The sequence below is a fragment of the Pomacea canaliculata genome, linkage group LG5 (assembly GCF_003073045.1).
Source record: "Pomacea canaliculata isolate SZHN2017 linkage group LG5, ASM307304v1, whole genome shotgun sequence".
Classification (NCBI taxonomy): domain Eukaryota; kingdom Metazoa; phylum Mollusca; class Gastropoda; order Architaenioglossa; family Ampullariidae; genus Pomacea; species Pomacea canaliculata.
This window is the reverse complement of record NC_037594.1, coordinates 19,263,477-19,508,634: the sequence shown is the minus strand read 5'-3', so window position 1 is coordinate 19,508,634 and position 245,158 is coordinate 19,263,477. Positions and strand designations below refer to the sequence as shown.

The window sequence follows — 245,158 nt, the reverse complement described above, 5'->3', positions numbered from 1 at the left end:
TCGGTGGGCATGACACCGCTCAGGAAGGTGTGTCCTGTATGAATACATGGGGAAGGGTGGAGGCCGAGGTAACAGAAATCAATGGCTGAATAAAGTGAAGGGGATAGGCTCGAGCATTTGATCAACTGAGTCACGATACCACAACGGCCGAGGCCTCGGGTTTTCTGACGAAAGGCACCGGCAGGTGAGCACCATGAGTGGGCAGGCTTGCTTGTGTCCGTCTGGGTGCCAGTGATACCGCAGAGACACTTTTTGACCGGGCATTAGAGAGTACGATTGTTCCTATTCATCTCTAAGTCGAAATCGAAGCACCGCTGGAAGTTTCATCATTATTCGTTAATGTGCCATGCACTCTCATATTTAAAAATTATTTGTGTACGTGGCTCTCAGTTATTTTCGGGGTGGTTTGTTTGTTTGTTTGTTTGTTTGTTTGTTTGTTTGTTTGTTTGTTTGTGCTTAAAAATGTTTTCATGTCACTTAGTTAACCAACAGAACAAACTGTTTCATGCCATCTTTCATTGCTGCTGTCCGTTGTCGCCACGTTGTGTAGTGGATGGAAGCCAGCGTAACTCGATATCATGACCTATGTAAAGATTACAGATGTTTTGTTTTAAATTTTACGATACATTAACTTTCGATTTTTTTTAAAAAAAAAAAGCCTCCTATTGATTTTTTTTTCCATATTACGATAGCTCAAGAGCCTTGTCAGCCGCTAAATCTATCCAGCTGTTACCCTGGACGACCAGTACTTATGGACCCCAACGTAACTGTTCATCAGTTGATACCAGTCATAATGTATATATATATACCTTTTCTTCAGGGTTTAATAACAAACATTCATAAATGATACTCATAGTGAAATAACCAGGCTCACGACTTTGGATGAGTGATACATAGATCTGTTTTAATAAGACTGCATTATTTCAGGTCGTAGTACAGCACCTTATATTCCATAAGACACCAGAGTCTGCTGTAGTGCCTTACAAGTATGAGGCTGGCATTTATGAATAATGACGAATTTTAGAGAGTAAAACACACAACTGGTCTTTAGCGCGAAGCGTCTCTTTTTTTTCGTTTGATTTCCAACTCTTAACGAAGGAGATATATTGCTTAATAACGAAAATACAGTTGGACACTGAGACCATCATGCTGAGCACCGTTTAAGTACGATAAGAACTTAACCGAGCGATCTGATAAGTGTTGGCTTTTCGGAAGCCTTTTTGTGCCGCTCCTGTATGACTCTGAGGACCTTCATCATATTTGCAGCGTTGTACGACTCAGTAAGAAATTTCGCCTCACGACTTAATGCTTGTTGTTGCGCGGTGTTTTTCTTGTTTCATGAAAAGACTAGTCGAGTTTCCAGGCCCTAATTCTCAGACGATGCGAATTTCTTTAATAACATTCACTCAGTCATACGCTTCCAACATCCTGTACAGAAGAAAAGCGAGAACAAGAAAAACAAAAACGAAGATGAAAGGTGGGGTATTTTTTGTATCTCTTTTCTGTGTCGGAAATGCCTCTCTCCGATTTTTATTCCTGTCGTCTTCCTCATAAAGAAGGAAAAAGAAGCAACAATTCATGCCATTTAGAATACACTTTGTTATGGAAAAGCTTTGCGATGTCTTAAAAGGGTTACAGCAGTTTGTTTCTTGTCCTATGCTTACGGTAATAGTCACGACTTTATGACGAGTCCAATATCAATTGATCATACAACAGCCCATACTCTCAGCTCTTGTTCTTGTTATTGGTTCATATCTTAGTGGTTTTTCTGTATTGTTTTATTCTTTGTTTAGTAATGGTTGTTATTGCTTATAGTTCATATGTTGTTTGTTTCCTGTCCTCGTATCTTGTCCATGTTTCGTTTTGTTCTTAAGCGCTAAGAGCATGCGCGTTAAGGAAGTGTGAGTACAAATTTGCATTTTTTTATTTATTATATTACTAATCCTCCTTCTCCCATATAGACAAGCATGTGTGTGTGTGAACCTTCGTTGCAACCGCTTGTAATTTGAGCTAGTTGCCTAAATTTTTCCAGCGCACTTTATTTTATTTTGTTTACAGAGCTCCAAGAAAAGAGGGTGGTCAGAGGTAGCTAACTTGGTTATGCTTAGCTCGGCTTATACGTGAGGATTTGGCTGTCTGGGTTTCAGATATCGTCGATTTGGCACGCGGTTCTTTCGTTCTGGCATGTGGTGATCTGGGTGGTGCTTATGCTGATCTCGGCTTAAATACATCATTAATGATTTTTTTCTCCTTCATAATGAATGTACACGAGCTGATATTTTGAGGATCTTTTATGTGGCATATTTTATTTTTTTTTCGTCATACAAAGCGAATCTATCTAAACAATGGTTTTCCTTCCCCCCCCTCAAGATTTAAAAATTCAAGAACGCGTACACACCTTTGCAGTTTCTAAATTACCAAGCTACTCATTTTGCTATTATTTGGCTTCCTGCAGGTCCTGGCCAGGTTAGCATTTTGCTCCCCATCACGATGCACACTCGGAAGTATCTCCTTCATAGTAAAACTACACGCAGAAACGAAATGATGCTATAATATAAAAAGTCTCTACTCCTTATTAATTAGCCAGCTAACTGGCATGTTGTCGAAAGCAGTTTTTTAAGTGCAGCAAACAATAGGTCAAGGGTGTAAGGTGTCGTTGCGTTTTTCTAAAATACATTCCACCCGAACAACACAAAAACCTTTAACTATCCATAGTTAACGATTTGTAAAGTCAGCCCCATTGTTGCCAACCATGCTTTTTTAGCTGAATGTCATTGTCACCTTTTTAACGATATAGTCTGTTTCTTTCCTCGCGATCTTCTAGCATCCATTGGAGGATCGGATTTGAAGACTTTCTTTTATTTGTAACTGTGTATTTCCAGAACCGTTGTCGTTTTACCCTTGTTATAATTTCTTTTAAAAGGGTGCCTTACCTATCTCATTTCTGCAGAATATACACTCTTGAGAACTTTCCATGTCTGCATGAGCCCGCAGAAAGTACGTAAGCTTTTATTTATTCAGGGAGAATCTCTTTTACTTTTGTGTAGTGGTGAGTCGTTTGTGCAACATATATATTTCATAGATACCAACAAAAAAGGAAGAAAGAGAAAAACTCGAAAATCTCAGATTAACACGCATCCACCTTTGAAGAAGGCACAAAATTATCGTATGAATAAATGTTATAATAATCATTCTTCGAGTTAATCACCTTCACGATCGATGTGTCCGACCTCCACTAGAACTTTTTGTAGGGTGTGTGTGTGGGGTGTGGGGTCATTGACAGTGTTTAGTGTTACTAACAGACACATCACTCCCTTTTGGTACCGTCTGCTGAGCAAAGTGCCACCTCGTGTTAACTGCGAAATCAAAGATATAAATACGCATTAGCAGTTAGCAGCCAGTGATACAGAAAACGCCACCTTCCCCTTCAGCTACAGTTCACCATTACGACCAATCTTTGACGATGTAGCCGACCAGCTCCCGCGTGTGTGAATACGTGGTGCGTACATAGTGTGCGTGTGTTATATTTAAGGGATCCTTTACTGTTCAAGACATCATACCAACAATAGAGAAAATAATGCGTTTTATATGACCGAAGAGGAAATACATGTAAGTGAAAAGTGGAGGAAACTGATCGACGCATTTATATCTCAGGTTGCTCGGTTGTCGAAAATAGTTAATGATTTTTTTTATTTTTTAGTTCAAATCTCTGCTTTTAAATTTACTGAAACCTATTTATTACTTTCAGTTCATGATTTACGATGTATGACACAGTGATCATATTAGTCCCTTTTGCTCTCATACACCTTTTAAAGTCGGGTACCAGCTGGAATCATCGGTGCGTCTAGTCTGCCTTCGGGTGGGAGTATTCTTGAGGTCTTCCTCCGGTATTTTGTCCTCTATGCGCGGACACAGTTGTAGGAGTACTATCTTCATCTTTTTGAATGTGCAAGCATTTAAAGGCATACAGTTAGACTGGACTTTATTTATATTTGCCACTTAGACTATACGTGACAAAAATAGTTCCACCTAGCATTATTACACCAGAAAGTGAAGGTAGGATGCCAAACTTATCGCTGACTACCTCTTTTCTCTCACAGCTTTCCTAAAGAGTTTACGACTTCGGCTTTGTATTGTATGTTTTGCGAAATGCTCTTTGAAATAATGGCCAGCGTTCAAACTCGGAGTTTGCTATCAGACAGGACGATTCCATGTAACGACTGCTGCAAGAAAAGAATGACTTCTGGGACGGCTGAAGGTTGTTCGACATATCGACCATGAAAATGTAATATGTAGTATTTAAATGTATCTAGATCCATTTCAGAAGGCTTTGCCGTGTCCGTAGCAAACGACTATGAACACTAGAGTGTAGAGCAACGTTGAGTACAAGTGAAGAGGTCTTGTCTGCTGCTTGCAAAACCACGATTGGGAAAACAAGCTTCAACTTTTTATGTCTAGAGACTGCGGACTGGTCTGAAGGGCCGCACGAGGCCGGAAATTCTCGCGACAGTGCGAAGGCGATATCATGATTTTTCCCTATTTATTTATCTTTACTAATTCTCTTTATCCATTTGATAATAAAGGATCCTCATTAGCAATGGGAACGTGCGGCAGGAGGAGTGGGTGAGTCGCAGAAGTCTAGGAAGAAGTTCTTGATTGGGCGATTGATCGAATTTATTGAGTTCTTAGCTCGTTACGTTGTGACCGCGCATGCGTCTGCGGATCATGCATGATCGATATTAATAAACACAGGAAAACGTGCAATCCTGGACCAAGACTGCCCAAGCTAAAAGGCAAACTTAATACCAAGATTACTATTAAAATTTCCTCACCTGGCCAATCCTGGCTTAATGCTACCGTGTTTACTGGAAAGGACGCTTTTATCTGTTACAAACATATTGCTGATATTATTTATTATCGTTGGTGTTTTCACCATATTTAATCGAAGGACAAGTTCTCGTTTGTCCTTTCACAGTACCAGTCTCCCTCTTACTAAATTACTGTTGTTTCTGTTGTACCAACAAAAAAAAAACCTGAAAGGTGGATCCTTCTCTCTTGATATTATACTCTCTTCAATGATTTAGAGCAAACCTCATCTACTGCGAAAATACACTAGCACGAATAGGTTTTCCTATTAATATTCGTACCCGGAGGTCTGCGGGTGCAGCTGATCATAAAAAGCAAGAGGCGAAGTTTGTGGTTTTATCTTACTTGATAAAAAAATCTCCCTTCATCTGGTCTTTTGGCAGTTCTCATAAACAATTCTAGTGTAGTTTACCACTGCTCTTGAGAAAAGAACGGGATTGTTTGAAAAGACTTTATATACGAAGTCAGTAATTTTTAAAAAGTGGCTTTCCTTTAAACTTGCAACAATAAATCACTGCCGACAAAATCAGTGCGACTGTAGTTTAACACAAAGGATGTATAAAGAGGAGTGTCGTTTGATCTTTGTGTGTGGGTGTGTGTTGCCCGCGTGTGACTAGCTCCAAAATTATTCCTCCTTTTTAGAGGCACCTGTGGGTACACTCTTGAGTAAAGACGCTTTAAATTCCATAACTCACGGTAAGGACAGCTTATCAGATCAGGACTAAGTATGCCGGTCAGTGGTCCATGGCAAGACGACGCCGTAGGAATCACCTGAGCCACCCCAGCGCAAAACGTTTCTTTACCTGGACAGATAAGCCTCTGATTTTTTCTCTCCGTAATGGTCTTTAAGCGTTCGTTCTTCTTCTGGTGGGCGATGATCATAAATATTTCATTCAATTATTTTGAGACTAATGACAGAGGTCACGATGTAATGTAAGATTAAGAGATTTTTTTTTCTGTTATGTATTTACTTTGGATACAGGCAGGTGGCATGAAAGCCAAGGTCAGTCATTAACTACTTTGACATGTCCGTAATTTAAAGAGAAATGTGGTAATGTGCAAGCACTAAAACTTGGAGAAATGATAGCAATGACACTCTTCTTGGTTTGATTTGAATCAGCCTGGTTTGTATGAGAGCATCCGAAGACAGCCAATTGGAAGCGACCCTAATGTTCTTTCAGAAATGTATATACACAGAACGTGGCTTATCCTCCATTACCTCACCTGCCTAATCGCTTGATTTATTCTGTCGCAGATGAAGCGTGTCCAGGAGGTGCATGAAAGGCTGCAGCTAGACAGTCCCAGAACAGGGACCTCCACAGCACAGGTGCAAGAGGCTCAACTTTGTCTCCTTCACCGAAGTGCAACAGTCGCGACCTCTTCTCCGTCTAGTCACTGGGGGAACAAAGCGTTCTCCTCAATCCTCATTCTCATCCTCATCCTCATCGCAGAACGCTTGTTCTTCCAGCTGCCGAAGTGGGTGAAGCATGCGGCATTCCATGCGACCACCAGACCTGCCCAGCGTCTGATGACGTCACACAACGACAAACGCGACCATGACCGCTCGTCTTCCGGTGTCAGTAGCGATGCCTCCTCGAGCAGCCCAGAAGACGAGCACGAGACAGCATCCTGTCGCCAGTAAAGACGACGACTCGAGAGTCTGAAGACCGCGTACGCAAGAGAAGCCCCAGGTCGACATTCTGAAGCTGTGCGAGCACCTCAAAGCCAAGGCTTGGGCGAACCACTGATGCACACATCGAGCCACTTTCACTACAGAGACAAACTGCCACCAGGGGTCGCGTCGAGGACGTTGCCACGTGACCCCAGCACCCGTGAAAAGATCAAGGTCGCGCGAGGCTTGACTATGAGCTGGCCAATCTCCGCGCCGTGCCTTTTGCGAACAGCAGCACCTGCAGGCTTTCCGCACGCGTCCGCTAATCTGAAAAACCGGATGTCAGGTTCGTGGAAGAAGAGGAGAGGGAACAGGTCCACAAGGACTTGCTAGAAGAAGACGATGGAAGACTGCCCGTCGACGATGAGGACGATGCTTCAAGTCTCGTTGGAAGTCCTCTTTCTCGCGAAGAACTCTTCTCGAGGATTCAAGCGTGGGCTGATGATGTTGACAAAGCTTTACATCGGGAATAAAACTGTCCCCAAAATATATATATAACTCACTATAACTGAACTATATATATATATCAGTGGCGTAGGAAGATGTTCGGCATTAGGGGGTTGCGGGCAAACTCTATGCTGATAGTGAACGACGTTTGCACTCGCACATTACGAAAAAAAAAGGTGCTGAGTCCAGTAATGCACACTCATGCGCGGTGACTACAAGGTGGTCTTGGCATCATAGCATGCTGCTTTTGGTGTTGAACTACAAATCAATACTTAATACTAGAAATAAAACTCATTGAAAAAATGACTCACCTGGTTATCGCAATCACAAGAAATTGTGTAGTATTCAGAGTAAGATTTATAGTCATATTAATCATATTCAAGGTTTACGAAAAAAACTTGCGTCTTCTTTGTTTTGTAATAATGTTTCTTTTTTTTTCCTTTCTTTCTTCAGAGGGCTAGATGTATAAAAGCATACCTTTTGCTTATTCCGTAATCCTCGTAAATAAAAAAAATGGTCATTTTTTTTCTCTCTCTCTCTCTCTCTCTCTCTCTCTTTCTCGCTCTGGGTTCCTCTACCTTTTTTTGCACTTTGTGAAGAATCTCAAGCACTGGGGCGGGGGAAAGATATTTTTGTCCCTTTTTTGAGGGGTGGGTGCCCTACCCCCTTGCCTTTCTTGTTCCTACGCTACTGTATATTAAAAAAGGTGAAATGTATAGGGGTTTCATCCCCTATTTTAAAGAGAGTTAAACTGATGGCTTAGAGATGGTCGTAGATAACTGGCCTTGTAAGTCTAGCCGAGTTTAAGCGTACCTTATTCACGAAGAAACGGATACGATTTATGCAGAGACCTACAAGGAGATTCCAATGAGAGTATTTGTTTATTTGTTCCCTCGTTTTAGCAGATAAACATTAGCTTGAAGGAAATCCCACTTACAAATACTGGTCGCATTGTTGTGAAAGCTAGTCAAAGAAACATTTGGTTGAAAGAATTCGTGGTGTTTCTGTATTAATTGTTTTCTGTATTTGCTTTTAAGATTTTGGTAAAATTAAAGCATTTTTGTGTTGAATAGCTAAACCTGTTGACCGAAAGAATATTAGTAAATAATGAGTATTTCAACATACTTGTTTTCGATCCATTAAACCGCTAAGAATTTTGTTACCTAAGTATAAATATAGAAGCTATATGTGGGGACTGTAGAGAGTTGTTACCAAAAGCTGATGATAAGTTATACACACAGGCCTGAAGAAAGGGGAGGGACAGGAGGTGTACCGGGCCCGCGCTTTGAAGGTGGCCGGCCTTGTCAGTGGATTTTTTTTTCTTTCTTTCTTCTTTTCCCTCAAAAAAAAAAAAAAGGTTGGTATAACATTTCTCACTCTGGGTTTTTTTTTTTCTTCTATGAAAACGGGTACTACAACTTTGATCCTTTATTGTCATTTTTCAGCATTTACTAACTACTCAGATGTAAACAACTCTATGTTCAAGGGAGTCTGCATGATCACAAAAAAAAAAAAAAAAAAAAAAAAAGCCCAGCACATAATATCGAATCAGTTACAAATCGTTTTTATGCACGATATACTTTCACGAAGCACTGTATACCAGTCCTGTTCATGATACTATAAATGTTTGGACTCCTCACAGGGCCGCCGAGAGCCAGCCCGGGCCCCGGACAGACGACCTCTCCGGGCCCCTTAGTACTTGTAATCGTAAATATTTTCCCAGTATATAATGTATGTTTACAATTCCATCTCAATATCTACACTTCATTCAGTGTCACGACCGGTAGTCGACATTGCGCATTCTTTACGAAGAACGACAAGAGATCACTTCAGATTGAGACGTTCTGTTATTTATTATACACCAAAAAGAAAAATACTAAAAAAAAACATAAATTGTAATACAAGAATTTCCAGGAGGTCAAATTAAACCATACAGCACAAGTTCACTGTTATCCGTTCTAAATCAGAAAGTATACATCCTAGGTTGGTTCAACATCGACACTACGCAGCGCGCAGGCTGCTACAACAGTTCTCATACATATGTCCGTTTCAATCCACACCTAACGATACGTCTCTCCGAGCACTTTTCTAGCCACCAGCAATGTCCGTGTACTCATTAAATGTTCATCAAACACATTCACACAGTCCGTGTAAACCGTCTTATTCTCCCTCTAACGTTGACGGTGGAGATAAACAATCGGGGTACGACCTTCCCCCTCTCTCTCTCTGGAGGTAAACCCAAAAGGCAAAAGTCTTACTTGAGTTGTCGGCATCAGCGGACAATCAAATCGTCAGTGTCCTCAACACTCCATTGCACGACTTTTAAAGACGACAGCGACGGCCCTCCACGCGATCGGTGTGTGTCGTCGTCGTTGTCAAGTACGAGAGTGGAGCCCACTTGCTCAACACTCCCAGCTGTGATGAGATGCTGCCCGCTAGAGTCTGTCGGCTCGGGTTGTTCTTCTCTGGAATTCTCAGCTCGGCGATGTCCACCGCTCCAGTAGCAGATTCGGCGAGAACCTTCAGCCCAGTTCTAACTGAAGTTGCGATCCCCAAAACACAGCAACAGCAGCGGCTCCGTAGCAAACACGGTACAGCGAGTCCGTCATCAATAACTCCACTCACAATTAACACAATTAACAGCCGCCGCTGTATCAATCAGCTTCTCGATCGCTGGATGGCTCTCTCCCCCCTCAACTCGCTGCTTGATACTTCCTCTTGTTACTCGTTTCTCCCTCCCCCCCCCGACCGACGCTACGGTCCCCTTAAATCTTCACCCCAGTCCCCTAGACCAGGTGTCGCATTCTTTCAGCGCACGTGAGGTCCGAAACTCACGTGGGTTCACGACCTATATCCGTCAACTAAGTTACGCCCGTTGACTGTCCATCGCAGAGGGGCATTGTCACACACACACAGGCTGCTACGCCACCCCGTCCCCCCTCCATTTCCTTTCACCAAACTCAAAAAACAAAGGAGGCACGATTGATCCGTGACATTCAGTAACGAAATAGTAGACTGCAAACAGTAGGACAAGTGCACTAGATCTACATCACTACTGGAACATAAAGTTGTTTACATGCGAGTGGTTAGTAAATGAGGACAAATGATGTTAAAGGATCAGACTTGTAGCACCCGCTCACAGACCCCCCCCCCCTTTAGTAAGGACTGTTACGTCAGCAGCGATGTCAAAAACCTCGACAGATTAGAACAACGGGTAGAGGTATCACATCGCCTTTTGTTTTCTAAGTGCTGCGCTTATTACTAAGCTCACTGATGTGCAAGGAAATGTTCTCTTAGTAAGTGATTATACTTCTACATGTAAAGAGGAAGAACCGAAGAAGTAAATGCTAAACAAGTCTTCATCGAGGTGTCGTAAATAACCTCATTAAAAAGTGTTTGCGGCGACGAACAGCAGAGCACGTCAGTTATCATTTTATCAACTTTCAGAACAAACACGCAGCACCTATCGAAAGTCCTTCCTATATTATTCCTTTAGCAAAACCGCACGCGCGCGCGCGCACACACCAATAGTACTACACAAACGCATGCTGTTACATGTAAACAAATATCTGAACTGAACTGTCGCCTTCAGACTCTTTTAAAGCAGAAATTTGAATTCATCCAACTTTTTACGAAGCATAAACTCGGTCGACTTCAACCCCATCAGTCACTAGCCGTTAAAATACCTGCTCAGTTTTTAGAAGACAAAGCAACTGTTTTAAAGACTAGTTAGCTAGTAAGTGTAATACTTTTAATATTTAAGATTAGAGGTTTTGTAAAAATGACAGAAAAAATAGAAATGTTTAGCATATTTTAGCTGAATCGTAATAGTTCATAGAACAAAGTTATACAGTACTAATATTGTCATTTTACCTGCTGACTAAAAACTTTATGAGCTTTTCTCACAAACTTCATTATTGTCAGTCAATTTGAGACGCTAGTCACTCTCATTGACACTGATGTTCCTGCCTTGTCACAATGCTATTGCCAATAAACTCGATTTATTATACTGTATGGTAGTGTGCGATTGAACAATGCAGTTAGGGGGATGGAAACATAGCATGCAACAGAGGGAGGGTGGAGGCTGCAATAGTGGGGTGGTCGCTGCTGACAGCACGTGACAGAGGGAGAGCTGGAGGAGTCTGTTACGACTGTAGCGTTAAGTCTTCGGCTCTGTTTAAAGATCTGAAAATCTGCGGTGTAATACACTTTCCCATGTACAATCACTTCAGTCATCCACGTGAACAGAGATAGAACACGTATATAGCGGCTCACACTGTAATATTTCTCAGTATCTCATTTCAATGACCTACATCACAACTCAACGTATAACCACATAATACAGCGGACTGCCACACAGGCTACTTACATTCTCTTACTTTCAACTCACACAGAGTACTACTTCCAACTCAGAAAAAATCGAATAACGACCACTAGGTACCCCAGCTTTTTTTTATAGATCCCTTCTAAATGCTAAAATACAAAATTAAAAAAAATTATTTAAAAAAAATTATAAAAAATTAAGACCAGTACCCCCTGACCTTGACATCGCCACTTCCGCCAAGGCCCGTCAAACTAAGAATACTCAATTTCTAACAGAGTCGACTAGCGACAGGATGCAGTGCGCGATGTGTTGGGAGGGTGGGAGATGAAGAGGCGAGGAATGAGAATGAAGAGGAGACAGCTAGCGCCAGCCGACGATTCTTGAGAGCATAGGACTGACAGTAACTTGAGCAAATAAAGCCGTTTTACAAACCCTCGCTTACCATGCCACTTTTGCTCGGTCCGGTAGGTGCATAGTAGCGAGATTTGACTGTATATCAGCATCATATATGACAGCTTCCTGAAGACAACTAGCGCACAATAAGAAAGATTCGAGGTGGCTTGGGGGGACGGATGGTGGGTAGATAGTATCTCCTTTTTACCGGGGGCTTTGTCGGCAAAGAGCAAAAAGAAGGTCGGAGGCCGATGTGTTTATTACAGGCGATGCTGGTACATCGCCGAGGTCGTGCGATCATCCCACACTTTATGACAGTAGTCCGAGTCTCCCTTTCCGGTGACATAACTCTCCTCCCTACCTCTATCCGGGCCATCCACCCACCGTGCGAACACTGTCTCTACACTTAAATTACCTTTCTCATGCTAGCCTCCTCTTTATCATCCTCCTCCAGCTCCAAACTTCCCGCGACACCACCGTGATCAATTTATAAGCCTCATATTTGCAGGACAGCAGTTTTTAAAATGTTTTGCAATAATGTGTTCTATTTTGCTGGCTGTGATAATATTACAGGATAAAATAGTCTCATTGTATCAAGGATCTACTGTGTAGACTAATGTAGTTGTTTGTTTGGTGATGGAGATACGGTTAAAAAGTCTCAGTGTTGCTTAGTAACTACGAAAAAAGCAGCCTTGATGTCTCTCGCTTACAGGCTGCAGCGCCAGGGGCGGGCCCCCACCATGTCGGTTCACAGAGTGGCCACACATCAGTAACATACCTGCCTGATCTCCACTGTTAAGTCCGATTTGCTTGCAGGCCCGCCCCTCCTCCACCCCACCCTCCCCTGTAGTGGCACCTGTAGCCAGCAATCTCATGGCACGAACGTTCTTCAGGGCGGTTCACACGCGATAAAATCTTTGGTGTCCAGCGGCCGTCACCTCTTGGCTTGTCCAGCGAGAATATGATAACCGCTGACTACACTTCTCACGACAGGCCCCAGCACCCCGAAATTGTATTCTACAGACTTGAAACTCAACTTCTGCACGTGTAATGCTTGGATGTTCTGTCCTTAGACCTTTCTTTAAAAGAAAAAGAAAAGGAGAAGAAGAAAAAAAATCCACTGACCAAGGCCGGGCCCCCTTGACAGCCGCGGGCCCGGGTACACCAGACCCCCCTGTCCCCCCCTCTCGTCAGGCCTGACTCCTCAACCTGCATCTTTAATCCTGCATGCCAAGTGTAATGCATTTTCGATAAAAGGTGATCAAATATCGCCAATAAAACACAAACACACAATGTGTTTAAGTATAACACGTGCTGCTATCACAGCTTGGGATATATGACACTGGAAAGTTCCTGAAAAAATGTTCGCCCTGCACAATTTGACTGTGGTGGCGAGCGGCGGCTGCGAATTCTGTAGTAGGGAACATAGCACACATACACACACGCACGGACGGACGGAAAGGCAACAAATACGGGTTTGGTGGTGGTGTACGTGTGTGTAGGGGGTGGGGTGGGGTTACTGGCCGTGACCGAAAGAGAGCGGAAGCTAGAGGGTCTCCTACTGCATGAGAGGATAGGGAGTAGGGCAAGGATGTTTTGGAGAGAAGTCGGATGTCAAGAGATCACGGACTGAACGCGCACGGGGACAGGGCAGAGATGATCGACAGCTACGACTCGTCGAGAGTGTCATATATGTAGTAATGAACTATCGACTGGAGCTGGAATAAAATTTTTAAGCTTCTGTAACCTATAGCTATAATGATAGTGTTGACGTGTTTGGTGTTGTGGTGTTCGGAAAAGCAACCCCCATTCACCTTGCTTCACGAAGAAAAGCAACAGCAACCTTTTAAAAAAGTACTGTTTAAGTGGTTTCCCTCTGTTCATATCGTGCATTCATCTACATATTTTTCCATATTTATTGCACATATGATATTGTTATTATATGTTAAGGGGAAAATGGCTCCCTGGGCTTATAGAAAATAAATAAAAAAAGCAGGGCAAAAAATTTGCATCAATAACCAAAAGCATAAAATAGTTTAATTAATTGTTGATCAAGTTATAGCTGGAGATGACAGAAAAGTGATGAAACAATTATAACAAGTGGGTCCGAAAAAAGGTGTGGAACTTAACAAGATTACTAAACCAAATCAAGGCCCGGTAATATGGTCATCACTTTCACCATCATACATCAGCAAGCGAACGCCAGTGGGCGAGCATAGAACCATGAATTAGCTTGTACACACAAATCGTTCACAAAGTAACACCTCACTAGGGGAGGTAACGCCTATACACTTCCGCTGATGAGAACGCATGGCAGACGTAAACAAGTGCGAAATGACTGATTTCTCAGGGATCTAAAGAAGGAAGCAAGGGTATTTAATTCCGCACAAAACAGCCAAACAAATAGTTTAGCTGTTTATTTTATTTATTAATTGAAAATGCATTCTTAAAAATATTATGATGATGTTTTTATTGAGGCGTTGAGTGCAAAATATTATCGCATTTGACAGGACCACGAGGCGAGAAAAAAAGAAAATTATAAACAAAATCAAGTTTGTCAAAGAAAAAAGCTAGATATTTTAGACCGTTGTTGAAACCAGATGTTGACTTATTTAATAAATAAACTCATAATGATTGCAGACACTAAGCAACTATGCCAAAATCAAGAAAAAGGAAGAATGCTGATTCCCAGAAGGTTAAATTAAAAGTTGGACGACCGTTGCCTAAAGGAGGAAATGAAACTAATATTAGTTTCAAGTCACGGACTATCCGTATTACCCAACACATAAAGGACACTTCTAATTTAGCAGAACCACACACAAAGCACAAGCAAGTACTGCAGGTATGAATGTTATTTTTCAAAACATATGTAACTATAGAAGTACGTATTGTTACATTTCAAGACACATGCTGGGGGATAAAACTTTAGTCAGAGTTATGGAAAATTTATTTTTAAAGTGTTTCTTTTTAAATGATATCAGAAATATTAAAGGTTATATTAACAGTAGGGTCTGGTTATTTTTTTTCCTTCCCTGTCTACATGTATTTTAAGATTTTTTATTTAACACATTGTCTTCTCAGTTCACATTTACTTTATAGCTAAAGCCGACTTGTTTTAATTCATTGTTGTTTTATTTCGTGCCGGACTTAGGATCTGCTACCTCAGTGTGAACACTACAATGCTCGTGTTCGGCTGGCAGGTGTGCAGGGCATCACTGAACTGATGACAGCAAACCCTGACAGTATCTTAAAGGATGTTGGACGAGTGATCAACAAAGTTCTCTATCTTTTAAGTGACAGAGATCCTTTAATTCGGCAGGCTGTGTTGAAACTTTTCAAGATGATTTTAGGTCATATAGATGCTAAAGCAATTAGTTCATCATTCAAAATACTAAGTGCTCATCTTTGTTGTGCAATGACACATATTTGTGATGATGTACAGAAAGATTCACTGGACTTTTTTGATTTGCTTCTTGATAACTTTCCTACCCATGTTATCAGTGATGTCAGTCAGCTAATGACGATATTCTTGGAGCAGATATCCACCCAAGTATCCAAAGGCAAGAATGTTGATGTTAAAGCACGAATGCTTGTTGTAAACCCAAATAGTAAACTGTCTTCACAGAAATGGCGTGCTAAAGTATTGGAAAGGTTGAAAAAACTTCTGGATGCATTTTTGACAAGAGACACGTGTAAAGATGATACAGAATCAAATGAAGTGACATCACTGCATGTGACACATTGGCCTAGCAGGAGAGGACCACTTGTTCCCAGATGGGTTAGGGAAAGGTGGTCCCAGTCACCCCTTTCTTTTCAAAATCTTCTTTGGTAAGTTTTTTAAAATAATGTTTTAGTGGGTGATAGGAGAGTAGCAATGCAGAAGAGTCAAAGAATGGCCTATTTCCAAGGTCCATCGTTCATCTTGGATGATGGATTTGTTTGCCAATTTAGTTGCCCTGACTTAGTGTTTATCCTGACTGGACTGTTTTGAAACAAGTGAACTCATTTGAGACATCAGGTTGTGTATATTGATTGTTCATGTTTGTCTTTGCAGTGGTGACTCATCTTGATTAAGCTAATGGAGTAGTAGAAGTAGACATATGGAACAGACTATCTGCATGAAGTTTGGGCGACTTCTGCAGGGACAAGACAATGGCAGACCTACAGAATAAGAAATAAATCAAATCACTGTCTGTACAGAACATACTGTATTTGCTTAGCCAAAATATTACTGCCCATATGGTTATTACTCTTCTACAAACTCTTGACCTCTTCCATTCCGTTAACACACTTTATTTGAAATTTTCTTCAGCCCAGATTCAGAGAAAAATGAGTATTCAAACCTACTCAGTTCAAAGGAAAAACTCCAAAAGTTTACTGAAAGCTTGATGCCGCTACTAAAGCAGTGCTGGGCTGAAGACTGTCCCCTGTCTGATGCTCTTACTGCAGATGTTTCAAAAGGTTTGTGGTCTGTATACCTGTGCACATACATAGTTTATTGTACCCATTAGGGGTCTTAACGGAAGAATTCTTTCTTGATCATTTTAACTACCAAAAATTACATTGGTTGTGTAGTTACTGAAATTGGAAAGAAATCATAGATATTCATTGTGTAATGTAAATTATACATTCATAACTACATACCTTCTTCCCATTATAAATAATTTTTCTCAGAAGCATTCCTTCTTAATCATTATTTTCATTACTAGAATACATTGGTTGTATGGTTACTCCACTGAAATTGAAAAAATGTTAATAACTTTAAATCTTTATTCACCTATTGTTAACTATCCATGCATACCTTTACTTAATAAATCAATTTTCTCAGTGCATCTCTGTGGAAGAAATTCAAGAAATTTGTTATTATGTCGGCAGGTGTTCAGGTAACAGAACAAGCAGTACCTATGCTTGCAAATGTGGTGGGTGTTCTTCATTCATTAGCAGAGTGTTGGAATAATTTGAACAAAACACAGCAAAGCTGCTTCGTAAGAATTTTTCAAAATTTCTTATCTTAAACTTCATTTGTCTTTGTGTTTATCTTTTATGTTATGCAACTATTTAACAATTCAAAGTTTAAACTTTAAAAATCTTTTGTGCATATATTTTAAAAACAAATACAAGGCTGTTTTATATGCTGCGGTTTTTTTTTCTCTGAATTAAATGGGTTACTTTTTTCATATCATTTGTGGCAAATAAATTAAGTATTTTGTTTCTTGTTAACAGACTTCTTCGCTTTAGTAATTGCTGTGTGTGGGGGGGGGAGTGATGTGTCAGTACAACTAGTTTTTATTTCTAACTTCTTTCAGGACGCACATTTTCAAGGTACCTTCCTAAAAGAACTGAGGCAATTACTTATGTCTAGCTTTCCTCTGGATGTCACAGAAACAGTTAAGAGGAAGAAGGATGGACAGATTGTTAGGTCATCTTCAGGACTGCAGGTGGATTTAATTGCATGTTGTCAGAGAATTTTTTTTCTGTTTACTGTTATTGCTTTTCAATAGTAAGAGGAGAAGAAGAGGAAAGTGGTTTTATTCTTTTAATTTTATAAAAAAAATTATTTCACAATTGCTTTTAAAATATTGATGGTAAAGAGTAAATCCTAACTAGCCTGCTCAATTTTTTTGTTTACATACCTAGTAAAATTAGGAAATGTTATAACTCCTTGATGTTTATGAAAATTCATTTTATTATTGATTGATTTTTGTTTAATTTAATTATTGACTTAATATATATTTCTGGGGTTTACTTGTATCTCTGTTCTTTGGATGGACAGGCATCGGTGCTGAAACTAAATCTGACTGTGTGTGCTATCATGGCATGGTTTCCAGTCAAAGCTGAGAAAATCACAAATACTAAGGAAAAGCTTTGGCAAGAAGATGTCATTTCCTATATGGTTAATCATGCTGAGAAATGCACAGGCCCAGAACTCAGCCGTATGCTGACATCTGTACTGAAAAGGGTTTTTTTCAACTTTCCAACATCTGGTGAGTGACTGAGAATGAATGTGAGAAAGAGCGAGTTTGTGTGTGTGTGTTCAGAGAGAGAGAGAGAAAAAATCTGATATTATCTTTTCTGTCTCAAAAAGTTAACCAGGACAAGCTACTTAAAAAGACCTTCGCTCAGTACAAAAAGGCTCCTCCACAGTCTGTTGGGAAAAAGTGTTACCTGTTGTTGTTTGAGTCTCTTGCACTTGATGAACACAGTCCATTTTTTTCCAGGTGAGGAAAATTTACAAAGAAATTAGTATCCTGAAAAAATGCTTTGATCAATTTATGTCGAAATGTTTCTGCTGTTTGGAAATGTATTTGATATATATGTGTGTATGTATGTATATTAAAGTAGGGAAACTTTATTTTTATTGCCATAACAGCACTGTCTTTATTTTCTCAAGGCTAGAACTGTTTGACAGATTCTTCAGCTCATTACCTGATCTGCTTCTACAACTACCAAAGGAGAGCTCAGATGTTGCAATGCTTGTCATCAGGATTATGAATCGATGCGGTCAACAGAACTGCCAGCCTCTCATCACCACTCTAAGAAAGAATTTGAACAAGTTGTTTGGTAAATTCCTTGTGCAAAATGGCTAAAACTTGTAAAAAAAATGGAATTCTTTTATTTTTGTTCATCTTTTCATTGTTTATTTATTCTTACATTATCATACAGGGATGTTTAAAATGTACATGGAGATAAAATTTTAATTCCTGAAATAAAATCAAGGTAATAAAAAATGTAAATGTATATATCAAATCATAAATAACAGAATTTCTCAAGTGTGTGAAGTAAAGTCAATCATGCCGTTAGTTTTAAACAAAATCTACATAATAAATGCCTTTAATATCTCTTTCAAGATCAAGACAGGGGTATTCTTGCAGTGGGAAGCAGAGACATCCATAAGCCTTTTGTGGAAATTCTTAACTGGATATTCAGGTTGAATCCTCCAAGTGAGGAGGAGTTGAAGTTGTTTGCTCAAAACTGTCGTCTACCAGTTGTGGACATAGAAGTTGCTAAGTACCTCATCTCTGTTCTTGACAATGGGTAAGTTAGCATAATTCCTGTTTTGGTCATAGTCAGATCTAGGATTTTCAAATTCACGAACATTTGCATCAGTGGTGTGAAATGTATTCTGTTTTTAGCTAAATACAAGAGTTCAAATGTGCAATCTAGAAAATTTACACTGTTAAAGGAAGCACTTTTTATTTATATTTGTGCAGCTTTTACTTTACAAATAGAGATGTAATGAAAATGAAGTTTCCATTTCTAGATTCAAAACATTTCAACATGAAGAAGCTGTTGCTTTGAAGCCACACCAGCCAAAGATGATGACATTTTTGTTGGGATTAATTGTTGGTAAGATTCTTTTCATCATAGATAAAAACATTATGTGAATTTGGACAGATGCTAAGAACAAACAAATGTCTATGCCTGGACATGCAACTTTGTACACTCCTGTTTATACTTATATAAATTTGACTTGAGACTTATCTAGGGTTCATTTTAGGGATGAAGGGCTAGAGGTCTTATGTTCTTGAGAATGGTGTTTTGAATGTTAAGTTCATAACTGATTCAGCAGTTTATAGAGAATTCATTGAAGTTGATTGCGTTTACTCAATCCTAAGTGCAAAAATTGCATGCATATGTTACAAAAATTAGCAACTCTTTAGTATTTATTGTAAATGTACTGCTTCTTGTGCAACATTGTTCATATGCAACATTATTTTCTCTTCAAAGGTCAAACAAAGGAAGAAACAGAACAGTTTCAAAGAGATCACCAGAACCATGCATCCCATTTGATTCATATAGTTTGGCAGTGTCCGTTAAGTGATTTCCTACGACACAGACAGCTTGTAGAGGTACAAGATTTTTAATATGTACATGGAAGGGTATAATGTGAGACCTGATCACTTCTGCCAGCTGTGTGACCTGTTTGTTTGTGTGACTTATTTTACCCGGTGCTAATTTGCAGATGTATTTTTTGGTTAATTCACAACTGAAATTAAAAGAAGGTAGCAAATATACTAGAATTATTACTACTTCTTCTTTCCAAAGCACTCTCTTGAAAAAAGTAATGTTTTGTTATCTAGTGGTGCAAAGTGGCATTCCGAGGCTACCTTTCTCCCCTGTTGCTCTTCAGTGTTATGGCTCACATATGGTGCACAAAAGTCATAGTAAGTAACAAGGTGTTGACTTTTGCTACTTCAGAGATTTATTGTTTTTTTCCATTCTTCACTCTTTCTTGTATGTCCTTCTGTCTTAAGCATAGAGAAATGAAAAATAAATGAATACTGCTTGTGTAGTTTGTGTACTAACTAGTTTAGGTGGGCTCTAGAGTTGCACCTCTTCTACATCTGTGTGTATGTGGTTTATGCAGATTGTTGTAAACTCTTTTCATAAATATCTCAATAATATATGGTTTGTTTTGCAGCAGTGTTATCACAGCATGAATGTCTGCATGCTGTATGGCATCCTTCAACACTGGATAGAAATGCTGCAGAACTTGCCCACCCATGGCAATATGATTCACACAGACTCTTATCTCTCTGTTGATTACAAAGAGAATGACAGCATACAGCTGGCAGTTGAAGCAGTGACCACACTGACAAAATATTTGCCAGATATAGCACGACTGTGCCTGTCCGTTGTCTATGATTTGGTTGCCATGGAAACATCTGAAAGGACACTGTCTGATGGTGTTGACACCCAGATCCACAGCATGCTTCTGGACCAAGCAGTGAAGCTAGCTGCATATTCTTTGAGAATAATTGTTCAGATGTGTGTGTTGATGACAGACCTCATTAAGAGTGAGTTCATAGCTTGATTTAGGACCTTTTGATAAACTCATCAGATGAGGTTTAATATGAAATGCTGCATAAAAATGCCACCAAACAACAGTAGGCCCATAACCACACATATTTTGTGATAAATATCAATTTAATTGAAGCTATATACTTAAAAATTTTAATAAGTTGTAATGTTTGTTCAAAAAGCGTTTGTTCTGCAGTTGACAAGGGACAAAAGGAAATTTTTACTGTTGTGATGGTGGCCACACGTTTGCTTCAGTCATCAGACCTTGCACAGACTTGGGCAAAAGATCAGGGCGAAGCACTTGCACAGCTGATGAATTTAAGGGACTCAATTTTGGTATGAGATATTCTGTTGTCTTTTAAACATTCTTAAAGAGGGGTAGGAGAGTGGAAATCATTGGTCTGTGAATGTTTGAAGTTTGTTAAAGTCCTTATAAATATAAAGGAATTAAGTTTCTTGTAACTATCAGACAATATTTTCAGGATGAAAATGGGTTGTTGTCATATACCCAACATATTACATTTGCACAAGTCTGACTTTTCCGTAATAAAGTGTTAGCAATTTGTATTTCTGTGTACATGCATTATGTTATATTTACTCAGTCAACATTAAGCACCATGAGAAATATTCCATTAATTGTGTTTTTATCACTAAATTTCAGGAAGTATTGCCTGAGGTAACAGACCACCAGCTATGGCATGACTTCCTCTATGCAGTCAAAATACATAATCAGCATCTTGAGTCATCAACTCATAGAGGTTGAAATGTATATCAAATAACGAATACTTATTTTTGTTTTCATGGAAGCACCAACAACAGTTACGATTTTCAGCAGAATGACATGAGACCTTATGGAAACACTTCTTTCCATCCTTTTTATAATAGTACCATCAGATGGTACGGAAATATAATCAGTCTAAAACAAAATGTCTACAATAAAAATGCATTAACTTCGTTAGTTGCCAAATGTCTGAATTTTGTCTAAATTTTGAAATTGTTGCTTGATTTTTGTTTGCTGCATCATTTTAGTTTGTGTTAAAATTGTCTAAATCTGTTTCTGTAATAAACTTATTGAGTAAAAAGTCACATGCAACATTGTGTCAGTTTGTATGCATACATTTGCATATCTTTTTGTGCTGATTTAATGTCAACTTTTACAACTGTATATTGGTTAGCTTGATAAGCACAAAATAATTCTTTTTATAATATTGAGTGAGCATTGCAAATCTAGAAAATGCATTAATTATTACTGGAAATGACTGAGCTACGCATTAGTCTTTATATAATATTTTGTGAACAATGGCTCACTACTAAATTACAGGTTGCCTGTTCATTTTTGGAGGCCTACAAGGCACAGCTGAAAGTTAGGCCTAAATTCTTCTGATATATGACATGTCCTTATCATGATTCCTTTTTTTAGTATTCAGAAAACATAAAAAACATGAAAGGACTCGAAATAAATCAACTGTTGGGACCTGAAAAAAATGAACAAAAGGACATAATGGAACAACTGATTAGATGACCTGAACGATCATAAAAGAATTTGGCAGTTTGTTAATGCAGAGATGAAACAACTCTCCAGAGCCTGGTGGTTAGTGTAGAACAGGTCACTGATTCAAAGCCAGCTGGAAAACTGCTGCCTCCCAAGCAGATGCTTATCAGAAATTAATACCTTCCTATAGCAGATAAAAGCTGCAACTTTATTTGTTGTTACTCTTGCAACTGAATACTGATTCAAATTATCATAAACCGTCACTCAGTGCTATTTCCCAAGCAGCAACCAGTTGTATCAGAATGAAGATGATATTTCCCCAGTCAAATCATTATTTCTAACTGCCTTTCACCTATTATTATTTAAGTTTGTAGATAATCACATCCAATTTATTCATGTAATTATCAAGCTTATCTGTTATTAAGTGAGTCAGATTAGCATCGACAGAACCATAAACAAAATGTTGACTTGCACCAAAACTATAAGGCACTTTATTAATTCTTACATCCAATCTAAGTATGTCTTTCCACGACAGTATACAACTTCTTTATTCGTACTCACTAAAAACGTAATTTTTTTTCCATCTCTTCCACGAGCATTACTCCTAATACCAAGCAATAGTTGTGATTATAGGCAATTCACTAGTCCGCCTGCTCAGTCTTCCTCGGCTGATTTATGTATCCTTGCATGTGTTCCCTGATTCCTCTTTGTGTCCTCTATTACTTGTCTGCATAGTAGTTTCTCCTTCCGTCTTCCATTCGCTGCCCATGTATCCTACTTCGTGCACGTGATCATGCGCTGTATAAATCATACGTTTCGGTTTATCGTTTTTATCACGAACTTTCCATGGTTTTTATTCCCTATAACCATTGCTATAACAACGCGCACAGACGCCACAGTTAAGCCTCGCGAGATAAGACGATGTTTCACTCAGCCAATTACATTTTGCGTTTCAAATCGCCTCTGGGACGTTTTGATTATACTTAATTTTATCTTTCAGGTAAAGAAATATCTTCGATTTTTCGTTACGGGAAATTGTTTAATGTTCTCATGATTTCTTAAGGAGAAAATCTAGAATTTGCGGAAACATTTTGTGGAAAAATATCAAAAAGTCTGTTCACATTCATAACAGCCACTAATCGAAGTTGGAAACTATGGACGCTACGCCAATCCGACGAGGGACCCCGAAGCCACTTGAGCAGCAACACTCAGACAAGTGAGGATGAGGTAAAATCGTTCATGTGAACCTTAGAGTTATTCACTTACATTCTACATGGACAGCGGAATTGCTGCTTTAAGCGTAAATGTAGCGACTATTTCACTCAAGACAAACAATATGATTTCACTTCAAACATATACAATAATGTTTAATATTAATTTGCAATTAAACGAAGCATTCCAGACTTTATAATGAACTTTTTTCTTTCTCAGAAATATGTCTCATGTTAATACAGTCTTGTATAGTTCAATCTATCCTATAAAAGAATTCTTATGGAATATAAATATCTTTATTCAGAAAATATTAAGCTCAAGACAAAAATTAAGGTATAACAACAAAACGCACATGCGTTCGTACGAAGCGTAATAACACCAAAAAACAACAAAAAAATAACAAAAGAACTTAAACATAAATCAACATTTTTTAATTCTGCATTACAAACTTATATACATACATGCAGGGTGTGCACAAAGTCCATTATATACCCCTATCTTTGGGAGGATTTTGAAAGCTAAAGGTTACCACTTTACCTCTTAGTCATCCAAAACATCTGCATGGGTTCCTCCATGATCTCTGCATAGCCGAATGAGCCACCAGGTTCTTCTGCTCATGTTCTGCAACATTTGCAAGGTGACTTTTTTCTGGAACATTGCACAAGCCGCATGTTTCTGAGAAAGATAGGGGTATACGGACTTTGTGCACACCCTGTAAACCAGATATGTTTTAATTATAATAATTATGATAATTTAGTTTTATAAATTTTTCATTGTGAGGAGATCAGTTTATAAAAGTATCATTTATAAACAAAATTACATACGTGAATTTACTTTGTTATTTTAAAAAATAGATATAACATTTATGCAGGGCTGCAGCAGCCAGTAGGTTTCTTATGTTTAGATGTGGCTGGATACATGGTAGTATTAGTACCAGTTACACTCATAAACTGAATCTGACACTTTGAGACTAGCTATACATACTATATAGGGACATGATCGCCTCGAGGCTGATAATCTGGCATGAGTAAAGATATCTAACCTGCGTCCTTTTTTGCCTTTAGCTTATTGAGCATGTTTGCTTAAAGTAACAAAATACAAAACATAACTTTGAGCAGGATCAAAAAAGGTAGCAGTAGAATACCTTCATTGAGTAAATGTGGCAGGCATTGTTACATTTTTCATGTTAATCATCAGGTTGTATATAACATCTTGTACAGTATCTTTCTCTCAACTGCTCATCTGTTCCCTCAGTATAGCCAGAACTGTTATAACCTGGCCACAAAATATTTATAAAAAGATATATAGATAGGATAGGAGCATTTTCAGCCTGTGTTACAGTATTTCAAATGAATCGAGCAGGCTATAGGAGCAACTGCTGGTTACATATCTTTCATTATCCCATATGGCATTCTATGACAACGTGTTAACAAATTAATGTTTCATAAATCCATGTATGTGTGTGTCATTATTAGTAAAGTCCAGTGAGCTTGCTCATAGGGCTGGGATGTTGTGCTATATAAGTTAACTTTATTATTATTTTCTTTATATATACATATTTAAGAAGAATTTATATTCATTATCTTGCCACTATCTGTTCATTTAACACAAATACATAGAACTAAGGATAATTTAAGGGAAAACCTGTTCTGCCATAAACTTTGGAGAGAAGCAGAGTTGGCCAGATGTGTGCTTGTTTTTTATTGTGATGCTTTTGTATACTATGTAAAGATAGCTGCAGCTTACAATTATCCATTTACACTGCCATAGGTGGTACCTCATATCTGTACTAATACCCTTTATCTTAAAGCTTTTTTCTGTCCCAAAATTACTGAAAAATCATAGTTCATTATCCTAATCTTCCCCCCAATTTTGTTTGCAGCATAAAAACACACATCTTATATTTTCCAATAATTTGTTTTCTTTTTCAGAATGGGCATAAGTGTTCTACTTGAATCATCAGTTGATATTTATAAATATCAATAGAAATACCATTCAGATCCAATTAGTCTTGAACATTAATTATTTAAGAAAACAACCATGACTACTGACCATGGAAATACAGAGGAGGCTCACCAGACTATAATTCTTGCACGCATTGCTGCTTCTTATTTTGAGAAGTTTGACCGCTATGACCTCCAGGAATTGCTTGCATATTCTTCTACAAATTGGATGCTTAGCAGTGAAGACTTCCGATTACCAACTGACCAACCTGTTGGGCTAATAAGGTCTATTTCTTTAATTTTAAATTTTTGTAAGCAATATTAAAAAGAAAATACAGTACTAAAATTTCTCTGCTACAGTTATTAATGGTGGCTAAATTATACTATTGCAGTTCGATCAAAGTGTATTTATCTCTTGTAGTTTCAGTTTCACTTGGGATGGAAATTCACACTCCTGCTAGTTCTTTTTTAAAAGCTTTCTCGTGAGACCATTACAAATGTTTTAGGTCATGAAGGAGACTGGCTGTTGAATGTTTGAATATAGTTGTCTAAAAACTAATCTGTATCCACCCAAGTAGAGAGTTGCTCTTTCAGATAAACAGCATCATTATTGATCATGTTCAAAATTATGACTGTACTTTTCAGTTCTTTAACCCTAAGCCAGTCCAACTGTGCTGTGCTATTACTGCCGAAAGATCCAGACATTCCCCCTCTCGATTATCGCGAGCTGCATCATATTGTGCGAGAACTGACATATGGTATTTACATACTAAATCAGACACCCATCATCTCCATGGAGGCCAACAATGACCAGAGTACTTCATGCCAATTGCCTCCAGCCTATCAAGACACCAGCATTGGTCAGATTCTTGCAAATGTTGATTACATGATGAAATGTCTTTGGCATGGAGCCTTTATGCCTAAAGACAAACGAGTTAAGTTTTCTGAGCGGTGGCGATCTAACTTAGATGTCAATCACAGTGGAAAGCCAGAAACCAAGAAGCTACTTTTGACTGAATTTACAAGTGCAGGTTTGTGAAAATTTTTGAACATAATTTTTGTTTTTATCATTTGTGATGTTGCATATGTAATCATATTTGTTATAAATGAGACATCTGTGAATGTGATTTATGAAATTTGAACTGGTTGAAAAAAGACACTTTAATCATTTATCTTTTGGCTGGTACCAGCTGAAAAGGGGTTATGTTTGTCCACCAGAATTAGTTGTCGAAGGAAACTAAACAATAGTTGCAGCAATGACTGACAAGGCTCACCACTGAAGGACAGTCTTACATAGTGTCAGGGCAGAAAACAATGTTGAACCAGACAAACCTATGACTTTCACTGTTGCCAGATGAGGCTCCTGGTGGCCTGCTGAGGTGGCAACCATGTTTCACACAAAGTCATTGGTTTTGCATGCCTTGTAGGAGATTTGGAACATTTTTCTTAGGCAGTTGTTCTTGAATAATGAACATTTATAGAGCACTTTACCAACAATTTGCTCAAAGCGCTGTACAGAAATTATATACAGAAGTACACTAAACCACCAACAGCTATACAGTCATATTCTCATATAACAGACACTGCTTTATGAGGATTTAAAGTTAGGCTTAGTTTCAGAAAAGAGGAACAAGAATTAGATCTAACATCTATGTGATGACAAAGAATGGCAGCTGCTGAAGTAAAGTCGGTAACAAACTGAAAATACAATTACAAGTAGTAAATAAAAAAACAAAATAAAGCTTAAGAGAACCAAGAATGCAACATACAATTAAAAGAAACTTATAATACGAGTAAACAGAGAAAGGGAAAAGAAAGCAGAAGAATGGCTGTTGAAAAAAGCAACTCAGCCTGTCAGGTGCAGCCTCATTTCCAGATTGAATGCTTAGATGTTCTACTTTGAACTGTACTGCATTCATGAAGATCTCTGTTTTTCTGTTGCCTTTTGGGAAAACCTTGACTTTGTTCTTGTCAGTGCTAGTTTCCATGCTATATACATTTGCACTGTTTTTCAGTCTGTTGGTAAAATTTTGCATCTCACTGTTAGGTGCATGGCATCAGATCAATATTGTATGCAAAGAACAGGCTGCATAATGACCTTCCACTGATGGAAGATGGTGGTGTGATAGCTGTCAATGGTGATAAAGGGCACCCTTGACAGACACCGATTGTTTTGTGCAGTATAAGTCTTCCAGCTGGTTGTTGAGTAGTACTGCACTCATTGAGCTCTTTATGTCTTGAACAAGGCCTTTTCCATTGTTGAATTTTCACATCACTTGCCACAGACTATAGTGGCAGATTTTGTCAAATGCTTTTTTTAATGTTGATGAAGTTGTTAAGATCTCACTGATGCTGTAGATATTTTTCTATCAGGATGTGACTGTTGAAGATTTGTTCAATTGTGTTCAATTGCCTGGTCTGAAGCCAGCCTGTTCTGTTTGCAGTGATGTTGAGATGATTCTGAAATACTTTCAACATTACTTTGCTTGTTGCTACCTGAAAAACAACCTTTTGATGTCCATGAAATATAAGTAAAAATAGTTAAAACAATATTCTCTCACTGTCCTTTCTGAGATACACGATTTTTTTTACACTGACATTTTTACAGCAGAGTTTGGGGGATGGTGTGTGTTTTCAGAGTGCTGTTTCCAGTATTTAGTAGTTACAGAAGACTTGATTATATCCGTTAAAAGAAGGCACTCAGGCATTCTTCATGGATATACAATACTTTAATTTGATATAAATATCTTCCATTTTCCTATAAATCTTAAAATTCTTTTCACAGGACTGTATGATATTACCAAGGATCCAGACTTTACTGACATCTACAGTAAATTACCACCCGAACAACCCCGAGATACCGAGGTGATCGAAGAAAGAAAATTCTTCATGCAGCATGTGGAAGATCTCAGAATGCACATGATCTTTTTTCAAAGGAGCGTCAAATACTATAAAGACATGTTTATGATTGATGCTGATTTCACTGTGGACAGTGCAGTGAAGTTGTTGGATGACCAAATAGATCGCCTTGGCTATGAGCGTTTGAAAGTATGTTCTTAAGAAGAATCTGTTATAGCTGGAAAGTACCTTTTCAGTATATCTGTGTAAAAAATGTAATTCCTTCTCTAGATTTAGATGTCATAATTTCTCTAGAATCAAGATTAACAGTTAACTGTTTTTTTTTTTGTTATTGCTGTGCTTAACAACAAGTAGTTTGTCATCATCATCATCATCATCAATCTCTTCGTGCATCAGGTTGCACATAAGGCCTCGACCAGAGTCCACCCACGATGTAAATCGGCTGAAACCCGCTCTAGGTGACCCCATTTCTTTTCATCTCCCTTTCCACCGTTCTTCTCCAAGTTTCCTTTGGGCGGCCTTGTTTTCTTCGGCCGTCTGGATTCCATCGCAGGGCGACTCTGGATAGGTCTGCTGTCTGCTGGCGGAGCAAATGTCCAATCCATCGCCAACGCCTTCGTTGAAAATTTCCTGCAGTGGTGATAGACTCGGTTTCAGCTCTTCGCTGGAGTTCTTCTTGGTGATGCGTCTTCATTTTCTTGATTTAAGCTGCTGTCATCTGTTTTGGACGTCAAGTCTGTTATAGATGGATCAAGGTTATCTTCCATGATTCGGATCCATAAAGGAGGGTGCTGATCACAGTTGACTAAGATCTCAGCTTGATCTTGCTGATGTTTGTTGCTTCCATGTGCTGTAGTTTTTTGCCTCGGGCCTCGATAACATTTTGGACGATATCACTGTCTTTCACTCACATCACTGTTCTCCCGTTGTTTGATGCTGTTTGTTATCTGTACAGCGTCTCATCATTTTTTTCTTGCTGCTTCAAGCTTTCAGCTGTGTCTCCATGAGACTTTGTCAGTTTTAGTCATCTTCTTTACCTCTTTGTTTAGTCATAACTCGTCTGTGTTGTTCTCAGATAGTTCTGTTGATCCTTTTCTGACTTTCTCTCGTCTAGGATCTTTTTCCATGTCTCTTCTCTGATCCATTTTCTTTCTTCTTCCGTTGAATCCAGTATTTTCTCTCCTGTTTCCCGTAAGACTCAATTGAAGTCATCTAGTCATCTCTTGTTTGGTCTCCTAGAAACTGTTCTTTACTCCAGAGCAGGAAGGACGAAATCCTTTGCTGGCGGATCTTTCAGTTTGCCGTCCAATCTCTCTTGCTGTTTCCCTCGCGATCCACGTAGCTTTAGAGAAACTATCACAAGAGTGTGGTCACTGGCAACGTCTGCTCCTCTGTAGGCTCTAACATCTTGAAGTGAGCTCCTCCATTTTCGATTGATGATGACATGGTCTATCTGGTTCTTTGTGATCCCATCTGGTGATGTCCACGTTGCCTTGTGGATGTCTTGTGTGGGAAGAGTGTGCCTCCAATCAGTAGGTTGTTTTCTTCACAAAAGTCTGCCAGTCTCTCTCCGTTGTCATTGATGGTTCCAATTCCATGCTTGCCCATGACATGCTCCCTGCAGGTGTTGTCACTTCCCACCTTGGCATTGAGGTCGCCAATGATGAGTAACATATCGTGGGCTGGAACGCTCTGCAAGGCTGCCTGGAGCTGATTGTAAAAAGCATCCTTGTCTTCTGCCTCAGAGGCTTCTGTTGGTGCATAGCAGGCTGAGCACTGTCAGCTTGGTGTACTTTGAATGGAATCTTGGTCTCAAAAGCTTGGGTCCATAAGGCTTCTATTCCAGCAATGCCTTTGCCGTTTTCTTGTTGAGGAGTAGAGCTACTCCTTCATAGTGCTGGCCGTCTGATCGTCCTGAGAACAAGATGGTGTGTCCTGATGCCAGTCTCCTCTTTCCTGTGCCGGTCCATCTGACCTCACTGACTCCCAGGATGTCCAAGTTGTAGTTGTTAAACTCCTTGACTAGTTGGAGCATCCTGCCAGTCTGGTACAAGGTCTGGACGTTCCAGCACCCCACCCTCAACTTTTGCCTCGGCTTCAGTAAATCCGCTGTCGGGGCGCCAGCTCCCTTTCCGGTTTGGCTGTCGTCCGTCAAACATCCAGTCACCTGGCGTGCTTCATTACCTTCGCCAACCCTAGCGAGTATTCTGGTGTAGGTTTCTGTAACAGCAATTTTTTTACATGGTCGGGTTGTTAGCCCTACCACAACCTACTCTATCTCTAGGTGAGGTGTCCACCTTAGTCGCCTCTTACGACATGCCTGGCTGGATGGCAGGGACCCTATTCTTACAGTGCTCGCTAGGCAAGCATACCCCGGGGTCACCATGACCGGAGTTTGTCATAGGAGAATTTAAAAAGTTTTTTTAGTGAACATAAATGTGATAAAGCTGATTATTTTAGCATTAAATGCAAAATTTATTTATTAAATCAGCAACATTTCTTTTGACAATAGTGAATGAAGTATTTTATATGAAATTATTTTAAATAAATTTCATGTCTAGTAGCATATAACCTAAACTGCCTCAGAAAGATCTTTATAAAGTATGAAGTCCCATATAAATATATGTACTATAAAATCAATTTAGAATCATGTGTGCAATCATTTCTGAGTGCAGACAAGACTTCAGATGCATGAAGAAGTCATTCAAGAAAACCTGCCTAAAAAATTAGAGATAAGGCGTCAACTGGCTCTTCTAAAGTTCATCAGCTACATGATTCCCTTTCTCGTGGGAATGAGAAAACGCATGAAGATTCCTGATATTTCTCGTCTTCTTCCACCCATTCCAGGTGAGCCAACCATTAAGTGGCTTGCAAATTCAGTAAAGAAATATTGTATAGTATCCTGAGCAACTAGAAAATGGACAAAGAAAAAGGGGAATAAAATAATATGGAAACTATAGAGTTTTAAGAGAAAAGTGTGAAATGAGAATGAATTAATTTTGTAACAATATCTTTTTTGTGCTGTTTCTCAGGTGATGATTTCCGAACTGAAAGAGAATTTCCACCTTTGATATTAGGCTCTGATTTCAAATGCAAAAATTTCTTCTTTGGAGACCAGTACTTTCATCTTCATGGGGGTGAGTCTTTTTTGTTAATCATGTATCAAAGGCATTTTGCCTATAGGAACACTATTACACACATTACAAAATTATCATGGTCTTAGAACAATACATCATTTCTTTACAAGAAACAAATTACTGATGAAAAAAATGTATGTAAATGAAGTCTAAGAATTTAAGATAAAAGCCTACTAAACAATACATATTTAGATTTATCTTTATAGGAATTTTTTGGTGCATACTTGCATGTGAAATCAGAGATATTCTGCATCAAGATTTTTTGGGGTCTCATTTACATACATACACGCATTGGCAAACATGCACATACTCTCTCTGTATCATGACATTAAAATAGTACCATTTTCGCAGTTTGAGTGAATGTACCTACATTCAGCTTCTTATGACACTTTGCAGGCATCAGCTTTGACCTTGAAACTGACCCCCTTCAAGAAGTAACAGAAGGGTTAAACTTAGATGACATAAACAACCAGATCTGCACAGAGTCTGCTGTCTATCTCAATAAACTTCTTGACCATGAATTGATCATGCAAGATGGATGCAAAATTCCGACCTATGATATCAATGGAAAGTGGTGTGGAATCTTTGATACTTTATTTAGCCACACAAAAATTATTGTATTTGCAAAGCATCCATACCTACAAACACATTCAAAGATCCTTATTTAAAAAATACATCAAACACACACACCTGTAACTCAATATGTCACTGGGTCACCACACATGCACACTTTATGAAGAGAACCCCAGGCTGTAGGTTTGGTTGTATTTTTATTAAGGCAACCGCTTGCTGGTTATTTTCACTGTTGCTTTCACCTCCTAGCAGGTACACTCCCAGCAAACTACATGTGTTCAGTGGGCTGCTGGCCGAGATGGTGATCTGTTGATGCAATGTATCTCTTTCACTTCTCTCTCACTTGTGTGTTCTTTGATTCATCTCTCTGACTTGTGTCTGTAGCATGTCTCGCTCCCATTTTGTACTCAGTGTTTTATGCCCAGCCACATTAGAGGACAGCTGGGGTCTGTCCCCAGCTCCCACTAGGCACGCCTCCAGCAGCATAATGAGCACTATCCTCCAGTAGCACTAGATCTAGTGGGAGGTTGGGTGCAGCCCTCTCCTACTCTATGCAGCCTCCTATGTCCCGTCTGGACAACACAAACTTCTGTGCCAATCAGTCACTGACATGTGCTGCCACCCAGCTGTCCTTTAAATGAACCTCTACCCCCCCCCACACACACACACACATATATATAACCCTATATTATTTCTACTGTCATTGTGAAAAAAAATATGCTTTCAAGTTGTCCATCCAAAAAAAAGTGAACAAGTATACGTACTAATCCAATTTTATTTGGTTTTGCTACTAGGTATATGGCAGTGTTAATAAACTTTGAGCAGTATTATGGTAGTACCCCTCAGAGACCACTGTGGGTGCGAGCATTCCATGAAGAGATAGCCAAGTTGAAGCCAAAAAAGCTGCCAATCTCAGATGATCATATTATGGAGCAGCTTAAGAAGCACTTTGGTCACAAGAAAGCCCTGAAGTACAAGGTAAACTGAAAATCCCACTGAAAGTAACAGAAATGAAGAAAAATAGCTTTTACAATCCCCTTTTGTGACTTTCCAGTAAACTTTCTGTTAAGATTTTAAGATTAGCATTTTTTCCCCTTCTTTTTCCATTAAAAAAAGTTTGACATAACATTCTTCACTCTGGGGATTTTTTTCTATGGAGAGAGGTACTACAACTGTAATTTGTGTTGTACTGGTTAGGGTGAGTGGGATAGTCGAATATATTTCTACCACCACCATCCCAACACACACACCACTTCCCTGTAAGAAATCTCCCAACATTGATCGTGAATATTTCAGTAAAGAATTGATGCTGTGTTTGAACATAATTATTTTGAATGAATATTTTACCACAGTGTTACCATTTTCATTTACTGATTTTTTTAAGTCCCCTTTAGGAACTAATTATTTAATTAAATCTCTCCAAAGGTAAAGTTTATCACAAGCTAGAAATCTTTCAAATATACCAGAATCTTTGAAAAGGGCAGAGTTATATAATGTGCATGTGAATATTCACAAAAGGAAAGGATGGAAGGATCTGCAATTCTGTGCTCCTGCTTGTCATTCATGTTCTGCTTCTCCTCCCTTGTTCTCAGGCACCAGTTTATGGGCTCAAGGCAACAGCACAGCACGGAATGGTTGCTATATTTCAGGCCCAGAACCGCAAGATGCAAGGATCTCGCCTTGGGAAGCAAGATGACAGGGGCCTGTCATACATTCATCATGCAGCCATCAACAACCAGTCCCATATCATAAGTCTCTTGCTGGTGCTGTCCATGGATGTAAATGCACGCCGCAATAACATTCTTTCAACAGGTAAACTCCTATATTGTTATTATTTGCATAATGGCAAAAGTCTTATCACCAAGTGTTAGACACAAAAGATTCTACTGCTTGTCCGTGCATATTTGAGATTTTAGAGGTACATTTGCAACTAAATTTGAGTGTCCGCAAAAATATCTCACAAAGCTTGTTAAAACCCAATACCTGCCCAATATCTGTTGGCCCACTTTAGGGGACACAACTGCATTTAGCGCAAACTGGTGGGAAAACTGGTAGGCTCATAGTGTAGCAAGTGATGGGAAAGCCCACAGCCCACCTACAGGTGGACAACATGTAGTAGGGCCCACTACTACCCCACTAGTTTTGCAGGCTGGGTTTGTTTTTAACTCAAGTTGTTTGCTTAACTTGCAAGATAAGAGTGCTTGTTTAAACTCAAAGAGGAAATTAACTTTCCAGTACTACATACTTTATAGAGAAAACTCTCACATGCTTTCTCACAAATGTGTGCATTATGACTTATTTTCAAGACAAATTTTATCATTTTTAGTGAATCTTCGGATTGGTAAGATAATAATGAGGTCTTCACAAATTATTTACTTAAGCAATTACCTTTTGCCTCAAACATTTTTCAGATCTTCTTTTGGTCATCATTAACCTGTAATGTTACTTATCTAGTATGTTAAACTTGAAAACACTTCCTAATGAACACAACCTCACCAAAGTAATTAGCTGAATTGTTAACCTGAAGTTACAATAATGTGAAGATATTCTGACAACTAACTTTCTGGTACTACCCATAGATGACCAAGAGGTAAAAGCAGCTGTAGAGCTCTATCTTTATTAATATATAATATACAATATTATACAATATTCAATATTACACAATATTATACAATATTCAAATTTATAGCAAACTAAATAGGATTTAATGAAAAAATGTATGGCCATATATTACTCCTGTGAACTTTAATTTTGGATTACACTTAGATATTTTCCAGACTTCTCTTTATAAATAAATTTGAACTAACATTTTTTCACCTTGCTTTCATTGCTGTATAGTAGTGATTGGTATCATGTTCTTATTCATTAACTTGTATCAGCTTGTTGATGTTTATTAAAAATTCTGTCTTGGCATCATATGATGTTTTTAAAGTTTAGCTTTTGTTTCTGAGGTAAACCTGAAATAAACACAGGATTAGTGTTAAGCTTATTTTAACGATGCCATTCATCTAGATATAATTTAATAACTTACAAAACTAAATCACTGATTAGTTGTGCTTCACATAGCCATCATTTATTTGTTGCAGTATTAAGACAACATTTATGCAAATAGTTATTTTCAACAATTTTACATAACCATCAGGCTTTTGGTGTGTAACCAGTGTTCATTTTCATTTCATTAGTACCACTTCCCAACAGGAAGTCGCCTTTCACACACTTTATAATTTCTTCCAATTTATTTAACTCACATCACATGAGTGGAAGGATATGAAAAACAAAATATGGCAAGACTCTCCATTATTGTTCATCTTCTGTTGCTGCAGCAAGCTACGTCATGGTATCTTGAAGGAACCAGTCTGAAGTTTTCAGATTAATTTTTGTGTTGCCTGGTCTTACTTTTTACTCTTGATATTTGATATTTTTTCTACTGCTTATGTGTGCACAGGCAATAACATTTGTTGCTCTGTTACATTCAAAAAGCAATCCAAACAGTAATTAAAAATGTCTAGGTATGCAGAAAGATTATGGCTGAGTTTACAAGGTGTGCATAGACATGGTTAGCATGACTAGCTCAGCACATACATCTCCCTTGTGGAGACGAAGGAGCAGGGTGCCATATCAAATTTAAGTTAAATCTGGAGCCTATGGGAGCAGAGAAAGAAAAAGAGAACTATGAATACTGGTTAAAGCTTGCATGACAACATAGCAAGCAAAGAGATGGTCGTGAATGTGATTTTATTAGAGCTGCCTAACCAGACAGAGTCTTGTAGTCAAGACTGTTGTACGATAAGAGGATAGTGTGATGGATGCAAAACCTAATCCAAGCTACTCCTTATTCCAGAGGGTGACAAACAGACAGGTGGCTCAGCTCAGTGCAAAATCTGTTTGGCTGAGAATACAGGAACACTTGAAGGACAACATAACAAAAAACATGAGAATATCTGTGTTTGCCCACCTTGTGTGTGTTTGTTTTAATGTTTTGCATGTTTGTGTGTTTTCCCCATTTGTATGCACAATGGTTTACAAAGTGTAATACATGCATATCCGTGTGAGGGTTTTTCTGGCCATTCATTTATATATACTTCTGTTTTTGTGAGCTATATGCATGCATGTGTTTTTAATGGTAAGCTTGGCAAAGTGAAGTTTTTTTGTATGGACACCTGAAATATTCAAATGCTTACCCTGTCTTTTGTACTTCTGATTAAAATCATCAAGGTCATTAGTCCCTTAACTCAGCGGTTCTCAATCCCCCCAAGGGGGGCGCGGCGTGCTTACAAGGGGGGCGCGAAGGTGGTCATTTTTTTTAAAAGTTTCTTATACCGGCATTAGTGAAATTAGCTTACATTGCTGGCTGTGGGGGGACGCGCGAACGTACCTTTGTTCGTCAGGGGGGCGTCACAAGTAAAAGGTTGAGAACCGCTGCCTTAACTGTAGCAAGCTGTTATTTGTGCAGGATTGCTAGTCACTTCCTGGTTTGTTTTTAGGTCTCCTGTCTAACAACTAATGGATTTGTCCATTGGTCTGTTTATCTTGGGCCGTTTAATTTCATTTTTATCAGGTGAACATTGTGATCCCAGGAACCAGATGATGGATACTTGTTAACTGTCGAGCTTTTTTGTGGCATCCATTCATCCATTTACTCATTTTTAAATTTTTGTTTACTTATTAACATGTTCATTTTCCAGGTGGTTTTTACCTGTATTTACCTAAATTTAGTGAGTCTTCCCCTATGCCCGAGCTGTTTTAACTTCTTTAAATTTATACGCTCAGTGCATCAAAAAACATCCATCCAGGGAACATTTCTTTGATGTTAAAATGCCAGAGAAAATGTTTTATATCCCAGCCCAGTGCCCAGTGCACACTTGCCAGTAATCTGGATTGCTGTTAGTAAGAATAAGTATAGGATCTTTTTTATTGTTGGTTAGAGCTAGCACATAATTGAACTGAAAAGTATTGTGCATGGTTGTGCCTTAGGGAATATAGTGTTCACACTAATATTTGTGATTTCTCACCCTCTCACCACATCACCACCACATCTTTGGCAGTGTCATTGTAGTAACATCGTAAGCTGCAGTAGTTACCTTTAAGTGATTCACAGCCTAGATTGAGGTTAGAACAGCACAATTATAGCTACTCAGAACTGATCCTTTGCACACTTCCTATCAAAAACTTAAAAAGGTATTCTACAAAACTTATTTGGATTATTTCTGACAAGGTATAGTCATTTATTTTCTAAGGTGTTTTGTCAGCTATAATTGTATGTGAGAGAGAGAAGTACTAAACAGATCATAAGCTAAAATCTGAATAATGTATTGACGTCAACTTTTGTTTCATGGAAATCTTGCAAGTGCCCACCAGCACTAACTTTTTTAAAGTGCATATTGTGTTATGTGTGAGACACACACTCTGATCATACAATTATCTACATTTTTGTTGGTTAATGTTTGTAGCACTATGCTTCAAGTGCACTTTTTCTGTTGCCATCAGACAAAACCAGATTTTACACGTCTATTTTCAGTCATGTTAATACCTCAAAGATTGAGGAAAGTTTACTTTATTGTCATTAATAGCAGTACACAGTCTGTAGTACGGTTCCTTTTATTTCACTCATTTTCAACAAGTATATTTTGAGGAAAAATGTTAATTAATGTGTTTTTTTAATGGTAAATGAATCAAGAAGCATGTACACATGCTTAAACTGAACTTAGCGCTGTGCATAGAACAGTAGTATTTTTAAATGCTTATGTAAGTTATTTTTTATTTCATATAAACAAAAGTGGATTTTTTTTCTTGTGACATGCTACCATGCTATTTTTATTTTCTTTTTCTCTGCTGTTTTCAATTTTTGTTTTCCCAACGCTCCTATCAGATGCAGTATCATGCATCTACTGCATTGTCTGTTATTTATACACAGGTCCCACTTCACTGCACATGGCTGTTCGCTGTGGATCACTTGATGCAGCAGCATGCTTGCTGGCTAATTACGCCAACGTCTTGGCCACAGACCAGGATGGCTGGGCCCCTATCCACCATGCTGCATTCTTTGACCATCAGATAATCATCAACCTCATGATTCGCAAAAACTGTGGCCTTCTGGAACTTACTACTAAGAACGAGTAGACACCATTTTTTTAAGAATCAAATATTTTGTAATATGGGAATGCTATATCAAATTGCAAATTAAAAGTCACACTAATGGGTAGAAAAACAAAGGAAAACAATGAAAGCTCATGTCATCCCTGTGGTTAGTGTGCTTAGCTTCAGACATTCAGCAGTTTGATGCGCACACAACTCAGTGACAGGAAAACTCCTTATGCCTCCATCTATAGCAAAGTCAGGGGTACCTAATTTATCAGGAAAGTAAAAGATTATGGAAAGTTTAGATCTGCCTTCCACAGAGACACAAATCCTTTTACAGTTCATTGCTTCCTGTTGATCTTAGTCTATGTGCTGTTCTTTGCCATGTTAGTCCTGTTATGGATTTATTCACATTGCTGCACTATTTGAGATTGTTCACCTCTTTACACACCAGAAAAGTATATGTGGCAGGACTGAGAGAAGTAGAAGATACTCAAGACAAATATATACCTTTCAAAATCCTGAAGAAACCCTTTCTTTAAAAAACTTGTATTTAAGTGTTCTTTGTTCAGTACTTGTGATTTGTGGCCTTTACAAATAAGACAGCAGAAAACTATGAAATATACTTTTTATATCTTTTTTTAATTTTTTTTTATTTGCCAGACTGAAGTCAACGCCACTTCTTCTGGCTGCAAGTTCTGGAGCACTGAAAGCCTTGAAGTGCCTAACATCCCTGGGCGCAGATATCAGGCGCCAGGATGGCCAAGGCAACAATATTGTTGAGCTTGCCTCCATGAGGTTCCATACTAACATCCTGGAGTTCCTCATTGAATGGAATCACCCTCATGTGCCTGTATGGAGGATTCTTGTGGGTAAGCACAGTGGACAGTTTGAGATGTTATAATGCTGCTTCAAGTTTCTGATGATTCATTCACAGAAAAAAGGGCATGGTTTACCTTTAGACATTTTTTCTAAAGTGCTTCTTCCATTTCTGAGGAATAGTTTGCTTAATAATAATATCACACCTTTATGGATCACATTTCCCCAGCACCAGTTGGGCTCAAATTGCTTGATATAATATGTTATATGTTCACAAGTGTGCAAGCACACACACCATTGTAGGGTAGGCATCAAATGCACCTTTGTGAACATGAATGCCCCCCCCACACACACACAGGAGGAAATCAAAGTACCCAGAAAAGACCATTGATGGTCAGCTCCATAAACAGATGTTACATCCAGAAAGAGGTATGTCAGAGCCAAGATACAAACACGTGACACCTAATTCTCACTGTTATGGTGATAAACACTTTAGCCTGCATCATTAACTACCCCAGTAGATCCATAATTTGTTCTGATTTTGTTAAAACCATTTATCAATCATTAGATGACCCATTCGTCATTTCCAAAAATCTACCAACATGTAATGACATGAAAGTACTCTCCCCTCCGAGCGATTCAAAAAAGTTAGACACGTACTAATTCTGTTAATACCTCCTGAGCAGAATTTTTGCTTTGGCAGACAGTCTTTACATGTTTATTAGATAATTTATTAAGTTAAAAAATGGAAAATAGTGTTAGTTCTGTATTGTTGAATAAGGAATTTGTTTTATCACGTTTTACATGAAAATATATAGTTTACTGGTACACATACCTCCATCTGTTGCAGACATGATGAAGGATTCTAACATGAAGAAAAAGGACTGTGCTATTAAATGTCTTGAGGTGCTTTCCACAACCAGGCCTGATTACTGGCAATTTATTCTAGAGGCAGGTGAGTACTTTGGACAGCACTTTTTAAAGGTATAGATGGTAATTCCAGATGAAATAATCAACCATCATAATTTTTAGCCTTGGAAGGTTATATAGCTCCATAATCATTTCAGGTGGTGTGCCGGCACTAGTGGAGATGATGACAATGGATATTGAAGAGATGCAGTCTGTATCTGCTTCAGTCATCTGCAACATTTCAGAAAATAATGATGTCCGCCTGGCATTGACTGATGCAAATGCCAGCCCCATTCTCATTAAACTATTGTCTTCAGAGGTGGATGACACACAGTCACGAGCTGCAATCATCTTGTCTGACATGGCCTGTGTTGAAGGAAACCAGGTGAGGCATGAGGCACTTATACAATTTCTCAGGCAACGAAAGATCCTTTTGATGTAGCCAGTAGCTGTGTGTCTCTAGTACAGCCAGCATGAGAAAGAGAAAGCACTGCACCAGACGAATAAAATTATCATTGGTTAAGTACGCATCATATGGACAAATGTATGATTATCAATGAGTGCTCTGTTGTCTGAGGTTGTATAAACTTGTTATTCCATCATGCACCTTTATCTTCCTTTCTCATTGCTCTCTAAGGAGATAATAGCCAGCAATGGGGGAATCAAACCTCTGGTTGATCTCCTGGATTCTGAACTTGAGGATGTCCTGGTGAACACAGTCAATGCCATACGTGTGCTGTGTATCAACAATCCTGCCAACCAGAGTGAAGTGGGTGCCTCTGGGGCGCTGCAACCTCTTGTGGAATTTCTTACAATTACTTCAGGTGAGGCAACACAAATTATGCTTTTTAAAGAGTAATTATAGCATACTACCACAGCATCTTCATACTGAAATTGTAATTTGCAGGAATATAGAAATGAGAGAGGGGAATGTATGTGTGTGCATGCATGTATGCACGCATTTATGTATGTGTTCAAAGCATCCATGTGCTTTCTAAAATTTTACTTGTAAATTATTTAAAATTACAGAAGATTTGCAAGCTGGCACAGCTGCTGCCATTGCTGCTGTCTGTTCTGGGCACAGGGAAAATCAAGATGCTGTTATGACTGAGGGGGCTGCCAAGTAGGTGATTGCTTAATAATAATAATAATATATTGTACTTGACATTGTATTTTCTTGCACAAAGCAGTAAGCTGTACTGTTTTAAAAAGTACAACGCAGATACGGAAATGCAAAACTGAGGGTTGGATGGTCTTGTGGAGGATGGTCATAGTTGACCATTCAGCCTTTTGTAGCTGTTTCACAGTCCAGGAAGTCAGAAGCGTAGTTCGGATATGAATTTTATGAAAGCAATGTCATCATTAGGTGATGACATTAAAAGTGACAGGCATGTAGCATACTATATTATATGCCAAAGAAAAAAGCATCCTCATACAGTATAAATGTCAATATGCAGCTCGCATATCAAAACCATAGAAACAGGACGACACATCCAATAGTTCATCCCATAGACAGCATGGGTCACATTGGAATGATGAATGCGTTCTAACACACAACAGTTCAACAAACAACAAAGGTCAAAAGTCCACTGATCAATAAAGGCCAGAAGGAACTGATGCCCATGGAATGCATCAACTCTAAAGTCTTCTTGTCATAAAAGAAAGCCACTGTAATAGAATGAAGCACATTAATCTTTATTCATAAAGGCTTTTAAACTCAGGGTTTTACTGAATATGAAAAGGCAGAGAAGGTGGAGAGGCAATGTCTTCTGCTGCACTTCAACTCCTGTAACTATATTGTCAAACATCTCAGCAAATGAGGCCTACACTTTGAAAAATGCTAGCAATATTTCTGTTGGTAGGAGGTGGTGAGTAGCAGCGGGGATGGGGGTATGAGCTGATCAATTGTTGTGTCTGTATATGTGCATGTCTGCATGTGGGGTAGAGTAGTGAACAAGTATAACATACACAAGCACAAAAACCAGAGATGCTTGCATTATGTCTTTTAATCTAGCTGTCAGTCATCTCTGTTGCAGGCCCTTAGTGGATCTGATTCGTAGCAGTCGCAGCATGACAGTACAGCTCAAGGCAGCTAATGCTCTAGAGGCCCTTGCCTCAAACAACCCCAACAGCCAGGGCATCTTTCTGGAGCTCGATGCTCCTAAGGCTCTTATACGACTCTTGAAAGTATGATGTCAAATTTACAAGTCATGCCAGTTTTAGTTTCTTGTAGTACCATGAACATAATTTCTTTTCGTTAAAGGTTGATTTGTTCAGCACTAAATGCCTCCAAACCAGTCCCATCTATAAATGCATGAAGAAAGGGTTAGTGCAGTTAGTGCTTGATAGTTTATCTTGCCATCTGTCTTCAGTCACTTCATAGTGTACCTACCACTGGTTTATTGGAGAGAACCTAGCATCCTTGATGTAGGAGAAACCAGTTATGCCTCGTAGTTTATACGCTACCCGAAACTTGGTAATGCATAATTGTCTCATTGCACTGCATTGCTACATAAAGTAAGAATTATGCTGTAAAACAAACGTTTCTGAGTACAATATGAAACATTAATACCCAAGTTTACTCATTTCTTACAATATCACATCAAAAATCACACGAAGAAATCTCCGCCAGTAATATGACACAGTCTGACAGACATATAAGAGAATTATTCAGACCTGATTACACATATAAAAAGCTTGAAAATCAGGTGGTCCATGACATAGTATGTGTTTACCTCTGACAAGTTTATCAAGCTTTGTACTATCATCTAGTTAGACACAATTTCTTTCAGAGTATTTGACTGCACAAAATCATTTTGCTGATAGTGAGTCTGATCTGTTTTTGCCATCTGTTTGTCTTCTGCTTTGCTTTTCCAAAGACATTTTTAAAATCTTTAATATCTTTAGTAGTCTCAAGCCCATAGCAGACTTTTTGTCTTTTCTTGTTAAAAGCTATTGCTATGCATTCTGGGGAGTGAAAAGTGAAGGTTGACCTATGAAATCTAGCTAAGCATCTGTGTAATGTAATAATAATAATAATCATAATAATCATAATATTTTGGGGAGGCCATCTGGCCCATATCAACATCACACACTGCTGGTTACATGCATGTCAACAGTGGGTGGCTGTACAAGATCAACATTTCAGTTATGTTTTAGGTTTCAACTTAATAGTAAATAATATAATGGCGTTCAATACTGAGCAATTATATGTACACTGTCATGGTGTCCTCATTTTCAGGCATTTTTTATGTAGAGAGCAACATTAGTAGCTATTGTGTCCTTAAGGTTCTTATACAAAAGGTGAACCTTAGAGGGCATGGGGAATTTATGATAAAAGAGTGGGATACATCTATTACGTAGGGCTGTATATTTAGAACGTACAGTATTAGCAAAAAGTGGTACAGGTCTTCTACACTTTGACTATTGCAGTGTTCACACTCAGGTTTGTTTTTGGTTTGGTAACAACGAATTATTCCGTGGTAAACAGTTGCTTCTTAACAAACACAGGACATGTCTGTGCTCACATGGTTTATGTATGTTGCTCTGATTAGGTCTGGATGATAGTCACAATCAGAAGTAGACACTGAATTCTGCCATTTTTGATGAAAACAATCCTTGAATCTTTTACTGTTGTAATGAATAAGGGAAAATTACCAACTGTCTGCCTTTCCCATGCATACCCAAAGCCATGGCTACATAGTAAAATTCTAACTTGAGAGGCCCAGTTAGACCTGCCTGCCTTATCTTGTAAACATAACGTATTGTAACATTGTTTTGGGTACTTGTGTTCAGGTAATGCCAGTAATCTGCACCAGTATTGGATAATTTTTATAAACAATAGGAAACCTTCCATATTTGCCCAAGGCTATATCATTTTGAACATCCCTGCCAACATTTAAAATTAATTTAGAGAGTTTTATTTGAACCTTCTCTATATTGCTTCCATCCCAAATCTCAGATTCATACAGAAGACTAGGCTTTATTTTTTTTATCAAATATATTAAAGATTATGTCTGTTGGAAGGTTCTTTAGTCTTAAAAAAAAAACATTTTCTTGACTCCTGTAAAGGCTTTTAATGCCTTTCCAGATAAATTATCAGTACATTTGACCCACTTTAGCATAGATGTGAATGTAACGCCTAAATAATTCTAGCGGGGTCCTACAGTAATCTTCTTTCCAGCAATGTTCCATTTTTCACAATCCTTAATAAAACCACCATTTTTGAAAACTAATATTATTGTTTTATCCATGTTGGCTGTAAGTCCCCATTTGTTAAAAAATGTTTCTCAATAGTAGACTTTATATTGAAGGTGAACAGGGGAATCAGCAACAATAGTAATGTCATCTGCATACATCAAAAGTAAGATCCCAAGTGGATCTGCCAGGACATGAATTCCATGTGCACCACATAATGTTAAGTCTGACCGAGATAGAAAGATAGAAAACAACAGAAGGCTTAACACACAATCTTGTTTGACACTGGATATACAATCAAAATAGTTATTCTAGATCCGACATTAACAGCAGCTTTCACACTTTTATGCATACTATGTAGAGTTTGAAACTTTCTTCCATGGACACCCTTTTTCAACAAAATATATAGCAATTTGGATCTATTAATACTGTCGAAAAGAGTGTAAAAGCATCCACCTTGTTTTGTCAAATATTTCTGAATCAGTGATTGCAGGCAAAAAATATTATGTTGTACTGTAACCTTTGCGGAAAGCATCTATGTGTATTCATGTGTGTGTGAACGTGCACAGAATATCTACACTGAAGTCCGTGAGCAAGGTGCCTGTGCTCTGTGGGCACTAGCTGGACACACTAAGACACAACAGAAATACATTGCTCAGCGGATCACCATTCCTCACATTATACAGATGCTACTTGAACCCACGGAGAAGTTGCTTTATGTTGGTGGGTGAGCTCTGCTCTTACCTATTCTTTTATGTTTTGTTTTTTCATTGATGAGCAGTTTTGGGGTAAAGCAATTTATCTGCTAAAGACATTTAACTCAATATATTACTTTTACTCTATTCTTGCTGCTATTAAAGTTTTAGAATTGAGATTTTCCAAATGTCTTAAAGTAGGTAGGGTGGGGTTTTTGTATATGTGTGTATTTATGCACTTGGGTACTAACATCCAGGGAGGATTTGAAATATATTATGGTTAATTACTAAGTATTGTGATTAAAAATTATGTAAGTCGGTATCATGCACTGAAATAATGCTTTATAAAATCTAAAATTTGATTTTAAATGAGTATGGTTTTGTGTTACTTGTTATTTTCAGATATCACACCTTATTTATTTAATGGAGGAAAAAAGTGCTATACAAATTCAACATATTCTTCATCCACATTGTGTGTGCACACACACAGATATATATACACTCTTTCTTTCTCTCTCTAAACCCTAAGCAAAGGAACATTACCTGTGTAACTGAATGCATATTGAATGCAATGGATTTCAATTGGGGCATGCTAGAAGGCTTCTTGTCTGCAGGCTGTATGACTGCCATTGCTCTTGGTTGTGAGAATATGGAGAATCAGAACAAACTGGCTGAGGCCGAAGCCTTCCAGCAGTTGGTGCGTTTAATACGCTCACCCAAAACCTCCAGAAGTGTGCTTCTCATGGTCATAAAAGTCCTGGGCATTCTCTGTGTTGGTAAGCATTTTTTTGATGTTCTATTCAACAATGACTTGTGCTAGCTTGAAACTGTCAAGTTCTTATAAATGAGTGCCTGTCCAATGAAGGATACTGTTTATATCCATCATTTTAAGAAGTTCAAAAATATGTACAATGTAGCTAGTGCAACTGACTGATATGTTGATTGCTCTCCACTTACATTATGTGGGAAGGTGTGGCATACCGCAACAACAAGATAACGCAGTGGCGGATAGCAGAGGAGGGAGGTATCCCAATCCTGGTGCAGATCCTGCTGAACCCTCCTTCAGAAGATGTGCAGGTGGAGGTGGCCATCTCTTTGGCTTGCATTGTTCTTGGCAACGTGAGAACCAGGAAAGGCTTCTGCAAGTGCCAGGTTTTAACTTTGACATCCTCCTGAACTTGCTCAAGTCCCAAAACAAGGTCAGGGTTAAAGACTTTTCAGATTTGGGAAAGGGCAAACAAATACGAAAGAGACAAATCTAATATTGTTTGAAATAAGTTTACCACAATGCAAGACAGTTTGTTTTGGATTTGTAGTTATTACTTTTAAATAGAATAAAATAAGTAAGAAAACAAATCTTGAAACACACTTGAAATGCAAAAAAAGGGTAAAATAATTTTCTTTTAGTTCTGTGGATAACATAAATATGAAATGTGAGGGGCACTGATGATTAGATTATTAATGAGAACTCAGCAAACACACACGATTCTGCATGCCAGAGTTATTTTACTTCTTTATAGGGTTGTGTCTTTTGTTTTTTTTAATGTAATAACCCAAATTACAAAATTCGATATACATATAGCGAGTTCAATGAAAGTATGTTTTAAAAAAAAAAGGTAAACATGGTGATTTGAAAATGAAATTTGCTTAAGCGATTGAAAAAAAGCAGGTAAAAAACTGAATGTTTCAAATTATTACTCCCTCTACAATGCTGAGTCTGTTACTTGAAAACTTTGGATAATACAAACCTGTGATGTCATCATCTTTCTTACTGAAGCCCTATGCCCCACTGGGGGTGATTAGGAACAAGAATGTCATCATCTTTCCTTTTACTTAAAGAGTAGTGTAAAGGTTAGCGGCTGTCACTAATACAGTGAAGATTGGCTGTCCTGGGTTCAGCTCTCGTCTTGGGCACATTCTTTCTCTGCATGTGGCATTTTTTTCCGGGGCTGGCTGCCTTTTCATGATATAGCTTTAGAAGCTGGCTTGGTGTAAAACACCAGTTCCCCTTCTTTTACCTAAAAGATGTTACTTTTTCTCTAGTTCAGTGGGGGAGTTTTTGTTTTTGTATGGCATAATCATCATTAACATTGATACCAAAGAAGATAGGCTATTTTCTTTTAGAGCATATCAGTTTGTGGCAACCATATATTGTCGACAGGACATTCAGCTGCAAGCAGGCATGGCACTGACCATCTTTGCTTTCAACAACACACCAAAACAGTTTGCCATCAGAGAAGCTGGGGGAATTAAATTCTCTGTATTTGAGCCCTTCATAAACTCAAATAATGAATTTCATCAGTGCTACTCTGCTTTCCAGGTATGTGTTAAAAGTTTTTTTTTTCATGTTCTGTGGTGGTATTACAGCATTGATCAATGACACCATGCTCCGTTCTCAGAAGTGTGTCCCTCTTAGGCAGTTATCTTGAAACATTATTTTTCATTCACATCTTTATTAAAGAAGGTTAAAGTTTGTCTTTATCACAGCTGCTGCTGCTTGTTTCTTCTCTTGAAATGCGTCACATCTAAAATGCTGGTTGCTGTGGTTGTGTATATGAATGCTTGTGGGTGAATAGGTGGTAGTTCTAGCACGAGTCATCGTGGACCAGGATCAGGTCTTGCTGACTGCACGTGGCATCACCATTTTGGTGAAGAAGCTGCTTTCAACAGATGACAAAGTGCTGGTATTAGCATGCAGTCTTCTCTCTAGTCTTGCTCACACCAGGGCAGGCATTCCTGATGCAATGATTACTTCAGGTGCAATAGAATTTCTTGTAGAACACCTAGACTCCCTAAACGATCAGGTGAGTAGCAATTTATTACCATGTTTTGAGTGCTTTCCACCATCATCCAGCTTAGTAACCTAAAATATGAATTTTAAGAGATTGTAAACATGTTTTTACACAATGCTTAACCTAATTTTTATTTAAAAGTGCTGCAGGTGTAGCAATTACAGGTGTAGTGTGGACCTTGACTAAACTTCTTGAAAAACAAGTGATGTATGGGTGCTTCAGCTTGCAAAAGTGCAGTAAATAAACTTTTTCAGGTGCGCAATGCAGCAGCCGTTACCCTTGGTTATCTGACTTTCAACAAGACTGCTGCACGGATCCTGTTTTCCACCTGTCGCAACATGCCAGGGCTCTATAGCAAGCTGATTGATAATATTGGGGTAGATCCTCACATCAGCCCAGCCTTTGTCAATGACTTTACACAGGCCAAGCTTATAGGACTGCCATGTCAATGGTCAGTTTCGTTTATTAGTGCCAGAAGATAAGTCAAGTATCCATTTATTTTTGCATGACACAAGTTTTGCTGCTTTACAGTTTACCAGACTGCTGTAGAGTCTAATTGTGATATGCAAAGAACACGAATTTTTCGCAAAGGCCTTGGTTATCAGCATTCTTGCAGCCATTAATCATAGTTCAAGTCTGCAAACTGCATGGCATTTATGTCTACTGATTTAACTTTTTTTCAGGCAGTTAGTAGTCAGGTACAAGATGGATAACATGGTAATACATGGATAAGTTGAAACAGTACCAAATCTGATGTTAGATCATAATACTGTTTCATTATGCATATTACTTCAGTTTTACCTATTTAATGAACATAAATGTGCAAAAGTTTGAAGCACCTCCTGGATGCCATCCTTCTCCCCCAACCCTGAGCTTGTAGTGATGCATGAATATTTCATTATGGTTTTTCTTCTCAGTCTGGAATAAATGGAGGACATCCTATTCAGACACCACATAGCAGGTCAGGTAAGGAGTAATGGAACTTGAAAAATGCTTTTTGAAAACTTACAGGATTCATAATGACATTTCCAGGGATCATCAAAATGTTTAGTAGAAGGAAAAAGAACCTTTTTAAATGACTGCGAAATTTGTGGTCACTTTTTTCCCCTCTGAAAGCATGTGTTTGTTGCTTTGTATCTAAATACCAGAAGGGGGTTGTACTTGTACTAAACGTAACCCCATAATTTGAAAAGAAACATTTTCCACATATACAGAGCTGAAGTTGTTTTGGTGGGAGCCCACAAAAAAGAATTCACATGATTGTTACATAAATCAGAACATGAGGGATGAGCAAAACTTTTACTTAACATTTTCTTCTTGTCAAGAAAACTAGAGCAATTTTTATATCACATGCCTTTTGAACTTGTCTTTCTGTTACTGTTATATTACAGAGCTTAAATATTGTTTTGTCACAGCACGGTCAACACAGGAAGGTCAGAACCAAAGGGCTGTTTCTGCACCCTCCAAAAGGTCAATCATACCCAGCATCGTTGTTCATAAAGTGAAAGCTGTTGACACAATAGGCATTAGGCAGCCTGGTGGTGGTAGACGCCCACAGACAACCTCCAATGCTCAACCAAGGAAGTTAAGACTGCACCTAGACAAATGACTTGTCTAGTATTGCAAGTTGTCTACACTAAACAGCTATATTTTGTGTGATATTATTTCTGAGAACTTGCATATTCTTATTGCTGTTGTGCTCAAACTGCTATTTGAGGCAAAAGGACATTTTAGGGTGTTATATGTTGTTCATGGGCTTTTCATTCAAATGCAGTATTTTTGTGATGAGAAATCTTTAATAAAATAGAATTCTTATACCAGAAAATCTGAATTCCCATTAAATCCAACAAGCTATTTTAGCAACCACACATTTTGTAGGCATTTAAGCCTGCTGAGTAAAACATTCATATTAGACAGCCTAATTCTTCAGTCTTCTAGGACAGATAATCATTTATTAGAACAGTTTTCTTCAGGACATGATTTATGCTGTTCTATATTGTGTGTCTTTATACTCTTTATTGGTGTCCTAATGTACTTGAGATTATTTCAAATTTTCATTAACATAAATGTCTAGTGGCAGTACACAAGTGAAGTGCATCTCACATGATTCTTAAAAAAAGTCTTTTGCTGTATTTATTATTATGCAAAGAGCAAAGTATTATATTTTTAAAAGATGCTCACTTTTTGTTTAATCTGCAAATAATGTAATATTTTGTGCTGCCAATGCATTGTTGAGACTGAACCTTTGGTGTAAAAATAAGTTTTGCTTTACAGGTAATGCCTTATGGCTTTCCATGTCTCTCCTTTCTGGTCTCAACCCTGCATTGCTGTGATATATTTGATCTCCACTAGGCTCTTTCAAACTGTCTCTAGGGATCATATACCTGACTTTACCTTCGTATACCTTCTGCAACTATAAGAAGCAAAATGGTACATTTGGGGAAATCTATAAAGCAGATATTGCTCAGTTGCTAAGTGTGAAGATATTACTAGCTGGAATATTGGTAGTTTTCTAGCCTTCCTGTCAGAAATGTGTATTGGATGTTAACTATGCCATATATAAAGTGCCTCCCCAAATTCTAAATGTCTGGCAACAAATTTATACAAAACTCTGCACAACAGACATGGTTTATTCCATTTCCACCCTACCTGTCACCTCAAAACTTGACAATGGACAATGATGAAAGGTTTAGACTGTGCAAACAAATTATCTGATGGAACATTGTAACATTTTACCATCAGTAAAAAAAAGCAAGAAGTATTTAGAAAGAAGCATTTTAAATTTACAAGAAAAAATTTGATGCCTACCTTCCAAACAGGTATCTCTTCTACAGATATACAATGTCTCGAGGCAGCAAAAGATATCGGAGGGAAGTTTAACTGACTCCAGAAGCATATTATGTGAACATACATGAGAACTGGTTTTAGATACTTCGGAAAGTCCAAAGACTGCGTGAAGTCTGAAACATGACAGATCACATTCTTTCATTTCTCTATAAGACCTCGATGTCAATGATCCACCGAGGAGTATCAAGTTTGTACACACACTACACAATGCCTTTACTTTCTTTTTTTCACTCGGGCTGACAAGGACATACATATTGCATCCTTTCCTGAATGGGTATGGTGCTCAATCAATTTAAAGTGTTGTATTTTTAAAAATTAATAATGCATTTCTTATTTTAAAGCAAATTTGTTAAAACTGTCATTATGCATTATTTCTTGTATTACCAAACACAAGCAAAGAAAACAAATTATGACTATTTTTGTTCATACGTTCTTAGCCCTTTACAGACAGCATTTTATCACTACTTTCTACCCCCTCTGCACTCTGCAGGTCCCTAAAAACAGCATTCTTCATCAGAATAAGTAGCCGAGCAAATTTTTGCTTCCTTTGGAGAAAAGGTGCCCCCAACATACATGTCAAAAAGGTATTAAGCGAAAAGACAAATCTGAAATGAAATGATGTCTTATCAAATGCTTTCGCATCCTTTTCCCCCCAAATTAAACGAGTCTTTCTACCACAAGTTCCAGCCACAAGCTCCAATGACCTTCGTTTCCTGAAGTCAGCCATCAGAATGAAGTGTTACTGGTCACAATGCAAATCATTTAGAAGCCTCTTGTTGTTCAAACAGTGGATACTTCTCCAAAGCCTCATCCCATAAGATGAGGCTTCGAGATAAGTCCCGAACCAAAGAAGGTAGTTCCTCTATCTGCAAAGAACAGAAATATTTCTGTACTTTAAAGTTACAATGTTCAAGCTACAGTTACAGAATATAATTTGAATTACTTCAGTAGTGCTTGTAACTGTCAATGAATGGACTTTTTGTAACTCCCCTACTTGAATCTGAATCAAATGTGATAAAATGCTTAAGAATACAAGCTTACAGGCACACGGATTTGTTTCATTGTTTCTCGCTCCCGCAGCGTGGCTGTGTGTGGAGCCTTGAGTGTATCAAAATCAACAGTTATGCCATATGGGATAGCAATTTGGTCAGTGCGCGCATAGCGTCGTCCAATGGAGCCAGAGCTGTCATCCACTTTGTGAGACACGTCACATCGTGTCAGCTCTGCAGCTGTGGGGAAAACAAACCACCAGAGGAGAGATAAATTAGTTTTGTGATAATCTAACATACTTTTTAAAAATAAAAAAATTATCGAGTTATCCATTTCACACACACACAAGAAACAGCTTTAAACTGGTTTCACACTCTTACAGATTCTCAGAACTCAAGTAGTGTTATAACAGGGTACTTACACAGGTTTTTGACAAAGGAGCTGAACTCTTGATTTGAACTGAGGGGCAGCACTGAGCACTTATAGGGAGCAATGATGGGTGGTAGGCTCAAATACTGAAACAGTTAATCTGTTGGTGATGCCAATATCATGAACTCTGAAGCATGTGTGTACATGTAGACAGACATACAAAAATGTATGGATATTCATGTATTTTTATATAGTCATCTAGATTCTAATTAACAAGAAAGAGCTTCTACTTCCTTGAGCACCAGCATGTCAATATGTCATCTGTGCTGTAAGTACCAGTTAAGGTTACAGGCAGCAGTAGTTTTGTAGTATTTTGGCTTCTGGACAGCAGCTATGCAACATTTAGTTAGAAAAATAGGCTAAAGTATTTAAAGTACAAGATGCTAACCAGCAATGCTACAGGGATACTGCCAAGAAAAATCTAAAATTCAAATCAAATTCATAAATTCAGCAAATAAAATGTCTGCTTACTGTTCTCTGTTCATCACCTTCTCTTGTCTTAAAATTATGCTCAAAAATAGCATACATAATCCGACCAATGCCAAAAGATGGTTCTATCACTGATGGTGTGAATTCTTCAACTGAAAAGATAATGCAGAAATCATCAATGTCACTGCTGTCATTTTCCATAGCTGCGACTAGCCCAGGGAGCACTCTTGTGATATTCTTAACGTCACAGACTCAAAGCTATCAAATTTAAGTGCACAGATGCCAAATATTCTTAGTGAAAGGGTTTACTTTTACTTAAAAAAAATATTAAAAAAAAGAGAGAGAGAACATGATCCATTTCTTCATTTGCCTGAAGCTACTCTCATCATCTCCTATGTCATTACCCATCTGCACACATCCAATGCAATCAGATTTTTGCTGGATATTTTAACCAGAGCAGGTTTTGGGATGTTTTTGTTTTAACTCCCTTGGTAGTATGCAACTGTATATACTGCAACAAACTATACTTGATATAACCCTCAATTTGTCCAAGGCTTATTAAAAAGGAACCCAACATAGGATGAGCTTGTAGTTAAGGCATATGTTAATATAAAACATTACTACTAAAGTTATGTTTAGTAAAGCTTGATTAGTTTATTCATAATTACCATAAAGGAAGGTAAACAACATTATTATGTCTGAGTAGGGTAGATGGGTCATGCTGTGACATACTGAGATGTTACCAACTGCATCTAGAGAGAGTGAGCTGCAAGGTGTCTCAGACAGAACAGGATCAATACAGAGGGAGAGGCTGATCTTTTGAGGTAAATGGCCAATGCTCGCACCAGGTCCTCAAGCCTTTACTCATCACTGGACATTCTCAAAAATGGATGAAGATTAACCTCCTGTGGATCAAGTGATGATAACACGATCTTGAACAAAAACTCTGGGTGGGTAAGATGGGTAACTGAGCCATCAGCCTGAAACTGCAGACAAGCTGGATCAGAGACTGGACAAGAATCTGGCAATCTGGTCACTGAGGAGACTGCAATTTACAAGTAGTTGTTCCAGGAGTGAAACTTTAAAGAGGCTCAAGATAAAAACAAAGGTTCAAAGGCATGGGAGTTCAGAAAGGCGGGGACCTACCTGAGATTCCAAAAGGAAAAAAGTGAGTGACCTATCAATTGGTAGAGTGACAAACTGGCAAGGAAGTCAGAGAAATTTCTATCAGACCCATATTCCAGAGCCCCAGATGACAGAAGGTTAGCATAGCTCAGTAACCCTTAATTGTGCTGGGCACCAGGGCTTTCAACTGCAAATCCACAGAAAGAATTCTTCCACTTTTGCCAGAGACACTGGTGAAAGCTACAGGTCTTGACCGACTTGCCACAACTTAAATATTCTCAACTTGCCATCATACATCTTGCAGGTCCTTCCAGAGTTGTGATGGGCGCCACTGCTTCACCTGAAAAGTTTCTGTTTTTCTCAGATGTCAAGGTTCAGTCACTCTGTGACCAGATGAAAAATCTGGCCGTGTGGCTGTTTCAGTACCATGAGAGACAGCTTCTGCAGCAGCACAGAACACAATGCTGCTAGCTTATTAACTCCAAGCCTGATCCAGTTTTGGGAGGTAACAAGGAGACAGACAGACACTGACTCTCTTGATCTTCACCAGGATGCTGGAACAGGACTGTGGGCTGAAAGGCATGTGCACTAAATCACTCCCAATGCAGTGACAAGGCATCAGTTGCCCAAGCAGACACATAATTCCAATGAGTTGCAAACATGTTCCCCAGAGGTCGAAAAAACAATTGACACCTGTGCTGAAAAACAGTAGCAGAGACTACTCGAAATGAACTATGCCCCTTCTTGCTCAGGGAGTCAACGATGAGGTTAAGACTTAAGGGAATGTGATGCACCTGCAGTATGATGCTGTGCTTGTGACAGCACTAGAGAAGTTTCCACACGAGCAGACATATCTCAGGGAAGAGGATTCCTACTGCCAACATAGGTACTTCACTGCCATGTTGTCCGACATAACCATGGCGCACTTGCCTTTCATAGAGTTCTGCAATGACTGGAGCATTCTCCACCCTGCCAGAAGCTCCAGAATATTTCCGTATAGGCTCTGCTTCTCTGAAGACTGCTGACCATGCAGCACCGAGAAAAAAGAGAGGTGAACACCACAACCAAATTGCATATATATATATAGACTAAAAGCTTAGCCTTGGTTCCTTGAGAACGTTGACAGCTGATTTAATGGGAACCAGAAGCAGGGCACTAAGTGGGACAATTAGGTCACCTGGATGGGACGCATGCAAAACTTCCTTAAGGGCAATAAACTGGCTGCTGCATTCATAAAGCCCAGCAGATGAAATCACTTTTGCACAGAACAGAGGTCCAAGTCTAAAACTTGTATTGCAGCTTCTAGTAAAAGGGCCCAAACATGTCTCGTAATGAAACGCAGTTGAAGAGTCTGAGATTTTATATGCAGATGAATGAAGTCCTGCATGGGCACCCAATCTGACTTTCCTGGATCAATTATCCATCCTAAAGTCACCATCTCCAAATGCTGTAATCTGGTACATTATGAAGAAATTCTGTTCTTTTTGAGATTCTGTGCTTGTACTTTTTGTGGGAATCCATAAAACTCATGACAAAATAGCATGTATGTGTGGATACATGAGCAATGGTGCTCAGATTCCCTACTCAAAACATTTATGAAATGTACACAAACATGCATGCACATGAGCATATCTGTACATGATCACAAATCTGCACATTTAAAGGCATACTTTTCTCATGACTACTGCAGTAAAAGAAAAAAAGTCATCCCCTAACCTTTCTAAGATATTTGGGGGTGAGGTGTTAGAGACCTCTGTTACTCACCATGGATGGTTTTCTGGTATCTCTTCACCTGAACCATATCTTTCTTGACCACAAAATTTGTGCCATTCAAAACCAATTCTGCCTCCCTGGGTGAAAAAAAAAATCCTTTCACAAGTCTGTTATACTGGAGCTGGCAAGCTAGATTTTGCTGCAGCAGATATTTTTAACTATAATTTTTCACTCAAGAGGAAGCAGTACGATAATTATTGCTACTAATCACACAGATGCTCATCACCTGTGGATTTGAAAATGCTCTGAAAAATATCAATCTCCTTATAAAATGTCCAAAAAGAGTCAGCCAAGTCACTGTTCTGAATCTGAAAATCTTGGTGAAATAATGTTCCCTCCCCCCAAAAAAAAAAAACTGCCGAAACCTCACCCCTTTTCTTCAAGGTTCTTCTCAAGCTGAGTCACAGCATCTAAACCAAGGGCGGCCAGATGTTCTGTGATGACCTTGGCATTCTGCTTGAACGCCTTTCCCAGAATACTCTTCTGAGGCAGGCATTCCACTACATCAATAGTTCGGTGGCACAGTTAAGGGTATGTGCACATGATGTTTTCCATAGAAAGTGAAAGTGGTTTAAAAAAAAAAAAAAAACTAACCCCACCTTATGAATTTTGTGGAAACTGATTTACATGATCTATTTAAGGCCTTGAAAACTGGACAGAACTAGACACTGGGAGCTGCTTTGTTGAAAAGACATATTATAAGGCAATGCAGCACTTCTGAAGATAACAATAAGGAAACAAAATGCAACATATATTGAAAACAATAGGTCTTATTTTACTGCACATCAAAGGCAACTATAGCAGAATTTGGCAGTGAGCTGATGATCAATGCTAGTTTTAATTTAAAAAAAAAAAAAAAATCCAGAAAGAAAGGATATTGGTTCTGGTAGCCTTCTTTCAGCTACAAGCTTGACATTTGTGGCATTACTGTGCTGCGTCAGATCATAGCAGGATCGGTCTGCACAGCCTATGCATTCTATCCATCCCTGATAATAAAAGGTGAACTGGTTAGCAAAGGCACCATAATATGGTACGTTCTATCTATGCATTTTTACTGCCTTTTATTTTTAATGTGACCAATTTAGGAATAGCACTGTGTAGTAAAGTTACAGCAAATTTTGTGGAAATGTTTATGCTGTGATCTGGGATGATGACTTTATTCATAGACTGTCAAAACTTGTGACTGAACTGTGATATATGTTAGTTAAACAATTTGTATTGCAATTCCCCAGCTTACATAAGAAGTCTTGCACTCAGCATCCCAGCAGTCACAGGCATAATGGGCCATTTCATTAGACAGATGTTGTCGAAATCGAAGGCGTGCTCGGTCCACACCCACTCTGACCAGGAACAGCTGGATTCGTGCCATGAAATACCCAAGTGTTTCATTGGCAACAAGTTTCTGAAAAATGAAACACTTCATTTTTAAATTTGATCTGCAGCATCAATCAGAGAGAGTAAAGTCCCACGTGACCTTCACATGACAATAAAGTAAAAATTAATGGCTTACAAATAAAGGCAAATAAAGGCTAAAAATAAGCTAAACCTGTTTCACTGCTTCACCAATCTTCCACTTTTCTGGAGGCTTGCCATCCATTTGGTTGCAACCTGAATATAGAGACAGCTCAACATCTGCAACATCAGCAAACTTGGGATGTTCCTTGTTGTCTGGATCACAGAAATGTTCAATCTCAGCCATAGTGAACTCCCTGGAAGAAAAAGAAAAACTAAACTAAGCATAATGTTGATGCCTTTGACTATGGGTGAGGAAAAGATTACTAATCATACATGGTACATGCATTACCACAGGAATGGTTTGCAGTGAACGAAGTTTTTAATGTGAATGCAACATTTGTTTTTCTCACAAAACTGATCACTTTTACCATCTTTAGTATTGGGAATTTATACAATGTCCCCATTTTCCATTAGGAATCATAGCCTATTGCAATTTGGATTTTCTTTTTCAAAACATCTTTACTTTTTAAAAAGTGTGCCACTTCTCAGTGTTCTCCAACCTGTAATACTACACCACCATGCCACAGAAAGTTTACTGTTAAAGACAACAACAAAAAAGTGGGAAAAGTTTGCTGTGGAATAACACTTACCTTTACTAGATTTAATTTTAATACACTGCAACATTTGTCTTTTTTGTCTTCAATAAACTGACACCAAAATCAAATAAAATAGTGTTGCCTAATGACATTTGGTCAGATCTGCTGTCCAACATTTTTTTTGTTCCCTAAAGGTTTTTATTCACTTCAAGTTTGACATTTATAGCTAGCTTTGACAGATTTTATTTTAATAAGTCAAACTTTAAAAATAAAAAAAAAAATTTTCCATATTGTCTCAAAAATGTATTGGGTAAACCAGACTGTGGATTTTAGCATTTTCATGCCTTTGAACACCTTAGCTGACAGCTTAAAATTATTTAGATTCTTTCTGCAACCCATTCCATGATTAATTCATTCTGTTTTACATTCTGTATGTCAAATGCCTCTATAACTTACCTTACACGTATTAGGCCAGACCGAGGGGAAATCTCATTACGGAAAGAGTTGCCTATCTGTGCAGCAGCAAAGGGAAGTTTACCCTGGTTAAAATCCAAGAGCCGCTTGAAGTTGACGAATATACCCTGTGCTGTCTCTGGTCGAAGGTACCTGTGAATAAATTTTCTGTTTGTCTTTCAAAAGTTTTTAATTCAATTAAAATTGACAGAGATATTGGAGAGTAAGGTTGATATACTGTTCTAAGAGAGGAAGTACAATGCATGCAAGAAAAAAAAAAAAAGAGTAAAGATAAAAAAAACCACATTACAAAGCTGACAATTAAACTGTATTACCAGTTCCTAAGTTAGTGATTGCAATGATGGTCATGGGGTCTACTTTACCTGACCATAATTTAGTGAGCTAAAACCAGTAGACAGTTTAGTCTTGATCATGAATGGAAAACATAATTTTTTCTAAGACTAAAGACTTTCCAAGAACCAAATATCACCAAAGTACATGCACATCACAAACTGCAGACAACAGAAAATACTTTTTACATCATTAATTAACAAAGTTCTTCAATCTGAGGGTCATACCCTTTTATTTGACCAGTAGGACCAATAGGTGTGCCAAACATAAGGTTAAATTCAATAGGCTCGGTAAGGTCATTGTTGGTGACGGGTGATTTCATGTTGTACTTGACAAGAGTGGTTGCCATATCATCTTTGCTCATACCATCAATCTATAACAGATATAAAGTCATTTCATGCTGAAGTTTCTAATGTAGATTTAGCTCTTACCAATAAAACATCTTTTGTTCTATTTTATTTTCTTCAATTTCTACCACATAGATGTAAAGTGAACTATCTATGGACTGAATAGGAATCTCAAAAGGTTGGCCGGTAACAACTACTTCTGTTTATTTTTTTTTAAAATCTAGGTAAAAAATGTACACACATATATATATTATGCATTCATGCAAACATATGCACCCATACTTTTGGCATGAGATCTCGAATCTCCTCTTTCACTTCTTCTGGTACTTTCTTGTCAGTAAGCATCTTCTCAAAAGTCGCTGCAAATTTAACCACCAGCAGTGGCATCAATTTGGGATCATATTGATTCTTGATCTAAATCTTTATTCTCTAAAAAACAATTTCAAACAGTAAAAACTAGTGTGATGACTGAGTTGTCTTTATGTTCACATGTGTATAAGAACGAATATAAGGGTGTGCACTGTGAATAAGTGCTGTGTATGAGTTCCTGTGAACATTAACAAAAACTATATGTATCTTGAAAATTGCTAAATAATTAACTTTAAAACACAACTGATCTCAAAACAGAAATGAGAGGGAAAAAAAGTAAGACTGCACAAAAACATACCTTCTATCAAGTGATCAGCCCTAAAACATTCTCCATTTTTCACATCTTTTACCATATAATCCTGGAATCTGTCTACATGACCAGAAGCCCTGTAAGTGAAAATATCAGAAATAAATAACACACCTCTATTACAATTTATCACCATCTTTCCCTTGAAACGGAAATCGTACGTAAAGAAAACCTTTTCTCTATGGTAGATCATCAGTACAAAAAATTATGAGAGATGGCAATGCTGAATAGTACTTTCGGCCTTTAATGGAGGACTATAAACAAAGAAAGTTGGAAAAGCTGCAAGAACATTAGATGATGACTCACTTGAGAACAGGTTCTGGTGTCAGCATTGCTGTGTCCACCTCCAACATCTGCTCCTCCAGAATAAAGAAATTTCTCCATGCTTGTAAAAGGTTTGCCTTCATTGCACAGCCCATGGGTCCAAAGTCATACAGGCCATTTACACCTGTTTAAACATCAAGCAAGACATAAAGTAAGAACAATGTACTCACTGTAACTCACACAAAACTACATTTTAAGTATCTGAGGGTGGATGAAAAAAGAAAATGAGGGTGCATGATCAAAAATGAGATCAAAATGGGGGAAATGAAAGATATGCTAGAGTCAGAGGGGTTAAATGTTTACATTTTGTAGCTTCATTTTTTAAGAAAAAGTAAACTGCATGTCATTACATACCCCCATAAATAGCAAAAGACTGGTCATAGAAGAATCTTTGCTTGAGTAGATCTTCCATTCTGGCACGGTCAAAGTCATCTTTTGGTGCCAAGGCAAGCTCCTAAGTTTAACACAGAAAAATATGATTAGCAACAGTTGTAAAAGTGTGTTGTGGTTTTTCAAATTGTCCACATATCAACTAACAAAGATTATCAAAAATACAACAATGTACCAGCGACTGTTCTGATATTAATAAGTGATGGTTCTAAATATAAAATTTAATGAATATTTTCAAAGTGATCAAGATTGTAACAAACTTTGTCTTCAAGCTGCTTTTTCCTGTGTTTTAGATCTGCCACAGCTCTCTGGAGATCAATTTCTGGAGCATTTTCCTCTTTCAGTTTGCGAACAAGATCTCCCTGCACATAAAGAGGAGCTTGAAGGAGCTTTGCAATCCAGTGTCAGTAATGCCATGCTTTTCTCAAACTGATTTTTGCTCAGTATTGTTATAAATTAACTAAAAGTCCGAAAAGTTTTAAGCAGAGGTAGTGTAATACATAAACATCTAAATTACGAAAAAAACCTGACAAACAGCAAAATAGTGAAACAGCAAATCATTACTTATACCAAGTCTTCATTATTCGGTGTAATTAGAATAAAATAATGTTTATTGATTGCTGATTGGAATGTCTCCGCTTTCTAAAATTGCTTAAAACATGGCTTAACGATAAGCCGTTTGCTGTTTATAAAAATGTTGGAAAATCTGTTTGCTCACTACACTGCAAATTATGTACACTAATTTTGATAACTTGAATCCTTCAAAGTAGAGTTTTCCTCTTCTTTTACAAATCAAGGTATAACACTTTCAGACTAAACCCCAAATGATGTAGATTTTCAGCATCTGGTTATTCTATTGTTAGGGATAAATAAACATACAAATCACTAAAACAAAGTTCTTGAGTGCCCATTTTTTTTCCTTGACCTGGTCTGTCAATAGCAACTATCCAGTTCCCTACAATGTCTTCTGTGGGAACTGAATATTTACATATTTGTTCTGCTTGTCAGTTAATAAAAGTTTTATTTCCTTTCCCCATTCCATCCCACTTCCAGCTGACTTTTTATATTCAAACCATATTTCAAGTCACTATAATTCCCGACTTCAGGTGTCACGCCTCTCTGCAAAACAGTAAACTTTCCCCCAATTAACCTTAATTAATTCTTCCGATTTGTCGACCAATTTTCAACTCGACAATAAAAAAAAATATCTGTACTATCTCCTAAACTTACATCACTATAATCGTTAAAGTTGCATTATTGTTAATATCTGAGCACATTAATTAATTAATATCATACCCCTCCAGATGAATAAATGGAAAACGTACAAACATACAAACGAAATGAAAACATCTGCTTCACCTAAAAACAAAGATGCAAAAGATACCTCACATACTCATGTATACTACATTGCATGTTACCTGTTCTTTCACTGCAGCTCTCAGGGGTGCAAGCTGTGCCTCAATCTCCGGATCGCACATTGCTAAATTGGAGGTTTCTGTCTTTTTTTTAAACTTAAGCTTTCTCGAGCCCCAAACGGGTACTTTGCTTTGAGATTCAATCAAGCCAGACAGCTGTCTGATGCTGGAAGAGGAGAGGCTGCGCTTTATGACACAGCACCAAGAGAAACTGCACGCAAGAGATGTTTCATCAGAATCCTGCAGCTGCCACGCAAAGGGGGCTGGAAAGGAACACATCAACAGTTTAAAAAGCTTAAGACGCTTTATTATCAATATTAAAACTTTAAAATGTGAATAACTTTTTTTGTTAAAGAAGCACATTCAGTTAATATGTCTGGCAATGAAAAACACTCGAAAATGCTGATATTTTAGAATGAGAACCTTGTTTCCTTAATCCTTGCGAACGCCTCGAAACATTTGATTGACAGCTTCTCAAAATGGCTGCGTCCATCTGACATGTGAGATGCTTCCGCCTATTGCGAAAAAATGAGGAATACCTGTAGACTGTTGATTCCCTTACGTCATACCACTTACTGCAGATACCTAAAAATCAAACAATGGCTGGGCCTGAACTCACAAAATGTCAACACTTCTTACTGGTCACGTCCGTGCTGCATTTCTCTGCATTCAGATTCAGCGAATATAGTCGCACAGACAAACACCAACGGAAGCTCAAAGCGTCGTTTGGTACTTGGAATCGAAACTAGTTGTGATGACACTGGTGCAGCAGTTGTAGATGACAGAGGCATAGTCGTTGGAGATGCTCTGAATTCTCAGACGAAAACTCACGTGGCGTAAGTGTGTGGAAATGACAAGCAGACGAATTTTTGACTGGACCTTAGGTTTTCTGGAAAGGGGAAACCATTCTCCATTTAGTCAGACTTTTTGCAATTTATGTTCAGATGTAGTCATCTTTAGTTTGGTTTCTAGGTGCGGTTCTAAGTAGGAAAAACTTTTTGGTTGTTGTGGATGCGATACTATGCTTCATCCTCATGTCATAAAATCACTTGAATACTCAAATCTCGTATTATTAGTCACTTTAAATTAGTTTTTATTAATAGGAATGGCATTTTTATGAATACGAAGTTTTACATTACACCCAGCAAATTCTTTTTATTTTCCTTAGAATGGGCGGCATCATCCCACCCATTGCACGCGACCTTCACAAAGAAAATATTGAACCTGTTGTCAGTGCAGCATTGGAGAAAGCTAATGTTACATTAAATGTAAGTCAGCATATATATATATAGATATAAAAATAGGTCTCACAGCCTAGTGATGTTAGAAGCAATGAAATGTTAGTGGCTCTTCGTGTCTAAGTGGATAGCCAAGTGATTATATGTCTACGACACAGCTTGTTGACAGCCTTCACATTACACAGCATTGGCAATTATCCAAAGAGCTAAACAAACTTGTTCAAATTCTTCTTAATCTCCCTAATCCCCAACTGTTACTTAAATATTGCCTTTCAGAAAGAAGACATAGTCCTCACTCATATATAATTGTCACACAAACTTTTACCATAATTTTGTCATCCAGAAAAAAAAAATTCTTGATAATCCATGCATACTGTTTTGACTGTCCAGCATATGCTGCTATTTTGTATGGAACTGAGGTGACCAGAAATAATTTATGCATGTGTGTATGTATGTTTCTGAAGAAAGTTGTGCTGACATGCCTATCACTGTGTGATGTTTTTGAATGTCATTTTATAAAGAAACTATAAATCGATAGTGATAACATTCAATGGATTTGGGATTTATTAACCACATTGACACTTTTCTCACTGAATTGTTGCAGGATCTGAATGCTGTTGCTGTGACTGTGAAGCCAGGATTGTCCCTGTCATTGTTAGTCGGTTTGCAGTATGCAAAGCAGTTGGTAAAAAAGACAGGGTAAACAGTTTTGGTTAACTAATAAAAAGATCATAGGGGGTCTGGTCAATTCCTTCATATGCCAGTTTTACTATTGCATGAGTCAGTTGAACCAAAGAGATCCATATCTGAATAACTTCAATTTGATCACAGCCTATAGTTGATTTGGCCAATCATGTTTGACTCAGCCACAGTCTAATTGATCTGCTTCTAGTTGATTCGACCACATCATCATCCATGCAGTGATCTAACTGTCAAATGAATGTTTATTTAGTTTTCTTTATTGCCATTGGTTGACCTGGGATAAAGTGAAGTGTGATTTATGTTGACTGGATTTCCCCCTCCCCATTGCATACACACACAAACAAATCAGTTTTCAGCATTTCACTTTTATTTTGCTTACCTTTTTTATGTGAATGCTGAAAGGTTCCATATTTAAGTTTGAAAGTGTGTGCCCTTCTTTAGAAAGTAACCTAAGTGCAGTGTGACTCTAGTATCATTGGGTGTGAACCCAAATTCAAAAAAACTTTCATACTTCTCCTGATCTCATACAGAAAACATGACTTTGAAGTACAGTTGCCACACTCGTAGGACACCAGGAACCTCTGCTTGCAACAGAGAAGCAGCATAAACTGTTCTGGTTTGGTCGTGTGACCGAAGATTGTCCTTTAAACCTTGGAGGGTGGTCAATGCCATGGTGGCCAAAACAAGAACTAGCATACAAATGTGATGTAGCGGACTGGTCATCCTGTTCAGGACCTGCTCACTATCACCCAAAACAGATGTGAATGGCCTTGCCAGTTGCTGCATCTATCCATGTTCTCCTTCCTCAACAACTGGTACAAGTTAAGCGATGAATGATCGATTCATGCATAAAAATCATGACACGTTTGGAGGTCTGTGTGCATCTCTGTATTTGTCTTTCTTTCTCTTATATGAGCATTTCAGGCAGTAAGTAACATGCCTCAAGAAGTAAGACGTGCCTTATGAGTCGCATCAATGAAGAGGATGAGTTTCATTTTATATTATTCTGTCCATTTCTGAAAGATCTAAGAAAAAGTTTCATTCCAAAAGTGTACAAAATAAACCATTTGTATTCATAATGGTATTCTTCATGTGAACCTAACTTCAAAAAGGACATTATGTGATGATATTAACACCTCTGATCTGTGCAACAATATTTGATTGTGTCCCCAGACATATTGTTTAAATAGTAACTAATTCTAATCAGTGGTGGAATCGACTCTTGCATGATCAAATTGACTTGGTTGACCAAAATGACAAATATTTCAAATCTGTAACACCTTGTAATATGTAACAGCTCCTGCCTTCAAAATTTGTGATTATCATCCCTGTCATTGTCACCCATGTCTTACCTACATTGTATATTCAGAAGACATCATTGTCTCCTTCACTTGCTTAGAGAAGCCATAATAAGTTCTGCTTAATCATCTCGACCCAAGCATCTTCTCTGTCATTGGCAGGTCACTGCAGTTTTTTTCATCAGTTGGTCATTTATGCAGGGCATGTTCTATTATTAAGAATGTGTTGCAAAATCATGCTGCATTTAGTTGGTTTATTAATATGCAAGTTGAACATCATCATGGCACTTTTTAAACATCTAGTTTTAAGCTAATGGATTGGTCATTTCCTCTAAGAGGGTTTCATATGTAGAAACTAGTGGTAGAAACATCTACCTTAAGAAATTTTTTAACACTGCTAGACATCTGAAGTTATCTTTGGCACTGTATGCCATACAGTATCCTAACACCTACACATTGTAAGATAAAAAGGAATGTAGTGGAATGAAGAGGTTAAAGAAGGATCTTTCACGCAAGCTTATTGAAATTTTCCTAGTGAAGTAATGGAAGATACTAATCCTTAAATGATAGAATTGATGTAATCTTGAGCATTTGCAAATTTATATATCACGGGCATTGAGTCATCATATTGTCAGAAATCACACTTGTCCATGAGGTAGCGGGGGGAATTGGTGTTTTACGCTGTGCCAGCAACTGAGGCTATATTACGGCAAGGCAGCCAGCCCTGTAACACTTGTCCATGAAGCAGAAATTAACGGTGATGGGGCTGCCACCATGAATCTACCAGAGTGTGACCCTTTTAAGTCGATAGGAGTTGACTTTGGCGCAAAATACCGACGATTTTTCGCTGCATGTTTGGTCTACACATCTGTACAACACTAGTTGCCCTTCCGTATTCGCAAAAAACACTCTTTTTTTCAAAAGGTCTTTAGAAACTTACTCTTTCTTGAACTTTGATCTTCTAGGTGCATAGCTCTATTTCTCTCTCTCTTCCGTTAGAGTGTGTGTGTGCGAGAGAGAGACACGTGAACTGACTTTTGTATTACATGGCTTTCAGGTTTTGCAATTATTATTACTTAGATTTCTAGAAAACAACATTAACAGTGTATGTTATCAGCGCGCTAAGGACACTTTTTAAGTTATCTAATCTAAATATGGCAGACAGGCATCAACTCTTTGATTATTTATTACTAGAAATACATGTATTTGAGAACATAGAGAAGACCACAGATTCATAGACCACACAAGAGAAAAACTTCAGCATTGATGACTGTCACTTAGACGAATGCATGAAAAGGTCCTTTTTTGGCACCATCCCTCATGTAGACTGTATTTTTCAGTTTCTTTCTGTAATCTGCAGGTTACCTTTGATTCCTATTCATCATATGGAAGCACATGCTCTGACAGCTCGCATGATCACTCGGTATGTAAAGAGAAAATATCTCTGGAGCTCTTTATATCAATAGCAGGGACAGTTTTGTCTTTTGTGGATGATCCTGTGCTGGAATGGTTAAGTGATTGTTGCCAATACAGGGAAGATCAACTACCTAGGTTGAGATTTTTTAGATCATGGGTACACTATTCTTTCTCTGCATGTGGCATCTGTTTATAGGGTCAGTTGTTTTGTCACGATATAGCCTTAGTTGCTGCCTCGGCATAATGTGCGTTAAACCTTAGTCTTATGTGCTCCCATAATGCTAGTTTTTCATTTCTGTTGTAAACGATAAGTAGTTTACATCAGAATTATTATTAACATTTTCAAAAGTAGTAAAAATGTCTCTCATCCTCCTACACTCAGTGTTAAGCTTTGATAATTTTGCTTGCAGAGTGGATTTTCCATTTTTGGTTTTGCTAATTAGTGGAGGTCACTGTCTGCTTGCTGTAGCAAGAGGTATATCAGACTTCTTGCTGTTAGGACACGGGTTGGATGACTCACCCGGAGAAGCCTTTGACAAGGTGAGAAGCAGATCTGGTGATGAGAATGTAGCAAAACATAGCTGGCCATGAACATAATAGTTTAAATAGTGATTTTTTAAAAATCATGTCAGGATATGTCGTATAAAGTTCAGTGGTTGAAATTTGGTTCCAGAAGGCTTTATTTTCAATTAAGAAAATAAATGTTGTACTGCATAATTGAATATCATTGCTGCTTTTAGTGAGATGTTAGATTTATTTTATGACAGAATTAAGTTCAGAATGAAGTTCTTTGCTTGTATGATCCATTTCAAAACAGTGATGAAGTCCCAAAGGGGTGGATTACTAGTAAAAATGTATGCTAAGCACCTGAATTAGCAAAAGCAATAAAATACAGCAGGTAACAATCAATTTGTGCCATTTGTATCTTTCACTTGTATAATGTTCCTGTTTTCTAAGTCAGTTATTTTAAGGACCTTTTATACAATGCTTCTTCAACAATAACAGTTAAGTAAAACTGTTATGGTAGTTGTCTTAAATACGGTATTTGCAACACACCAGCTTTCATTAATATCTTTAATAGTAATATCTTGTGCTTACAGACAGCACGACAGCTTAAGCTGAAAAATTTGCCCCAGTGCCAGGAACTAAGTGGAGGTGCTGCCATAGAACTTCTTGCTAGAGATGGCAATCCAAAGAAGTTTGCCTTTCCACAAGTGATGACAAGAATACCAGACTGCAATTTTTCTTTTGCTGGTATTAAGTTTAATGCCAAGAAACTGATTGAAGCTGAGGAAACTAAACTACGTATGTATGATCATCGTTTTGTATTTTGGATCATGTTTAATATTGTTAACCTTCATTACAAATTTATTTTTTTATCATATAGAATACTATCAATGCCCTTCAAAGATTTATTTCAGATTGTGTTATGTTGTTAATCTCTTTCACAGGTTTTGTCATCTTTACATTCATGAATTACTAAATTTTATTGCAAAATTAAATCAAATTACACATTGTATTGAGATAACATACTAGGTTTCCTTTTTCAAAGCTGTAATAGTAATAATAGAGGAAACTATTTTAAGATTGTACATGAAAAAAAATCATGATACATTATCTGTGATAACTTTTTTTTTTCCCCTGTACATTTTCATATAGCCAGTCGTTGCTGTGTGTACTAGTCATGGCTTATTTTTAAATTCTGATTTTGATTCCTATTATGTTTATATTACTGACAGGATAATGCTAAAATTCTTTTTACCCTAAAAGTATTATTTACTTTGGCTGATGAAGTTTCACTCAAACTTGTCCATTGTCACATGTCAGGTAAATGTGTGTCAAAAATAAAGTTGCCAGCTCATCTGCTGTGTTTCAGAAATTTCTGCCAGTGCAGTTTTACCCAATGCTCCAGACATCTGTGCATCATTTCAGTATGCTGTTTTGTATCACTTGGCCAGAAGACTACAAAGAGCTTTTCTCTTTTGTGAACTCAGAGGATTTCTTCCCAAACAGAAGACTTTAGTAAGGCATTTGTAAAGACAGCATAATAAAACTTAACATAAGAACTGGTGAACCTAATTTTCAGCTGTAATCTCACTTCACAAAGGTGTTATTTTTTTTACAAGAGAAGCATAATTATTTTCTATAGTTGGTTACTTTTTGTTTTATAAGATTGAATACATTGTTTTTATTCTTCTTGCAACTTGGGCCCCTTCGACTGTTGCAGAGTGTCCTGTTTTACATCCTGTTTGAATCTTCTTAAATACAGCTCATGACTGGTGATATATGAATTATGCTTAAACGTAGCTTTTATTATTTTATAATTTTAAAAAGGTATTGTCTGGAGGAGTTGCCTCCAACCAGTACATTCGTGAGGGTCTTCAGCAAATCTGTGAGAAGTTCTCCTGTCAATTAGTGTGCCCTCCTCCACATCTATGCACTGACAATGGTATCATGATTGCTTGGTGAGTAGAGCTAGCAGCAACATTTTATAGGAAATTGCAGTCTATAAGTAAAGCTGTCTTACAGTCTGATTTAACTATCAACCATTAAAACAGCTACACCTTAGTACTCTCAAATGAGAGTATATTGAATTCTTCTACTGGTAGCACATAAGACTGATATACTTGTTGACTGCATACTTCTAACATTAGTTTTCCTAATTTGCAAACATACACGTAATCTCATTCTATCAAAAATAAGTCCTTTAAACACGTACACTTACATTCTCTCTCCCCCCTCGCATGCTCATTTCTCAACACTTGGCAAAAACATTTCAGTTGCATTTTGTTTTACTTTTCAGGAATGGAATGGAAAAGTTGCTACAGAATACAGGACAGGTTCATGATGTGGATGCCTTGGATATACAACCAAAGTAATTACAGTTTCTTGTTTGTTATGGTGGGGATGATAATAGGCCTGGTTGTTGATAAAACTGAAACATGTACTGCTTAACATAAAAACAACCTTAGATTTTTACTTATGTTAGTAAATTTGATTTTCTTTCAACAGATGCCCTTTTGGAGTGGATATTTCACAAGAACTTAAAGACGCTAGCATTAAGCTGCCACAATTAAAACTACACTGATTCAAGATTAGTTTTAATATCAGTATATCAAGATGAAGCAGTGTGAATAGGCGATGATACTTGAAATAAAATCATTGTTTAAAGATGCCATCTTGTATGAGTTATTCCATTTGCTGAGTGTTTTATCTTTTTTTAAATGTTCATTAGTTAATCTTACAATGAGAACAGAAATTCTGTCATTTGATAGGAAAGAATAGCTTTATGTCTTCTACTGTCCTGGTGCTAGGATCTGTCCCATTGAGGTTATTCATAATGGAGGCTTTTTTATAATGATTTTTATTTTGTTGCTTACCCTTGTGTGGTGTCAGCATATAATTTTTCAGTCTTGTGTATTGTTTCTTTTACAAACCTTTGAGTCTTGTTAACTGTACACTTGTTACATTCATTAAAATGTTAAATTTATAAACTAATAACAACTCATGTAGCTTTGGTTCTATGATTATTTTACGAAGGTTGACAGAAATTACCAGTTTACATCTTTATGATCAATTCAATTTAAATGTATTTTTTTTACTAACACACGCTCAAGTTTGATGTTTATACAGTTATAACTGAGTACATTTTTCTTTACTTGTCTGCTCATCATTGAGAACAGGAATGACAATTTCATGCACTTGTTGTTCAGATATGCCACGTTTCCGCAGATATAAGTGAGACAGACTAAACACCACAAAAAAGGCGAAGAAACACAAAGTAGCTTCAATCATGAGGATATAGGAAAACCACATAGGAGTCTGTTCCTGCATAAGATGGCCGAGAATGATGGGATCAACCATGCTTCCTAATGATGAAGCAACTAAAATAGCAGATGCCACACGGCCAGTAACTCGGAGAAGGTCTCTTTCCATCCAAAGCAGTCCAGTTGGGAAAAATGATGACATTGCTAGCCCTGCTGCCACTGAGCATACCCACACTCCCTCAGTCACATTATGGTGTGCAGACAGAAAGAAACCAATTGTAGCAACAATGAGAGTAAGACTGTAAATGAATAGGAGTTGGATAACTGGTATGATGTGAATGATGAAAATAGATAAAAATCGACCTGAGGCAAATGAAGCCCAGTACACTGATGTGATGAGAGCACCTGTAGATTTGCTCCAAAAGAGTTGTTTCACAACAAATGTGGTCAAAAATGAAGCAAAAGTATCTTCTACTGCACAGTACAAAAAGTACATGATACAGAGCACCAGTAAAACAAATATAAACAGATGTTTGGTAAGGGCTGTTTAACTGTCTTCTCTTCTTCTCCTGTGGCTTGCCTTCTTTTCTCTGATCTCTCCCCAAACCACTGGTGAATAAGAGGAAGAGATGTCAGAAAGATTATAACCCCACAAATAAGGTAGGCATAGTGGACTTGAGTTGTCAGTGGCAATACCTGACTAGAAGTGTTTCCCAGCTAAGGTGATATTCTGTGCTGTTGCTTCAGATCTGTTGGTAGCATCATCGGTTTCTGGATTGCTTGTCAGAAAAGGTTCAGTGATGAGTGGTGCAAGGACTCCGCCAAAAGCAAAGGAAAAGTGCATGAACTGCATGGACTTCCTCCCTTCTTGACCCCAAATTCTCAGCAGTTCCGCATTGCAGGCTAAAACAACAACAACCAAAAAACCCAAAACAATAATTTCATGTTTATATGAATGGCTAGTGAGGAAGACCTGGACAGGGTGTGAATATATTGAGTATGTAAGCATACATGTACATGTGTAAATGCACAGAAAAACAACACTGATTGATAAATATTTTAAAATTTCTCCTAAAAGTTTCTGAAAGTAGTACTGTAAATTTCAGTCTCTGAGCCACAACTTTTTTTCCTCAGCTTGAAAGCCTGTGGCTTAAACAGCGATGCAGATTTTTCAGATTCCATTTAGTTTTTCAATGAGCTCCATGTTAAAGTGTTCACTGTTAATATTGTTACGGCATTCACTGTTCAGATTTAAAAATCAAAGCCACATAGAGCATTCAGATTAGTTGCTGACGCATGCACCTTTCTCATGCCAAAAATGAGGCAATATAATTGGGGCTTAGAAACTAGTGCAGCACATTTCTGAAAAAAGCAGAAATTTAGTGGATGGTGTTTATATACAGGTGCACTCAATAGACCGAAATTTACAGTTGATGTCTGCCCATTTTTGTGACTAATAAAACCACACTGTCCTAACTTTACTTCAGTGTCTGTTCATTCAGAATGTAACTGTATCTTTGTGACAGCTTTATATTTAAATGTAGTCATTAAAATTACTCTCAATCATCCGCCCTTTGTATAAATATAAAATTCTTTTATTCAAGTAGAACAGTGGTGCCCAACCTTTCCTTGCCTGAGGACCACACTGGACATGATATAAAATCTTTTGGGCCAGAAAATGGCGGTTTTGCCAGAATCATGACGTTAGAAATGAAATTATGTTGTGTCTGGTTAAAATGAGTGGGCTGCATGAAGCAGTACCTTTGCAGGCAAGATGTGGCTCATGGGCTGTAGGTTGGGCACCCCTGATCTAGAAGCAGGATGGCAAAATATGATGGGAGTATGTAAATACTTCAGACCTGTGTCAATTGCACCACTGAAAAGAGTACAAAGAATGTGTATGGTCACCATGAGGCCATATGGTGAGCACCAAGGCAGTGCTATGTTGGTCAAGGAAAGCCCAATCACGATCATAATCAACAGACATGACTTATTCAGCTTGTCATATATCACACCAGCAAACACTGCACCCAACAAGTTTCCCACATAGGATGCAGTCAAAAATGCTGATGCAGATTCCAGAGTTGTCTGTGTGATGATTTGTATGTCAAGGAAGGAAGGGCCTCTTATGCCAGTACTCAAGCCCTTTTTGGGTGAAAAACAGAAGGTAAAAAAATGCCAGTTATTTGTGTTCATACAGAGCTAAGGAGATTCTATGTGTTAAGTCATGGGATGGAATCTCCAAAAATAAAATCTATTGCTGATATTGTGTATTAACTCAGCCAGCTTGGGCATAAAATAGAACAAACTTTATCATCATCAAGCACTTCCTGTAACCATCATCAGACAGATGCATGCTAGCTCATCAGTCTAAGCATAAAATCCCCAACAGTAGGTCTGTTTCAGTCTCCACTTTCTTACACCTGAACAAAATTAAAAACTCCAGCAAATAAATTTTGCTAAGTTTAGAAGAATTTACCTAGAAGGATATAATGTACTCAAATAATAAGCAATGAATGAGGCTAATCATATTGCATTTGGTAAAAGAAAGGGAATTTGTTTTCACAAATCTTTTATCTGAAGTCTGAGCTTCTCTTATTTCAAGATGCTCATGACCATTAACTTCTATGATGAGCAATCAACAAAACCATTGGGATGTCTAACAGGTAACCTGGAAAAAAAGGAATCCCTAAAAACCACTGAATGGAAACTGAAACACATCCAAAATACAATGACTGGTTGCTGTATGACTGCTAAAGTGATATTTAATGAAACTATAGCCAGACTCAAGAATGTGCTGATTTCTTTACATTAAGCATGCTAAAATAATTAACAACATAAAGTGACAAGTTCTTGCTACAATCGGCCATGGGCTGTTGTGATGCTGCTGTAAACTGACCACATACTCCTTCAATATTTTTTGCCACATTGTATTCCCTCAACCCCTGACTTTTCCAGAGGAGTAGATGAAATGTACAGTTCTTTTCTGAAACTATACATACCATAGCCCAGCAAGCACCTGCAAGCCAGAGAGTTCGCAGAACTTTTCTCCTGTATTCTGGAAGTCTCAGTTTGGCTGGAAATTTTGAATGTGAAGCATCACCACTTTTATTCAGATTCTTTTCCTTAACTTCTAGTTCTTCTCTAGCTGTAGCAGTTCTTTCAATTGTTCCCATGCTTGAACTGTCACATAGAACACATGCTTGTCATGAGGTTGTATCTTTTCAATAATTTGTTAAATCGTTATATTTTAAAATTATGAAGTCGTTTTGTAAACACTGCATATGCTGCAATCTAAGACCACTTGATTATCTCTAAGCTATTCATTCTCCTGTTTATGAAGCTGGTGAAGGTACAATAAATGATGATGATGATGATGATGTCAATTTGTAATGCGCAGGTATCCATTCCGAAGAATGCTCATTGCGCAGAAAAAAGAACAAATGAAGAGCAAAAAAGTGAACAAATATATAAAACACCAGGAAAAGTAAAAAATGGACAGAAGTGTTTCTTGGCAGTTTAAGACTGGCTTGAAAGTTTTAAATCAGTTTTATAAATCAGTTTTACCCAAATATTCTGGCCCTGTCTGTGCAGTTTTAGGGTTTAAAACCAGGCTGAACACCTGTTAGGTGGCTTAAATTACTAGCTGCATCTTGAAATATCTTTTAGTACTATAAATGCTCTGTATATATTCAAAAAATCTATTGTCCAAGGACTGTCTGCTTACCACCACCCACCCTTGTCAATTCTTTACATTAATGAAAGTTTATCCCAAGAATATTTACCCCACCCAAAACATTGATTCTTGCAAACTTTATGTTAAAGTATGCATGAAAATAATTTTTTAAAAACAGCATGGCTGACTTAAGCAATATAGCCCATTCTGACTCCAGAAAATAACCATGTTTTAGTTCAAGATACAAGTAAAATTTATGTTTCTTTTTTTTTTCTTTTTAAATTGAGTTAGATCATTGAAGTTTTTGTTTTAAATACATGTAGATGAATACCGCAATATGCTTTCTTCTTCCCCCTCCCATCAGATTATAGCAGAGTCCTAGATACTGCTTCCTGACAAAGCACTACTCCCCTGTATAAGTATTACAAGTGACAGAAGTTTCAACACAAGTGTGTGCTGGCTTAACACAGTATTCTAGTTGCTTGAAACAGATTTTACCTACTATAGAATTGACATACATTTGAGAAGTATAACAGCTGCAGTTGTTCACTTGTCTGATAAGACTACATCCAGATTGTGGAGTAAAATGGTCTTTCCAAAAAAAAAGTCTTTGCAAAAATTTCGTGATTTGAGGTATTTCCCTCTGAATATTTTAATGATCAGTATGAATTCCTATTTTAGGGACAACTGATCACAGCTGCATTACCTAAAGGTGATAATTTATCTGCCAGCCTAGTTTACAATCTATGTTGTAGCTACCAGACTTCTAAACTTTTGAGGACAATAGACTTTGCAGAAAAAGATATCTGGCAACCAAATACTGCTGAAAGCTAATGACACTGCATATTCTTACCTCAGAAAAGAATATATGAAATATTCATGAAGCCAGCCAAAAACAAAAAAAAATCAAGAAACAGGTGATGGAACCATGATCTTGCAATAATTGTTACAGTTACGCGCTCATTGCATAAATGCAATACCATGCCTCAGTAACCTACATTACATAATCAAAATAGCATACATTAAAAAATAAAAGCTTTCATATAACCATGTAGCTACATGAACTTAAACATTTTGCAGAGATTTAGATGACAAAAACTAATACATAATTTCGCATCAATATCACCCAGCAGATCAACACTCCTGATAAAATACATTGCCATCATTTTGATTACGATAGTAAACTGCTGTCAAAATGAATCAACTGAAAGAGGAATGAGTCATGAAACCCATAGCTGCTGAATGTAGGAGAAATGCAATATAAATACTACAGAGATACTGCATATAGGAAATTAAATCTATAGCTGCTGCATGTAGAAGAAGTGCAGCATTAGTTTTAGTTTAGTTTATTCCTTGTTACTCCTCAAGGAGCATAAGGCCACAAAAAATGCAGCAAAAAATAAATTTTAGAAAAATGCAGCACTTACCAGTACCAAGCATTTGTAAGGGAAACATGCCCAAGTCTCCCTTGGTTAATAAATATGGGACAAACAGACCAGGGGCACACCAAGTGCACATTTATCTAGGTAAAGTTCTGGATTGAGTTGAGACATTAAGCTTTAAGATTTAGGCTTTTGAAGTTGCTTGTGATTGACTCTTTAGTTCAGTAAGGCCTAAATGTTGCAATTGATTTGAGCAGAAACAAGTGACTAATGTGTCAGTCAGTCCTGTGGTTTGTGTTGTTTATTGGGAAGTTTTATAATCATGTGGTTAGTGTGACCAATTGGAACAGAGGGTTGCAGGGTTGAGGAAGATCCATCGTTCACCCTGCTGAAGCTGGTTCCAAGTTTATCAGGGATTTTAAAATATGGACAGAGTAATGGGTTTTGCTTTCTATGTGATGTGCTAAAAGCATGGTGAACCATGCCTTTCACATCAACTCACAGCTAAAGAGTGACCCTTCAAAGTTGTGTATGTGAAGTAGTTATGTTTGCACTCTTTTAAGCTGTAAGCAGAATTTTAAAAATTTAAAACAAGGCTTGCAAAATGCCATGAAACTATATGCTACTAAGATAGATTTTATTGATGCTGAGAGGACTAGGAATTCAGCTTTAGCTGAAAAGCATTCAGCTTTGTGTAAAAACCTGTGTAACTGGCCTTGTAGGGGATGAAGGGTGCATAATTATGGCCATTCTATTTTGCAAGCTGGTTTGTTTTTCATAGAAAAGACCATGAAGTTTCCTGTGCAGATGGTGAACAAAGTCGTTTCACCCAGTCCTATAAACGAAATGCCCAACAGGTACTGTCTAGAAAGCAACTGTTTAATCATCCAGTGACTGGTGAGCTGAATGGGGATTTGGTGATGATTTTTATCCCTGTGAAGGGCAGTGGACAGGTTGCAGTTGGACTTGCATAGGAAGGCAGATACTCTCATGTGATGCAGCTTAGTGGTGGGGTTATGGCATGAGTACGCAAAATGTCTCCCACACACTCAACCATACAGGAAGAGATTGGGCAGATGTACTATCCTTTATTGAACAAGTTTAACCAAATGCCAGGCTGCATCCCTCTACAGAAAAATTCAGCCTCAAAGGATTCATCTTACATCCTCAACATTTTAATTGCTTTAGCACTGCACTTTGGCATAAGGAAATCACTTGCTTAACCATAGAAAGCAGAAATGCTATGGTTGAAGAGAAATCTATAGAAAACTCCTTTTTGTTGCAGATATTATTTTTCTTTTTAGAGACAAATAAAGTTTTTTTAAATCAAACATGAGTGTTTGCTGAATTTTCATAAATATCTGGATTAGCCAAAGCAGGCAATTTGAATTGTTGGACTGTAGTCAATATAAACTCATGGTTCTTTGGATTCAACTGATAAAAAAAATTTGAAATTCACTTTTGCAGTCAACACTTTCCTGCACACACTGATGCCAACATAAGCCCTAAAATAATTTAACATAGGCCACAAATGGAAGAAAAATAATCTTTAACTACTTTAGAAAAACATTCAAAAAACTACCTCATTATCCGTCGACCCTTAAGTCTGTCGATGCTAAATAAACCGAAAAAAAAAATCTTAATCCCTTTCACACGTACTCTCCGTACAATTTTGTCAGTTTGGAAGACCGGCAATATAAGCGACCTACTTAAAGAGCAATGTGATCAAGTAATTTTTTTCAAGTATACAGTTGTCTAATCTTTTAAAAGGTCAAACACGATATGTGACCTAGAATAATCGGGAGCATGTGAAGAGGCACTGTGGCTAGGAGTGCTCTCTCCTTTTTATTTGTTCAGCAGCAGAATCCTTCATCACACATTGTGGACTGACCACCAACTTTTATCTCCTATACACATCCCTGGACTGAGTGCCACCACTGGCCGTCAATCCTTCTTTCAACTGACAGGGTTTTATACCAGTTCAGCCAAGAACCTAATATCTGTGTCCACCTGAAACGACGGTAAGTCATATTATTCGAAATAATAACGCCGACGAGAAGAGTATTTCTGAAAACTTTGCAGTTTTCTTGTCGCGCCTCGAAGCCGGTTGCTGTCGTAGAATTGTCCCCCCCTGACTGAGCTTTTGTGACCACAGGAGAGCTCACTGCGGCAAGTGTGTTGAGGATCGCGTACGGTTTACATAGTTACGAACCTGTGTTACAGAATAACAGTCTTTCGTTTACCTGCCATGTGGTTTTCGACATGCTATAGTTTCATGGTTGAAGTTTGGCACACGCCCATTCATTAGGCTGATGGAGGTGAAGGTCTCCTATTGGTACACCTGTACTGATGAGACGCCCTACATTTGGAATATGGAAGGTGTATGTACTTTCCAGTGATCTAGACATTCAGACTGCTTCATTATTCTTCTCATTTCATACATAAGTGCATACTGTTGGTACGTGTTATGTTCTCATATTTTTCGTGGGTCAAGTACGAGTGATCGCCGGCGAGATACCTGGTGTATATATGTGCTTATATAATCTGCACGTGCAGTTTCATTTACTGGGTGTAATATGTTGTTGCTGATGATGATTGTGGAGGGAATTAAACTGCTTCGCACTGTGTGTGTGTGGGGGGGGCTGTGTGGATCTTTGTTGTGTGGATATGGGAGATGTGGGTGTAAGGAGGGTATAGCTGTCTTGGGACCTCGCAGATGTGTGATGGTGCCCGCTTTTCATTGCTGTTGCCACTTGCTAACTATGCATAAGATGCCTGTCTAGTCTGCCCTGCTACCACGTATTGTATGGTTTCAATTTTTACTTTTTAGTCTTGATTCTAGACGGTTGGGTGTCTCTTTCCTGTGGGTGTATATAACTAATTTTTTTTTTATCCAATTATCATCTTTTGTCTATCTTATATTAGTCAAGAGTTTAGGTGGCTTGTTGCTACTGATGCTACTAATGAAAGTGTATTCTGCCATAGTTCTTAAAGTTTAGTGCCACTCTATATTTGTCTAAGAAATGTTTTAGTTCTTCCCTTTCTAGTTTGTTTTCATTACACTCCAGCAGCACATATGTGTATGTGCTTAGTCTATCCCCACATGTGCATGAAGTGTGGTCCTTGTATCTTGTTAGATATTCTCCCTTAAGTCTCATTCTAGCTATTTTGGTTTGTTCAGACCTGTTTGATTTTAAGAATGTCAGAGTGTGACTAGGCTGGATCTATCAGTCTCCTTGTATCTTTACCTTCATTTTTATATTTTTCTTGCCACCTTATTTTTATTGCTGGTTTTATGGCCATTATTCTTTCTGTTGGTGAAATAGATATGTTTAGGGTGGTGACTTTAGGGTTTGTTTCTTATTTTGATGCCAATTTAGCTCGTTTATCAGCCTCTTCGTTTTCTTTTATTCCTGTATGAGATGGAACCCAAAAGAACTTAATGTCTCCATTTTCTTGGTTAATCTTGTTTATGATAGATATAGTATCTTGTATACTATGTCTATTCTGTTTGATGATTTGTTTTTTAGCACCTGGAGTGCTGATAAGGAGTCAAATATTAGTAGTTATTGTCGCTGCATGGTGTCCTTCATTTTAAGGTGAAGTGTCTGAATGGCTGTCAGTATGGCACTTAGTTCATTGTGAATATTGAGGTACGGGTGGTCTGGTGGAGGGATTTTCCTTGATTATCAATTCTATGGGTTTCTGACCTGTTTCTGCTAGTACTGACAGGTTTGGTGTGTATGCAGATATTACTAATACTACTTTTAGTGCCCTGGCCTGTACTCTGGAGTTTAGCTATCTGGTTTGATCTAAGATGGACTAGCAGTGGAGCTGCGTATAATAGTTTAGACATCACATGGGCCTAATAGATGTAAGAAGAGACTAGATTTGTTCCCCAGTTATTTCCAGGAACTGCTGTCATTAGGTTTATTACTTTTTTGGTAGCTTTAGTTATTTTGTCTACATATGGGTTTTAATTTAATTTTTCCAAAAAGATAACCCCTAAAAATTGTATCTGTGAACCATAATTAAGGGTTGTTTGGTTTAATGTTAATTTAGGGTATTCTTTTTTTCTGGTTTGGTTTTTTGAATATTATTGCCTGGGTTTTGGTGGCTGAGACTTTGAAGCCATTATATTTAAACTGTTTCGCTATTTCATGCAGATCCTCCTGTATCTCATCTATTCCTATGATTTTGGACCTGCTAGGGTTATTTGTTTTATGTATTTCTACTTTTCCTAGGAGGGATGTGTCATCTGCAGATTGTTTGACTTTAACAGGGCTTCTGCTTACGCAAAAAATTTGCGTACAGTACGCATTAAAAGTTTGGAGGACCCCTTCAATTTTCGTCAATGGGGTCCCCTTCAAAGTTGGGCGAAGAGCAGGGACCCCTTAAAAATCTGAAGAAGGGGTCCCTGGGACCCCAAAGAATTTAGCCTTAGCAGAAGCCCTGCTTTAACATGTTTTACACTTTTGGGGAGGTCTGCAATCATGTTGAACAGCAAGGGACTGAGGACACTCCCCTGTGGGACTCGATTATCTAGTGGTACCTCCCTGGGTGTTTGGTCCTCAACTCTTACTCATATTTTCCTGTTTGATAATGAAGGATTGTTGAAGTTGAACTATTTTATTTGGGGTGCTTATGTTGTGGAGTTTCTGGAGCAGGCCCTCGTGCCACAGCATATCATATGCTTTTTCTATGTCCAGGAAAACTCCAAAGAGGTTCACTCTTTTTTCAGTGTGGGTGTTATTTCCTGCTGTAAGGCTGTGATGTGGTCTCTTGTGCTATGTTTTCTTCCTAAAACCACTCTGCTCTAGGAGCAGGGTGTTGTTGGCCTTGCAGAAGTGGTTTAGCCTGTTTTTAATACTTGTTACAAATGTCTTGCCTAGTTGTGACGTGAGTGCTTTGTTCATAAACAAATTAGTAAAGCACAGATCTATGGACACACAAAATACTGAATGATAGACTGTATATCAGCTGTCTGTGTATGACACCAAAACAACTAGAAAACACCAATAAAACTCTTTTCTAATAAAATGTCTCTTCTTCCCTTCTCATGCCGTGAGAACTCTTTATAATTGTACTTATTCTTGTTATGAGGTTTAGTTGTTTTTGTGTGTGTGTGTTTTTTGTTTGTTGTTTTTTTGTAATTTACTTCTTATTATAAGAAATCTGCCCAATATTTAAAACTTTGAACTTTATAAAGACAACTGTATTTTTTTTCCTTTCAGTAAATTACCAGTTGGACCATGGCTCTTGAGAATGTCGGAGATGCGGTGACTCTTAATGACAAACAAACAGAAAAACAGCTTTCTCCTGAGGGAACACCCACTGACACACAAAATGCTGTATCAGGATTCAGAACAAAGCTGAAGTTACCTGAATACAGGAGAAGATGTCTGAGAACTCTGTGGCTTGGACTCAGTTTCTGTGCACTGGTGAGCTGTCTGTGGAACAATCATGGTAGTGCATACTAATATTTAGAGTGTAGCATCTATTTTCAATGTATGTGCCTTTAGATTTGTTTAGATGCAGTTAAAACAATAATTGTCTGTTTCAGATACTTTTAGAAATGCATTTCTTTGTTCAGCCTTTCAGCCTAAATACCCTATACTGCTAGAAGTAGGAAGATGAGGAGGAGAGGCAGTAGATGACAAGTAAAGACACGAAATCTCTTCTTGTAAAAGATTAATTCTGTTAATTTAGACATTTATTTAGTAGCATGAGCAGCTGTGCCACATAGGGTCCAGTTGGCAAAATGACTTTTAACAACCAAGAGATCCCTGAAAGTATTGTCCTTCTGCTTGCACTCATTGCACCAAACTAAATAGTTATAAATGAAGATGGAATTGCAGTTGTACCAATTTAGTATTCCAAATCTTCTGGCTCTTGTGGCTGAAGCTCATTATTTAAGATAACAAAATATCATTTGGTTTAGGTTATAATTAAATATGATTCATTTTTAACATTGTAACAGGGATTTGCGGTTGGTCAGAGAGGACCTGCTTTCCTGGATATTCAGATTATCACACAGACAGATGTAAAATCTGCATCATTCTTCTTTACTGCTGCATCTGTTGGCTATTTGGTGGGATCTTTGACTGCAGGAATGGTCTATGACAAGCTTAACAAGTCACTTCTGTTAATCATGTCATTGCTGGGATTGTCTTTCACCACCATAGCTTTGCCATGGTGCTCACCCTATGTTCTCATGATCATGATCCACTTTCTTTGTTCCATGTGTGCAGGATCTGTTGATACAGGTATGCAGCCATTTAAAGTTTTTGGTTTTTTTAGTAGAGCTATGTGGTGGAATTTAATTCTTTTCTTTTTTAAATTGACTTTTGTTTACATGTTTAATAATGTAACTGATTTTCTCATCACTTGAAAAATGTGCATCACTCAAAACGTGTTATCTTTAAACTCTTTTTTTTTTTAATGGTAAAAGCTTTCGATGAAGATGATGGATTTGTATATGGTAAATATATGCTGGAATGTGAAGTATCTTACTTTCTTTTGTAAGTTCTGATTCCACTTTGAAGTTCATATGTCTGTTATTTAGCAATACAATTTCAGGACACACATGCACATAAAAATTTATGTACAAAACTACCCACATGCACACACAGAATATTACAGATTTAGGTTCTAGATTGAGTTTGAAAATAAAATAACAAGTTTTGTTTTTCTTCTTTGATTCAGTTGGAAATGCAGAATTGGTAAGGATCTGGGGCAATGAAGGTGAAATGGCCATGCAGTTTCTCCACTTCGCTTTTGCCTTTGGAGGTGTGATTTCTCCATTAATAACTGCACCCTTCCTGACGCCAGTCCCAGAAGAAGACGGTCAAGGTTTGGAGGCAAACACATCAGTTTTGTTGAGCAATGCTTCTTCAAATGGAACTAATAACAATACTGGCCCTGCACTGCCACTGAGTACTGATGTGCACTATGCCTTCCTCATATCTGGGATCTTTATGTTTTTACCATCTCTTCCACTTACTATGCAGTGGTTTACCGACAGATCGGAAAAAAGAAGGCAAAGTGCATTAGATGAGAAAAAGGCAGTTAAACAACCATTACCTTCAATCCTATTTATATTTGTTTTGCTGATGCTTTGTTTGATGTACTTTTTGTACTGCTCGGTGGAGGACACTTTTGCAGCTTTCTTGTCTACCTTTGTTGTGAAACATCTGTTATGGAGTAAAGCTATGGGAGCAGAGATTACTTCTGTTTTTTGGGCATCTTTTGCTTCCGCCCGATTCCTCTCCATTTTTGTGGTGCGTTATGTTTCATCTGTCAAACTCCTGTTTATTTGTTGCACAATGATGGTGTTCTCAGAGTTTGGGTTCTTGTTATCATCTCAATTTCATTTTACAATAGGAGTGTGGGTGTGCACAGTCTTGGCAGGGATTTCCATGTCATCTATCTTTCCAACAGGATTTTTGTGGATGGAAGAAGAGTTTGTTAGAGTAACAGGCCGTGTAGCTTCCTCCATCCTTGTAGCCTCATCCTCAGGTACCATGGTGAATCCTATTGCTCTTGGTGCCCTCATGCAGAACTTAACACCAATGTGGTTTCCATATCTTCTTTCATTTGAATCTCTTTTGTGTTTATGTGTTATGTTTTTCCTCTTTTGTCTGAGTCGGCTCTATCTGCGTAAACATTATATTATTTCTGAAGTACGTACACTAGAAATAGTTGCTCCCACACTTGCAGTGGATGGAGATACTACCCATGAAACAGCTGATGTCTAAATTATTAGAGAATGATATTTTGTAAGTACCAATTTAAGGGTGTTATGTGTGCTTGTTTATTCCATCGACTATAAACTTTTAGCAGATTTTGTTTTTTTACCTTTTATTGTTATATGATTGTTTATGGCTTGTGACCGTAAAGGGAAGAAGAATTATTTCAGTTTTTGTTTTTTCTTCCCCATTACACTTATTGTCTAGACCTTTTGACAAGACATTATTGTCTCAGATTTGAATTTAAGATCAATTTTTAGATTAGTAGAAATAGTATCCGCCTCCATTAAAATAGTAACATGGCATCTTGGGTTGGAATACATTTCTGGTGGGATACATATCTCAGAGAGAAGATATCTAAACAGATCATGAGCCAACAAACCTATCATAGAGAAACTGTGAAGTTTTTTTTTTGCATTGTATATATAGCAAGAGGAGTTTGAAAGACTACAGAAGTAAACACATTTGTGCTAGATCTTACTTGAAGATACTCTGTGGTTTGTCTTGGTCCTTGCCAAAAGAAAGAGATCTGAAGCATTTAATGAATATTCATATCTTTGGTAAAACTAGGAGAGTGTGTTGTGCGTGTTCCTTGAACTTTTGAAACCATCATCAAAATGCTAACACATTTCCCAAAAAGTTAATTTCCTGTTGTTTTCAAAGACGTAGACCTTAGGGAAATAGTAATTTATTGTAAATGTTGCTCTAGTGAGTTCAATTTTATAAAATACAGCTTATGGTCTGCTTCAGCTAGCAAATGCCCCTGGTTTAATACAGCTAGTCTACCTCCAGGTACTACTGCGTTCAGCATCAAAATGCTCTACGCTACTGAGTGTAATCATTTCAGCTGATCTCGCCAAAAATATTTGCTTATACAAAATACAGAAATGTATTTTACCCAGAAGTAACCCTGCATTTAATTTTTTTTAAATCTGTTTCTACTCCAGAACTCACAGATGATTAAATTATTTGAGCTTATTATTAAGTCAACAATACTATACTACTTTTGCCATTTTATCTCTGTAACTATTTCAAGGTTTTGATATTACCAGCATCTTGGTGTCTGTGAATGCAAATAAGGGCCAAAGAGGCTTCTTTGTGAAAGGGCATTAGCATGAGGAGTCTACAATGAATCTATTGTTTTAAATATACTGAGAAGATTTGTTCATGAATGCAGCAGAACTTTATTATACACCATGTACCTTGTGTTGCTGGGACAAGGCATCTTGAAAAATCATGCTCAAGACTTTTACTCAAAAAATTTTCTGTAATGAAATGAAAATGAAACAAAAAAATAAAAAAAGGAAACTAAGCAATAAGAACTGCTTTTAAGATTCCTATCTGTATTATTAAAAAGAACAGCCAACCAGCAGTATTCATTTCATGCAGATTACTTCTGAATGTTATACTATAAAAAAAGATAGCAAGTGGGAAATGTAGCCCTTATAATTGTTTGAGTTTTACATTAATAAATCAGTTTTCTTTAAAAGTTCTGTTTCAGAAAATGTATGGCATTTAGCATCAGTGCAAATATTCAATGATGAGTGCAATGACTACTTGTCAACAACCAGCCAACCAGTTCATGCAATCAAGCAGTTTCACAGCAATCTCAATTCTTCTCATCTTTCAAATATTTAATGATGTAATTGCGGTGCCATATTTTTATTTATGAGTTTACACATTACAGACCATGGGGCATGCAATCTGTGCAGTCAGATTTGTGTCATAGGTGAGCATGTACATTTACACATCATACATGTATATCTGAGCAAACTGTGCATATACAAATGCACACAAAGTCAATTGCAGACCTTTATACCTTTCAGTCATTAGTGTTTTCTAGGACTTTTCCAATAAATATTTTGTTGTGCAGAATGTCAGTTTACCTGTAAGTTATATAGATGCTTCTTATTGTTATTATGTTTTTGATTTAAGAAATGGATTTTATGTTGCCTGTTGTCTCTCTATTTCCATGGTTACCATCTCAAGATTTCACTCATCTTGCTAGTTTTTCCATCGTAAGATATGTAATGTGTGTTCTTATCAGTGGGACTAGAGTCAGATTCTTTAACTTGAAGGTATCTTTATAAGGTTTGCTTGTATATTTGTTATAAAATCTGATGATCTTTTGTGGCTGTTGTTATATAATCTGACCTTGCAAGCATAGTATCAATAGCTATAATTTCAGTGTTGATTGGGTTATTTGGGGTTCAACACTGTCTTTCAGTTTTTAGTGGCCAGTGTTATTCATACACCCATACATTCCCTTGACCAGTACCAAATGATGAGCAGTTGTGCTGGTCCGTTATAGTACTAATAGTTGGAAAGGGCAGATGGACAGACTCAGTGGCAAAGGCGTGAACAGAATCAACCTACCTGAAATGATAATACAGCTGATGAAGGCATCAACTACTTCCCTGCATAGAAGGAGGCATATGCCATGGCTGTGTTTACTTTTCTCCATATAAACTATACCAGAACCTGTGGCCTGTGTCAGTTGCTGTCTCCCAAAGCCTGACCATCTAACGGCTCTAACCTCTGCTAGTCCCGCAATGTCCCACTGGTATCTTTCCTGTTTATGGGTGAGTTTTTTTCACTTTGCAATGCTGGTGTAATGAACAGACGTTTAAAATACCAATGAAAGTTCCTTCTCAGCCTGGCGGGTTAGCAAATGAACGATTGTGGTAATTTTTAGAATCCTCCAGTAAGCATCAGCTCATTCGAACAGTAAGCAGCACTAGCGTGTATTACACATTTCAAGACTTACAGAGCAGGATGGCAGATTGCTTCTACATTTTGTACATTCGGTCTGATTTTTTTTCAGATCCAGCTAACATGGGTTTAATAATAAATATCAAGAAATAAAAAGAATTAACACACTTTCAATGAGCATACTCCAAGCAGCCACATGGAAAGGTTATAAACAGCATTTAAAAAAACATAAGTAGGTGTTATTTCATTTTTATTAAGTGATAGGAAAACATACAAACTGAAGATTCAGTCTAAGGAGGATTAAAAGTACACGTACTGCAGCATGCCTAAGAAGTGATCTCAAAAGGTGGTTGAGTGAAAAAGAGAGGTGAACATATCAACAAGCATTTTTACATTTTACCGGTGCGCAAACATTTTTATCTACTGCAGTGTTATGCTTAGCTTATTGTATATGTTTCTGAAGTCCATATCTGCAAGGGAAAACAAATGAATAAATCGAAAATAAAAACTTGTGTTTTGCATTGTGGCTCTGTACGTCAGAGAGAGATATATATATTGTCATTGTGTTGGCGTGTTGCACGGAAAGACTAGTATATATGCATATAGGTGTTACAGAAATGGATGAAAGATTAAGGATTAAAATAAAAACAAAATTGATCAGATGTTTGTATGAAAGATTTCAGGCAAAACATGTGGACTGGTGTTATTATTAGGAAACAAATCCACCTGATCATTTGTCAGCCAGATGTATTTACACACATGTATGCATAGTATAAGTGGCTATCGGCGTCTTGTGTTGGCTTTGCGCGTTTCACGTTCAGGTTCCATGAAATCATTTTCATTTGTGTCTTTACTGTCGCTTTTCGCTTTCTGTTTGAAAGCATCCTGCATTTTAAGCAAAGGTCTAGTTGAAATGCACAAAAGGGAAGTGTAAAAGAATGCAGGCTGTCGAATGTTTCCGTCAGCATCTGAACAAAGCACGCAACACTGGAATGTGTGACGATACATGTTGGTACACGAGAGTCCTTTCAGACGACACGAATAATGTTGAAAGCCTCGACTGTCCTCCATCCAGACAATTGTTTCTCTGGGCATCTTGACCACGTCTTCCTCGTGGTGTTTTGTACGCGCGTGCGTACACACGTACACCATTGCAATAGCAAATATATGCAGTCGTTGCAAACGTCATGATCGTACGTGCATGTGTCTCAACAAGAGCAGGTCGGAGTAGTTCACTTTAAGTCAATCCTTCCTGACCTTTTCTTTGCATCAGTCGTTTTATGTACCCCGAAAAGTCACGTAAAAGATCGACCCTCCCCCCCCCCCCCATGCATGGTCAACTATATATATATAGGGTCCCCCTCCTATACCTCCCCCCACCAACCGCTAATTATAGAACCCATGTAGACTCACAAACTGTTGCATCGTTTATCAGATTCTCAGCACAGTCGACAGTGTCAGGTATATATACATACTTATATATTTTTTTTCTTTCTCTTTATTGTCACCAGTACAAAGTATATATACGTATCACAACTTGTGAAAGTTTGATCTATTACTTTTAGAAAATTATTATATTATTGTCACGAAAGTCGGTGCAGAGCGTTTGGTTCGCTCCATCTTCCATTATATTGTATTTTCATGTTTACTGCGATATTTCAGACGGTTTGAAGTGCAGTTTACCGTGTTATTACAGCTCTCAGATTGTTGTAAATGAAATTTACTGTTCTCACGCATTACTTTAGTGGAGTTTAATGTTCTCGTACAATTCTGTAGGTATATCGTCACAGTGGTAATTCAAGTATACTGTATACTGCATGTTAATTGAGTGTTGATCCACAAAACCAATTTTTGACTGTCCAGTCCAGTTTCGTATATTATCGTACTCAATAAAAATATGGATTGAACCGCATTTATCTATACAGCTGTTTGAGGTATATATATTAACTAGCTAAACTTTTGTATTGTCACGGCCGCGGGCGCAAGAATTTTAGTAAGTTTTGGTAAGTAGCAGATTAATCCAGTCTGGATAAGAATACGGGTCCTTTTGAAAAAAAAAAAATTACATATATACCATACCTACTTTCGTTCTCGAGAACTCTCAGTGGGGCCGAACATACGGTCAGTGACCTTTTAATTATTGTCATTTTGCCAAGCGAACGGCAGTCATTACTGGTCATTTTATCTTGCTGTGACTAGTTCCGTGTAACCTTTCTTGACATTTTTCTTGTTATCTACAGGAGCAGTGAAACTTGCGACCTAAGAGGTATATAAATCACTGCTGTGACAGCGAATCTCATACTTGACCTTGAACCGCAATTTCGGCAACATGGCGGCTTCAGTTTTCAGCGATGTGCCCATGGGCGCACCTATTGAGGTCTTTGCCCTCTCCAAACGATATAATGAAGATCCGAACCCAAACAAAGTTGATCTTGGGGTTGGAGGTATGTCGACTTCTTCTATTTACTTTTATAGTTGCACATCCACCGCACGTTTGATCTCCTTCTGTAAAAGAGTCTGCTATGATGACAGTAATGACATTGAAGGTCGATTCCTTCTGCTCGCCACAAATGCTAACAGAAAATAAAACAGGATCGCTTTGCAAACGCGAATCCTACTTACAGAATTTCAGTTAGTATCAACAGAGATACTCGAATTTTAGATTCACTTTACTGGAAAATACCCCAGTAAGTTGGAATTTCGGTGTTAACGAAAGTTTGGTACAACTCTTTGTGTAGTTCTATTTTATTTTGACCAGTTAAATTTTGTTTTGTTACCAATTGCATTTTCAGTGCACGTTTAAAGTATTCAATAGGGGATAGGTGGCTGTTGTGGAAAAATATACTGTTAAGTAGTTGCTTAAAGTTCATGATAAAATTTTTTGTGTTACTCACATTTAAATACATTCACATTGTTAACAGCATACCGTAATGATGATGGCAAGCCATGGGTGTTACCAATGGTGACAACAGTGGAGAGACAGATGGCTTCTGATGAAACACTCAATCATGAGTATCTGCCAGTCGCAGGACTCCCTGCCTTTCGTACCTCAGCTGTTGCTCTTTTGCTGGGCAAAGATAACCCAGCCATTCTTGAAAGAAGGGTAGGACCTCAATTAAAAGCTGATTGTATTATATTCTCTGAAGTTAATACAGCAGGTTAGAAAAAGAGAGGTTACAAATTTCATGTCATATTTTAGCTTTATTTTAGTGACAGTTTTACCAACTTATATTCCCTGGATAATCTTTTATGAGTGGATACTAATCCCAGTTCTCTTGATTTTTTTATTATGATCTAATAATGTAACACAGTGTTTATGTTTTGCTAGTAGTAGAAACTGTATTTGTAATAATAGAATTAGACATTAGTTATTTGGTGGTGAAAACTTATAGGGTTGGATGTGACTGATCCTGCGATCTAAAGGACTTGCAGTCGGCATTGAAGTGAGAGTCATAAGACAATAATGCAACAGTGATAATACTGAGATTCCTGACAGTCTGGGAAAGAGAGATGAGAATAGTAGTAGAGGATGGCACATAGTGAATATCCAGAGACTTATGGATGATGTTATGGACATCCAGATTATACTGTTCACTTTGTGTGGGAGTGCAGAGTTGCTGGAACTGAGAAGTGAGCCCAGACACTAGCAGTTGTGTATTGTCGACATACATGTACAGTGGAACCTCGGTTAGCGAACGCCTCGGATAGCGAATATTTTCGGTTAACGAACAAAAATTTCGTTAAACCGTTTATCTGCGGATAGCGACAAAATTTCGGATAACGAACAGCCAGTAACCACACGTGACGGACAGCATGTCATCATTCGCAGTCGAGACACAGTTATGTCTTATCTATGCGCATCTTCTTATTTAGTGATTTTGTGCTTTATTTTAATAAGATATCTCAATCATGATTCAACGAAAAGCGAAAGATTAAGAGCAATTAATAGTAGTGAGGTAATGACAAGGAAAAGGCAACAATTGAATTGAAAAAGGAAATGATGTCAAAGTATGAAGGTGGCATGCGTATGTCGGATATGTGATGTTCGTATGACCGAAGAGTTTTACAAAAAGGCAGAGGAGCAGACACTGGCAAGTTTTTCGTAATCAGCTACAAAAAGGGAGTCCCGATTTAACAATGTCACGTGTGCTATGAGGGGAATCAAGTGTCCACCTTCCTCCCCACACCTGCTTCAACACGCGTCAACGGCAAGTTTCTGATGTTTAATGCTTCGTTAATGTTTTATGTTTCTTTAATTCCATTTATATTGCATTAACTGTTCTCATTAAAAATACCTATATGTTGTAACTTCAAATATTAGCGAGTCAACAGGGGCTGGGAACAATTTAATCATTCCTTTATTTCTATGGAAAAATTGTTTTGGATAGAAATTCGGAATAAGAACAGCTTTCCAGAAGGATTAATTGTTACCGAGTTCACTGTAATTCCTAACAAGTGGTGGATGGTGGTCCAAGTGGGTTGATATTCTCAGTGAATGAAAGAAGCCCAAGAATAGAAGCACCTTGTAGCAGACTTATATGTGTTACCTTCCTTTATCACAGGCTAGGTGTGATTAGTCAGATTGAACCAGAACCAGCTCAAAACAGTGTCAGAGAGACCGGAAGTAACAAGAAGATGATGTGATGATCAGACATATCAATGCAACCAACATATCCAGCTCACACTCTGCCTATGTTGATGCAGTAGATAAATTTAATAAATGGTGCAAAGAAAACTATCTTGATCTAAATGTAAAGAAAACAAAAGAGCTGGTGATTGATTTCAGACGCAAGAGCACTGTTATCCCCTGACCCTATACATTGATGGTGCCAAGGTTGAACGTGTTGATCAGTAAAATATCTAGGAACTGTGATCGACGACAACTCACTTTTAACACCAAACACAGAGGTTATTCACAAGAATGTCAAATCTAGATTGTACTGTTTACAAAAAACTCCGTTCTCCTGAATGTAACAAAGGTTTAAGTGCTTTTTTATAGATGTTTTCTTGAGTCTGTGTTTGACATTTGAATTTTTATGTTGGTATGGAGGATTGAGAGCTAGTAATAGGAAATGTGTTAGATAGAGTTGTGAGTGTGAGTGGGAAGGTGATTGGGGAGAAGCAGGAGTGTCCCTGAGTGACTTGTATGAAAGACGAGTAGTAACGGAAAGCGAGAGTGAAATTGCGAAAGATAGTACACATGTTTTAGCTCAGTATTATAACCTTCTTCCGTCCAAGAGACGTTTTAATGTTCCAAGAGCTTCCACTGCCGTTCTAGAATAGTTTTATAAACAAGTCTGTGGTCTTACTGTTTAACAAGTGTGTAAGGATTTGTGAGTGTGTGGAATGTGGGTGTGTGGTTTTGGAATATGTTTTAGTGTTGTTTCTTATTATTTAGTTGTGTATTTACATGGACTGTAAGGTGTTTGTTGTGAGATGATAGTTTGAGTGGAATTAAGTTGTTATTAAGTTTTTATTATAAGTTTTTATTATAAGCCAGTTGTTTTACCACGTCTTGTAATTTCTCCTAGTGAGATAATAAAGTTAAATTGATTGATTGATTGATTGATTGATTGAGCATTGAAAGCAATAAGATGCGATCCATGTTAAAAGCAGGCAGTAAATCACTCATCGATTGTAGCAACGTTCTCTTGATGTAATGATTCTCATGACTGGCTTCTGAAATAGTTCAGTTAGATTAATTGTGGCTGGAGAAATGTTTCAGGAGATGGAGTAGCAGTCTTTTCAAGTTGTATTGGCTGTACCAGGTTTTACTCTTATATGCGAGATTTTAGATTCTTTACATAAAGATTGCAAGGAGAGTCAGACTGAAAATGGAAGTCATTGATAAGTACAAGATTGGTATTTGCAGGTGTGTGCTGATCAAAGAGCCAGAACAATTCAGTTAGAAATTCAGAGTCCTGAAGCTTGTTCCTTTTATTGTTCAATTTTAAATTGTTCAGCTGAGTTGAGTATGAAAACTGTCTTCTTACAGGTTGAAGGAATTCAAGTACAAGGTGGTACAGGTGGTATACGTCTGGCATTAGACTTCCTGAAAAAGAACCTAAAATCAGATGTTGCCTACGTATCTAAACCTACTTGGGGTAAGCTGTAGTGTATCAACATTAATGTGCTTGCTAATGTTAATTGGTGTTAGCCTTATTACCTTTATATTTTAAAATGTGTATGTGTGTGCATGTACAGTTAGGTTTATTAGACTGAATGCATATCTTTAGATAGCTTTTTAACTTATGACAGCTATTTTAATTCCAAAAATCCATGACATCATACAAGGAGTCAATCTTGGATGCTTCTTTTCATCTCTGGATATAGAGATAGGTTAAAAAAAAAAAGTAACGTTGTATTGCATAATACAAGAAGTCATCCTTAAACATCTATCTTTATATCTGGGCACAGAGAGAGGTCTGTTTAACATATGCTTTCTGCTTTCCTACTGGCTTTGTCTTCACAGCAAATTGCATCCATGTAGCACAAACAGTGTTGTACAGGTGAAAACATTGATGATTGAAAGACCATGAATAAAAGCTTTTTTTGTGTGCAGTTTGAGAAAATATGCTGTAGACTAATCATTTATTCGAAGTATTCTCCTCAACTTAATTCCTTCTGTCTTCAAATCAGAAATTGATCCTTGTCTATGTCTACAAGAGGTAGTTTTTATATTTAAATTTATCACTAAATCCTCACTGGTTCTAGGTGGACTTGAAGATTCTTCAGAATGCAAACTGTGTCAAAATGCTTTATCATCAGCCTAGAAATCCTGCTATTATTTGCTTTGCTTCTCAGGAAATCACCAGTTGATATGCAAAGCTGCAGGATTTTCATCAGTCCGTGATTACCGATACTGGGATGCAAAGGAACTTGGAGTAGACTTTGCTGGCATGGTGGAGGACTTAAAGGTAACTGCACATCATCTAAAGAGAAGATTTGAAAATAAATATACCCTGATAGTGTTTTGGTATGATGTTTATATATTAAAAGGACTTATGAATTTAAAAAAAAAGATAAATTATACAAGGAAACTCTAGGTGTGTTAACACAAAGAATCATTATGACTGTTGCCTCAGAAAAGCTGTTATCCCTCAGATGTCTTGCTTCCATTGTTGGGTGATCTGATTAATATCTATTAATGAGTTGTTTCCTTTAAAAATGATTGGAAATACAATATTTTATTAATTTTATAGTAATATCATGCTAATAAAAATGATCTAGAGACCTTCGACACAGCTGTCTCTGGTTCCAGAAGACTGTTGGAATAGTGAACATTGTTGTCATAGCAGTTTCAACTGTTTTGTCCACAGGCGGCACCAGAGGGTGCAGTGATCATTCTTCATGCATGTGCACACAATCCAACAGGCATTGACCCCACTCAGAAGCAGTGGGAAGAGATTGCTAACATAATGGAGGTATGTGGTGATTTTCAAGCTTATGTTTATGACATTGGTGCAGTGTAAAATTACTATTTTTTTTTTTTTTACAATATTACACAGGAAGTTAAGAATGACACACCAGTATTTTGTATTTGTTGCTATGATCCTTGTTTACTTACAAATGATGAATAAGTTTTAGACTCCCATCTTCACACAATGTTGACTTTTTAAGAAGTTCTTCAAGTGAGGAACATGTAAACTCGTGTTTAAGGCAATTAAAACAGCAAGTCATTATTATCAGCAAGTCATGTCTTCTAGTTTATGCCCTAGCATTTGGGTGATACCTGCTAACTTAGTCATTTATTTTTCTGTGGTGTTCATTCTCGCATAATTTTAGGCATACAATCACTCTTTCATTTCTCCCTTTGTATTGGAAGGAGAGGAAGCTGTTTCCCCTCATTGACATTGCATATCAAGGTTTTGCAAGTGGAGATCTGGATGCTGATGCTGCAACCGTGCGATATTTTGTCAAACGTGGCTTTGAACTTCTAGTGGCACAGTCCTTCTCCAAAAACTTTGGCTTGTACAGTCAGTATAATACTCTTCTGATATTTTTTCATTAGCAGTTAATGTTTTCTGGAGATGGTGGAGCTTATTTATGTTTCAAATTTTTTTTGCTTTATATTTAATAGGCCACAACATTTTTCAAGATAATTTGATTTGACAGTACATTAATTATGCTTTAATTACTTGTCATAAAACCAGATGGTAGAATAATTTCACCTTGCTTTTGCTTTGTGTTTTTTTTAAAACATAACTCATGAAGGACAGAAGACTTTTAGTGGCAATAAGTAGTCTTTAAATACAGCATATCTGCACTGCACTTACAGCAAGCAGTTATGTAATGATACTTCATAAATAAATGTCTGATATAAAAATATTTATTACTTTTTTGTTCTTTTCTGCTTATTATGTAAATCGTTTGGAAGTGAAGTTTGGACAGAAGCAAGATTCTGTTAAATTTTCTCATTGGGTCATATTGATACCTCAATTGAGAGTGGGTTGGGTTTGATACATACAAAATTTTCTGTGATTGAAAATTTAATCATTTGATATTGACAGTATTTCAGCCAACCTTTAGATGGGCAGTTTAGATGCTTGATTAATGTAAATAAATGTTTTAACCCTATATGCTTGTTCAGTTTTGTTTATCGGGTCATCTTGTTTTTCTCTTGTAGATGAAAGAATTGGTAATTTATGCATCGTTACCAAGACACCAGATGTGATCCCCAACATCCGCTCCCAGATGGAAATCATTGTAAGGAACCACCTGGTCTAATCCTTCACATCATGGAGCACGCATTGTGGCCATGGTTCTTAACAACCCTGCCTACTTTGAAGAATGGTAAGACTTCTTTGTTGCTTTTCTCTATTTCTTCAGTAATAGTTTCAGTTTGTATTCAATCAGTAACTAAACTTTCAGAGCAGAAATATGCTTTCTATGGAATAGTTTTGAAGAATGCAGATGTAAGCAAACTTGGGTGTCTGATTCATAAGTTATCCACCAAAATAAGGTTTTATGTGAACATTGTCTCATCTTAAATTTGTCTTGTGCATGCATAATCATACTTATAGATCACCAGAAAGGATTTGCAATATATTTCATTTCACTAGAATGTAAGTGCATGCATTAAAACTGTTTCACTTTTTTAGCAGTAATCCTTTGATGCTGCCAAATGTGTGAAAGGTAGCACTTTGTATGATGATATGGGTTTTTTTTCTCTATCAGGAGAGGACAGGTGAAGACCATGGCTGATCGCATAAAGGAAATGCGTAAGCTGATGTACAACAAGCTTCGTCAGAAGAAAACAGAAGGGAAATGGACTCATATTCTGGAACAGATTGGCATGTTCAGCTTCACAGGGCTAACACGTAAGCAAACCTTAAATGGTTTTTTTTTTTTTTGGTCTTTTTTCTTGTTTGCTACAAAGTTATTATTTTGAGTGAGAGACCAACTTACATGTCTAAATTATGAGCCCTCCTTCTCTGATGAGTGGTAAAATCTTAATGTTATAGTCTTGCTAAGGTTTTAATGTTTTGCATGAATTTTGAAAATATATTCAGTATTCTATAAATCTCCTTCACATGTTAGCCAGCTATTTTTTAGTTTTATACATTTGATGTCCTGAAATATGTGATGCACACTACCTGTTTCTGCTTCTGATTTAAATATCTTGTGAGATAAGAAATTATTTATTTAATAAAATTGCGTTGTTTATTTTTTAGCAAAACAAGTGCAAGTATTGGTAGAAAAGTATCACATCTACTTGCTAGCCAATGGACGCATCAGCATGTGTGGTCTGACCACGAAAAACATTGACTACGTGGTTGACGCCATCCATGATGCCATAAACACCTATCCGACATCAAGTGAATAAGTTTTCCCCTTTGCATAGCTTCTCTTATCACCTATTGCAGGCTTCGGATAAATATTTCCTCTTTCCAGCTTCTTCTGTAACTTCTGCAAGCTCCAGTGCCCACAGTGACTTAAAACCACATTTGTTGAAGGCAATTTTTGAAGGGGCCAAGGAGAAGATTCAGCTATGCATATTTGCCTTTTATGCGTATTGTGATCCAACTGTATGATAAAAAGAGCTAGCAAGACATTTCAAGCTCACTTTAGTGGAATTAGATGTTACCTATCTGGACTTTTAATTCATAACATGAAGGTATGAACTTATAAAAAAGTGAGCCCCATTTAAAATCCAGAATTAAAAATCCATGGTCTTTTCTGTTTCTCTGTATTTTTTAAAAGTTCCAGTATGCAAGATTTTACCAGCATCTATGTGCCCTATCACTGCACCTTTGCTTCTGCCAACAGCAGCTACTAAATACTATTTGCACTTTAGATAATAAATGCATTCAAATTCATTGTCAACATTTTTGCACAATAAGAGTGGTATTAAGACTACAATTGAACATTGATGTTTATAAACTGTAAAAGTTGCATGCCTCAGATTTTCTTAAGGAACCAGTTGTTGGATTTGTTGTGCAGTTCATAATCCTTGAAAAATGTCTTGATTCTTAGAGAGCAGAAGATACTTATTTCATAGATTGCTTGCCTGACAGACTGTGTGTTAGATTCTGTAACCTGGGAAAATACACTGTTCTCAATATGCATATTTCATGTGAAATTTATTTATCAAAGTTCTCTTCATTTAAGTTCAGAAGAAATTATGCATAAACATTTTTATAAAATTGCAAATTCATGGTCTAAAACTTGACAATAGAATAACAAGAGTAGACAATAGAATGATGTTAAAAATTAATGCATCAGAATCATGTATGGTACACTATGTTTGAGGCTGAAAAGAGCAGAGGGTTTATCGCACTAGCAAGAGACAATGACTCATTGCTTCTCTTTTTCCTAGACAGCCACACCAGCATCTCTGGCCATCAAGCAAAAATCTGAGAATACTTTTTCTCTCCCTTTGGTGTTAAGTATGGATTCACTGTGAGCCAAATCAGTAAACGAAGGATGCTTCTCACTCACCTGCATGTTTTATGTTTAGGTAAATTTTGTCTTATGAACACAGAAATTGTGCAGATATTATCAAGTTTAAAACTGTAGAAATATTAAGGCTGTGAGTGGGGAAAAAAACAATGCATTTGGCCTTTAATATGATTCTTTCAATGCATCAGATTTCAAGGTGAATGACTTATTAAAGTTGATGGAATTTTCTTATGTGAGTTCCTGTAAAAATCAAACAATTAAATATATTTTAAGATATTCATGAAACATGTGATCTAAGATTATTAGAAGTGTCCAGGTTGTGAATGGTATAATATGTTTGTATTTAGATTTTATCTTTATTTCCCAGGATACTCAGCATTACATCTGGACAGAATTAAAGAGCTTTTAGATAATGGTCTACCTTGTTACTGGTTTTTCACCATTTCCTGTACAAGCACCCTGATATATCAGTAAACATTTTCAAACTATGTACATATTTTGCTTTAATTATACATTACCTTGACTAACTGGGCTCAGTGTTTAGAGGCACTTAATTTTTACTTTTGTCTCCTGTCACAGAAAATCTAGGGAGGTGATTATTTTTTATTAATTTTACAGAAGGAAAGAATCTGGTCATGCTATAATCTAACAGAATAAAGCGTGTCTTTTCAATGAATCTTGCTTAAGAAGGTTCAGGAGTTAAAATGAGTAACATAATACCCATGTGTGGGTGAAGGGTGTGCCTGCCACAATTTTCATATATGTGAAATATTTAATTAGGGTATTTTTGAGAGTAATACGACTTACATCATTGCTCAGCTGTAGGCTAAATTGTCACCAACATGCACAGATGGGCATAACTGTCAGGTCTGTTAAACCGAGTTTGAACACTATAAAAAATTAACTGACTCTGGTGTAGGCAGTTGGCTTAATTCCCATGTGAAAGTTTCAACAATAGTTTTGTGCAAGCTGGGGGGAGATGCAGGAGGGTGGGTATGTGTAGTTAAAGCATGTGCTTGTGTAGTTTCCATGTGTACACAACAAGGTGGAGAAAAGATGCAAGTTTTGCTATCATGGGCACACACAGTAACACTGTTTTTGATAATACATTAATTTGGTTGATATGACAACCACAATGATTCCTTACTTCTGGACAGCCATCCTGCAAAAATCATCTACATTGGTAGTACTCGCCGTTTGAAAATGCTTGTGATTGAGGTTCATTACAATAGGTAAACAGACAGGATCTATAGTACATTTAAACGTCTCTGTTCCTTATGATGGAAGCAACAAGCTCGGAGGTGGATTTCATGTCAAACGAATGCTTAACTTAGGTCCTAATAAAACCCACAGGAACTACAAAGAACTATCCCTGATATTTTCAGTGGACGGAGTGTGGTGAGCCATTACGAAGGTCGACACTAATCAGTTATTTGACATACTTCCATGGTAATTTCGTTCATTAAGTAGTTTCATTCAATTGATCGAATTCAGCCATGGTGTCCAATTGTTAGAAACTCAAAGTTGTGATCTTGCTGCTCGAGGAAAGGGATAATAACAGCTTGCGGGAATGCTGCTGTGAATGGTAACAGAATGTAGCGCATGGCGTCCACATGCAAATTGTTTTTGTTAGAAACAGTGACGCCAGACCAAACGGAGAAAGGTGTGATAGTGGAACAGTCTAGTCACCTGTACTGCTGAAGTACAGCCCAGGCGAGTCAGCAGCACAGAAATATCGATCCGCTTTTGTTTGTATGTACTTCTGACCATGACTGCACTGGCATGGCAGCGGAGCACACTTGAGAAAAAAAAATCTTAACGACTATAGCATGACACAGTGTGACCTGCATTCAAGACTCGGACAAGATATTCAGCTCCCAACCTTTTTCAAGCTATTGCGGAAGCAGATCCCTTTAAGGGAGACTGTACTGACGATCGAGAGTTTCTGTCTTCGACACCTGCATAGGTAAGTGTTCCGCACGCTCACATGGCGAACATTTTTATACGCAGGAGCGCGAGTGGCTGCGGGCTTGAGTTCGTGCAATGCCGATAATAAATGCAGACGGATAATAAAAGTGACAGCTAACGTCGCTCGGCTGGAACATGTTTAGAATTTGTACCTGTCCAGGCCGGAGGGTCTGTATAGTTCCCACGATGCAAAATATGTGCATGGGCTCTAGCTATTTTTGTTGTTTCTTTCGCCTTCGCCTCTGTTTTGAATGATTTAAACAGAACAGACAAATCTGCCAACAGAACCGAATTAGTCCTCAGCATAAAAAATAAGTGAAAAAAACCCAACTTGAGCCGACTATTAAAAAAAAAAAAAGGGTGGGGGTAAAATAGTTTTGTGTGTGTGTGGTTAGGTCCCGGTATTTTCTTTACTACGTATAAACTAAAATATCGATATAAAAGTGTGAGGTGCACTCATGGAAATATTTATAATGAACTGTTTCTAAGAGTGCCCCCTCCCCCTCGATTTTTATATTATATGTTACATGTATTAAAGTAATTAACTGAAAAAAAATCCCGAGACCGAAAGAAAACAATTATTGTACCCTTTTTCGTACAGTTCAAATAAACACGTGGTTAATTGTTTACTTATTTCATTTTAAACTTAACAATTGTTCGTCGATCTTTTTGAATTTTTATCGATTTTTTTTTTTCGTTTGATGTGTGTGTGTTTTTTTGTTTTTTTTAAATGAATCATCCAGGGGAAGGAACTACGAAAGCGAAATTAAGTGCACGTTTACAATTTCCTTTTCTGAAGATCGAAGAAGTTAAAAAAAAACTGTTTACTGTAATTGTGGACTGCTGGTTATATAGTATAGTAATATTGCATTGTCATTGGAAATATCGAGGAACTGGTTAAAATGACAGACCTCCAGAACGATGGAAAGAGGGTGAAGAATCGAATACAAAATTCCTGCCAGAAAGAGTTAAATAAAAGCGTGTTTTAAAAAAAGCGACAGGAATACTAATAACAACGGTACGTTTATTATTATGAGCAGGCTTTTGCCGCATTGAAAGGTTTTGCATCTCGCCAAAAGCAATAAGAATCCATATTAAAATTATTGTAAAATATTAAATTAAAGTATGATGTACCGTACGTATGGGCGTTTAGAAAGCATATCGCACTTTTGCGTGCCTGCGATTTTGTTCCTCCGATAAATGAATTAACTTCAAACTTTACCTCGCTAACCTGCCCTGCCCTCACGCAGCCACACTCACACATTGTCTTTAATCCTTCAGACATGGAGCGAGGGCAGGTGATTGTTGGGGTATATATAAATGCAAGATAACGTTGCTGGTAGTCCGGAGGGTCGAGCTGCAGTGTATGTGCACCCGACTATAGCTGTAATTTTAATGTCGTGTTAGAAGATATTTTGGGCGATCGCCAGCCAGTACTTTTTGCACAGATAACCATTCCAAAAGGTGCCGGTCTGTACAGTTTAAGAGGCTAAAGGAAGTTGTGTTGCCGTTTACTTAGTATCACACACAGGAAAGTACGTCGATCTCCTGCCCTCCACTTTTATGGGAAATTCCCCCACTCACCCGAAGAATTGAGTGCAGCACCTATATATACAGACTTTAGGTAGCAACACGCACGAGAGTTTCGAGACTTTCGTGTAACTTGTAGAATAACCTGGCCATGCGTGTCTGTCCCCGGCCTGCGCATGCATATATAGTCTTTGGCATCAAGTGCAGTCGCGACACTGGAACGAGCAAAGATAACCGATCGTTCACAGAAGGCTAACGTACACGTACGTGACATTGAAAGTTTAGTCGATCGGGACGGAGGGTACAGGGAGGCCTGGGAGGGTAGTGGAGAAAGTTGGGTAATTCCCCCAGACATGTGACGACCTTGACATAGCTGACGTAGATTAAGTTTGTTTTTTATTTATTTTTTTGCGCATTAATTGTAGTTCAGTCGTGTTGGTATTTCCAGTCTACGACATACTTCTGTTATTTTCACGTGCAGGGTACACCATCTTCCTTCACATCAAATGACTCGAGGGTACTTGCCATGTAAGCACAGATGTTATCATTATTTATATTGCATAATAATTTGTGATAATTAATATGGAACCGCTTACCAGTCGTAATAGGTTGGATTGAAGGGTCGGTGCATGAAATGCACAGAGAGAGAATTCGCCCTGACACTCAAAGCCTGTGCCCCACCCGTTCGATTCATCGGGTTTCTGTAAGAATCAGGACTTGGTTTCCACTTAAAGAGGTAAATGTTAACTAGATGAGCACATATCTACTGTACTTTCATTTCTTTACTCGATAATTTGCAGTGAAAAGGCAAACAGTCAACAGCCACCTCTGACTGATAATTGTCTCAAGCAAAAACTATATTTTTAGGGTTTTATAGGTGGGTGGCGGTGGAGATGGGATTTTCGCTTTTGATTTTTTTTTTTCGTTTTGTTTTAGTTTTTGCTTTATGGCTGGAAGCTAGTGCTGTATCGTCCACTGAACAACTGAAAATCTTGAAAGTTTTGAGCAAAAGTAACAGAAAAGGAAGTAAATAAACAGCGTTAGCTGCTCGATCCGTCTTTCTGCTCTCTGAAATAGGAAGTCTGGATTTCTATCACGTGTAAATCAAATTAAGCATTGTCAGCTAAGACGAACGCAGAACTTATGCAGCTGAGGGCTTAAGTGTTTCCTCATCGGCTGTGTTTAATTACCCCGCTCGTACAGCCCGAGCTTGAAAATGACGGCAATAGAGTACGAAATAAAACGACCTACCGCCTCTACAGCCGGCATGGATGTGACCCTCATAGGCGTGATTTATGGGGCTGCATCATATTCACTTTTTTCTGACTGGTTTGTACAGTGAGCCCGCTGTTATGGCCGGCACCTGTTATGGCGAGAATGGAGTGGCTGAGTACTTCATTAGTCATGAGGAATGAACTTAGATGCGGAGGTACTTTACAAAGTAACAACTGACAACTGTTAAAGGTGGTCTTAGAGGCAAGAAAAAAAAAAAAATACTAGCACAATGTATGCAGATTACCATCATCACAGCTACTACAGCAGCTGAGTTTGTTTTGTATGTTTCTGATGGATTCTTCTACGCATTTTATGCGTGTGACAAATGTCAAGATCAATTGGATCAAAACCAAGGAATCGTCGTCGTCTTTTCGTCGTTGCTGTTTATCATCTGCCATCTTTGTCGTAGTCTTTAGCGTGCATGCATATTTTTGAATACACAGATGTAAACACCAAATCAAACAGTAATCATATAAAGGTATTTTTAAAATTATTGACACTGACACAAGGTATATACCCAGCTGCATTGTTCACTTTTCCCGCGTGGAATAAATTATATAATTACTTCCCAAATACAGACTGAAAATCACCATAATTTATTTTGTCTCAGCCTCACAGGTTAGTATGCAACCGTAACACAGTGACGTACTCGTTCTGAACCACGTGACTTCTGAGTAGTCATGTAAGTCTGCGAGCTTCTGATGAAAGCCAACTGTCAACCTCTCTTCATGAACCAGGAAAAGAGTGCGTCAGGCAGATAATCTTTTGTTGCTTTCTCTCTGCGATGTTGTCGTTGACGACGAACTGGCTGCAGTCCTCTTCGCGCGACGAGTAGTCACAGGCCAGCGGCAGTCCACACGAAGGCCAGAGTCCTTTCAGGTAAGGCAAATAACTGTTGGTATTTTTTTTTTTTTTTGTAATTCTCCAACCTAAATAGCACTCGATAGTAGACTTATCGCTCAATAAGTAGAGTCAACAGAGTCGGTTGTAAACTTCACGTCCGTCTGTGAGTCACCTGTATGTATTTCTAAATGCAAGAGGGCAGATACATTCAGATGCCAACCATATATATATAGCTGATTTTAACAATCTTTTCAAGCTTTCAATGAGCGAGTCTAACGTTGAACCTGATGTTGGCTAGAGTTGGGGATAATTAAATTTTAGCCTCCTTGCGTGGGTGTCAGTAAGTCAGTATTAACAGTTTATGTATTGTTTTTATCATGTTTTTAAGCGCGGGAGATGTTATGGCATGTCTTGTTATTGCATATTGTTACAGATTATTGCTTTAGAATAGCCACAGAGAGAGATTGTGTGTGACTCAGACAATCCATCAGACAGGGTTTCGAGATTTTTATGTTGACAGACGAGGCATAACCTGATAGAGGAAGTAAACGCTGTGAATGGAGAAGGGGGTCTCACAGGTTGGTAGGAGGAGGGGGAGTGTGAGGGGAGGTAATATTGTCCTATTACGGCATTAAAGCTGATCAAATTTTCAATAGTTTGAAAGGGAACTAGGCACGACAGAGAGAGATTGCGAGTGTGTTTGTGTGTGTGTGTGTGAAAAGCATATTTGTCGTGGTATGTACCAACGCCGGCGTTAGAGGGTGGCGTGCAGGCCAGATAGCATTTAAACATTTTATAAACGAGAACTGGTGGCAGTTGAGTCATGCCTCGAGAGATGGAGGTAACTTGTAGTGTTCACAATCTTTGAAATGCCAAGAACTCAAATCGCCTCCATTATCAGCGTATTAAAAGTACGTTCCGTTTTGCATTGCATTGAAGCATTATCGGTTTACAGGAATGGCTGCCTTGCCACGACGTAGCCATAGTTGCTGGCTCGGAATAAAACACCAATTCCCCCAAACCCCTCTTTCTCCATTAGGCTTCCCTCATATCAGAAAGCTGTCAAATTTGATGAGATAATATTTTGAAGACATGACCTATGATGGCCGCATGGGTTGGAAAGGCGCTGAGACTGTCCTGTTGAGCTATTCTGACCTAGTGTATCTAGCCAGTGAAACAAGTGCTTAATTCTGTCTAGCACCCTACTCAAGGCTACTATAGTGCTACACACCCTCTTATGTCTTCGCTTTTGTGCTGTATTCTGCAATGCTTTTACCCTATTTTCGCTGTCCGGGGACTCGCCCACCTAGGAACATACAATATCAATAGGTTGTCGACTATTTTCCTAGTACCTCCTCGTCTGTGTATCTAACGCAAACATCCCTTGAATATTGCAGACCTTTTGCAGAGCAGTCTTCAACGCTTAAAAAAAAAAAAAATTCAGTCCATTTCGGGTATTCATCCCCCGACAACTCTCTTACGTACTGGCACGAGACCGGTAAATCATGTTTTATTCAAATTGTTATACTAAGTTAATTTTAAATCAGTAACATGCTGGTCAAATGTGTGGTGTGAAGCTAAATTTCTACTTAAGCTTCTTGTTCTTGAATGTAGATCTTTCATGCAATGTGCGATCGCATCCGGTTAGGGAACCTCGGGTCGTGTTAAAGACCAGCCTGAATGGTTTGTGGTTCTTTTTTTCAGATATCGGTAATATAGGCTATATAAACCTAACCTGTAAATTTCAGCTTCCAAAACCCAGTTAATTAATTATCCGCTAGCTAAGTACGCGATTCGTACCTGCGATCAACGAGGTATAGACACTTCTTGGCCACAACTTCCCGGTTGAGAAACACTTTCTTTGTCAGGACTAGTAATAGCATGTCTTGTAGTTTGTGTGGGTGAGCATGCATATAGATGTGCTTATTGGCACGTGCTTTGTCTATGGTGACTGTGAGATGTATATTTAGTGTATCATCAATGTGGGTAGTATATGTGAAAGGGAGCGAGAGAGAGAGAGAGAGCAAGTAAGAGACAGTTTGTGTGTACTTGCAAATATATGTGAAGGAAATAATTGTTTTATTGGGGAAGGCGAGTATAAATATCAGTGTGCGTGTGATTGTCATTTGTCATCAAGTCGAGTGTAAAGTCGCTTGGGGAATTCTTCTTCTAATTATAAATAACTAATAATAATTTTGAAGCAAACTTCAAGAAAAGGGGTTTTAAACGAGGAAAGAAGACGATGGGCTGTGTTGTCGTTAGCATTTCTTTTTCATACAAGCGTATCCATTAATTTCACTGGGTGAACGGGATTTATGGACGCTTTAAGCATGAGAAAAAGATTAGGCGCGTTCTTGCAACGGACACAGACATGGCTAATGTTTAAGACGGAAAGTGAAATTGTGAGATCATTAATTTTTGAGCGAGTCAACTGTAGTGTCTAATCTCACTTGAGCAGGAATTTTATTTTCGAGCGAAAACCGAAGACTATAAATCTTTCACGCATGATTTCTCTTCATCCACTTCCCCACCTTACACCTTGTATTTTCTCGGTGATTACCGTGCGATCGAGTACTGCTGTGATTCAAGGTATGTATGATGTATGCTCTGGATGTTGCTTCATTAACTGGCTGCTCTCTCTCTTCTCTCTCTCACACACACAAAGATCAAACGACTGGCTTCTCTCTCTCACACACATACACATCCTTGTCTGGAGCTATATGTTCTACCAGCATGTCTGAAAGCGATTACTAAACAGATTAAAATGAAGGGCAGGTAAAATGATACTGTTATTTAACGCTCATATTCCACATGAATTCACATGCTTGCTCACCCTCCAGCCCCCCAACCCCCATCCCAAAGCACACACGAGCGCACGAACGCACGCACAAAAAATTTTATTCGAAAGGAAAAATAATATTCCATATTACAGAAACATACTGGTCGAATAAATGTGTAAACTCTTTCTTAAACTCCGTGTAGCGGGTGTGTGGAGGTGCGTCTCTTTCTCTCACTCACATATATTTATATATGTGTGCTATAAGCATTGGGAAAACACTCCTAAACAAATGAATTGTGTTGTTCTTACAGAATAATTACGACCGTGTATGTCGGTATGGTGAAGCAGTTAGAGGATGGCGAAGTCTCTCTTGCATGCTGAGATTTCATCCATCAAAATCTTCTGCGTGACTACATTAATAAAATTGAATGTCAGCTAGTCTTATTCTGCTGTCAAGAAGTACATGCATGTCTGAAACGTATTTAAAAAATAATAAAAAAACCGTAAAGGTCATCGCTATCCGTTTTCGGTCACTGGGGAGTGAGATACTAGAGACTTCACTTTTTTCAGGGTCAGAGTTTTGTGAGGGCGGTGTCCTTCTCCTCTCCTTTACATCTTTACTTTTCCCCATCCCTTAATGGAGTCGAGGTACCCTTTCCAGACAGCTGGGTTGACTTGGCGGAGTTGGGTGTGACACACAGGTACCACAGACACTGAGCTCGGCTGTCAGGGCTACTCAGTAAAAACAACAACAACGAGTCGGCTGCAACATGAAAAGAGAGCCAGATCGGGAAAGTAGAAGATAAACTCGTGTGGGAGGAGCTGTCAAAACAGAGCAAACCTTCTTTAGAGTGTGTTAAATCCTACAGGACAGCCTGTCAAAAAGGGTCTGTGTCGGACTTACAGCACAGTCGGTTACAATGGAGTCTTTGTCAGACGCATGACAACCTGTCAGAACGGACCGTTTGTCACAGTTTTCCATGTTTGTGCACACCCAATTCCACACATGCTCACATTCACATGTATGTGTGTGTCAATGTAGTCAAACTGACAAAAACTAATTTATATGTGTTTACATAAGTGTGTGTGCTTGCAACACCCTTCTCTCCTTCATTTTTCACCCCTTAAGTACTGTATAGAAGTGTATGACAGACCAGTGAGCTTGATTCAGTGACAGAAGCAGCCAGTACTCTGGCTATATTATAAATATATACTGTTTATGTTTTATACATATAGAGTTGTTCTCTCTATATATATATGTATGTAAAGTTCTCTGTGTGTACGTGTGTGTGTGTGTGTGCGCGCGCAAAATAAGTAAGGTAAGTAGTGTTTCTGAGAATACAATAATAACATCAATTTGGCTACAAGGAAGTTCTGAAAGATAATCGCACGTTGTGCTTGCTTAACACTGCAGCCTTAACCCCTCTCCCCACACCTACACATAAGTATTCCTTATCACCATTATCAGTTGCACCTAAAGCTGTTGGAATCGGTTTCCAGTTAAGCTGATCCTGGCAACTATCTCACCAAACACATTGCGCCGTCCAGTACTTGTGACGGAGGTGGTGATACTCTGTGTAGAGAAGCTTTCCGCTTGAAAGCAGAATTTCTTCCCCACCCACGGCTGCGCCTAACGAAAGCCCCACACTTTCACATCAGTTTTCATGCTCCTCTGCTCAGCGCTGATTTAATATATAATATTATTTAATAATTTCCGTCCGCAAGATTCAAGGATCAGCGACTGTAGGAAGGCGTAACTCGATCCGGTCTGTCGGGGTCAGTTATAGTCAAAGGGTCAAGACAAGAAGAAACTAGTAAAAATTGTCAGTCTTGAACTTGAGCATGATCCAGAAAAGTCCGTTTCTTGATTGGAGGTCGTCTTGAAGGCAACTTAAACTTGATGCCGGGGTTACATCTGTGCACGGGCGTATACAAGTTTGTGATTGTGTGTTGAAACGTCTGTAAAACATTCCATTGTGCGAACGGGTGTACGTGTTACAATCCGTATATTAAAAGTCTTACCGACGCCTTAACAGAACGAGGAAGTGTTCTACTCAGCTGGTAGCATACATACCCAGTAAACACCCAGTGCTGGCCAAACGAGTTTCCTTTTCTGACCCTCTTAGGTTAAGCAAAGTGCAGCAAGCACAAAACCTCCCCTTCTCCTTCCCCTTCCTCCTTTTCTTTCACCTGCACTAAACTGCTCAGAATTTATGAGCCTCAACAGTATTGTTTACCACGACAGGATCCACGAATAGGTTATAGAGAAAAAAATCTTGAGATTTGATTGAGATTGAAGAAGAAACTTCTACAAAATTATGAGAGAAGAGACGGGTATGGAAGCAGTCGACTACGAGAGCGTGTAACTAAATCATCCACATACCAAGATCCCTGAGTCGTGTACGTGTTGAGACAATATTACAGGTGGTACATTGTTACATTGTAACTTCATGGCCTGAGTCACAGAAACCAAAACCAAAACCACAATCTTCCGCGTCTTAAGTAAAAGCCGATCTACTTCCCATGGATATATATATAATGCTGTCGGTGGAAATGTTAGTGTGTTGGCAATGAAGGCATGAAGTTGGTTTTTTTTTCTCCCTCTCTCCAGTTTTTCTCTCTTTCACCAGTGTCGTGTCTGGATCGCTCGAGTCATCAGGATCACACATCAACAGACCTGTTACTCTTTACTTCTGGACCCAAGGAGCTGCACAGGTCTTTGTCTCACTTTGTCTGTCGGACAAGAAGGGACTCGGGGTCCGTTGACGTGTAACGGCAATGTTTTTCCAACTGACGCTGTCAAGTCCGTGCTTCATGAGCTTTGCGAACTGTCCAAGGACTGCGAGCTCCTCGTCATCCATGCTGTTGTTGCTGCTCATGCTGGTGGTGCTCGACACACACGCAGTCATGATGCCAGTGGAGCCTGCAGGAGTTTGGCGGTGAGAAATATCACGTCTTCAGGGTGCAATGCATCACAGGCAGAGTGTAGGTGGTCCATGTCAGAAGAAAAGTGTGTGACCAAAAACGTTTGCAAACTGAAGTGTAACGGCAGGGACGATTTTCCTTCACAGCAGGTAGGTACATATCACTTAAAAGTATAATATATATCATATACTCTTCTGGGTACAACTGTTAATCTACGCGGAACGCCATACGTTAATGTTTGTAAACGGAGAGGTATCGGGTTCGATCCCATGATTGAACAGAGGGTCTGGAGCAGAACAGCATATAGTATTTGATCAAATGGTAGCAGGATGTGAAGTAGTGTGTCATTAATGAACTGCCTTTATTGGGGTGATAGGGGTATTTTAGGGGAGTCTCCCACCCGGCCTTCCCATCAGTCAAAATTAGACCTGACAGGTAAGGCTCGACAGGTAAGGATCGTTCCTTCTTCAGTTCCAAATACACTGTTTTGCTTCTTAATGTTACAGACAACTTAAATTTTATAGACTTGCCGGGTATACATGTATGCGGTATCCAGCAATAACAGTTAATGAAATACTGTGTACCTGGCCCTGAAATATGTAAAAATGCAGAAGGATTTCCTTTATATGTCAACTTCACTATAGATGTGTTTCTTTTCAATTGCCAACATATTAGAGACAGGGTCCACATTAATTTGTAATTTTCTGGGTATTTTCGATGTTCAGAAAACTTAATTGCTGGTTTGTATGTCGTCAGAACCCAATGACAGATTCGCTTAAGCCATCAATGTCTGTTAGTTCGCCGGTAAGCCAAAGGAAATACCAGACCTCAATGCAAGCAGTGAGGTGTGGATGATTAACAGTTCTCATCCATGTGTAATAAATAACACTACAACCACCCAATCTGGGCGTCTGTCGCTGTCATTGTGGATGAAGGTCTCCAGTAGAAACTGGTTGGTCATTATCACCATCATCATCACCGCCATCATTGCCACTGTCACCACCCCACCATCATTTTATGTGGCTTTTGTTTTTAAATTCAATGATGGGTTGGCACAAATACATCTTGTGCTGTGATCCTTTTATACACAGTAATGCAATATAATAGTGCAGATAACAGTTGTGATCATTTCACTATATTGTTTGACATTTGTGATCTGTATATTGTGGATGTCCTCTGTTGTTTAATAATCCCAGTGAATAATCTTTCACTTAACTTTATGTATTCTTAATCTTAGGTGTATTGTATACTTTGCATATTTTATTGTGTTCATTTAGTAATGTTTATTACTATAAAACAAGTTCATTACTGATTTCAGCACATTGGTGCATGTGGAAGGGGTAGCCACTTTAGAAGTGAAAGAAAGTCACTTGTGTCTGGATGGACACTTGCGATAGAACTAGCATAATAGGGAACTGGACCATGTAGTTCTACAGGTCAGTTTTATCTTTTGGATAAAATGGATAGCCAAGTAATTCAAGCATGGTGTGTGAGTCTGGAGGTCCATGAACTATTTATAAATACATGTGTGGCAAAGTATTGTTTCCCCCAGTTGACTGCTGTTGGGTGTGTGGCACTGCCCTAGCAAAATGCTGCTTTGAGATAAAAATGGTCCCTAACCTTGTTAAACCTTGTGCACAAATATACAAGCATGGACATGCATACAAGTTTGTGATATAAGAATTCCTAAATTTCAAAATTTGTACTAGATCTTGTAAGCATATTCACATAAGACTGTAATCCTGTATATGAACTCTTCTTTCTTTCCTTTTTGTCTTCTTTATCCTGTTACCATTATTATGTGAAGCTTAATGAGTGTGGTCAAATGTGGTAAAAAAATATATTTATGCTTTTACAGGTCATAAATGATGGAGCTTATGCAATTGTCAATGGAAATTTTGATAATCAAAATGTCTCCAAACAAACAGCAAATCCTGCAATGCAGAGAAAGACTTTCAATGTGACCATTGGTAATGTTAAGGCAAGCATTTTTACTTTTATTAGCAAAAATGATAAATTTTCAGTTTAATACCCTAGTCAATTAAGTGCATGATGTCATTAAATATGTATTTGGCATCTGTCTTTAAAGCTCTATGTTAATCTGTTATATTTGGTATAATTTGTAAACCAAGATATCGAACTATCTGTATTTTTAAAAAAGTCTTGGTTTTTATTTACAGATACAGAGTTGTTGAATTTTTCCAGTTTTAAAAGCTTCTTAACTAAACTCCATCCTTCACGAATTCTTCTCCCATTTGATAATTACAAAAATTGTGTTTCATGAATTTTTTTTTTTTTAACAGACAGTGATGCCCATTATGAGATCTATGATCTTCGTTTATTTAATGACACTTTAACAGAAAGGTATGTGAAGTAAATGAGCTTGCATTAAATGACACATATTGATTTCTATTGTAAAATATTAGTACTTGGATGGACAGATATATCTCAGTTATTTGTGACTTTCTGACAGAGATATTTATCAATAATTAAACTTGTTCCTGGATTGTGTAAACTGAATTGTCCAATGCAGCTTATATAACTCTTCATTTTCTAGTGATTTAAACACGTTGGCCATGCATTTAGAGTAGAATATTCATGTATGATATTAAAAGTAAATGCAGGGGTGCCTGGGGTGGTCTGTATAGTTCTTACACTGGAGAATTAAGCACATTAATTAGGTGAGAGTTTAATACTACGCTGCTATCTTCCATGGGCTGGGAGAAACATTGAGTCAGTGTTTTCACCTGCTGTCTGTGTGCCAGATACCATTTTGTCTGATTTCAGTATTGAGACTGTGAAACAGGATTCTTTTTTTCTGCGTTTTACAGAGAAGTCAAGATGCTTTACACTGGAGTTCTACCACCTGCTGGATTACTACCTGCTTGCCGCTGTCCATCTGCATACCCTAGGCTAAAGCAAAGTGATAATTACACCTGTGTGAATAGTTCAAACAATGACATGAAACGATTGCAAGTAACTTACAATGATCTTGATGTGTTAATTGACAAAAATTCCAAGGCATATTGGTTAGTACCACCTGGCAACATTACTCTTCAAGTTGAACTGATGGATGATTATCAGGTATTTTCTGAAATATTTTATTCTGAACTTTTATTGAATTCTTTGTATGTTTTCTTTTTTTAATTCAGAAGATGGAGACACACATACACACTCTCTCACTAGAGTCTAATAAGATATAGCATGATAAAATCATGCTATTAAGAGTTGTAATCTAATCTTTGCAACAATACTTTATGATATAACTGTTTATTTGTGAAACTTTATTTTCTCTCATGAGATCTTTACTGAATAGGTCTATTTATCTATGAATACTGTCTATTTACCTACATATTTAGGTATGTATCAGTGTGTTTATTTTTTAATTTTATCTTTTATCAGGTTGAAACAATCCTCATTAATATCCTCAATGGAACACCACAGTACTCAGTACAGTACAGTACTCAGTTTCCTGATGATATGATCACATGCAATACAAGTTCCTGCCTCATAAACAGGTGAAAATGTTTGCCTCTTTCTTCCTCAACTCCTAAATGAACGCCTAATTGTCCAAGTATCCTTCCATCATCATCGGTCATTTAACCCCCATACCATTTAATGATGCACCTGTTTTATCCATGAGAGTCCATAATATCAGCACATAGGCTTATATGAATTAGTAATCTCAGAAGTACATATTGTTGATAAAATATACTGTGGTTGTAACCCATCCAGTTATAGATAGACATTTAGAACTTACTATGAGTCTAGTGAATGACAACACATCATAAACAATATTAATATGATTTTTTTAATGCAGGATCATTGCAGCCATGGATCAAATTTCTTTTTACTAGTTGTTATTTTTTTATGCAATTAACTCACTGTTTCTGTGATTGCTTACCAAACATAGTTTTGTTTTCTCTGCCCTAAGGACCGTAGCCAGAACATTGAATTTGACATTTCTTGAGACAAAGGAGAATATAGTTCTCAAGGATCTTACCCTAAGAGGGAGGTAAGTATATATACTCTTTTCTTTACAAAACTATTGTTCGCTTGCTAAAATCTTGTGAAATTCCCTGCATTTATTCCCCATTATTCACACACCCATCTCAAAAAAAAAAAAGATGGGGAGGGAGTTTATCAAAACTGGATTTTCTCCTCCTAGTGAAAATTATATGATGTATCCTGTGCAGATCAGAATGGCTTAGTGTGTGGCAGGTCAGTTTTCTGAGTATTTTTATGATGGTGTTCAGCTGTTCATCAAAAGCAGTATATGCATCTGTAAACCTCATCACATAGGAATTTTACTCCTAAGTCACTCTTTTCTGAAGCACTTTGATGACGTTCCCCTTAACACTATATGTTGTCTGCTGTCAGTGATGCTTTGTCAGTCGTTTCAGGTCATGATCATAAGTACTTCATACTGGCTGTTCAATTCAAAACTAATATTGAATGGAGTGAGGATCTCATTAGCAGTACCAGACAGGCTGCAATAGACACTAAATAATTCTTTGAAGGCATTGTGAGCAATCTGAGATCTAAAGTAAACGATCGAAGCATGTAATTCCTTGAGAGAATTATTTTGTGTCTATTATTGATGATGATACCCTCACCTCCTTCAGTATTTGTTTCCTTTATTGTCAACAGTATATATTTTGTAAGTTTTTCAAGTTTTGCATATGTATGGCATAAACTCTATCACCTTAATACATCAATCAATAATGTGTTTATGTATGTTGTGTATTTATTTTTGTTATTTTGTTCTTTAGCTTCTTATTTTTCTCTTGCTGATGGTGTTAGTACTACAGCCCTTCTAGTGTGTATGTTCATGTTTGTTGATCAAAAGTGGCCAGATAGAGAGGGAGGGGGTATGTTTCTGTGTGAGAGTTCATTGGTGTTCGGAACATTTTTCATTTTGCGAAGATGTAAATTGGATTTTTTAAAGCATGGTGTGCCTGGCTTTGAAAAAGTGCAGGTTATTAAGTTACTATTATTGAGTGTTGTTATTATTGTACAGGTGCAACAGTGGCTATTTTAACATTGAGCGTCCTAACAGTTCTGTTAATTGTGTGCCTTGCAACTGTACAAAATATGGAGCACTGAACTTAAGCTGTGAAAGTAATGGACAGTGCTATGGCCGGCCAAATATGCAAGGTGCAATTTACTTCTTCCTCATTTAAGAGTAAATTAAATTGTAGAGCTGTCTGTCATGCGTTTTATAGAAACCATGCAGTTGTTGGTATTTTTGCTTGTCTCTGAATACCTGTTAAGACTGCTACAAATAAGTGTTTATTTAACTGATACAACAAGGACTGGAGGAAAATAAAAAAATATAAGCTGATAAAATAAGCCCATTTTTTGTCTTCTTATACCTTGTCCTATCTTATTGAATACAAATCTGTTTATAATAATTGATGCAGGCTTGACATGCAGTGAATGCAAGAATGGAACAAAAGAATTGCAGTTACAGGACTGTGTAAGTTTAATCTGTATTTATGTGCACACATGCATATGCTATTCTTTTTATCTACCTGTTTATCTCTGCATCATTAATACTTGTATAGTTATTGGTCTGTTTATTACATACAAATGTTAACATTAACTAGACATGATGTTGGCATATTCTAGATGTTCTTTATTTGTTAGTTTGATGTGTATGTAGGAAGTGCATGTGAATTCTATGGAGCCATCACATGGGCCGCAAGCTGGAGGAACAACAGTAACCATCAAGGTTACCTGCTTGGCAGTAGCAATCAGCCAGTTCACATATTTCTTGACAATGTCGAACAGAATGTAACTAAGCAGTGAGTATAAGTTCTGTATATTTTTGGTAGTGATTGTTAGTAACTGATTTTAAGCAACATTTAAGAAAGCTTGTGTAGAACTTATTGACATGAAAGAAATAGAGAAGAGAAATATATGGTTTGAAAGTTTTTAAAAATCGATCAGTCAATCAGTCACTTAGTAATTCGATCAATTTCAAATGCATTAAAAAAAAATGGCAGACATATCCAGACATCAAGTAGCCTTTACAAATCTGGGACAGAGATTATCAGTTCAAAGCTCACATGGCTTGTGGGATGGGTAAACTCCACTACATGCCTACCCAGCAGCAGCATGTGCCAGATTTATCTAGTAAGATAAAGCCAGGAAAAATATAGGAGTGGTATTCCATATGCCTTGCCCTGAGCGCTACTAACAACTTAGTTTGTTCACTGCTCCTAGTACCAACCAGACTATATATAGCCCTTTGCCTGATGATCTAAAAACCTTACAAATGTCCCTATTACATGTTGACACATGAACATTAGTAACGCCATGACTGACTCCAAGACAAGTTTATAGTAATTTTAAATATACATTCTGTTCAAGCAATGACACTGTGATCATCTTTAAGACATCTCCAAGTTCAGCAACAGGTTCCAGATTTTTACAGATCAGCTGGGGTGTTCTTTATTGCCCTTTCCCTTCAAAGCTGTCTTTTAGCTATCATCTGAATCCTGTTCTCTCATCTTTACCAAATGTGTCCATGCATGTCAGGTACATATGTCACAAATTTGATATTAGTTAACTAATTAGATCTTCTCATGTTCAGAACGAACTGCTTATGCAGTTAAAAATTACTGTTCATAAATTTGTCAATAGTTTTAATGTATGTATAATGTAAGAGTTTTCTACAGAGGATCGTGTTGGTAGTAATTTTAAAACATGGCATGGCTGTATCTGTCTTGAAAAAAGTGAATAAGAATTAATGGCCTTTCACTGCCACCATGTCACTGCAGCTGTATGCTGTTCTTAGGCTTTTGTTGTGGTTTTGCTGCAAAGCATATGTTTGAAACTTACTGGTAGTGTTGTTTCACCACTCATTATTCTACGTGAAATAGGCATATAAACAAAAACATGTTGACCACCACAGGAGTTATTTTAATAACAAAATGCTGACTTATTTGTGAATAGTGGTGGATGTGGCTTCCCACTCCGAGGATCTAATTTAGACTGTGTGACAGTTTCACGGCTATTTGTGACTAATTCAGTTACCAAAAAATCTGAATCTGCAGTAAGTCTGATTTTTTATTTTATTTAAAGTAACATTGTCTAATATTTTTCTCTTTACTTGTAAGCTGTAATTTACTATGGGGTTTTTGTAATTTTTTTTTTTGTAATCATTGAAACTCTCCAGTTTTCTAGAACTAGTCCCTTCTTAAAGGGATCTTAAGACTGAGCACATGGCTAGCATTGGTTGCTCAATGTTTTGCATGTCTGTCGAGAGAGAGAGAAAAAAGATTAATGTTCAAAATCTTATGTGGCTTATATAATTACCAGATCATTGAAATTATTTTTATGTGATAGCTTTGCCGCAGTGGCGCACAAGAACTATTCTGCTTCACCCCAAACATTACACAGAACCGTGTTTCATCTAATGACAGCTTCTACTATACGGTTAATCTGGATGAGATCTTTTACCCAAACCAAAGCTTAGTAACAGTTGTGGATGACCCAGTTGTTGACAGCATAGGAGATGTCTCGTTTTCACCAGAGTTTGAGAAGCAAATTTCCATTACAGTAAGTTTAATGGTATTTTTAAATTTGCATATGTAGCTGTGTGGGTGGGTGAGTGTGTGTGTGGTCAAACCCAAATAAGACAATCACTATTCTTTTAATGAACAAACATTTTTTCCTGTAGCGTTTCTTTATTATTTTACTTAAATTCATCAAAATCTGCTAACTTCAGATAAAGGGAAAACTAAAATTAAGGTTGGAGGGAAAAGAAACTCGAATTTGTCTTATATGTTTGATTCTGTACATGTTCCTGAATATATGTTGAACTGTTTATGCTTACACATAAATTGTTTTAAATGACAAGTCATCTAATTGTGTCATAGCTGGGCCCTTTGCATGTTTCAAGTTTGCATTACTGGCACTAACATTCTAGTGCATTGTTTTGATGAAATATTCTGATACATCGAACACCTATTGGGTATTTACATTTCCTAACCAGGGATCACATTTCACTGGCGGATGCTCAGAAGAGGAGATTACCATCTTTGTTGGTGTGCTCCGTTGTAAAATTACCTTTATTTCTGAGAATAAGCTCACATGCACTCCACCCTCCAGTCCTTTGGATGGCTTCTCCAAGTTTCCAGTTAAGGTGGGAAACTCACTGAGGTTATAGAAATTATTTATATTAAAAAAAGTTCTTTTTTTCACTCATTTGTATATATAACAGGGTCGATTGAGGGTGCTTTCCCTATCTCAACACTCTCATGGGTTCCAAGTCCTTAATTTTACTTTCACGCTAGCCAATAGTTCTGGCTAAGGCAAAACATCTGCAAGGCACACTCGCTCTCCCGATGAGTAGTAGTTCTCACCCTTATGTTGTCCCCTCATATTCTGTCCTCATGCCCTCTTCACCCGACCTTTACACCCGTCTTCTGTCCCCAAACATCCCACCACCTCCCGCTCTCCTTCAGTCATGGGGTTGCCAACCAGCCAGTAACTATCCACCACCAAGCCTTTACCTGTTACCTTTCCCTCTGCATGTGTGTTTGTATGCATACCATGCTCCATATACTACTGTATATCTGTACATATATTATGAAGTCTTCTGGGGGTCTCAATTTATTTTTCCTTTCATTAGCACACTGTAGTTACATCTTTAACCTCTTTTGCAATACTCAGTGCATAACTCTGGCTGAGAATTTTATATTTAAATAGTTAACTGCAAGTCTTACTTGGGCTAAGAATTTTATGTAAAAATCACTTTGTGAGCATCACTCTGTATAGGTAGCCTGATTTAATCCAATACACTTAAAGCCCAAAAAGCAGCTGGAAAAATTCAAGCCTGATCGAGTAATCCTGGTGATGAATGCCAAGGATCTTAGGAGACTCTTTAAATGACTAATTGCCATGTAAAATTTCTTTTTAGAAAAGGTCTTATGTTTTCTAGGGGGTCAAAATTTCAATTAATGTGTATTTACATATATAGATATATAAAAGTACTCACATATATATAAATATATTATTTCAGAATAACCAAACATTTTCAATATCAGACACTGTTAAAAAAAAAAGTATTGGCCATTAGCATCAGAGCAGTTTGGAAATCATAAAAGATTTTTTTTCCTAAGAATTATAAAGGAGACAGCAAGACTATGAAAGTTAAAAAAAGGAAAGGATAAAATTGAACAAATATGTACAATCCACCATTTTCTTCTTATGTGCTTCCATTCCTTATGTGCCACTTTTTCTGTTGTCAGGTTCAAATAGGGAATTACAGGAAGACAGTTGGAAATCTGCTCTACCTTAAATTCTGGAAGACACAATACTTTATTGGCATCATGTGTGGAATTGGAGCTTTTATAATCCTGGTGATTGTTGTTGCAGTAATCATCAGTTGCTATCGCCACAGAAAGTCACAACAGGGTCTTTCGCGGAGTCAGCCAAAAGATTCAGAAAGAATAGTGACTGCTTCTGATAACCATTATACACAGTGTGAGATATGCATCTCCTGGTTCTCCTTTTACATTTTGTACCATATAGTTTTGGATTTGAACCAATATTGTTAAATAGGGTGATATGGTGGTGCAACAGTTGGCGACTATCACCAATACAGTGAAGGTTGGCTGGAGTGGGCTCAACTCTTGCCTTGGGCACACTGTTCTTTCTTCATGTGGTATCTGTTTTCAGGGCTAGCTGCCATCCTGTAATATAGCCTTAGTTACTGGCTCATCATAGAACACTAATACCCCAGCCCCATTCCACCTCCATTGTTAAATGCGCTGTTACTGACTTCAAGCTAAAACTACTCGTCATTTATGTTCATGGTTTTTTTTCTTTTCTTTTTTTTAGTGCAAATTATCAACAGTGGATTTGAGGATTATGTTCAGTCTGTAAACATTACCCGTGAACCCAAACTGACACTTCCTCCAAACTTAACAGAAACAGAACTGATGAAAGAATTTCTCCAGCGTATTGATCCCAGTTTAATGGAGTCAGTGAAAGCCAGTATTATTAGTGGCAGTCAGCTTGTGCCTGGCAAAACATGGGTAAATGCAGGTAAGAATTTTATCAGATTTTTCGAATGAGAATGCAATTTTTTTTTTGTCATAGTAGTGCACAGGTCCCATCTTGCACCTTGCTGCTAGACTGTCAAACACATTTTTTTTTAAACGTTTTAATTAAAATGTACATGTGCTGTAGTTTGAAATACAGGAAACTTTTGCTGTTAGGTGCCACTCATTTTTCATACAGTTGTAGATATGCTTTCACTTTGCCATTGCAAAAGTCAGCCTTCCTTTAATTTCAGGCAAGCATGCTCTCTTTTGCTTCTGCATTTCTCTTCCTCATACACAAAGTGAGAAAGAAAAAATAAGGCTTTATACTTATTGAGAGTACTGCAGTCTGTAGTGTAGTGTGCACTTGGGATCTCATTTCTTTACAGCATACATATAAGCAGAGACACTGTAGAAGCAGTTTTGCTGAGGACGTGCTGATCGATATAGTTTTGCACTTTGAGTACTATCATACTCTGTGCACCAGCTAGTCTGTTGCCATCTAGTTTTTACTTAATAAAAATAGTAATAGAATTTGTAAAGCACATATTCTCATGTACACTGTGATAAAGACTGCCAACAAACCAACAGTTGATAATACAAGTGTCAGCAAAATCAAGACAATGCATAATATGGAAAGAAATATGCTGCAAAATAGTTTTTGTTTAAATTTATCTGCAGGAAAATATGCTCAGATTATTGATGGACTTTTGCCATGTCCAATTCCTCTCCAACGAACAAAGTCCTCATTAAAACTCTGAAAGAACCTCTGCCAGGTATGAAAATATTGTCCTTGAATTTCTTGGTTCTAACACTATGATAATTGTTTTCTGCTTTAAAAAGTGTGTGCATTATACATATATCTTTGTGTCATGTAACAAACTTTTAATAATACTTGAACATAAAGAAATTGCAAAGGAAAATATAGATAAAATGCTGCATATATATGTAGTATAGGCAAGTATTTAGCCTACTTCTGTAATTTGTGTGACCTCTAAAAATTCAAGTCCCTAACAAAAACTTTTATGGTCTGCTGTCATTTTCTTCTGCTCAGACCAGGGTGCATTTCCAGTTTGGGTCAATACTGCATTACGAAAGTGTCTTCGCTTCTATTATTACAACCATGAACATGTGCTGTCCACGACTGGCATTGTACTGGAAGAAAAAATGTTCCATATAGTTTACCCCTTCATGGAGATCTGTTCGCTGAAGAATCACATCAGTAATCCTCGAAAGGTTGCGAAATGATAATAGAAATAATTTACTATATTATAACCTCTCAAATAGATGTTTGTGTCAGATAACCATGTCTTCCTCCAGTAAATGTTTACCAGATTTAAAGTTTTTTCATCTTTGAAGTATATTTTCTCTTTAAGAGGGGTCCTGCACAGAGCATCATGATACTGATACATTATGCCCGAGGCTTGTACATTTCAAGCCCAAAGTAGACCTGAAACATTTCAATCATTGTGGATTTAGGTATTAGAGAGGATAGTTTCTCAGAGCCAGTTATCAAGTTGGTTCATGCAAAGGCCTCGTGTCATCGCAGATGCTCTAACCATTTGCATCTTCAAGATGTATGCATAATTTAGAAAGTAACTTCACCCATACACCCCACACACCTGCGCATGTAACATGCATGCAGAAAGTGTTTTTGGAATTCACCTGCAAAAGAAAAAATGTAGTTGTTTTGAAGAACCCAAGAGTTTGAAGTCCAGTATGATATATAGCTATGGATATTTCTTCTTCAGGAGTTCAGTTTGCGGCAGCTACTTGAGTTTGGTGTACAGGTGGCAGAGGGGCTTCGTTTTCTGACGGACAAAGACATCACACATCGAGATCTGGCAGCTCGTAATTGTATGTACGTAAGATTAATATGATCTTTCAAAAACCTTAAGTAATGTTCTAATATATCAAAGGTTAAATATTTTTTAAGATATAATTAATGCAAAGTTTTTGCTGTAGATTTTCTGATGAATGCCAATGTTTCTGCAGGGTCGATGCAACAAATACAGTCAAAATCACAGATGCAGTTTTTTCATGGGACTTCTATGGAGAGGAGTATATGTTTGACAGCTCACGAGATCGCTTCCTACCGATTAGGTGGATGGCACCAGAAAGTCTTATGGATGGCTACTATGACAGACATTCTGACGTGGTGAGTGCTACTGTGTGTGAATGGTTGGCACAGCGCATAGCTGAACATGCATGCAACATGAAACAACTGTTATCTTTCTTGTCACTGTATTTACTTTCAGTGGTCCTGTGGTATTGTGTTGTGGGAGCTTCTTACAAGAGGCTGCTTACCGTACCATGAAGCTTCTGACTCACAAGTGAAAGAATATGTCATTCATGGCTATTTTCTTGGGAAGCCCATAAACTGCCCAGACAAAGTGTAAGTCACTGTTTTGGTTATATCTTTGGTCAGCCCATTACAATGAAAAGTTTTTAAAAATGCAAAATACTTTCGGAGTTGAATCTCAAAATTGCATGTACTTTTGCAGAGCAGGAATACTGGTTAACCTAGCTTGCCAATAATCCAAAAATCTTGTGCAATACTTTTGCCACTTGGGCTCAATATAAAGCACCTTTATCCAGAGTTAACCCATCTGTGTGAATCTGCTTCATTCAAGCTGCTGCTTCTCAATGGTTAATCGGATGGGACCTTTGCCTATAAACTTTCCCCAAATCTGTCTGGGTGAAATGGTTATTTGATCCAATCAAACTAAGATCTCATCAATAAACTGGACAAATATGAGGGTGAAGAAATATTTAATGCACTTATGTTTGCTTTCATGATTTGATTTCATTTTTGAACAGACACAAAGAAAAAGGGAAAATGAACATTTCAGTCAACGTGTAGCTCTTCCTTCCATCCCCTGCTGTTGATTTGAATGTACATTTTGCCCACCCCATTAGTCTGAATGAAAACAATATTTTTGTAGGATAAAATTTGATGAAAAAGAATCATTTGGTCAGTGAATAAATTTTACTTTTTTGCAGCTTTTGAATGTTTTATATGTTCATTTGGTTATCAGCTTCATTCTTACACTAGAAAAAGGTGCATTTTTGGAGAAGAATTCCTGCTATTTAACTCTTCCTATTTAGTTTGCACCTGCAAACATCTTTGCTACAGCTCATTTGCTAACAGTGGCTTCTAAATTGAGGTTAACTTCACCTAGTAATACCCAAGTTAGACCAATTTTACCTATGGGTTATATGAACCCTCTTAAATGAAAATAATGTGGCAGACTTGCATATGAGAATTATCATAATAAACTTTGTAGATAAAGTATTTCTCACATTTATACAACTCTGGGTTTGGTCAGACAAGTGTCCCATTATACATGTGCTCATATTTTTTTCCCACCCAGTTATGACCTAATGAGACAGTGCTGGAATGTAGAGAGCAGTGAGCGACCCAGCATCTCCAAAGTCATCATGGTTCTGTCGGAAGAACTGACTGGAGAAGTTCACTCGGAAGACATTTACATGAACATGGTGATGGTAGAGGGAATGTATGAAAATCAGCAGTCCCTTGACAAGGTCAAGAGGAGAGCACCTCTACCTCCTTAAATAAAACTGTATATATAGACACACATTTGAGATAACACATTTATATTTAGAGGGTCATATTCCTTAGCAGTTTCGCTGTTCCTTGGAGCTTGCAAAATGTACCATCTGCATTTGGGACAGAAACTTGTGTCACCAATGAGACCAACAAGTAGCAAATACAGATGGGTACATAATTATGTGTGTGTGTGTGAAAGAAATCTGTATCTATGCCGATTGACCAGTCACACTATGTAAACTCACTGATGATCAGGTCAAAAGATATCTAGGAAGTTGGAAGCAATCTTTGTGCTGTATTTTGCGCTGTGACTTACTCCATTGAAGTATATAGCGAGCCCAATAGTCAGAAACTGACATTTTGTATTTATATTTTCTAAATTAACTGGAAAGGGTGCAGTGTGATGAACCTGTAATCCCTACTGCTTTGGTCATGGCCAGAATGGATACATAATCCATTTTTAGGACCATGTTTTCCATTTAAATGGATCTTTTAATTTTCTATGTATAAAATTAGACATGACAATGAAGTCAACAATATTGTTCATTTCTGTAACCAGCAGCCCATCTTTAATTTGCTTTTGTACAAAATATTTATGGTGCTCCCATCTAGAGCACTGGAAATGTGTATTATTCTTAATCCTAAATAATAGCCATATGGCTGTTTATCATTACCCCTTTCCATGCATCACTGAAAAGCCTAGATGATTTCATTGTCATGTGAACAACATAGTGTACTTATGCTGTACATAATACTTTGATCATACTAAACTATTCATAACATTGCTTATGCTATTCAACTTGCAGTGCAGTAGATCTGCTGAAGAAATTGACAAAGCTCCTGAGATAACTAAAAATCCATCAGCAAGGCTTTGCTCAACAGAAGACCAGAATACAGTAGAATGTAGATGCAGGAATGTATACTAATGGAAGCAACTTATTTAAGAACCACACATCTCATAGGTCACATGATCTGTACATGTACTTTTGAAGATTCTGTTTATCAATATTCACCAGAAATAAAACTGGGCAAGTTCAGGCTGGAGATGGATGTTTAAAAAAAAATGGTCTGACTTTAAATTACAAGTTTATATTATTGGTTTGCTTCAAATTTATTATAGTTCATTATAAGTTTATCTTTTGCAGTTTTTAGAAAAGTGACAATATGCTTAGAGGATTAAATTAAAAGGCCTCTGTTCTTTAAAGTCATTTAGTAGAATGTCATAGCACATAATTCAGATTCATGCAGAGCCAAATCGACACACACACACAAAAACGCCATAAACGCCAGAACATGTCAGTTGCACTTGCCCATGATGAAGGCACACAAGGATTGTGTGGGAACAAGAAAACTTGGTTGCTTGTCTGATGAAATGCATATCACAAACTCCTGCAGCTCCAATCATCAATTACTTTATGGCAAGAAGCATTGCATATCACATGGACAGAAAAATGATGTCATTATAATGTGAGAAACATGCTCTATACAATGCAAGATATACAGAGAAATATCTATCCAGGTTCTATGTGATGGAAAAGTAAGCTAAACCTTCAACAGCAGTCCTTTTCTGCTTGATCAGTCTCCGATATCTGTTGTGACATTTGTTCTCATAGACAATAAAGCAGCAATATTTTTATCAATTTAAAAATTTTTTCCCCCGCATCAACCATAAAGCACTTAAAAAAAATTTTAAGACATAAAAAGACTAAGTTCAGGCTGAAACGCAAACCTTATTCTTGTTAGGTATCATTACACTCCTTTTAACTTCTAAGCAATTGATATACCAATCTTAAATATAAAAAAATTGAAGTAGCTGTAGAGTGGAAGGAGCTTTTGCATGTATAGGAATATTTACATATACCTAGCACTTTTCGGCTTTATGTTTTAAACTATATAATCTGCTTAAAATTCTACATCCTATTAAGTCCAACTTCACAACTTATTTTGATGCCGATTTCCACTTATCTTTTAGACTCAGTCCAAAATAACTGATGGGAAAATTTCTAATGCTTAATCAAGCTGACTCAGAATCTAACAGGAATCCTTGTGCGAGTATAAATATGCAGGTCATAACAGATCAGTTTACTACTACACAACAGCTCCTTTCTTAAAACAGTAAATGATGCATACTGATGCACTTCAAAAAGGACGTCCCATGTACACCACCTCTTCAGAAAGATTTTGAGCATTAGTGGTAATGGGAACAAAGCCCAGTTTAACATAAAAGTCAGCCATATACTTGTCTCCAGGATTGAGTTCTACATGAACACCATATGAGCCTACTGCCTTCAGTGCACACAGTATGCATGCCAGCAGGCGGCGAGGAACTGCAGGATCACACATACGATGGGCAAGAACATCAAGCCGCATGACTGAAGGGTAGCATTTGTGCACCTCATCTGGCACCTCAAGCATCTTGCCATGGAAACTTATCATCACCTCCTGCATTGTAACCCAGAATGTGGTTTTCTATTATTAGCAGTTCAAATAAATCAAATCACTCAAAATTAAAGTGTCAAGAACTTCGAGTGTTTAAATAACCACACACACAATCACAAATGGCAGCCTTGTTGCATTTATGCTTTTGACATATTACTATTATAGTAATACTATTATTAGTCAGCTTTTTTTCCAGCTGCTGATTGTAAAGAAGACGACAGGTCACCATTTCCCGATCTTTCTTTGCTACAGATAAACATAGGAACTATGTATTACTGGTCCTTAGTATCTCCCATTCTCAGTGTGAAATCATGCAGCTTTTACCTTGAGACCAGTAGACTTAAAATATCATAATAAGTAGGTCCCAAATGAGCAAATAAAAAAACAAAACTAATAAATGAACATGCTTTTCTCATTTTTAAGGTGCAATACCTCAGCTGGTGACAAGTCATCTTTGAGTGGCTTCGGATATTTTTCACACATGGCTTGCACCCATGATGACTGACTGCAAGCCAAAAACTCCTTGGCATCACGAGCACCTAGTGCATAGCCACATACACCTTGCTCATCCTCCACCACAAAGCAGAATTCTGGTGACAGTGCCAAGAACCGTCCCACCAACCTGAGAAGCAGGAGAAAGAGATAGCGATGTCTGTTAAATAGTGCTACTGAGGGTGACACATCATTTTCTTGTTGCTGCTCAGTTTCAGTTAAATCTAATAACTGTGGTACGGAACTGTCACTTAAGACACCCATATTTTATTAGGATGGAACATTCATTCTCTACCACAAAGTGCTGAACATGAATTTTTTTTGTATCTGTGCTTTTTATCAACATGCACATTCTGTCACCCACCTGTCGCCAATAAGCCTAGGATTTTCAGGAAACACATCTGTTCCATCCATTCCATCATCACATGTCTTCAGGCAGATGTCATATATTTGTTCCTTTATAACAGATTTTATATTCTGTTCCTCTAAAGAGTTCATTTTAAGTTTTATTCCTTTCAAACAAAAGTTTATTTTAGAAACATCCATATACTATTTCAACAATACAAAAGTAATTGCCTTTTGTCAAAGAAACTGTAAATAATACTTATTGTCTATATATACATAATCTCAACAGACTCAACTCTGTAAAACACTGCATGTCTGAGCAGGTGATAATAATATCCAAGGGAAACATTTAACATCATAACTCTTTATATACATGTACATTTTTCACAACACCAAATCATGTGAATCTTTCAATACTGTACCTCATCTTCTGAGCGATATAGTCGGAATCGTGCAGTTAAAGGCACGATAATATCTGGCGGTCTGATGAAAAACAAGTCATGAGCCGTTGCTAGTGGCAACAGTCGCTGTTAAAACAAACAACTAAATTAATGCCAGGCATAAAGCTAAAATATGAACAGTGGCAGTCAAAGCTGTACAGGCAGGTTTGTCTCTAATACAACAAAAGTTTAATTTTCTATCAAGCATGCATATTATTTCAAACACAAGAAAGCTACATTCAAAAAGCTCTCTCAAAATGGAAGTTTCATTTTTTATGCATAATGAGCATTTTCCATATAGTCACAGGTTCCCAAAACCTCTGGTTATATCATGAGGATTTACTTTTTCAGCAGCATCGGAAAAAATGTTAACAAGCATCCCTAATTACACTAGAAAGAAAATGTTTTGCTGAAAGAAGGCAATAGCAGCCTGTTCATGCAAATAACTGCAAATAAGCAGCTCCAGTACAGAAAATCTACAAATATTTCCATGGACTTTTTTTGGCACTCATTTACTAGACTGTTACTTAATCTTCACTGAAAGATGGACCAAGCAGCTTTGGGAATTGTTTCTAAAGCCATCTCTACACTTGGCAAACAAGACAAAGACCAACACAACACTGACTACTACACAAGCTCTTTACTTACTGCATGCAGGGGAGCATATTTATTTCCCCTGACGCTTCTTTAGGCAGAGATGTGACGGTGGACTTAACATATTTTGTCACTTGCATAAAGTACTGGGAGATATTTTAAACTTATCTCTTGCTATATCGATGATATAAAAATAAATAAAATTAATAAATAAACAAAAGCAGACAGGAATGTTTGGCCAAAATGCACTGATCAGGTAGCATGCAACCCATAAAAGCTTAAATGAAAAAATGTGGGGGTAGATGATCAATTCAATGCGACATAAACATTTAGGGACAGATGAGGTTTGAGGGCAATTTAAGTCACATCTCTGAATTAATTCTGAGCAGTGCAGTTAAAAAAAAAATAAATAAAAAAATAATAAAAAAAAACTGTGATCTTTCTGTCCTCTTCTGCCAATGCCATTGCACCAAAATCTCTCAGGACCATTAGAATATGGTAACTTGCTCATGGTTCTTTTTGTTATCATTCACAATGATTGCTGATTCATCTCTCATTAATTGCCCACGTTTTTGACTACATACTATAATAACCTATTCCCACCAACAACAACAAAGAAAAGGAAAGTGGGAAAAGCCAATCAGCATTCCCTTCCTCCCCCATCCCAAAAAAAGAAAATAAGCTTTCATTGCTTATTTTCATCCCAACTGTTTTTGACTGTTGACTAAACAGCGTGGATAAATTGTGGTGATTATGATCAGCTTCACTGCCTTGTACACATCTCTAAGAACAAACCATGTGCAAGTTTCCTTTCTATAAAAAATGCAAATTCTGTGGAAGAGAAAAATACGGTCATGAAGCGATTCGACTGATCTTCCCGTGCAAGCCAGGCAGATTCATGTTCACCACTGGAAACAACTCAAGTGTAAATGTAATGGCCTTATATGAAATCATTATTTAATTCAAAGATTTCGCTTTTGAATTGTTTCTTATAGGCACATATACTTTTGGACTGTTTATATGATTCATAAATTTAAAAATATATATTTCACAAAAGTGAGACTGACAGCAAGGAAATATGTATTAAACTTGCTTCCTTACTGAAAACTGATTCCAGGCAAGACCATTTCATTTACTCTGACTTCCCTACATCAGTACACACAAAGTCCTGTTGAGAAAAGACCTGAGGTGTACTTTTGGTGCAACAGCATGGACACGATTGCTTTCTGAAACAATTCAAGTGGTTAGAATAACACTTTACAAGAAAAATCTATAAGATGAGCTGCATCATGAAATTCTCTTCCTCGTCTGGGTTTTACAGATGAATGGCATCATTACAATGAATACATACTTGCAGCTCATGCTGAAGGCCACCTCGAAAAACCCAGGGCTCCATATCTCCACTCACAAAGGCTTCCTTATAGCCTTCAGAAAACCCTGTTTACATTGGAATAGAAAGAAATGAGTAAGGTGCTCTTGGTTCAGTCATGTCTCATTTGATTTCCAGGTGTTGCTTTAATGGACTAAACAGATAAAATTATCCAAATTCCTGAAATAACCATCAAGTTCATTTCCCAGACACCCTGAAATATTGGAATTGCGTTGTTCATGCAAGAAAAGCTAATATTAGTGACTACCAAGCATCACTTATTAAGCAGTGCACCCGTGTGAGTTAATGAAATATCAGGGCTAAAATTATCCGACACCAGTGTACAGCAACCAAGCGTTTTCAAACTCTTGTTAAAAAAATAATTCCTTTCCTTAGCTCAAGCAGTCGCATCCCCACTGAGAGTATGTTGGTCAGGAAAGATTTAACATAAGCATGGGGGTTCCTCGTTGTGAGGGCTCCCTTGCTCTATAGAACATACTCATTTCATTTGCAGTTTTTAGCAGCAGGTAAAGGTGCTCTGCTTCACTTATTTATTTCTTATTTAAAAAAGCAAGTTTTTACACAATCCTGTTTAGACAGTAAATATTCTTTGGTGTCAGGTCAAAATGGGTAAAATTTCAAGTACCTCCAGGAAAGTTCTACTTAAAGACTGGCTTGCTCTGTTTTTAATAGGGCAAAAGCAGAACACCTTGAGTAAAGCCTTTAATGCAGTTTTACAAAGCGAATTTCAGTGCTATCCTAATGCAGAAAAATGGGTTCTCTCTTTCCACATAACATCAATGATGAAATGAAGAATGCTGTCTGAACTTTCTTTATTCTTTTCTCACTAGGGTTTGTATTTCGCAAAAGTCTAGAACACACTCTTCTCATGTATCTTTATGTTAACTTTATTTTACTACACTCATTTACTTCCCACTTAGCCCTACACCAATAATTTATGCACAAACCAGAATAAAAAAAAATTACTGACATGAAAATGTTTTTGAAATATAAAGCAAACATCTAAACATTTCAGAATGCCTGAAAATGTTAAAAATCTTTGTCATGGTGACACACTACATATGCGGAAACACTAACACTGGGACTACTGAATACCACTGGATGTTAGGTTTTTGAAAAGAAACTTAAATAAACAGCACATTTTGGCTTGAAAAGCAGTTTCTTTCCTAAAAGGACTATGTAAAAGTGACTCAAGTGACTATGTGGCAAGAGAGAATTCATTAGTCCTCAGTCACATTCACTAACTGCATCCAATGAAATCTTACTGCAACTTTGAAACACAAATCTAACCTCCTCAAAGTCAGACACAGAAAAAAGATGTAATGACTGAAAGAGAATCTGAGGGTGCATTAGTGATGCACTGAACAAAAAAATATTGCATGAAAGAGAACAAAAGCACAAGTATGCAAAAATCTTATTTTTCTGTACATTCTGCAGACTCCTTTTTTTAAAGTCTGAAACACAACTGTGATAAATAACATTCTCAGAATGAAAAGCAAAATGAAATAAAAATACTCAAGTAAGTAATATGGGTTGCAAATACTTATGATAAATCACACATTTTTGTGATGCACCTTTCCTGGATGCACAAGGGAGGGATGTTGCAAGAATGTTCCAGCTCAGTCATGTTTACCAATGTTTACCATCAACATACTCTCAAAGGTAAGTAAAGCAAAATCATATAACTAGCAGTCTTTGAAACCATATGGCTGTACAAAGGAGTAGGTGAAACTTTAAAATATTAGTTAACATTACTTAAAAATATTTATTTTTGTGGTGTAGGGCTGTGTGGGAGATAAACAACACTTTAGCACACTGAGTGTATACGCACATGTGGTGACCTTTGTACTTGGCAGCAGTGAAACATCTGGTATCAAACCATTTTCTGAAACAAAGGTTGTTTTGTTCAATGGTCAATAATATGATAATGTGCACAAAGCAATTACAACCTTGTAAAGTGATTTTTGCTGTTGATTCTCCCCCTCACTACTCCCTCTAATTACATATTAGAAAAGCATTTTGCATGTTTGCAGCAGTCTTTTTTTCCTTCTCTACATGACTTCAACTGAGACAAATAATGATTTATACTAATCTCCCTAACTTGTTCAGCAGAAACAAATTTAAAGTCCCACTGTCGTAGATGATATTTCAATAAGTTAAGAACTAAAGAAACACAAATGGAACATTTTAAATCATGCAAAGATGATGGATGATAATGACATTTTCGTTAGGGCGCAGGTTCCCATTATTTATATGCTCACTGCAGGCAGGGAGAAACTGGATAAGCAGTCAAAACAATAAGAAAAGGAGAATAAGGAAAAGGTGTACTGCAGGGAATAAGAGAGGGTGGCGCCTGCTGAACAACTGACCCCAAGCTGCATTCTTCTAATATCCAAAAAGTCCACAAATCAGATGCACAAATTCACATCAAATTCACAATGCATTAAAGGCAAAAAAATAAAAATTCTGACTGAATAAGAGAATGGAGTTGTCTGTTCATCAGTTTCACCTTTACATAGTTAAATGATTTTATCTCGCTTTCTACTACCACTTAATAATGTAAAAAGAAATATCAAAATGTTTCATAAATATCACAAAATGTTTGTGACACTTACTAAGCCATTTGACGTAGGCAAGACAGACTGACAGGGTGCTCTTTAAATCCCATAGGTAAGTATGCAGACTGCACAACAAGGACTTATTGGATGAATAAAATAGTCTCTTTAGCAAGCGATCAGTTGCAACAACCACCTTTTCAAAGTCATCAGCCTGAGTCTCCCATGCCTTAAACTGAAAGTACAAGCATTATTTAAATTTATCCAAAAATGATTTCTTTCTGCATATCAATTTTTTTCATAAAGAGACATATTAATAATGATGAAATTTACAATGATCAGAAAAGACCCAAGCTAACCATCTTTCTAGCCATCTCATTTTGTTCCTTCTTTTTAGTTCCCATTTGAAATTTCGCAACCCAAACAAATGAATTTCTCAGGAATAGTTTTTGTAAGTTGTCTTAAAGATGATTAAAACTGAGCTAATCATCAACATAAGTCCTAAACTGCCACTAAATGGAAAGATCTAACAAGCTAAAATAAATAATTACAGCACTTTTACCCTGACTCCCACCCTCCCCCCTTAAAAAAATCAATGCTGATTCGGTAAAGGTAAAGTCCTACAGCCACAGCCTACAAGTTGTAGGGGAAGTGAGTTTGGTTCACTATGTCTGGAGCAGTGGTTCTCAAAGTATTTCGGACCGTGGACCACTTTACTTAAGTAAAAAATATGGCGGACCACCATGAATTTCAAATTTAAATTGCCGCATTTGTTTCATTACAATTCAAAACTAAATAAGTTGACATAAAACTAACTATCTCGTTATTTGTAATTAAAATGTTAATGCGAGGAATGCATCACTTTAAACATTACTTTGCTGACATATGACGACTGCAGACGCGGACCACTTGACCTATGTCCGCGGACCACACTTTGAGAACCACTGGTCTAGAGCATGGCATGTGAATGGCAGGGATCAACCCTTGACTTCTGATAAATAATGATAATTGCTATATTGCAGTAGGTTCTATTCTCCATTCTATTCAGATACTATTCACCTTGTGCAACACACACAAACATGCAGTCAACCTGCTAAAAGTATTTTTGGAAAAGATATTGTGGTATTTTGAAAAAGTTCTATGTATCTGTTTATGCCAAAAGTGTACTAGCAGGGAATTTAGAACTGTGGGTCTAAATACTGAAATAGTTCATTTGTTGAAACAAGAAGAATGTATTAGATTTGGGCAGAGAGGCATTCTGAGAACTCAGCACCCATGATGGTTTGTAATGGTGACAGTGTTGGTGGTTAATACTGTTAATGAGTAGATATGCAGTAAGGAAAACTACCACAGTGAAAGTGTTTAAAATTAAATTTTGTAGCCATTGTGTGTGTGGGGGGGTTGGAGGGGGTGCTTCCTATTGGCTGACAATGATATTATGGATATTTGACCCTGTGCTGTTTTTACCCAGTCTGTCTAAACAAGGCATGTCAAACATGCAGCCCTTTGGAAGCAGACCTGTGGCCCACACAAGACACTGTAAAACTGTGCGGTCCTCATGACAACACAACTGCAACACACCTGGCCCTCAGTTTGACGTGCCTGGTCTAGACCTTTCTAGTAGATGTATAAGTGTGTGTGACTGAGGTAAGCCACAAAGAAAAAAGGGTAAGCAGAACAGCTGCTGATATTTTTAATTGTTTGGATGAGAATGGGAAAAGGAAAAGACAGGCCAATGGCAAGTGGTTTGCATGGGAGTGCATGGATATGAGGGTCTTATGACAGCCACTTTTTCTGCAGCTTTGTGGCCATGACTGGGGCGAGAGGAACCTGACAGTTTTCCTTGGTACTGTGTTGAGAAGTCCTGACCAGACTTATTAAAAGTATAAATTATTCTTATAAAAACCTGTTGAGCCAAGTCTGTGTCAGTTTTGTTTTTGAATCTGAGTTATTGGACTAAATGTAATTTGGGGAATATCTGATTTAAAATGTAAATTTAAGCTGACTATTAGATTTTTTTAGGCTTGTAATTTTCTGTCCAGGATTTTTTTCTTTTCTTTGATCCATGCATTCTTGGTATACCCGTGTATTACATCTTGTTTACCTTTAAGAGGGGTGGCAACCTGGAAAAGACTAATGTGTGGTGTTTATGTTGGAGCTTTGAATCTGACGGAAGGCTTCAAAGAGGACTTTCTACAGAAGTGAACTGTAAAAAAAAAAACTTTATTGTAAAGGTGGGGAGAAAGCTTAGCCTTTTTTCTGACAATATATTTCTTAAATTCATATTTTTATTGGAGTTTGTTCAAAAGTAACTGCAAAGTTGCATGCAACAAGATCTGAAGAACCCTTTTTTAAAAAAACAACTCTGGGTCAAAATCAAGTACTTACCTCATCAGTATCTCTCCTGTTCCGTTTGACTTGATGCAAATTTTCAATCAGCCAGTTAAGAGAATTTAACACATATATAGACTTAGATCCATACTCAAAAGGCAGATAGAAGAAATCCACCAACAGGCAAATGTCGTCTATTGTCACTGTATCTGGAACAAGCTCTGGTAAAGAATTTTCAGGTTTATTATTATCACAGTTACTGCACACTTCCACCTGCATCAAGCTCTCAACAGAGTCTGCTTTGCTGGCACCAGAAGCCATGGTAGGGGTCACATTTGATGAACATGGGACACACTCCATAGCTTCCATTTCAGTACTGGAGTCAGAGAGATTGTCCAGTTCTGTGGGCGAACAGTCCTGTGCCAGAGCATTGACAGGTTGTGACAATGGGATCAGATTTGATGGGCTGGCCAGAATACCAGAAGCAGGATCCAGGCAAGGTGTAATACTGGAACTGGCAACCATAAGAGGGAGGATCTCCATATGACCTGAAGCACTACAAGCTAAAGAGGTTGATGGGGTGATGGTGGTAGGTGTGGTGATGGTGCAGGTCTTCACAATGTCAGGAACTGGTATGCTGACAGGAGGAAGTCCATTGGCAATAGGTAGACACAGTGGTGTTGACAAGGCTGATAGGGTAGACAAGGATGGTGGTGGTGGTGCCATAGATGGCATTCCCGAAGGCACCTCTGGTGGTACACCAAAGGGTAAAGGTAAGTTTAAAGGCACATTTCTTCTGGGTGGGTGGCGTGTGACTTTGAACTCCTCTAACCAATCCCTTATGGCTAATTTAAGTGCTCGCCTAGGTTTGTAGGGCTGACCTATGTGTGAAGTTATATCATCATCAGATCCCAAGTCACTCTCTGTTTCAAGTTTGATATCCGCAGCTACTGGACTCAGACGCTCATCTGTCCAAAAAGAAAATAAATTTAAAAAAAAATGAAAATAAATGTAAATAAAATTTAACTCTTTATCAACCTGGTAAAGCTTTGCTGTGACATTATCACTCTGTCATTATGACATAAAATTGTGCAATTTTTCGATACATTTTTTTTTAAAGAAAAGGCTACAAGTTAGAGGAAAGTAAATTCTGCCTCACTAGGAAAAACAAAACAAAAGTTAGATCATTTAGTACTTTTCAAGATAATTATTTAAGTACAGAAAAGCAACTCCAAATAAACTATTTATTCTTTATTCTTCAGTACCTATCTAGCGATAGCTTATCCACAAACAAGATTTAAAAAAAAAAGATATGGTGGCTATGGTAATCTGCATGCTTGCTGATGTGGGAGTTGTTTAGAAATCCCCCCCCCACCAATCTGCACTAGTGACTGATTTTGTTCTCTGCTCTATGTGTATGCATACAATATACAATATGCATGCAAGTGTGCATTTACAGAATAGCTTACTTGTAACCTGCTAATCTAATATGCAGGTAAACTGACCGTTAAGTAAAAGAACACCAACCCAAATAGGGAAAGTCCTTACTTAAGATATCTTTCTTCACTCCATCCAGATTGGATTTGCTCCACTGGCCAAGCGTGTGACAAGCAACAAAGTTGTTCTCAAATTCACAGTTAGGGTTGCTCAACACGCCACGGATGTATGGAATAATATCTGGCGAACGACCATCGTAAGGTCCTAAATAGACACGTCTTGGGTCATAGTCATTAGCATGTATGTTGTCCCATATGACTGGTGCACGTCGCAACACCCTGGTAATTTCTTCCAAGGTCTGCACTGTTATCTTCTTACTGATCACTTTGCAACCTATATTTATGATATTGTTCTCTTTTACTCAGTTGAAATTAAATTCTAAAAGCAAAATACATATACCAAGGATAGATAAAAGTTAGGTAGGGAGGAACTAAAAATTGACAGAAGAGGAGGACAGAAGAATATGGTTATGTATATAATCATATAAAAAAAAAACTTTTAACAGCCAAGCTCAAAGGGAGACTGGATTGCAAGAAAAGTGTCTTCCGAGTTGCCCAATCTACTGTGCCAGATCAGTTAGCCCCATCTCACAAATAATGCCTTACTTCTTAGAAGAAAAAAATTCCCTTGCTTCTTCTCCCTACAGAATACATTATAGAAGTACTGAAGGTATAACTACATTCCTATTTAATATATTAACTTTCAGCAATAGGTTTGCTTAATGAGTAGGTTCTCATTTACTACAAAGTAGTATCTACCATTCAATCACTGCACATACTTAACTATAATATTGTTGCTAATATATGACTAGTTACTAGGTTTTGAAAAAAATAACCTGTCCACATGACATCAATACCAGGCAGAAGTTTGGAACCAAGAGTGCTCAGATACATGGATGACTGTACATTAGGCATGGCTCTTGAGGCACAGTATTCTGAAAAGACAAACAGTTCACTATTCATTAATCATTCTCTGAATTAACCATTTTACTGAATAAACAATAAAAAGCATACAGATATACTTTCAAAATTAAACTGAAGCATCTGTATCACTTTTTTTTTTAAACCAAAGCTGAAATTCCAAATCCCACCTCATGAACAGGCACACACAAATAAACCAAATGCTCCAAAGACCTTATTTATCATCCCATGATATTGTAGCACTCTAAGATGATAAACTGAAGTTTTCTCTAAGAAGAAGTAATAATACATAACTGGCTATGTTTCAAGCTCTCCCACTGGCTGAAGCCTTCACAAGGTAAATGTATTCATGCACCATTCTGATGTCTGTGTTTTTGACTATTCTACCTATTATTCCCCCCACCCACCCACCAATTCCTGCAAAATGAAATGTTTTCTATTATTACTGACCTGTAGGGCAAAAAAGAAACTTTGGCTGATTTAGATACTCATACACTTCGTTGGCTACAGACACCTGTGCAAATGCAAAAGATGAAAAGACCCCACGGTCTGCCTCAGACAACTCTGGTTCAATGTCATCAAAAAGTAGTGCAAAAGCCCTACAACCAAATGTAGCCACCTGTCAAAACAGAAACGGAAAAAAAAAATATGCAAAAAGCAAGTCTCATTGTATGAAAATAAGTTATTCATAGTATACATACATGTGCACATATCCTGGAAGTTAAAGAGCTCTCTGCTATACAAATGGAATCTAAAAAAAATTTAAAAATGTTTGGCAGCAAATCATACTTCCAGAAATGTAAATGTAGAAAATGTAAAAACCAACCTGCTCAAGTTTTCTTTTTAAAGCCATCACGTCTTTTGAATTGGAGAAGGAAATATCTAGACCAGGTGATATTGCATAAACAAATGTCACACCATGTTCATGGGCACTTTCAATAAGATTTCCAAGGTTATCTGAAAAATGTAACACACACTACGCCAGTTATATAAGTGCTGAAAGAAATTAAAACTGCACTTTCATAATCTAACAGACTGGAAAAACTAATCATGAGAAGTAATCAGCAATGTTTGCAACTAAATAAATTTGACACATTCATGTCTCCTAGGCATGTTTCTGACAAGAGGACCAACATTTATAGAAACTGTAATGTGACCTCCTTCCCTAGCAGTTCTCAATCATCAATCTAGTGACAATCTAACCCTGACTGGATTTAAAGATGTGAAAATCATTTTTTGTTCAACTCCTTAAAGCATCTTGCTCATCCAAAGTAAATGTGGCTTTTCAACTTTAAATGTATGACAATTATGGAAAGTGGGCAGACCTAATGGCAATATGGACAGTTTTAAAAAAAACGAATTTATGAAAGCCTGTTATAAACGTCCAAGTGCAATTTACAAATCAAAATAAGCTTTTCCACTTCTGGAAAACCAAGAAAAGCAAAAATAGTGAAAAAATGTTAGTGTCTGAAACAAAATCTCGTCCTTTAAGATCAGCAGCATGAATGATATTCATTTTTTTTCATTTTTAGTTATTATTGTACCTTCCTACCTGCTTCTTCCACAGAATACAAGTCCCTCCAATGAGCTCTGTGCTTGTAATCATCTTTTGGAGCATACATGTAAGTGTTTAAACCCATCTTCTGCATCCTGCAAACAGATATTACACAAATTCAGAAACTACAACTGCCTAAAATGAACTCAACAACCACATATGCAATATACCTACAAAAACATCAGAGATCTCGATAAAAAGTACCACAATAGCAATGTAGAAATTATTTCTGAGCAAAACAAAATAGTCTGATCGCAAGAAACTGGTATGCTGAACACTGCGGTTCAACTACATTATAGTTTTACCCTATCCACAAAGCAAAGCACCAGAGCTGAGAGCTGTGGCAGAAAGGAGTGGACCATTAAACCCAACTCTGGGGAAATGGGGAAACAATTTACACCACCTTGCCATCTTTACAGCATCCCTTGGCAACAGAAGCCAACGGTGTAAAATGTAAAAAGAATACTATGCTTACAGCCGCATGTGGATTTTACATTGCTAAAGTCTGATATGCTTGAAACTAAATCATCTGGAGAAACATGTCATGGAATACTATATGTATTTGAATGTGACTTTATTTTTTGGAATATTAAGGTACCTCTGCAGGGTGCACAAAGCAATCATCTTCTGCTATATAATCAACACACACTTACCATCCAAAAAGAATTTTTCTTTGCTCGGCACTCCATGGCATGCCATAAAACCCTGGAATAACCAAAATATTAAACATACATTATACACCATTTACCTGTTTAAGACAGATAGAGATAATTTTTAAAAATCTCTTAAACTATCCATTTCCTCACTGGGCAATGAGCTCAATGCACTGTACAAAAGAGTACAACACACAGATAAATATTAATCAGAGCTGATACAACCCTGTTCTCAAACCAAAGTCAGGCCAACAGCACTTTACAAACCAAAAAGTGTCCCATGCACCAAATCCCTCCTCCTGCTATGGACATGCAGATAATAGACACATGTCCACTATTAGAGGATAAATTGATCACAGAATACAAGCCCTACAGAGGCAAAATAAGCACAGAGTGTAACTCGAGTTATCATTTTTATGGTTTATGTAGCAGTAATATTGCAACTTATACCACCTATGTAGCCAGATAAGGGTTAAATTTCTATGGCTGTTAATAAGAAAAAAAAAAAAACACGAGCAATTTAAATGACATCAATATTTCCAACTTGAGCTGAAACTAGTGAAAACTTATGATATTTTGATCATAGTCTTCATCTACCAATGGGTAGGCACAAGTAATTTTTCCTATTATATGCCTGTATAATTGTATGACATACAGATCTCACCCCAAATAAACCCAACACTGATACCAAGATCATCAAAATCAGCCAAATAGAAGTTATGAATTTTTAAAGAGTTTACTTTTGAAGCAGTTTTAGGTGTTGTAAAAAGTACAGGAAAATGCTATTTTTTAACATAAGACAGTTTAAAATTATTACTTTCATAAAATTACATTTGATACATCAGTCATTCGCCCTTGTCTAATACCAATTGTTGGGGCAGTGGGAGCGGGGAAGAGGAGGGAGCACATGGGCAGATGCAGCAGATGACAAGGTCTACCAATCAGGACTCCTTTGGGTGATTGTGAGCAGGATAATCAGTCCATTTCTTCACATTTGTAAGCCAGGACTTTCTTTGGGCACTGCAGACGATCCCCATCCAGTACGTTGAAGGACACTCTTCAACAAGGTTTTATGCCACATTCCATGGCCAAATCAGACCAGTTTATACTGATCCACGTAGGGGTTCCTGGTGTCCTACAAGTGTGGGACCATATATCGTACAAAGTCATTGGTTTTGTGCTCTCTGTACAAGACCTGGAACAGCCTCTTCAGGCACTTGTTCTCAAATGCCTGCATTTTCCTCTTTGGGTCTATAAATAAGCATTATGAAGGACTTGTACAGATTATACTTTGTATACACCTGATGCTATGGATAGGCTTGATCCTGTCCTGCCTAGCCATTGCTGCTGTTGGTGTTTTGATCCTGATGCAGATATCTGTCATGGAGCTGCATCTAAGGAGAGGATGGTGCCCAAGTACTTGAAACTTAACTTCCTTGAGCCATTTACCTCTTTTTCACATCTTCTCTTCTTTGCTGTTAGCTATGACAATGACTTATCAAAGCTGGTCTCCATTCTGTGTGTTTGAACTGTCAGTTTGTTGGTAAGATCTTGCAGTTCTTTGTTAATGCCTGCTATAAGACTGCCAACATCTGCAAAGTATAGGTTGCAAATTGGTCTTCCACCAATGGAGATTGAAATGTGATGGTCCTGGAGGATTTTATAAACCTAAAGCAGCTTTCAAATATGAAGTGAATTGTGCCATAAAAAAATGGACGAAAGCAGCTAAGGATTGAAGGCCAATGCCAGACCACATAGGAAGAAGTGGCACAGAGAGATGGCAAAAAGGCCTACCAACTACTAAGAACCCTCACCAAGACAGGTCAACACAAAACCTCAGCACCGATAGCAATGGTCACCTTCTCAAAGAAAGTATGGCTGTACTCAACCAGTGAACTGAATATTGCAAAGGCCTGTACAACTTTTAGCTGATGACATACCCTAACATTAAAACAACCAGATTTGAACTTGTGAACCTGCAGATGTTTTCTAAAATATGTTCACTTTGCAAACACGATTGTGATTTCTGTCTCCCCCGAGAATCCAGGTCAATGGGAAACCAAACTAAGTTCTTTTGCAATAATATGGGGCAATGCAAATACATCTCAAAATGAACTTGTGATGCAAATTGAATAAGTTTACGCATGTTTAATGAACTATCATCAGCTTCAAACTGCGATCAGAATTTAAAAATGATAAATTAGTAAACTCACAGTTTTGTAGTGTTTTACTGTTCGTCTGGGAACACTTTTTTTTTTAAAACTACGTTGGTGCGACGTTCAGAGAAATCCGTTTTGATGAAATCACCATTCTGAATCGAAACTTTCATTTATTTATAAACCACGTCAGCTTTGGTATGACTAGTATTTATATCAGAGAGCTAAGTTAAGTACAAAACCATTTACTATATCATTCTTACCAAGCTAATCTAAGAAAACATGCAGACGCCATTTTGCAAGAAAATCATTCACATTATTTTCTGTATTACCTTCAACAATTCCAACTGTAAAATCGCCGGTGTTCTTCGTTTGTATAGAATCTGTCCCCGTCATGAGTTTCTCTGAAAACTGCCACTGAGACACTTATGGCACCTGCCAAATAATACACCTATCTTTCTGTTGTCAAGCTGCCAAACTGTGAGTACAGTGGCTGTCTCTCACTTCAAATTTCACAGTGCGCATGCGTCATGTATAGGTATCGGCTACAGTACACGGGACAAATGCTCGCGATCGATCGATTTCCAATTTAAGTCTACTCATTTATTCCGACTAAATGAAATCAATCGAGAAAATAATGTATTTCGAGTCCTTTCATTTGTAGGCGGGAATATTATAAATATTATCTGTGAACTGGGCTGTGGTGCAAATCAGGACTGCATATGATAAAAAAAAATTATTTTGTATAATTATTTTATAGTTTTGATATAGTTACTAATCGTAATCTGCTTAAATCGCAGACCCAGATAATATTGAAGTGAAGGGACGTTTAATATGTCGCGAATCTGGGCAAATGATAGTCATGCAGTCCCTACTACTACTCCAAGTGTGTACTTCGATACGTGTCTCACAAGTCGCATAATGTACATGTGTTTTGGTGTCCCAGCTATGTCGATCATTTTGTCCGAAGTCCGAAAAGTCAAATCACGGACGTGTTCGCGGTCAAAGCATCCAAAGCCGCCCCCCCCCCAAAAAAAAAGAAAAAAACACACAAAAACCCCCAAACAAACAAACCCCGAATCGATCATGCACTATAGCTGATGAAACAAGTAGCAATAACATCAAATATATACAAGTTTACAATAAAATGATGAAAAACCACATTTTGCCATTGTAAGATACGTTCCCTACATGTGTATTGCCAAGCGGCCGATTTTGTTTAGACTTAGTTAAATGGTGGCTAAACTTTGGGTTGGTTGGTTGAGTCTATTTAATAGGAAAGTGCTTTCACCTTGCGTCGATTTCGTACTGCGCGTATGAGAGGGAAGGGGGAGGAGGGGGAAATATGTACTGTACATGTATGTGTTTTATGCTGAGCCAACAACGAAGGCTATATGGCTATATATCAGTGATGCCCAACCTTTTTCGGCCTGCGGGCCATATCCATTTCGGACAGCCACGTCGCGGGCCATATTTATTTCGGACAGCCGTGTCGCGGGCCACTTCACCGCAAAAATACAAAAAGAAAAAAAAAATAGAGCAGATACCATTTTTGATTAGAAACAAGTTGTAATTACCATTAATTATGTAGTAATTAGTGGGATATTTGAAGTTGTTTTCCAGAAACTAACTTCTGAATGTCTGGCCTCATCGTAGAGACACCAAGTCGGAGCACTGAATCGAAATGTTCGTCCATCGAAAAAAAAGATTGGGAAACGCCCCTACGTGGGATAAATACTTCTTCTTCCCTTTTTTCGTTTTTTTTTTTATTTATTTATTTTTTAATATTACTAACATGCCGATTTCCTGCACTGTGGGCAGTTTCGCGGGCCGGATATGACCCGCGGGCCGTAGGTTGGGCATCCCTGCTATATATATATACACGGCAAGATATCCAGCCCTGTAAACAGGTGCTACTTGCAGAGAAAGAACAATTAACGTGCCCGAGACGAGAGCTGAACACAGGACAGCCAACTTTCACTGTATTGCATGTGACAGGCGTTAACCGTTACGTCACCGGACCGCCCGGGAAGGAGTAGGAAACCGGGGAGAGCCCCCGACGCCAATCGTATCTATATTGTTCGAACAACGTATGGCTCTTCTGGTAATATTTACTTGTACCAGTGCGAGTGTGGGGTTGGGGGGCAGCTAAATTGGCGTAATGAGACCCAACGACCCCTCGAGGTCTGCGCATGAACCGTCTAATGGGCAAAATTAAGGCGAATACAGATGTACATACCGTGCATGTCGTGACATCTTAAAGTGTGTGATTGTTGGGAAATTGTCGGACTGCATGTTTCTTGTCCAATATCACGACAAATCTATTATTTTATCTTACGAGCTATATCGCCTACCTATGCGACCCGCTTCCCCACACTACCCAGAAGCATATCTCCGTGAAGAGTATGTGACATCTACTGGCTTTCAAAACAATGACAAGAAAAGAATAATTTTCTGAACACTTACATCAATACTGGAAGACTATGATTAAGCTGGTGATAATTATTGTTATACTATTCAGCCAACAAAAGTATTTTCAGGAAAAGACAAACCAAAACTGTATTAAAAAATAGGACACAACAAAAAGAAGAAATGAAACAGCGCCAGCTCTACAGAACTCACCAAAATTTGCAACAAAGAAGTGAGAAAAAAGTCCTTAAATTGACACATCTTGACAGTCTAGTAACAACAGATGGAGATAGGAAAAATGTGTGATTAACAGAGTCGAAGCAAATCAAGTCTTTGCCACACTAAAAAAAAAATGGAGATAAAAAATTTCAAGGAGGAATAGAAAATTAAGAACCTGCAAAAACAATGTCCTTTCAATCCTACACTATGGAAGTGAATGCTTCCACACAAAAAAAAAACCCAAACCAAACCATTAACAAAAATCAGGCGAGAACTAGAGATCTTCCAAACCAAATGTCTGATGAAAATCAAGATACTCTGGCCAAGCATAATAAATCACCAATTCTCACAAAAGCCAGCTGCACAAATACAAACATAATACCCCCCCCCAAAAAAAAAAAAACCAGACAGAAGGGAACATGCAGAATGAAATCAGATGTATCATCCAAAATAGCCTTGACAGCCGAGAAAAGGTGGTTGGCCAAAAGAAACATGGCAAAGATTTGTAGAGAACTGAAGGACCAGAAACTAACCTAGAACTTGCTGCTGACAAATTGGTCTCTAGTGGATGTTGGAGAACATTTTCAGGTTTGTGCACAAGTCCATTTGACCAAAAGCTACTCGACATCTATGCAATAATTTGGCCTTGATATAAATGCATTTTTATGTAATCTAATTTGTTCTTGATTAACCTGCACACACCAACCTTGTGATTTCATTGTGACTAGTAATTTTTTTGGTAACATTTATATAGCTTCCTTGTATATGTAGCATAATATATTTGGTTATATTGTCGAAACGACCATGAATGCTTTACATAATACCTAAATAGAAAGATGAAGCATGCTACATTAAAATTTGAAACCGGAACATGCCTTTATATGTTCTGCCACATTATATCTTAATTACATATTGGTAAAAAGCAATAAAATTTTCATTATGCTGTTGCACTTGTATAAAAGGCAAATCAATCTTCGTGGCAATTCTATAAGATGTCACTGAAAACAAAAGAAGAAGAAAGTGATCTCTGTAAGTTTATTTTTAAAATACAATACCATGTATAAACATAAATTCAGATCACAGTCACAGCAAGTTAATGTCATGAAATTTACACAAGTTTGTGCAACTACTTTAAGCATTAAATGCTTAGCAGCTGAACTAGTTTTTAAGTTGTAGTTTAAAGTAAATGCATTAACAGAGGAACACGTCTTGTAGTACACATACTTTTTTTTAACCCTAGCAAAACTAAGTTCATCAAAATCAATTCCTCTACATTTTTCCCATTCTTCAGACTGAGTACGCTTTCAGAAAGCACATGAATTTTAAAATGTACTCGCCTGAATTCACATCATTAGTGGACATTTAACTGTATGCAACTTTCCCTCACCCCCAAATTCTAATAAGGGTCCATTTTTAGTGACGCTACTAGCTTAGTTTAAATGACAGCAATGTTTCCCATCATTAGGAAGAAAATTTGCAAATCTGATATGCCTGCCTCCTTTGTAAACATTAAATTAAAAAAACGAAAACACAACTTGCCCTGATCTCCAAATTATCCCCAAACACCTTTATCTATTCTGTTTGGGCATTTCTGAAAAAGAGTGCAGTAGCACTTTATGCTACAGTGATTGTCATCAAGAATTTTGCTGTACAATGCAGATCTTGAGAAATATTGCAGCATGAGGTCTCTAGACAAAACACTTTTCATTCACCCTTCTACAAAAAAGGTCTTAGCAAAATTTCTAGTACAAACTGAGTGAAGAACTCTGTGGACCCTGTCTTATAATAACACCTAAACTTTAAGCATTGTATGAATCAACATGCTGGACAGCAAGCAAACCAATACATTAGTTCAGCATCTTTACCAGATTGTTTAAGAAAATGCTAGATTAAAAGAAGGAAAAAAAAGACAAATAAAGAACTTGGAAACAGACAATGAACTATAAACAAATTCAGCAGCCTGCTGTAGAAGTTATCTTTAAGCTGTTGCTGCATGCCTACATTTCTGTATTTAAGAAACCCTACACACACAACAACTTAACACATATTAATTGTAGTCTTCATTTTAGCCAGGTCAAAGAATTTTGAACCAAGGCAAGATGCATTTGTGAGTGTTGACAATGTAACACAGTACATACCTACAATCAGTACAAGAATATGAATTGGTCATGAAGTGGACACTGCACATGATTGAAACATGACAAAATGTACATTCTCTTCTGCAAAGTACTGTTCTTACCTTAAAAAGGGGAGGGGAAGAGAAAATGGTCACTATTCACATAAAATCACAATGGGATAACTTTAAAGCAAGTACACTATATCAATCTGCCCATATAAATAATGTCATCAGGTCCATCAGACGTGGTGATGGAGAAAAACCCTAACTTAGCATAGAAGTCAACCAGATATTTATCACTTATGTTTAGCTTTGTGTGGACTCCGTGTGATCCAGCTGCTTTCAAAACACACATAGCACAGGCAAGCAGACGGCGTGGTATGGCTGGATCTAAAATGCGATGTGTCAAAACATCCAGCCGCAATACAGAGGGGTAGCACTGAGCCACCTCATCTTTCACATCCAGGGTCTCGTTGTAGAAACTCAGGATTACTTCCTGTACAAGCCAACAGTCAAGAACCCACTTACAAAATATTTTAAAAAAAAAAAAAGATTTCTTACATTTATATCTTGATTACACTGTACTTAAAAATACTTAGCATTTATATGCCACCAAGCATTCAGTTTTGTAACTGTAATTTGTTAATGGTGTAAAATACATTACAAAAAAAAAAATGCTCCAAGAAAAAGTTGAAATTGCTATATATGGCTGTCATTTACGAAAAATCACTTCAAAAGCCTTTGTCGTACAAATATCTATCATGGATGTCATTTTATTTGAAGTCTTTCAACCATTTGTCCTACAGCAAGGGTGTATGCAAAACCAACTCTTCATGCACCATGTGAGAGTGTGCACACTTCATTTTTTTAATAAAAAGGTGTAATGTTGACTATGGATCAACTTACATCTGATGGTGAAAAATCTTCTCTCTCTGGTCTAGGATACTTTCTTTCATTGCAGGCACCCAAAGGTTATTGCTTTTTGAAGCTAGCTCCTTAGCATTAACAGAAGCCAGGATGTAACCACATATGCTCTCACTGTCTTCTGCCACAAAGCAGAACTCAGGTGAATATGCTAGGAAGTTGCCCACCAACCTGCAAGACAAAAAAAAAAAAAGTTCCATGATTATAAACTACACAAAATAAGGAAGTTTATTTTTAACAAAATCAACTATAGCTTTTTCTTAACTGTTAAAACTTCATTTTCTTGCATTTAGGCTAATTCTGGCTTAACCACTTGCCTGTCGCCAAGAAGTGAGGGCACTCCACAAAAGATATTACTCCCATCCATTCCATCATCACAGGTCTTCAAACATATGTCATACACTGTTGTCTAAGTAAAATAAGAGAAAAGAATTAGAACACTTCACCCTTCCATTTTTAAATGGCAGAAGATGAAATCCAGTTATAGGCCAGGGGACAGTTGCCATTTCAAATTTTAAACAGTTTAAAGCATCAAATCTATTTAGAATTTAACATTAAGACCCTTTAATGAAAAACATTTTAAACAGAGCTGTTCGCTACGGATTTCAGCACATGCTAATGTAAAAATGATGCTCTTTGGAAAAATGAACTTTTTACATGCCAAGGAAGCAGAACAGCTTGATTGGTTCTTAACTACTATTGCAGGCTTGAGATGTGCTTTTGTCAGTCATTGTGATCTCGCTGACTTTTCTGGCAATACTGGTTTGTTAAAATCCAAACTGCTGAAAAAATTTATCGCTCTTTTTTATCGTAGTCTCCTGTTTGTAAGACCTCGAGTTAATCTTGAATGTCATTCTGATAAATGCAATTATCATGTTAGCCAATTTAGAACAGCCTCAAACTGTTTTAAATTTTAATTTAAATCAAAGAAAAATACCACTTTTAAAACAACCCTAAAATGTTTTTTTGAAAACTGTTTCTAAACTTGTTTCTTTAGAACAATTAAAAGTGTGATACATGCAACTGGCCCCAGAACTTTTCTAAAAACATTTCCTAAAAACTGTAAGCAGCACTATTACAAATATTTCTTTGTGCAGTGGAACATGCCTACCCACCTTATCTTGAGGTTGGTATGGTCTGAAGTTGTACAGTTCAGTTATAATGTAGTCTGGGGGTTTCAACATAAATAAGTCATGGGCTGCTGAGATGGGCAGGAGCCGCTGTTGAAGAAATGTTTAATTTGCTAAGCATTTAAGCACTGAAGTGCTTAACAGTAGAGTGATAAGCACACCAACAAGGCTCAGGAAGCTCATCGTAGCTAACAGCAAATGGTATATGGAGATGCAGCATTTAGGCATTTGTATTAAGGCTTAATTTACCATGAAAAACTTTCACATGAAAAAACTTGCAACACATCCAGTTATAACTATGTCAAATATTTACAGTAGCAGCGCCATCTTCACAAATGCAGCCAACTGTTTCAAAAAGGCATATAAAATATGGAACATAAAATGCCACATGTATCCTTACACCAGATGCCACTGCAAGAACTGCTGTCAAGCATACTGAAGCAATAATGCAAACAAGCAGTGGTGCATGCTCATTTCCACTTGCCACTGCCTGGTGGGAATGCACCAGAATCTCCCTAATTTTTTTTTTTATTGCAGGTTGATTTTCTGTATTAATTCTGCATTTATCAATCACTGGCAACATTGCAATTTGGTCTGACAGCATTTTAAAGGGTAATCCAAGTGAAACATGGAATTAAATATGCAGTTGCTGGCAGAATAATGTTTACATCAATCAGCCACAAAAAAATTGTACTTTTTTGGGACTTAAAAAAAAAAATCACACATTAACCTAAATGTTTAATTATTGAAATCACAGAAGGCTGAGAGCTTTGAGCATACTGACAGTAAAATCAGTGCTACAACAGCAAGCCAATTTCTGAAAGATTACAGGAAATAAGGGCTTGAATTCTTTGCAAGATGTGGATGAAAACTGCAACATTCAAAAGTCAGTGTCCTGTAAATAGAATAAACCTGCGAAGACCTTTTAAAAATTAATGTTGCGATCAACTAAACTCTTGGAAATAATTTTGCACTTGGATTAACCTTTCACAATGCTGTATTATGTATATTGTAGTGGAATCTAACAACAAAAGACAGGAAAAACAATGTTCTGAAATATGATTCTGCAAAAATCCAGTCACTGACATTAAGCAGGTAAAAACAAAAAAATAAACCTGCAACGTCATTTCTGAAAATCAATAAATTAGCACTATTCCCTTCATAAGCAAAGACAGAGAATACAATCATAGCAAAAAAATTATTTTAGATCTGAAATGTGTTATTATTTTTAAAAGAACTTCATGCACAAAGCTTTCATTTTAACGAGTATTTCTTCATAAAATGGAGAAGTACGAATATCAAGATTAATATAGGATGTGATAAAAAACTTTCCAATTCCAGGGATTTACTGGAAATTAGATCTTTACAGTGTCAATATAAATAAAAAATTCCATGTGCTTATGCACTGATTATATTCTCTGTCAGACAGCAAGATATTAACAGATATCACTAACAGATCACAAATAAATAAACAGTAATATGGATTATGATGCCACATGTACAGTTTCATAATTTGGGTAAAGATTAATATACACAACTAATTTCCAGGCACAGGAGAGATGAAATTGTTTACTTTGTTTGTGGTCTGTTGTGATACTCAAGGTTTACTACTACTACTCTGTGTATGAACTTTCCTGAGGTTAACTAATGCAAACATGATATATTCTGACACAAAAATATAATCCTGAAATGGCTAAATTCAGTACATTCATCTCTGAAACAGCCACTGGAAAAAAGTCTAGTGGACCCAGATGTAAACTTACAATGGATTCATCATTCAGGATCACACACAAGTGAATTTTGTGGGTCAGGGTTAGGGTTATGGGGGATGGGGGATTTGCAAAGTGTATTTTGCTTCAAAAGTGCTGGAGTCTATATTTTAAAACCAGCCACAGTTTAAAGAGGAGACATTATAATTTGTACAAACATTACTTGCCAAATACATAATTATCAAAATTTCTTGTGTGTTCCTGCATTGGTAAATCCATTGTCTGAATCTCTTTATCCTGAAAATTATCAAGCATAAAGTAAATACCCTGCAATCAAAGTTAATGAAAAGCATCTTGCAGTGTCCACGATGCATTTTCCAGTGTTGTTATTACTTCACACAGCACACTAAAACAGCTGCTGGAAAATACAAGCATGAGATTCTGGTGCAACTTTCTGAACTATAGCTGGAAATGCATAGTCACTTTAAAAAGAAACAAAATTGAAACTTCCAATGATTATGGGCCATGGTTCGCTGTTTATTCATTAGACATACATACTTGCAGCTCAGCTTGAAGGCCTCCGCGGAAAACCCAGGGTTCTTGGTCTCCGCTGGTAAAGGCCTCTTTATACCCCTTAGAAAACCCTGTTTTGGTTGAGATATATAAGAATATAGGTTAGTCTCGTGGCACTGTTCAACAAAAAAGTTATTTGCATTATTTTTTCATTCTCTTGATTTGAATGTGACAAGCTGGACAAATTACAGATTCATGAATAAGTAAAACCGTAAAAGCATTTTTGAAATGATTAAAAACTATTTCAATACCATTTTTAGACAGTAAAGGATTTTAAATGTTTAATTCATCTTACAACTACCTTGATACCTTTTGTGCAATCATTTAATTCTTTTACCCCTAAAATGAAAAACCATGTTAGACATTCCATCGGTGTCTCCTTCTCTCAGTAAAACTTATATATATATAAAAAAAAAATAAATAAATAAAAATTTGGTCCAACCACTTATAATTTACCTGTTAAATAATGCAAGAGATTCTGATGGAAAATACAGCATAGACTTTCATCAATTTGAATAAGCATTACAAGCAATGTTCATGGTGTTTGAATGGCAATGCAATTAACCCAGTACTACAGAAGAAAGCTGTCCTTCCTGGTCATAATTTTAATTTACAGCACAAGACTATTATTCACTACTCTCCTCCAAAAATTTTAACTTCATAGCATAAACTCGAAGGAGGAAAATTTTCATCACAACATTAATTTTTGAACTAAAAAAACTTTACTTAAATCAAGTTCTGCATAATATATTTAATATATAGTAGGAATTTTCTGCTTGCAACAGTTCTAAACAAAGGCATCTCACCCACTTTCCTGCAATAACAAAAACCACAAAAATTACTGACCATGATGACTGCAAAATGTCCTTGAACTTTATTAGCAAGTTAAAAAAGGGAAGGAAACATGAACTTTGCTTGCATGCTAAATGAATCAAGATTCTTCTTAATAGTAAGCCTTTGTACTCTGTAAAAGATCTCCAGTCAAACTTCCATACAATTTTTAAAAGATGTTAAAAATTTGATAAACACATTCTTATAAACTAATGAAGATTTAGAAAAAGACAAGTTTGATTTGGCATCTGTCACAAGAGTACTAGGAATATTAGTGATCTCTCCTCTCATGTAAATCTGTGTATAAGGCTATATGTCTCCATTTTCAGGCATATGCTACAAAATAACCTAGGGACACCTCGTACATGTTGCAAATCCACTGTTAATCAATGCTGTGGTGTTGCACACAAGCCCAAGTTCTGAAATAAACAGAAATCATATCATGGTTAAAATATTATTTTGGATTGGGCATTTTATGCACTTTATGTTTAAAAAAATATGGAATTAACTGTACTCATTAAATGGCTATACAAAATGCAGGACTTGTGGTACAAGTAACAGCATTTTCACAACACAAAGTAAACCTGACTATGCATCATAATTTATAAGCATAGTCTTAACCTGCAAGATGAACAGCAGGCAGGAATACAGAATTTTTACAATAACAATGGTTACAATTAATATCAATTCATATAAAGGAAACCTGGATTTTCTGTACTTGTAGCAATACTATTCTGACAGGCTGAAAATTGTAAATAGTGAAATCGCCTTACCTGGAAATGATAAATGTCTTACCTAGCCATTTGACAAAGTTCAGGCAAATAATGAAGAGACCTCTCATATCCCAAAGGTAGGAATAGATGTCACAGAGAAGGGATTTGTTAGGGCCAACCAACAGACGTGCAAGTAGAGTATCAAGCTCCAGGACACTCTTTTCAAACTCTTTCTCTTTCTTAAGCCATTCTTTTCCCTAAATTGAAAGGATGAAGATGCATATCTTAATAATAGATTTTATTTTGTAATGAGGCTTTTCATTAAACTTAGAAGGCAGAGTATATCTGGTTTAATGTATACAATGTCAACATAATTTATGTATGTTCAAACTATGCAAATTTTACATATATTTTAGAATTTTAAACAGGTAAAACATTGTTTATAAAATAAAAAAGTGATCTTCGGAAATCCTTGAGATTCTATTATCTACTGTGTATCAGCTTCTTCTCAAAGCCTCCAAGTAACTGAATTCCTACGTCTGGTGATATATCATCAGCGACGTCAAGCAGACAAAATGTGTCCTAGAAGTGGATGTCTGCTTGTAATTGTCATTCACTCCTTGTCCTTTTGCTACAAGTTTTAGTGTTTGTCTTACCATGCACTTGCATTAAAGAATCAAAGCTGCTTAATCGTCGTACTAAAGATGTAAGCAGTTTAACAGACTTTATTAAACTGGGCTTGAAAGGCTACACCCTCAAGTTTCAAAGAGAATAATGAATTGAAAAAAAAAAACCACACACCAAAAAAACGAAACAAACAAAAACAAAAAACACTACTGCAAGAGAATTAGCCTAAAAAAAAAAAATCAAATAGAGTGCAAAAGCTGGCAAGGTATGTTGATTATCATGAGAAAATTGTTTTTAATTTAAGTGAATTTTTAAATGCTTTGCAATCCTTCTGGAATGCACCTCATGCATAAATCCTAAGTTTGTGCATAGGCTAAGAAATTTATGATGCTTAACAGATGCCCATAAAATCAGGGTTTATAAAGTTCTTTCATGCTTACCTATTTAAATGTCTAATTAATGGAGCAAGCATGCATGTTTATGAATTTAGTTTTACTCCTACCTCTGGATTTCTCCTGTTGGGTTCTTGAACACAATGAGCATTTGTCACTAACCAATGAAGATTCTGCAAGAACTGAAGAGACGATGAACCATGTTCGAATGGAAGATAAAACAAGTCTACAAGAAGCATCAGATCTTTGATTGTGACGGAGGTTGGGGTTAGAGAGGAAATATGGTTCCTGGATGAATCACAATTTTCAGGCACCTCAATGACAATGGTGCTCTCTAATTTAATAGTGTTTTCTCTTCCCTCCAGGTCCAACTGCATCAGCCTGTCTGTTGTGGAAGCTTTGGGTAATGTGTTCAGGTTTGATGGAACAAGCACTACACTGGAAGACTGAACACCATCCATGGGCTCCGTTTCAGAGCCAGAGTCCGACAGGGAATCTGATACATCAGATGAAGAATCCAATGCCAAGCTGTTGACAGGTTGTGACAGTGGTTGTAAAAATGATGGATTAGCCACTACTCCTTCTGGAACTATCTGCACTGCCAAACTGTCCAGAACAGAGCCAGTAGCCAAAGAAGCTGCAGCACAGGCAGCTGAAATTGGTGTAGAAACTATAACTGTTGAATTAGACACAACAGGAGCCAAAAGAGCAGCAGGGAGCACAGCTGCAGGCAATCTGCGCTTGGGTGGGTCTCTCACTGTAGTAAGTTCTGTGATCCACTCACTCATGGCTACTTTTAATGCTTGCCGAGGCTTGTAGTGTTTACCCATGTATAAAGGAAGATCATCATCAGATCCCAAGTCGCTTTCTGTTTCAAGTTTAATGTCTGCTGCCACTGGACTCAGACGCTCACCTTCACAAAAAATAAAATCTGCACACTTAGGCCATTATGCTTGGATGGACTAAAGTTTTACATTATGCAAGTTACAAATGTGAAATAGTGTTTTAAAACCCTACAACCCCCCCCACACACTCCAAGTTATGTTTTTTGTTCTGATAAATCAGAAGCTTTATGTTAGCTGTTGACCCTCTTAGCACTGCATAAAAATATAATTACGTAATAAAACCATGGTGTATTTCTTAAGACGTAAATGGGTGATGGTTTTCATACTTTACTGCTCTCAGGCAAACATTAGACCATGAATCCTATAAATTTTTGGAAAGGAGAAAACTTGAACTTTGCAAATAAAGTAATGAAAATTGCCTACTTTCACTCTGATGTCAGCAATAATCCAAGAAAATTCAGTTTAATATTCTTGGGTTGTATGTGGCCCATCGTGCTCTGCCGGTAAAGCCATGATTCTGGCTTATCAAGCTAAGAGGGTTAACATGCCCCCCAACAAACCCTTTTTTTTAAAGTATGGCATAAAGACAGTTTACTTAGGTGTCAATTCTACAAAGGTGTGGATTTCTAGTCATATCCACTCCTCACAAAAAAAGTTGACAACTGCCTAGTCAAAATGAGTTTTAGTTACTATAATATGGTGCTCTAAAACACCAGGCCATGCCGGTTGAAAATTGTATGCAAAGTGTAACTTTTTGCTGATTCATGAGGTGGTCATCTTCAATGCATTAACAGTAATTATGTTAAGAAGTGTACATACTTGCAATTATGTCTTTCTTCACACCATCTGGGTTAGACTTGCACCACTGGCCAAGAGTATGACACGCAATAAAGTTTGTCTCAAATTCACAGTTTGGGTTTGTCAAAACACCACGGATATATGGCAAAATGTCAGATGAGCGGCCATCATATGGCCCCAGAAAAACTCGACGAGGGTCATAGTCATTAGCATGAATGTTGTCCCAGATAACAGGAGCACGCCTGAGAGCAGTTGTAATGTCCTCTAAAGTCTGAATTGTAATGTTCTTGCTAATAACCTTGCAGCCTGCAACAAATAAAAACCAAGAGTCTGGTTTATCTTTTTTGAAATATGAAATCTGACTATCAAAAATCAAAACAGACTTTATTGTCTGTCCAGGAGACCCAGGACAGAAATTTGTCTTCGCTCACAAGGGCAGGCATACATACTCATATAGACATTTAACACACAGTTAGGAGTAAATGTTAGGAGGAAAAATGTGTATTTCTATATGAAATGATGAACATTTTTAAAGCTCAACTTTATTCCAAACAAGTAAATGACATACTTCTATAAACAGGGGTAAATGTAAGACATCATAGCTTAGCTGCCTTTAGAAAACTTCTATATTAAAATAAGAAACAAACAAACCACCCAGTACCTGTCCATAAAACTTCTATGCCTGGCAGAAGCTTAGTTCCAATTGTGTTTAAATATTCTGAAGACAGAACACTTGGCCGAGCTCTAGAAGCACAATATTCTGTGGTGGAAAAATACAAAACTTTTTTAAAGACAAACTGTATTTTCATGAACTAAGCATTAGAACATTAATGTCTAATTAAAAACTGGTGGAGATTTTTAATTGAATACATTGTTATGTAGTTTCTGGAAATGAAAAAGTGAACATTTTCCCTGTGTCAACTGCAGAAAAATAATAAAAGTATTTAACATAAAAGCAGAAAGCAAATTCTAATTCTGCATTCTTATTCTAATTCTGCATGAAATCCACTGGCTGCCAAATGACTAAAAATTAATATGCCTTATGAACTTTACAAAACAATGCCTGAACAATTTGGCAATAAAAATCGAGTGTTTTGTAGCATTTTTCCAAAAATATTCCGAGGAAGATATGAGAATGAAGACTACTAGCCACTTATCACCTCAATTATCCAGTAAATTGATGACAGAAGATATATTGTAGCAACTCGTCAAAGGAAAAAATTATCAATTAACTGCATGTTGTCAAGTACTTTTTTCCTTACTTGAACAAAGCAACACAGCCACGCTAACCTGTACTACTACACTGGCTACAAGAAAATGCTAACCTGTTGGACAAAAGAAGAACTTTGGTTGACTCAAATGCTGATACAGATCATTGACTAAAGACACTTGAGCACAAGCAGAGGAAGCAAAAACACTCTGATCCACATCTGATAACTCTGGGTCAATATCATCAAATAAGATAGAGAATGCCTGACAACCAAATGCTGCTACCTGAAAAAGAAATCACAACAATTTTCAATCAAAATACATCTGTAGTTACTTTCAACAATGAAAATGATTAAAATTAGATGTTGAACCAATTTATTACCTAGAACTTACAAGTCAGTAACAGTCAAACTGTTATCACCACACTAGAATAAGGAACTGCAAAAATTACTTTATAGCGGCACACAGAGTGATCCATGTTGCCCATCTGTAATACTGTTACAGTTGTGACTTATTTCATGTATCAAATCATGAGATTTTATACAAATCTCCAACAGGTGCATCCTAGATTAATTGCTGATTATTATGGTAATTCAAGACATCTATGCATTACCTGTTCAAGCTTGCGTTTTAATGCTTGAACATCTTTAGCACTTGAGAAGGTGATATCCAGTCCAGGTGATATTGCATAGACAAATGACACACCTTTCTGGTGAGCACTTTCAATTAGACTGGTTAGGTTATCTGCAACATACAAACTTCACTTTTACCGCTTGGAGATCTTTCTCCAAATTGTTAATTTTCTAGCATGCAAGTATAAAAACAAAACTAGCTGTTAGTGTGGGTTAAAAAAAATATAAATATACACATCATACACAGAATGAGAGTGAGACAGATTAGAGAATACATACTGTAATACTGATGTTAGGTTTGCACAGATACCACCTTTTGGGTTGTGCAGATTGGACAGTTATGAATACTTTTTCTAATATGTCTGTGTGTTACATAAAAGGATGATGACCGTGTTAAATTACATGACAAAGCACGTCCCAAGGCATATGTCGTCGTCAATGGCTCGTTTTGGATCCTTAATCTACAGTGCCAACCTCTCCAAGAAACCGAGTCTTTGTAGTCAAAGATATTCAAACGAAAAAACTGTATTTGCAGTTTGGCACACCAATGTCCACATATTGTACACACTGGCAAATCAGTGACATGCTGACTAAAGGCAGCACGCACCTAACACAAACTATCTGGTGACACATACCCACAATAGCTTCCATAACTCTCCACACTACTGACTGTGACTACAACTGGGACTGCTACTCTCCTGCTCTCACTCTTGCTTAGGGTTTATACACACAGTACTAAAGTTATCTAGAAACATCCCACATCTTCTCATCACACATGTGCTTTCTCACACCAAACATTCCAGGTACCAAGGCTTGCGCCAGTCACTCTTGCTCACGCACTTGCTCGAATGATCTAGGCAGCTCTAGTCAAAGCTGCGCGGCAGTCACCAGCAACTCATGCCGGGTTGGATTCTGCATCAAAGCGCTGACAGTGCCGGGCAACATATTGCATAGATCGCTACCATTTAATTTGCAACACTGTGTGCTTTGAAACTATACAATTCTGATCTTCACAGTCTCTTTATAAAACCACTTTAAAGCATTCAGAAACTAAGGAAGTTACACATGCTACTTTTGTTAGTTATAATTTTTTTTACAATTCTCAAAAATGCACTCCCACTGTCACAAGACAGTCTCTATAGGAAATATAGGAATCTGTCTCACTACCAGTTTTCTTCGCTACATTGCTATTATTAATTTTTACCACTTGCCACAAAACAGACACTTCAGACACCAGATAACAAGTACGCAATTCTTACCAGCCTCTTCCACAGAGTAGAGTTCACGCCAGCAAGCTCTGTGTTTGTAGTCATCCTTTGGGGCATACATGTAGGTGTTAAGCCCCATTTTCTGCATCCTGGACAGATGTTTGAAGAAAATCTTCCATTATTAGCTTTGAACTCTGCCCTTTCATTATTGTTTGTTTTATCTAAAACTGCGTTATGCTCATGTTTAGGTCATCACTAAAGTTACCCTGCCAAATCATGCATTCAAAAATACAAAATAGAAGCCTGTCAAATCCCTTCAATACAATTATTTTAAACTGTATGGCTAAATATCAAAATTATCAAATCTAGTAATGTACTTGTAAATTATTTATAGCAGTACGACTTGCTATAACTTTCCTATACATTACATTTGTAATCCCACATAATCACATTCTTACCATCCAAATAGGATTTTTCTCTGCTCCGAGGTCCATGGTAAGCCATAGAAACCTGAGAAAAAGTATGAACCTGTCACTAGTTCGGCAGTATTTTGTAAATTCTGAGGAAACAGCTCCCATTGTTTCGGTTTTCTATGAAACTACACTTTACGCTGCTTCAAAAATTACTGTGGTGTGCAGATGTTGCAACACGCCTGTGTGAAAGCAGCAGACTTTTCGCCGAATCCCACCAACAAAATGTTTTGTTTGGAACCCAACCTAAGTGTGCTTTCTAGTACGCACGGTCAAGTGGCAAGTGGGCGGAGCAGATATCAACACTAGACAGCAAATAATACTTTGATTTTACGATGAACCCTCCATATTAAACAGACGAACGGAAATACAAATTTATAAGCAGCTTCCAATGCTTCGGATTGAAGTAAATGTTCACATAACTATCTACATCCGTGATCTACTTTTTCAATGGCGGAAAAGTCGAACCGTCCACAGCCCACTTCCCAATACTTCAGTTTCTTCAACCGATAACTAAAGACTATTTCATGCTTATTTCTTCAACGCATCAAAACATGGAAAAAAACTAAATTCAAGATCATTATAAGGACTAATTATTGGGATAATTATAAGCCTTGAGAACATGCAAATGAGGTCGTGAAAGCGAAGAGAATTCAGGACAAGACAAGAACCGGTCCAAAAGCGGCTGCACAACAATACGTACCCTCAACAACACCTGCTGCAAATTCACTGTTCATAACTGAGGCGACTGTACTATAGTCACTTTTTTAATATAAAAATTCAAAACACCATTTTCAAACAAATGCCACGATTGTTGTTAACGTAAGGTCGTACTTCCTTGTCGATGGACTCGTAATACTATTCACGCATGCTCAGTCGCCCTGAAAACCAGCTGCATCCAGTTCAAACCAATCGCAGTTAGTTTCAGTCGAACTGGAATGCGCGCGCATACGGACGAAGAAGTGGGCGGTCCGACGCGAGAAGGTTGGCTGGCGTGTGGCCGTGACCCAATGGCCGTGGTCTGTTGGGTGGTTTCTACTGGTACTTTTTTTTCTCTCCTTCCTTTGTCGTTTATTCTCGCAGAATTATCTCCCGGCTGATGAACCACTGAATTAAAAAAAATGCAAATCGAGCAAATAACAATTTGTTGTCATTGTCATGCTTCAAGAGGTGTATTTTCGTCAGGTGCACATGCATGCACGTTCGAACGTACACTTTTCACCGTTCCTGCCACAAAACTGCTTTCAGTCAATGTTAGACTCGCATTACCATGGTTGCTATGTTTTTGGGTTTATTGACGATAAGAAATTAACAACATAAATAAAAACATGTTGTCACACATCTACTATTTTTCGTGTGTGATAAGCTTTATTGATGATGATAACTATAAACAGGGAGGCCATCGATCGAATGTACGTTAATTAACACTGCATGCATGTATGAGTTGTCTTTTGTACAAAACGTTTTTATTTCTGCTGTTGAGATTTTACTGCATTAATTGCTTTTGCAATTATGACTAAAATTTCATGGGCATAGTCCACCAAAAGTCACATTTGTAGATGGCATGTTGGAAACATGATTTGAAAGCTGATCGACTGCCAGGGAAGTAATTGACAGCCAACATCACTATAGTGCATTATCTGTAAAATACATGTCTCATTACATAGCCATTATACATTCTTATAGTCACACTAGTTGGATCTAAAGTCACTCTCAGGGATCTCGTCTTTTATCATTGTCTGCATACACATGCCTACGATGTAACGGGTTACAATCAAAAGCGCGCGGCCCTAGGCAGATGCCTGCCCCTAAGCACGTGATTATACATATAGTCATAGTCACACTCACACCTTCACAGCCGCCTCCTTATTGAATCTGAGCCGGAGATAGCGACAGTCTGTAAGCTTTGCCCACTCGTCGTCCGAAATGGTCTGCAGGTTACGCGAGGTCGGAGTCAGAGAGAACATCTGTTCACGAAGGCGCATCGGCTTTGGCTTAACAGTGTAGATAGGAGGCAGCATGATCGGCGGGAGAAGTAATGGCCGTTTCTTCGTGCCCGTTTTCTGGGTTTCCTTTTCGATGCCCTTGCGGGAGGAAGTGCGTTCCCAACCTGACGTGTCATTTTTGGTGTCCCCTGCTTTCCCTTCGTCACTGTGCCCATCTACGGTATACTCTAGTTCCCGACATGTAGTCCACTGGGCCGTTGTTCTTGATGAAACGGGCGGTGATGAGCATGGTTCACCGAAAGGATCGCTTCTAGGAAGAGCAAATAAGTTGACGGTCTTCCTAGAGGCACACGGAGAAGGGCCTGACGACTGCACCACAGCAGATGTCATAACTGGGGTCGTTAAACTGTTCTCTAAAGCTGTAATCTTTTTAGGAAGACGACAGTTTGCTGCGAACAGATCGCAACTATTGTCTTCGTTCGGTTGGAACCGCCACAGACGGACACACGCCATAAGATCCTTGATTAAATTTAAACCCTTTGTTCTGACTTGTCCTAAACCTTTGATCAACTTCAGTTAACTTAAAGAAAAACTATGACTCCTTGTTTTGCGCTCTTTCTCTAACATCGTGTCAGGAGTCACTCTGACAGACATTTTTGGCATGTAGTTCACTGCCACTGTTGTGGCTAACCCTGTGGTTTATGCGTTAAGAGTTGGAGAAGCGTCAGAACGTTAGGATGTATGTATGTCACGAAACAGATGAATGACGAAGAAGTGTCTGTACGTAAGTTGACTTTCTTCTGCGTGAGATTTCCAGCAAAACGCACAGCAAACCCTGCTTGTCAGAGTGAAGGCAGTCAAGTCGAGTAACTCCGACATTGGTTAAAGACGTAGGATGTTGACAACAAGGTTATAATCCCTCACAGTCGTACATCACAACACAGAACCACATGTTCCAACGGTTATCTGCACAGAAAGGTGACAACCTTAGTCTCTGCTCAGCTCATATAATATTGCAATAGTCCCAGTGGTGGAGGTGGTTACCCACCGAACACTGGATATCGAAATGGGTACACAAGTCGACGTCCTCGAAACATCTCGCGCTGTTCTGTCATAAAAATACACAGCCAGATAGTGAGAAAGATGTTTTGTGAGTCACTCCGAACTATCAGCCTTATAACTCTGCAGGAGACCCACATCAAGAACACATTACAGCTACTGGTGTTTTGGAAGCAGCTTGCCCTTCAAAATCCCTTCGAGCAGAGGCACGTACACTGTGTTAAACTGTATTACTAGTTTCTCGATGTTTACTAGTTCACTGTTTTCCTATCGCACGGTTCGTGAAAGATCTCTCCCCACGATCGAGTCTCACCGGCAATGAAGATGGGGAGGGGTTGATTTGGCGTTTTACGCCCTGTCAGCAACTATAAGGCTATTTCACGGCAAAGCAGCCAGCCCCGTAAATCTCTCAATCCGCTCTTTTATACCCGCGAGCGATCGCGGAGCAGCGTGCGGCGACGTGGACGTAGGCTGGCGCGACGATCAACCCTCGACGATTATCGGTTCCCCACCCCCACTCTGTTTGACACGACCATGTGTACAATAAAAACAACTTCACACTTGTGGACTGAGGTATGTCGTTCGTTTAACAGTCTCCACATTTTGTTCTCATGCTTTCTCATTCGCATGTAGAAAGAAGAAATAATAAAGCGAGCAAGAGAGAGAGAACAAAGCAGGAAGCTGTGCTGGGGTAATCAGGTGTAGAAGTAGGTCATGTCGTTGACTCCTGTTGATTGGTTTAGCCCTATTATTCTTGCTTTTAAGACCAGAGGAGGCAACCGAGGAAGGAAATCTTCGTCAGATAACTGCCCAGCGTCTAGTCGACGTTATCTGCTCTCGTATACATATCCACACGCGATGAGTCACAAATAAGTTTGTTCTCCCCTCTTCCCGTTGCCGCAACTTTAATTCGTACCAACGTTTCAACATTTTAGCTGATTGGCGAAGGGGTACCTCAAGTGCTTTACCTAACGAAAGACGGATTTCCAAATGGCGCACCTTGCGTCCCATACATTATTCTCAATTTGCGGGACTACGCCGCACACTGCACCAGTTGTGCGGAACTTAATTTGACGAGAATAATTCTGCCGTCCTTCCCAATGGTGTAATGATCATTACAATTTCCGCAACGACTGGACGTCCATCGGCGTTTCACATAACCGATTTACTTCGGGACACTTCCGCCACTCCTTGAAAGCAGGTGGGCATGTCTGGTCTGGAATTCTTCGAAAAAATCTGAAGACTTCTGCAGGATCAAATCCATTTTTCATGACGAACCACGTGGTCCAGTTTGCAGCATTCTTTAAACAACAGATTTTTATATGCACATTTCCCCCGATATGTGTGTGTGTTAGAATGATTATTTTAAAATTGTCTGTTTGCTGAATGTTTTGAATACTGTTTTGGTATGTTAAACAAGAACACCATGATAAACCGTTGACAATACAGACATGGGCGATACGAATTTTTTCAGCTCTGTTTTAATAACGATCATCTTTATGTTGGTTTTGATATTATGGGAACACCGTCGTTGACCTAAACATCGTCATGCGGCGCATGACTGTATTCTGTGTTATGGTCTGTGAACAACCCAAAGGTACGTGAGGAAACAGGGACTTGAAAAAAGGTGAATATTTCCACTGTCTCCATCCTGCCCTCCCCCAAACCCTCAGATGTTAATAGTAAGTCTTGAAATGACTCTAGGTTCCATGCAACGCCAACTCATCAATCCACATGCCATTCACAGTGGAAAGAAGGCGTGAGGTTAACCAGCCCATACGCAATGAAGCCTTTTCTTTTCGAGGCAGCTTTATCACAGCGCCTTAAGACCAAAAGCAAATATTTAACTGAGACGAAAATATTTGCTTCCTAATCCTCAGTGGCGGTCTTATAAAATTAAAAAGGAGGTGAAGAATTCCTGTCGTCTACTGTGATCTCGTGATGGTCATCACGCAAGGCATGGAGTAAAAAAAATGATGTACTGCCCTGCCAGTAGTATAAAAGTATACAAATACATTTAGGTGCGGTAGACAACTTGATAATATTCATGGACTGCTTACAGTTTTGACTGCTTTGATCTCAGTGTCATTTCAACCAGCTACCTCATAACAGGAAGCTATCCTGTGAGACGGAAAACATCTCACCAGGACATCAGCTGCGAGCCTACATCTAAGCCTGAAATTGAACAGAGGTGCCCCGTACATGTGTAGTGCGAAATCAAGGTAATTCTGTCCATGGTTATCAAGACTGATTGGGCTGTTTGCGTCTCATATAATACTGGCGCTATAATGGGCACAACAGTGAGGGGAGTATCCAGATGGTCCCCTTAACCCCCGACCAAAACAAGGTACTCTCACAGCAGCATGTCGTAAAGTTTGGTGATTCGTGATTTTCTGGAGTGGAGTGTTATTATGACGTTAAACAGCAGTTGCTGGTTACGATTCTTGTTAGTAGCAGGTGTGTAGCTCTGACCTTGTTGTGAAGGCTGCTTTAATAGGGTAAATTAGATTGATTTTCTTTTCTGCAGGGTCAACAAGTAAAGCTTGTTTGTTTGTGTTTTACGCCGTGTATTCAACTAAGGCTATATCACGGCGAGAAAAAGTTGAGACACAAAAACACCACGTGATATGATCATATCCTTAACAACAAAAGCCAATACAAGGAAGACAGACTTAAAGTCAGGTGACAATGACTGCCATTGACCAGGAGACTGGAAAGTGGCCTTGGCAGCCTGGTCCGCTCGGACATTGCCAGGAATGCTAGCATGGCAAGGGGCCAAAATTAAAAAACAGTGTCGTTGTTGTGACGACGGAGAGCCGCATGAATTTGGCAAAGCTGAACCACAAGAAGGTGGTCAGAACGACTTAAAAGAAGAGATTGGAGAGCAGAAAGCGAGTCTAAAATGATCAAAATGTTTTGCTCCGAAGAGCAGTGAACGTGCTGCAAGGCTAGAAAGATGGCGTGAAGTTCCGCAGAAAAAATAGAGCAGCCATCCGCAAGGCGGACTGAAGAAGCCTGGTGCCGTTTGGAAGTACTGGAGCTGACTGTAAAGAAAGCACAGAATCCGGGATAGTCAGAGAAAAGTTCCTAAAGGCGTTGAAGAAAGATGAGTTCACTGGTTTCATCTTTTTTAAAAGCTATACAAGATCAAGATAATTCTCTGGAACAGGAAGAGTCCAAGGAGGAGCTGGCAGGAGAGGGAGAGGCTCTACCTGTTGAATATCTACTCCCGCAGCTTGTGAGTGCTAATGGTTTCTGCTCCATGGTACGAATGGTATACAGGGCAGCACGTTGGGGTAAGCACAGTACGATAAGCAGCATTGCCAGGATGAGCTTTCAAGCAACAGACATAGGATAGCATAAGTTTCAGATGACGAAGAGAAACTGGAGGCTCACCAACTTCTGCATGCAAAAGTGGTACGAAAGGCACCCAAACAGATGCGGAGCCTTGATGGTGAATAGGACCAAGAACATTGAGATAGAACTCCCGAGTAGAGCTATAAACACTTTTCAGAATCAAAGGTTTACCTTGTCAGTTTTCAGTGATACACAAAAGGCCTTCAATAAAGTGTGGAAAAATGGACTGCTGATGATGCTCCAATGCAACGGTATCAAAGGCAAAGTGTACTGCTTGACCAAAAATCACCTGCATAACAGACGATTTAAGGAACTGGTAGATGGTCATTGTAGCTGGCAAAGATATCTGATGCTCATTGCTTTATCATATCTCTGAAAATCCTGATATGAAATGTCAACCAGATACTATTTGCTATCAGCATGAAATTCTCTATTGCTTGCAACCACAATTCTTTCAAGTTTTTAGGCATTTACTTTGAAGAAAGCAGTTAATACTAACTTTTCTCCACCCTTTTTTAACATTTTTTTGTACCATGTGATAGTTTATAACACAATAGTGATCTTTTCCACCCATCTCTTTACGTTCACATAGCCTGGTAAAGGCAGCTAAATGACTAACAAACTGGCCCTTTAAAACACCGATGAGATTATGTGCTAAATAATTGATGAAATACCATCACTAAGGCAAAAGAACTACCAGCATGCCATCTCCTAAGGTTTTTTAACAGATTTATTATGTACATTTGCAGTAAATTTACAACTTTCTGGTTAAGTCTCAGTCACTGTCAATAAAAACAGCTAAATGCAAAAGCAAGCACTGCTCTACTTCACAACAAAGACTCTGTAGGAAAAAAAAATTGCCCTCTTCCAGGAAAAAATAGCAGAGCACAAAGAAAAGATTAAGGCTTGTTGTAAAAATTCTATGAGTTATCAAGACACAGAAGACAAAGTATCAATGAAGTCTGCTACTGACATGGTGAGCAGGGGAACCTTCACAACTCAGCTCAGGGCTGCATTAGTCCTTCATATCTTTATGGAGAAAAAACCCCAAACAAATGTTACCCTAATAATAAATGAAGACCCCCCCCCCCAATTTAATGTTTTAATTTGGAACACACATCCTATAAAGCTGTTATGCGTTAAGAGTTTCTGTTTTATCTAATTTGTCTTAACACATAATAGCGTGATAGTTGGTGAGAAGAACAAAATAGGCATCTAGCTTACGACAAGCTTCAATGACTTTCTTAAGGGCAGAATGTGATTTCTGCAGCAGTCATGTCCTACCACATCAAATGGTGCAAAAGCACTTCACAGTTTATACAACCATTTTGTTGATATGTCTATACTGAGAAAATAATAAAGTGATTTCAATAATAAGAAATACAACTTCAAAAAGAATATGTACAACCTAATATTTTCAAGGAAGAAGACCACTGTAACCAGCAGCAAATAAAAAAACAATAATCATCATTACAGAACAAAGATCATCAAAACCTGCAGAGATTCTATGAAAGAAAGGAAAAAAGGTCAAATAATTTAATACACAACCACAAATAGAAGCAATCTTGTTTAAAATAAAACTGTTATGTAAACATCAAATATGGTAATGAAAACCAAGTGGGTATCACGGGACACAATCATTTTAGACAACCTTGTGAACAAAGACCTAGTCAGGGTTGTGTCTGTCATACAGTTCAGAGGGATGTAAAAGTCTTTGAATGATCTGTATGTTCTACTTACAAGAATTATAATAAAAAAAAAAAAAAAAAAAGGCAAATGCAGCACAAGTTGTAAATGAGCTGAATGGGCAAACAGATATGAACAGAAATTGTTGTGGTTGTAGGTAAGTGAACAGATTACACACATCCCACTTTCCCCGAACACCCAGCAAGGTAAATACTGCCATCAAAAGATGATTTGTCTCTCTGTACAGGTTATTTTGATGGCAAGCATCTGAATATAAGTAATATTTACAGTCAAATGGGAAGTATCTTGACTTGAACAACGAATCTATGACAAAAGAAATATAAAGAATAAAATGGTGGACATGTCCAACTATATGGCTCTAAACCTACCCTGATAATAGGTAGGTAAAGACTGGCATTTGTGACAGCAGAATCTGTGGGTAAAATCCTGTTCTGGATACTTACATCTGCTTTATTATTTAATCTTCTGGTAGATTGTGGCCCGTGGAGTCTGCTAATGTTTAAAGTGTAACGTTGAGACTACTCTGCCAGCATTAACATCTGACAGAGCAGAAATAGCTGGAGGTTTTCTTATTAAAAAAACACAGCCTAAATGTTACCACCACAATGTTCATTCACAACATCACATAACATGACGGAAGGTCTGTATATATCATTAGCAAAAGCTGTCTGCAGTGATCTCTTGAAACTCGCTCAATGCTTTGATTGGTTCAATGTGTGATCGAGTAGCTCCCTTTCGAACTTTAGCACTGAGTTCACTTGGATCTTCTCGTCTAACAAGTGGCTTCTTGGCTGGAGCTTTCATCTTCCACAACACCACAGGTTTCTGCAAATAATAATAATGTCATTGCATCAAATGTTTGTTCTATTTTTTTTCATGTGTAGCTGTAGACTTCCTGATGTTCATTCGATTTTACAATGCCAGAGATCCGCATTTCTCAACCTTTACTTGTGACGCCAGGTTAGGGTTAGGGTAGCTTGTGACGCCAGCTAGGGGGTCTGGGGGACTTGGAAGGTGAAAAGATATCTCTTAATTTAATAATTTAATTTTTTAAACATTGGTAATAATGTCGTTTTCACTTGATCAATACTGAAATATGGATAACCTGTCACTTATTCAATTAAAAAAGACTTCACAGATTCTTAACCCGGCTTTAGAATTCCCTTTTCATGTTCAAATATCCCAACTGCACTATACCTGTATCTGAAATTGGGCACAATGAGGAATTCAAAAGTGTATCTGGACATATGTCAACAGAACCCCGTCAAATAGCAAAATTAGAAATAAAAGTAAAAATACTTGATCTTAGTATAATTTAATTTTACAATGCAAGCTAATTTCACTAATACCAATATGAGATATGAGACACTTAAAAAAAAAAAAGAAAGAAAGGACCGCCTTCGTGACCCCCTTGTCAGCATATGGCCCCCAAGGGGAACGTGGCCCACAGGTTGAAAACCGCAGTCCTAGACTCAGTACATTTTATTGAGGTGTCAATAGAAGAAATGGGAGTAGTAATTATTATTCAGGACATAAAATATTGAAAGTAACTCACCTGTCCATTTCTTTTCTTGTACTGTGAAAAAAAAAAGTTTTGTTCTTCATTATCGTGAGGTCAGAATATTGGATCTGATAAATATCTTTAATTATCTGAGAATATTCTACTCATACGACTGAAGAGAAATGTTGAACTTTTACCCACTTAGAGAGAACTTTAATAACAAAGTTATGCAAGAAACACAAAATCCACATCTTCCATCTTAAAAAAATGGGATAAGCATGATCATCACATTCTCAGACCTGAACACATATTTTCTATCTCTTCGCTTATTATGTATATAGATTATAAAAAAAAAAATCAAAAAGACTTTAACGATAAAGACTCCCCACTCTGCCATAAATAAATGAAAGAGTGAAACCACAAAACAAACCTTGGTCGAAGCTACATAACATGCTTTAACTGTCAGCACCACAGCATTCATTAGGTTTTTAGCAGCATGAATAAGTGAGGTAGCACTGTCCAGCTGTTGAGAGAGTGGGAGAAAAAAATTTTTTCAAATCACACGATATTCACAGATCAGGCGACATCCACAGCAGTTGGCTGATCTGACAAGAAAAGGTTTTTAACAAGTGGTGAGCACAACTGGGACAAAAGGTGATGGATGGGGAAGAAACAAATACCCAGAAAATTACTGGGGAAGAGGGGTTGTCTAAACTCAAAATACTGACCTAATAAGCTTAAAGAAATACATTATCAGATTTTTTGAGGAGACATTTTGTTCAAATAAAATGTGAACTACCAGAGGATAACCCATCAAATATGATGCCACGTTTCTCTGTAATAAAAGACACGTAATAGATCTCACTCCTGAAACGATGAGCTCTCCGCTGACACTCTGTACGTCTGCCTTCACTTTACTAGTAATGTTAAGCTGGTGACAGTAGAGTGCAATCCTTTGCAGATATGCTTCAAGGTCCTTCTTAGACACGGAATCTGGGCACTTAAGAAATAATAAAAATCACATAGGTATCTCTTGCATCAGGGTGCATACCATTTTACAACTATTGGTAAGAAACATACCCACATTTAAGCTATACTGTATGCCTTTCAGTGGATTACTGGTCTGAAAATTCAACATATAGAAGCTAAAAGCCTCAGAAATCTGTGATCTATTTGCACGAAAAAGCATAGCTCAGTGGACCACAAAAAAATGCAGTGCTTAAGAGACTATCAGAGTAGGTGCTATTTATCTGACTTGCAAAGACTTGTCAGACTTACTTGGTCGGCTATTGAACTTGCCAACTTGTCAAGATTGGAGCCCACTTCTGAAATTTTCTTGGCAGCGCTAATTACATCCATAGTACTTTTCAACGGTCCACGCCCCCTGAAATATCAACATTACATTTTGTTCAGCAAAATGTTAAAGACACCCTTGTTCAGCTAAAAACTGTCCCTACATAACAGGTGTCTTCTTGTTGAAAGTTCCCACATTTTCAAAGCCAGTATAGCCTCTCTCAAAATAAGGAATAAGTGGTCCAAAAACTGGCAGGTCTATGGATCCTGTTGCACAGAACAAGCATTATATATTTTCCTTTCTTCTTCAAGTTTTTTAAAAAGTCTGTGGTGACCTAATTTTTCATCTCTTTCCTTAAATGGTGACTGGCTTTATATAGAAAATCTGTAGCCACAGAACAATACTTCAATGATCTAACTGCTTCATAACTTTGTTGACAAATGTTTCCCAATTTGCAGCAGAAGACTCTCACGACTGCCTTCTTTAGTAAAATATACTCTCTACTTCATTTTGATACAGGAAGTTGCTGCAAATAGACATAAGACAAATTCTTATGCATATGAGAACTGCGAAAAATGTGCACCACCAGCATACACTATTTACTATGACTATTTAAAAATTAGTGACACTGAGGTGAAACTTTAGCAAAAACTGTCCATTCATGATAGGTAAAGGGATGAACTTTGCTGCTAAAATTTCTGTATCGGCCTTTTAGCAGGTTCCATCAACTGGTCTGTGTTGAAAACTGATTTGTACAGATCAAAATGGGGCTAAACATGGGAGATGTCTACTGGTCAGAGGGTCTGCACACAGCAGGTATTACTAACAGATGACAAAGGCAAACTAATCAAGTTTTTAAGGCTGTTCATACCTGGTGAAATCAGTCATTTCCATCATGATGACACACATCTCCTTTGCCATGACAATAATGTCATTGCCAGTATCATCCCACTTGGCCACTTCAACATCCAGCTTTGCCTTTTCTGCCCGGAACATTTCCACCTGGGCCTGAATTTTCTCCCGCTCTTCTTCAGGCAGCTGCCTCATCATGGCACGGTCACTCTTACCGAAGTCATCTGGGTCTGCCATACTTGCTGTAACAAACAAAAATAAATTTTAGCTATTTCAACACAAGGCACATCTTGGTGGCATATTAAAATAACAACAAAAACCCCATCCCCTTCTTCTTGATTAAATAACTGATGAGGGGAAGAGACCAATAAAGTAAGATTTGTTAAATGCCTTCTATGCAGAAACAAATCTGCAAGAAAGCACACAGAGGTATTTATACCACATTAAATAAATATAAATACATCAGGAGACCATCAGAAAATAGGATATTTAACTCCAAAAAGATGAAGACTGTATGATTATACTTCCTAAACCATTTACTATGACAATGGAGAGTCAGGAGAATTAACTGTGGCAGAAGCAGATGCAATAAACATATCTTTATCTGGCATGTAGCTATGGTAGCTTCTTCATTCCAAAAAAAGAATATAACTCTGCATGCCTGAATTTTAAAGAATAAAGATACTTAATTTGATAAATCTGAAAATTCTATCCACATTTAAATAGACCCAGAGAAGTACTTACTGTATGTTTCATATTCATCTTCCAATTCAACCTCACTGTCAGACTCGTCAACTTCAATCTAGAAAGAAGAGACAATTTCCACATTAAAAAAGTGTGTTTTCTGTTCTTGTTTTGGTCAAGTGTACGTATAAAATCTGAGAACACCTCAAACAGGCAATCTTCCATGTAGCATAAAACTTATATGTGGACTTGACTGAATATTATTCACAAAAAACAGGTCTACAGCATTACTTACTCCATTCAAAAGAACTGCTTGTCGGATGTCTCTAACACCATCATAGACCAGTCGACTGGCTTCAATAAACTCATTCTCATCTATATCTAGTGGTGGATTAGAATTGAGGGCATCAACAGCAACTTCAACTTTCTCGGCAAAGTTTGGCATAACTGCAAATCAGGAAACAGAAGTCAGATTTTTTTCTTTTCAAAAGCATCTTCAAAACAATCTGAGAAGGCACTATTTTTTAACCAAAATAATTTATGAACTGGCTGCTGCTATTTTAAGAACTTTTTCAATTAACTGATTTGATTTCAACATCACTTACTTTTAAACTATTTTGGAGAAATAACAGAAGTACTGAAGGAAACTCACTTTGATCTCTAAGCATCACAACAGCCTCCATTACTCGCTCTGTGTAGCGACCTGGCTCAAAGTTGTCCATCTCAACTGTAACAACATTACAGACACGAGCTGAGCGGCCACGGATAGCACCTGCTGTGCGATCAAGTGTGTCTGCATCACACTCCTGAAGTGCAATGACACATTTGTTTACATCCTCAAGAATGTGGTTCTCTGTAAAACAAAAAAGACAATATGGTTTACTTGTCTTACCAAAGAAATTATTTTTGATTCAGATCAACTTCATCTGCATATCAAGTGACATCCACAAAGCTTTTACATATTCAACATCCAGTGTTAAGCCACACAGTTCTTATTTCATTGCTAAAGTTAAGAAATTCTGACTGTTCCCATAAAAAAAAAACCTCTGTTCGTGGCTGTTAGCTTTAGATGTGATTGTGTTCTCCACTACTGAAAGTAAGTGGTTCACTATATCAACTTTTCTCAAATTTTTTCCTATCTGTTAAGAGGCTATTTCAATCCTACGAAAAAAATTGCAACACATCCTTTGTTTAATGAAATTGTAAAGCCAGACTCTGGCCCACCTGAAACAGCTAGGAAGTCATGGATGGTTGTGATATCATCAACAGACTCAGTCAGGAGGCGGACTTGTTTTTCCCAAGCATCTTTAAAAACATCCATATTTTCTTGCGCTGCCTTTGATCGGGGACGTGCAGCTAACACTCTGGCTGCATTAACCACCTGAACAAAGAAAGAAGTATTCCACATGCTTTGGCAAAGTCTACCTTCAATGCTACCAATGCCGAAACATGATGCTTGTTTATAAATTTGTTGCAAAATCCGAATATTTCATTAAATTTAATAGTTTGCAAAATAGGTAATCCCCAAAAGCAGGACTGTAAATCACAACGGAAAACTAAAGTGCTTTGAAGTGAGTCCTGACTTAACAGGACAAGCCAGTCAGCAAAGCATTTAAAATATCAACAATGACCTCAGAAATGATGCCTTGAGACTACTCATGAAATCTGCCAAAAATACAAATAAAGCAATCCAAAATTAGCTGAAAACTATGCAACAAATATCAGAAAATTATTTGTCAAATAACACTATTAAAATATTAACAAGCTGCTCAGGTGGAGGTTTTTTCCTTTAACCTTGGCACCTTTCTATTTTGTGAAAATTAAGAAACATAAGCCAAAACTAAAAAAAGCACAATGCCTACTTGTGGACATAAGGCATCAATTTCTGCTGCAGCCATGCGGACAAGTTTGACACCATCCTCATTGCTGGACATGGAGCAGGCCAAATTTGCAACCTATAACACACAAGACCAGTATACAAGATTTTCAATCCTTCCATATGATTGGTTTCCACAGCAGCAAACGTCTTCACAGTTACAATGTGTTTCAGACACTGTAATGTGAACTGGGTAGTGTCAAAAACATATAACACTATGCATAAATGAATATATAAGGGAAGAAACAGTTGGCTTCTTCAGGGATTGTTTTATTGTAAATTATGTTTGCTCAGTTTACATGGATTTGTACTTCAGTTGAAAATGGTAATGGTAAATAATGGTAAGTAATATTTGAAGTCTAATGAAATTTGAAATCTAATTTGAATTCTAATAAAATATATCATTTTTTGGCACTTATGTTTGTATATATTGTGTAAATAATTTTTCTGTAATTTTTGCCTTGTAACCTACATTCATGACATGAGCTCTCTCCATTCCATACAATTACTATCTTTCAGTTGCATTTACTAACAAAACCTATATTTCTTGCAAATCCTATCCCTTAAATATTTTTTAAATGCTGTTTAAAATGGTATGTGATAATGGCTGTCTTTATTGTAGGTTAATAGGTGTATATATTGGAAAACACTGTACTTCATCCCACCACTACCATTCTAAATGTTCAATCATGTTGCTTTTTGTCTTTGCTGAATGAGTTCAAATTACGATGTTTTTAGAAATTAATATGTTCTTTTCCATTACCTGCTTACATTTTGATATGCAAGATTGTGCTCCATTTTTTAATGTGATAAGAAGTTTGCATATTTTTATTAGAAAAGTTGATGCAATAGTTTGTGCTCTTGTCATCTCTTCTGTGTGTGTATTGCAGTTTTCTTGTTGCTACTTAATTTTTACCTAGTCTTTTCTGTAAGGCACGGTGAGCCTAGCTTTTGCTGAGGTACAGTGCTCAACAAGTTTCCTAATTATTATTTTAAAAATACTTGAAGAAAGCAGTTGAACATATGGCATGAACTTTTTGGGCAAGACCATTACAGTTCAACATACTGTTGAAAAAAAGAAAAGAAAAAAAGATGTAGATTTAAATAACACAGAGATCCACATACACATACTCACCTCCACCAATTTGTTGGCATGTTCTGTAAACACTTGAGCATATTCTTCCACTCCCCTCTCATCTCCTGCTTTTGCAGCTTCGATCAGCACAAGAAGTGGGACATTCGTTTCAAGAAATGTGTCAGATACATGATCTACCACTGCCTTCCGCAACTGCCAGAATCGAAATTCATTTCTATAATGGTTGCACCTGAGAAAGAACTAGATGCTACATTCTTGGCATCACTGACTCCTCACTTTTCCACATCGTAAACTTCCTATAAAAATAATTACCGCAACATTAAACCTAAATGAATCTTTCATTATAAAGTAAAGATATTTTTTACATTTAATAATAATAAATGCAAAATTTATAAAGCGCATACTCACACTCATAAGGAGTATGCCCTTAGTGCTTAAGAACAGGAATGAAACATGGACAGCATACGAGGAACAGGAAAACAAATAACATATGAACTATAAAAGAATAAATAACAGTACTAACGAAGAATAAAATCAAATACAGAAAACACAAAGAGGAACCAAAGAACAAGACCATTTCTGCCACAGTCAACTGAAAAGCATTAATAGCAAATATTTTGAAAACAGAGTTATGTGCACATATACAAGCAGTTGTACACTTAGGTATTCAGGTATGCATATGCCTGCTTATGAGGAAAGCAGATGACTCTTGGCTATGTCCTCATATTTTTGATGCATCTAACTAAATCATACCTGTCGCCTCAAGTCTCTTGTCTTCTTGCACATATTATCAATTGCCCTCTCAAGATTTTCACTAGGTTCTCGTTGGCCAGCCTAGAGAACAGAAAACAAAGAATATATACAAACGGCCAAAAAAAAAAAAGGCAATGTTTTAACTAAAAACAGGCTACTTTCGAAGAGAAACTTCAAATTAAAGAAAACTACTCATTCAACAATGTATTTCAAAGAGAGAAAATGTTCTCTCCAGAAATTTATGTAATAAAAAACCCCAATAATTTTGACCTGTTTATTTCTAATAGAGGGCTTCCCCACAACTTTCTAATAGTCATAAAAAATTGTTGATAGCATTTCTGACTTAGCATATGAAATTATCTTTCATTTCCTTCTCAGTTGTTTTCTAAAATATAGAAATAACTTATAATAAGAAACAGATAGGAAATCTTGTGCATTTTACTAGCATGCCAAAAAAAAAAAAAAAAAAAAGCCAAGTGAACAGCATCCAGGCAGAATGTAATATGGTACATGCTGGCCAGTGCATATTTTAAGAAATGAGGGAAGATAATGTTTGATCCATTAAATATACAGAAAATATATGCATACAGGCATTCCTATCCCTCTTCTCCCCCCACCCCCGACTTTCTGCTTTGTTGAAAGTCATTCTGTACTAAATAGGAAAAACAACAGCAGTGAAAGACAAATGTTTTCCAGTCAAGCTGTAAATACAAGTATTTCAGCTCAATGAAAATGAGAGACTTATAAGAAAATTTTTAAGAAATAAAAATGAAAAAAATGGCACAGCAACATAGTAAAAAATAAAAACAAAATGGACGAGTTTTAACCTAACTCAGCAGCTTTGCCTTTAACACAATGATAACAAGTGAATTAAATCTTAGGCCCACCCCAAAAGTGTATAGATCTGCATATAGATTTCATGCAATTTTTAACAGGCAATGCTTCTGAAACTGGGGTTTCAAAGCACTGGCATTGTATCAAGCCTACTCATGTTGTGACATGCTTACTTTTTGGTGTCTTGAAGAAAAAAATCTATAGCCCAAAATATTTACAGTCTCTTCAAGAAGATTCAAGGGAAAAAAACATGCTTCTTTCATCATGAATAGTCAAAGATTGGGGGGAAAACTTCATTTGTGCATGATACTTTATGACAACATGCATCACTTAAAAAACTGTTGCTTGATAGAACTTAGGAAAAGATCAGTTATGAAAATATATTAGGATTACCATTCCAAACAACATGGAGGTTCTGGTTAGTGCAATGCTGATTAAGAGTTACATCAGAAGGGCTTAGGAAGCTACAGCTGCCCTCATTTTAAAAATAGTCTTCTTATACTTAAAAGACTAATTTTTTTTATTAGCTTGTTTAGCAACCTACTTTTGGCTTCATCTTGCAAAAATCATGCATATCAGACATGCATAAGTTACCCGCTTTGGCACACTTGATGGTTTTCTGCACTGTACCCAACCCAAGATGTAAATATGTATCACTCTATACTGCTTAACAAACCTTTAGTCTTCTTACATCTAAGCACTCATTTTCACAAGTACACAAGCAAATAATACAAACATATATAAAGCTACCACAATTCTAATTATTTAAAAATAATTTTTTGAAATCTTTCACAACCTATTAAACAGCATGAAACATTTCTCTTTTGAAACAATAACATTAAAGGAAAAATGTTAATACCATAGTTTTGAAAATATAAAAGTACTCACATTCTTCTCATACTCTGTGAGCAAATCTTGCAGTGCTTGTCGAACAGCATTGCATTGCTGCACAATACGTTCTCGTCTGTCATCTCGGGTGCATGATGAATCGGCCATAAGAGCTGCCCCACTTATGATACTTTCTAATCGTTCCTCTAATGAAGGTCGAGTGCGCACCTCATTGTAAGCCAGAGGATCCATGATAATCTTTTGCTGCACAGCACAACGCAACGACATATGCATAGGTACAGCTATATTTAGACAAAGATAGTCATTAGAGGTATACAGTTATATCTAGTAGTCATCTTGTTAACCTGAAAAATGAAGACCTCTACATATATGTTCTCTACTTACATCTAGTTCATCAAGAGCAGCAGCCAGTTCCCCAGGTCCCTCATAAGGATGAGCATCAGAAGAGCCAGTGGCTTGAACCACTCCAGTTATGGTGTTGATGGCATCACAGAGCTGCTTGTATGCATAGTCTCTGTTGGCTTTTGCTGCTGCAAGCTCAGGATGACGAACATATGCCTGGTAAAAAAAAAATGCATTATCATCACTCCTAAGTTCAACAGTTATCCCCCATTTCTCTCGCCTATCCTCATTTATTCTAACAAAGCTGTAAACTTTTTAGTCCTTAAAAACAAAACTATCTAGTCATATAAATGAGACAAACAGGCTTTATATAAAATTTAAATCCACTCCTCCATGCTCTAAAATAAACAGTAGGGAAAGAAAAATAACTCATTCTATTTTTCGACTACAATTTATATAATTTTGTTTGATTTAACTCACTCCTTGCAAAATATGCAACAGGTAAATTGAATCTGACAAGGTTAGAATTTGTGTAATGTATTCACACATCCCAATATCTATTCCCATTTGAGATTTAATCAGTTAAAAATGAACTTGCCACTAATTGCAAATACATTAAGCTTTACAAAAAAAAAAAAAAAAAAAAATCCAAGAGGATTATAAGATTTACCTTGGATGTTGTCAGTAACATCATGCTGTTCTTTTTCAGCATTGCACGGGCAGCTGCTAATTCATCACGTCGTCGGGGATCTTTTAAATCCTGTGTTGCATTGTAACAAATTAAAACATACTGGAAATAGCTGGGAAGATAATGCTCATCAGAATAATATGAATAACTTTACATTAATGGAAAAAATGTTTATCTGATTATTTATCAAGTGGTATATATAAAAAAAGCAAAGAAACAATATGTGCAAATATAGTCAATAAAGAATAAATTGGCTTGTGTTAATTTTGGAAGCAAAAAAGCTACACTGACAGCTTGTCTCTTTGCAGCCAGTTGTGAAAGTTCTGCAACACTCTTCCCAAATGCACGGAAGCCATCCATTAAACCTTGCTGGCTCGTGGCATTCATGATGTGCTCAAGATCATCCTCCACCTATAAACACAGTTTTCTTAGACTTTAAATTGAATTATTAAAAATATTTCATGAAATTATTTGTGTTGTGACTTACATAAAACAGTGTCAATTAAATGATATCACTTCTTCTAGAAAAAAATCCTTTGAACAAGGAAAGCAGGTAAGATCCACTTAGAACAATTGTTCAGCAATAAAAAGTTCCGCTGTAGGGCAGATTTTTATTATAATGATGATAATGAAAGTGCATTTCACATTGTGGAAGTAACCTCAGTATGTTGTGATCACAAAAATATCAATAAACTGACATTAAAGCACAAGTAAACGCAAGCACATGGACGAAGATAAGGAATTAAGAAGAGAATGGAAAAAGTTGCTAGTCATGGGAAGCATTTCTAAAAGAAGTGGGTTTTGAAGACATACCTGAAAACTTTGAATGTGGATTCTATCCAAAGAAAAAGGGAAAGATAATGCCAAATGATATCGCCAGAGGAGGAGAGTGTTGGCTAAATTATTTTTGTCCGATGCATGGCACAGAAAGTGAAGGACAGGTCACAGATAAAACAGAGCGAGATATAGGAGGATGGGGATTGACAGAGAGAAAATACACTTACAGAGTGTCCTGATTTTAGCAAAAGGTACACATCCACCATGTCAGCCAGAATCAGCAGTCGAGTGACAGCAGATAGCAAAGCACGGGCGGCTCTCACCATAGCACCACGTTTCACTGATGAGCATGGATCAGCAGCAAAATCCTGCGATGCATCATTCATGGCCTCACCTGTCAAATTAAAAGAATGTTAAAAAAACCTCATCATTTATCATTACATAGTCAGTACATAATATATGTGTTAATCCTTCACTGTTCAGTTGTCTTAACCTCATTGTTCCTCATTCCACTTCAGCAATAGCATAATAAAAAAATAGCTTGCTCTATTTGGTCAAGCTGTAGTTTTGCCATGGTGTGTTAACTCTTCTGCAATGTGAGCAATCCGAGCCAGCCTGGCACTGAAGTCTTCTGAGTCACCATAACATGCGTTTTTGTAATTAGGTGCACAAAAAGTATGCTCTGCTCACATACAAATGTTTGCAAATACACAAATAAACTTTTAAACCAAAAGGAATTTTTACCAGCTAAAGAGTTTTCATTTGTTCATCCTTTATAAATACATGAAAGAATGTTGGACATTAGTAGGCGCATTGTATGCCAAAGTAAACAGTAATGTCGATGATCATGTTTTTGCTGTACAATTGACATGGTTGAAGAGCGCTATGCATATAAACAGCCAACAACAAACTGGAAGTGATCTACCATAGGCTTGGGATGAAGGTCATATACATGCATAATTCTCCAAATTTGTCCATATGGGCTGCAGGCCCATAAGAATAAGAAGCATACATGTCTGTCTCATTGTGTACTTGTATGTATCCTATCTTGTAACGGATATTCTTTGCTTGGCCCTTAAAATTTACATGATGATGATTATTATCATTATGCACTTAATATACATTTATGTTTCTATGAAAAAAAAATGCTTATAGATCTGCTGAAATCTGCATTTGCCATGGCAGGCTGGATCAAAGATTTCACGCACCATTTATGGCCAGCAGTCTGTATGTTCCCCCACTCCAGCCCTGTGTACCGTAACGCGGGCGCTCACCGCGGATGCTCGCGGGCGCTCACTCACGCCTGTGAGAGCCTGTGATACCCTTCGCCCACCGTGGGCGCCTGTTAAAATGGCAGCTGACAGCGAAGTAGAGAATATAATTTTGTTGATGGACATATTTGACAGCGACGACGAATTAATAGAAGCAATCTATTGCAGCGCCAAACAATATACTTCTATAGTGGCATTCATTTGGGAACTAAAGAGGAAAAAGTCCATGAGAATTAAAAAGAAAGAACAATGCGGTAGTCAAGCATATCACGTAAAAACAAACGACGAGTAGACTTTCTGTTGTTGTGGTCCCGATTCGAGTTTCAAGATCGAAGGCAAATTCATCTACCATCTCTAGAAAGACATGACGATGAAATCTGAACTTTTAATACACTTCTTTGTCGTCGTATATATATCTATCTGTTGCAAAATACTTATTTATTAGAAGATAAACCATGAATATCATTGACACGCCTAAACTCGACAACCATGGCGGCCATCTTTGTGCCCGTGGCGTACTACCTCTAGAGCAAGTATGCGTGCGCCTGCGGACGCTCACTCAAATTTCGCTGCGGTACGGCCCGCCCGTCATAGGCGCCCGCGTTGCGGTACGCAGTGCTGTATTACAACATCATTCTGCTAAGAGGTATCTTTGCTACGTACCACCACAGAACTTCATTTCCTGGGTTTTTTCATTTATACACTAAAGAAAATCTTACATTAGAGCAAAATGAAATACCATAAGCAGCATTAGAAAAGAATATGTTTGAAAGCATACACCACACTCAAATTATTTTTCTGATATATTTTTAAAGAAGACCAACCTGTTGTTCTGACTTCTTCAATTGCAGCTATCATGTCTGCTCGAACTTCTGGGTTTTCTTCTGCAATTTCCTCTCCTTTGATAATAAAATTCTCTGTTGCTTTTTGAACTGCGGCACTTAAAATATGAGCCTTTTTTGAACGTCCTTTCTTTTTATTAGAAGGTCCACTCTGGTTCACAAGGGTGGTTACCTGTGAAAGAGAATAAATTATTCACTGATAGGCTTCAACACATGTAATAGCACTATTTTACTCTTATCTTTAATTCTTCAGATATTTCCAAAATATACTGAGTTTAGACCATACGAGTAAATACATTAGCTGATGTACTTACAAAATGTTTAAAGTTTAATGATGAAATAAAACACAACTGTGAACACCTTCTGAAGTAGTGTTGCTTAAAATATGCATTCAATAACGATGACAACTTCGATAATTACAGACCACCCTAATCAACAATAATACTAACATAAAAATATAGGACATTCAAACAATAAATCATATTTATTCAATGACCACATATTTACTAAAATTTCAATCTTTGTTTTTTCTGAAATAACTTACCCCTGATCTCTCAATATTGTTTAATATATGTTAAAAAAAAAAGGCAAAGCGCAATACTGAATAGGCAATCAACCATGAAGTCAAGCAAACTATAGGAAAATGCAACTGACCTGCGTAACAAGGGGTTCCAGAGTTTTTTCTACTGACTTGGTTCGGATCTCTAGGTTCTTGGGATCCCATTTTATTTGTAGCACCGCACTGGTCGACATTTTGGCGGTCGGAGTGCAATCTAAAATATCCAACAACTGATGAAGTTTACTGAAGGGACTGACAGTATAAACAGAGTACTAGTGTTTACTAAATTGAGTCGCTCGCTACGTAGACTACAGTACAGTAACAACTCTTGAGATTAAAGTAAAAGACACAGTCAATCAAATAACAAATCTGACTTAATTACATTAAAAAGTATATGAATAATAAAGGATGTATTTAAATAAATAGAAACCCACTACCTACACCTGCGGGTAGCCGACACACCTAAAGGCGATGACTAACAAGAGCTTCTATTTCCGGTTGTGCATCGACCATCATCACCTTCTCAATCCTAAGAAAAAAATTATAAGACAAAAACAAATATATAGATTAAAGCTTTAATACTTTAATCTATTACTAGTGAGTATATACCTAATACATAATCATAAGTCCTAGCTATTTGTCCTTAGTTTACTTTTGTCACATCAGTCGGAGGTAAACAGAAGAGCCGCATTCCTAAGCAGTCACGTGTCCCTTTGGAATGCTTAATGCCGTTTATCAAAGACGGAGATCTCTACGCTTACTAATCGTGTTTCTATATTAAACCGACATCCTGTTATTTTCCCCGTTCCTTTTCAATCTGTATATTAAACCCTGTAAACACAGTGATGTTTATTGTTGTATTTTAAGCAAATTCCTTTGAACCAGTATGCACGTACTGTACGCGTGTCGCAAGCATACATCATTTTAGTTGAAAACTACATACAAATCAAGGTATTATACAAAGTACTGAAAGAGATGAGCAGTCTAATACAAAGCTCAACTGATTTTTCATATCACTCTTGTTCGCTTCAGATATTGCATAAATGTTATAAGAGTAGTGAGGCTGATTTATGATGCACATACACTACTCTCTAAGAACACTGTACAGCACTGTGTTTATAATTATAATCTTTAGTCTGTGATAAAATTGTTGTATATGTAGTGTTGATCGTGTAAATCGCAAATGAACATAATGCATAACTGGAACGTAAACAGGAAGAAATCGGTTAAAAGGAACATATGACGCTAGCGTAATTCTACTTCCTGCGAGTAATCACGTCCATGTAATCATCTACACGTGTCTGGTAGTGTGGATGCTTTCTACTATTAATAAGGTAAATTATAATGTACTACAGTTGTGAAAGCAATCGAGTCAAAATATGCCATCACTTTTACAAGGTGCATTTATCTGTAATTTAATTATATAATTATATACAGGCATTCGATATCGTGCCTGTCTCACTGTATCTTAGCTCTTTTCAAGTAACGTTACCGGTTACATCTTTTGCAGCATGGTGTTTTTTAATTGCAATGCATGCGGAGAATCTTTGAAGAAGAACCAGGTAGAAAAGCATTATACGACAAAATGCCGTAGATGTGAAGTTCTTTCCTGTGTTGACTGTGGAAAAGAGTTCTGGTGAGTCCAACGTTTGGTTTTCGAAAGCGTTTTATCGAAATTGTTAATCATTTTAATATCTAGGGTAAAGTCAAGTTTTGCATGCATCTTTTTAAGTCTTTCGAAGTATCTGCCGTCTCAATCACGGTTTATGTTATAAATCACAATAAACAAGACCATTTACAAGAAAAATAATGCCACTTTTATTATCCCTTGTGCCTAGCGTTAGTAATAGTGTAGTAATTTGTGCATCATTTTGTTTTAGAAATAAAACATCCATTTAACAGGATATGTTTTTGTGTATGTTCTGATGCTTAAGGTAATGTGGACATCAAATGAACATGGTGGAAATGTATTTTTGAAACAGGGGCGACAGTTATGCAAGTCATAAAGTGCATCAGTGAGGAGGAGAAATATTCAGGCAAAAACTATGTGCCTAAAATCAACAAAGGAGAAGCAAAGCAGGAGCAGTGGATACAGGTACATTTGTTTGAACTGTACTCCACATTAGTTTATTCTTTGAGAGATATATATTGGAAAACATGAAAGCTATTTTCATTTTCACTTGTATTGCTATTAAAAATTCTCATTTTTTCCTGATCTTTTTGGTAGTAATAGATTAAAATTTTTATTTAAAGAACAAATACTATACAGGCAGTCCTCGGTTACGTCAGCCCCGAGTTATGATGTTTCGTGGTTACAACACATCTCCCATTTACTGTATAATGCCTTAAATTGCTTCCACTTAAGTGGTTTTGCATAGTAAACGTCATAATGCCAACTTTATGGGTTTTTTTTATTACTGTTTATTATCCCTGTTTCATTTCATTATTAAACATATTTTATGTGTGTGTTTTTTTTTTTTTTTGATAGGTACTGTTTTAGGATAGGTATTAAGATAGGATTTATGTACGGTATGTACGTATGTTCCGACTTGCAGCGAAAATCGGTTTATGACGCGACGTAGGAATGTAACAACATCGTAAGTTGAGAACCGCCTGTACAGCGAAGACTTTTGAACTCTTATAGAATACTTAATTTTACTGATGAGCTGGAAAGCAGTGAAGTGAGTAGCATCAGTGAGTCTTCTTTTATATTATCTTAAATTTAGTTCATGAACATGAAGAAAGTTTCCCCATGGCTGATGGTGAGGAGGGTGGTGGAAATCAAGAAAGATCCTGACCATCCTGCTTATGTGAATGATAAAACTGAAATCAATGGTTTTAAGTTATTCCCAACTTTATAGATGGAGATTTTGATAGCAGGTGGTGTAGAACTATAAATCTCCAAGGATTTTCTGCTCAGTAAAATTTCACTTCTTGCCCTGGACTACAAGGCCTACACAAGCTGCCACTCTGGAAGGAGAGATCTGTTTACATATAATAAAGCAGTCAGATCTATATAAAACAGAGAGATTAAATTTTTTAGATCAGCCAAAAGTAATTTGTACTTGATGTCTGACCATTTAAATCTACTGCCTGCAGGACAAGGCTATCAGACAAAAATGTGTCCTTTTTTCCCTGCGTGTAAAGGCTTTCAAAATTTGGTTAGACTAACCCCATTCCTTTTGAATCTGCAAGAAGAGTGCACTTTAAGATGGTTTGAGGTAGGAACCATTGATTTGTGCTAATTTTATACTTTTTATGTCTTTTTCTTTTCCCTTCTGACTTGTTTACATTTTTAAAAAATAAGGTAACTCCATCTCATCCTTGTGTTATGATTGAGTTCAGGTTTTAAAGAATCATTCAACTGCACCATGTGTCTTTTGTGCCTGTGATCTTCCTTTACATGAAGGGTGATGTATCTTTCGTTTATTTTTTTGATAGAAAGTTCAAGCAGCCATCCAAAAGGCTCCTGCAAATCCAGGGTTGAAAAATTTGTTGCAACGCCTGGAAGAGTTCCCAAACATTCCACGGAAAAAAGCTAAATTTGAGGTGATGGATTTTCTGGCAAATAAAATAGCTTAATTTTTTAATTTATTACATTTGTATGTGAGACTGGTGACTAAGTAGAAGTTTAATTTATCCAGAGTCAAGACGGGGGCGTGATGTGCTTACAAGGGGGGCGCGAAGGTGGTCATTTTGTAAAAGTTTGTTATACTGGTATTAGTGAAATTAGCTTACATTGCTAGCTAAGGGGCGCGCGGACGTACCTTTGTTCGTCAGGGGGCGTCTCAAGTAAAAGGTTGAGAACTGCTTGCTTAAAGTGTATTTTGAAATGAGTTTATAAAAACAACTTCTGATATGTGTCATTCTTCTAAGGCATTTTAAAACAGCTTATTTATACAGAAAAAATAGTTTTATGCTGTCACTTTGATAGTGCATCATAAAATAAAATTTTTTGAAACATTAAAATAATGAAACATGCATTGATGTATCGTGTGTGCACATACACTCTCTCTCTTATGCTGAAGCCCATCTATGTATTATTTACAGAACTTTTTGAAGTGCAGTTTGCGTGTACATAACTCTTCACTGATCAACCAAGTGTGGGACTTGCTTATGACAGAGGCAGAACAGGTGAAAAAAGCATTTGCATTAATTTTGAACTTGTTACTTGGTTGATACATAATTAGTTTTGTTGCAAAAGTATAGTTGCCATTTTGTGCATGTGTGCATGTACTGTATCATCTGTCCGCATCTGGTGCTGTCAATCTTCATCATCACTACCGACAGGACTCTTGACAAACAAGCAGCTGTTTGCTTTTTATCCTCCATATGATCGTTGCTGGATTTCTGTGATTCCTTGCTCTTGATACCTCTCAGAGTTCAGAAAGTGCAGAACTCTGGTGCTCAAAAGCAAGGAAACGGGACCTCTCCGTTATTTTTTAGCTATGGTACAGCATAGAAAATACCTTCCACTTATGATTCTTTTAAACTTGCATTACTCTTATACATAGTCCACTTAATGCTACTACCCCATTCCCTCTCACTCTTTTTGTCTCCTTTTATCTCTTTTAGATTTTCCATTATCCTTTTGTTGGCTGCTTTTATTGTCTGTTATTTCTGTCTTCATTGTCTTTTGTACTTCATCGTTGCCTATCTTTGTTACTTCATGTAATCCATATTGACCCCATTTTTGCTGCACCAAATGGCCTTATGACCCAGCTTCTGTGCCATATAAGTTGCATGATTTTATAATTGTTGTTATTATGTTTGTTTACACGTGAAATATTCAGTATAGTTGAATAGTTTTCTGAAACAGTTGATGTGAACAATGCCTGCAAATGTACTTTTGTTCTTTTAGAATGGTGCTGGTAGTGTGTCTTCTAATGGTGTAGATAAAGCAGTCAGCAAAGAGGTTAAGCCAGACATGTTAGACAGTGATCAAACACAACAGGAAGACAAAGTTAGTGAAATTTTAGACTCTGGAAAGGAATTAAACAAAAGAGAGAGGAAAGAGGAAAGAAGAAAGAAAGCCCAAAAGAAAGAGAAAAAAGATAAGCTTAATGAAGACCATATTAAAAAGGATGGGGAGCAAGAAACTGTTGGGAAAAAAGGCAAAAGAAGAAAACGAGAAGAGGAGGATGAGGATGAAGAAGGCAGTAAAACTGACTGTCAGCCAAAGAAGAAACTTAAAGGTAAACATTAAAAATATATTTTTAGAAAAAAATGACAGTTCTATGAACTTTGAATTTATGTTGCAGTTATTAAATAAATGAAGGAAGAAAGGTAACCTTCAGTTAATTTTAGTAAAGTGAATGAATGGTTTTGAGAAAATGCCATTTCTGTTTTATCTCTCCAGAGACTAAAGAGGATGGCAATCCAAATGAAAGGCTTCATGATTCAGCTGAGACAGATGGTGAAGAACACGAGACAGACAGGAGAAACGCTACTGCAAAGAAGCAAAAGTTTAACTGGACCTCAACAATTGTGGCTGTTTTAAAGGCCAAAGGAGAACTGTCGCTAAAGAAATTAAGGAAAAAGGTAAACATTGCTTTTAACTTCAAAATTTTATCAACTTTGTAAACATAGAGAATCGTTAAGGTAATGAAACGGCTTCCAGTCTGTAATGATTTGTAAAAACAGAGATTGTGCGCAGTAGGTGCATGTATATGCAGATTGAAAAAGGGAAAGATTGCTAAACTTAATAAAAATGTTACTGACACATGTTGACTTTTGACCAGGTTCTGGCAGAATATGCTGCGCAGGCAGCTGGAAGCAAACCTGAAGAGCAACTGTTAGCAAAATTCAACAAAAAGATTTTGAAGACACCACAAGTCAAAGTATTCAAGGACAGGGCTAAACTGAGGGAGTCCTAGCACTACTGAAAATCAAACCTGGCCAAATGGAGTTTTTTATGCTTTGGATAGTAAAAACATACTGTCAAGTCTTGTATTATTTTACCCCCCTGGTATTTCAGATATCAGCTTTGTTGTTAACTGCAATTATTGTGCATTCACTTTGTGAGACATAGCAACCCACAGTACTTGGGTGATGCGCATAATTGTCAGCATGGAGACGTTTAAGCTCTTCATCATGTTTGATGGCACATCTTGTTGAACTTGCAATAAAGAGCTATTTAAAATTTAAAAGCTATTTGGAGGTGTTGTGTTGAATTGCTTTGTGTAGATTTATAATTAAATAAATCTTATTTAATTGTGCAAATCATTGTGGTTAGCTTGATTGCCTGAAACCATCTATAGAGTAGACCCCCTTCATTGATAATGACATATTGAATATTTTGTGCAGAAGAAAACATCAAACATGCAAGATAAATTTGCCATATCGATCACATGATCATGCAAAACATACTATTTACCTTGGAACACTATCATTCCCTCATTACTTTAAAAACAAACTCTTCCTCATTTTATCTTTCGATGCAGAGGCAACATTATTGGCCAACTATATTTATTGAAAAAAATTAAGCTGTGCAATTTATAGCCATAAAGAATTCAATTACTGAGCTTAACATCATGCAGTCAATTCACAATGTACACAGGGCACAATCCTAAATGGTCATAGTGATTATAGATACTGTGCTCAATTTCCTTTGGGCTTGTATGCTATAAAACATGAAAGGCAACATTTAAAATACTTTGCAAAATAAAGTTGTGGAGCAACACCAACCTGCAAAGTTCTAAGCATCAAGAGAATGGTACTGATATTAATTAAAAACATATTAATTCCAATTTTCAACCTTGAAGCCAAAAGTGCTAACAATTTTACCCAGAATTCCATGGACATATAGCAGAAACACACAGCTAATTAACAATGGCAGTTATTTGCTCATTTACCATTTTGAAGTATCACAAAAGAATGCACAGAAAAGTCTGAGCACACAGATGTTCTAAGACATTTGAAGAATCATTAATAAATGATCTGAGTGTTAAGAGATTGTGTCTCTTTCTTACGTTTAGCAGAAGAAACAACTTTTAGCAGCTCATAGATATAACAAAAGAAATCCTAGATTCTAAACAATGAATTTTAAACCATAAACAATACAGTACTGTTTTGCACATTCCTTGAAGGTGGTGATCATTGGCAACCATTATATGAAATATATTGGATGATGTGTATAAGGCCCACTGACAACCTTGCGGTGAAAAGGAAATTTTTCCTAGAGAGGAATTACGTTTATTTCTGTTAGAAATGCATACTATGTACCTTTATCCTACTCAACCCAGCACAGCAAGATCTAAAGGAAGGTCTCCAACTGCCACCTCAAAGAAGATGAACGTAAAACTCTGGGCAGGAAAGATCTTGTGAGTAGAATGCGCAGGAGATATAAAATGCCAGGGTACTGCTGCTTTGGTAGTGTCTAAGTAAAGGGATCACATGGGGTGTACTTGACAATGGAGAAGGAAGTGTGAAAGTAAGGCTGACCCCCTCCTTAATCACCCAACAGACTCTGGTATAAATCTGGGGGAAAAAAGGACCATCCAGCAGTGGTGGATGAAAGGCAAACTCAGACTGGTGTCGTGTTCTAAGCGCTGGGAGGTGTACTTCGTGAAAGTGATCAGGTAGAGGTGGACTGGATATCGGTATTTGCGGCAATGATCAATACCACACATACCAAAAATGTGGGCTCCATTTTAACTTGTTTTTTCCCCAAATTTCTCCAGTGCATCTTGAGCCTCTAGATCAAGCAGTCTCTGCATTGGAGGACCACATTGCTTTCCTAAAATCAGTCTCATAAGGATGCTCTGGTGTGAAAAGAAGATGTGTTTCACGATAAAACAGGCGATGTTCGGTGAGGTGATCTGAAGCAGCGTGAGAAGTCTCTAATGTGCACCTTGAGATCAGCTAACTTAAGCTTGCTCAAAAAGTTCTCAGTGCCGTTTCAAAAGATGAGAGGAAGACTCTATGTTACATAAAACAACTGCAGTGCTGTCAACCTGATATCATTAGCATGTACAGGTGGTCCTCGCTTTATGACGTTACGTTCCTACGTCGAGTCATAAACCAATTTTAGCTGTAAATCGGAAACATACGTACATACTGTACGTAAATCCTATCCTAACACAGTAATTATCAAAAAACACATAAAATACATTTAATAATGAAATGAAACAGGAATAATAAACATTAATAAAAATAAACATGAAGTTGGCATTACGACATTTACGACCCAAAACCACTTAAGTGGAAACAAGGCTTTATACAGTAAATGGGAGATGTGTCGTAACCACGAAACATCGTATTTCGGGGCTGACATCATCCGAGGACCTCCTGTACATGGTTGACAAGAGCAGAAGATGGAAGAAGTCCAAACTTTATGGTCTCAGTGAAAAGCTCATCTTTATAAGGCCACTGTTGCTGTGTGTGGTCTCAGGGATGATCTCCTTTCCCCCAAATGATCAGAGTGAAGTGTTAAGGCAAAACACTGGATTAAAAACACATCTTGTGGAACCTGTTTAAGTCCCTTACCTACAGCTCCACATTGCCCCTGAAAGAGATCAAAGCCGCCTGTATGCCAAGAGCCACATGGTTAGCCAAAAAAGAGTGGAAAGGGAAAGATACGCTTCCTCCCACCTCTGCAGCTGGTATTGCTTAGGACTTTGGGCCTAGCTCCTGAGAGAAAACCATCAGTGTCTGCTATAGCCAGCGATGAAAGGCAAATGGCGTTGCACAGCTGGCTTTTTCAAACTATGTTGATGAGTCTAGTAGGATAAAGCACAGTATATATATATATATACACATTTCTAATCAAAATAAAACAATTTTGTACACTCACACTACAAATAAAAACAAAGTACGCTTCAGCTACGCCTAAGAATGGACAAGAAACAAAAGAGCATAACAAATCTGACTGACTGTAAGCTACATGAAAGCATTGCTATGTTGCATCGTGGTTGGTTCTGGGAGCACTTCAATCTTTTTTTCCCCCTACTATGAACTTTTAACCGTAGTTTACCTCTTTTCAGTGCTTCATCTTTTATTTCCTTAAATGCTGCTTGAAGCAGTCACAATAGCAAATAAATGTCACCATAGGAGTTTATGTGAAAGCAAAATCGTAACCTGACAAAATTTCTTAAATATTAAAAAAAACCAACCCCAAAACTATAACTTTAAAGGCAATATGAAACATCTAAAACTGTATGGAAGGCAAGATTTTCAGTGAGCTTTCTGCTAAATAAAGCCAAAGAATAAAGTGTTCTTGATAAGCTTACGAAAGATTGCACATACCCTTGAAAGCAACACTGGAATCCTAATGGTAAGCAGGTTTATACATTTTTTTTAAATTATGAGATTTATTCATTTTAACTTAAAAATCGTGCATGAATCATGTGCAGCTGATCAGGTTGAATGTTGACTGGAATAGTATCTCCTTTACCACCAGGACATGGGACGCGTATACGACCCACTTTTAAACTTTCTCCACTTTTCTCAAAGAGCATCTGTTAAAAACAAAAAATCAAAAGTATTTAGTAGCAACAATGGAGTAGAAAAAGCTTAAGATATAAACTGATGTTTATTTAGTTTTTAAAAATGAAATCTTACCTTGGCAAATTGAGGTGTAGGAAAAGTGGAAAAGTCAGTGCGCACCTGACCACCCGTACGATTGGCTGCCAATAAAGTGGTCACTTGTACCTGGAGCTGTATAGTATGATACATCACAGGTCAGACAGCTAGAGACAAATGCTAGTCAAAAGCTAAATTGTAGCAGGTACACATAAAATAACTCAAACAATTTAATAAAAATTACTGAAAAAGCATTTACAGCTTCTACATATTAGCAGTACTTTTGAGATAAGTGCATTTTGAATACCTCGGTGGTCTTTCTCTCCAGTTCAGTTAGCCGTGTTGTTCTCTGAATGAGCTGCTGAGCTGGACTGCTGTGGTCAGTGATAGGGACAGTGCCTGCTCATAATAGAAGCAAGAAGATATTTGCCATCAAGTGTTGCATTAATAGACACTACTCAATTAGATAAACATCAGACCATTTGGAATCAACATTGGTAATTGGTAAACTACTATTTAAAGTGGGTCTTGATTATAATTTTTTGTCATACAGTAATGTGTTATTTTAAAGCTGAAAATAAAATTTTCCTTATCAATTTTTTTTTAACCCTACCATTAAGAGTTTAGAGTTTCAGCTGCTCTTTAATCAAACAAATTTCTGCTTTGGTCAGTGGGAGAGAGAGGCAGAATGGATGAAGGAGGCAGAAAGGATTGGAAATTACTTTTTGCAGCTGACATGAAAAAAGTTAGTAGATTAATCTGGCAGCAAGATTTATTTTAAAACCTTAAGTTTGCGATAGTCCATAACAAAGCAAATTTCTTCATTATCTGAATGCTCAATATCCACAGTCTCCAAATGGGACTCTTATAGGTAGTGCCTAGGGGACAAAACAGATTAAATTCAGGAGGAGGTTACATAGCAACCAAAGGCAACAAGGCTGGGAAGGACGGGGGCAAAGAGAACTCACAAGAGCAGAGGCAGGGCCAAGGACATTTGAGTTGTACAAACAAGACCAGACACATGCCAGACAAGCAAAGATGTGGCACCGAGTAGAAGAACCCCTGGGAAAATGGCACCAAGAGAGAGATGGCTTATTGCAGGGGAGACCTGGTAGGTTCCTGATGGGGGTCGCAAACAGAAACAATTGTGGAGGGCTGGGAATGTGCAAGAGAAAGGAAAACTGGTCATGACTGATGACAATGACTCCTGCAAACCATCACCCTACCTGCAGCAACTCATCCCTCCACTCATCCAGCTATCCTATGCAAATTTCACAGCCACATAATGATAAACAGAAGCAGCATACAAAGGAAGTGTAAATTAGAAGAGGACTCAGATTAGTGATAATCTGCATAAAAATCTTTCATTGTGTTGAAAAACAAAGCCCACGTGAACAGCTTACAAGCCAGGCAGTCAAGCAGTAGATTGGCAGGATAAGAAGCTGACAAAGGGAAGCATCTGTGTAACATAGCTAGCGAAGGAAGCAAAATGACGTCTGAGCTCTTTCTACTTATAAGAGTTACTTAGCTGAGGGCAAATGCTCCTGGGTATAATGGATCCCACAGTGGCTAGGGGTACTAATGCCCACTGACCAGGGCAGTAGTTAAAGAACAGTTGTGGTCCCTAAACTTCTAATAGATGGGTCATCTTCCTTCTTCTTGTTCCTATTCACCCCTAGTGAAGCATAAGGCCGCAACCACACCCCACCATCGGACCCGGTTCTGAGCATCCCTTTCCAGTTGGGACCATGTCATGAGAGCTGTCTCTGCCTCTCTGTGGACTGATCTACTCCACGTCTGTCTGGGTCTCCCAACCTTGTGCCTCCCATGTGGGTTCCAGCCCAGAGCTTGTCTTGTTAAATTGTCGGCTGGCTTTCGTAAAGTGTGACCAATCCAGCCCCACTTCCACTTCTTGATGTCTTGGTTGGCAGGTTTTTGGTTGGCTCTCACCTACAGGTCTGTATTGGAGATCTTCTCAGGCCATCTGATGTTGAGGATGCAGCGCCGACATCTGTTGACAAATGTCTGTATCTTGTTGGTGATGGCATTTGTCACACGCCATGTCTCAGATCCATACAGAAGGACTGACTTTACATTTGTATTATAGATGCGGATCTTGGTGTGTAAAGACAAAGCCTTGGAGTTCCAGATAGGTCGTAGGGTGTGGAATGCAAGCCTGGCTTTGTTTCTTTGGCTTCTTACATCTACATCTGTACCTCCATCTTTGTTGACTATGCTGCCAGGGTAGGTGAAACAGACTCTGTAATACATTCTCCATGTAGTTGGAGTGGGGCTTCTGGCTTGTTGTGATGGGTCATCTAGTAAAGCTAATAAAACATAATTAAGGACTGCATTTATAGAAAAATGAATGCACTAGCCACTTTACCTGGTTTCCTTTTGGTAATGTCAACAATGCTGGGACAGGCACTAAGTTTGTTGGCTTCCTGTTAAGACAGAAACAAAACTTTCCACAATAAATCACAATAAAAAAAAAAAAAATGGATATATCCACATGATCCATTGTGACCAAAGATGGCACATGCACAAGACAAGCCATCAACAAGCATTTGCATGCATAAACATAATTCTGAATATAATTAAATGTTCTCCACAAAATTCTTATCAATTTGTTCAAGAAGAGAAAAAGCCTCTATGGTCCAGAAAAAAATTCGGAAATTAAAAAAAAATTATACTGACTGCCAGGAGCTTTCCAGTTTTGCTAGCTAACATTCCTAGTTCCAGACGGCCTGGTACAGAAGAAGGGAGTTCCTTTAGGCCTACATGTCCAGTTTTACTGCCTAGGCCTACTGGTTTCACTGGCAGATGGATGGCTGGCATGTCTGATAGCTGACTCTGCCATGAAGCAATATAAATTATCTGATTTAACGCATTCATAGATGACTGTAAACATAATGTATTTATGTAATTTATATGTCACCAACAGTTCATGATAGATGTGTCAATGATATTATTAAGTCATGAGTGTACATCAGGGGTGCCCAATCTACAGCCCGCAAGCGACATCTGGCCCATGAAGGTGCCTCATCTGGCCTGCTCATCCACAACATAATTTCATTTTTAACGTCATAATTCTGGTAAAACCACCATGTTCTGGCCTTCAAGATTTTATATCATGTCTAATGCAGCCCTCGGGCGAGAAAAGGTTGGGCACTTCTGTTGTGCATGAACCAAGTGTGCTAGTATGAGTGGTAGGAATACTTTTTTTTTTTTTTCTGAAAAAGTTTAGTTTCCTTTAACAGTCATTACCACATAAGGCTGGCCCACAAATGAGGCTGATAAAAACCCCATAGGGCCTGCATCAGTTTTAACAACACACTACTGACATCATACAAACTAGAGCAACCTCCCTCCTCCTTCAAAGTTAATGCCTCACCCTCATTCTCTCTGCTTTCAGGCGGATGTTTTCTCTCTTGCAAAACTGCAATGCCTCCCGCAAAGACTCCACCTACAAACCAAGATTTATCTTAAAAGAGTGAATAATTGCAACACTACTACATGAAAATAAAAAAGCCGAGTTTTTTTCATTTTATATCTGCACATAAAAACTAAACATGCTAATTATAATGAAAGATTACTGACCATCATAATCCAATATATTTCAGTGGAGTCAACCAGCAGTTTAAAAGACATTAAATGTATGTTTTTTAGACACATACCTGGTGAATAAACTGGGGAGAGTCTGTCAAACTGGTTGTGCTGCCTGTTGTGCTACCGACAGGACTGGGTGGCTGGCCAGCTGCACGCATGAAAAAACATATTTCAAGAGAAGCAAAACAAAATTTTGCCACAAAATAGAGTGAAATTTTATTTTTGTGAACAAAAATACTATTCAGCACGAGATGAACTACAAAACTTATTCAGAATGCATTACAGCTATCAAGCTGCAGTTTCTTGGTTGATGACATGCATTTTACTTGCTGTTTAGATCAACAAAAACTGACAAGAAATAATGCACACATGCATTCACCTAGGATGGATGATTATATATTTTTGGACAGTGAGCTAGATACAAGACACAGAAATGAGCAAGTCCAGTCTAACAACAGCATCAGATCATGTGCTGAGAGAGAAAGAAGGAGAGGCTCAGGGTGAGAGTTAATGATGAAGATATCCAAAAGGATTATTTCTCAAGCTTACTGCCATGACTAGATGACTGTCGTGTCAGCCCTTCAAGAAGTGTTTTCTTTGACAGCACACGCAATCGTTCTTTTAGCTCAGATTTTTCCTGATCTAGGTTGTCAATCTCTCCCTGCAGTGTGTCATAAGTCTCCTCAAATTCTCTGTCCACAAAGGCATCATACATACAAGTTAGACAGCACTGAACAGAAAGATGAGTATGACTCATTTTAGGAGATCTCCATACAGTCATGTCATCTAGCACATTACAAAGAACAAAGGCAAATACAGCTGCATTTCTTATAAATATTTGTGTAAGTTTTTCATAAAAGTTCAGTTCTGCCTTAATGAAAGCTTATCTATTCTCACATTCGCATCTCGCTTATTCAACAAACACTGCCAATATGCAGATAACAATTAAAAAAAAAAAAAAAAGGACTAACTTTTCCTTTTTCTTGAATTGCACATTTGCCTCATCCAGTTTCCGCTGGATCTTTTCAACACGATCGTCAGCTTCTTTGCTGGCATTCTCCAGCTTCTTTTCCATTAATCCCAAACGTACTTGTTGTTCACTAAGCTCTTCTTGCTGAAAATACAAAGAAAAATTTTCTGGATCCACATCCAACAGTCTGTAAACTGTAACAAATATAACCACTGCCTTCCTAGGTTTCATTAGTACAGAAATTCTGATTTTCACTTTTGTAACTTCCTCCACAGCAAAAAACATAACAATTTCCATCGAATGCAAACTTTCAGATCTTCATTCGGTGAAATACTTCCCCCCCCCACCCTAAAAAAACAAACTCAAACCTTTATTTTGAGTTGTTTCTTGATCTCCTTTAGTTCTTCATCTTTCACATCGAGTTTGGTACGCATCACTTCCACATCCCCAAAGTGATTCTTCATTGCTTCTGCTCGTAGGCGTACTGGTGCCAAAGTCTGTGATAAATTAAACGTATGGCAAAGGAAAACTGACTTTTATGTTCTTCCCAAAAGTTATGTCAACATATGAAGCTGAGTAAAATAATCTGATTACAGCACATCCAGTTACTTGGTTATCAATGTTTATCACATCTATCTCACCTTCTTGTCATGTGTTCCATCAAAATCATACTCTCCATTCTCCATTGCATTAGCCAGCTTATTCATGGTGCCCACCACAATGCCAAATGACATCCTACACAAGATTCATAAAAAAAGAGCTAGGTATTTAAATTTTCTGACAGAGTTTTCTTTAGACAGAAAGTTAATATTAAAATTTAGTAGAATGTAAAATATCCACTATTTTAGGCTTTAATTCACAAGCTTACTAAACTTGTATGCAGATAAAATAAATCTTAAAAGGCAATATTTGTCTATAATTCAAAGAAGTTGATTTTTTTAACCACCTCTAAATCAGAAAGTTGGTGACATACCTCAGACACTCATATGGTCCAGTATCCTCCTTGCCATACACTTTATCAGTTGCCTCATATGCTAGTTCCTCCATCTTCTTGGCCAATATACCTTCCTTATCTGTTGACCAAAGAGTAATAAAGGTAAGTATATCATGGTTAAGACACAATTGGTAAGTATTCATCAAACTGCCACTAACCTGGTCAACAATATCAAAAAGAGACAGATAGCCCATGGGCGACACTGAATATACCCAACTGCCAAATACATCTAAAGCTTGAAATCTGTTTGCCATTACAAGATTGCTAAAAGGATTCAAAAAACTAAATAAAATATTTAAGATAAATATTATTAATGCTTTCCTGCAAAAATGAACATTTCTAAAATAGAAACTGTATTAAAAAGGAAAGTTTCAGCACATATGAAAGACTGGTTATTTATTTCAACAAGAAGTTTCTGCTAACTAGAAACCGATTTGTCACCAACATTTTCTTATAATATAAAACAACTTTTCGAAAGGATAAAATCTTATTATTTAAGTGCACTAAAAAGAAATCAAAACACTACTAACATTTTCAACATATGTGCATTAGAAGTCACATATGAGTCAGTAGGTGCTATAACTACAGGCCATCAAAGCAGGACCCTGACCAAAAATAGTAGTCAGATAAGCAAGAGCATCTCAGAAAGAAACTGGATGCATTATAAGGTCAACAAGGCCATGCAGTGCAGTTTTCCCCCAAGACTACTTTTATTCATAAAAAAAGCCTTTGTTTGCCTTAAGAAAAAGCAAGATGACAATCAGTCACATGCTGTTAGCCAGAAGATATAGCAAGCCTCTTCACTTCAAAAGAGCAAAAGTGATGTTGTTCTACTTTATGATAGAACCTAAAATAATTTGTCTTTGGTTCTTCAATTTTTAAAAAATAATCAGCATGCTGCTAAATGTTCTATTATTTTTTTTGAGTTTTAGTCAGCTTTTCCTCTTAATTTTGTTTGTAAAAAGTATGTCTTTGTAAAAGTCAGCGACAGGTTATTCAATTTTTCACAACAGATTCATAGGACACTCATTTAAAATTCAATTAATGATAAAAGTCAATAATTTTTGATTAGTTAAGTCTATAAATGCCAACATTTTATCTGAAAAATAAATGTGACCTATTTTTTTTAAAAACCCACCAAGTCACTGATGACACCATTTCACAAGCCTCTAAAGATGACCAAATCATAAATGACCTCAATACAAAAATCTTTGTAGAGAAATATATTTGTGGTGAAATATGCAAAAACTGCCTATAGTAACTCAGATCATGACATCTTTCATGATATTTAGTCATAGGAGACATATTGATGCCCTTAAAGCCACTTGTACATGTTTCTAAAAACAAGCCTGCATTCAGGCAATGCAAAAAATAAGAACCCTGTGTATACTATCCCTTCATTAAGGGACCCATCACCTTAGTACAAGAAATGCTTTGATCTGCAAATGAATCTGCAGCAGTCTCACAGAACAGAAAGACATTAAAAAAGCCCTGTAGGCCAATTGCTTGTCAAATATTTGAATAAATTAGTGTGCTACCTTTTTTCTTGGCTTCAGCTGCAGATAAATGGTTTAAAAAAAAATATTTAAAATGCAATGTTCATGAAATGAATGGAGTTCATATGGGAGATAGTACATGACCACAAATTTTCATGCAAGAATGTAAACATGCAACAGTGCACAAAACCCCCAAAAAAGCAAGATACAATTTTTTTAAAGTCTAAAATTGCTGTAAGGAGATATTCCTGGCAGCTGTAAATGGTAAAGGTCAGCAACAACAATCACAGCAATAAAGATTTCTAATGTTGTGATTAAATGAAGTGGACACGACAGGACTGATGCCTGGTGAAAGGCCTGTACTACACAGGAAGATTAGAAGTCACTGAATTAAGAATTGGTTTTATAGCAAACATCTCTATAAAAGCTACATGGATGGCTGAAGACATTTTAACTTCTGTTCTTACAATTCCCTGCTGGGAGACATAATAAAATTACAGATGATTGGATGGGATCACCATTCCGAGACTCTAATCTATGCTCACTTTCCCAATCTACTAATCTAGCATATGATTCATTCATGGAAATTATACAGAATATGTTTGTGGCAAGAACCTGGGTTGTGTATTAAATTTATAAATGTGTTGGTCACTTTTCATTGCAGTGCAGCTTTTTGAGTGTAAACAAACTTAAGATTATTTTCTATCTATCCCAATTCCATCACCTCTTTTCTAAATATACATATGCAAGTAATATCCCCAGTTTTGATTCCAAATCTTTCTACCCCAAAAGACAAAATCTCATCATCCTCAAAAGATGAAATATAACGTTCGGCTGTTCAATGCAAGTGAAGCTGAAAAATGTTTGGCACTGACTTTGGATAATGTATAGAGAATGATCCAATATTAAAACACCCATACTCTTTCTCTCTCTTCACAGCAGTTACTTAAGCAGTAGCATGAATTTACTGATGTACCGAAATAAATACCTAAAAAAATAGCAGTAAATATCTGCTACCTCACAGGAGTTTCAGAATTCCTCTAGAATTCTGCTAGAGGCAGATGTGTCACCTGATTAGTACACATACACACACAAAAGAGATGTGCTAAAGAAAATATATGTCATTGCTAAAAGGAGAAAAAAATAGCCACTCGACTACAAGCTGGCATAATGATTCAACAATAACATTTCATGCTGCTTTTCTTATAGCTCAGATTGCATGACCATTACACGTTACCAATCCTATTGCCAATGCCAATCAGTATAAATGATAGCCATGTGAATAAATAAAAATACACAGTACACAAACATCTACAGCAGAACAAATTTAGAATGTTCCTGGAGATTTTAAAGGATGAAGCATGACAGTCACAGCCAATACAGTTTTCAAGATGAACAGAAACATTCATTTAAATGAATGGGTGCAAAATTTCACACATGAATTTTTCATTAACTCCTCCCCCGAAACTCCCTATATAAGCACAATCACAGTGAGACAAAAAGACAATGCAGCACTGACAGACTGACAACAGCATCAAACCCAAGGCAAGGCTTGCAGTTAGCTCAACAAGATGACACAAGAAATCTAATTAGATTATAAAAGTATTGAACAGCTAGGGGCTATAAACAAGCAGTGTTTTCATAACATTACCCTTTATTTTTTCCAACTCAGTTAGTTTTCCGCCTAGATGATAAGAAAAGCACTGTTTTAATTCTTAATGTTTACATTTATTTCCTTCTGAGGGTGAAGTGTGGATCTGTGTGTATCTTTACTGAGCACGTGTGCATGTGTTTGTATGCAGGCCAGTAGAAATGTGTTTGCATCTCTCTCTCTATATATATATACACACACATACATAAGTAGATATAAACATTTAATTGCATGAATCAAAATACTTTTAAATGCATATTTTAATATTCCAACAATAATACAGTTCAAATTTAATAAAATCATGCTCTAAATAGCACTATTTAAGTCCCAAAGAGTCAACTTATTTAGACTGGCCTTGAAACATTATCTCAAATCTTGTTGTGATAGTGGGCAGCAAGATACTCAGGATGAAGTAGATGTAAATACTTTTATGAAAGTATTATCACTTTGATTTAAAACTGAATTCAAACACTTATTTCAATTTTTTTTGTGATAATGGCAGCAATTTACCAGGGATAAAGTGGGTGTAAATGCTTTTATCAAAGGAGATTATTTTGATCTAAAAATGAATTCAAACATTTTCATAAGAAGCTCTTAAGTTAAAATCCAGGAAAACAGCAATAAAAAACATCCCCAGAAACCGTTGCCTTTATCATTTTATTCTGCATAGGGAAATAATGGCATTGAAATATATCCCTGTTGATTCCTATAACCCTTAGCATAGTTTAAAAAAAGAAGTGTCACTACACATGAACTTACTATGCTACCAATTAATAAGCAACAAGTCACCTGAATGTAATTAAATGTTAACAACAATATGCAGATTAAAGATTAAATCTTAGCTAATTATCTCTAACAGTATTAATAGACACTTTTACAAAAAAGAAAAGAAAGTAACCCTCCCCACCCCTGAGCTAAAAAAAAAAAAGCCACAAAGCAGGCAACAACTTTTTTCAATAACTGTCATAGCCAGAAATAACTATGAAACATCCTGTCAATGCTTTGATGAGAGTGATAAGAAGCACTGGCCAACAAACCCAGCAGAATAAATGCATATTGTCCTGATATTTGATATTTATCACATGATTATTTTGTAAGTGATCAAAGTAAAAGACAAACATGTGATAGCTGACAAATGTTTAAGCACTCATTGCATGAGTCTAATTGCACACTCTTTAATCTAAACCACTCTTTCAACTTAACTTCATAACTTAAGCAAATAAAGCTTTGCAAACAATTAACATGAAACCAAAGCAGCTTAGGATTAATGGCAAATAAAAACAGAGATAACACAGTATAAAGTACAATTAAAAGAACAGAATAGTGATAAATCATAGACAACTATAATGTTTCAAATCAGGAAACTGAAGTAGAATACCTGTCATGATGGCTGCCTGATGCATTGCTCCAGAACACACTGCATGCAGTGTGCGAGAAACGCGGGTGATATTATTGCTGCTGTCCAACAACAGATCTTGAATCTGAAAGCCACCAAGACGTAATGTCTGTCAGCAACTGTACACATGCCAATTAGTTTTAGCATGTTGCTTTAAGCTTTACATAAGTCCTTCTAAACTTTTAATTTGCTTAGAAAACACTCATGACAATGCCACCCTTTATCTGGAAATTACCAAATTTTATGCTTTGGGTCAAGATCCTGGATTTTTCGTCAAATGTTTACTTTTTGACGCCCTCCAGTAGAAAACTCAGCAAACCTGACATCTCACACCTAAACAAAACTATCTTACATCTTTTCCAAATCTTAATGGTGTAGCCATGGCAGAACCCTCTTGAGGTAAACGACGTTTTATCTGCAAAATAAAAACTTAAGTCAGAGTGTCACCTTATATACATATATGTTTTTAAGAATACCATGCATGAATCATCATATTAGGCCAAACAAAAATGATTCCTTTTTTTCTTCCTTAAATGATTGTTCTTCTATTATTTCAGTGTTTTATGTTTCTTAATTTAATTTTTGTAATGTACAAGAGCAGAGAATGCATACCTTTCTTGCACACATACGGGTGTCATTGTTGCAAGTTTCCAGATCTCGCAAAAGAATGGAAAACTCACTCTGCTCCTGACCAGGCTGTCCAATCAAAATAATTTGGTAATGTACACATCAAATTTTTAACACTAAGGGTAAAAAAAAAGCTTCCAATTTGAAATTGCTTAAAGCAGCTGTGAGTATAAAATAAAAAAAAAATATTTGAACCAAAAAAACAACTGTAGAAAGAAAGTGCAGCAATAAAGTAAGAGGCTTCTATTTTAACAAAATAAGTTGTTTTTACTTAAGGTTTCAACAATTTTTATAACTAATTCTCTATGCTTTGACATACCAGCAGCAAAATCTTGAGCTGAGAAATGTCGGTGGCAACACAATCACAGGCACTTAAGACAGTGCGTACATTGTCACACATCAAACTTGTACAGTCAACTCGTTCACTTGACAGATGTACAGTGTATAATTGCTGCAATTGTAAAAATCAACATGATACATATTCTGCAGGTGCACATTCACTTCATCATGAGAAAACACTAGTGACAACCTGTTATGTTACAACTTGGGTAAACCTTCTCACATAAAAGTAAGAAAGATGCATACACAAAAAGATGATCTGTAATGCAATGAAAAAATATCTAGAGAATCAAAAACTGAAAAAACGTAGTAATAACAATGTTCATAACCTAATGAGTCAGAGGTGTTTTTGTTTTGCAAATATTTATTCTGTGATTGCTTAATGTGATCTGCATTCATAATTATAATATTTCTTTCACATTTCATATCCATCCATTAACATGGGTATCTTCACAAAGATGGCTCAAATTCTATAGCAGAAGAAATGTTATGTTACCTGAAAGAATCCAATAGACTTCTCAAGCATTTCCAATGACACTGTCTCATCCAGCTGAATGAAATTAAAAAAAAAAGTTAAGTCAATGCTGTTTCTAGCAACTTGCTTATGAAAATTGAAAATCTATTCTATACCATATAAACTGTGCAAAGATCTTATATTGCCTTTAAAAATAGGGGAGGAAAACTCAGCCTGGATGCTTATAGCCTTTTTGATAGCTTATTTGCATAAAAAAAAAATGGTTATAAATAAGTTCCAGTAACAAGGAGAAATATCAGCACAATTTTTTTCTGTTAAAGGTAAGGTTTAAAAAAAAACTTATCGAAAATAAATTAGAATACTGTTTCAATTGTAAAATAAGAAATAAAAATAGTGAATGTTTCCATAAAATTAAAAATCAAAAGAATTAATGGGATTATCTTAAATCTTTCATGATTAATAAACATTTTATTTTTGCCAACCTGATCTTTTCTCAACATTTCAATGAAGTGGTCTAAAGTCTTCTCATGTGCAGACATCTCTGGCAGCAAAGTACCCACTTTGATGAACAAGTCAACACTGCAGTTGTTTAAGGCACTGCAAAAATCATCACATTAAATGCTGTATCAATAGATTATTTCTTCTTAAAACTTGACATAACAAGGTCCTAAAGGTTGTCTATGCATCACACACAAAATTTAACCTCGCCCCACTCTCATTCTTGACATGATTCAATGCAGTGACAACTGAATACCACAATACCGCAGATAGTACTACTTAAGACTAATTATAAATCAGATAAATATAATTATGAGAACAGAACCTTCAGAGAATACTCACCTCTCATACTGATGCATAGTAGTCTGCAGAGAAGAAAGCAGCAGAACAAGATGGTTGGCAAAACTAAACTGCTCTGCTTTTGAACCTTTTAGAACATGATCTTTCTCAATTTTCTCTACCACTTCAAACTGCAAACAGCACAGAAAAATCTAAGCAGTTGATATTTCTGAAGCAGCATTGTTCTCCAGTTCTTTCACTTGTTCAATCTGCTCATTCATGCCTGTTCACATGCACAAACACACACACTATCTTTATCAACCAATGAATATGTCTAGCATCTCATAACTGAGGTTAAAAACATGTAAAAAAAATTACCATTTTTGATAGTAAAATTCCTTTCTTTGAGTGTTTACCAGAAGACATGACTATATGGAGTTACCCTGACTAGCTATCTCAATTCTAGTTGTTTGTTCTCAATTGGTCAGACCTGACCAATGAACAGAGAGAGCACATCCCGCTGTGACCAGCCAGTAAGCTCTTCTTCTCCAGTTTTTTGTTTGGCTGAAAGACACCCACAGGTGGGATGCAGGAGAGAACTAGAAGGTTAACTCATCTGGCAAGTATTTTAAGAAAGGAATTTTATTATCAAAAATGGTATTTCTTTTTCGTACTGTCCCAGATGACATGTCTGTATGGAGAAAAAGTGGGGGGAAAATAGTAGCAACATGAAGAATTTTAACATACTTTAATTCCAGCCGGGAGGCATAGCGCAAGACCCCACCAAGCTCAGTTATTGAGGAAGAGAGGCAGAGCAGGTTTGCCGAGCTATGCTTCAGGCAATATGCTGCACCACAGACACTGCCTAAGGTGTCCAGAGAAAACGAATAGTGTGCCAGGTCTCTCAAGTAGAACTTAGCGAACATGGAATCCAAGGTAAATGCACAATAAGCACACTGGGTCCTGTAGCCTAACTGGGTCATGGGGACCTGTCCATGGCAGCGGAAGCATGATGACCTCCTGAAGAAAGAGGTGTAGGTGGTGACAGATCTAAGCGCCTCTGCCTGTCAAATGTTTTTTATCTTTAAAACAGAATAAGGTAAGGCTAAACAGCATTAACGCCTAGTCCTAAGTTAATGCAGAGAAGGACAGGCAGTCGGTACTGCGAACACATTCAATAGCAGGAGACTTCACTGTACTTCACAGGCCACATGGCTTATCCAAAGAGATAGCAAAAATCAAGGTAGCTGACTCAACTGCATAAAGCTGGGCGAAAAAAAAAAATGGAGGAGGAGAGCTCACTGGCTCACAACTGCGGGATGTGGGGTGAGTTGGCTGATTTTATGCTCTCCCTGTTCATTGGTCAGGCCTGACTAATTGGGAGTGGACAGGTGGAACTGAGGCAGCTAGTTGGGATAGCTCCATATAGTCATTTCATCTGGACAGTACAAAGAAATGTAGCACTGTAATTAGACAGGAAAAAGATTAAGAGGGACAGCTCTTCTGCCTTTATTGAGCAAATCAAAAGACTGAGCAGCTTCAATCTGATGATCATTGCAAACTTTTATATATGTATGTGTGAGTGTGTGAACATGCATGTGAACTTTTAGCAAAAACCTGACATTAAAATTATTATTAATGTTTAGGGATACCGGTTACAATGTGAAGTAAACTGAACTCTTTGTAATAATACTTCTGTAGCTAGCTCACTTAGCAGCTTCAAGAGGCAATCATGGGAAGAACATGCTTTATCAGTAGTAGTGATTTATTCATGTATTATATGGACCTATTCAAAAAAGAAACACTTTGCTGTGGAAGTACCTTGTCTTTGACCTGTGAGGCCAATAAGTCTGCCTTGTTGATGATACGAGGAACCATCAAAAGAACGCAGATTGCATCATGGTCTCCTATTAACAATTACAAATATTTCTTTTTTCATTTTCGGCATATTAACTTCATCATCGGTATTTATATAATTTGACTTAACAATAATATAGTCTTTTCTATTACTGCTTAAACTTTGCCATCAAGATGTCAGCATTTCCACACATTAGCAAGCTAAAACAAAGATGCCTGACCTCCACGACCAAGGAATGCTTCAGGCATAAATGACAGCAGCATCTTGATGTGGGATGTTGCCTGCTGCACTTCAAGTCTGCGTAACTCCATATCAATGGTCTGAGAAAAACAAAATGACAGCAGAATATACTTTCCTGTATGATATAAATAAAGTGTGTGTACTTGTAGCTGGATTTTCCCTGCTCTGTAAATGCTTCAATATGCACTTGTCAAAATTGACTCAGATTACATTTTATATACAAATTATGACATATGGTCACCAAGTGAGAGAGTTTAAGAACGTAAAGATATGTATCTGTGCAAGGGTGAACACAAACACATAGCACAGGAACAGGATGAGATTTAAAAATGACTTAACTAAGACAGAAAGTAATGACTTGCCTTGGCAAAAGCTTTGGTCTCTGCAAACTTAGCTTTGAAATCAAACAGCTCTATAGTTGGTGTTTCAGCTTTGCTTTCTGATTCCAGCTGTTTGCTGCGCAGCTCTTTGTTTGCTTCCTGCAATAACACAAGTATAACAATTACCACGTGAATGCTCTACGTACGGAAATATGCTCAGCATCAATTCACAAGATGAACAAAAACACCATAAAAACTGCAGCTGACCTGTAGCTGAGCCACCAGACTACGGAACTTGTTGATTGTTGTCTCATAATCTGCCATAGTTTCCTGCATGGCATCCAGCTTTCTCTGGCACTACAAAAACACATTTCAGTAGGCACATTCTCATGTGATAAATATGATTTAACATACAAGGTACACAAAACAGGAAGCTAATGCCTTAAAAAAATTTTAACTTTAAAAAAAATCAAACAAAGGCTATGATAATGATTCTCTCCTTTCCAAACGAGCATACATTGAAAAAAAAAAAATGCACAATCTTTAATATTCTGGAAACAATCACATCCTTACCTCACCAAGGCGCACATGTGTATTGTCTCTTTCTTCTCTCAGTTCCAGCTCAGTCTCCCGTGCATTTTCCTGCAGTTCTTCATTCATTTCATTAAGGGCTTCCTGCACAGCAGTCAAAACTCTAAATTCAGCTCTGTTTTGTAATGTGTGCACAGGCAGACTCATACACATACAACTTGGCTGTAAAGTTACTGCTCTCACAAAAAAAAACCAGAAAGTGAAAACTTACTAAATGTAGTAACTTGATAATGATTGATTATGACAATGATCAACTTTATTTGTCCCAGTGGGCAATTTCAACATGGGAAGGTGCTCTAGTCACAAAATAAAAGTAAGAATAAAGTTTGTTGCAAGGTGCAGTGTTAAAAGATATCAACATGAAAAATATTAGCAAAGAAAAAAGAAAGCAAGTGACAATTATATATATATATAATATAAAACAAACAACTTACATCAAGAATAACCATGTGCGCACCTACAACATCACACACACACCTAGGGACACACCACTGACACTTTATCTAAAGTTGAGAAGCTGGACCGCAGATGGCACAAATGATTTCAGGTGTCTATTACTTTTACATATTGGCAATGAATAACGTTTACATAAGCTTAATAGTATAAAGTCTCTCGTTAGTACATGTTCAGAGATTGACAAAATGCTAGAAGCTTTCCTTACTATTGTTGATTACTAAATCCCTCTGTTTGATACCAATTATCTTAGAACAGATGTGGACAATAGACAAAACTATAAAATTTTACAAAATTATTTTAGCGTTAATGATGATCTTAAAGCACTGCCAATGTGCATTTCTTCCTTATTCAATTATTTCTACATCAACCTGCTTGCCATAAACCCAAATAAACAGTAACTGCTGCTAGCCTCACCAGGTCATTCTTCTCCTCCTCCAAAGCCTCAATTCGCTCCTCCAATTGCAAGTTCCTGTCTGTCAGTTTTTCCACCATTTCCTCAGCTCCTAGTGCTGCATCAACCTGCATGTGTGCACACACATGCACTCAGATTACAAATTAAAATTAAGAACTAAAATTAAATTATGCTTTAAGGAGACTTTAAAAAGTGATGAGTAGTTTGTATTTTGAAACAGCTACAAAAGAGCAATACTTTTATCTTGGATGCACACTATTTAAAAGATTTGCCTAAACCTTTTCCTCTTCCCTTTCACTTCTCTTCACTATGTCAAAAACATGGGCAAAGATTGTGTAGTTACAAGAAACTATCTCCAACCTTGAACTGCTTTATCTTCATGCTCACCTGTTCTTTTAGCTCAATAACTTGTTTCTCAAGTTCTGAAGATTGGGCTGTGAGTCGTTCTTTGTCACGTTGTAGCTGAATTATTTCTGCCTGGAGTTTCTCATTTTGTTTCTCCAACCGTTGGCGGTCTGACTTTTCTGAGGTCAACAGGTCACGCATTCTGGCACCCAGCAAGTTATAGTTGCAGGGATAAGGGTTATGTTCTTTGTTTCACTAATTTCCTCTTTTTTTTTTTAGCAAAGATGGACAAAATAGTAACAAAAACTTATGCTATGTTTTATGCTCTGATACACATAACTGGCATTCACATTATTCACTGAAGAGATGGAATCATGATAATGTAGAAAGGACAGGGATGTTGGATCTTACAAATACATGGTAAAGCAAGGTAGAATTACTCACTTCACAAGACCCTCTTTCATCCTCTCATTCTGCTGTTCCAGCTGTTTCATCTCAAAAGTAGCAGCTACACCTTCTGATCCTAAACACAGTGCCACACAATGTCATTGGCATCAGATTATTGCTTTCTCCCTTTTCACTAAGCTACTTAATCATTAGACAAGCTAACCAAATAAATGTAGCAAGCATCCTCCAACAAATCAAGATGTTTCAACTGAAACACAAATGGGTAGATACATTTTAGAAAAAAATTGTCACAGTGACTGAGTTCTGATAAGAATATTGTCTAGCAGCTTTTAAGAGTCTGTGTGTACCCCTAATAGGTGAGGTGAACCTTGATGAGAATCTCCAAAAACAACATGATCTCTTTCAGACCATAATTAAACAGATACAGTTCACAAAGGCTACTGCATGCCTTTTTCGCTGATTTCACCACGTAATAGTTCCAGCTCTAAGGTGAGTTCTTCTATCTTTTCCTTGGCTTGCTCCACTTCCTGCTGAAGAGTTTCTGCCTGCTCACACAGATACATGCATGCACGCACGTGCAAACACACACACACAAGCACAGCGTACACACTCTTTACAATTGTGTAAACAACTTATAACTGATAACCATAATAAATTACAATTATACCACTATTGCTCAACTAGCAATATTTAAAATCATTTTATTTCCTATTACACTGGTCAACACATTTTTACAAAAGTCATGTTACTGAAATAAAATTAGTCATTTCTTATAAATTTTTATGTGCTCAACATGAATATGACAATCAAAACTGGATCTAATTTGTTTGTAATCTGCAATAATTATTGGGTACATCACCCAATGTATGCTAACAGTAACTGACCTTTGGTTAATACGTGTAAAAAATGTCATAGACTATGTCATATATTTCTTTCCGTCTCTTGTACAGCTGTTTGGGAGCATCTCTGGGGAGTGTCCAGTAGTGGTCATCCAGCATGGTAATGGACAATTTTCCCTGGTATCTTTTTCCCATTGTTGCTATATCTTGATGAAAAAGTTTGCCATGTTCTTCACTAACCATACCACAGTTGTCAGAAGAGAAATTCAGATGGGAGTGAAAGAAGTGGACCTTTAGAGACATACTGCAGCCAAGTTTTTAATGCTGCATCAACATGTCTTGTAATAGTTCTCTGTAGTTTTCTGTCCTTACATTCCCGAGAAAGTCTGTAGACACTAGGCGAAAAGCATTCCATGCTTGTTTCGTATCATCCTACAGCAAGTTGTTAAACTGGTCATCTTTGAAGAGCTCTTGAATCTGAGGTCTCACAAAAACTCCCTCTTTAATCTTTGCCTGATTCAGTTAAGGGAATTTTTCATGAAGGTATCAGAAAGCTGGCAATGTCTGGTCCATAGTTTTTATATGCACCTTGCAACAAACTTTATTCTTACTTTTATTTCTTTTACTTTGTAACTAGAGCCCCTTCCCATGTTCACTTTCGAGGCATTAGTGTTCTGTATTGTAACTAAATGGATAAAATAATAACAGTTTTATGTAGAAGCAGCTAAATAATAATAATGTGAACTCATAATGCACAGCATCCAACCACGATAGATAAATGTCTCTGCATAGACCTATAATGATAAATGAAGGGTAATAGCCAGTGGACAGTGAGGTAGGTATAGGGACATTGAAAAACATAAAGATGAGGCACAAGAGTAGAATTTTAAACAACAGATTAAAGTTTGAAGGGATATAAACAGTGTAAGATGGAGTCGTTACATGATAGCATGACTGTTTTCAGAAAGCGTTTGAATGTAGTCTTTGAATCCGAGTGGTGAATGTGATGAGGAAGAAAGTTCTACTGCTTAGCAGCAGAGGGCCAGAATGTCCATTGTCTGTATGTGACTGTCTTTGTGGGAGGAAGGGTTAGAATGCACGAAGTCTGATGAGGAGTCTGATTTCAGGCAGGAATGTGGACAGACAAGAGTTCAGTAAAGTAGTGGAGGGATGGAGCCTTCAAATAATCCACAGCATAGAGTTGAGAGCTTGTAGTCTATTCCAGCTTGAATTGGTAGCCAATGAAGACAGTGAAGAAGCGATGTGACATGTTCAGATTTGCGAGTCTAGAAAACAAGACGAACAGATGAGTTCTGAACTTTTTGAAGCCTATCAATGAGATACTATGGACAGCCACCAAAAAAAGAGTTGCAGTAGTCTAATTTAGACAAAACAAACGAGCAGATGAGAATTTTGGTTGTTGAGATGGACAGAGTATGGCGAATAGTATGCAGAAAGACAGATGTGAGAATGCTGATCAAGAGACATGTCAGCAGACATTATGTAACCTAAGTTACATGTTGAAATAACAAAAGGAACATCAGCATTGCCTACCCGAACAGAGACAGGTAGGAAGGCTTAAACTGTATCCCACGAAGTCTGAAATATTTTAAATGCTCAACCTTTCTGAATGGGCTTTATATAGTACACTGCTGACAACAGCTTACTTCAGCAGCCGCCTAGCAGTAGTACTGCACTACATCAGAAAATGATGCAATAAATTCTGAATGATGTGTGCACGACAGTATTATGCAATATTAGATCATTCTAGGCTTATTTAGGAAGTTGTTACAGTCCTGGATAAATTTACATGCTGAAACATAGAAAAAGAACTATATAAAATATCTTCAAAACAAGAACCAATAAAAATGCTAATGGTCATCTTCATGTTCAGCACACCAAGATACTACAGATTAGGACCTTTTTAAGTCAGTAATAATTTCAGTGTTGACCAGTGCTACCGGATAGAGATACAGCTTACAAATATATGGAACAAAAAGATTAAAGATTGTAATTTGTCATAATTTCTTACCTTTTCTTCTGCCATTTCTTTATCCAGTGCAGCCATTTCCATGGATTCAGACACATCAGCCATTTCATCCTTGTACTGATCAAACTCCTGACGTACATCTTGAGCTTCCTGTAATGCAGAAAGGTATGCATAAGCAATTAACTGTTCAATGCCATCAAAACAAACACAATGTGTAAGGTGCACCAAAATGAAAATTCTTTTTTGAAATGAATGCGATTGCATTCAGTACAAGTTATTTCCAAAATTCATAGTTAAAAGAGTGAATAAAGCAGCATAATGGATTCCTCAACTGTCTGCTTCATCAATAAGCAAATAGTACAGCTACCCCAACTTACTCATCCCATGCAAGTTCCAGCAGTAGCTGACTATCCATGATAAAGAAAATAACTTTAATAAGCAACAGCAGACAGTATGTCCCAGACCAAACAAAAATATTAAAGTAGCCAACCAGAAGACAGAAGATGTAGCTTCAATACAATCTTTATTCAGTCCTCTAAAAATATCCAAACTCTTACAATTATCATTCAAAACTATGAGTACATGACATTTTTCTGTCATGTAACATGTAAGGATATTATGTATAAAGCCTTTTATTCATCAAAAATGAGATATTTAAATCGGGCTGAAAGGGAGTCCTGAGACATGTGTGAAAAAAGCGTAACATCACCACACAAAAGTAGTTTCAGTTGCAACATAAAGTTAAGCACACTGGTTTAATCTCTCCTTCAACCCATTTTTGCTCTTGAGCCCCACTTCTACAAACAAGACCATGAATGTCCATGGACATGCCAAATTTGTATATATATTTCTCAGCTCTCCCACTGGCTATAGTCTTGAAGATGCAATTAACTGTCCTACCCACAAGGCAAAGTGCAAGAAGCTGTGGCTAAAGGGAGTGGACCTTCACACCAAACTCTTTTTGGGAAATGATCTCCCTGCACTGCCAGCTTCGCAGCATCCCTCAGCAAGAGGAACTAACGGCACAGATGGCGAATGCAAAAGAATAAAAGGAACAGTCATCGTATCCATGTATACTCATGACATCAGAGTGTTCGACCTCTTTCTGAGCATGGTAATCTTTGTATCCTAAGCTCACGAACAAAAGGGCATTAATTGGTCCAGATTTGGAAATGAAACCGTACCCTCTACTGAATACAGTCATATAGATCTGTAATATAAACAGTCATTAATTCTGTATCATAAAAAAATCAGCTAATTTGTAAAGAAACACTGTTAGTTACCAAACATTGGACAGAATATAAGAAGTTAGCAAGGGTACTTGGCATAGCTCAAGCTGTCACTGTCAGCACCAGACCCACGAACAGTCAGGGACACCACTGACTCTAGTGAATGCAAGGTGAGCAATGCTGCTAATTGCTGCATTGTTTTGACTCTCTCTCTCTTCCCCAAATCCCATCTCTCAAAGAACATCCTCTGAATGACTTGTAAAGTTTACATTTGCTTTGCTTATAGGACCCAAAGGTAGCATCTTATAACAAGAAAAAAAAAAACAAAACCAAAAACAAACCCAACACCCTCCCCCCATTATAAACAATGCTTTTAATGTCAAATACATAAAGCATAGTCTATAGGACACCCACAGACTAAAAAAGTCAGCCTAAATGGCATGAATCTATATATTCACCCTCTCTCACTCAAGCACATACATTTATACACCACTCAAACCCTTCCACATTTTACTATGTTTATAAGATAATGTGGAAAAGAAAGTTTAAGTTGCTCTTTACTTATCACAATAACAAATTTATTTACACTCATTACATTTACTGAATACAAAGATAATGCTGAACGTTTCCCTCATTATTATAAAAATATTAGACCCTCTTTGCTCAAAATGTTCTTTTGCAGTTTATGCAAGAACAAACAGATGTGGCTGAAAAATTAATCATAGTATGGATTAGTACCATGTGTAATTGCAACATGTGACTTTATTTTATTCCTTGTTGCTCCATTGAGGAGCATAAGGCCGGAACATGTGACTTACCACTAACAAAAAAGAAAAATTAAACAGAACTTACTCTGTTTAATATTAATAAAATAACAAAATGCATTCTACCTTTTTAAAAGCCTGTAGCTGTCTCTGCAACTCAGCATGAGTTTCCTGCATTTTAGACTTGTATTCTTGAAGCTAATCAAAGACAACAAAGAACAAGAGTTAACAAATAGTGTTTATTATGTTATTATTATTTTGTTATACAATTAAAGCTGAGATAAATGACGATTCAAATTGAGAGACAGACAGGATCTGCCACACAATTATCTTCTGCAAAGTTCAATGATTCCCTTCACCTGCTGAAGCTGTATTCTCAGTTTGTCTGCTTCTTTTAGCTTAGCCTTGTCCTCAGTACGGCGTAACATCAGGGTCTCCAACTTCTCCTTCAGATCACGGACTTCAGCCTGCAGTCCTTCTCTCTCCTGCTGGTTTTGCACTGCAGCTAACTTTTCATCTATTGATGTTGAAAGGTTTGTAACCTCACTCATCTATTCAAAATTAACAGACACACAAGCAACATGAAAGTGATCCAAAATGTTTTAAATCATTTAATGAGATAATAGCTATAACTATATATCTGATACATATATCTTATGTTGGTTAAACAAATATTTTTTAATATAGTAGGATATAGCATGCAAGAAACAAGTACATTAATGACCAACAGGATCTACACTCTGCACCCTACACTCCATCTCTAGCTGCAATCCATGAAAAGGAAGTCATCCCTTTGATCTTTTAAGCAAACTAGTAAAAGTGACCATGTAAGACGACCAGGAAAAAGGGTACAAATATCTCAAGAATGTTTTTTTCAGATGCTTGGAATCAAACCATTTTCATTTATCACTGATGTGAAAAACTGTAGATCAGTCCACTGGAACATACAGAGAGCTACGCCAGCATGATGAAATTTATGTCAGTTTATCTTGGACTCTTCTACCATGAAATATTTTGCACCTCCCGTTAGTAAGTACACAAGAGTCCCCTCTCAATGTGAAATGGCGAGTCATCAAAATGCCTTCTTCAGTCTATCTGGTGAAAGCTAATTCAAAAGGACTTTACGATTCCTACTTGTGTTGGTAGCGGATGTGGTGATACTTTTGGTGGTGAAGGTGGTGGTGCTTCAGCCACAATAGCTTCTTTATCAGGTGGAGGAGTAGTAGACGAAGCAGGTTTAGGCAATCCTGTAGGTCGTGGCATTACTGAAGACTTAGTTACACTTGCAGGTTTTTCTCCTTCTGGAGTGGACTCTTTACTATGTGGAATGCGTGATATGCTAGGTTGTGCAGGGGTAGATGTCTTGTCTCCTGCAGCAAGGGCACCCTCAATGCTATCTGTACCTGAAGAAAAAGAAAGCCTCTGTTCTAAAAGCAGTCAACAGCTACAGTTATCCCTTCCAAATCTATGTTCCCCTGTTATCAGGAAAATCTGCATATGCTTTTTTTTTTGGTCCACCCTTTGTAGAAAAGTGCAAATTTGTTCTTAATGGTATGTGTGCAGTAACTTATTGTAAATTTGTAGTTAATTATTTGGTTATGGACTATAATTGTGTAAGGAGTAACACTATTTTAAAAAATATAAACATGAAAAATTAAACTTGAGAGGTAAAGATCAACGCAAAATCACTGCGAGATAGCACATGAGAGACTTCCATAAACATACCTAGCATCCCAAAACCAGTGTGCGTCCGTCTTTTTACAATAAATTATTATTTTAAGGAAAAAAGTTGTGTAGCTGTAAATTTATGCTATCAAACAATAAAATAATACTATAAGGTAAATACATACAGTCGAACTTCTATAGTTAAAGCTTCAAGGGACCGATGAAATAAAACTGAGTTACGGAAATTTCGAGTTAAGGAAGTTCATCAAAAAAAGAACATTTTCTTCACTGCTGACTTATCTTTATTTCTGCATGTGCTCATGCATCATTGTTCCCAGCAAAAAAGTCTATTATGGACATCTGATGACTATTTCTCTTCATTTCTTTTAAAATAAATGAGTTGATGACAGATAATGAGTAAAAAATGTTCGTAGATACATCTCCACCTGACTCAATCAACGAACAAACATCATTCAGCATGGTTCTTGCCTTCTTCAGGGTTGGAGGGAGTACATGATTTTACACTTTCCGAAGTATTTTCAAATGGTTTCAACATGCTGACCAGCTTAAAATTATTAGAGTTGTGGAAGTTTTTGGCCAGCACAATTTGAGCTTTGGAAGTTGAATATGCTTTGTTTTAATGGGAAACCAACTAATTGATTTTTAAAATTCAAGTTAGGAAGAATTTCAACTTTTGTAAGTTCGATCGTATTATGCACTTATGTCTTTTTAAGAAACCTCTACATGTCTTGTCTTTAAGTGCTTGAATTCAAATTCTTTATGCAAATTTTAACTTTTTACTTAACTTAAAAAAAACAACAAAAACAACAGTGTATCTTTCTAGCATTAAAAGATAAATATTTTGACATTATACAATACTACACATTTTTTTTGTGTGTTGTCTGCTGTCATTCTGTGTTGTCTGCTGGTCTTTTGCATGTCATCTGTGGTTTCTGCAACACTCCAAAACTCTTAAATTCCTATTTAATTTCTTATGCCAACCTGTTATTTATTGAAATAATGATAGGGAAAGCTGCAATAAGAAAGGAATAACTGTACACTGAAGCTTATTTTTCTTAGTGTAATCCTAATAGTACCAACAACTATGGTCTGGTGCCTTGGTAATTTACAATGTGAATCATCCCCATTAGCCATCTACTTTCTGATCAGGTCACAACAAAGAGTTCATTGTTTGAGTTTGAGAAGTTCTCTTGCAGAGATAAAACCACCCCTCTAAATCAACAGAAAGCATGCTTACTTTTGGACATATATCCCGAGGGTGGTCTCAGACCAGATCTACGGGCTGGGGTAGCAGATGGTGTAGCCGCTACAGTTGATGACGGAACTGCAGGTGTTTGTGCTGCAGGAGATGCTGATATTGCTGAAGGTGGGGGAGTCTGATCCTCCAATGCACTTATCTATTAAAAAAAAAAAACAAAAACCTTGATATCGTTGTAGCTTACATTAAACCAAACTCTGATATATGTAACACATAATATAGCTGTAAACACATTCAATATGATGATGGCAAAAAAACAATAAACAAGTGATTTGAGTTAGCTTAAATTAGGTTATATAGCTTTTACAGGATATATATAAAAAAAATACTATATAAATATATTTTGCACTTATTCTGGAAATTTCGCACATACATAAGAGTTATTGCCTGTGTGAATATATATATATCTCTAAAAGAAGTACAAATTATTAAAAGCATGATTTACTACTTCATACCTGAGACTGCCTTACAAATATTCCATGATTTTCTGGACAGGAGAAATATGTTTTCCCCTGAACAGTGCCATTATTTTTGCCCCTTGGTTCATCCAGAACAACTCCTATCCATTTTCCTGTACAGATTGCAGGAGAAGTACTTGTTGAAATATCAAAGAAAAAGTATAAACAATGATCTAGATGGCTTAACTCTCTTCAGTTTAAAAGGTATTCCTTAACCACCAAGCAAATAAGTCTTTCATCTTTTAATAATCGACAGCACTAGTAAGGTTTAGGCTTCTGCACATTCCAAGACTATTTTATAATTATCTGAAGGATAACTTATCACATCTTATCACAAAATATTTAACAGTTCTCATTCTTCTAATATGATATATGCATTAAATGACACAATTGCTTGTTTCAAATATATTCTTTCTATCAGTATTAGGGAAGTTAAACAAAATGAAAACTCTTCCGGAGCATGCTCTTAGCATTTAATAACAAGAACAAAACATGGACAGCATATGAGGGACAGGAAAACAAACAAATAACATATGAACTATAAAAGAATAAACAACCATACTAAACGAAGAATAAAATCAAATACAGGAAACACAAAGAGGAACCAAATAACAAGAACAAGAGCTGAGAGTAACATATGATATTGCAAAAGGTACGGTGTGAGAAAGGACTAGCATTATGGTAAAGGTTGTTAGTAGTAATGTTTACGGAAGAGGTGCGTTTTCAGTGCACGTTTTAAAGGATTCAATAGTGGGTAGGTAGTGGATATGGAAAGGGAGAGAGTTTCATTGTTTCGCTGCACAATAACCAAAAATCCTGTGGCCATATGTTGTTGTCATATATATATATATAGAAGATAAAACAATAATACATTAAAATCAGAATCTCTAAGTCATGTACAAGTACTGAACCTTCTTTTCAGTCATTCACACATTTACAACTGCTAGAGTTACCTGCTGAAAACACTGTAGTTCCGATGTAGGCTATTGTCCCCACAACACCTTTTCCGATCACCTCCACTCTGGTGCCTACTTTGAGAGGAGTTAAGGCAGCCATTTTCCTTTATCTTTAAGATATAAACAGAGTTGGACATATTTAGGGTAAGATGCACTTCTCTGCGATTATAAAGGCTCAATAAACCGCCCCTTGGCCTCTGCTATGTGCATAGGTAAACAAAATTGACTTCAAGACATATGAAAGAGCAATTTATCAACAACTGAATGAAATCATTTGTCATACGATTATCGTTTCAAAGTAATACTTACATTTTCTTGGAATATGATTGTAATCAGATATAAAAGAAATTTTCACTGAAATCATAAAATGACAATCCAGGGTACATAACGAGCGTAGCAGAAATTAGCCGTCTGCATAAGATTTCGTTACCGGAAATGACCAATAGCTCTTACATCGTGAACAAATTATTACTACAGATATGTCAACATTTAATGTAAATAAAAAATCGTGTCTTGACTTTTTTTAAATAACTAATTTATTAGTAACATGAATTTGATTAGATTTTTTAAAGTTCTTGATTTATGTGTGTTTTCTGTGGCAGTTTCTATAGTTCACAGTTAAGGATGGCTGATCGGCAAGCAGGTACGTGTACGTTTTATAGTATATCTCTCTATATATATTTAAGAATGCAAGCAATAACTGTGCATGAAAGTGAATCCAGTGTCATTTAGTAAATTTGATTGTGAACAGTATGTATTTTGTCGGACGAAATCTCAACTTTACTCCATTGCCAACTGTAGCAGACGAAAAGTTTGCGATGTGTGCCTTCGTCAGTCTTGCCTAGTACTGCAATAAAGCGCAATCAAACAAAGGAAGAAGTTAATCGAAATGATTTATAAGTAAAGAGACGAAAAATAAGAAGAAGAAAAGAAAGTGTGTGGTAGTAATTTTGTAGGAAAATCACCCACTCCAAGAGCGTATAAATACATGACAGCCGAAAGCCAGCACGGGCCACGGGGCAGATGACCTCTCCGGGTCCCTTGTAATCGTAAATTATTTTCCCAGTATATAATTCGGCTGACCAAGTTCAGCCCCCCTTCACAACCGTGGGCCTGGGTACAACATATTTCCCCCATCCCCGCTTTACACACACACGCACACTCGCCAGGCCTATATAAGATCTTACCTCATAACAACAGAAGATTGAAGGTAATAGAGCTCAGGACTGGATTTGTTTTTAAAGTTCATTTGTGAAAAACCCCAGTATTTTAAAACTATAAAATCAGAAAATGTCAAGAAGCTTATTTACCATATCCCCAACATTTTCTGAAAAAGACAAAGTTTAATCAGGTAGGATGCTGTTGTGACCATCATATGATGTGAAAAAGCAATCAAATACCATGCAAATCACACACAGGATTACATTTCATCAGTTATCAGTGACGAAGGAACTCGAAAAATACCTCATTATGCTCCATAACAGCAAAAATAAATGGTCTCTTTGCATTTTCATCCCAAATCCTTCAAGAGCTAACATATACCATGAAACAAATGCACTTTCTCTGTGTAATATGTTACAACCTTTTCATTTTTTGACAAGAGCAGACAGCTTTTTATTATCTGCCAATAAAACAATCTGAAATAATAAAAACATTGGACAAGAGAGATCTTATGACTTTCAAAATGGAACTCTCTCCCTTTCCATATCCGCCACCTACCCACTATTGAATCCTTTAAAACGTGCACTGAAAACGCACCTCTTCCGTTAACATTACTACTAACAACCTTTCTCATAATGCTAGTCCTTTTTCGCACCCTTCCTTTTGCAATATTATGTTACACTCAGCTCTTGTTCTTGTTATTTGGTTCCTCTTTGTGTTTCCTGTATTTGATTTTATTCTTCGTTTAGTATGGTTGTTTATTCTTTTATAGTTCATATGTTATTTGTTTGTTTTCCTGTCCCTCGTTTGCTGCCCATGTTTCGTTTTGTTAGTAAGTGCTAAGAGCATGCTCCTGAAGAGTGTGAGTATTCGCTTTACAAATTTTGCATTTATTATTATTATTAAAATACACACATCATTATACTATTATTTCCATAGCCCCCTTACCAATACATTTCTCACTTTCAGTATGGTATAGCCCAAATTGTGTCCACTGCTTGTACCTCCCTCCCACAATTTCAAATGGGAGTCTAACTTGTTTCACCTTGTAGAGATTTATTTGACATATGGATCAATCTTTGTTTTCCAGTGTTAGATGGAGAAGATCCTTCAGGTCGTAGAAAGCGTGCAGACTTAAAGTCATACTATGGGCTGGATGGCTCAGATGAAACTAAGGATCAGATTCCAAAAGGAACTGTGAGCAGAATGGGAGGAAGTGCAGACCCTTGTGATATTAATTCTTCATTGTTCCAACCAGATGTCTACCTCAGTAGACTTATTCAGGTATATGATTATAAAAAATTTTGTTTGTTAGAAGTTTGAATTTGTTCCTGTTTTTTCCCCAGTATTTAATCCAGCATGCTTTCATATCCAGTCAGTTATGTTGGTATAACCATAATTTGAAAGTCATTGTAGTTCTCGAGGTGCAATAGCTATGCTAATTTTTAGGTGAGGTTTTGTGTTTCCTAATTTAAGCAGTGAAGTAACAGAAAAGTGGGTTTACCATGCAGATAATTGTCAGATCACTATCCTGAATATACCTGTCTATATAGCCATCTTGTGTATCTCCACATTCTATCATCACTACCAGTTGCCATTACCCACCGAAAACAATGATGACAATAATAAATAAATATTTCACTTTTGCATCTGCAGGATAGATCCCTTGTAGAACTGATGGAAGAAGAGCAGAATATGGTGAAAGAGATTCGAAGCCTTGACTCAGATATGCAGACTCTAGTGTATGAAAATTACAACAAATTTATTAGTGCTACAGATACAATCAGGAAGGTATGAACTTATTATTTATATCCATGTTATGCGGCAAAGGGACGAAGATTGTGTTATTACAAGAAAGTGATTTTCATGTAATTAAATCATGTGATTGAAGTGTATGACTTTTTGAAATTGCATTAAATGGCGTTTTTTTTTTTATTTGGAAAGACTTTGCATTTATAAAGGGAACTTCTTTGTAATTCATGTTTTAGTTATATTTTAATTTTATTGATGTGTGCATTATTAGGTTGGCATTGCAGATGAAAAATGATTTTAAAAAGATGGAAGATGAAATGGATCACCTTGCAGCCAATATGTCCAAGATTACAACATTCTCAGCAAGCATCAGTGATACTTTACAGGATCGTCGCCACCAAATTACAAAGCTTGCTGGTGTCCATTCTCTTCTGAAAAAGGTAGCCTTAAATTACATTTGGTTAAAGTGTTTTCTTTTTATCTTGGAAAACATTTGAGAACTAGAGCTGGCAAAGGTTTTATAGATAGAGTTTAAAACGTTTTTCAAATTAAGTTCACTATCAGAAACATATATGACATACCATCCATGAATAACTATAAGAAGAACTATAGAAGATTTTCTAGTTGGTAGGACTAAAGACAAGTTTGTTATAGTTTTAATTTTATGATTACTATGTGTTTCTATAAAAATAAGGGATAGCTTATCACTTCAAAATAGGTTGAATGTTGGTGAATTATTGAGTGTCAACATTTATTTTGCCTGTATTCTACCACAGCTCCAATTCCTATTTGAGCTGCCTGCCCGCCTAAAGAAATGCATTGAGATGGAAGCTTATAGTCAGGCAGTCAGGTAGTATTTTTCATGAGATTCAAAGAAAGAAATATGCTTCAGAGCAAAACAAGCCAAAGTAAGCAAACAAAAATAATAATAATTCACAACAATGAGGATTTTGTCAGAGCTCAGTAGAGTTTCCATTACTGAAGAAAATAAAAACAAAGTAAAGGATGCAGTTATTCCTGGACAAATAACTATAGTGTGTCAAAGAGACAAATAACTATAGTGTGTCAAAGAGTAACAAGTATCTGCAAATGTATAGCATTATGCCATCTTGCTTCTATTGAGTTTTTTGAGGGATATTAGTGGTAATAAGCAGACACAGACAAGATGACGCTTAAGGAAGTAGGCTTCTCTACATGATAATGAAATCTGTTTTATGAGACCTTTGTTACAGTAAAAAGGCAGGAAGATTCCATGATCAGACATTAGAAGTAAATGTGAAAGCATGGTAGATTATGATGAATAATACAGCATGGCTATTTCTATAACAGGTATTATACCAAAGCCCAGCGTGTTCTGCATCAGTACAGCCACATGCCCAGCTTCCAGGGAATCAACCAGGATTGTGAAGCCATCATTCAACAGCTGTGCCAGACCCTTCGACAGCAGTTTAAAGAAAAAGAAGTGAGATAAAATATCATTCAGAAGCTTTAAAAAAACTTACAGCTGTTTGTACAGCCTTCAGTGTTTAAAGCAGAAACAGCTAAAAATATTTTTTTATTTCTAAGAATGTGACCCCTTCCAGCCAAATGTCATACATTCTTGTAAGAAGGAGGTATCTGTCAAATCAGATATGAAGTTGTATCTGTCAAATCAGATATGAAGTTAATGGTTGTATGCTTTTATTTTACAACTCTGGTGTTTTTTTCACATATACTGTACACTACCCACACAATTCACATCCATAGGTGCCTGCTCGTATGTGTGTTTCAGTATGTATGGTGACTGAAATGTTTGAGTGGTGTATAGTGCATGAAAGACAGGGAGTGTGGGAGAGAGCATAAATGAGAAAGAGAGATATAGTGCTTGTGTGCATGTGTGTGTGCGCATGTGTATGTGGAGGAAACAGTTATTTTGGGTGTATAAATCAACAGTTCAAATAGTGGTGTCTGCAAGTGTGGGTGTGAGTGTGATTGGTGGATATTTGTCAAATAAGTGGTAGCCTTCATCAAGTCAAATTCCTGTTTCAATATCTTTTGACCATAACTTCTTCTTCATCATCATCAATTCTTTAGTGCGTAGTATGCCTTTATACATTTATACATGCTGTTTTTTGACAGAATAATTGTGTGTGTATGTGCTTGTATGTATGGAAATTTGGATTTGTGTGACAGTCCACTCCTAAGCAGCTGGCTGAATGTGTGGACCTTCTGCTGCAGCTTGAAGAGCCACAGGATCAGCTATGTGATGAATTCCTTGCCCAGCAAGTTTCACTTTAATCATCTGTTATTATTTTATCCCTATATAATTATATTACATGCTCCGTGTACAAACTAATTGGCTGTACTTTAAGATTATACTTCAAAGTCCAGTTTGATTTTATATATATATGAGTGGGTCTCTATATATATCTATACAGAGAGAGAGAGTTGTGACTCAGTATCTTGCCACCATCTCTCCAACATAAATGTTGGGTGAGAGGTGAGGGTGGCGACATAAGGAAGGTATGATCTAGGGGAGGCAGCTTTAAGAGACAGCCGTTATGCCACAAAGTGTGGTAAGAAGCTGGGTTGTATGCAGTATCTTTGTATACAAAGACTATATGGATGTATGTATATAAAGAGAGCAGCTCTTTAAAATAAATGGTAAAACCAATTGTTGGCAATATTAAGGAAAATTTCTAAAAATGGGTTTAGGAGGTGAGCTTTCGTACTCCAGTTTGAATTTTAAAGGATAATTATTTTAAGCAATATTTTTGTATGTGATTTCTACAAGATCCATTTTATTTCATGGTAGTGCTCGTCAAAAGATTGATGAAGACCTGCATGAGCTCAAGCGACAGATCAAGTTGCAGTCAGGGCAAACTTTACCTGTGGATGAAGAGAGAACTGCAAAAGTTTACATGAATACTCCTATGGTATAAAACAGTTTTCTTTAGTTTCTTTGAGCTTAATTTGTTGAAAAAAGAATATCATACTTTTGTATGTTAGGGCTGTTAAATTAATGGTAGCATGGCAACAGCACCAAAGCAGCCCTTGATTCTTCAAGCTTCATTACTTTGTTAATACTTTCAGAGATTTAATTTTCTCTACTGTTTGTAAATATACATTGTATATAAAGATTTTCTAGTTGGTAGGACTAAAGACAAGTTTGTCATAGTTTTAATTTTATGATTACTATGTGTTTCTAGCAGTTGAATTAGTCCAAAAGCTATTAACACAGTGGACAACTTCTAGTAAATATGATCTTTAACAATAAACTGTTTCTGCAGGATGTGCTTGAGTTTGTGGATGCTGGGTGCAATGGATTTCTCAGCAACATGTGCCTGGTTATTGCCTCCTACAATGATATGTTTCTCTCAAGAGCACAAGTGGAGTGAGTACCTTCTTCATTAATTTTGATCCGTTTTTATCAATCATTCATTGAAAGTCTTTTATCCTTTTCCTTTGTGTGCTGATTCCACATCTGTCCATGATAAGAACAGTTTGAACGGCATTTTCAGTATATGTTCTTAATTGATGTCAGTCAGGCAGAGGGATTTAGCTTCCCTTTGTGATCAGCCATCCTGTATTTTATCCATATCTACCAGGACATGTACTAGGAGGAGAATTTTATTAACTGAGCTATGCCTGTATGCATAAGTAACAGCTATTTGAAATAATTTGTTCCTTCAGCCGTCCAAGTGCTCAGCCACAGATGAAAATTGTCAGTTAATTGTGTGCATGGATGTGTGATGATGTAGGTGTGTCTTAAGAAGGATAAGCTTGCATGTTTTTTAAAGTTTTCTATGAAGCACAACCTTATCCTTATCTTGTTCTCATTGTTTTCTTGTATCTAGCACTTGTTTTGTTTATTTAGTACACTTTCTGAGTTTAATTTCCAACTGGGATCACTAAATTTTGTCATTGTCATTATTCACAAATCTGCATAATATTTTACAGTGAGCAAATGGATGCAATAGTTCTTCGAAAACTGGTGCTGTTTGTTAACGATCTAATGGAGCAGTATTTCGACTTTGTAAAACAGCGTGTGCAGCTAGAGGTAAGAAACCAATATTTGTAAGTTAGATTGATTGAGAGAAGAAAGAGCAGAATATTGGAGTGTATTGTGACAGATATAAAATGTTATCTAACTGTATGCTTTTTTTTTTATATCTGCAATTGAACAGCAAGGTATTTTTTATCTTGAAACAGCGAGAAACTGGTGATAACACCATCCTTGTTCGGGCTTTGGACAGATTCCATAGGCGTTTGCAGGCCATGAACAAACTTTTACCAGATACAGATTTTTCAAGGTAACCATATATTATCCTTTAAATGTTGCTCATAACCCTAACCCTCATGATTTCAAATGGAATCCATTCTGTACCAGTTCAAAGCAGGACTTCTGAAACATCTGTTTCAAAACCTTTGGTTGCTTGCAGAGACATTCCATTCAATGTAAACACCGATAACTATAATAACAAAAGATGTACGTGACCATATATTACTTTTTCACTTGTCAAAAATCCCTGTCAGACAACAACCCTGATCTTTGTACATATTCTACTGTAAATTTCTAATTATAAGCCATGACTCCCCCCCCACCACACACACACACACCAAGCTTTAAATCCTGTGGCCTAAACAGCAATGTGGCTTGTTTGCGGATTTTTTCTGATTTTTCAGATTCCAATGTTCACTCCATTTAAAGTTACAGTGTTAATTGTTCACATTTTAAAATCAAAGCTGCATACATTTGAAGCGTTCAGATCAGTTGCTCAAGCACACACCCTCATCTTACCGAATATGAGACGAAATGCCTATGATGCAGTTTTCATCTGTCACCCTCTAATGGGTATTTAGATATTAAAAATATATCCATATATATTCACACACATTTCTGTCTTTGTATACAGTATCTCTCACTCACATAAACTCACCAAAGCTCATTTTTTTACTTCTTCCATTCTTTTCATGTAAATCTGCATGTGTAATCAAAGCATATATAACCACATGGAGTATTCAGCATCTCAGGCTAGTGCTGATTTACAAAAGTCTGAAAAATAATGCATAACTGAATTTCATTTATTCAGTAGGATAGAGACATGTTCATGTGAGCAGCTCACATAGAAATCAAGATCAGCAAATTTAACAATTTCTTTTCAAATCTCAAAGCATGTTAGATGCCTTGCTTTTATGCAAAGATTCTGTTTTGGGCCTTACATGTTATTTCTTGTTTATACAGAGCTGGTACAGAGATCGTTTCAAAAGCCTGCCAAAGACAGGGCAGGACATTATCTGCAGATGCTTAAAAGGCACTTTGCAGGTTTGTTTCATTTCTCATTCTATATATTTTGATTCTTTGATTATTAGCAAGAATAAAATAGAACTGCTGTGTGCATGTTTTTTTTCCTGACATGATTTTTCTTGAAACAAATTTGACTATATTTTCAGAAAATTATGGCAGCATTTCAGTAAAATTTCCACCCAAAGCTAATAGGTTTTTGTGTCGATGAAAAGTGATGAATCTCAAGTGGTGTGTTTTTGTTAGATTCTCTTGACAGACATTCGGCAGAGCCTAGCTGCTCCACGGCTAGTGGGAAAGCAAGATGGTGTAGCAAGACTGGCAGAATTGCTGGCAAACATGCAGTCATCAGTAGTGGAGCAGATGAAGTCTGTCCTGGGTAATTTGCAGGTCTGTGCAGACATTCCTTGAATCAAAGGAGAATAGGCAACAAGGGGTTAGGTTATTGTTATAAGGAATAAGTTGCACAGAGTTAGTTTAATTTATTCCTTGTTACTCCTCATGGAGCATAGGGCCGCATCAACACCTCGCCAGAATTTAGAATCTGTCTGCTTATATTCTATGATGGGGATATGTATTTATTTGTGCTAGAATTTCATGTTTTGGTATGAGTCTGAAATACTATTATTGCATTTTTATAAGTTTGATGGATCTTTGGTGGTTCACAGCCAGATTCTGTTCATCTTTGAATTTTAATGTTACTAAATTTCTGTTGCCTTCAAGAATGCATAGTAGTTACATCAGTGAAATAAATTTTCCTATTTTTCAGGCTTTCATAGCCCCAGACATCACATTTGCCATGAAGCCATACTTTCGTAATCCTTTCTGTAACCAGGACGTTAGGGAAGGCTTGGTAGTTGGCTTCATCCGACACATCAGCAATGTCTGCAATGTGAGGTTCTATTGCTTGGATAATTTTTTATTTAAAGAGAATAAAGTAGTGATCTATTTTAATGATAAACTTTTAATGTCCCAGGCAAATAAAAAATGTGAATTTTGTTTGTTGTCTCTATTTGAGGAGAGCCAGTTGGTGGTAGCCCCAAAACCTGTAAAGTAATCTGTGGCCTTTCGCCTTCGCATCAGCTTGGGCCTAGTTTGGCTAACGGTCTGTGGGGAATGTGGTTTGTTAAGTGCATTATGACTGACAGTTTCAAGACATTTTCTTTGTTAAAGCTTGGTTATTTAATATGTCTTTATTTTAGGAGTTTTGTGAGTCTGGCAATGACAGAGGATCAGTGCCACCAGCTCTGCTGTTGATTCTTTCACGCTACTGTATAGATCTGGAGAATGCCACAATTTCATATCTGGTAACTACTCACAAATTTTGGTTTTCTAAGCTTTTTAACTGCTTCTCATTTCCAGTTTTCACATTGTCTGTTCACCGTTTATAAATGGTTTTAGTGACATAGCATTACATTTCATAACAAGAATAGTGAAAGAAAACCCCTTTCTTCTGGTCCTTTTCACATAAGTGAATGTAACACGCCATAAGCACATCACAAAACCACATCAGACACAATTTCTTGTACTATAACCTCTGTTATTTTTCTGGTGCCCACACACACTCTGACCCACAAAATCATTATTTGTATGCATGAATGCATGTACACAACTATAATCTCTGTCGTTTAAAGAATCACATTAAGGTCTGAAGACAGTTTATTACTTGACTCATCTAGGTAGAGACTCTCTCACAATCACACACAAACACAGACAGACCCACTGGTTCTGTAAGTTTTATAAATTATTTTCCTTGTTTGTTTGTTTTTTTTTTGCTCCACTGTAGCTATCGTTAACAGAGGAACAGTTTCTTGTTGAGGAGAGAGCAGCTGGAGTGTCAGTCACAGAGCTGTGCAGAATGGCCAAGTCTGCAGCACAGAGACTCCTCAACCATTATGTTCGTGTTCAGGGTCCTTAGTATCTCGCAGGTAATAATCTGCTGGTTTGTGCTAAATGAGAGGCAGTCCTGTGACCTTTTGATTGTTGAAAAATGAGGTGTTAGAGGCTGCATTTCTATCACACTCAGCTTTTTGTAAATATTTCTTCTCCTTTACAGTCTTTCATATTTTCTGAGTTGATGAATGAAATCTATAGTAAAATATGTGTATTTCTTTACCAAAATCAAATATGTTTAAAATTAAAAACGAGAGAAAGGGCTCCAACATTATTTTGCAGATGTTGAGAAAAAGTGTAGAGACCAGAGACTGGCTGAACACAATTGAGCCACGTAATGTCCGAGCAGTTATGAAGCGCGTGGTGGAAGATATGACTGCGATTGATTCTCAGGTTGGACAGTTGTATGAAGAAGGGGTAAGAAGAGAGCGAAGCAGTGACTCAAGTCGCCGAACTCATCCACATAGTGTATCCAAGCAAACAAACGACTACAGTGGAGTTACTCTCCCAGGTAGGAAAGTTAATAGAGACAGGAAGCAGCTGAGGGAGAAGAATGTAACATTAGAGCTAATTTCCCAGGTAGATAGAGGTGAGAAAGAAGGAATGAGATATTTTACCAGGGACCTATAAAAACATTTTAGGTTAGAAAAGGAGCAGAGAGGGAGGGAGGTAGGATCGTTAGAAATTCCATACAGTTGAATCGTTGTGCTAGACCGAAAAAAAAGGAGAGCCTTTTTTTTGAGGTTTTTCCCTTTGGTCTGTTTTCCACAGAACTTTAGGCAGGATATTTTGGTATTGCCAGTGAATTACATAGCTCAAATACCAGCTCAAAATACGGCTATATTAGTACTGTGAACATTTGAATTTTTTTAATGTTAGGTAATATGTATGTGTTTTGACAGTGTGGACAACAGCCTTATGAGCAACATTCAGAAGTTGTTTTCTGAAAAGATAGAAATCTTCAGTGCTGTGGAGTTCTCAAAGGTTTCTGTGTTGACAGGCATTGTCAAGATAAGCTTGAAGGTATTCATTGACCATGCACTGTTTGATAATCAAACAATGATATTGGCTTAGTGTGCTTTATTTAAAACATTTACCAAAAGACAAAGACAGAAGTGAATCTAACAGTTATGATATTTGCACTTCTGTTGGAATCTGGGAAGGACATTTTTTTTAAAGGTAACTATGGTGAACTTTGAGATTGGCTGTTGTGATGTATTCATTCAGATAAGAATGTCTCAATGCATTCATGTTTCCGGATTGTTGATAGACATTCCTAGAATGTGTGCGTCTGAGGACTTTTGGACGTTATGGTCTGCAGCAAATACAGGTGGACACACATTACCTTCAGCTTTACCTGTGGCGCTTTGTCTCTGATGAGAAGTGAGTATTTTGCATAGAAATGTTCACGTGCATATTATTCAAGTACATACTTTTTAGTTTGCTGTTAAAAATGTTTCCTAAAAATGTTTGTCCTATTTTTGCATCGGGGAGGTGTTATTGTGTATCTTCATCGTCAAAACATTCTTACACAGATGTTAATATCTTCACTTAAATGTTTCATTTAGATGATTACATATACTTCCTAACTTCTGTTCTCTGTGCAACTTTTGTTGAGATGAGGAAGAAGATTGCTCTCGTACAATATAGAGTCAAATATTTTTGTTGTCAATCAAAGGATAGAACATGAAACACATCTGTTCATGTGCTGTATACACCCATACTTTGATGCAGTTCATGAATGTATAAATAAATGTGTACACCTAGACTGAGAAAGTTGCAGCTTACCAGGGTTTAGGGTCAACTAACCAGAAATTTCTAGCTCTGTTCTAGTTAATGTATACACTACACATATAGTTACTATCCCTTTTGTAGTTGTCATACTGTCTTTGCCCACCTAATGCTGTTGTGGCTTGTACATGATGGATGTAGATGGCTCATGGGAACAGAAGTGGCTGATTCTCCATGCAGCTGACAGCTAGATTGTTTGCAAAAACTACAGAAAAGAACTTTATTAGCTGCCTGGTGGAATACAAGCTGTTGCAGTAGCAAAATTAAGTAGAACTGGTGCAGGGCAGTTTGATGGGTGTGTTAAGTTTCTGCTTGTTGAAGGCTTTATAAACATTTGGGATTGTTATCTGTAGATAAAAATGGAGCTGTAACCTTAGGTTAATGTAATTTAGTTTGAGGTTAGGTAAACTAATTTAACTTGATTTCGTCATTATTCTAGTGCACCTCTTCTTGTTTTAGCCACAGAAAGTTCTCTTATGTAGAAGCATAAGGGCTAAATAGTTACTTTTTCATTTCATATTTGTTATGCCCAAAATGGGAAATGTGAATATATATTGTGACTAATTGGCATTTGCCATTTTTGTTTAGAGTGTAAGCATAGACACACACAGAGTACACACATTATTACACAGTTCATTACAATCTGGTACAAAACTCTGGTGAAGTATGATGAACTACATTCTTTGTGACAGGACCTTTCTCATAGATATTCAACTGTTTTCTCTCTGACTGGATGTTCTATTTAGGATTTTTGTTCCTGTGTTGTACAAGCGTTTCTCAGATTGCTCTTTTAAGTAGGTTAAGCTTAATTTAAATCTGATTGGCAATAAAAAAAAAGACAGGTAAAATATTTATGTGGATTAAATGCTAGGATTTTGCCTTTAATGCTTACACAGCTGGTGCATGCATAAATATAAATTAATTTATCATTTTTTGTTGATTTATGTCATGAGGCAGCAACCCTCCTGAGAATCATTTTGCACGTTGCTTAACCTGATTGGTTGCAGCGAAAAACATACATGAAGCTTAACACATATGTGATAATAATAATTTTCCCTGAGGAAGAATTAATATAAAGTTTTACTGAATACAATTTTCTGCAGTTTTAAAAGCACAAGATTCACGACATGTGAAATAAACCAAAATCCTCTTAGTAAAATGTCCTGCTAGATTATGCCATTCTTTCAACTTAAGTGTGGTAAAGCAAAAGCCAAATCTTGTGGAAGACTAAATTAGGGACCAACAGAAACATGGAGAAAGAGAAAGAAAAGACAAGATCTTTTGTGTCCCTCTCTGCTAGATTATAGAGACATTGTTAGATAATTTATTGCGGCAAATTTTAATGTTTCTGCAAATTCTGAGCAGTGTGCCAACCAGATTTTTTAAGTTTGTTACATTTGCATTTAATTATGTGAATCTTTTCCATATAATTTTTATTTTTTTGAAGGCATTGATTATCTTTTTTTACTAAGTTTTTGCAGGTTTCCAAATAAGAATATAATTTTTGCTGAATATGATACTAAGTTAAATATGATTTGTGAATTCATAGAAGATGCTGATAACACTAATAGGTGACATTGATTTTGAAGATGATAGTCTCAAGAGGCTGACACAGATTAACCATTCATTGCCTAAACGTGTTATCTGTTCAGTTTTGTTAAAAAGTGTTACAAGATGACATATCGAAGAATGCTCACAGGGATTTGTCCAGAAAATTAGAAAATCACAAATATTTTGAGGTCTGCATTTATTGCACTTCTGCATATACTTTCATATATCTGCAAATACGTTCATATTTTTAGGTACTTGTAGGCTCATACATATGTAAATGCATGATTAGATGTCTTCATGCTTGTAGTGCATCTCTATTCTTTATTTAGCTCATGCATTGATCATTGACACACACTGAACTCCCAATTTACCTTCTGAAGTTGCTGATTATGTAAAGTTTCTGGCTTTTCTTGCTTAGCCTTGTGCAGGTCCTTCTGGATGAGATTGTGTGCAGCGTCGTGAATCGCTGTGTGGATCCCATCATGATGGAGCCCAGTGTAAGTGTCAGAGGGACTAGTGATGGCAGTGTAGCTCTCCCGCATACTTTTAAGTTAATTAATAAATGACAACAAAGCTTTGTCATGGCATGCAAGACTTTCTTTAGGAGTACTTAGGGATCAGAGTCAGTTGCATAAGATTTTGGCTCACTATTGCCATTCATGAAAGTTGCTGTGAACTTCCAAAAGGCCTGTTTGCCTCCATAAATTTATAATGGAAGAGGTGATGCAAATCTGTGTGCAGTTCAGCCCCTACACCAGATCTTTCCATTTCTGACTGAACAGTATGATCCTTCAAGTCCAGGTTTTAATTCATGCTAGTAGAAGGGAAAGGCTTGTATTGAAGGGGTAAGGGGTGGAGGAAATTAGGTCTGAAAAGCTGCTTTTGGCTACATTGGGATTCTCTTTTATCTCTTGTCTATTCCTCCATGCTTGTTCATACCAACTGTTACCATCAGACACTTCCTGTTGCTGTAACTGTATCCTGATCTCTTTCAACAAATATGAACTTGTTTTACCTTGACAGTGAATGTAGTTGAACGCACTGGTATATTTTAAAAGAATACAATCAATCAAGTGTACAGAGATTTTATTGCAGGTATCAGGTTACCAGAACAATTGTTTGATTTGTGACCATTCTGTTTGCAGTGAGACTTCCATAATACATGTAAACCAGAGGTTACTAGCAGAGAGTTCATTTAAAAGAATACATGAGTTTAATATTGTATCACTTGTTCCTAATTTTTATTTTACTGTGCTCTTGCTGAACTTTCTGCTGTATTTTCTTTTGTGAACACTGAGTTGGTATATAATCACATTTTACAACAATCATTCAGCTGACACTAATTTAAGCATTGGTCAAAATGCATGTATGCAAGTATGAATGTATGCTATTGATATCCTTTAGAATATACAATATTTTGTAAATGTCTGAAATGAGATAATGATTTTTGTTCTTGGAATTAGTTCTATGCAGAATCATTTATTTCCTTTCATTTTTTTCAACAGGTAATAGATCTCATATGTGAACGAGGATAAATATGCAGCATCTGAGAAATCCAACACAGATGTCTACCATTATTGATTTGCATCAGTAAAGTAGTAAAAGAATTATAGCATATTTAGTTATTAATTTAAAATTATGTTATGCAATATTGCATTCAAAAGAGAATATTATGGGAGTACAATAGAGAGAAGCTGAGAGTGAACCTGGGTAAATGATTGTTGGTAGTGAAGAAAGGGACTCTTTTTCTAACATTTTGCTGAGAAAAATGTTTGGCTGTGTGCTATTTCATTCTCAAGAAACGGCAAGTTTGAAAAGTGAATTATGGTTTGGTAGTGAGAGTATGATGGCATGGAAGAGGTGAGAAACTATTCTAGAGGAGAAAGATTTTGCATTGCGAAGTTTTCAAAGCTCACATTTTGCTTGCTGAGAAATCACACTGAACTTGTGCAGCCAGCAAACTGTACATTTTGAATGGTGGGCACACTGGATTTTTTAGTCTTAGGTTTTCCTTATGATTGATAATTTAATATCAATATATCAATCTTTTTTCATTCTACAATCTTTGATTTGGACACTAAATACAATAGTATTTCTTTGAATACATTAAATCACTGAAGTGCGTGAGGTGGGTGTCCTTGCATATGTGGGAGTGGGTGCATTTGTATGCATATGTTTCTTGCATGATTTAATTCATGATGGTGCTGACCAGCTTTCAAATACACTTTGTTTGTGAACTAAATGCTCGAATCTGTTGTATGTATATAATGTTTGCTATATTGTCTTAAACTTGCTGAAGGGAAAAAACCAACCTTGGTGGGTGAATAAATGACTATTATATCTCAAACTGTTTCAAACAGAGTTCACTTTTTTTAAAGATGCTTGATATATTATTTTTATGTTAAGTTTGCTGCCAAGCCCTGAAGGAAAATGTAATTTGTGATGAACAAAATCAAGGTTACTCAGCTTTTGTTCTGTGATATTCTTGGAATAAATTCACATATACAAAAGACTAAGAATGCCTGTCTACATTAATTTAGTACCATCTGCATTTCAGGGAATACTGACATCTTAGTTAGGAATTGCATTTTAAATTTAAAAAAGAGACTTCCTTAAGATTTTAGTTTTCTCGTCTTGGAGATCTCTTAAATGAATTTAAACTTTGACCTTTACTAACAGCTGTGTTAGCTAAAAATCCTCTTGTCTGAAAATGCAAAAAGACAGCGCTCTTTCTTTAGAAATTTTATTACAGCATATTCTGAAGAGTATGAATTAAATTTGTATGTAATTTGATGCCTGACACCATTACAATGTGCACCAACAATATTTTGATGCAGTCATTCCAGAAAATTATTTTCTATCCAAACATTTGGTTGTTCCTTTTCATCCATTGGGAGTCGGCCCTATCAAGTTAACAATAATCATTAAAGCTGATTGCATGTTGTAAGGATAACAATACCAAAATGCCTTAAAAGCTTTGAAAAGTTTTGTTGGACTCCAAGCCCATCGTCCAAGAACTTTCATGGAAAACATTCCAAATTTAAAACAACTCAAGTGTAGCGAGTTGAAGATCTGCTGCAAGTTCCGCCCTGTAGTAAGGACCAGAACCACGGGACATGACAAGTTATCTTCCCGCGGCACTAGTACTTAGTAATGGGCCAGAAGTTAGGGCGACGCATGACGAGCTCCCCTCTGCCGAAACATGTTCCTATGTGAACTGCTTTGTAAACATGCAGCTCAAGTATCAGTTACGTAGATAATGATGGTACCTTACCAGCGGCACCAACTTGCCGGTAACTTAAAACTCACTGGCGACTGCATCTGTGGCTAACAACTGGTGTCTCCCTGCCAGCCTCTGGATGAGGACCCACGGAATACCTCAACCTTCGGCTAGTAATACTGATGTGGGATTAGCATCCTGGTGGCTTGACAAAGGAAGATCAATAAAACGTGTAATTTGATCCCAAGAGGGAGACACATCTGAGCACAAAACACGTTTAGCGGTTTCTTCCTGGTATAAGATGTCCCACGGATGGGATTACAGACAAAGAGTTGACGACGAGTTTAAGCGGCTTTAGAAGGGCGGCAAGGATGAGATAACGACTCGATGAGACAGACGCCAGAGGTCGAGATGTATGCTGTGTTTTACCAGACATTCCGCAGATGTGTATTTTTTTATGATCGGACATTTGAGATTGACGTAGGTGGAAGAGATGACGGAAGTACAGACATATTTGACACCTGCTGTCACATCTATGTTAGAGGATGATGATGAAAAGGGAGGAGTTTGTGATGGGAGTAGGGGAAACAAGATTCTTTCTTCCTCTCAAAGTTTGTTTTTACTATAAATGAGCTTTCAAGGTGAGTAAATGACAGACCAACCTTAAGCAGGGATGAGCAGGTAGCTGACAAGTCATACCTGCGGCACCACTACTTATCGCCGGCACTATCACCACACACAACAAAGTCAGCAACAACGAAGTCAACGACTTTTGTCACCAACCATCGCGTGAGTCACCAACCATTGTCACCGCGCAACAGCTGTCACCGGCACTTGTCTGCAGTCGAGTCACCGCGCAGACACACGCTTGGCTGGGTCAGTGATTGCTGGCAACAGCTGAATCTGCGACAACGATCACCTACATCTACAGCACATCAGCATGTATACTGTCCCCCCTGTGGACGGTGTCTTTCAAACTCCCATGTTTATTTGATTATGGGTCATTTTGCTTAAATTACGAATATTGTGAATTCCCCGCATTTTGTAGAGTGCACTTACACTCATCCACGTGGGCATCACTAGGTAAGCAGTATATAGTGTTAGAGTTGTGTTTGTTAGTTACATCTTACATGGCAGTAAGAATGAACGCCAGTACGCACCATAAATCGTGACGTCTACAAGCCCCAGGAGGAAATGCAGCGACTACTCCATCAACGACTGAGCTTCTTTGCCACTCGCCTGTTTCCCAGCCAACGACACGGTGAGGGTGGACCACTCCACACGTGGGCCGCTTTGTCAGGTTTCTGGCCCCAAAGGCCGGCCGTCGTCTGCTCCGCGTCGGATCTCATGGTCACAGCTGATTGAAATATGAGACGATAAGTCGAAAGAATGAGTGCACAGTCTTCCGCCGTGAGAACAGGCGTGTGTGGCTGGGGCGTGAGCGCACCGCCTCACGTGCAGCCATGTGTCCCCAGACCACTCATGGCGCGCGTGTTCTGATCCAACAACCATAGTATAGCTTGTGATGGGTATCAAACAACGGTGCAATTCGGGAATCATTCCTTAACGTGTTCCAGCTGTCTCTTTTCATGATTTCTGTGTGTGTGTGTGTGTGTGCGCGCGTGAGCCTGCATAAGCGGGTGAGTAGGTTGATGGGAGGTTCGTGGACATGTGTTGTTGGTTTTTTTTTTTTTTTTTAGAGGTAGGGATGGGAAAGGAGGAGAGAGACGGTGGTGGAGGGTGGTGACATGTCGGAAAGGAGAGTAAGATTCCCTTTATCTGATGTATTATCGGAAAGGCCGATATCACGCCGCAGTCAGCAGTTAAAAGCAGACATTTCTCCTGGCCGTCCGGATTTGTTCCACACTTGCTGGGAAGCTTAGTGAGTAAAGATTCAGCTTGCATGGCTAGTGATATTCAAGGTCTGGATATAGAGCAATATGTGAATGCTCCGACAGGAGACGGACGCGCATGCCAAACATCAATGACTTCTAAAAATCGAATACAAAGCTAGATGGAAAGATACTACAGGACATCAACGTACAGTTGGGTGGGTGGGTGTGTAGGATGGGGGTGGCACAGGTAACAGTAATTTGTATTAAGTACTTACTACGATTTTCCGATCTCAAAGCTTCGCAGAAAGATTTGCTACGTTTTACAGTTTTATATACAAGCTCTCTCTTTCATCTCTCTCTCTCCCTCTCACACACATCACATGTAATCGGGTTCTGCAAGTACGGTGCCACCCACCTTGTTAAGTTATCACGTGCAGCCATGTCAGTTCCTTCAGTTACAAGACGAGGTGACACGCCCCTCTATGGTCCTGGTGCAGCTCTGTCGAAAAAGTTGTCAGTCCTTGATGCGCGAGGGATGAAGAGGATGGGTGGAGCGCATCGCTTCTTTGTATGCGAACAGTTGCCACTTCTTCGGTCGATGGCGAAGGACCTTGAATTGCATTTAAAAAATGTACCCGGTTAAACTTAAGCGAGCCCGAGGGAGGAGAACGCGACAAAGGAAAAGCCTGTCCTCGGAACCTATGGACTTCACGAGCGTTTATAACCGACGAAGAGTCTGGCAGGCTGCGACACCTGGCGGGATGTTGCTCAGAATTATGACGTTGGATAATTTCAAGCTGTGCACCACAAAAGAACTGAACGCGCGCTCGACAGAGTGGCCGCCGTTCGATTAATCGATAGAAAGTGGGGTGGGAGGAGGGGGACATCCTCCCTATTCCCCAATCAGGGTAATAATAAGTGGGTGCGAGGGATGAGCGGGGAATGGGCAGGCCACCCATATCATTGGAAATGGAGCTCACGCCTGACCGCGTGGGCAGGTGACATGCTTCGTCGAGTTTACACGAGCGCTCATACATCCTTTTATGTAAAGTACCCGTGAGGCAGATGTATGAAATTTATGGGTACTGATATGAACAGAATGAAGATGTCAGCACTCATCCCAACTCATACAAGGCGAGGGCGAGGAGAAGGGGAAATTAATATTTGCTAATCACTTGTCGACCTAGACCTTCACATGCAAACTTGTCATCTGATCCGCACTGTTGGGAAAACATTCTAGACAGTCCGGTCGTGAGGAGACTGCACAGGGTCATGTTGCCAAAGCTGCCTTAGTGCAAGAGAGCAAGTCCCTTTAGAAGCAAACATACATTCTTGTGATTTTTACCTCCTTTGCGTGCGAAAACTGGAAACATAAATCTGTAGTTATAAAAGTGACCAATCACAACACTAACAGTTGAAATGTTTAGCCAATGTGCATTGTAAACAAGCATCAAAGAGGGTAGCAAAAAAAAAAAAAAATAAATAAAATAAAATAAAATGTCGTATAATTAGCAGGAATTTAATTTCTCGGTAAGCCGTTCTCTTTCCCAATCTCGTTTTCGAGCTCTTTTATTAGATGTTCGATTTAAAACAAACGATGGCACTTTAGATATGAAAAGACTAGCAAATTGGTTCTCAGAATATGTCCCAGTGCTGTATATGCTGTGGGCACAAAGAAAGATACATGGAAATTACAGAGACCTGCATGCAACATGTGTCCTCAAACAGTAATAATATTTTTATAAAGGATAAATGAGGTCGTAAGTGAGCCCGAAGACGAATATTCACTTCAAGTAACTGTTTTATGACACCAAAGACCTGTGTGAAAATTAAGGGTGTAATGGAGGTCCAGAATGCTACCATTGGCATGCAGTCTTGAAGTTTGTAAGGTCAGACAATTATACTCCCATAATTTGGGCGGAAAAGTGAAGAACTGCACCAGTGGTACAAGACCATGTGTCCCAAAGAATCAGAAAATCGCAGAACAGACCATTGCAAGATGAAACCACGAGAAAGCACCTGAAAAGAGCGATGTGCACATGACGAAGTGCCTCAGCTATGGATTCTTTAAAATAAAAGAAGTCCATAGATCGACCGTGGCGGTCTGGTTCAGATTTCGTCTCGTGCTTATTATTCTATTTCTGCATGCGATGCCTTTTGACATTGTCAGCTTATAGTCATTATTACTGCTGACTCGTAGCAAACGAACCTCCTCACACCGAGTAGAATACGACTTGACACCACAGGACTTCTTTCAAAAAAAAAAAAAAAAAAAAAAAAAAAAAAGAAAAGAAAAAGAAAAAAAAAGTTAGATTACAAAGCAATAATTTCAGGTATAACCCACCTTACATTTATCGTGATAATCTGGGAAATGCGAGGTTTCTGTCCTTCCTTCTTCACACACAAGTAAGCAGTAAAAGCTGGATGATGTGTGTGACAAGCACTATAGTAAGAAACTAAGAATGACAACACACACTAAGTCCCAAACGACGATAAAAGTCTGGAAGAGGATGTCACTTACCTGCTCGCAGTCGGGAGGCAGTCAAATGCGCGAGCTTCAGCGAGGGAGGTTGATGTCTTTATTTGCCCCGCCTTCCTGCACGGTTCTTGACGACTGAATGGAACAAGCTGTAGCAGACGACACGGGGCTCCAGTAATCAGGCCCAGCAGGCGCGCTCACGGCCACGCTTACCCGTTTGCTTTTCCCGCCCAACCCTACCCCAGTTTCGATCCACTAAACCCATCCCATCCCCTTGTCTCTCCGTTTGGCGCGGAGTTCGTTTTGGAGATATCAGCCGTGGAACACGCGCTTTCATAATTTTTAATGTAAGAAACACACACACAAACACAAACACACACAAACACAAACACACACAAACAAACACAAACACAAAAGGAGGATGTTTGCGGTAGGGTGTACAATGAGTGCCCTTATGATAAAGTCAGTGTTGAATATACAAAAAAAAAAAAAAAAGTTAAAGTAATAGAAGAGCGTGTGTGTGTGTTTAGGGCAGTCTGTGACAGAAGGGCATGAAACATCTGGTTCTGACAAAATGACTGAAGGACGGGTGGGTGCGCGTCTGGAGTGCATGGGGTGAAGGCCAGGTGGAACACTCAATCTTGCCGGTGAGTGAAGATAAATGTTATGGGCAGCAGCTTAACTACGTATATATATCGTATACATCAACTGTTGCTTGTATTTCGTGCTGCACCTTTATCGATGTTATGTTTCATTGATATGCTTCTATAACACTGTTTATAACAGATCACATTAAAAAAAATTAGTGCACGGTGATTGGCTGGTTATATTATTATCTTTCGTTTCGTACATTTAGTGCAAAAAGTGCTTGAAAAACAAACAAAACCAACACACAGTACTTTAGAAACATATATACGTGCTTATAATGCTTTCCCACTAATATATATATTTTTCGTTGTCAGACAAAACAAATAAATGAATGAAAGCAGTTCTTGTTTTCTCAAATTTTATTTTTCTTCCATAATCAGAGGTTTCACAGCAAATTCTTTTGGAATTTAGTCTTATTTACGATGTCATTATATCATATGCTTTAGTTTCCACACAGGAGTTAACAATTATTTCTTGCAGAATTATAACAAAGGCAGAGAAGTGTGGTCGTCTTGAAACTGAGCAGCAAAGACACTTCCATGATCATATTCTTGAAAATATAAGGAGAGTCAGCAGCGCTCTGTCATTAGAGAATTTGAGAATGGATACAGTGCATTTAAAAAGGAAACGTCTGGCATTCTAGACCCCCTAAAACTTAAATAAGCTTAATTATCATCCTCTTCACCCTGCCCACCTCTTCTTTTGCTGTCAGTATATATAATAGTAGAGGTGACGACATCATAGAAATTTCGAGAAGACCTCCCCTACCCCGGCGCAGTCTGTACACCCGGCACGTGCACAGCGCAAGCAATTCTCTGAATGTCCTCCCTCCTAGCTGAGTAGCTCACGATTATTTTGATGCTCTTTGTCACGGCCCAGACCTCATCAACTTTCAGCAATCACTTTGGGGTTTGTTGTTTTGTGTATCGCTCATAGATCATTGTTGTTTATACCGGATGTATAAGCCACTTATACCCCATCCATGCCTAATATATTCTGAGGGTCTGACAGCAGCTCGCTAAGTAAACAATGGGATATCATAATAAAAGGCAAACGAAGAATGAAAATTTGCTATTCTTTGTAAGGAGTAAAGATAAAGTATCAGGAAAGGCAGGAGGATGAAAAAATAATCGACAAAAGAAGTGACGGTTTCTTCGAGAAATGAAAATAAACATATCTAAACCTGCCAAACCTGTGCCCTCCTCTGTACAGTTGTCTTGAGCCAAATTGTGAAATAATCTTCGTAAAAAAGCGATTGTTCATGGTAAGAAGTGAGTGTTCTTGGTAAAAAGGTCGTGTGTGTGTGTGGAGGTTGCTGAGATGGAATGGGAGTGAGTTGTTGGGGACCTCGCTTTTCTCGGAGTCAGTTTTGTGTCTTCATCTCCTATTCCTTCTTTATCTTTCCCCAACTGGCAAATCCAGAATGCTACGTACAGTGAGCACACCAAAGTGCTTTGGATGGAGGAGCTGAAGTGCACGGATCACCGCCATCTTGTGAACACCACATGGAGCATTTGTTTTTCTGTCAATGCCCATTGTAACGGTCACAAAATGGCAGCACCCGATCAAGAGCAACACATTTCTCCTCCCGTCATCGCACGAACTCTTAGCTATTACAAACTCACCCAACCAAATCCAGCTTTAATTAACCACCTAGATAGTAATAATATTATAGACTGTATAAAAAAAGGTGGGTGGGGGCTTTTTTGTGTTTTTGTGGAGTGTGTATGCACGTATGTGTGTTCATATGTGTGTGCATGCGTGCGTGCTCAAGGGGTTAAGGGAGGGAAACGCACAATCACAGAAAATAGTGGAGTATGGAGGATGAAGTAAGCAAAACCGGTCGTAGAATCAGAGGAGCTGATCTAAAACTAATATTTTTTCTAGGAAAAAAACACGCGAAAAGTACACGCACCAACAGTCTTAATCAGAGAATACACCATGTCGACGGTTATCCAAATAAGCGGAAAACGCATCACTCCCAAATATTGTTTTCAAATTCGACCATGAAAAGACGTGACACATTCGGCGTGTGTGGCAACAGCTGTGCAGTTCCCATGGCAACAAGGTGCTATTATCTAGCGGGGGCTAATTACAAGCAGGCAGCAGGACCAGCAGCGGTGTGAATAAAGAAAGGGAGGTCAGCCGGCTGAAGCCGCAAGGTGGTTGTACAGCTTGTTAGCGCCCCGAACGGCATCAGAATGAATGAGAAGGTGAAAAAGTTCCTCCTCCAAATTATTTAAAAAATGGTCGAATTCAAAACAAGTTTATCGAAAAGTGAGATGCGTAAAAGGGCAAGATGCGGGTGTCGTAATGGTGAAGAGTTCACTAGTCCCCGCTGAATCGAGGATGGCAAGGTCTCGGGACATGGGCACTTCTCTCTGGAGGTGACACCTGTTCGCAGGATTGACCGGAGGACACTTCCTTCTCACCTCCCACATCAACCCCTCCAACGTTGATATATAGTATGTGACCCTGACATATTTTAAGTAAGCCCACCAGCCAATGAGATGTCTAAAAGATGACACTCTCTCCTTCAGGCGAGTGCAGTCGTCGTTTCCTATTATTCTGATGTAAGTCCAGACAAAAGCTTCCATTTTTCAGAGGGTAAACGACCATTAAGGGGCATAGCCACACCCAGACAGCCTTCTCCATAACTCGACTGGCACTGGGTCTCAATTTTCTGAGGTAGTTCCTGACCTTCAGGCAAAGTAACTTCTCACTTCACTGGGCCTCTTGTTGTCATCCTTGTCGGCCTTGAAGGTCCTGATACCAGAGCCCTGTTCATATTGCAGCATCTCTTTACAGCCCCCCTTTTCATTGAAGAGTAACAGGAACTCATTCCTATCCGGGAAGCCAATTTTATACCTCGACTCGCTTGTAGGTGGAGGTTACCGAACATCATAGACATGCAACAAAGAACTTGTGTCATGCAGTTTGTGGATGTATTTCTCCTAAATTTCCTTTGTAAAATCTGACCAAGACATCTTATAATACGGCTTTGTCAAGCAGCTTCACATTTCAAACAATTGTCCCATTGTGATTTTAAAAACTAATTGACTCGAACGGAATACTGACATGAAAAGTGTTTTTTTTTTAAATGTATGAGACAATGCATCCGGGAAAACATTTTTAGTATCAAATATGGTTGCCTATGCATACGTTAAAGTACTGGCTGCTATTCACTCGAAAACAGCATAATGTTGAGATCTAGTAATGTGATTAATGTATGTCGCGAGTAGCCTAACTTACCTTAAATAACTTATAATGAGCACGCGCACGCGCGCACACACACACAGTCCAGAATTGAACACATAGTCCAAGGAGGCTGGTTCATTGTTAAATATACTAGGTAATATGTAAGATGATTTTCAGTTTAAAGTACAATTAAGTTACAAGCTCGCAGAAGCTTTGTTATTTCAGAATCGACAATTCACGGAACTTTTGACGAGTGTGTGCTAGAGAAATATGAGAATCATATATTACCATCAAGTATTTCAGTTTACACACGACGAAGTGAAGAGTTTTTCGACGTGTACGTTTGATGTTTATTGAGAATGTATAAGCACATATCTACTCGACACCGATGATTTGGTTGTACCACTAAAAGCCCAAGACAAGATATACAATGTCCAAATACAGAAAACACACGCTAATGAACAAAAGAGCACAATAAAGCGCAAAACGACAATGTTGAGAACGAACGTCGTAGACAAACCCCAGTCCCTGGATTATTCAGCTGGGGAAAGAAATCGTGTACGATTTAAATATTATTGCCTAAACTATGTACGACCCTCTCCATGTGTCGACTGCAACTCGAGTTTGGGTCCTGACGAGCCTAAACCCACCTGGTTGCAGACTATAGCTAAAGCCGCGCGCCAGCAGGTGACGCGTTTGTTCACGTGGTCCTCACCGGGGACGCGAGTGCAGCAGCTAGCATGTCGGACGCGTCAACATACACAAGAGATAGAGGCCGTCGAGAGTCATTACCTTTTGCAACACATATGGTAGAACACGGGAGGAAAACAAAACCAGCAGCTGCAGCAGCAACAACAATAATCATACCCTACGTACGTTTGTGCGTGACCTACCTGAACAGGTGAGAGAGGTTTCGCCAGCTTCACTTGCACGTGGCTGTCCGGCCGGAAGTGCAGTCGACGCACCGTTCACCCCGCTTATGTCCGCCCGCTTACAGTTATAGTACACAGCTCACCTCGGTTTCTGCATGCACGTGCATGCAATAAATAGCTACGTGAAAGTTTGAGCGTTCGACCACGCGACATGGCGCAGCACTGTACTCCAGTTCGTCGCGTCACATTGCATGAATAGGTTCGAAAGAAAGTTTAAAATAAAAGTACACACGAACGAAGGACAGGAAAAAAATAATCAATTCTCTTTTTATTGCGTAGCATACAATCGATCTTTGTTGCTAACACATTCTTGTGTCCCTAAATTCTAAATGCAGAAAGAAAGAGCAGTACTAAGGTAGTTCAGGAGGGGAACGATCCATCTGAATAATCAAGGGTGCTGGGGGTAGGGAGGGGTCTTAAACCTAGCCCAGGCATGCTGCTAAATAAACGCAGACAAAAAACTGGCATTTACTAAAAAGTTGCAGAGAGAGAGAGAGAAATTGAGAGTAGGACATTACACTGTAACGACAGAGGAGCAGGGAGCGTAAACTGTTTCTAATGCTGCTCTATTACAGAGCGGGTATGACATAATGATCAGGGTGTTTAACTTGGCGACATGCATGGGCAGACAACTCGCCGTGGGGGCCTTCCCCCGAGCCACGCACGTGACACTGTGGCGACCGTGGAGGGCGAGAGAGGATGCAGCGTAAAGCGTCCTCCCGCCCCTGCCCTCCCTACGGGGGCCATTGTGACATCTGGTGTCATTAATAGGGCTAGCCGCATCGCCCAGTTTCTGTGAAGCTGAATTCTTTATAGACGCACGTGCAAATGTAAATAAAGCAATAAACACACTCTTCTCTCTTCATTTTTCAATATCTGTCTCTTTATTACCTCTCATCCTAGGTTCTGTCTCTCTCTCTGTGTCATTCGCTGTTGTAGCCCTCTGTCTGAATGAAGGTGGTAGTTCGTAGGCGCACAGTATTTTTGTGTCTTAGTTTGTGTTATGAGGATATGAAATGTGCTTTTTGCAGGCAGATGTGTAATCTGTTATAGGTAGTGTGCGTATGTAAAGCGAGCGCATATGTGTGCATGCATGCACATGTGTGGCACGGGGGTATCAGTGTCTCCTCCAGGCTATCCACTTTTTTTTTTGTTACATATAAACTGTTAGGGACATGGTTGTTAGACTAATTTTTCCTCTTCGGGATTAACTCTGTGACAATGCATCCAGCAATGTAAACAGGTGGTCCTTTTCTTAATGGAGTTCCACGAAGGTTATAACTGAGAGAGAGAGAGAGCATCCAAGTGTTATGGTGATATAAAACACTGTTCTGGCAGACACAGGAACAAGCTTCCAACACTTGTTCATCTCTGCTCCGTATATGAGAACCATAAAAAGTCAGACTTCCAACTTCAGGGTTAGTTTTTTGAATTCAGGAAGTAAGAGCTCCTGTTTCAAAAAGAGTGTTTTTTTTTTAATAGACAGTGTAAGGTGATCGTCAATACGTTATTAAACAGACACTTATTTTAAACTTAGTTTAGTACATCTGAATCGGCACAGGCCCTGATATCACACCGCATGGTATACCATCACCTGTTGCAAGTCCAGCATCCCGTGACAATACTACTGAAGCTCCACGTTCCGCATGAGTTGCTAGCAGACAAACTGTAGTTAATATTGAGCACAACAAGCTGTCAAGTCTCTGCGCTTATTGCCGATGTGATAGAGAAGGGTACAGTGACCGCAGTCGCTTATTGACAAATCGGCCTTCAGATAGCCTGCATACCCGACATGAAGCTGTCACTGCACCCGTGTCAGCAGGTGCTGCAACGACCACACCACTGCCATTGTCACCAACAGCAGCAACGTCCACCGGGGCTGTCACGCACCGATGCGAACAGTGTAGGATGTCGCAGGCAACAATGGATTCCTAGGAGCAACGGCTGCAGTAGCCATTAGCGTCAGCTGCGATCAGACCAACGGTGGGGAAGTATTGTCTCAGCCTGATACCAGCTGTTGCAATCAGCGCCTCCCCAACTCCTCACCCGCACCGGTGTGCTCTAGCCAACCATAACCTTCAGGCAACCTCCCGAGTCTGCATCACGGGTAGACAGACCTGTCTGCTTCATCCTACTTCTGAGGTCATAACTGTGTGTCTCCTCCTCCTCCCCCACCCACACCAACATTGCTACCCTGTTTGAAACTTCATAATGTCAGATACTCTATAAGAATATATAGTATAGGCACCTGGTTAAGGTCTTTATAAGTATATTAAAAACATATGCACACACATACATCTACCTATATATATATATTGTGTGCGTGTGTAAATAGATAATATTAAATAATAAATAAATTCTTATTTATTATTATGTGTGCGTGTATGTGTGTGTGTCTAGTCGGGGTGGTGAAAAGATACAGAACTAAAACATAAACACAGCTGCCAGTCTTTGACGCTAGCCAGATGATAATACTGCACTATACCACCAAGAAAATGGTATGATAATGGTGAAGTCCTCACTAAGAAGACCGAAAAGACATGAGAACAAATCACACTGCTGGTTGGAGATTTTCCCCCCATTATACACACATATTAACAGATGTTTTATTTCATGTCGTTAGTATGATAACGGATGGTTTGGCAGTAAAAGACTTTTTACCTAGAGGTATTTCGCACTATGAGGGGAGAAGGGAAAAGATAGCATAACCTGATTAGAACGGAAAATTGAGATAAAGAGAAAGCAGTAAAACACCAGTTACATTCTGAGAGACTAATTTAACAAATAAATTAAAATCGGTAACTGATAGGTTGAAATAACTACACAACCGAAAAAGCTTATTTCTCAGATGAACGTGCATCGGGATGATATTGACAGCAGTTTAGGTGTATAGTGTAAGAACAATTATCAAGCGACATTAAAAAAAGGAAAATTCCCTAGAGGCTTACAGGTCTATGCAAAAACTGTACTCCTGCAGTTTAATTAAGTGCGCATGCGCAGACAGTTTATAGCGCCACAAAGGAACGTGACGTGTGTTTGGTGCTGGTGGCCTGCCATCTTGCCGACGACAGCTGCGACTGCTGATCGATTAAAGTGACACGTGCAACAGGCTGCAGTCGCCCACGGCGGACAGGAGATACGGCGCTGAGGGTGGCAGACAAGAGGAGAAGGAGACGGAGAAGGGTGTTTAATAGTTGACAGGACCACGAAGACGCAGTGGTAGGACCGGAGCTGGGCAAGAATGGGACGTTTATGGAGGCGAATGGCGGATAAAGAAGGAAGAGCTTGAAGAAACATTCAATTTTCTGTGTTTAAATGACATTTTTATGAGAAAGTGCATTAAGAAGCCAAAAAATATGGAAGTCTTATAGGTAAAATATATTTAATGGAACTGTTGATGATTAGCTGCGTGTAGAAGATGGGTTACAATAGGTGGAGCAAAATCGCTCTTTTCTTTGCTTTTTATCTTCAGGTATTCGTTGCTGGGGGGAAGAGGAGAGAGAGAGTACCAGTGGCAGACCCTAATGAGCTTTGTACCAGCGATCTTCTTCTTGGAACTAAACTCAAGCGCGCAAGTCACAGCAGTACGGAGCCTTAACTGTTTTGAAAGAAGAGAGAAGGTTAAATGAAATGGAAGTATAATTCCAAAAAAGCGAGAGAAGGAAAAAATACAGGACGAAATAGTTATGTACGGATTGACATTTAGAAATGTAGGATGGTCGTTAGAAAAAGATTTAAGAAAGCAAGACATTTGGGGAAAATGACGGAGAAGGAATGGGTATGTGACACTTAAGAGAGGCTTAGAAACACATCGTTCAGTCTTAGAACAGGCTGCATCGAGATTTGTCTTCAGCTAAAGAAAAGATGGACACAAAAAAGTTGTATGGTAACCCCGATCTGGAGTGGGTGGTCTGATGGCGTAAAATAAAACGATAATCATCACTGCAGTCAGGGTTCGACTCTCGTCTCGCGATACAACTTTTTGTGACACCTGTTTATATGGATGGCCGTCAGGAATGTTCTCTAAATATTCATCCCCGTTATTCACTTCTTTTCCCCTCTCCAATAGTGAGAAAAAATCTTAAGGTTGAAGCATTTTTCTGCTTTATAAACCAGCCAACCAGCCAACCAACCAGACGTAGCGTCACGGTCCTATGTTCTTACTAAAGACGGGATGGCGGTACTTTTTTTTTTTTGCCAGCCTCGTTTTGAGAGTTGGCCTTGTCGCATTTGTGAGCGCGCACGGACGCGCGCGGGGAGGGAGGGGAGAGAGAGAGAAAGAGAAAATACACTTACCGGCGAGGTGGCGTGAGTGGCTTGAAAAGCTTTAGATTGTCAAAAAGATATCTTCTAGTATATTTGAACTGCTTTGGATCAATATCTGACATAGACTTGGTGGTATTCTTTTTGAGAATTTCTCTGTAAGAGTGACTGCACTTCTCTTAAATTAAAAAAATCAGTACACATTACTTTCTTTTTCTTACTTCAAAAACACAGGCAGCAGCACCTTCTCTTTACAAACAAGAGGAAACACAGAGGGGGAGACGCATAAATTAAAAAAAAAGAGCGAGACAATAAATCTTATTTCTGCAGTGCTTGGAAAAACATCAAATAAGTAATTTCTTATCCAAATAGACAAGGGTGAGTGCACATCTTTCCATTGGGCAACAAATTGAAATGGTCAAAATAGGAAATATTTGGATTTAAACGTTATTGCGATATCCCCGTTATATGCTTACTCAAAGCACTTGTATCTGAAGAGCACCGCGGAGTAACTGGGGCAACAGTGAAGCACGATCTTCACAAAGGTAACAAGGGACTAATAAAACACCCACGAACGCGCGCGCGCATACACACACGCGCGCGCACACACATTTTCACTAGCTCCATGTCTTTCTCTCTCTCTCTCTTTCAATCCTTCTCACACACTCATGTACGAAGAGTTTGAAGAAGTAAAAAACTACCCTAGTCATGCTGTGGATCAAATATGGACTAAAGTTTAAAAAGTGTAGCAGATTTTTCAGGACTATAAGAGAAGAATTAGCAAAACGTGAAAAGCTGCTACATGGGACGAAACAGTTCAATGAAAATGGTTTGAAGAAACTACAGCCCATTCTGCGGCCCTATGCTCCTCAAAGAAGCAACAAGAAATGAACTAACTGCCCATTCTAACATCTTATGGTGGTCTTGCAGTACAGGAAAATTAAAGCAAAATGAAAAGTAAACTTTACTTTCTAATAAATACATCTGAGTTTTGTTAAAAGTATTAAAGTATTTTTTGAAACTTACCTGAGTAATAGGAAGGTAAATGTTTGTGTAGTTTCGGGATGGCGTGCAGTCTTGTATCGTGTGATGTGCAGTCTACAGTCGGAGACGAATGGAATGCTGTGAGAGCTCGTCTGAAAGCTGTGCTTCATCTGCTGAAGTTGTTTCGAATGCTGTTCACCATGACGAAACCAAAAGAATGACCAGTTCCATTCGGATTTTTTTTCTTTCTTTTTCTTCTCTGAATGCATTGAATAACAGCTTGATGGTTTAAAATTTCTAGTCATGGCTAACTGTGCAACTGATGATTCGAAAACGATCATAATCCATTGTTATGTCATTTTTAAACCTTGCTTGCTCCGGTCATGCCAACTAAACTGGTGAAGTAAATATGAAGTTTGAGACAAGTCTAAACAAGTAGTTCTAAGAAACAAAACCTTCCAGAACCGGAAATGGTTCGCACATACGATCGACAAATCGCATCCGTTTTTTTTTCCGCCAGTCCTGTCCACTCTCTCTTTCCATGCCATCGATAAGGAACATCTCCTTATTACAAGACTTTTAAACTCTCTGTCTCTCCTAAAAATTCCGTTAAAAGTCTTTGCTGCAGATTGCTGCGCCTGAAGCTGGAATTCCGTCAAAAGGTGAAAGTTTGAAGTGCAGGAGAAAAAAGATTGTCTCGTGCTTTGATAGTTCGCAGGTCTGGCGGCCTGTAGCAGTGGCTGCGAGTGTTGCTGTGCACATGAGTGAGTCCCCAATAGTGGCGGAGGGACAACACATGTTGCAAGTTGGGTGTCAGGAGACAAGTGCGCGTGTGTCGGTGACAAGAGTGGGGGACACTGCTGCGGAGTGTAGCGAAACTGCCATGGCCGGCACGGCAGGCCGGTAGCATCACTACGACGCCGCTGGTCCCTTCTCACCCGCATCCGCAAAGCTAACTAAACACGTCGCCGCGGGTTCAAACCTGGGGCTGTTGGAGACTACCAATCGAATTGTTCAACGTGGAAAAATTCCGATCCAGCCTTAGATGCACACCTTCAATTTTTCGCTTTCTTCCTCCATCCTCACCACCTCCCCCTCCCATCAAAACCCAATAAAATTCTCTCATATTCTATTTCACTTCGTCCTTTCATCGACCTTTTATCATGATACCCTTCCCTTCTTTCTTCATTTACATCTCCTCCCTTTTCTTTGCTGGTTTTCTTTTGGTTATGCACACGTGATCGATCGAAATATGCATCATCTCTTTTAAATATACATTTTTTAAAATTTATGTTTTTATAGTTTTTTTGCTCTGAGAAGCACGAGCTGTTACCATGCATGATGGTGATCATCCCCGTATCCCAGCATGCTGTGGAGGGACGAGGCCTGCGCAGTGACAGGCTGCCGGCGTGCCAGGGTGGTGAAGGGGGTGGGAACGAGATGGT

At 37.7% G+C, this 245,158-nt stretch overlaps 17 protein-coding genes across 37 annotated transcripts; 10 read left to right on the top strand and 7 right to left on the bottom strand.

Annotated features, from left to right (window-relative positions):
* The first annotated feature begins 13,964 nt into the window (after positions 1-13,964).
* On the top strand, positions 13,965-21,590 carry LOC112565136 (testis-expressed protein 10 homolog). 2 transcript variants are annotated; one of them, XM_025240444.1, is made up of 16 exons: positions 13,965-14,074; positions 14,343-14,544; positions 14,854-15,530; positions 16,015-16,163; positions 16,578-16,687; positions 17,009-17,140; positions 17,476-17,686; positions 17,788-17,920; positions 18,094-18,263; positions 18,551-18,737; positions 18,964-19,049; positions 19,431-19,552; positions 19,784-19,867; positions 20,125-20,500; positions 20,701-20,840; positions 21,166-21,590. In XM_025240444.1, exons 2-16 carry the CDS (start codon positions 14,356-14,358, stop codon positions 21,265-21,267), a joined length of 2,868 nt encoding a protein of 955 aa, XP_025096229.1. In that variant the 5' UTR covers positions 13,965-14,074; positions 14,343-14,355; the 3' UTR covers positions 21,268-21,590. The 2 variants fall into 2 exon arrangements, with proteins under 2 accessions (XP_025096229.1, XP_025096230.1); XM_025240445.1 differs by having other exon boundaries at positions 13,984-14,061.
* Positions 21,591-22,485: 895 nt separating this feature from the next.
* On the top strand, positions 22,486-49,035 carry LOC112564337 (ankyrin and armadillo repeat-containing protein-like). The gene is given in 27 exon segments (XM_025239060.1): positions 22,486-22,996; positions 23,129-23,223; positions 25,140-25,436; positions 25,797-26,182; positions 27,937-28,199; positions 30,686-30,857; positions 31,043-31,147; positions 31,544-31,721; positions 32,515-32,698; positions 33,313-33,532; positions 34,047-34,061; positions 37,635-37,836; positions 38,462-38,670; positions 39,468-39,572; positions 39,685-39,911; positions 40,164-40,350; positions 40,556-40,649; positions 41,563-41,713; positions 44,293-44,446; positions 45,033-45,194; positions 45,389-45,535; positions 45,538-45,617; positions 46,580-46,738; positions 46,995-47,222; positions 47,465-47,661; positions 48,128-48,176; positions 48,626-49,035. Coding segments are annotated over 24 exon segments (4,023 nt in total). The 5' UTR covers positions 22,486-22,996; positions 23,129-23,223; positions 25,140-25,248; the 3' UTR covers positions 48,138-48,176; positions 48,626-49,035.
* Positions 49,036-49,822: 787 nt separating this feature from the next.
* LOC112564339 (glycine--tRNA ligase-like) lies at positions 49,823-61,444 on the bottom strand. Its single transcript, XM_025239062.1, has 18 exons — positions 61,234-61,444; positions 60,814-61,073; positions 59,656-59,757; positions 59,360-59,459; positions 58,988-59,129; positions 58,673-58,761; positions 58,288-58,364; positions 57,886-58,031; positions 57,311-57,460; positions 56,350-56,512; positions 56,041-56,205; positions 55,682-55,789; positions 55,174-55,319; positions 54,795-54,880; positions 51,948-52,057; positions 51,469-51,562; positions 51,099-51,286; positions 49,823-50,923 (listed from the first exon to the last, which is right to left on the bottom strand). The coding sequence occupies exons 1-18, from the start codon at positions 61,301-61,303 to the stop codon at positions 50,816-50,818; spliced, it is 2,304 nt and encodes a 767-aa protein (XP_025094847.1). The 5' UTR covers positions 61,304-61,444; the 3' UTR covers positions 49,823-50,815.
* LOC112564341 (probable tRNA N6-adenosine threonylcarbamoyltransferase, mitochondrial) lies at positions 61,303-68,638 on the top strand. Of its 2 annotated transcripts, XM_025239068.1 has the most exons (10): positions 61,303-61,646; positions 61,979-62,078; positions 62,653-62,747; positions 65,409-65,471; positions 65,875-66,004; positions 66,565-66,769; positions 67,341-67,486; positions 67,799-67,929; positions 68,268-68,339; positions 68,477-68,638. In XM_025239068.1, the coding sequence occupies exons 1-10, from the start codon at positions 61,339-61,341 to the stop codon at positions 68,550-68,552; spliced, it is 1,326 nt and encodes a 441-aa protein (XP_025094853.1). In that variant the 5' UTR covers positions 61,303-61,338; the 3' UTR covers positions 68,553-68,638. The 2 variants fall into 2 exon arrangements, with proteins under 2 accessions (XP_025094853.1, XP_025094854.1); XM_025239069.1 differs by lacking the exon at positions 65,409-65,471.
* Positions 68,639-69,897: 1,259 nt separating this feature from the next.
* Positions 69,898-76,626, bottom strand: LOC112564345 (major facilitator superfamily domain-containing protein 4A-like). 5 transcript variants are annotated; one of them, XM_025239079.1, is made up of 4 exons: positions 76,533-76,626; positions 72,234-72,414; positions 71,091-71,376; positions 69,898-70,134 (listed from the first exon to the last, which is right to left on the bottom strand). In XM_025239079.1, the coding sequence occupies exons 1-4, from the start codon at positions 76,592-76,594 to the stop codon at positions 69,932-69,934; spliced, it is 732 nt and encodes a 243-aa protein (XP_025094864.1). In that variant the 5' UTR covers positions 76,595-76,626; the 3' UTR covers positions 69,898-69,931. The 5 variants fall into 5 exon arrangements, with proteins under 5 accessions (XP_025094864.1, XP_025094865.1, XP_025094867.1 ...); XM_025239080.1 differs by lacking the exon at positions 76,533-76,626 and adding an exon at positions 76,079-76,198; XM_025239082.1 differs by lacking the exon at positions 76,533-76,626 and adding an exon at positions 74,335-75,862.
* On the top strand, positions 76,175-85,261 carry LOC112564340 (sodium-dependent glucose transporter 1A-like). Of its 4 annotated transcripts, none has more exons than XM_025239065.1 (4): positions 76,175-76,310; positions 79,524-79,730; positions 80,270-80,555; positions 80,995-85,261. In XM_025239065.1, the coding sequence occupies exons 2-4, from the start codon at positions 79,542-79,544 to the stop codon at positions 82,044-82,046; spliced, it is 1,527 nt and encodes a 508-aa protein (XP_025094850.1). In that variant the 5' UTR covers positions 76,175-76,310; positions 79,524-79,541; the 3' UTR covers positions 82,047-85,261. The 4 variants fall into 4 exon arrangements, with proteins under 4 accessions (XP_025094850.1, XP_025094851.1, XP_025094849.1 ...); XM_025239066.1 differs by lacking the exon at positions 76,175-76,310 and adding an exon at positions 76,535-76,668; XM_025239064.1 differs by lacking the exon at positions 76,175-76,310 and adding an exon at positions 76,609-76,747.
* Positions 85,262-86,803: 1,542 nt separating this feature from the next.
* Positions 86,804-96,327, top strand: LOC112564342 (aspartate aminotransferase, cytoplasmic-like). The gene is given in 12 exon segments (XM_025239070.1): positions 86,804-86,870; positions 86,990-87,193; positions 87,671-87,852; positions 90,745-90,853; positions 91,554-91,666; positions 92,069-92,173; positions 92,575-92,725; positions 93,376-93,461; positions 93,463-93,542; positions 93,927-94,069; positions 94,424-94,567; positions 95,569-96,327. Coding segments are annotated over 11 exon segments (1,269 nt in total). The 5' UTR covers positions 86,804-86,870; positions 86,990-87,078; the 3' UTR covers positions 95,610-96,327.
* Positions 96,328-97,205: 878 nt separating this feature from the next.
* On the top strand, positions 97,206-113,485 carry LOC112564343 (usherin-like). Of its 7 annotated transcripts, none has more exons than XM_025239071.1 (15): positions 97,206-97,617; positions 99,631-99,677; positions 101,035-101,303; positions 106,677-107,120; positions 107,728-107,923; positions 108,290-108,407; positions 108,830-108,951; positions 109,273-109,335; positions 109,803-110,055; positions 110,374-110,489; positions 110,906-110,986; positions 111,992-112,128; positions 112,395-112,450; positions 112,637-112,778; positions 113,347-113,485. In XM_025239071.1, exons 7-14 carry the CDS (start codon positions 108,911-108,913, stop codon positions 112,769-112,771), a joined length of 882 nt encoding a protein of 293 aa, XP_025094856.1. In that variant the 5' UTR covers positions 97,206-97,617; positions 99,631-99,677; positions 101,035-101,303; positions 106,677-107,120; positions 107,728-107,923; positions 108,290-108,407; positions 108,830-108,910; the 3' UTR covers positions 112,772-112,778; positions 113,347-113,485. The 7 variants fall into 7 exon arrangements, with proteins under 7 accessions (XP_025094856.1, XP_025094857.1, XP_025094858.1 ...); XM_025239072.1 differs by lacking the exon at positions 97,206-97,617 and adding an exon at positions 98,430-98,637 and having other exon boundaries at positions 108,830-108,949; positions 109,271-109,335; XM_025239073.1 differs by lacking the exons at positions 97,206-97,617; positions 99,631-99,677 and adding an exon at positions 99,973-100,478 and having other exon boundaries at positions 108,830-108,949; positions 109,271-109,335.
* Positions 112,973-118,217, top strand: LOC112564069. Its single transcript, XM_025238644.1, has 9 exons — positions 112,973-113,058; positions 113,347-113,514; positions 113,932-114,031; positions 114,325-114,537; positions 114,974-115,123; positions 116,232-116,466; positions 116,824-117,030; positions 117,708-117,802; positions 118,081-118,217. Exons 1-8 carry the CDS (start codon positions 112,973-112,975, stop codon positions 117,785-117,787), a joined length of 1,239 nt encoding a protein of 412 aa, XP_025094429.1. The 3' UTR covers positions 117,788-117,802; positions 118,081-118,217.
* Positions 118,218-120,602, top strand: LOC112564068 (insulin-like growth factor 1 receptor). Its single transcript, XM_025238643.1, has 5 exons — positions 118,218-118,262; positions 118,778-118,887; positions 119,022-119,184; positions 119,285-119,421; positions 120,401-120,602. Exons 1-5 carry the CDS (start codon positions 118,218-118,220, stop codon positions 120,600-120,602), a joined length of 657 nt encoding a protein of 218 aa, XP_025094428.1.
* Positions 120,603-121,136: 534 nt separating this feature from the next.
* On the bottom strand, positions 121,137-138,493 carry LOC112564338 (protein O-GlcNAcase-like). Its single transcript, XM_025239061.1, has 15 exons — positions 138,297-138,493; positions 135,809-135,860; positions 135,153-135,250; positions 134,427-134,557; positions 134,051-134,219; positions 133,516-133,614; positions 132,732-133,013; positions 131,241-132,151; positions 128,913-129,087; positions 128,129-128,182; positions 126,259-126,344; positions 124,296-124,400; positions 123,893-123,984; positions 123,469-123,658; positions 121,137-123,039 (listed from the first exon to the last, which is right to left on the bottom strand). The coding sequence occupies exons 1-15, from the start codon at positions 138,358-138,360 to the stop codon at positions 122,737-122,739; spliced, it is 2,811 nt and encodes a 936-aa protein (XP_025094846.1). The 5' UTR covers positions 138,361-138,493; the 3' UTR covers positions 121,137-122,736.
* Positions 138,494-141,610: 3,117 nt separating this feature from the next.
* LOC112563760 (protein O-GlcNAcase-like) lies at positions 141,611-155,652 on the bottom strand. The gene is given in 16 exon segments (XM_025238065.1): positions 141,611-143,204; positions 143,615-143,661; positions 143,664-143,803; positions 143,950-144,041; positions 144,748-144,852; positions 147,030-147,115; positions 148,241-148,294; positions 148,671-148,845; positions 149,718-150,520; positions 151,272-151,556; positions 151,912-152,010; positions 152,576-152,744; positions 153,073-153,203; positions 154,351-154,448; positions 154,758-154,809; positions 155,473-155,652. Coding segments are annotated over 16 exon segments (2,667 nt in total). The 5' UTR covers positions 155,507-155,652; the 3' UTR covers positions 141,611-142,907.
* An 89-nt stretch (positions 155,653-155,741) lies between these two features.
* LOC112563761 lies at positions 155,742-158,356 on the bottom strand. Its single transcript, XM_025238066.1, has 2 exons — positions 156,618-158,356; positions 155,742-155,876 (listed from the first exon to the last, which is right to left on the bottom strand). Exons 1-2 carry the CDS (start codon positions 157,226-157,228, stop codon positions 155,855-155,857), a joined length of 633 nt encoding a protein of 210 aa, XP_025093851.1. The 5' UTR covers positions 157,229-158,356; the 3' UTR covers positions 155,742-155,854.
* A 3,487-nt stretch (positions 158,357-161,843) lies between these two features.
* On the bottom strand, positions 161,844-177,799 carry LOC112563500 (catenin alpha-2-like). 4 transcript variants are annotated; one of them, XM_025237420.1, is made up of 23 exons: positions 177,709-177,799; positions 177,498-177,585; positions 177,152-177,270; positions 176,480-176,669; positions 174,612-174,778; positions 173,899-174,018; positions 173,590-173,679; positions 172,962-173,135; positions 172,617-172,820; positions 172,323-172,352; positions 170,895-170,975; positions 170,181-170,333; positions 169,032-169,124; positions 168,394-168,550; positions 167,822-168,022; positions 167,465-167,616; positions 167,230-167,287; positions 166,505-166,727; positions 165,618-165,723; positions 165,205-165,339; positions 164,770-164,862; positions 164,394-164,414; positions 161,844-163,663 (listed from the first exon to the last, which is right to left on the bottom strand). In XM_025237420.1, exons 3-23 carry the CDS (start codon positions 177,248-177,250, stop codon positions 163,493-163,495), a joined length of 2,718 nt encoding a protein of 905 aa, XP_025093205.1. In that variant the 5' UTR covers positions 177,251-177,270; positions 177,498-177,585; positions 177,709-177,799; the 3' UTR covers positions 161,844-163,492. The 4 variants fall into 4 exon arrangements, with proteins under 4 accessions (XP_025093205.1, XP_025093207.1, XP_025093206.1 ...); XM_025237422.1 differs by lacking the exon at positions 177,498-177,585 and having other exon boundaries at positions 177,666-177,770; XM_025237421.1 differs by lacking the exon at positions 177,709-177,799 and having other exon boundaries at positions 177,494-177,600.
* An 83-nt stretch (positions 177,800-177,882) lies between these two features.
* LOC112563501 (cell growth-regulating nucleolar protein-like) lies at positions 177,883-183,209 on the top strand. The gene is given in 9 exon segments (XM_025237425.1): positions 177,883-178,007; positions 178,567-178,692; positions 179,039-179,059; positions 179,061-179,151; positions 180,498-180,605; positions 181,107-181,190; positions 181,918-182,251; positions 182,416-182,597; positions 182,798-183,209. Coding segments are annotated over 8 exon segments (1,080 nt in total). The 5' UTR covers positions 177,883-178,007; position 178,567; the 3' UTR covers positions 182,933-183,209.
* Positions 183,210-183,481: 272 nt separating this feature from the next.
* Positions 183,482-213,168, bottom strand: LOC112563498 (dynactin subunit 1-like). 3 transcript variants are annotated; one of them, XM_025237417.1, is made up of 37 exons: positions 213,032-213,168; positions 212,720-212,832; positions 211,764-211,879; positions 211,288-211,447; positions 209,499-209,767; positions 208,724-208,915; positions 208,491-208,562; positions 206,414-206,521; positions 203,991-204,087; positions 203,579-203,657; positions 203,177-203,336; positions 202,792-202,896; positions 201,904-202,005; positions 201,598-201,687; positions 201,373-201,489; positions 200,991-201,090; positions 200,734-200,819; positions 198,976-199,103; positions 198,618-198,732; positions 198,157-198,210; positions 197,641-197,772; positions 197,307-197,390; positions 197,047-197,109; positions 196,677-196,779; positions 195,299-195,331; positions 192,131-192,230; positions 191,799-191,892; positions 191,526-191,654; positions 191,159-191,301; positions 190,737-190,879; positions 190,256-190,335; positions 189,973-190,044; positions 189,276-189,431; positions 188,965-189,022; positions 186,886-186,977; positions 186,618-186,713; positions 183,482-186,514 (listed from the first exon to the last, which is right to left on the bottom strand). In XM_025237417.1, the coding sequence occupies exons 2-37, from the start codon at positions 212,820-212,822 to the stop codon at positions 186,377-186,379; spliced, it is 3,969 nt and encodes a 1,322-aa protein (XP_025093202.1). In that variant the 5' UTR covers positions 212,823-212,832; positions 213,032-213,168; the 3' UTR covers positions 183,482-186,376. The 3 variants fall into 3 exon arrangements, with proteins under 3 accessions (XP_025093202.1, XP_025093203.1, XP_025093204.1); XM_025237418.1 differs by lacking the exon at positions 195,299-195,331 and adding an exon at positions 193,690-193,707; XM_025237419.1 differs by lacking the exon at positions 195,299-195,331.
* A 34-nt stretch (positions 213,169-213,202) lies between these two features.
* On the top strand, positions 213,203-228,506 carry LOC112563502 (vacuolar protein sorting-associated protein 51 homolog). The gene is given in 25 exon segments (XM_025237426.1): positions 213,203-213,216; positions 213,325-213,365; positions 214,974-215,167; positions 215,540-215,674; positions 215,920-216,075; positions 216,412-216,485; positions 216,965-217,097; positions 217,808-217,896; positions 218,430-218,550; positions 218,905-219,008; positions 219,575-219,674; positions 219,827-219,927; positions 220,860-220,887; positions 220,889-220,940; positions 221,149-221,309; positions 221,689-221,811; positions 222,122-222,226; positions 222,706-222,831; positions 222,833-222,847; positions 223,095-223,278; positions 223,281-223,323; positions 223,715-223,835; positions 224,083-224,195; positions 226,573-226,651; positions 227,660-228,506. Coding segments are annotated over 24 exon segments (2,406 nt in total). The 5' UTR covers positions 213,203-213,216; positions 213,325-213,346; the 3' UTR covers positions 227,690-228,506.
* The last annotated feature ends 16,652 nt before the right edge of the window (positions 228,507-245,158 follow it).

Coding starts and splice junctions, on each gene's coding strand:
- LOC112563498 (XM_025237417.1), bottom strand. CDS start 212,822: ATGGCTGCCTTAACTCCTCTCAAAGTAGGCACCAGAGTGGAGGTGATC. Junction 203,337..203,578: donor ATGAAAGAGGGTCTTGTGAA/GTGAGTAATTCT, acceptor GCTGGGTGCCAG/AATGCGTGACCTGTTGACCT. Junction 189,023..189,275: donor AAACTGGAAAGCTCCTGGCA/GTCAGTATAATT, acceptor CTGTCTTAACAG/GAAGCCAACAAACTTAGTGC.
- LOC112564069 (XM_025238644.1), top strand. CDS start 112,973: ATGGCAGACATATCCAGACATCAAGTAGCCTTTACAAATCTGGGACAG. Junction 114,032..114,324: donor CCAAAAAATCTGAATCTGCA/GTAAGTCTGATT, acceptor TTTATGTGATAG/CTTTGCCGCAGTGGCGCACA. Junction 117,031..117,707: donor CAAAACATGGGTAAATGCAG/GTAAGAATTTTA, acceptor ATTTATCTGCAG/GAAAATATGCTCAGATTATT.
- LOC112564343 (XM_025239071.1), top strand. CDS start 108,911: ATGCAGAGAAAGACTTTCAATGTGACCATTGGTAATGTTAA. Junction 110,056..110,373: donor AACTGATGGATGATTATCAG/GTATTTTCTGAA, acceptor ATCTTTTATCAG/GTTGAAACAATCCTCATTAA. Junction 110,490..110,905: donor AGTTCCTGCCTCATAAACAG/GTGAAAATGTTT, acceptor CTCTGCCCTAAG/GACCGTAGCCAGAACATTGA.
- LOC112565136 (XM_025240444.1), top strand. CDS start 14,356: ATGCCAAAATCAAGAAAAAGGAAGAATGCTGATTCCCAGAAGGTTAAA. Junction 15,531..16,014: donor TCTTTTCAAAATCTTCTTTG/GTAAGTTTTTTA, acceptor AATTTTCTTCAG/CCCAGATTCAGAGAAAAATG. Junction 19,553..19,783: donor GACACAGACAGCTTGTAGAG/GTACAAGATTTT, acceptor TTTGTTATCTAG/TGGTGCAAAGTGGCATTCCG.
- LOC112563500 (XM_025237420.1), bottom strand. CDS start 177,250: ATGTCGACCAGTGCGGTGCTACAAATAAAATGGGATCCCAAGAACCTA. Junction 176,670..177,151: donor TGGAACCCCTTGTTACGCAG/GTCAGTTGCATT, acceptor TCTCTTTCACAG/GTAACCACCCTTGTGAACCA. Junction 165,724..166,504: donor GAAATGACTGATTTCACCAG/GTATGAACAGCC, acceptor TTGATATTTCAG/GGGGCGTGGACCGTTGAAAA.
- LOC112564345 (XM_025239079.1), bottom strand. CDS start 76,594: ATGAATGGGCGTGTGCCAAACTTCAACCATGAAACTATAGCATGTCGA. Junction 71,377..72,233: donor CAGGTGCTTGCTGGGCTATG/GTATGTATAGTT, acceptor TCACCCAAAAAG/GGCTTGAGTACTGGCATAAG. Junction 70,135..71,090: donor CAGTGGTGCAATTGACACAG/GTCTGAAGTATT, acceptor TTGTTGTTTTAG/CCTGCAATGCGGAACTGCTG.
- LOC112564339 (XM_025239062.1), bottom strand. CDS start 61,303: ATGGACGCAGCCATTTTGAGAAGCTGTCAATCAAATGTTTCGAGGCGT. Junction 56,513..57,310: donor TCTGGCCTAATACGTGTAAG/GTAAGTTATAGA, acceptor TTTTTCTTCCAG/GGAGTTCACTATGGCTGAGA. Junction 50,924..51,098: donor TGAAACAAATCCGTGTGCCT/GTAAGCTTGTAT, acceptor TGTTCTTTGCAG/ATAGAGGAACTACCTTCTTT.
- LOC112564338 (XM_025239061.1), bottom strand. CDS start 138,360: ATGACGGGGACAGATTCTATACAAACGAAGAACACCGGCGATTTTACA. Junction 135,251..135,808: donor AGAAAAATTCTTTTTGGATG/GTAAGTGTGTGT, acceptor ATCTGTTTGCAG/GATGCAGAAGATGGGTTTAA. Junction 134,558..135,152: donor GTATTCTGTGGAAGAAGCAG/GTAGGAAGGTAC, acceptor TACATTTTTCAG/ATAACCTTGGAAATCTTATT.
- LOC112564068 (XM_025238643.1), top strand. CDS start 118,218: ATGGAGATCTGTTCGCTGAAGAATCACATCAGTAATCCTCGAAAG. Junction 118,888..119,021: donor CTGGCAGCTCGTAATTGTAT/GTACGTAAGATT, acceptor ATGTTTCTGCAG/GGTCGATGCAACAAATACAG. Junction 119,185..119,284: donor ATGACAGACATTCTGACGTG/GTGAGTGCTACT, acceptor ATTTACTTTCAG/TGGTCCTGTGGTATTGTGTT.
- LOC112564341 (XM_025239068.1), top strand. CDS start 61,339: ATGAGGAATACCTGTAGACTGTTGATTCCCTTACGTCATACCACTTAC. Junction 66,770..67,340: donor AGCTGAGGAAACTAAACTAC/GTATGTATGATC, acceptor GCTGTGTTTCAG/AAATTTCTGCCAGTGCAGTT. Junction 67,487..67,798: donor TTCCCAAACAGAAGACTTTA/GTAAGGCATTTG, acceptor AATTTTAAAAAG/GTATTGTCTGGAGGAGTTGC.
- LOC112563761 (XM_025238066.1), bottom strand. CDS start 157,228: ATGGCGTGTGTCCGTCTGTGGCGGTTCCAACCGAACGAAGACAATAGT. Junction 155,877..156,617: donor AAGGAGGCGGCTGTGAAGGT/GTGAGTGTGACT, acceptor TTTTTAATTCAG/TGGTTCATCAGCCGGGAGAT.
- LOC112564340 (XM_025239065.1), top strand. CDS start 79,542: ATGGCTCTTGAGAATGTCGGAGATGCGGTGACTCTTAATGACAAACAA. Junction 79,731..80,269: donor GACTCAGTTTCTGTGCACTG/GTGAGCTGTCTG, acceptor ACATTGTAACAG/GGATTTGCGGTTGGTCAGAG. Junction 80,556..80,994: donor TGCAGGATCTGTTGATACAG/GTATGCAGCCAT, acceptor TCTTTGATTCAG/TTGGAAATGCAGAATTGGTA.